The sequence below is a fragment of the Culicoides brevitarsis genome, chromosome 3, assembly GCF_036172545.1.
Source record: "Culicoides brevitarsis isolate CSIRO-B50_1 chromosome 3, AGI_CSIRO_Cbre_v1, whole genome shotgun sequence".
NCBI lineage: Eukaryota > Metazoa > Arthropoda > Insecta > Diptera > Ceratopogonidae > Culicoides > Culicoides brevitarsis.
The window spans coordinates 13,823,341-14,045,554 of record NC_087087.1 but is presented as its reverse complement, the minus strand read 5'-3'; the positions used below and the strand labels follow the sequence as shown (position 1 = coordinate 14,045,554).

At 26.2% G+C, this 222,214-nt stretch overlaps 20 protein-coding genes across 29 annotated transcripts; 9 read left to right on the top strand and 11 right to left on the bottom strand.

Moving 5' to 3' along the window:
- Positions 1-13,713: 13,713 nt before the first annotated feature.
- LOC134833058 (acetylcholinesterase) lies at positions 13,714-48,769 on the bottom strand. The gene is made up of 9 exons (XM_063847228.1): positions 48,609-48,769; positions 38,434-39,112; positions 35,738-36,105; positions 34,215-34,706; positions 25,594-25,736; positions 23,361-23,510; positions 15,611-15,777; positions 14,519-14,607; positions 13,714-14,461 (listed from the first exon to the last, which is right to left on the bottom strand). Exons 2-9 carry the CDS (start codon positions 38,805-38,807, stop codon positions 14,235-14,237), a joined length of 2,010 nt encoding a protein of 669 aa, XP_063703298.1. The 5' UTR covers positions 38,808-39,112; positions 48,609-48,769; the 3' UTR covers positions 13,714-14,234.
- A 4,714-nt stretch (positions 48,770-53,483) lies between these two features.
- On the top strand, positions 53,484-57,826 carry LOC134834303 (V-type proton ATPase 116 kDa subunit a 1-like). The gene is made up of 6 exons (XM_063848925.1): positions 53,484-53,637; positions 53,791-54,084; positions 54,983-55,168; positions 55,219-56,740; positions 57,414-57,594; positions 57,663-57,826. The coding sequence occupies exons 1-6, from the start codon at positions 53,521-53,523 to the stop codon at positions 57,754-57,756; spliced, it is 2,394 nt and encodes a 797-aa protein (XP_063704995.1). The 5' UTR covers positions 53,484-53,520; the 3' UTR covers positions 57,757-57,826.
- Positions 57,827-59,033: 1,207 nt separating this feature from the next.
- On the top strand, positions 59,034-61,852 carry LOC134836043 (arginine kinase 1-like). The gene is made up of 4 exons (XM_063851167.1): positions 59,034-59,177; positions 59,239-59,489; positions 59,561-59,733; positions 60,872-61,852. Exons 1-4 carry the CDS (start codon positions 59,169-59,171, stop codon positions 61,768-61,770), a joined length of 1,332 nt encoding a protein of 443 aa, XP_063707237.1. The 5' UTR covers positions 59,034-59,168; the 3' UTR covers positions 61,771-61,852.
- Positions 61,853-63,066: 1,214 nt separating this feature from the next.
- On the bottom strand, positions 63,067-80,423 carry LOC134835973 (V-type proton ATPase 116 kDa subunit a1-like). Of its 3 annotated transcripts, none has more exons than XM_063851050.1 (6): positions 80,255-80,423; positions 67,344-67,498; positions 65,386-67,281; positions 63,676-63,907; positions 63,443-63,614; positions 63,067-63,377 (listed from the first exon to the last, which is right to left on the bottom strand). In XM_063851050.1, the coding sequence occupies exons 2-6, from the start codon at positions 67,458-67,460 to the stop codon at positions 63,275-63,277; spliced, it is 2,520 nt and encodes an 839-aa protein (XP_063707120.1). In that variant the 5' UTR covers positions 67,461-67,498; positions 80,255-80,423; the 3' UTR covers positions 63,067-63,274. The 3 variants fall into 3 exon arrangements, with proteins under 3 accessions (XP_063707120.1, XP_063707119.1, XP_063707118.1); XM_063851049.1 differs by lacking the exon at positions 80,255-80,423 and adding an exon at positions 74,302-74,545; XM_063851048.1 differs by lacking the exon at positions 80,255-80,423 and adding an exon at positions 68,921-69,298.
- A 3,514-nt stretch (positions 80,424-83,937) lies between these two features.
- Positions 83,938-87,436, bottom strand: LOC134834978 (CUE domain-containing protein 2-A). The gene is made up of 4 exons (XM_063849815.1): positions 87,335-87,436; positions 86,689-86,854; positions 86,471-86,621; positions 83,938-85,072 (listed from the first exon to the last, which is right to left on the bottom strand). The coding sequence occupies exons 2-4, from the start codon at positions 86,852-86,854 to the stop codon at positions 84,499-84,501; spliced, it is 891 nt and encodes a 296-aa protein (XP_063705885.1). The 5' UTR covers positions 87,335-87,436; the 3' UTR covers positions 83,938-84,498.
- Positions 87,437-91,128: 3,692 nt separating this feature from the next.
- Positions 91,129-94,857, top strand: LOC134834283 (protein rolling stone-like). Its single transcript, XM_063848886.1, has 3 exons — positions 91,129-91,906; positions 93,793-94,015; positions 94,079-94,857. Exons 1-3 carry the CDS (start codon positions 91,808-91,810, stop codon positions 94,615-94,617), a joined length of 861 nt encoding a protein of 286 aa, XP_063704956.1. The 5' UTR covers positions 91,129-91,807; the 3' UTR covers positions 94,618-94,857.
- Positions 94,858-96,929: 2,072 nt separating this feature from the next.
- LOC134833540 (cytochrome P450 307a1-like) lies at positions 96,930-100,194 on the bottom strand. The gene is made up of 2 exons (XM_063847883.1): positions 99,663-100,194; positions 96,930-98,257 (listed from the first exon to the last, which is right to left on the bottom strand). The coding sequence occupies exons 1-2, from the start codon at positions 100,099-100,101 to the stop codon at positions 97,092-97,094; spliced, it is 1,605 nt and encodes a 534-aa protein (XP_063703953.1). The 5' UTR covers positions 100,102-100,194; the 3' UTR covers positions 96,930-97,091.
- Positions 100,195-100,644: 450 nt separating this feature from the next.
- On the top strand, positions 100,645-111,975 carry LOC134833541 (cholesterol 7-desaturase nvd). Its single transcript, XM_063847884.1, has 4 exons — positions 100,645-100,717; positions 109,703-110,577; positions 111,254-111,575; positions 111,638-111,975. Exons 2-4 carry the CDS (start codon positions 109,730-109,732, stop codon positions 111,800-111,802), a joined length of 1,335 nt encoding a protein of 444 aa, XP_063703954.1. The 5' UTR covers positions 100,645-100,717; positions 109,703-109,729; the 3' UTR covers positions 111,803-111,975.
- A 2,107-nt stretch (positions 111,976-114,082) lies between these two features.
- Positions 114,083-115,707, bottom strand: LOC134833207 (COP9 signalosome complex subunit 2). The gene is made up of 2 exons (XM_063847446.1): positions 115,584-115,707; positions 114,083-115,483 (listed from the first exon to the last, which is right to left on the bottom strand). The coding sequence occupies exons 1-2, from the start codon at positions 115,635-115,637 to the stop codon at positions 114,203-114,205; spliced, it is 1,335 nt and encodes a 444-aa protein (XP_063703516.1). The 5' UTR covers positions 115,638-115,707; the 3' UTR covers positions 114,083-114,202.
- A 3,115-nt stretch (positions 115,708-118,822) lies between these two features.
- On the top strand, positions 118,823-121,285 carry LOC134833236 (WD repeat-containing protein 48 homolog). The gene is made up of 2 exons (XM_063847492.1): positions 118,823-118,959; positions 119,045-121,285. Exons 1-2 carry the CDS (start codon positions 118,936-118,938, stop codon positions 121,019-121,021), a joined length of 2,001 nt encoding a protein of 666 aa, XP_063703562.1. The 5' UTR covers positions 118,823-118,935; the 3' UTR covers positions 121,022-121,285.
- Positions 121,286-123,031: 1,746 nt separating this feature from the next.
- Positions 123,032-127,546, bottom strand: LOC134834315 (uncharacterized). 6 transcript variants are annotated; one of them, XR_010162164.1, is made up of 6 exons: positions 127,313-127,546; positions 127,162-127,211; positions 126,946-127,103; positions 126,749-126,886; positions 124,644-125,236; positions 123,032-123,410 (listed from the first exon to the last, which is right to left on the bottom strand). XR_010162164.1 is itself a non-coding variant. In XM_063848935.1 (5 exons), exons 1-5 carry the CDS (start codon positions 127,381-127,383, stop codon positions 124,904-124,906), a joined length of 750 nt encoding a protein of 249 aa, XP_063705005.1. In that variant the 5' UTR covers positions 127,384-127,546; the 3' UTR covers positions 124,557-124,903. The 6 variants fall into 6 exon arrangements, 1 of the variants encoding a protein (XP_063705005.1); XR_010162166.1 differs by having other exon boundaries at positions 124,819-125,236; XR_010162163.1 differs by lacking the exon at positions 123,032-123,410 and adding an exon at positions 123,434-123,703.
- A 1,871-nt stretch (positions 127,547-129,417) lies between these two features.
- Positions 129,418-135,640, top strand: LOC134833486 (negative elongation factor A). Its single transcript, XM_063847806.1, has 5 exons — positions 129,418-129,658; positions 129,965-130,219; positions 131,408-133,561; positions 134,073-134,228; positions 135,035-135,640. The coding sequence occupies exons 1-5, from the start codon at positions 129,452-129,454 to the stop codon at positions 135,194-135,196; spliced, it is 2,934 nt and encodes a 977-aa protein (XP_063703876.1). The 5' UTR covers positions 129,418-129,451; the 3' UTR covers positions 135,197-135,640.
- A 5,819-nt stretch (positions 135,641-141,459) lies between these two features.
- Positions 141,460-146,113, bottom strand: LOC134834076 (juxtaposed with another zinc finger protein 1). 2 transcript variants are annotated; one of them, XM_063848609.1, is made up of 5 exons: positions 145,720-146,113; positions 144,916-145,305; positions 142,880-142,991; positions 142,688-142,819; positions 141,460-142,309 (listed from the first exon to the last, which is right to left on the bottom strand). In XM_063848609.1, the coding sequence occupies exons 1-5, from the start codon at positions 145,811-145,813 to the stop codon at positions 141,754-141,756; spliced, it is 1,284 nt and encodes a 427-aa protein (XP_063704679.1). In that variant the 5' UTR covers positions 145,814-146,113; the 3' UTR covers positions 141,460-141,753. The 2 variants fall into 2 exon arrangements, with proteins under 2 accessions (XP_063704679.1, XP_063704680.1); XM_063848610.1 differs by lacking the exon at positions 142,688-142,819.
- A 1,389-nt stretch (positions 146,114-147,502) lies between these two features.
- LOC134833199 (carnitine O-palmitoyltransferase 2, mitochondrial) lies at positions 147,503-149,944 on the bottom strand. The gene is made up of 2 exons (XM_063847438.1): positions 149,701-149,944; positions 147,503-149,588 (listed from the first exon to the last, which is right to left on the bottom strand). The coding sequence occupies exon 2, from the start codon at positions 149,571-149,573 to the stop codon at positions 147,600-147,602; it is 1,974 nt and encodes a 657-aa protein (XP_063703508.1). The 5' UTR covers positions 149,574-149,588; positions 149,701-149,944; the 3' UTR covers positions 147,503-147,599.
- Positions 149,945-151,412: 1,468 nt separating this feature from the next.
- LOC134834808 (BTB/POZ domain-containing protein KCTD9) lies at positions 151,413-152,982 on the top strand. 2 transcript variants are annotated; one of them, XM_063849592.1, is made up of 7 exons: positions 151,413-151,559; positions 151,627-151,755; positions 151,811-152,084; positions 152,151-152,376; positions 152,431-152,490; positions 152,616-152,689; positions 152,750-152,982. In XM_063849592.1, exons 1-6 carry the CDS (start codon positions 151,508-151,510, stop codon positions 152,640-152,642), a joined length of 768 nt encoding a protein of 255 aa, XP_063705662.1. In that variant the 5' UTR covers positions 151,413-151,507; the 3' UTR covers positions 152,643-152,689; positions 152,750-152,982. The 2 variants fall into 2 exon arrangements, with proteins under 2 accessions (XP_063705662.1, XP_063705661.1); XM_063849591.1 differs by having other exon boundaries at positions 152,555-152,689.
- A 2,002-nt stretch (positions 152,983-154,984) lies between these two features.
- LOC134833223 (muscle-specific protein 20-like) lies at positions 154,985-174,865 on the top strand. Its single transcript, XM_063847471.1, has 5 exons — positions 154,985-155,141; positions 168,945-169,156; positions 172,524-172,616; positions 174,341-174,368; positions 174,426-174,865. Exons 1-5 carry the CDS (start codon positions 155,118-155,120, stop codon positions 174,615-174,617), a joined length of 549 nt encoding a protein of 182 aa, XP_063703541.1. The 5' UTR covers positions 154,985-155,117; the 3' UTR covers positions 174,618-174,865.
- On the bottom strand, positions 157,628-161,740 carry LOC134834732 (protein takeout-like). The gene is made up of 6 exons (XM_063849486.1): positions 161,446-161,740; positions 159,361-159,453; positions 159,156-159,306; positions 158,156-158,289; positions 157,948-158,097; positions 157,628-157,879 (listed from the first exon to the last, which is right to left on the bottom strand). The coding sequence occupies exons 1-6, from the start codon at positions 161,534-161,536 to the stop codon at positions 157,692-157,694; spliced, it is 807 nt and encodes a 268-aa protein (XP_063705556.1). The 5' UTR covers positions 161,537-161,740; the 3' UTR covers positions 157,628-157,691.
- On the bottom strand, positions 164,548-166,977 carry LOC134834567 (myophilin). The gene is made up of 3 exons (XM_063849292.1): positions 166,864-166,977; positions 165,574-165,894; positions 164,548-165,517 (listed from the first exon to the last, which is right to left on the bottom strand). Exons 1-3 carry the CDS (start codon positions 166,867-166,869, stop codon positions 165,335-165,337), a joined length of 510 nt encoding a protein of 169 aa, XP_063705362.1. The 5' UTR covers positions 166,870-166,977; the 3' UTR covers positions 164,548-165,334.
- Positions 174,787-176,009, bottom strand: LOC134833222 (mitotic spindle assembly checkpoint protein MAD2A). Its single transcript, XM_063847470.1, has 3 exons — positions 175,801-176,009; positions 175,594-175,740; positions 174,787-175,348 (listed from the first exon to the last, which is right to left on the bottom strand). Exons 1-3 carry the CDS (start codon positions 175,868-175,870, stop codon positions 174,945-174,947), a joined length of 621 nt encoding a protein of 206 aa, XP_063703540.1. The 5' UTR covers positions 175,871-176,009; the 3' UTR covers positions 174,787-174,944.
- A 1,929-nt stretch (positions 176,010-177,938) lies between these two features.
- LOC134834037 (netrin-B-like) lies at positions 177,939-206,997 on the top strand. Its single transcript, XM_063848553.1, has 7 exons — positions 177,939-179,146; positions 197,611-197,799; positions 201,107-201,256; positions 201,695-201,817; positions 205,685-205,750; positions 206,417-206,630; positions 206,836-206,997. The coding sequence occupies exons 1-7, from the start codon at positions 178,009-178,011 to the stop codon at positions 206,972-206,974; spliced, it is 2,019 nt and encodes a 672-aa protein (XP_063704623.1). The 5' UTR covers positions 177,939-178,008; the 3' UTR covers positions 206,975-206,997.
- The last annotated feature ends 15,217 nt before the right edge of the window (positions 206,998-222,214 follow it).

The following is a 222,214-nucleotide window of genomic DNA, read 5'->3' as shown; positions in this document are numbered from 1 at the left end:
ATATCAATTGCAGTGTGGTACAAAGGTGTCAAAATATTCAATAAAATGTCAAAATAATATGAAACAAACTTACATTTGCTTTTTAAGATCTAAGATACTAAAAGAAGGTAAGTTTTAAAGATTGTTTTTCAAAAAATGAGTTTACTTCAAAAATGTTGAAAAACAAGTTTAATTTTTTTTTTAATTTTACAGACCTGTATATCATTAAGAAGGAAGATATTATGAATTTTTTTAACAGAGAACGTTGTCTACTTTAAATCAGAACTAAAGAAAATCTTGACTAACGAATACTGATCTGTCCTTAAGTTAAGATAGCTTTAAGTATTAGAATAAGTCAAAACTGCAAATTAAATTAAATTTGAATTTTTTCCCCAAAATTTGGTCGAAATTAAAAAAAAAAATTGACTTTAGATTTAATTCAACTTTTACTAAAACTAAAGCTTTAGTCAAAAGCTAATTAAATCAAAAGGTCCTTTGGATTAAAACTTAATTTAAAGTTTAAGTCACATAAGTTTTTGAAGCTTAAGCTTAAGTCATAAGTTTTTGCAGCCCTGCTTAAGCAACTCCTTCAACGATCGAAATATGCAAACTTTTAAGACTTTCTATTAATTAATTAAATTAATATTAAATTAAATCAAATAATTAAATTAATTAATTAAAAATTAAATCGTATTTGATTCACGGATTTTTAATTTTATTTTTTATAAATTTATAAAATTAAAGAAATTAGTTAATTAATTTAATATTTTTTTTTTATTTAATTTTAACTATTTTTTTTAATTTTTATATAAAAAATTATTTAAAAAATATTAGGTATTAATAATAATATTAATATTATTATAAAAATAATTTTTTATATAAAAATTTAAAAAAAATAATTCATTAAAATTAAATTTAAAAAAAATAATAAATAATTAAATTAATTAACTTAGGTATTTCTTTAATTTTATAAATTTATAAAAATTAAAATTAAAAATCCGTGAATTCATTGCAATTAAAGTCCTTATTCTTCAAAAAAAAAAAATTAAGTTTTTTTATCGAAACATTGAAGAACTTTTTTTTTCAAGAACTCACAAAAGCATGACAGGCATTTCCGGAATATAAAATCTCTTACTAATGATATTTTTATTATTCTTCTTCTTAAAAAAAAAATAAATATTATATTAAAAAGAAATCTTTTCGAAGGCATCTCACTTCACCTTTTGCGAAGATCTTAATAAACTGCCGTGTTTTTGTTTTCTTGATTGAGGAAAAGAAAACATATCAATGCGATCGCAGCTTGCCTCATCATCGTCGTCGTCATGAATACGAAGTTAAGTTATATCAATATCACAACATTGTAAAGTTTAATGGATTTTTAAGCCGCGATTTACTTTTTCCCGGCATAATGTTTCTTTAAAAATGTTAATCAGTCACTCAGATCATTCGCTTGCCCATTATTTTTATTATTATTATCATCATCAACGAGCCGCGCACTTGAATGGACAAAAGCATGTCCTTACCCTGCCACCTTTAATGTTTTCTCTGTGATTTCGCTTGCACCGACCCATTAATAACGAAACAATCTCCTCCAGACGACCAACAACTGATTCTTTATCATTTTGAGCGTTTTTTAATGCTCCAATGCAATAAATAAATAAAAAATGTTGAAAATTATGGAAATTTTGATAGACGCACAAATTAACAAGGCATTACACCCGCATTAAAAATTAAACGAGGTTCGTTATTAATGTTTTGTGGCTTTTTAATAAACCGAACGGCGGAACAAAAAAAAGTGTAATTATCAGTGATTTATCCAAGTGTGAGTGAGTGATAACTTCACACATCACACAAAAGTGACATGACATGCGTGAGATTAATTATCGGGGAGGGTTTTGGCGGTCATTAATTTTTACAATAATTAATGACTTTTCTGTCGTTCTTTAGCGTTGCTTTTTTTTTGTCAGTGACATGATGCTGATTGAGACATGCTGGCGGGTATGACATGGATATGTGTTGATAGGAGGCTTGTTTGATGCTTCCTCATGAAAGCCATGAAAGAAACCTTCGATTGATAATGAGAATATCAGAAAGGTATTGAAAGTGAGGACGCCTGATGAGTAACTGCAAGGTAATTGATGAAAAATATCATTTTCTTTTTGGTAAGTGAAAATTTCTCAAAAAATTTGTGGAAACATTTGAAAGAGTTGAATTTAAAAAAAAAATAAATTTTCAGTTAATTTTAATTATTTTGTCCAGGTTAAAAAAAATCTTGAATTTTACTTAGGCGAATAAATTTAAGATTTTAATTTTTTTTCCCATGAGGATTTTCATGAGGAGGGGGTGGAAAAATAAATATTTTTGAATTTTTATATTGTAATTTTTTAACATTTTTAGACATTTAATGTTGATTCTTAACATTTATTTAATTTTAATTTCAATTATTTCCAAATTTGAACTCAAAAGTGAAGGAAAATCAAACAAAGTATGATAAAATAAAAATTTTTGAAAAAAATTAATTTAGGTCACGTGACTTAAAAAATTTTTTTCTACATTTCAATAGGAAACGTCTTTTTAAAGATAATTTGTTTTGTTTTTTGTATGAGTTTAACGTAAATAGTAATTCTCAGTTAAAAAAGTCCAAAAAATTTCAAAAATATTTAAATATTTTAAAATCTTAAAATTTAAGTTTAAAGCCAATACAATATTGAATTAAAACAAAATAATTTTAAAAATCAAAAAAAAAATAATTTCTCTTTAAGTTTCTTTAAGATTCTTTTCGAATTTCCTGTCAATTTTATTACAATTTTAAAAATTTTCCATTGATACCATAATTCTCTCTTAAAAATAATTTCTTCACGGCTACTTGTTTGACATGTAAGATCAAAAAGGTCAAAGCGAAACTGCAACCAAAAATCCTCCATTTAAAGGACTTGAGAGTAAAGTTAAACTTTTTTCATTCACATCACATCGATACAACTTCCTGACAAAATACGACAAGTAACAAAATTAACATGAACTACCGCAGCTACATCGCGCGTCTTGCCCTGACATGACATGTGTACACATAAAATATCTCAAAAAGCCATCAATCTGCTTTTTTATCGTACAACCGAAGCCTCACACATCGCGTACCTTTGCACGGAAAATAATCACTATCATTATTGATGCTTAAAACTGAATCGAGATACCTCCTTCTTCATTTCTCATTTATGCAACGAACAAAAAAAAAGTGCATTGGAATGAAAGGAAAATAAATAATAAATAATGATGGACGCACAGGAACTTGTAAAAAAATTATTTTGATTAACAAACAAAGCCGCAATTGTTGTCATTAATCAAGTGGTTTTATGATAATATGAGGCGAAATGCATTTTAATGAATGGACAAGAAGTTGTGAAGTGGCCTCACTGCGAAGTTAAAAAAATTAAGAAAACAGCAAAAAGGACGTTTCTTGGCTACGTGACTTTTTTTAGTTTTAAATTAAAAAAAAATAATAATAATAAAATATTGAAATATTATTGAAAAAAATATTTTTAAAAATAAAAAAATATTTTTAAAAACAAATAAATAATCTAAAATAATAAATAAATAAAAAATATTTAAATTTAATTAATTAAAAATAATTTTTTAAAATATTTTTCAATTATTAAATTTTTATTAATGAATTATATTAAAATTATTTTAAAAAATATTTAAAAAAAATTCAAAACTATAGAAAACATAAAAATAATTGAAAAAAAAAAATTTATTTTTTTTTTAAATATAATAATTAATAAAAATTTTAAATTAAATATAAAAAAAATAAAAAACATTAAATTTTTTAAAAAAAAATATGTAAAATATTTTAAAAAATTATATAAAATTAAATAAAAAAAATTTATGAAATTAATTAACTAAATTTATTACATTAAAATTAATTAATAAAATTTATTGAATTTATTTTTTTTAATAAAATTTTAAAATTAAAAATATTAATCTAAAAAATCAACTGTTGAAGCCTTAAACTTCCAAAATAATTTTTTAAAAATAAAAATAAATAAAATACCTAATTTTCAAAAATTTAAAGAAAATAAAAAAGTTGAAAAAAATATTTTAAAAAGCATCAAAGTATTTAAATAAAAATTTAAAAAAAAATTACAAAAAAAAAATTAAAATATTAAATAAATATTTACTAAATAAAAAAAAATTAAAATATTAAATAAATATTTACTAAATAAAAAAAAAATTAATAGGGATCCAAAAATTAAATAAAAAAATCAACTGTTAAAAAACTGCATAAAATTTCTAAAATAATTTTTATATTAAAAAAAAACAAACAAAAAGTATGAAACAAACTCCGAGTTAAAGAAAAAAATTAAAAAAAAAATATTAAAGGTAATTTTTACGTCGAAATTAATTTTTTTCATATTTTTTTCAACAATTATTGTTGCTAAAAAAATATAAATAAAAAAAAACAAATAAAAAATAAAATAATCAAACACGTGTTCGATCCATAAAACATTTGCGCGTCTTTATTTTAATTTTTCATTTTATTATTTTTTTTCTCAATAAATTGCATTTAACATCTTCATCGTTCGGCGCGCAATCAAGCAAATAAAGTGAAATAAACAACATTACTTTGTCAATTTTATGTTCGATTTTTTTCCGTATCTGCCTTAAATGATTTTAAATTGAGCGCGCATTGCGACTGATAATCACCGTTGATGATGATAAATACATTTTTTTCCTCGCATCGTCTTGAATATTCATAAGTTGCCCTCTACGCCACGCAATAATTTAAGGCATTCACTTGTCAAGCCGGTGTCACATTATTAATATCATTATTGCCTCTTCTGTGGCAAATTTACATAGTTTTATGTTGTTGACTTGAAGATAAAAATTTCAATTTATCGCGATGACACACTAGATTCGTCGTAATTAATCTATCGCGATCCGGGTATTTTTTCATGCGTATCTTGACCGCCGCACACCACGCACATGTCTCAATCATCTCCCGGTAGCTTGTCAATATTAATATTTATATTAACCCTTTTAATGTCTTCTTAAGCACTGATAATAAATACATGTTACGTGACACATGGCGAATAAAAAAATAATTTTAACGAAGAGCCAAGAATTAATTTCGCATCAATAATAATATGACGAAGAAAAATAATCTACACGTGGATTTTGTAAAAAATAATAAATTTGGTCCTATCTCAACATAAATTCACCAAAAAGTCTCATTGGATGATGAAATATTTATTTTTCGACTTTTTTTTTTTTGTAAAGCCAACAACCAGTTTCGGCAGATCTTTCGTGATGATATGTCAATATTTACAAGTTATTAAAATGTGTCGCAAAATTTCCTCATAAGCCAGACAACATGACGTTCGCCTTTATCGTTAAGACAGTTCGGCAACGGTCCAATCACGATATCGCTGCGTCAATGGCACTAAAAATGTACTTTTAGCAGGTAATTATTGTAAATTATAGACTGCATTTAAAGTGTTTTTTCCTGCTTTTTATCACCTAAATCCTTAAAACATGATTTTTTTTTTCGTTTTTGTCAAAAAGTTGTATCCTGGTTAAGAGAGGTTGGCGATATTATTGGTGAGAAAAGTTTCAATTTATCAAGGTTAAGTTCAAGAATACTTTTAAAAGCTAAAATATCTTTATAATTAACTGACTTTTTTTTAAGGTTAAAAAATTAATTTTGAAAATTAGGAAAAACGTCGAAACAAATGTTAATTTAGCTTTGAATTTTACGTTATTTAAAGTTATTTGTCTTTATTTTAAATAATTTTTTGGATAGTCACTAGAGATTTTTTTTATATAAATTCTTCACAAATAAATGAAAGCATAACTTTAGAATGTGCTGATACTCAAAATTTGCATAAGGGAAAAATTTTAAAATGCGTATTGGGACAAAATTTCAAATTGTGTATTGGGATTACATTTAAAATATGCATCAGGCAGCATTTCAGATTGTATATTAGGGCAAAATTTTAGAATGTGAATGAGGAAATTTTTTCAGATTGTTCATTGGGACATAATTTTAGATTGTGAGTTGGGACATAATTTTAGAATGTGCATTGGGATGAAATATAAATGCCCTAAAGCACATTTTCGAATGCAAATTCTCAAATTTTATCCCAATACACGTTTTTAATTATTACCCCAATGCACATTCTTAAATTTCAACCCAACTCACATTCTAAAATTATGTCCCAATGAACAATCTGAAAAATTTTCCTCATTCACATTCTAAATTTTTGCCCTAATATCTGAAATACTGCCTGATGCACATTTTAAATGTTATCCCAATACACAATTTGAAATTTTGTCCCAATGCACTTTTTTAAATTTTTTCCTAATGCAAATTTTGAGTATTAGCACTTTGTAAACTTTCAGGACACTTAAAAATCGATTCCATAAATCCTCTGAATGAGATAAAACGATCAATCTAGTCAATTAATTTTTAAACAGATTTATGACATTTTTGATGAATAAAAGGATGAATGAAAATATCAATTTCAGTGAATTACCATAAACCTAAAAAAAATCCTATAATGACAAAAAATTTTAATAAACAAAAATATTTTAGTCTATGATAAAAATTTTTCTCGTATCCCCAAAAATTATTCAGAAATTCGCTTCAACTTCACTTTGGCAAAACACAACGCAGGAATGTCGCTCCAACCGAAACAAAATTTATGCATAAAGAAAAGGAAAGAATTTCATTATTTTTATTTATGTATCGCGAAAAGGAAGCACGCATATGTTATGTTATCAGTATAATTGCATTCCGAGCAGCATGACGCTTTGGAACTACTGAACATGTTCACTGTTTAAAAAAAATAAATAAAATAAAATTATACTTTGCATGTTTTGGGGCACTTGATGAAATTCCGCTCTCTAAAATGTGTCTTGCTTGCTTCGCCTAATTTCGTATCATTTACTGTGCTCGTTATGTTCATGAAGTCTTCTTCCCCTATACTGAAAAAAAATTTTTTTTTTAAATAGAAATACGAGAAGAAAAAAACTCTCGAAAAATCTTACCCGAAAAAAAATTCTTATAAAAATATTCATTTATTTATTTATTTATAAGAACAAAACTCAGCACCAAAGAGAACATTTATCAGGATTTCAGACATTTAAAAAAAAACTTCATTATTACAAAAAACTTGGCATGACAAATATTTTATCATTAAGTATGTATTTTTGGTATTTCGTTTAGAGACTTTAGAAGGGGGGACAAGGAACTTTGAAATTTTTGGAAACAGACAGTTTTTTGCCTTAAAATTCGTTTTTTTTTGCGCTGAATTAAAAAATAAACAAATAAATAAAAAAAGATGAACGAGTTCATTGAACGACTGCTGAAGTAAATGACCTGCTGACCGATAATTTTTTTTTTGCGTTTTAGGATGCAAAATAAAAACAAAAACAACGTTACTAGTGAACTTTATTTATTTTTATTTTATTTTTCTGTATTCCTTCAATTCAAGATTTTTCGCTTGATATTTTATATATTTTCACAATTTGTTTCTCTTCTCTTTGCTTATCTTCACTAAAATACATAAAATATCAACTTATAAGCAATTTTTTGTATCAACAGTAGTTGACATGCCATTTTTTTGTTAGTTTCGTTACCAAATATATATATTTTTTTTTCTTATTTTTTAGTGATTTGATATGATTTTTAATTCTCACAACAATTTTTTTTTTTCACTTTCATCCATAATTATTTTTTTTTGTATATTATATTATTAATATATATCTTAATAATAATTATTTATTATTATTATTTTTTTTTGACTCATCAACTTGTGTATATATGTTTTTTTTATTATTATTATATTATAAATATTTAAGTGTTGGGACAAAATCACATGTTATATATTTATTTTTTTCATTAGAATTTTTTTTTTTGCACTTTTTTATGTGCCTTTAGCCCCAACCCTAATTATATATATTTAAATAATTTCACTCGTTATCTTCATTACAAATTATTTTTAATGTTATAAATATATATATATATTTTTTTATATATGATAAACAATTATTTATTATCAATTGGAGGAAATTGATATAATAAATATTGTTTATTATTTTTTTTTATTTTGTGAATCATCATCGGTTCATTTAACTTTCCAATCAAAATTACACGGAAAACGGTAATTGGATCAATTTATCAAATTCAGTCAGGTTTCATGGTACCTGCCTCCCCAATAAACAATTTATATTCAGATGAGTCACAAAAGTTGTCTTGTAAATTTTATTTTATTTGAGATTTTTCGCAGCAGGAACCATTTGCTGCGAAAAAAAATATATATAAATACACGACAACGTGAGTCATCTGACCAAGTAAAAATTCCTTTGCAGTTAAATAGGACCAAATATTGATTTTTTTTTATTTTTTTTTACAGAAAAAAAATATATATATATATTTACAACATTATTTGTTGTTTGTATTAAATTACCGTTTCTCTTTATAAAAAAATCACGGAAAATATATATATATTTACAACATGAAAAAATAAGAAATTATTTGTTGTTTGATTTTACAGTAGAGTAAAATGTATAAAAATCGACGTCCATTTCATATGTTTCATATTTATGCAATTCCAGTGAAAAAAATTTTTTGAAAAAATTCGACCTATATTTTTTCAAAAATTAAATGTCAATAAAATTTTTTTTAATTTAATCGTCGCAAATGAAGCGTTGCGTCAGGAAACCCAAATATGTGAATTTTAAGCCCCATTTTGCCAATTTGGTTTTTGAAGAAAAACTGGGAAAATTAACCGCCAGAGAGTTTCGCTAGAACAAAAGTTTCTTATTTTTTCATGCTCTAGATGGAAAGTTTCTTAGATTTTTGATTTGGCGAAGTTGTGATTTTCCGTGATTCCTCGTGAAATGACCCTTATGCATGTTGTATATTTTTATATATTTAATTTAAATATGATATGTTTTTTTTTATTTATTTCTTTTTCTTTTCTTTATTTGATGATTGTAAGCAATGTTCTTATTATTTTTTTTTTCACCTAAAAATATATAAATAATAAACAATTTTTTTTAATAAATAAAACTGGCGTTATACAAGCGACCACGTTGCCTTAGGTATAGTTATTGATATGTTAATAATAAATAATTTTTTTATTATTTTTTTTTTGCAACATCTTCAAAAGCGTCTTATAATAATTAATAATATATATTTTTTTGACTTATATTGAACACATGATATATTTTTTGGATCATACTGGTATTTTTTTAATTATATTATTTGATTTGTTTTATTTTTTTTAATTAGTAATAAATATATAGTAATAAAAATAAATATATTTCTTTCATAATATAATTATTTTTTCTCTGAATACTGATTTGTATATTGAATGTTTATTTTTTTTTATCATATATTGGTTTTTTTTTTGATCAAAAGCGTTTTTTTATTATTATTTTTTTTTGTTATTGTACTACAAAGTATGTTATACTTTTACTAATTAATAAATTTTAATCATATATGTTAGAAAATAATACATTTTAATTAGATGCCTGTTTTTTACTATTTCTATATGTTAATGTATTGTTTTTAGATGAATCTGTATGTTTATTGTAGTTTTCAGCAATATATATTTTTTTTCCTTTACTATTTATTATTTTTTATGTATAAATATTTTTTTTGAGGTTTAATTAACTTTTTTTTTATTTTTAAAAAAAATATAAAATAATAAAAAAAAACATAATGATAGATTATTACGTCATGCACAACAACATCATCATCAACAGAAATATTAGTAGATCGTTTTTTTTTGTTAATATATAAGCTCAGATAGTAAATTCATAGTATTTTAGATATATTTTTTTTATCTTAATCGTTATCATCAATTTCTATTGTAAAAGCTTTTTTTTCATTAATTAATAATTTTATTATTATCTTGTGTTTATCATATATATTTAACGGTCGCTACATGAATGTCCTTTAATTATTTTTTTAAACGATGGCAAGGATATGATGTTGTGTAAGTATTTTCTACATACATTACGTTTTGTTTAAAAAATATACATTTATATAAATTAATTGTAAAAATTAATTAAATTTTAATAAAAATGTATATAAAGGTGGTGATTTTATAAAATATCATCTATTTTATAATAATTTTAATTATATACGTTTATTAAAGAATTGACATTGGTTTTTTCATTATATACTTTTTTTTTTGTTATACATAACATTTACTACCTTTTGTAGTGTTTTCTATATGTTCATATTCCTAGGTAGGCTTTTATTATTATTTATTTATTTATATATAAATGTATATTTTTTTCTTTGTTATAAAGATTATATATCATTTATTATTATCTATGTTAATATATATTTTTATTATCATATCATATCATATATTCTATATGAAAAATAAATAAAATTTTTACTCTTGGAGTCAATGTAACAAGTGATTAAAAACAGTCGCTTTCCTTTATATATATATAATTATTAATTATTATATATAGGATAGCACTAAATATTAAAACTCGAAAAAAAAATCGCTAACATATTCTTTAGTAGTACACATTTTATTTTTTAGTGCAAATTATTATTTTTTTTTATATTTCCATGCAAAGCATCAACATTTCAACATTTTTATTTATAATATTGTTTTTTTTTCTAACAAATTGCTAGTAGTAGTAGTAAACACTATAAAACCAGCTTCTACTTCATTTTGGGACTTCTACCAAACAAACATCAAAAAATTTTCTCATATATTCATAAATAATTAAATTGGATAAAAAATCAAGCAAAATTAGCATATATTTATTTTTTTTAACCGTAAAATAACAAAAATATGATTAAAGACGTCAAAGTTTGACGTACAAGTAATAAACAAGCGATGATGATCATCATCATCAAATGATGGTATGATAATTCATCATCAAGTCGTTCGCTTGCCGGAACATATCAAAAAGAACTTTGACGTTAATTTATCATCAAATCGACAATAAAAAGTCGACAAATTTTTTCGGGTTTGGAGTTTTTTAGAAAATTTTTTGATTTCTCATAAAATGGTATCAAATGACAATTATGTTATTTTTTGTTTAGAATATTTTGACATAAGTATAGGATAGAACACTTTTTTTCCTTATTAATTTTTTTTCTCTAATATAGACGATGATTTTTTGGTGAGTTTTTTTTTTATTTTTTAACATTTTACAAGATTGTTGCGTTGTTAATATTTTTTGTATAAAAAGAATTGTCATTACAAAAATAGGCACTAATCTATTTTTTTATTTATTTTTATTTTATTATTTTTCTTGGGTTTAAAAATTTTGAAATAATAATATTTTTTTTTGAAATATGAGAAAAAATAAATTTTGAAAAATAAAATATATATTCACGATACAACATTTTAATATTATATTAGCATGAACATTAATTTTTATTATTATTATGATTAGAACATCACAATTTTTAAGATATATTTCTATAGCATACTTTAGAAGTAATTTTCATATTATTTTATTTTTTGTTTAATTATATATTAAAATTTTTCCAAACAAATGTATTAATTGGGTTTGTTTATAAAATAATTTTGACAATTAAAATTTTGAAAATTTTAGGTTTTTAATTTCTTATCATTATATTTTTATCGTTTACCTACTTTGAAAAATTATGATTGAGTAAAAAAAATATTTTATTAACTTATGAATTGGAATTTTATTTAAAAATAAAAAAAAATTTAAAAATAATAAAATAAATTTAATATTAAACCACGTGACCTATACTAATTTTATAAAATTCACCCCAATGTAAAATTTAAATTTTTAAACCCCTTCACAGAATTATTTTTTGTTCTAATACAAACATCAAATTTTTGACCCATAAAACATTTTAAAAGTTCAAATAAATCCAAATTTGGAAATATTTAACCACGTGACCAATTAAATATTTTTTTAGCTTTAACTCAAAGCAAATAATAAATAATAAGTTCACATATTCAAATTGTACTTTAATAAGCATTTTAAATACTCGAGCCAATAAAAATTTGAAAAGTTCTACCTACAAATTAAAATTTTAAAATTTTTAACCACGTGACCTATTTTAATTTTTTAAAAAATGTCATTCTAATGCAAACTAAAACACTTTAACCCAGTATCTTTTTTCATATTTGCTCTAAATAATATTTTAAATATATGACCCAATAAAAATTCTAAAGGTTCTACAATTTCAAATTTTGAATTTTTTAACCACGTGACCAAATAAAATAAATACATAATAGAATTGTCTACAAATATAGACCAAAAACTTTCTAAAATCGTTAAACCTGTCAAATAATTCAGGATATAAATCAGATTTTATTTTTAATTTCAATTTTTATTACGAAAAATTAAACTTATGTTTAAAATAAACCACGTGACCATTAAAAAAAACTTTATTTAAATAAAAAATTAAATAAAATTTATTTTTTTTAATTGTCAAAGCCATTTTATAAACGAAACCCTTAACCAAAATTTAAAACCAAATGCAAAAAATTTTCCACACATTTTTCTCTTAAACTTTTTGTCCTAATTTTAATACTTTTTTTTTGAACTATACACGAGACAACGTCAATACACAACACAAAGTATATCAATATCTCAACAACACACAGAATTAGCCAGCCAGCTGGTTTCTACTCAAAAAATAATCTCGATATATATTTAGTTCATTACATTGATTCTTTTTTTTTATGATGGACTTGTACAAAAAAGTTTGATTGATAATAAATGTGCATATTTTATCATTATATATTATTTATTATTATTATTACTCATATATAACAATATTGATATGTATTGTATATAACTTTATTAGGCTTCAGTATACGTTTTTTACTGTGTCTACGAAAAGGTTTCTACACATTTTATAGTTTTTTAGTCCAGACACAGGACAGGACAGATGGATAAAGCGTGCGTTTCTATTTATATATGTTTCATTATATTCAGTCATGTGTATACTGAGATATATAGATAATATAATGATACCTAGCTACGTTGTGTTATTTTTTTTTTCATAGACGTTAATTTACACAAATTCACACTTTTTTGTCGTTCTTATATTTTTTATAAAAAAACGAAACTTTCTAAATATTTTCCTTGTATTAATAATATTTTTTTTATATATGATTCATATAAAAAGCTGATTATTTATCATCATAAGTTTTTGTTTGCTCTAGAACTATTACAACTTTTTTTTTTGTATTTTATTATATTTATTATGTATTGATATATTCATGTTTAGAGGTTTCATGTTGATACTAGTTGTCTAGACATCTGTGAGTGTGTGTACGTATTTTTTTAATATATATATATATAGACTTTACTTGTTGATATGATATGTTGATTTTGATAGAAAAATTATGTTGTTGTGCAAATTTTCTTTTTTTTCTTATTTTTTTTGTATACTTATAAAATTTTTTGGTTATTATTTAAATTCTTTTATTTTTATAAAATGAAACAATTTTTTTATATTAATTAATTTTTGTTTGTTTTTTTTTAGAAAAAGGCCATAATTTTGTGTGTATAGAATTTTTGTTGTTTCTTAGTTATTTTTTTTTTATTTTTAATAAATAATTAAATAAATAATAATTTAATTAATTAAAAAATAAAATAAATATTTTTTTTATTGAATTATTATTTTTTTAGAAGTTTTTTTATATTGCTCAGAAAAAAATATTTAAAAAAAATTAATAATTAATTTTTATTTAATTTGTGGTCACTTTTCAATATTTATTCTTTTTAGAGCCTTTTGGTAGGCTTACAAATTTTTTTTTTTGCGGGGTTTTATTATATACTTTTTTTTCTTGTCTCTCGTAGAAATCTAATGTTCTGAAGGCATATTTTGTTTGAGAGCCGTTGAGACTTTTTTTCCATTTCGGGGTATTTCTTTGGTTTCTCTATCTAATCGATTTTTTTACATTTTTTTCTTCTTTGATATGTTTTGTTGCAGGTTCATGTCTTACTTGCTAATTTTATTTTATTATGATTAAAAATAAAAAGGTTCTACTTGATATGTTTTGGTTTGCTTTTAAACATGGAAAGCGTTATGTTTTCACTACGAGACAACATCCAACAAAGCTTTGCCATTTTTTTTTTAATTTGAGTTAATTTAATTCTTAAACTATTTTTTTTTTCATCATTTATGCAAGCGTTTTTTCTTAAATATTTTAGCGTGTTAAATATTATTTTTTAGTAAAAAAATTATTTTTGCAAAAAAAAAAATTTTTTAAAATTAAATTAATTTACCACAGTTGAACAACTTGGTATGCACTTGCGAGTAATAATGTATAAGTAACGGAGGATTGTGACGTCATCATTGCCATATTGGGATCACTTCCGTTAATTGGCTCACTGGTAATGTCGCACTGAAGACTTTGGGGCGTTGTGTCGGCCCATGCACGTAATCGCGGAAGATAATCGTTCCAGAAAGCGCATTCGGCGGACATTGGACCGCGACCATATCGATCAGCTAAAAAAATATTTTTTGAAAAAATCGAAAAAAAATCAAGAAATTTAAAAAAATTACCTCTAATATCGTCTTCGGCGTTCCAGATGTAGTAAATTGGATTATCCTTTGTGTATGGAGGCCAATGTTCACCATCGAGTGCAGGGTTACTGGAAAAAGGTAAGAAGAAATATTTGAAAATAAATTAGTTTTACTATCGACCGCTAGAGGCGTTTTATCATTTTTGATCGTCTCAAATATGTTTATCAATTTTATTCGTCTCACTACTGTTTTCGCTCGTAAAAATTTTTATTGATTGTAAATTTAATTTTTTTTTAATTAAATTTATTAATAAATAAAGTCTAAATATATTACTTAATTAAATTAAAATAAATAAATTTATTATTAATAAATAAAATATTTTAAATAAATAAATAAAAATAATTTTTTGAAGAAATTTTTATTTTAATTAAAATAAATGAAAAAATTAATTAAAAAAATATTTTTCTCTGAAACTTTAAATAAAAATATTATATTAATATAAATTTATTTTTAATTAATATTTTATTTTTTTAACTAAAATAAAAAAAAAAAATAATTAAATAAATAAAAAAATAAATTACTAAATAATTAATTTTAAATTGCATTAATTAATTCCTTAAATAATAAAAATTTAATAAAATTAAATAAACTAGAATTAAAAAATTAAATTTTATCAAATTATGTTTAATTTTTTTATAACTTTAACAGGTTAACAGTAAAAAAAATTAATTTTTACTTTAAATGTTTTTATTTTTTATTCTTTTTAATTTTTTTTAATGTTTACTTTGATTTTTTTTTTGCAAATTAAACCACAGTTTGTTAAACAAAAAAAAATAATAAAATTTTTAATTTTAAGTGATTTTTTTTTTATTAAATATAATTTTAAAAATTTAATGTAAAAAAATTATTCAAGATATTTATTTAGTAGTTTTCCTTTAAAATTGTAAAAAATAAAAATTTATAAACAAAAAAAATTAAACTAAAATTTTCATAAAAAAAAATCAGTTGACCCGAAATAAGTAACAAAACCACGTAAACTACCAACAAACAAGTAAAACTCATGTCCTTGAGAGTAATAATTCGCCCTCAATTATATTACATAACGCGCGGTGGCACGAGCTAAAAACTTACCCAGTTCTCGCGAAATTACTGACAGACTTCACAATCCTTCGACTCAAATCCCGTTCGTTTTGCCGATGTTTCGTCGCCGTATCGTTAATTGGATGCCCAAACACGTATTCGACTTCGTCGCCATGCAAAACGCCCATCCACTCGCCCCACAAACTTGTGCTGCTTCTCTGTAAGGAAAAACGAAAGAAAGTGAGTCAAGAACAGTAAATAACAAAACCTTCGAAACAAACAACGAAAAATTTGAATGATTTATTGCCGCCCCCCCCGTCTCATATTCTCGCGTAGAATGCGACGAAGACACAACAAAGGTACAAAAAATCAACTTAAAATCAATCAAAGAACCGACATTGACATTTTGTTACATAAGGTGTGCGAGGATAAGGAGAAAATAGAGGAAAAAACCGTCTGTCAATATAAATAGTCATGAATAATTTCCAAGTGTCAATTACCTGCTCTTTTTTTTCGTGAACATTAACTTGTTGTTAATATAAATGACATGACAGTAACATCATAATAATAATTATCATTTTTGTCTGAATTTTTTTTCATTTTGTTTCTCTTACGATTAGTTATCGATCGAGGGCATTGATTAATATTTCCTGAAAATCACGTGCAATTTTTTTTTTTAGGACACGTTCATTATTTTTTTTACCGCAACCCGAAAAAGAATCACTTGAAATCGACGTGAAATCAATATTTTTTATAATACTTTTTTTCGCAGGTATAAAAAATGTTAAAAATTTTCATTGAAAGAATGGCGCGTATTTTTATGTTGAAGAATCTCTTAGAGCCCAGTGCACATTTATAAATGTCTATAAAGTAATTATCATCCCATTGTATATTTTAAATTGTTGTCCCAATGCAATTTTTGTCCCTATGCACATTTAAAATTTCGACCCAGTTCAAATTTTAAGTAGTCTGTTCAATTTAAATTTCATTTTTTTTGTCCCAATGCACATTTTAAAATTACTTCTTCTTGATGAAAATTAAATTTTTTTTTCCATAGTTAAAACTTTCATCCCAGTGCAAATTTTGAATTCCGTTTTGATTTTAATTGACTTAAAATATTGTCCCAATGCACACTTTTCATATCAATCCTCAAAAATTTCAGATTTATTTTTGCTGCAAACTTTTATTTTATGTCCCAAGGCACATTTTAGGATTTTATCTTTATAAAAAATCAAAATTTGTTTTAAATTTTTAAAGTTAATTTTTTTTCTCAGGGTTGATTTTGAATTTTACTTTAATTATCCTTAAATTACGTACAAAATTTTTTGTCCCAATGCACATTTTATATATTAAACCTAAGTTATTTCAAATTTCTTTGCGCTTAAAATTACTTTTTTATCCTAATGCACATTTTAAAATTCGTTCCAAGAAAAAAATTCAAATTTTTCTTCATAGTTTACATTTTTAATTTTTTTCCCAATGCACATTTTAAAATTACATCCTAATGGAAAAACGAAATTTGTTAAAAAGTTTTTTTTAATTTTCAGCTTCAAAAACCCTTTCTCTGTGTAAATTTTGATTTCTACTTTAATTTTTATTAATTTCAATACAAAAAATGTTGACCCAATGCACATTTGAAATTTTTAACCTTTATTTTAAATTTCTTCGCCATTAAAATATTTTTTTTATCATAATGTACTAAAAATGTTGAAGGCTAAGAATTGCATCCAAGTTAAAAATTAAGTTTTTCGTCCTAGTTCACATTTTTTATTTTTTCCCAATGCACATTTTAAAAATTCCAACGTATGATTTCAAACACAAATTCTTCCATATTATTTTTCTTCGAAATGCGGTAATATAAAAACGTAAAATATTAATTGTCTATCAGGATTCCTCTTTGCCACACCGTTCTTCCGTTGAAATAATTTATAACAATCAATCAATACGAAATAATAAATATTTTAATGCATTAGCTTCGAACATTTTTTTAACAGCGAAAAAAAAACTTCCGCATTTTTTTTTTGTCAAATTATAAAATCAATATAAAAAATAATATTTTATTCAGAAAAAAGAAAAAGTTTGCAGACAATTTTGGTTTTTGATATAATTTATAATTAACATAACTCTGATTAGTTCAAAGAAATTTTTAATAAATTTCTGTCTGTTGTGCCAAGACACTTGACCTTCATTGAATTTTCATTTGAAAAAAGGAACGAAAAAAAAAATTTTTTTTTTTCAACAAAAAAGTTTCACGTAACACAAGCTCAAGTTCGAACTCAAGTAACACGATATCCAGATATTTGAAGGACAAACGAGAAATGTCTTAATAACTTTTACACTAAAGTCATTAAGGATTGCATTCGTGTACCCAAGAAATGAATTTCCGAACGCATGTAATTCTATTACTAACATAAAGCTACGAGGAGACGTACGAGAGTAAAATGGCAAAAAATCAATGAACATAAATTCATCATGTTACATATTATCGCACATGAATAGTTGGACAAATTTTCCGGGAATCGTTGAAAAGTGGTTTTGAGTAATTTGTGATGCAATGTACTTTGTATCTAATTCACACAGGGAAATTTTCCGTCATGTAGTTAAATGGATTACGAGGAAATTATTAGATTCTTGTTGCAAGGATTTAAGGATTTTTTAAATTAAAATTTTACTTTAAGTTTTAAGAAGTAAAATTGATCATTAATTTAATTTATTTTAATAAATAAATAAATTGAAAAAATAAAATTTATTTTATTGAATTTAAAAAAAATAAATAAATTAAATTAAATTAATAAAAATTAATTTATTTAAAAAAATTATTCTAAAAAATATGAAAAAAAATAATTTTTTTTTATTTAATTAAATTTTTATTTTATTTAATTTAATTTTTATATTATTTTAATTCAATTTTTTTTAAATTATTTTTATTTATTTTTTTTGTAAAACAAATGTATACAATTATTGTTTATTTTGTTCAGTATTTTAAAATATATTTTATTTTTATTAAAATATTTAAAAAAAAAATTTCGAATTTTTGTTCAGAATTGCTGTCATTTTTAACAGATTTAAAAATTTAAAAAATTTACAGTAGGTAATAAATTATTTTAAATTTTTATGTCATATTTAGTCAAAAAATCACTAAAATTAATTAATGCAAATATGATATTAAGTTATATTAATTATGAACTAATTTTTAAAAATTTTAAACGAGTTTTCATGAATTTTTAACCATAAATTTTAATGTGAAAAATAAAAAAAAAAATTAAAAATTTTTTTAAAATAAAATTAAATTAATGATTAAAATTGATTAAAAAATTAAAACTTTAGTCAATATTTTATTTAAAATTAATTTTTTTCTTCAAAAATTTTTTAGATTAATATTTTCAATTTTTTTAAACTTTTTTTTTATATTTTTAAAAAAATAATAAAATCCTTCAGATAAAAAACTAAATAAAAAAAATTACAAAAAAAAAAAAATATGTCAAAAAATATAATTTTATAAATAAGAATTTAAACTTTGATTTAAAAAAAAATTTCGAAGTGAAAAAAACTGAAAAAAATTAAATTTCACCAACGAATTTTAGTTAAAAAATTAAAATTTGAATTTAAACTAAAATTTAAAAAAAAATAAATTAAAATTATAATTAAAAAAATTAAATAAAAAGTTTAATTTAAATAAAAAAAAAAATAAGATAAAAATCAATTAATAAAGCTTTAAAGGATTTCAATAAATAAAAAAAAATAATTAAATAAAATCTTTAAAAAAATAAAAAAAAAGTTAAAAAAAAAATACTTTTAATTAAAAGAAAAAAAGTTAACTCTTAAATTAATTATTGTAGGTATTTTTCAAAAATTTTAAATTTTTTATAATTTATTTCTTTAATTTTAATATGAAAAAAAAAAAAAAAAAATAAGAAAATAATTCAATAAATTAAAAATAAATAAAAAAAATTAAAAAGTTTTAAAAAATATATTTAAAAAAAAAATTAAACTCTTAAAAATCTATTCCAATTAATTCAAACCAAGCAAATACTTTAAAAAAATTATCAATTTAATACAAAAATAAAAATTATGCGTTTAAATAATTTTTGCACTCTAATTCAAAAAAATATCCAAAAACATGTTGGATGTTCGCCCAATTTCACATAAATAATTCACCAAACTAAACCAATTTTGACGCGATGCGATGATACACATCTTTTGTCTCCTCAACATACGCTGGCCTGCATTTTATCAAGCGGACCAAATAAAATTTGTCACATGAAAAAACATGCAGACTGAATTGTCATCGTCGTGCGTCGTCGTCTCGATGGGGCCAAAACGACGAAAAAAAATATAATAGTACGATGATGAATGTGAATAAATTTTTGTTGTTGTTGAAACATTTAACTAATGTTGTTATAATAATTATTTATGGCGGCAACATATGCCTGAATTCAAGTGCGCTGCCAAACGCAGACAACGACGAGGAACGACGACGACGACGATGATGATGATGGTGTAATTAAATTACTACAAGTCTCTCTCAATTGAATAAACATAAAAAATTTATAAAATAATATCAAGTCATTATTCCCTCTTGTTATTGTGTGTTTATTCACGATCAAATAGAAACTCATAAAAATTTCTTATTCTTCAATTTTTAATAGTCACTGTCTTGTCTAGGATGGTGATTAAATTAATTGTTTGTTCAAAATATTTGATTTGTTGTTTTTCTGCCTCGATTTTTACGCGCAGATTCATTTCACAGACGCATGCAATTAATTCACCGAGTTCACGTCGCGTCAAGAAAACTATAATAAACGAAAATTTTTTGACCTTTGCCTATCATTGCGTGGATGATGATCAAAGATTTCTCCCAGAGGAAAACTCAAATTACGTTCAAAGTCAAAACAACAAAAAAAAATCGAAATTTAACACCCAAACACGCAGTAAAAAGCCAGATAGATAGATAGAAACGAGAAAAAAAAGCGTAACAAAGGTCATGTCCATTCGTATTTGGGTTATTTATTTACATGCAAACCATTTTTGTGGGCGGAAAGTGGCAGCATTCAGTCAAACAATGAACATTTTTTTTTTGAATTCCTCAAATGGCACGAGTGGAACGAGAGAAGATAAAAAATGCTGCGTAGAATATTGTGTTACACTGAAAATTCATCAAATGTCATGATAAATGGGTGAAAAAACTTTGTTCGACTAGTTTTTGTCCTTTTTTTTGTGTAAAATTTGTTTATCTCTTGACTGATAGTTGTTTGTTTTTTAGGAGTTTCATGTCCGAGATCGATAATAAAAAAAATTTTTTTTCATCTGAAAATGGTTCTTTTTTTGTGTTAGAAAAATGATAAGGAAAATGTTTGATTTTTCGAGAAAAAATGGAAGGTTTTCTTTGAAAGGCAATGATTTTGCTTTTAAATTCTAGGTAAAGAAAAATTGTTTTTGTCATTTTTTGAAATATTTACTGTAATCCTGTAATTTAAAAATTAAAAAATATTTAATAAATAAAATTTTATAATTTTTTTTTATTTTTAAGGTGTCTCAAGTGTTTCTGTCATCTTTTATATTAAATAAAAAATCTATAAAAAAAAATTAAATTTGACCAAACAAATACCTACTTTGTAAAATATTTTTTTTTTATTTAATTAAAATTTTATTTTTATTTATTATTTAAATTGATCTTTAACATAATACTTATTAAATTTTATTTTAAAGTGCAATTTGAATTTTATTTTTAGATAATTATCAAAAATTTAATATCAAACAATTTCATTTATTTTAATTTTTATTTAAAATAAAATTAAATTCTAATTTTTAATTTTTACTCTAATTTTTGTTTCTAATTTTTAATTGTTTTTTGTAATAAAAAATTTTTAAGAGTCTCAAATGTTTCTCACATTTTTATATTAAATAAAAAATGTATAAAAAATTTAAACTATGAAAAAAAATAAATTTGACTTGTAATTGTTAACTTTTCCAAATTCAAAAAAAATATTTTTTTTTTTGATTAATTAAGATTTTTTTATTTATTATTTAAAATATTTTTTTTTATTTATTCTTTTTAAAAAAATTTATTTTAAGTAAAATATAGTACTAATTAATTTTTTTTAAAGTTAAATTTCAATTTTATAAAATTAAAAAATAAATTAAATTAAATTAAATTAAAAATTAAAAAAATAAAAAAAAATATCAAAAATGTAATATTAATATTTAATACTTAATTTAATATTAATATATATTATTTATTTAATTTAATTTAATTTATAATTTTTTTTTTATTTTAAATAAAAATAAATGCTAATTAATTTTTTCAAATTTAATAAAGAAAAAAGTTTGAAAGCTTAATATTTGAAACATTTTTTTTTAAATAATTTTTTATAGTTTTTAATTAAAAGGTAATAAAATTATAAAAGATTAAAAAAGGAATTAATTTATTAATTTTTAAATAATTATTAAATAAATAATAATTAAATAAGGTAATTAATAAATAAATAATTATTTTAAAAAAATAAATTAAGATATTTTAAAAAATTCAAAAATTATTTTAAATATTTTCTTAAATTGAAAACCACTTTTTTGCATTTTTTATGTCATTCGACTAAAAAAATCCAAATGTACCATCCAAATTTAAATTTCAACCAAAAATCATTCTTTCTCAACTAAAAATTCCCTAAACCGCCTCTAAACTTGTTGCATTCCCCATTTAAAATATGTCAAACCACATAAAACTTTTACCATGGAAATGGAGACGCCTTGCTTTTCGTCATATCACTCGATCTCTAAAACATTTTATTAAACCATCTGCCAAAAAACTCCAACAAGTTTCACAAACAAATTCCGAGCCAAACAAAAAAAAACCAAAGAGAGACAAGATAATTCAACATAATGTGTCATTACGCTTACAATTTACATTTTTATGTTGTTGTCTCCCCCTTCTTCGTTCTCGCACTCAAATTTTATATAAACAACAAAAATAATAACAACAATAAACTTATATAACAACAACAACATAATAATGTGCGGTGTACCTCGAAATATTTACCTCGTCGTCGTTGTACAGCGCGAAACGGAGCGCAATAATAATAAAAATAATAATAATTCCAACAAACACGCACACAAATTAATTTTCACGAGACTCTTACAAGTAGTTGTCTAGCGAGTGGAAAAATTTAAATGTAGCCAAGTTTTTTTGTTGTTTCCTTTTTTTTTTGGTTTTTTGGTTGGACGAAAGAAATTATTACGGATATTGGGTGGTCTTTAGTCGTCGTCAGTTTTTTTTTGTGAATTTTTCGTGTAAATGTAGAGCAACAATGTAACACTATTTACTTGAATTACACATAAAAAGTTGCTCATTTATTTATATAAAAACGTTCATTTGCCCTCTAAATGTTTTTTTTGCCAAATTTTTCGTGGCCACACATTTTTTTCCTCTCTTTTAGATGCAAAAAAATAACCTCAAAACCGAAATCCAGATTTTTCTCCTTTTTTCCTTCAACACACATAAAAATCCAATCAGATAAATTGAAAAAAAAATTGTCGACGCGACATTGACGCGCTTGTAAAATCCATTTAAACTCCAGCAGCATGTTTGTTTATGTAATAATACAAAGCCAGGAAAAAAACGAAGACGTGTCTGTTAACATCGTGCTCGATTCGAGAAGAAGAGAAAAAAAATGTAAGTAAAGAAACCTCACTCAAGATATTAGCAAAGGCGCCGTCGTCATAAATTTGCGTACACAAAATAAATCATTCAATTTTTTTTTTTTTTTGAAAAAACGCGACAAAATGATGATTAAAAAGTACTTACATGTGTGAAATAATAATAACGAACTTTGGCGCCACGCTCAGCCATGCCGATGCTGTACTCGTTCGTGGGGCAGATGAAGAAGTGATCGCCCACAGCTTTGCCAATTTGGTATTGGTTTTGGTAGCCGTCGTTGTTTTCCCAGCTTGTGTACTGAAAAAAAATAAATAAATAAAATTTTATTTGATTTATTTAGGGAATTAATTTATTTAGGTAAATTTTATTTTTTATTATTTATTTATTTTTTTAAGAACAATTAACGAATTTTTTGTATAATATTATTTATTTAATTTAATTAGCTATTTATTTAATTTTAATTTTTTTTAAATCTTGACTGAAAACTTTACAGATTTTGGTTAAAAAAATAATTAATTAAAAAAAATTTTAATTTTTTTAATGAAAATTTTACAGATTTTGGTGAAAAAAATTATTAATTAAAAAAAATTAAATTAATTAAAAATTAAATTCAAGCTTTTAGCCATAGAAATGAATTTATTTTGATTAATTTAATTCAATTATATTTTTTATTTAATTTTTTTAAATTTAATATTTTTTATTCATTTTAATTTTAATTAATTTATTTATTGATAACCTTAATTAATTAAAAATTTTTTATTACTTTATTATTTATTAATTTTAATATTTTTAATTTAATTATTTATTTGTATTAATTATTTTAATTAAATTTATTTGATATTAAATTATTAATTTTAATTCAATTAAAACAAATTTTTTTATTAAGAAATTTTATTTTTGAACATTTATTAAAAAAAATTAAAGAAAATGCTTTAAATAAATAAATGTAAAATAAATTTTATTTAATTTAATTTTTTAATTTTTATTTAATTTAATTAAATAATTTTTTTTTTATTTTTTTAATTAAATCATTTTAATTTGTAATTTTTATTTTAAAATTTTTAGTTTTAACTTACTCCCATTTTTACAATTTTTTATTTTTTACGAAATTTTTTAATTACACTTTACAAATATTTTTTTTTAAATATTTTTTAATTTAAAATAAAATATTTTTTTATGAAAACTTTTTAAATTAACTGAATTCATAAATTTTTAATTTTCTTTCATTGAGAATTTTAAGACATTTTTATTAAAATTGATACAAATTTATTTTTAAAAAAAATCAAAAAATAAAACAAACTTTTTTATGTCAAGCAACGCCTCTAACGGTCATTGTGAACGGTCAACTTATCGAAAGATCAAAAGAGGCGCCAATATTTAAAAAAAATTAAAGAAAATGCTAAAAATTTTTAAATAAATAAATAAATGTTAAATAAATTTTATTTAATTTAATTTTTTAATTTTTATGAATTAATTTTGATTAATTTAATTAAATAATTTTTAAATATAAATTTTTTTTAATTAATTCATTTTAATTTTTAATTAAATAATTTTATTTGATTTTAATTAAATTAATTTTATTTTAAACTGAAATTATTTTTAGTTTTAACTTACTCCCATTTTTACAATTTTTGTATTTTTTATGAAATTTTTTAATTACACTTTACAAATATTTTTTTTAAATATTTTTTAATTTAAAATAAAATATTTTTTTAATTAATATTTTTAAAATTAAAATATTTTTTTATGAAAACTTTTAATATTAACTGAGTTCTTAAATTTTCTTACATTAAGAATTTTCTGATATTTTCATTGAATTTAATACAAATTTGAAAGGAAATTTTTCAAAAACAAAACATTTAACTTTTTTATGTCAAGTAACGCCTCTAACGGTCATTGTGAAAACTTATTGTAAGATGAAAAAAGGCGCCAAAACTTTAAAAAAATTATAATTAATAATTTCATATAAACAAAAAAAAATTTATAAATATAGATTTATTTTTAAATATTTTAGAACATTTAAAAATCGAAACAAAAATATTCTCTTTTAATTTTAAAAATATATTTTTTATAATTGATTCTTTTTTAATTCATATTTTCAAAAAAAAAAAAATGGCGCCCTTTTAAATTCGATCTATAACGTAAGTTCTCTCAATGCCCGCTAGAGGCGCTACATCCATATTTTTATTACATAACCTTAATTTCCCCCAAAATTGATCACAAAAAGGTCAAATATTATGAAACACAAATTAACCGATAACAATAAACAACAACATGAGGTTAATGAATTGAATTGTCATCAATTTGGTGAAACAATTAATGCGCTGTCATTGTAATTACCGGTAGGTTTGCAACAAAATAACAATAATAACAAACTTACCATAAATCGAATGGCCTCTCTTTCCGGTTCGGATGCTTTACTAAATATTTGATTTATTATTTCCAGAAATTTTTCACGTGGCAACGCCGTAGATCCCTCTTTCTCAAAGTAATCAATAAAGTCGTACAGCAAAAAGTAGGTGCCTGAAATGAGGTTAGAAGATTATTATTTTCGCTTTTATTACAACACATTCCGTTGTCGTTGCCACTTTTTTTTTGTTGTATTTTGTTCCTTTCATATCATCCGTTTATCAACACATCGCACAACAATAATAACAGCAAAACTATATCACGATGTTTGCCAGGTCGGTCGTCGTCGTCGTCGTTGTCGTTAAGTAAATGTACATATTTGCATATGTACTTTTCGCATGGCATACGTGGCTCTACGGCATTAGATTAAAAGAAACACTCGTAAAGACGCGAAATGATAGCGAAAAAAAAGGTGATATGAACACAAAAAGTGTGTGGCAGAAAAAAAAAAGTGAAGAGCCCTAGATCGTACATGAAATGGTGAACTTTTAACCTTTTAATGTACTTTGTGTTGATTATTAGTTTATATAACTCCGTAAGTATTGTTGGAAGAGATTTCCATCGTGCTGTCTTGATTATTGTTATTTCATTCTTTTTTCTTTTCTTTTTCTATATTGTTCCGATTTCTTTCTTTGTTTTGCAAAAAAGAAAATCTTCGTAGTGAATAAAACTGATGAATAATGCGGCATTGTAATGCGAAAAAAGGGAAAAAAGTGTGTAACCTTCCATTATATTGTATAAATGTTTAATTAAAATTTCCTCTCTTTTTTCGCATTTTTGTTGTGCGATCAAAGGAGATTTTTTTTCTTTGCGGATAAAAAAGTGTGTTGAGATCATTAGTGAATGTAAAAAGGTCAAGTTACAGATTTGAGATCAAAAAATTGAAAAGAAATGAGAAAAAATTAGTTTTCGAAAAATTTTCGAAAATCATGAAATTCGTATTTCGAAATTATTTTAATTTTTTTTTTTTTGAGCTTATTTTCGAATAATTTACAAATAAATAATTTTTTAATGAATCATTATTTTTAAATAAAATTTTTAGTAGAAATGAAAAATTATCAAAATACCTAAAAAAAATTTTCGAAAATTTGAAAATCATCATAGAAATTTTCGAAATTCATAAAAAAAATTAAATTTATACAAATGAACTTTAAAAAAATGAAATATTTTAGGAAATTCGAAATCTCTTTAAAATTCTATAGTTTTAAAAATTTAAAAGTAAAATGTAAAAAAAATTATTCAGGTTCGAGTTTTGAATTTTATTTCGAAATTCTTATTTCGAAAAATTTTAATTCGAATTTTATTTCGAAAAATTTTTAATTCGAATTTTATTTCAAAAAATTTAAATTTTATTTCGAAAAATTTTTAATTCAAATTTTATTTTGAAAAATTAAAATTCGAATTTTATTTCAAAAATTTTTAATTCGAATTTTATTTCGAAAAATTTAAATTCGAATTTGATTTCGAAAAATTTAAATTTTATTTCGAAAATTTTCAATTCGAATTAAATTTAGAAAAATTTAAATTCGAATTTTATTTCGAAAAATTTCAATTTTAATTTTATTTCGAAAATTTTTTATTCGAATTTTATTTCAAAAACTTTTAGTTTGAATTTTATTTCGAAAATTTTTAATTCGAACTTTATTTCAAAAATGTTTGTTTTAAAATTAAAAAAAATTAATATCGAAAATTCAAAATGCAGTCAAATCTTTTTTAATAAAAATCGCGAATTGCTTGCCAATATTTCAGACATGACTGATCAGACAAAAAAAAAGGGAGGAAAATTCCAAAGACACAAGTTTGATAAAACTTTTAATGAAATAAAGCATAAAAAATTCATGTCGTGACAAAAATGTCTAAATCATGGATTTATTCTGTTTCGGGGTAATTTACTTTCATCGCTCACAACCACACACACCCGTTGGACACGTAAATGATAAAATGCAGGCTAACATCATCATCGTCGTCCGTCGTCGTGTGCCGCGCCGCACATTATTCGGATTACTCGTTCAACTTTTCATATTAACGCAAGAAAACTAAACTTTTATCTATCTGTCTATCCGAAAAAAAAGAAAAGCAAAAAAAAATACGAATGATAACGATATAATAACAATAAAATTCTCCAGTTAAGTAGTTTTTATGCCGCACGTAGGTCGCTTGATGTTTGCACTGTGGCTTGATAGATAGACACTATTGCCGTAATTCTTGCTTAAATATTTATATTACGTTAATTGAAGTCGATGCCGCCGCACATTATGGAAAAGTGTCAAAAATTTCCAAACAAAAAGTTAATGAAGACAACGAAATGTCAAAATTGCACTTTATCGATCGGCATTTATTTATCTCTCTCTCTTGCATAATGCCACACATTTTCACGAATTTCAATGCATTTTAAAATATTAAGTTCTTCCCGGAATTTTCCTCCGAATAATTTTCTGGCTTTCGGACCATTTTTTCTGCTCTGTATCTGTCTCCAATACGACCGCCGCTCGTATAGTTATCAAAAGTTGTATTTTCCCGTACAGCCATACCTCATACGTAGTTCTGTAGCAGCTGTACGGGGAAAATATTTAACGACCTTGAACTCTATAGTGAGTGTTGTTTCTTTTCCGAATTATGGTTGTGTTGGTGCGCGCATCGTATTCTCTCGCTCACTACACTCACACAAGCACGCTAAAAAGGATCGAATACGGGAGTTTTGTTTGTATATGGCGCGTGAGTAGGATGGACCGTGAAATGCTTTTGGAAGGTTAGAGAGTGGTCAGGTTGGGAATTATTAACAAATTTTGAAGGAAAAATTATAGTAAGAGATTTTTTTTTGTTGTCTGTGACTTTTAAAATTTGGGAAATTTCGGAAAATTTAATGGAAAATTGTTGAGTTTTCCATGGTCTTAAACAAAAGTACAAGAAATTCTTAAAAAATTTGATATAAGAAAAAAAAAACTGAAAATGCATCAGTTGGAAAAATTCGAAAATTTAGGAAAATTCGGAAAATTCAGGAAAATTTAATAAAAAATTATAAATTGTTGGAAAAACAAGAAAATTCAAGAAAAAAAAAGATTTAAATTGAAGAGGATTTAAAATATAAATTTTAAAAAGAGTGTTGATTAAAAATTTTTTAAATAATAAAAATCTTTAAAGAAAACTAAAGAAAATTTAGGAAAACTTAAAAATCGCATAAAATAGAGAAAAATTTGTCAACCAAGTTAAATATTTTTTAGAAATAATTTTAAAAATTAATAAAAATTCCTGAATTGAAGAAAATTATAAAATATGGAAACTAAAAATTTTTAGGGAAATCAGGAAAATTTAGAATCTTGGAAATTTTTTTTATAAAATTTAATATCGAAATTTAATATTGAAATAATATCGATGAAAATTTAAAAAAAAATAAAGTAAAGAAAATTTGAAAAAAAAATCATATAGGAAAAATCAGGAAAATTTAAAAAAAATTATAAACTGTTGGAAAAACAAGAAAATTCAAGAAAAAAAAAGATTTAAATTGAAGAGGATTTAAAATATAAATTTTAAAAAGAGTGCTGATTAAAAATTTTTTAAATAATAAAAATAGACACTTATAAATGTTTGTTCTCCTATAAAATCAGGAAAACTCATTCCGGCTGCATTCCGACATTTTTGTTAAATATTTTAAAAATTTAAAAAACTAAAAATTCCAAAGAAAATTATAAAATTGGAAAATTGATAAAAATTAAAACTTTTAGTTAATTAAAATCAACTGAGAGTTTAAAAAAATTTTTTAAAAATTAATAATTCTGAAAATCAAGAAAATTGATAAAAAAAAATTTAAGAAAAACTAAAAAAATTTTTTGGAAAATCAAGAAAAATTTAAGAAAAACTCATGGAAAATCATGGAAAACTTTTACAAAAGTTTCTAATGAGTATTAAATTTTGAAAAATTTATTGAAAAACAAGTAAGAAAAATTTGACAAATAAAGGCAAAGAGTTAAAAAAAAGTGAAAAATTTAGGAAAAGTTGGAAAAATCGGAAAAATTTAGGAAAAACTCGGAAAATGTTTCGAAAAAGGTTCTAATTAATAGTGAAATTTGAAGGAATTCTGGATATTTGAAATGGTTGTGATAAATTAAAAAATAAATTAAAGAAAATTTGGGAAATTCAGGAAAAGCTTGGAAAAACCAAAAAAATTGAGAAATCTTCGGAAAATCTTTTACTAAAGATTCTAAATAATTGTGAAATTTTAAGAAATTCTGAATGACTGAAAAAGTTGAGATAAATTGAAAACAAAAAATTTCAAGAAAACTCGGAAAATTCAGAAAAATTTTGGAAAATTCAGGAAAATTCGGAAAATATACGACGAAATTCTCTCTCAACACAAAAACTATTCCTTCTTCTTTAATTTACTTTTTTTTTGCTTCACCTGTAAATAAATACATGCCGCTAGCTCCGCGCCGCCACCATTTCTACCTCCCGCAAACAAACAAAGCACACAACAACAGAGAGAAAGAGAGAGTGACTCGTGCCCATATTTACGGGACACAAAAAAAATAAATAATCACGCATACTATTGCACAATAGTACTACCGACTCCGTGTGTGTTGTGTGGCTCGGAATTAAGTTACGGAGCACAGCTGCTTCGTAGTACATAATAAATGACAGTTATGTACTCTACGAGTCTGTTTCGTAGTACATAATAGTACTACGCGCCAAAAAATTTGTTATCCTTATTTACATAATTTACTACAAACACAAGAAGAAAAACATACACGAGCATTTTCTGCCGTCTGTTTTGCGCTGAAGGTTGTTACATTGTGTGAAAAATTTCGTGCAGAAGACGAAGAAAACGACAGAATGACTCATTGCGCCATTAAAAAATCTGACCTTTGAACACATTTCTCTTTTTTTTTCCTTTCTTCACGCAGATCATAAAATGATTTTTAATTTTCGCGTCAAGAAATTTTCAATAAAATTTGCTTTTTTGCGGGAAAATGTTAAAGGTGAGGATCTCTGAAGCGTAAAATCTAATTAACTGGCACGTAATTATTTTTTAATGATATACCTTTTCACTCTTAAGCTGCGGCATGATCTCGCGAACACGCGGAAAAAACAAAATTACCGCGCTCAAATACAAAAGATACGACGAGCGACGCAGATTCGAATCTGTGGGATTGGAAAGTGTTATGACAGGGATTTTGTATGAATTTGATTTTTTTTTTTTCGTTCTTTGTATTTGATTAAACTTGAGTATAAATTGACAATCATTTGCTCGGAGATAGACGTTGATGTATTGTGCAAAAGTAATTTTTTTTAGTATTCAATTTGGAAATGATGGAAAAACCATTTTTGAGTAAATTTTTATTTTCAATGCCAATAATAAATAGCAGCTAATATTTTAAAAAATTCAGGAAATTGTTGATTTAAATTGCACTTTTGGAGAAAATTAACTATATAACAGGATAAAAAAAATACAGTTCTAACGTGATAAGAGAAAAATTTTAAGTTATATTTCGGAAAATGGTTTAAAAGATATTTAAATATTTTTATTGAATGTGAAATAATTTAAAAATTTAAATTTTATTTTCCAAAGAAGTTAATTAAGTTTTTTTTATTTGATTTTTTTTTTTTTTTTTTTTTTTTTTTGTTTTTTTGATTTGATTATAATATTATTTTTTTATCAATATGATTTTTAAAGATTCTCAAAATATTTATTAATATTCATAAGAAATTTAAAAAATTCAGGTATAAAAAATTATTTAATTATTATTATTATCGTATGATTTATTAAAATTTTTCAAATGGAATTTAAAATTTTATTATTGGGTTTTCCAACCATATTAAGGCGTCTTCAGAAAGGTTGTGAAGGTCTAGCATTGTCCCGTTAAAGCGTGTTAATAAGCATTCAAAAATTAAATGTTCCATTGTTTGAATTGATCCGCACTCGCATCTTGCATTGTCAGTTATTCTCCATTTATTTAAAAGATATTGACATCTTCCATGGTTACTTCTGACACGGTTCAATTTCACCCATGATTCACGATTTAAGTTAAATCCTGCAAGTTTTTTATTTTAGGTAATTATAAATTTAAACAAATAAATAATAATCTTTAAAAACACTTTTTTTATTTGAATGATGAAAAAAATTATTTTTTTTAAATTTTTTGATAATTTATTAATTTAATAAATTTAATAATTTATTCTAAATTTATTTTACATAATTATTGTTTATTTAATTTTATTAAAATTAGAATTTTTTAACAATTTTTCCAAATTTTTTAAAAATAAATAAATTAATTTAAATAAAATAATTTACATTTAAGTAATTAATTTAATTTAATTAATTAATTTAATTTGATTTTTGAAGATTTTCAAAAAGAAAACTAATTTTTTTTATTGAAAAATTAAAAAATCGAAATTCTTTAAAATATAATTTAAAAAATTAAATTAAATAAATTTAAAAAAAAAATATTTAAATTAATTAAAAAATTAAATTAGTGATTTAATTGAATTTTCTTTTTAATTTTAAAGTCAATTACAGGAAATTTTAAATTAATTTTATGTTAAAAAATTTTTTTTGTGCCAATCAATTAATTTTTAATAAAAAATAATTTATTGTCCATTTCATCTCAAAAAATTTAATCACACGTGAAACTTTTCAAAAAAAAACCTTCTTAGGTTTAAGTTCATCATCACCATGTCGGATTCATTTTGAATACCAACGAAATGCAAAAAAAAAAAAAGAAAAAATATTTTATCATAAAAAAGAGATAAATTTTCTTCCGTCTTTTAAAACGTAGCACGTAACCTTCTTTCCATCTTTTGCTACACTCTCGTTTTTTTTCTGTGTGTTTTTTTTCCTTGACTGACGTTTTGGATGATTTTGGGTTCACCAGGTAACAAATTTTCCGTGCCGTGTTTAGCTAACCTTAAAGTTTCCTGAGCAAAAGGAGCGTAATTTAACGCAAATTCATTAGATTTGCGGAAGAAAAAAAGGAAATGAAACGACACACGACGAATGAAGAGACGTAGGTACGGTAATGAGTAATAAAGGAAATCGATTGTTGGCGCGCGCGTGTCTCTTCTCGTGAATTAGCTTTAAAATATGTTTGTCACTTGATTAAAATCGGCATCTTTTCATCAAAAATTCAGCTGAAGGAGGTGTGAAGGAAAAATTTTTCTCAGAAAAAAATCGATTTTTTCGATGATTTCGCTTTTTTTGTCCGTTTTTTCAGCTGAAAAAGGAAAAAAGACGTGGTACGTGTTGTTAGGTCGCTCTCCCGTACTCTCTCCGGACTTTTGTTGTTGTTGTTGTTGTAATATGTGTCTTGCATGACAATGCAGACTTTCCGAATATCATCATTATTATTCTATCTTCATATATCGCTTTTTACTACACTCAATACTCATATATTTGATAAAAATTTCCTCTTTTTTTTCTGTCGTTGTCGTATAATATTGTAATAAAATGAAGACGAATTGGCAAACATGGAGCTTTAGGCGCACACACACAAATTTAAGCGATAACGACGATAAGACTCGAGGTATTATGGCGGTGCCTGCTTTCACGCGCAAATTTTTATTATACAAAATAAACAAACAAATGACAATGCAAAATGGCGATAAAGGAGACGAAAATAATGTAGAAAGTTGACAATTTTTTCGAAATTTGTTCAAAAGTTTTCATTTTGGCGCATTTTTAAATTTTGAAATGTGCATTGGGTCAAAAATTTGAATAAGTTTAAAGTTAAAAATGTGAACTGAGTAAAAATAAAAATTCTTCGTAAGTTCAAAATGTGAACTGGGCTAGAGTAAAAATTCTTTTAAAATTCCAAATTTGTATTGAGTAAGAATTCAAAACTCAAAATTCGCATTTGGCATGAATATAAATTCTTTCAAATTTTGCACTGGGCAAAAATTTAAATTCTTTTTGAAATTCAAAATTTGCATTAGGCAAAAATTCAAACTCTTTTAAAATTAAAATTTTGCATTGGACAAGAATAAAAAATCTTTCAAAATTCAAAATTTGCACTGGGCAAAATTTAAAACGTTTAAAACTCAAAATTTGCATTTGGCATGAATATAAATTCTTTTAAAAATTCAAAATTTGCATTAGGTAATTGCTGTAAAGCTCAAATTGTGCACTGGGCAAAAATTAAAACTATTATAAACTTCGTAAATTTGATATAAAATCGATCTCAAGAATTTTTTAAACCTCATTATAGGTTAGGTTCCTTCAAATTATCACTTTTTCTTCCATATCTTTTAGATGGATTCATTAATATCACTTTTTGTAATTCATTTAAATCAGTTTCATTGTTCAAAATCAATATTGAATGTACACTGGGTCTAAAAATTTTGAAAATATTCATTGGGACGAAAACTTTTTATGTTCATTAGGTTTGTAAATTAAAATGAACCCAGTTTACATTTTGTTTTAAAACCCAATGAACATTTAAAATTTTCGTCCCAGCGAACATTTTGAAATTTTCTTCACAAAATGGACATCAATCCTTTACAAAATACACCTTTTTTTCCCCAAAATGCGATACATAAAAAAGTAGCAATATTTACATAACAATAAAAAGAAAAAAGAAGAAGAAAACGAAAAAAAAAACTTACCTTCGTCCCGATTACTGCCAACCAATATATCGATACCGTCAAGGTCGGCTTCATTTAGCATCGTCATCGGATCGCTTGGCATAAAAACCCCATCGATCGTTGGCGCACTGGGAAAACCCAAAATGCCCGAATACGAGTTCCATTGTTGCACGGAAATTGTCTTCGAGTCAACTTGCTGCATGCATTGCATAACGGCAGCTGGTTGTTCCGCGAGCAACGTTGAATTGCAACCGCAATCATCAACTAGTGCCTTGCCAATTTGCACCGCCTGCTCTGCCGTCATGTGACTCCACGGGGCATTCAGCGTGCCCGATTGCAAGATGCCACGTTTTGACAAGCCACGCGTGATGGGCGACAACATGTGCAAACTGACAGCACTTCCGCCCGCCGATTCGCCAAAAAGTGTAACGAGATCCGAATCACCGCCAAAAGCCTTGGCATTGTCCTTTAACCAACGAATGGCAAGTGCTTGATCCCATAATCCCATGTTACCTGTGCGATGAATGAAGAAAAAAAAAGATGGAAACGCAAAAAAAATTAATTATTTCGGAGAAAAGGGAATTTGCGTCATCATCTTTTTATTTACGTTCTTCTTTTAAACAAAAAAAAAATATTTTAATATATTTATTTACAAAGCGAAGATTTTTTTAGAGGCAATTTATTCAAAGCGAAAGATAATTTTCGAAAATTTATAAAAATTCTTAATAACCATTTAAAAATTTAACAAATTTTCAAACATTCACTTTTTATGAATTCCTCCTCCTTTATTAATTTTTAATAATTTGTCAACAAACTCTTGTATAAATTTTCGAAGATTTGGCAAGTTTCTAAACAATTGTTCGAAAATTTAACAAATTTGTGAAATTTTGTTCGAAAATTTGACAAATTTGTGAATTAATGTTCGAAACTTTGTCAAATTTCTGAATAAGTTTTCGAAAATTTCTCAATAAGTTTTTGAGAATTTGTCAAATTTCTGAATTAATGTTCAATACTTTGACAAATTTTCGTATAAATTTTCGAAAATTTGGCAAATTTCTGAATTAATGTTCAAATATTTGTCAAATTTCTGAATTAGTTTTCGAAAATTTGTTAATTTTCTCAATAAGTTTTTAAAAATTTGTCAAATTTCTGGATTAATGTTCAATACTTTGACAAATTTTAGTATACATTTTCGAAAATTTGGCAAATTTCTGAATTAATGTTCGAAAGTTTGTCAAATTTCTGAATAAGATTTTCGAAAATTTGTAAAATTTCTCAATAAAGTTATCGAAACTTTGTCAAATTTTTATAGAAATTTTCGATAATTTGACAAATTTTTGAATTAATGTTCGAAACTTTGGCAAATTTTTTTCGAAACTTTGGCAAATTTTTGTATAAATTTTCAAAAATTTGCCAAATTTCAAGAAAATCTTTGCTCATAAAATAAAAATGACACGATTTCATTCAACTAATTTCGCTAAAAAGCACAACACGAAAGTAAAAAGAAGAAAATCTATTTACATTTCATCATTTAATTAAATTACCTGGTGCCTCGTCTTCCATGCCCGGCAACAAGGGCGCGAGATACATGAAGCCAAATGCGCCCACGCGATACTGCATCGACGCCACAATCACATTTCCGACTGCCGCAAGTGCCGCCGCATTGTAAATATCCAACGTGCTCGACCCGGACATGTATCCGCCGCCATAAATCCACACGAGCATCGCCAACTTGTGATTACTCTCCTCCTCGTCGTTCGTTCGCGTATGATACTGCTCCTTACTTGTGCCACGCTGATGCCTAAGTCGTGCCTTTGCGGGCGCCCAAATATTCAAATAGAGACAATCCTCGGAGACATTCGTGTTGGGATTCCACATTTCCTCGCCGGCAAACCCGGGAAAATATTCGTATCTGTGCGACAGAGAGAAATTAAGATACATCGATTAGTTGACCTTCGACGAAACTTCGCCATGCATTATTAATTTTTACGTCGACATGTGTGCGAGGCTGTGCGACATAAAATTAAGGTAATAATGACCCGGATAAATGTCGTAATAAATGTTTATGTGAAAGGATAATAAGTGAAGTGGACAGCACGTGTTGAAAAGGTAAAGTTCAGGGTAACAACTTTTTTTTTGCGGCAAGTGATGCGAAAGATCGAAGGGCATTCGATAGCATTTTATTGAAGCAACTAGTGGTGGTAGATTTGGTATCCATTTAATATTGAAAACATTGGGAAACGCAAAAAAAAAAAAAGGTTGATGCTAATTTGTTTACGGCCTGAAATGGTTTTTTATTTAAAACCTTCATGGTTTATCTTTTTCGCAGAATTTCGGTCTCTCAAGTCTCTTATTACGTGAAAACAGAAAATATTTCTTTGGAAGGAAATATCAGTGATTAAATTTATTATTTTGATTAGTTTTGCTTGAAAAATTTTCCATTCAAAACATGAATGAAAATAAAAAAAAAAATTAAATAAAATTAAACTTATAAAATTTAAATAAAAAAATAAAATTAAAATTAATTATATTTTATTAAATAATTTAAAAATGTTCTATCAAAGAACAACGAATTTTTTCAAAAATAAATAAATAAATAAGGCCGCTCCAAATTTATTTCGAACTTTTTGTCCCAAAAACTTTTTTTCAAAATGGCAAAATAAATGGGGGGGGCAAAATAAAAAAAAAATTTGAAATATTTTTTCATACAAAACGACAAAGTTTTAAAAGTTTTTTACCATTAATCAATATTTTAGTTGATTTTATGGTATCTTCATTGAGATTTGATATTTTGAAATATATCTCAGAGTATTTCAAGATAAAAATTTAAACAAAAAATTTTCGTAAAAAAAACTGTCAAAAAATTTTGAAAAATATTTTTTTTTAAAAAAATTTTAAAGAAGAAAATTCATGTTAAAATACGATTTTTAATACAAAAATTGTTAAAAATTAAAAATTTTGGGAAATTCCTTGAAAAAATATGAAAACAGACCAAAAAACGATCAATTTTGATGAAATTTTAAACTTTTTTTTAATTTTGCCCCATTGGATTTTCGACTTTTGAAATGGGGCATGGGACTAAAAGTTCAAAAAAAATTTGGAGCGGCCTAAATAAAAAAATAAAATATTTATTTTAAAAATTTTTAATTATTAAATTAAATTAAATTATTAATTAAAAATTATTAATAAAATTATTTATTAATTGAAAAATTAATTTTTTATTAATTTTGAGTCAATTTGCATTTTTTTTATGCTTACGTAACATAAATTTTTTTATAATTATTAATGAAACAAGTTCTTTTTTTTAAGAAAATAAATTTGAAGGGTTTCTGGAAGCAGAAATTAATCCCACTTGTTTGTTTAAAAACCTAATAAAAATATAAAAATTTCCCTTTAATAAAAATTCATAAAAAATTTTGATTTAATTTTTTTTAAAATACAATTTTATGTTAAAAATATAGAAAAAAGGAAAAATTTAGAAAAAAGGAAAAATTTCAAGTAATTTTGCAAAAGTAAAAACATAAAATTTTTATTAAAATTTGGAAATTTCAAAGCATAAAATAACCGAAAATTGGTTGTTTTAAAAAATCTTTTTTTTTTTCTTAAAATAATAAGAGAAAATTAAATAAATTCAAAAATAACAAAAAAAAAATAAATAAATAAATATTTTTAAATAAAATATTATTTATATCGTGATTATTAAAATGTATAAAACAAAATTTTATATTTATTTAATTAAATTATTTTAATATATTTTTTTAAAAGTTTGATTACAATTTGAAAAAAAAATTAAGTAAGTATAAAACAAAAAAAAAAATATTTTTTAACATTAAAATATCAAAAAAATTAAAAATTTATTTAATTCATTAAATTTATTTAACAAATAACTAAAAAAACTTCATTAAATAAAATGAAATTATTCATGAAATAAATTTAAAAAAATCATGAGAAGAATTAAGTAATTGAAATTATATAAATTTAATAAAGTAAAAATTTTTAATTTTTTAATTAACAAAATTAAAATATTTTTTAATAATTTTACTTTAAAAAAAATCAATTATTTTTCACAGAATCTAAATAAAATAATTTTTTAACAATCCATTCTAAACAAAAAAATAGAACAAAACTTTGATACATTTTTTTCAATGCGAGAGTTAAAAAAATGCGTCTACTTCTAAATTAAACTTCCGCTCCATTCCCGCAACACAAAAAACGAAAAAAAAAATTAATTCCAACTCACCTTTCCTGCACACACGTATTCGGCATTCGCGTCGCATCGAGCACTCCGTGCCACGGCTCTACCGGAACGGGCTTCTTAAACCTCAAACTATCAATGGGCGGCTTGGCAAAGGGAACTCCCAAGAAGACATGCACTTCCCTGCCATGCGAATGATCGGAATATCCCCGAATGGGCCCGCTACTCGTTTGTACCACTAACCTATCTATGATTGCATTTGTGGTGGGAATAAAGGCGATGCATGTGACAAAAGCGAGAATGTGAAACACAGACGATGAGAACGTTGACCACGACACTTTATTTTTATTCCTATGGTGCCGCTGCTGCTGGTCTATCGTTGCAACGGCAACTTCTGGCATTAAGTATTTAAATTTCATTTTATTTAATTTAAATGTTGGCTTGTTTATTTTTATTTTTTTTTTTTTGTTTTGCTGTTCTGTCGTTCTCGGAGCTTCGCCGTTAAATTGTTGTCACACGCATGCACACTGTGACGTACGTTAAACTCATGCACCGACTCTCGTCATGGCGCAATCATCATCATCATCGCCAATGACGATTGTTTACTCAAATGGAGCAAAAAATAAAAAAAAAAAACATAAAACGCTTAATTTCACTATCACTTTCAACTTTTATGATCCAAGATTTATTATTTGTTGTGATTTTCCGGGTTTCTGTTAATTATCTGAAAATACAGAAAAAAAATTAAATTTATTTAAGAAATTTCAACAAATAATTAAATTTTATTTTATTTCTTATTTATATAAAAAAACTTAAATCTTCCCTAATTTATTCGCATAAATATTATCACAACTGTTTTTTTTTTTCATTTTCAAGATTTGTTTGTACTGCCCATGTTGCATGTTCGCGCGCGGCAACGTTATTTATCATGAATGCCTGTCGTTGTTTTGTACTTTTCAACAGTTCAGGGTTAAGGATTGCATAATTTGTTGTACTACTGGATTTTCTCGGTATTAATACATGAAAAAACCAAATCAATTAAAATCAATTAAATCAATTTTTTCGTATTGTTTTTATCGTTGTTTGAGTCCTTGCGTGTACTGAGGATGAATAGTTGGAAAATTATGAGTTTTGGTAATGACTTGCTATGAAAGAGATGGAAAAATATTAGAGGAATGACATGAAAATTTTATTTTTTTTAAACTAAAATTAATTAATTTTGTAATGGTTTGTTTCTAATTGTTTTATTTGGCATTGAAATGTGATTATAATTATGGAAATTTTAAATTTAAATAAAAAAAAATAAATTTAAATTAAAATAATATAAATAAATAAAAATAATTTTTAACGAAAGTATTATTTAGTGTTCGGCACATGCTGCATGTAAAAAAACCATGCATGCATGCAGCATATATGTCGACATGCATGCTGCATGCATGCAACATACTCACAAATTTCAATAGTCCAAATTTCAGTTTTTTAAAGAAAAAATTATTTTTTTTTTCACACTAAATTAAAAATGAATTAATAATTAAATAAAGAATTGAATAAAATAATTTTCAAAATTGATGAAAAAAAATTAATAATTTTAAAAATATCATATCGTGATGTCGAATACCGATTTTCAAATTAAGACATATTTAAATTCTAATTAATTTTTTACCATTATGTAGCTTAACCAATCTGAAAAATATCTATTTTCGTTAAACTATAGTTCCATTTTTTTTCATTGAAACTTTTCCATTATTGATAGAAAAATATAGTCAAGCTCTTTTTAAAATCTCAAAACTTTTGTTCAAAAATAAGAAAAATCTTAAAAAATTCAATTTGTCGTAATGTTTTTAAAAGCTATTTAACCCAAAACATTTGACTTTTATTGTATCGGTCTTTAATAGCTACTAAAAAAGTAAAAATATTTTATTTTTTTTTCTTTAAAAAAAAAAATTTTTTTTTCATCAAAATAATTTTATTTTCATATTTTACATGTCGACATGTAAATTTTAGGCTACATGCATGTCGACATATATGCTGCATGCATGCATGCCGACATGTGTATAGGGAGAACACTAGTATTATTAAAAATAATTTATTTTGTAAATTCTATTTTTTTTACTAAATTTATTAATGTTAATAATAATTATTTTTATTAATATTATATATATTTTTTTTTAATTATTAATATAAATATTTTATATAAAAAATTATTTTTTTTAAATAAATTAAAAATATTTAAAAAGAAAATAAAATATTATTTAATAAATACATAAATAGAAATAAATAAATAAAAATATTAAATAAACAAAGTTTTGATTTTATATAAATAATTTTTTCTATTTTATATTAAATAGACTTCTCACCATAAAAATTAATGAATATTAATATTAAAAAAAATATTATTTTAATGTTTATCTTTTAACGTGAATTTTATGGATTTTTTATTTATTTTAATTAAAAGTTTTATTATTTTTACAAAATTTAAAAAAAAAATTTTTTTTCGATTTTTTTTATTAATATTTTGATTTTTTTTTTATTTTTTAAAGAAGAAATATTAATTTTTACTAATTATTGATCGATTTTGAGTAATTTCTTAAATAATTGTTAAATATTATTTTTTTTCAACAATATTTAATTTTTTTAATTATTTAAATATTTTCTTTTACTTCATTTTATGAATTGATAAAAAATTTAATTTTTATTTATTTTTTTTAAAATGAATTTATATGAATGCAAAAAAGGGGAAATAAATTGAAAAAAAAAACAAACAAATAAATAAAGAGTTGAGACTTAATTTTGAGAAAAAACGTTGCTTGACAACATTTATCTCCTTTTATATTTTTATACTTTTCCGCGTTCTGTATGCTTTTTTTTCTGAAAAATATTAATTAAATTAATTTTTTAATTAAAAAAAAAAATGTATATTTAAACATAAATAAAAAAAAACATAATTAATTAAATAATTAAAATTATAAATAAATTAAAAAATAATGAATAATGAAAATAATGAAAATAAAATTAAATTTTAAAATAAAAATTAATTGATTTAATAAATTTTTAAATTAATATTTAAAAAAAATTTTTTTTTTAAATTTCAACAGTTTATAAAAAAATAAAATAAAATATAATAGCTAACCCCAGTCTATACAGACAAAATATTAATTAAAATAAAAATTAAAATAAAAAAAAATTAAAAATTAATTAATTTAATAATTTTTTTAATTTAATAAAATTTTTTTTTAAATTTTAATTCAATAAAATTAAATTAAAAAATATGAGAAAAAATATCAATTAATTAAATAAAATTATAAATTAAAATTAAAATAAATTAATATTTAATTATTTTTTTAAAATTTTAATTCAATAAAATTAAATTTTCAAATAAAAAAAATAAAAAAATATAATTTTAAATTTATTTATTTTAAAATAAATATAAATTAATTTTATAAAATTTTAAATTAAAATTAATTTATTTTAAATTAATTTTTTAAAATTTAATTCAATAAAATTTAATTTTCAAATAAAAAATTTGAATAAATAAATTTTTAAATTAAAATTTAACAAAATATTTAAAAAAAAATAAAACAAGCCAAAGAAAATCGATATATTTCTATTAACTCTTCATCAAAAAAATTTCTTTTCCAACGTTATTTTTTGTTGTTTTCGTTTTAATCAATCGCCTCTTCCGTGCTGTCCGTTATTTATTATTTAAATTATTATCATTCCAGTATCACGAATTATTTTTTTTTGTTTCGTTTCATTGATAACATTAATAATGAAGAAGAAATTGCCCGTCATTTTCATTCTTCTCCGACTTCTTGCTATTTTTATTGTTACTAACGCGCGCCGTTCTTCGACTGGCTTGTTATCATGTTGTTGCCACAAATTGATTTCATGATGCACGTGATACAATTACACAATAAATAATAATAATAACGATGAGAAAAACGGAGGAAAAATCAATAAAAACGGACTTTTTGATGTAAATAATGGGCTGGCTTTAAAACAAACCGAGCAACATTGAAATAAAAAAAAAAATTTTTTTCATTGAGAAGGGTCGTCGTCGCTCACTATTTAAATAATAAATTCAGTTTTGTGTCCAATCATCATCGATTTTATTTTCATTCAATATTTTGTTGCCCTTTTGTGAGTGTCATGCAAGTTTTTTTTCTCGCTCTCTCTCGGGCTTTTTTTCAAAAGAAATCACGTTCGCATGCTTTGAAAAAAAAATAATTATATCATTTTTCATACAAGTCGCGAGGTATGGAGGTGACACATGCAAACACACTTTATTTATTTATTTAACAATTAAATAACAATTTAAAAGTACAAAACGAAGCGCTTCAGACACGCGTCAAATGTCCATGAATTTTTTATGTTACATAATTAAGAGTTAATTAGCGATGCTTTTTTCTTCGTTCTGATTTTTTTTTTTTTTGTGTGCGCGGGCACTTTTTAATGGGATTTAATGGTTTGCAGTGAAAAACATGACCTTTGGCCTTTTCACGAAGTAACGGGTTTTATTGAGTGTTTTTGATTGTTTCACTTTTCAAAATGTGTCAAAAGAGAGTTTCCTGTAAATTTATTTTTTTTTCTTTTACATTTGACCTTTAGTGTGATGATTTTTATTGATTTTGTGTCGGGGGTTTTTATGAGCAAAAAAAAAAATATTAGATTTCAGAATGGATTTTAATGAAGAATTTATTTTAAAAAAAATTAAATTTTAGTAAATTTTTTTACTCATGAATCATAAAGTTGCTAAAAAAATTATTTAAAAATTTATAAGAATCAATTAAAAATTAAATTTAAATTAATAATAAATTTTAATTTATTTTTTTTTATTTTTTTAACTAATTTTTGACAAAAACTCTCTACTTTTTATTATATAAAAATTTAAAATAATTTTATAAAAATTTTAAAAATATTTTATTTTAATTTTTTTAAATTTATTTTATTTTAATAAAAATTTAAAAAAATCTGTTTTAATTTAATTTTAATTAATTTTATTTTTAATTTGTTTTTTTTTTATTTGACTAATTTTTGACAAAAATTCTCTACCTTTAATTATACAAAAATTTAAAATAATTTTGTAAAAAATTTTATTTTAATTATTTTTTTTATTTAAATTTATTTTAAATTTAAATCAATTTTAATTTATTTCATTTTAACGAAATTTAAACAAAAATCTGTTTTATTTTTAAAAATTAAAACTCTTAAAATATCACTTCCTTTTTTTTTAATTATATTTTTATTTTTTTAATTAAATTTTTAAAGAGAAATATTTAATAAAATGTTAATATTTAAGTAGTTTAATAGTTAAGCTATTAATTAAATTTTTAAAAAATAAATATTTTTTAAAAATTTTCTTCTTCCATTAAATTTAAAAAAAAAAATTAAAATAATTTCATAAATATTAAATTAAATAAATTAATTATTTCTAAAAATTATCTTTTTAAAAAATAATTTGGAAAAAATAAAAGAAATTTTTATAATTTTAATTTTTTTTTAATTAAAACAGATATAAGATTTTTTCATAAATTTCACTAAAATAAAATGTTTTAAATTTAATTAAATAAATAATTTTAGAAAAAATAATTTAATTTAAATATTTTAAAAATTTTTGTGAAATAATTTGAAATTTTTATATAATTAAAAGTTAAAGAATTTTTGTCAAAAATGTAAATAAAAAAAGTTAAAAAATTTAAATTGAAAATTAAAAATAAAAAAAAAATTATCAAATAATTTTCAAAAATTCCATTAAAAATATTTTTTTTAATTAACAAATTTTTTTTTAAATATTTTTTAATGCAATCCGAGGCAATTCGATAATTTTTATTAAAAAAATAACTAAAAAGAATGTCATTAAGAATTCGCCATATAAACTCGAAATTCATATTTTGTCGGACCGGTAACACGATACATTTTGTTGTTGTTGTTATTTTTTTTTTTTTGCCGACCACAGAGACGACGACCGGCATTACCTTCGTCAATGAGGCCGAGAAATACAAACAATTTGCAGAAACGTGGGCGTTTTGGGGTTAAAAATAATTTCAGCCACGCGTCAAACGTCTCTGGAGATAAATAACAAAGCCATTATTATTATTTTCCATTTTTTTTGCGTGTTTTTTTTTCGTTAATTCGCTCCGCAATACTTGATTGTGCTCGCTCGTGTATTTATTTGCTAGCAAACACAAAGTAAATCATGTTTCGAAAAAAAAAAAATATTCCGTTGCCTGGCATCTTCTCTGACGACTAAGTTGTTGTTTTTTTATAGACACAGAAAAAAAAACGTTTAATGCTGTTAAGGTTTGCTTTTCGTGAAACTTGCCTTATTATTTTGTTTAGAAGCAAAAAAAAAAAATAATAATAAAAATGGAGAGAAGAGAAAAAGGTTACTCGATTGCGTCTCTTTCTCTCATGGGCATGTCTAGAAAACATAAATAATGATTGAAAAAGGACAAAATGTCCGCAGATGAAATATAAACATTAGGAATACTCGGAAACTAAGGGACTATTAAAGGCCATTGTATCACTTAAATTGACGTGGAGACGCCTGGTTCTTTGTTGCACGTGCTCCATATTACTGCGCGAATGAATATTTTATGTCGCTACAAAGGAATTGCAAGTGAAATGATCTGAATCCGAGAAGTGAAGTGTAAGTTAAATAGACATAGCTCCATTTTTACGTTGTACTGCATTTCGGGGAAAAATTTGTGAAATTGCGTTTTTTATGCGATTTTGTTCTTTAAAAAATTGATGAAATTTGAAAATTGAAATTTAACAAAATGTCAGAAAAATTTTGTATTTTTCATTATTATTTTTTTTTTAATTTTTTTATTTAAATTTTTTTTTTTTTTGAAAGAAAAGTTCAAAAAATTTTTTTTATGAATTAATTAAAAAAAAAAATAAATAAAATTGGAATTTCAAGAAAATTTGGAAAATTCATGAAAATTTTGCAAAATTTTTAAAACTTTCAAAAATTTATAAAAACTTGAAAAATTCTTTAAAAATTCAGAAAATTTATCAAAAGTTTGTCAATTTTTTGATTCATTTTATTTAAAAAAAAAAATAAATTAAAAAAAAAGTTAAAAAGAAACTTTTGGAAAATCTGAAATATTCGGAAAACTCAGAAAGATTTTCGAAGAAAAATTTAGAAAATAATCCTTTAAATATGAAGGAAAATTTGAAAAAAAAAAATAAAAAAAAGAAATTTTTAAAATTCATCCAAAAATTTAGCCAAAAGTAGAAAAATTTAAAAATATTCAAAAAAAATCTCAAAAAATCATCAAAATTTGAAAAATTCTTCATAAATTCTTTAAAAAAATTAATACAATTTTTAAGAAAATCTAAAAATTAATAAAATTGACAAATATTGAAAACCTTTTGTAAAAATTTGAAAATTCAGAAAGAATTTAGAAGAATATTTGCCATTTTACTTGAAAGATTATCAAAAAATCATCAGGAAAATTCAAGAAAATTTGAAAAAATGTTCTAAATATTAAAAAAATTAAAAAAAAATTTAAATTATTTAAAAAAAAATGAAATTTGGTTAATTGAATTAAATTAAATTAAAAAAAAAAAAACAAATTAAATTAGAAACTATTTTAAATATTTTTAAAAGAAATTAAAAAAAAAATTTAATTTAAAAATAATTTTTAAAAAAATCAAAAATAATTTAAAAAAAAAATTAAAAATAAAATTTTAAAAAAAAATTTATAAAAAATCTCAAAATTGAATAAAAATACGATCAAGTACCCTCCAAATACTTTCCGACATGTCACTTTCAAGTCTCATATTTGTCTTTTTTACTAAATTTTTGTTTACACAGAGCCCCGTTTGTGTGCGAGAAACAACAACAATTCGTCGTATTTTGTAGTAAAGTAAGCGCATGTGATGTTTGCATCTTGCTGTTTTTTTTTTCTTCATCATTCCAAATGAATAAATAAATACACACAGCGAAAGAAGACGAGAGCTCGACTTTTACGAAAGAAAAAAAAAGTATATTATATAGTTGTTATCATTTCTTTTCTTTTTTTTTTTGCACGACGACTCTTTTTCTTCGCTCGTCGTACATTTTTTCAAGCAGTTCCATGGAATTACATGCACTTTACTTCAACGTTCATAGACAACCACGGCAACGACAACGACAACGACGACGACGACATGGCAATAAAAATTGTATCCTTGAAATTTTCTTTGCGCCTTGCTGGCTATCATCATCATTATCATCGTCGTCGTCGTTTTAATAAAGTGCCTGCAATCGTAGTAGAAGTTGTAGTAAGATGTGAGAAAAAAAAATCCAAAGCATGTTGGAAATTATTTCTTCGTAACGTAAATGAATGTTTTTGCAAGAAGCAAAAAAAAATGGGAAACTTTTTCCAGGGAAAACTTGTAGATGACACCTTTTTACCGGGAATTAGCTGATGTTAAGTAAACATAAAAGGTAGGCAATTTTGCTCATAGCTCAAGAGAAATTCAGTAAAATCAGCAGTTTTGGTAATTTTTGACATTTATGGGATTTTTTTGAGGGTTTTATTGACAGTTAGTGAGAAAAAATTAGAAATGGAAAAAAGGAAATTGAATCTTTTTCCAAGATTTTTCTTCAACAAGATTTTTATAAGAATTTAATTTTTATAAAAATTTTTATGCAATTTTCAATCAATAATTAATTGATCAATTTCAATAAAAATAAAAAAAATAATCATTTAAGTAAAAAAAAATTAATTAAATATTAATTCATTTAATATTAATTAATTGAAAAATTGAAAAAAAATTGAATTAAAAAATAATGAATAATTATTTAAAAATTTTAAATAAAAAAATTTAAAAAAACGAAAATTTAATAAAAAAAAAATATTGAACAATTATTTTATTTTTTTGTAATATAATTAAAGTTTTTGATTTTTATCAATTAAAAGAAAATAAAATATTTTTTTAGTTTTTACTTCTTTTTTTAGAGAAATAAAAAAAAATATTTTTATTAACTTTATTTTTTTACCTCATCAATAATTTATTTTAATTTTGAAAAATTGTTTTTTTTTTATTTAATTTAAATTTTTAATTTATTTTTATTTTATTTTAATTTTTAATTAATCTCAATTAAGACAAATTAAATATTTTTTTCTTTATTTTTTGATAATTTTAAAAATTTGTTAATCAATTTTATTTTTTTTTATAATTTAATTAATTTTTAAAAAAATTAAAAAATATTTTTTTTTATTAAATGTTTTTTATTTAAATTTTTGATTTATTACCAAATTTAAATTGTTTTTATTTTATTTTATTTTTAATTTATTTTTTTTTTTAATTTTAATAATTTTATTTATAAAATTATTCAATTTACAAATTTTTTTAATTAAATTATTAATATAAATAAATCAATTTTCGAAGATTTTTTTTTTACTACAAATAAAATTTTGATAGTAATGTCAAACTTTTTTTTTAATGAAAACTTCAAAAAGTACCCGGAATTCTTTGAAGTTTTCTATTACTTTTCATGAATTTATAATCATTCTCCATCGAAATCCTTTGATCAAAAATGGATCAGACAAAATCCATCAATAATACTTTCAAATCATCGAAGAAAAAAAATTGTCTGGACATGACCTTACTACATGACAAGGTAACACATGTCTCAATCCACTTCTTACGTTTTTCTTTCCTGGCAAGACAACAAGGAAAAATATTTCCTTTCATGCCACACACAAAAAAAAATATCCAACCAAAAAATTCAAAAGAAACACAAAATGAATGCCACAAAATCACTAATTGAAGTGCTTCGTTATATTTTTCACCTTATATACTGTTTCTTGTCCTTTTTTACGTTTACACTACACACGAAGAGGTATACACGGACCGCATACTTTTACCACTTTTACTAAATAACTCTAGCTAGGTACTTTTCTATAACATATGATGAACACTCTTTTGACCTTATACAAAATCACCATTTTTTTTTCTACATTTTCTTTTCTTTTTCTCCCGTCGTCGTCGACGACGTCTCTCTGCCTGCCTTCGGAACAATAGAAAAACACAAATAAAGGTAAAAAGACAACTAAGACAAGACAAGGAGAGACGAAAATCACGTAAAATTGATCACGATGCGTCATTAATGGGTCGTCATAGTGTCAGGCAGCAGCAGAAAGTGAGAGAAAAAGAGATGAAAATGTGAAAGGTAAGCATTTTTTTTCATATTCTATCAATTTAGGGGACCTGATTTTACTCACAAATTCTTTCTTGCTTGCAAGTACACTTTTTTTTTCTTGTATTTAGCACCAGACTGTTGTTTGAGTATTTTTTCTTGTTTAAATTTACTGTGAAAACTTTGTTTGATATGTTTGGATTTCCTTAAAGGTATAACAGTTCTTGTATAATAATTATGATAGTTTTTAAATTTATTTTAATTATTTTTATGTTTTTTTTTTGTTTGTACAATATACAAAATACACAGAGGATCAAATATAATCAAATATGAACGCGCGTAGTTTTTTAACTTGTTAACCGTACCATTGCTCAAATAAAACTGAATTTATTTTCCACTCTTTTATCGAGGTAAAATTTTCAGTTGTACACAATGTACTACACAGCGCTACAGCTACGACGGAATATGCGCCGCCGACATCAACGACGAAGTCTACACACGTTCAGAGGTATTTACAGTTTATGTACATATGCGATTCTATGCTTTTTTTTTATATCATTTTATGTTGTTATACATGCTCTTAGGGTTAGGCGAATTTTGGTACTTTATGAATTCGGAAGCCGAATAATTTCGATTCTTTTTCAGTTCTGTATTTCGATATTTCAAGTTGCATCAAATTTTTTTTTTAGATTCGTAGGAACGACGTTAATATATGAGAGAGATATTCAGCTGATTTTACTCGATAAATAATTCAAAAGGCAGCTGGTATGTTCATTATCCCATGAATATCAGCTGAAGCTTCACATCACCCGATTTCAGCATTTCATCGAAAAATAAATAGCATTTTTTGATGGTTTTGTGTTAGTTAGGCCTAAAGTAGTCCAAAAACACTAAATTTAAAGTTCTAGAACGAACCAAACGGATTTTAGAATTTTTAGTGCATTTGGGTATATTCAAGTACCTCTTTGACATACCCAATCTCACTAAAAATGCATGGAAACACTGAAGTTCGTTCTAGAATTTTAAATTTAGGTTTTTTGAATTATTTTGGGCTTAACTAACACAAAACCATCAAAAAATCTCATGCCATTTATTCTTCGATAAAATTCTGAAATCGGGTGATGTAACCTCTGAAGAGCCCAAGTTCAACATGAGACTATCAGCAATCTAAGGTAAACCTTAGATTTCTTTCTGTTGATGATCTTTCGATGATTTGGTCAGACATACTAATCAAGTTTCGTGTTTCAGGGCTTTTTTCTTGAATTCATTTATATTATCACAGTTAGTTTCGTACAGTCTTGACATTTCATTGAATATTTTGACACCTTTGTACCACACTGATCCTTGTTCGTTGTATGATTTGTCTTGTTTTGGTCTAAAGGTTGCGCTATTTCCTAAATTGTACGGTTATGCATTGCTCACTTTTTCGATGTTGGTTTTCAAGTAAATTGGAAGTATTCTTTTCAAAGACTTACCTTTTCATTCGCATCATGAAGATCCTCAATTTCAAACGTGTAAGCTCGACTTGTTGATTTGTACAACCATAGTTTCTTGACAAGTTGTTGAAAGAGCTAAAAGTTCAGCTTTATATGATGTAAATGAAGTTATTGATTGTCTTTGAGTCTTCTAACTTACCAATTCTTCAACCATCATGGCATCCTGAATTTGATTTTCTTCCATCGAAGCTCTCTACCTACTCGAAAGACAAAATACTGACCGGTTTAACCTCTTAAGGAATCTAAAAGAACTATGATGAGGTCAAAAAGACCTTTTATGTGAACTTTACAATATCTTAAGGGATCAACTTAATCTGCTTTCAAGCTTTCAAGTTTACCATCCGCAGACCCGAAAAACTGATATCTATAGTTAGAGGTCAATTCAAGGTCAATTTGATCCCTTAAGAAGTCAGATTGATATCACAATAAGGGAATAAATAAATTTCTTAAGGGTTCAAATTGACCTTGAATCAATTTCTTGAAAGGATAAATTTTTAGGTCTGCGGATGACTAACTTCAAAGCAGATCAAGTTGATTCCTTCAGATACCATAAAATTCACTTAAGGGGTCTATTTGACCTCATCTAGGGCCCGTCTGATTCCTTAGAGCTGAAGGGATGTCGCTCAAATAGATAGAGAGCCTCGATGGAAGAAAGTCAAACTCAGGATGCCACTTAAAGATGGTTGAAGAATTGGTAAGTTAGAAGACTTAAAGACAATCAAGAACTTTCAAGAACTTGTCAAGATACTATGTGGCTTGATGAAAAAAAAAAGTAATATGAAAAGAAAAACTCATAAATAAAAAATTTGCCATCCCCTAACCAAAAGAGAGAAAATCTCTCTGAGAAAAATTTTAGCATAAGGCTCTATGTCTAGGTATCAAAATGAAATAAAATTGATTTGATAAGAGCTCGGGCGCTTTATGTCGGTCGATTGGACTCTTTATGTACAACAACAACGATAAACAACGCATTGTCTGTACGCCGCATACGATACGTGAGAGATCTTTGTTATGGTGCGCGCCGATGCCATTTTGCACGAAGGGCGGCAGCAGCAGCGGCAACGACGACGGTGACCGACGACGTTACTTACAATCAGATGTTGTTCGTACTACTACCACACAATATGATAATGGAATACATAGGTTAGTTTTTTTTTGTGTAATGTTGTTGTTGTTGTTGTAATTCGTGATAAATAGTAGTAGTAGATATCGAAAAAAACGGGAAAATGCTGGAAATCTGTCTGTTTCTCATATAGGCTTATGACAACAGACATTAGTTAAAAATTTACGCACATTTTTTTTTCATCTAAAAAAATTTTCTCGTAAAAAAGAATAAGAAGATACTTACCCATGGGATGGACCACGATGCGATTACATGCCAGCGAACAATGTGCAACATTTAATTTTTATCCAATATAAGATGTCTCCCTGGAGTCATACATGCGAATATAAAAAAAAAATAAGTCGTGAGAAGGATGTTTCGCATGACATTAAAGGCGAGCTGTTTATTTGAGTGTCAGCGACAAATGGATCGTTAAAGCCCTCTTTTTTTTTGGCATTTAAATTTTCATGAGATTTTTATATTTTCTTCAATCTGAAAAAAAATCAAGGCAAAAAAAAATCTGTAGTTTAATGAAAAATTTTTTTGAGGTTAATTAATTGATCATTAACGCCAAATAATTAATTAGGTGACATTGGGGTGACATTGAGTCAACATTGGCAATCATTACAAATTAATTAATTATTTAATAATTTATGCGGTTTAAACTTTGACCTTTTCGTGTGAAGGAAGATTTTTCTCGAGAAATTTTAAATATTTAATTTCATGAGTTGCGGAAATTGAATTTATTCAAAAGTTCAACGGAAAATGATTTCAAATGATTTCGATTGAGACGATTTAAAGTGATAAAAATTTTCAAGGCGAATTCATTTTTCACTTTTATTCGACTCAGTCGTTAGATTTTCGCCTAATATTTTTTTTTGTTTTTTCGTATGAGTTCAAAGCGAAAAGTTTTTTTCAGTAACATTACATTTTTTATCGTTGATAAAAAATAAATTAAATAAAAAAATAATAGTACTTAAAATAAAAATAATAAATTAACTAATTTTAATTAAAATTATAAATTACTATTTAAAAAAAAATAGTTATTAAATTAAATAATTTATTAAGAAATATTAATTCAATAAATATTACTTAATTTAATTTATTAAAAAAAAAAATAAATAATAAAATAATCCGATATTTATTATTATTATTTTTTTAATTATTAAATTATTTTTTTTTAAATTTTAATTTTATATTTAATTAAAATAAATTTATTTATGAATTTAAAAATTAAATCTTAGTTCTTTTTTATTTCGTTTTATTATTATTGAAATTATTATTTATTAATTATTATTTAACATTTTTGAATTTCAATTAATTATTATTCATTACAAAAATTAAAATAATTAAATGTATTAATTAATTTACTTTTTAGTTAAAATATTGAATAAATTAACTTATTTTTTATGAAACATTAATAATAATTTTTTTTTATTTTTCAAAATCACATTAATTAAATATTATTTATTTATTTTTTTAATGTTTAAAGTTTTAATATAATTTTTATTTAATTTAAATTAATTATTAATTACTCTAATATTTTTTAATTTGATTTTTTTTATTTTTATTGAAGTAGTTTTTAAAAAAATAAATTTAAGGGAAATATCTTAATTTTTTTTTTTTTTTTTTGAAGAATAAATTACAGACACCGAGTTTTTTTTTCTTGATATTCATTAATTAAAATTTTTGTAATTTCGTTCGTTCGATTAGAAAACTCGTTCAAATATTTTTTTTACATTTCGCACTTCTGGTTAGACAAAAGTGTCAAATATTTGAACAAATGTTATTTTTTTTCAGTTTATGTAAAATATTATACCCAATTTAAGTTAGGTGAAAATATTCAAAACATTTCACACTTTTGAATTAGGATTTTATACTTGAACTTGAACAAAAATTAAAAATTTTTAACTTTATTTTTAAAAATTTAATTAGAAGTAAATAAATTTAATAAATAATTAAATTAATTAATTATTATTTTTTAAATTAATTTTATAATTTGAATTATTTTTTTATTTTTTTAAATTAATAATTAATTTGCTCATGTTTTTATTTTTAGTTCCTCTTGAAATAATAATTACTAAAAAAAAAAGTTGACTGATAATTTTCGTATCTTCAAATCGTGTAACAATCATTAAATTTACAGACAAAAAGAAAAAAAAATCCTAATCACATGAGGTCTAATCACTGATTGCACTCGAGTACAACTACTGTTCGGCACTTGTGGATAATTATATCACTGATAATGATAACTGAAGACGAAAACAAAAGATATTGCTGCCGATTAAAAACAACTGATTGATACGCGCAAAAGGCCCTGAATACTTTTCGATCGATCGTCAGTCGTTTTTGAGCAGTTAAACTATAAAGTCGAAGAAAAAACGGAAAAAAAACTAAAAATGGGCTCAATTTTTCGGAGCGAGCCAATGTCCTTGTGCCAGTTGTACATCCAACCAGAGGCTGCATTTTTGTCACTTTCTGAGTTAGGAGAGCTTGGAGTCGTTCAATTTCGAGATGTAAGAAAAAAGTTTTCCATTTGTCAAAATATTTCAGTACGAAAAAAAAATTATTCCAAAAATAATCTTATCGCGAGCAATAAATGAACGTCAATCAACTGAAGAATTTCGAAGCACGTGATTAATTTTTTTTTTAATATTTTTTTTTTTTAGTTGAATTCCGAGTCGAGTGCTTTGCAGAGGAGATTTATTACGGAAGTTCGTAGATGTGATGAAATGGAAAGGCAGCTCAATTTCATCCAAGCTGAGCTCGAAAAGGATGAAATTGCGATCCCAGCTGTTACTGATGATAATCCACGTGCTCCGATGCCGCGCGAAATGATCGATCTTGAAGCACAAATTGAACGGGATGAAGAGGAAATTAAGGAACTTTCTGCGAATGCGTCGCAAATGGAGCAGAGTTTTCTTGAGTATACGGAATTTATTCATGCGTTGGAGAAATCGAAGGTAAATTTTATTCTAAAAAAAAATGAAAAAAAAAAAATTAAAAATAAATTATTAAATTAAATATTTTTTTTTTAAATTTTAATTTAATTTATTTTTTTAAAAAAAATATTTTAAATTTAAAAAAAAATATTTTAAATTTAAAAAAAAACTTAATTAATTTTAATTAATTTAATATTTTTTTTTAATTTAATAATTTTTTTTTTATTTTATTTTATTTACATATTTATTTTTATTTTATTTTATTTTAAATTTTAAAAAAAAAATATTTTATTTAAAAAAAAAAATACTAAAAAATATTTAATTAATTTGGATTCAACAAAATTACTTAATTTATTAAATTTTAAATAAATTAATTAAATTGAAAGTTATGAATTTCAAAAAATTAAATTAATAATGAAAATAAATAAAAAATATTTAATGAATAAATAATTAAATTTAAATTCATTAATTAATAAATTAATTTTATTTATTTAATATTAATTTAATTAATTAAAGTTTATTATTTAATTTAAAAAACAATTTAAATAGAAAAAAAATTTAAATTTATTTAAGAATTTTGTTGAAAATGTATTTAATTGAAATTTAGTTAAAATTTATTAAATTAATAAATTTAAAGAACTAAATTTAAATTAATTTAATGTAATAAAAAATTTAAAATAAGTTTAATATTTTTTTATTAATAATTTTTTAATTTTTTTTTTCAATTTTCCGATTGAATAAAATAAAAATAAATTCTGAAATTATTAAAAATAAAAAATTAAATTAAATTAATTAAAAAATTATTTAAATTTTTTTTATTTATACCAAAAATATTTTTTTTTAATTTTAATTTAATTTTAAAAATCAATTAAAATATTAAAAATTAAAATTAATTACCTTTTTATAAATTTATTTTCAGGATTCTTTCAACCACACCCAAACCGACGCCTTTGACGAGCCCATCGAAGGTCCCTTAGACTTTGTCGTTGGTGTCATGAACCGCGAACGCTTCCTCAGCTTCGAACGAATGATTTGGCGCATTGGTCGTGGTAACATTTTCGTGCGTCAAATTGACATCGAAGAGCCTTTCAAGGACCCAAAAACGGTAAAATCTAATTTTTCCCAAAATTCACCTCTAAAAATTATTTTTTTTAGAAACGCGACATCTACAAAATCGTCTTCGTCCTCTTCTTCCAAGGCGAACAACTCAAATCCCGTGTCAAAAAAATTTGCGGCGGCTATCATGCCACTTTGTATCCCGTGCCGCACGAGCAAAAAGAGTGGAACGAAGCTTACAGCGGCGCCAAAATCCGTCTTGCTGACTTGACGCTCGTCATAAACCAAACAAAGGACGAGCGCAAAGTAATTATGAGCAATATTGCGCGAAATTTGATCCGTTGGCGCATCATGGTGAAGAAAATGAAGGCAATTTATCACACGCTGAACTACTTTAACATGGATTTGACGAACAAATGCATGATTGGCGAGTGTTGGATTGCCACAAATGACATCCCGAAGGTGCAAGACGCCCTAATTCGCGTGTCAAGTGCTTCGGATAGTGAAGTGAAGTCATTTTTGCAAACGATAAAATCCGCCGAAGTACCTCCGACGTTCATGCGAACCAATAAATTCACGCAAGGCTTCCAAAATTTGATCGATTCGTATGGGCATGCGTCTTATCAGGAGGTAAATCCAGCTTTGTACACAATAATTACCTTTCCGTTCCTCTTCGGGATCATGTTTGGTGATGTCGGGCACGGAATCATCATTTTTTTGTTCGCCCTGTGGATGGTTTTGTTCGAAGAACGTCTCAGCAAATGGAAAGCCGGCGAAATTTTCGACATTTTCTTCGGCGGGCGGTACATTATCCTCCTCATGGGCATTTTTGGGATGTATGCCGGCTTCATTTACAACGATTTGTTCTCAAAATCGATGAATATTTTCGGATCCCAGTTTTACGTGAACCGAAGTTTGACGGAAGTTGTGCGAGATGGCATCGAAGTTCAGCTGGATCCGCGTTTTGAGTACTCGGGAGACGCTTATCCGCTCGGATTGGACCCCGCATGGCAAGTTTCGACGAATAAAATCATTTTTCACAACACGATCAAGATGAAACTTTCGATAATTATCGGAGTTTTGCACATGTTGTTCGGCGTTTGCATGAGTTTGCCGAATCATTTCCATCTGAAGCGCAAAATGAACGTAATTTTGGAGTTTATTCCGCAATTTTTGTTCCTGGTCTGTCTTTTCGGGTACATGGTGTTCATGATTTTCTTCAAATGGACCACGTACGGACCTCATATGGCCGATCCGCAAAAAGGAAGTAGTTGTGCGCCATCGATTTTGATTTATTTTATTGACATGATTCTGCAACGCGAGACAAAAACTACGATCGAAGGGTGTACGAATGCTTGGATGTACGAGAATCAGCAAGGGATTCAGCAAATTTTGGTTCTTGTGGGACTTTTGTGCATTCCGTGGTTGTTACTGGGCAAAATACTGTACGTTTGGTACTTGAACAAGAGCGGCGTCAAGGATCACAATTATGGGCATCCGGGAGAACCGATGTCGGAAGTGGCAATTTATCAAATTATTCATACGATTGAGTATATTTTGAATTGTATTTCGCATACGGCGTCGTATTTGAGGTTGTGGGCGCTGTCTTTGGCACATTCACGTAAGGATTTTTTTTTATTTTTTCTAAATTTTATTTTTAAAAATTTTTTTTTTTATTTTTAATTCAGTCTTTCTTGATTTCTTTTTATTTTTTATTAAAATTATGTATTTTTTTCTAATTTTTAAATTTAAATTTTTATTTTATGTTTTCAAATTTTTTAAAATTAATTTTTAATTTTCATTAATTTAATTTATTTTATTTATTAATTTTTTTTAATTTTTATTAATTTTTTTTTTATTTAAATTATTTAAATTAATTAATTTTTTTTAAATTTTAATTTTTTTTTTTTGTTTTAAATTTTTTTCATTTATTTTTATTATTTTTAAATTTTTATTTTTAATTAATTTTTTTTTCAATTAAAAATATTATTTAATTTTTATTTTTTAAAATTTTTTTTATTTTTTTTAAAATTAATATTTAATTTTTTTATTTATTTTAATTAAATTTATTTTATTTATTTATTTTTTTTTAAATTTTTTTTTTTTTTGAATTAATTTATTTTTTTAATTTTTTTTTTATAATTTTAAATATTTTTTTATTATTTTTAAAAATTATTATTTTTTTTTTGTAAATTTAATTTTTTTTTATTTATATTAATTGTAATTTATTAATTTTCATAATTATTTTCTTTATTTATTTTTTTTTTAATTTTAATTTTTAATCAAAATTTCAGAATTATCTGACGTTGCATGGGGACAACTCTTCCAAATCGCCCTAAAATCCGGATTTCCTGTCTTAGGACCCCAAGGTGTGATGATCTTCGTTCTGTTTGGTGCCTGGGCTGCAGTTACGGTAGCAATTTTAGTCACAATGGAAGGTCTTTCTGCGTTTTTGCATTGCTTGAGATTGCATTGGTTTGTATTTTTTTTCTGAAATTTTTGACAAAAAATGTAAAAATTAAAAAAAAAATAATATTTTTTAGGGTTGAATTTATGAGCAAATTCTACGATGGCAAGGGATATCCATTTGAGCCATTTTCGTTCGACACCTTGAAAGACGAAGACGAAGGTCAATAGTAAATTATGGCTTAAAATAGTGTCACAAAAATATGAGTTTGTTGTAATAAATAATCAATTGAAGTTGTTGACAAAGTTAGAAAAATGTTTTTTTTTGATAAAAAAATTGACTTGATCGTGTTTTAAATTTTAAAAAATATATATTTTCTTGATTTTTTAAGATTTTTACAAGATTCAATATTAAAAATTTCTTCTGAATAAAATTTAATAAAAATAAAATTTTAAAAATTTTTTTAAACAAAATTGATTTTTTTTAATTAAATATTTTTAACAATTTTTCATTAATTTTCTTACAAAAAATATAAATCAATAAATTAATAATTTTTTATAAATTTCTGTAATTCAAATCAAATAATTTTTTTTATATTTAAAATTATTAGAGAATTTTTTTTTTGTTTTCTGGAAATATTGTTATATTAATTTATATGCAAATATTTTTAAAAACAAAAAAAACTATTGAAATATTTTCGTCGAATCATTCAATTTTTTAAGTAAATTTTTTGTTTTATTTTTTTTCATTTGAATTTTTTTACAAAATTTTTGAAAAAATTTTTTTTTTGAAAATTATAGAATTTATTTTTGAAAATTAAACTTCGTAGTTTTTTTTACTATATGTTTTTAAAAATTTTCTTAAATAAAAAATTCTTCAATATTAATTTTTTTTTGTCAGACAATTCTTCAAAAATTTTTTTCTATTTAAAAATATTTTTAAATAATTTTTTTTTTACAAAAAAATGTCGAAAATATTCAAAATATTTTTTTTATAAATTTAATTATTTTTTATTTAAAATTTTATTTTTTTTAAAATTTATTTTTTTTAATTTTAATAAAATTCGCAACTCGCCTCGAAATCCTTAAAAACGCCTCAAAACCTAAATTTTTAAGCAGCTTTCTTAACGTATTATCGGCATTTTTTGCGCGTCGCATCGTGTCATCATCACCGCTGCTGACTCAAAACATGCAATTCAATGGCAATGTCACCACCATTTCCCGACACAGAACGAAAAGAAAAATAACAACAAACATTTCGGCGGCACGACGATGATGAGCTAACAATAACAAATATTTTTTTTTTTTAAATTCCGTACGGCAAAAACGTTGCGTGAGAAGAAGGACCCTCGTGTGTTTTTATTAATTTGTTTAAATTGAGTTGCCATAGCAGCGCGCGAAGAATGCGCGAATCGTTTTCTTCGTTTGTCTATTTTTGTCACTCGCTATCTAGCTAACAGTTGATTTCGACATCAAGGCAAACATTGATTCATTTATCAAACGGAAGTCGTTGGTGTCGCGCCGATAATTGGAAAATTGCTGAAGAAAACTTGAAGAAAAGTCAATTGCCTTGAAAAATAAATAAAAAAAAAACTGTGATAAAAATCCGTAAATAATTAATTTCTATTGATTGGAGACCAATTATGACTGCGGTAAGGCACAGATTTTTTTTTTGACCTTTAACCTTTTTTAAAAAAAAAAATTTTTTTTCAGTTCGAGAAAAAACGAGAGGAATTCCGAAAGTACCTGGAATGCGCCGGAGTCATCGATAGTCTCTCGAAAGCTTTGATAAAATTGTACGAAGAGGGCGAAAAACCAGACGATGCTGTCCGTTTCCTTCGCGAACAAATGTGCGAGACGTGCCCATCCGACGGAGATGTCGCCGAGTTGAAGGAAAATTACGAAAAAGCGCTCGCCAGAATTCAAGAACTTGAGCGCGAATTGAGCTCAGTTAAAGGCAATTTGTGAGTTGCGTTGAGTTGTTGATTGATTGATTTTTTATCGATTAACAATTTTTTTTTGCTTTCGTTCGCAGACGTTTGAGTGTGAGTGAAATGAATTTGCAGTTGGAACAAGGATTTGAGGCGTTGCAAGCTTATGATGGGAAGCCGTCACTTTTGCAGCAATTTTTGACGCGCGAAATGCTGGATAATTTGAAGGAAGTATCGACGAGTTTCAAGTCGACTTTGTATGATTGCATTCGATCAGGTGAGTTAACGGATTAAAATTTGAATTTTTTTGACAGCTGTCAAAATTTTCGATAAAAAAAATATAAAATTTTTCTCAAAATCATATTTTTAACTGAACGAAATATTTGAAAAAAAAAATCTTTAAAGAGAAATTTGATTTGAACAAAAATTTTGACAGCTGTCAAATTGACAGAAGGAGATATTTTTCAATATCATTCAAAAATTTTAGTTTTAATTTTTTTTAAAGATTTTTAAGACATTTTTTACTAAAAGTACATAAAAATATATTAAAATTCGATAAAATTATGAGATATTACGGAAAAAAATGACATCTGTCATATTAACTGTCAAAATAAATTAATGGAATTTGCTTAATTTTTTCAATTTTATAGCAAAATTTAAAAAAAAATAATTTTTGAATTAAATTTAGAAGACAAATGGCCAAAAAGTTTGAAAATTCTTTTAAAAAATTTAATTTGAAAGAAAATTTTGACAGCTGTCAAATTTTTAAAAAACTTTAAGGGCTCTTTATGGCTTTTATTTTTATGAATTTTGACTTTAGATTCGTTTAAATCAAAAAATAAATTAAAAAAATATTCAAAAAATTTTAAATTTTCAAAAAATTTTTTGACAGCTGTCATATCAACTGTCAATTACTGCAAATTATTAAATTTAAATTTTTTGAAATTTTTCTTAAATTTTGGAACTTTGAAAAAAAATTCTTGAAATCCAAATTAAATAATTTTTTGAAAATATTTTGACACTTAATGACATCTGTCAATGTCATTTTTTTAAATCAAATTTTTTAAGTATTTCAAGTATTTTTTGTAACTTTTCAAAATTTGTAGGATTTTTTACATTTTTACAAAAGAACTTACCTTGAATTTTAAAATTTCTCTAAAAATTTGTAAATGACAATGTTTTGACAGTTCAAAAATTTGACATTTTATCTGTCAAATAAAAATTTTTGATGAAATTTCTAATTGTGAGTTTTTTTTTGAAAAATTACAAAATTAGAAAAAATTTCGATTAATTTGAACTAAAAATAAGACAAAAACTGGAAATTTGTCTTAAAAAATTTTGACAGCTGTCAAAATTTGAACTGTCAAATTCTTTACTTGAGCAAAATTTTTAATTTTCTTTTCTCTTCTTTTCAGGTCTCGCTCATCCAAACTCCCACATTGGCGTCTATGCCCCCGACAAGGAAGCTTACACAACGTTTGCTGATCTCTTCAATCCCATCATCGAGGCATATCACGGCTTTCCCGCCGATGCCCAGCACCCGGCTACCAATTGGGGCGACGAATCCGAATTCGAGAATCTCGATCCCGACAACGAGTTTATCCGTTCGACGCGAATCCGGTGCGCCCGTTCCATCGAAAGCCATCCCTTCAATCCGTGCATGAAAGAAAGCGACTACGAGGCGATTATGGAAAAGCTCAAAAATGTCACGGAATGCTTCGAGGACGAGTACCAAGGAAATTTCTACCCTCTCTTGGGCATGGACAAGGAAACGCAGCAGCAGCTCATCGACGATCACTTTTTGTTCAAGGAGGGCGACGAATATTTGCAGGATGCGGGCGCTTGTCGCTTTTGGCCCGTGGGTCGTGGGATTTTTCACAATGCCGATAAGACTTTTCTCATTTGGTGCTGCGAAGAAGATCACTTGCGAATTATTTCGATGGAGCAAGGCGGTGACTTGGGCAAGGTTTATGGGCGTTTGAAGCGCGGCGTTGCGATGATCGAGAAGGAAATGCCGTTTTCGCGTGACGATCGTTTGGGATTTTTGACTTTTTGTCCCACAAATTTGGGCACGACGATCAGGGCGAGTGTTCATATCAATTTGCCGAAATTGTCGGCGGATATGGAGAAACTTGAAGAAGTTGCAGCAAAGTTTAACTTGCAAGTTCGAGGAACGGCAGGCGAACATACGGCTTCGAGTGATGGATTTTACGACATTTCCAATAAACGTCGTTTGGGACTCACGGAATTCGAGGCAGTGAAGGAGATGTATGATGGAATTAAGGAACTCATTACCATGGAGAAGGAAATGTAAATGCTTTTAGTGCACTTTTAATGACAATCCGCCACTTCTGAGCTTTATTCCAAAATTTTTCGTGTAAGATATTCAAACTGAAAAAGCAATAAAAATGCTTCTAGATGCTAAAAAATTCGTTTTTTTAGTATAAGAATGTCAAATTTTGCACTGGGCTAAAATTTTTCAAATTGCATAGGGTCAAAATTTTCGAATGTACTTTGGGACAAAATTTTTGATTGAAGATTGGGACAAAATTTTATAATATATATTGTGGAAAAACTTTAAAATATGCATTGGGTTAAAATTTTCTTAGTGTAAATTTAACCAAATTTTCAAAATGTACATTGGGAGAAAATTTTTGAATGATTTGTGACAAAATTTATCAATGTGCATTAGGGCAAAATTACAAAATCTGCATTAAGACAAAATTTTTGAATGTTTATTGGGCCAAAACTTTTAATTGTTCATTGGGCCAAAATTTTAAAATCTGTATTGGGACAAAACTTTCAAATTGCATAGGGTCAAAATTTTCGAATGTACTTTGGGACAAAATTTTTGATTGAAGATTGGGACAAAATTTTATAATATATATTGTGGAAAAACTTTAAAATATGCATTGGGTTAAAATTTTCTTAGTGTAAATTTAACCAAATTTTCAAAATGTACATTGGGAGAAAATTTTTGAATGATTTGTGACAAAATTTATCAATGTGCATTAGGGCAAAATTACAAAATCTGCATTAAGACAAAATTTTTGAATGTTTATTGGGCCAAAACTTTTAATTGTTCATTGGGCCAAAATTTTAAAATCTGTATTGGGACAAAACTTAAGAATATGTATTGGGTCCCAATATAAAATTAATGAAGTTTTTATTTCGACCCAATGCGTATTCTGAAATTTTGTCCCAATAAACATTTAAAAATTTTTGTCCAATATACAATACATTCAAAAATTCTTATACCAATGCATAATTCAAAAAATTTCCCCAACGCACATTTTGAAATTTTAGCCCAAAGAACTTTTATTAATTCTATCCCAATGCACATTCTAGAATTTTTCGCCTATTAAAAAATTTGAATTTATGACCCAATCCACATTTTAAAGATTTTTCTCAATGCACATTCAGGAATTTTGTCAGTAAAGACACAAAAATGTTGTCCCAATGCAAAATTTAAAAATTTTGACCCATTGCAAATTTTGAATTTTTTAACCCAATGTTCATTTCAAGTCTCTAAAAACGTGTTACGATTACAGAATGACCTAAAAATACCAAAAAATCTTCAATAAATTGTCTTATGAATAAAAAATGACACTTTCGGTTCGGTTAAACTTTATTTTTTCAATAAATCGGTTTCAACAAAGAAAGTAACGGTTACAATGTAATAAGTTTTTAACGTTTCTCTGACTACTGTGAACATAAAAACACGCAACTACGATAAAACTGGGGGTAAATAATGATTTTAAAACAGAAATAAACGAAAATAACGCAGTCGCGCGTTGTTAAAATACTGTTTGAGACACTTATTTGGTCTCCTCGGTATCTTCTCCATCGAGAATGGCCTTGAACGAGTACGGTTGGAAGACGTATCCAAGACCTTCGTAGAATTTGCTCATGAATTCGACCCTAAAATTGAAATTTTTTGTTAAAAATCAAAAATTTTCGAGAAAAAATCAAAAAAAAATTCTCACCAATGAAGACGCAAAGTATGCAAGAAGGCTGATAATCCTTCCATCATGACCAAAATAGCCAAAGTGAACAAAGCCCAGAAGCAAAAAGTGATGACTAACATGACAGCTCCCGAATATTCGGTTTGTTTCAAGCCAATTTGGAGCACCATGTTCCATAATACTTCAGATAATTCTAGAAAAATTTAATTTTTGTTAGTTTTTGAACAATTTTTTGTTAAAAATCGAAAACTTACGAGCATGAGCCAAGGACAAAGCCCACAAACGCAGGTAGGAAGCGGTGTGAGAGACAGTACTGAGCACATATTCAATCGTATGGATGGCTTGATGGATGAAAATTTCGCTGAGTGGCTCGTCGTCGTGACCTCCATGAGCGCCGCCTTCATTAGCGTGACCATTGGCGGGTGCTTCGGGATTCTCGGGAGTCATTTCCATGCCTTGGTTGATGTCACCGTTGTAGCCATGACCCTGAAAAATATATTTTGATTATTTTTTATGAAATTTAAGAAAAAAATTGATTTTCAGTTTAAAAAATTTTTTTTGATGGATGACAGCTGTCCAAAAATTTTCGATAATTTTGATTTTTAGACATATTAATGTTAATTTTTTTGACATTTTTAATTAAAATTTTAATATTTGAGCCATCCCGATACTCAAAAATGAAAAAGAAAACGAAAATTCTTAAGCTGTCAAAAATGACAAATGTCAAAATTTTCAGAAAAATCTAAATTTTGAAGAATTTTAGACCCAAAAATTAAAAATCTGATTAAAACTAACATAAAAATTATTTGAAAATTTAAAATTTTTGAATCAAAAACACTCAAAATAAATATTTATTGCTTTAAAATTGAATTTCAAAGTAAATTTTGACAGCTGTCTTTTATAAACATTAGTACTCTTTTATCTAAAATTTGTATTTTTGAGTTAATCAAAGAAAAATATTGATTTTTTAGCTAAAATTACCAAAATTAGGTCTAAAATCGATAAAAAATTTAAGTTTTTATGACAAATTTGACAGCTGTCATTTTGACATAAATTTCAATTTAACTCAGATTTAAAATTTTAAGTTGTTTAAAGTTTAAGATATATTATTTTGATTAAAATTAACTAAAATATTTAAAAATTTAATAAAAAACCAACTTTTTAAAATTTTTTTGACATCTGTCATTTTTAACGTTTATGATAAATTTAAAAAAAATTACTAAAATTTTAGTTTTTGTTAAATTTTTGTTTAAATTAAAGCTAAAAGCACTAAATGTTAAAGAAATTTGACAAAAAATTGTTTAAAAAATTAATTTCATCAAAAATTTTGACAGCTGTCAATTTAGTTATTCATAGACTTTTAACTTAAAGTAAGGTAAAGTTCAAAATTGATTTTTTTAAATCAAATGGATAAAAAATACTTTAAATTTATTTTTAAAAAATTATTGACACGAAAATTTTGACATCTGTCACTTTTGACAGTTATGAAAAATCTATCAATTTTTTTAAAAATATAACCGTAAAAAGCTCAAAATGAACCGTTTTGTCTCTAATTTATCGAAAAGAGCTTAAACTTGATGAAAATCCAATGTAAAATGAAAATTTGACACCTGTCACTTTTGACATTTACGAAAATATCTCATTTTTCGGGAAATGTAATCTATAAAAGGCAAATTTAAGTTCAAATTTCATATTTTAACTTATAATTTATCGAAAAAATTTTACAATTTTTGAAAACTTTTGAATTTAATATCAATTTTGACATCTGTCAAATTTGACATTTATGAAATATCTCTCAATTTTTTATGAAATTATAACTTTCAAAGGCAAATTTAAATCCAAATTTTAATTTTTAGCTTAAAATTCATCGAAAAGACCTAAAAATTTGGATTATAATAAAAATTTTGACATCTGTCAAATTTTCACAACTGTCAAAATTCCTTAAAATCCTTCAATTAACTCACCTTTGCTTGCTTCTTCCTCTGCGACATGATATACAAAGGCTTACCCAACAACATCCACGGAATACAAGCCAAGGCAATAAACACAAAAGTCATCTGCAACGTTCCCTGCCAATCGAACATGAATTCCTTGCAATTTGGCAACACCGTCGCTTCCTTAAACAACATCATGTTAATGAACAAGATCAGCACAGAGGGCGCACAAGCAGGCGTATACGCAGATTCTGTCATTTTCGGTCCATACCAAACCCATTTCGCGAACATCATGAAGACCATATAAGCAAAGAGCAAGACAAGGAAAATAATTTGCGGCAAAAATTCCAAGAAAATACTGTAATTCCTGCGGAAATGGCGGTAATTCACGACACTCATGCACACGCCGAAAATCATATGAACGACGCCAAAAATGATCGAAAGTTTCATCTTGAACGAGTTGAGGAAGATAATTTTGTTGGTAGCAAGTGCCCATGCCGGATCAACCCCAATTGGGTAGGGATCGTCGATTAAATCGTCCGAAGCGGGGTTCAGTTGGAGTTCCTTGCTGTGCAAAATCGTGGATTCGTTGTAGGTTATGCGCCAACGCGTCCCAAAAATGTTCATCGTTTTCGAAAAGATGTCGTTGTAGACAAATCCGGTGTACATCGAGAACAATCCCATGAGCAAAATGATGTAACGCCCGCCAAAAAAGATATTCCAGATCTCGTTGGTGGTTTTTTTCGCGCCTAAACGACGCTCGTAAACCACCATCCACAAACCGAACAAAGTGAGGATAAATCCGTGACCCAAATCGCCGAACATGATGCCAAACAAGAAGGGGAACGTGATAATTGTGTATAAAGCCGGGTTAGCTTCACGATAAGACGCGATTCCGTAAGCGTCGATCAAATTTTGGAAGCCGCGCGTGAAGCGGTTTGTTCGGTTGAAAGTCGGCGGAGCCTCGTTCGTCTCAATTACGTTCAAAAACGAAGGAATTGTACTTCCAACGGCAGCCGAGCCATCGGATAAGGCTTTTTGAACTGCTGGCAAGTCAGCAACGGACACCCAACACTCCCCGATGAGACATTTTTTGGAGACATCCATGTTAAAAAGGTTCAGCGTGTGATAAATTGCCTTCATTTTCTTCACCATGATGCGCCAACGAGGCAAATCCTTCGAAACGCTCACCAAAACTCTCTGGCGATGGTCCTTGGTTTGGTTCAAAACCATCATGAGGTCTTCCAAACGGACCCGAACGCCCTTCAGCATGTTTTCGCGCTCGTCATAAGTGTTGGGGCACGGATACAACGAGGCATGATACCCACTGCAGACCTTCTTGATGCGCGATTTGAGCTGCTCACCTTGGAAAAATGCCACAAAAACCGTTTTGTAGAGTTCGTTGCCCGTTTGGGGGTCTTCCAAGGGTTCATCCAGCTCCGCTTGACGCAAAAAGACGTTTCCACGCGAAATTCGCCACAACATACGCTCAAATCCGGGCACTTTGTCACGTTGAATGACGCCAGCGACGAAACCGAGACGCCCCCGGATCTGCTGAGCTCCTTGCTCCGCCTCGTTGTTCGAAAATGCCTCCAAACTGACGGCATTTTCGTGTTCGGAGAAGAAATTATGCGTACGCTCGAGTACGTTTCGCAACTCCGTGAGCTCCAAATAGTTCGATTTCAGATTAATCGCGTTCTGCGACAATTCTAGGATCTCGTTCTCGGTTTTCTCGAGATGCGCTTCGAGATCGATGATTTCGCGCGGGTTTGGGGCACGGGGAATGTCATCTTCGCCGACATCGGGGCAGTTGACGGAATCTTTCTTCATTTCCGTTTCCACGTAGCGCAGTTTGCGTTCCATTTCGTCGCAACGACGCACTTCGCTGACGAATTTCCGTTGAAAGGCGTTCACTTCGGGATTTAACTGGAAAAGTTAAAGTGGTTTTTTAAGTGATTTCGAGGAAAAATTGATTAAATGGGACTTACGTCACGAAATTGAACAGCTCCGATTTCGCCGAGCTCCGAAAGTGACGTGTAAGCAGCTTCGGGCTGGATGAACATTTGGCATAAAGCCATTTCCTCGCTGCGGAACATGGCACCCATTGTGTTAGTTGGGCGTGGCTGAGCCTCCCCTTGTGGAACTGTAAAAGTTTAAAAATGAGAATTATCATTAAAATTTGGATTAGAAAAAGGTAAGATTTTTTTTTATTTTAAAATTTTAGGATTTTACGAGAAAAGATTTATTTTAAAAAATTTTAATATTAAAAAAAATTTCTTCAGAACCATCAACATTTTTTTTGTTAATTAATTAAAGTCAGAGCTAAAATCTTAATATTTAAATTTAATTTTTTTTTAAATTTGTAAATATGTTGATTTTACAAAAAATTGTAAATATTTTTTTTAATTTTTTTTAAATAATTTTTTAACTTTATACTATGAAAATTGTGACAACTTTTAAAAAAATAGAAAAAAAAATTTTTGAAAAATTCTAAGAAAATCTTCAATTTATTTTAATAAAGGTATTTTTTAAGTTGGCATAATTTTTTTAAATGTTAAAAATTGCCCGTTTTTTAATAAAAAAATTATACAAATAAATTTATTAAAATTTTTTGCCAATTTAACACAAATTTCATCAAAATTTTTAATTAAATTATATTTGATTAAATTTTATAAAACTTTTTTTTGAAAGACTTTCAAGAATAATCAGGAATAAAAATTTGTAAAAAAAATTTAAGTCTTTATGTGCAAAAATTGAAAAAAGAAAATAAAATTTTACGATAAAAATAAAGATAAAAAATTTATTCAAATTGAACTAAAATTGATTGATTTTTCTATTTTTAAATAATTAAAATCTTAAATAATTATTTTTTTATAATTTTAATTTTAGAAGAAAAAAAATGTTTAAATATCTCAAAAATTAAAAAAAAAATTCATAGAAAATTTTTCACTCTCAAAAGGTCAATTTAAAATATTTTCTAAGATTGAGTTAATTTTATTCCTTAGGAAATTTAATTTTTTTAATTAAAAGAAAAATTATTTTATTTAATTTACTAATTTTATTTAAAGAAAAAATAAATTTAAAGTTAAAAATAATTACGTTAAAACATAATTATTTTTATTACATTTTTTTTTAATAATTAATTTAAATTTAATAAAAAAAAATTATTTTTCTCAATTTTTTTTATTTTTTTCTCAATTTCATCTTTTTAAATTTAAAAATAAAAATAAATTTTTTTTTTTAAATTTCCTTTGAGAAAATAAAATAATTAAAATTAAGTTTTTCCTCTTTTTTAATTAAAACGCATAAACCACAATAACAAATTTTCCCTTTAAAATTTAAATTAATTGAAAAAAAAACCGGCAGCACCGCAGACATTTTTAAAAATCCCCCATGTGACATCATATCAAAACAATTAACTACACATTGCTACACTGCCTGCCATAAAACCCATTCAATTCTTGTCACACACTGATAAGAAGACATTTATCATGGAGCGCCTTAAACTTTGAATCAACAGTTTTATTTATTTAATTTATTTTTTTTTTTAATTTTTCCTTCTTACTTGGAACATAGTCCGCATTTCTCATGGTTGCTATTTAATTCCAACTCCTCGATTAAATTTAAAAAAAAAATAATTTTTTTCAAATTTCACTATTTCTCAGTCCTACTCTATTTTTGACTAGAGGCAACTCATCAATGAAACCGCGCGGCGATCAAGTCAACTGATAAGACACGAAAAAAAAATTTTTTTTACGAATTTTTTCTTGTTGACATTATTCATCAATAACCCTTTAAGAAAAAATGTCTCTTTTTACGATAATTGGAGATTTTTTTGTTTCGTTGCCTCTTTTCTTTGATCTTTAAGTTAACACGTTTAACTTGATTTTTTTGATTAAATATGCGCGAGCGTCTGCGAGACAAAACAGTTATCGACACGACAATTATCAAACGTGGACTGATTTCAATATCTTTTAAACAAGGTGTGCTGCTGTCGTCGTCGTCGCCGTATGCAACAGGTAACAAGACGCAGACAACGACAATTATATTTTGTGTCGACACGAGACAGCTGCGTACACGACTTACGAAAAAAAAAAATTAAAAAGATAAGTGAACGAGCAAGTGTGAGTGTAATTGTCTTTTTTTTGAGTTTCTTATGTTCTCAAAATTTATTAAATTTATGAATGTGTTGAAATTTCGTCAATGTGTGCAAGGTGTCACATTATTGCTGAGTAATTGATAAGTGTGAGAAATTTTTTAATTTTTTTTTGATAAGAACCTTTTTTGTACATCCCTGAAAATTATTTTTTTCTTTATCAAAAGACAGACGGCAATATTTCTTTCAACTACCTACTACTGAGTTGTGACCGCAAATGCAGTTTTGTACAACTTTAATTAGTTATTAAGTAATGAGTTTAAGACAAGTTTCGTTATAAATTGATTTCCTGATTGATTTTGTGAAAGATAACCAGGCAACTCCATGAAAGGTTTAACGGATTAATTTTTTAAAAATTATTTTGACAGGAATTTTTTGACATTTAAATTAAATTTTAATTTTTTTGAAATTTTTTAAATTCATTTTTACAAATTTATAATAATTTAAATTAAATAATTCATAAAGAAAAATTAAATTTATTGAAAATTTTGACAGCTGTCATTTTTAAGATTTTGACAGTTGACATAATTTTCGATGAATTATCCCAGAATTTAATTTTTTTATAATTTTATGTTTTTTTTTACAAAAACTTATGTTTTTGATTATGAACATTTTTAAATGTGAGGTTTTCTAAATATTTTTGACATCTGTCAAATTTCGTAAATGTCAAAGTTATTTTATAGACTTAAATTTTAATCAAAAATTATTTTTTTTTGGGTCAAATAATTTAAGAAACGTTCTCAAAATTTATTTATGGATAAAAATTTAAAGCAAAAACTTCGTTTATAAATTTTGACAGTTCACAATTAATGACAGCTGTCAAAAATTTTGTATAAATTTTAATTTCAAAGCGATTTTTAAATGTAAAAATACGACATTTTTTAATTTATTTTGAAAATTTTTAATAAAAAAAATACTTAAAAATTGCTAAATATTTGAAATTATGACAAATATTGTAAAAAATCTCATAATTTATGTCAAAAACTAAGCTGTCAAAATTATTTACTGCTTTTTTTGTTGATAAAATTGAATAAAATCTAAGTTAATTGAGAGGTTGAAAAACTTTTCAAAGCTTTAATGGCTTTAAGATGCAAATTGCTGTAAATTATATGAATAAAATTAGTTTATTTATCAATAAGTCATCTCATGTTACTGACAAATTGATTTAAAGAACAAGTTTTTTTTATGAAAATCAAAGACTAGAAACCTGATTTCTTATTTAATTTTAATAAATTTCTTAATTATATTAATGTGCATTTTACAAAATATTTTTTAAAAAATCAAATAAAATGATTTTAAATATAAAAAGTGATAAAAATTCATTTTTTTAAAATTCATAAAAAATTAAAAAAAAAATTAAATTTTAAAAATTTGAATTAATAAACTTTAAATTAATTATTTTAAAAATTTAAAAAAAAAAAAAATTAAAAATTTTTAGAATTTTCATAAATTTATTAAAAATTTAAAGACTTTACGGAAATTTTCCTCAATATTTAAAAAATTTTTTTTTTTTTAAATAAATAAAAGGTTAAAAACACAAATTAATTTTTTTTTTTCATATTTTAAATTTTTTAAAAAAATATTTAAAAATGGAAAAAAAATAATTTTTAAATAAATTTAATGGAAACGCCTTATTGTTCAAAAGAAATTCCACAAAAATTCCATTAAAAAATCCTTGACAACATTTTGTTGCATGAAAAACCTTCAAAAAAAGTCACCGCTTCTACATTTTATAACCCCTTACCCAGATTCCGAACATCTTTCGCTTGTATATTCGCCGATAAAGCTCTTATCGCACGTCCCATGCTTCAAAAAAAAATTATTTGCCTAACAATTACTTAACACTTTTTTTTCTATCTCCACAAATCTTTTATTTATTTTTTCAAAAATTATCTCTTTAAAAAAAAGATAAAAATTTTATTACATCACTAAAAATATTTTTTTTTAAATTTTTCGTCAAATCACGTCAGTATCACACACAAGAATGGATCAAAAATTATTTTCAGATCGATAATCTACCCAACGAATCGTTCGAAAATCTTTATCAAATTAATTTCGTTACTAAATAAAACTTCGAAATTGACGTAAATTCATCTAGATGATAATTGAAATTTCAAACAATCTTGAGAGATTTTAATACAAAACAAAAAAAAAATTGTCGAGGTGTGAGAAAAAATTTAGAAGTTTTTTTTTTCGTGCTTAATTATAGTTTAAGCCCACATCTCATGGAACACATCATGTGATTGACAATGTTGCGTGTGATAAATTGCAAGTTGAATGTTGTGACAATAATTTGATAGAAAATTTGCATAATTCATTAAAAAATTGCCAGAGTGTTGAACAATTTAATCGATTTTGATTAAAAATTCGTCAGTTGCTTGTTTTTTTTTAATTTCTAGGCTGAATTAATTTGTGACTTGATAATAATTGGAAAATAATTTTAAAAAATTTTTCTTGAAGTAAAATACCAGGCGTTGACACTTGAGAAAATCGTCGACATGCTAATTCAAAAAAAAAACGGTCAAAATAATTTTAGTTCATTAAAAGACCGCTAGATGGCGTCAAAAGCAGTAAAAATTATTTTTAATGGTAAACCGGAGGCATACAAAATTTTCTTACGTACGTACATAGGTCCATAGATACACAAAAAGCAACAAGTCTCGTGACTTATTTAAACCAGTTTTTTACTCAAAAAGGCTTTTTATAAAATTAATCATCCCAAAAGCCTTTTTATCAACTACTTTCCTTAATTGTTTTTTCAAAAACACTTTTTTTCAATTCATTGAAACTGTCATTAAAAATTAATTCTTAATTAGAAGCAACAGCTATTGACGACGAGGGAAATCATGCATGAAAGCTCATCGTTGTTTACTTGTATTTTTTCATTTAATCGCTCTAAAAAAAAAGCTAGGCGACGAGAAACGTTAATTTTTTTTTCAATAATTTTAATTTAAAACTCGTGAATGTAAAAATTTGCACTTGCAACAATTTGCTTGTCTGAATTTATTCATTATCTTCGTGCATTCGTTCAGCTCAGTTGTTTTGACTTTTTTGTGATGGAGTCATGTAAAACAATATCACGGGAGTGTATCGAAAAGCTATTTGTTTGTCAGATGTTTTTTTTTTTTGTTTTATGATGATTGCAATGCTGATGTATTTGTTTGACAAGTGTTTAGCAATTAGGATGGACAGAATTTTTCAAAATTTAAAAAAAAATATTTAAACTTTGAATTCTGACAAGTTAAGTCAATTCTGACAGTTAAAGTTTGACAGCTGTCTTTAGATAAATTTCAAATTTTGAACTTATCAAAGACTCAAAGTTGTCTAAATTGGGAACGAGAATTCAAAAATTTCATAAAAATTAAAATTTTTCCAAAGATTAAGTCAACTGTCATATTTTGAAATTTATGACAGCTGTCAAAAATTCTGTCAAAATGTAAATTTTTTATATTTTGAGTTTAGTTTTTGTCAATTCAGATCAAAAATCGAATATTTGAGTTCAAGAATGATCCAGCTGTCACTTTTTTAAATGTCAAGAAGTATGACAGCTGTCACAATTCTGTCAAAATATTAATTTTTAGCATTTTAAGGTTAGTTGTGTCAATTCTGACTAAAAATAGAATATTTAAAGTTTACGAATGATTCAAATGTCATATTTTGAAAAATTAAGAATTATGACAGCTGTCAAAATTTTTACTAACAATCAAATTTTTAACAATTTAAAGTTTTTATTAGTTATGAACAAAATTTAAATCTTTGGCTCACAAAATCTTGTAAAGCTAACAGGAAAAATAATTTTCATAGTCAAAAAATTGTAAAAAATTGACAGATGTCAAAAATTCGATTATATTTTTAATTTTTTTAAACAATTTAATTTTTTTATTTTTAAATTTTCTAATAATTTTTCATTTTTTATTAATTTAAAATTAATAAATTAATTAATTTTAAAAGTTTTTATTTTAAGAAGAATTTTTAATTTAAAAATTTTGACAGCTGTCAATTTTTTTTTAAATTTAAATGTCACATTTTCAGGATGATGTTAACTACTTATTTTTTTTTTTTTTCATAAAACTCATAAAATAATCAAAAATTATCACTTCAATAAATATTTCGACACCTGTCAAATTTTTAATTTAAATATAACTCCATTATAATCCATAAAAGGCACCAAAAATAACCTTTTAAAAATTTCTTAGCCACTCTAATTACACTCAAATGTTCACAAATTATTACTCTTTGGATAAATATAAGTAGAAATAGTGTCTCGTGTAGCTTTAAGGTACTACTTCTTATGCGACTACAGCTCTACGGTTGTTCGTTTGTATGGATTACCGACACATAGTAGCAGAAAAGACTTTTGCTTATCACATGATTCAATTACATTCCGTTACTTTTTTATCACATTCATCAGGTGGTTTGGTCTTGAAGAGCTGCGATATGAAAATTTCACTTAAATATTTTTTAAAAATATTTCTGATAAACAAATTCCTGCAAAAAATGTCACAATCGCAAAATCAATTGAATTGCTATAATTTTAAATTAACCTTGAATTATTTTATTTTTTTTCAATTTTTTATCCACAATATCATCAGATGATCATAATCAATATTTATTAAAGAATCACGCTGGTTGTTTCGTCATCAATTGCAGGCACATGACTTGAGTTTTCTTCGCAAAAATGACTTTTGGAATTATTATTTTGACTTTCGTTTCACAGTTCGATGCTAATTTCTTTGTTTTCATTTTTTTGCAATTATTTGATAATAATTTTAACTAGACGAAAAACTTACATTTATTTATTTACTAGAATTGTCTTGTTTTGACAACAAATTGGTCGTTCGTTCACTTTGTTTATTAAAAATATTTGGATAATTTTTTTCCGACGACACACGACACTTTCAAAATATTTTTCTTTTTTTTAACAACAAATTTTAAAACAAAAAAAAAACTTTAAAAAAATATTTATTTATTTTTTCTTCTCTTCCCGCTGAAGATGCACACAATCCATTCGGTCTCGAGTCCAGGGAGAAACTGAACGTGAATATGGTGAGTGTGTAATAAAAGTTTTTTTTTTTACTGAATTAGTTATCAGATCGTCGTTAATAATATTATTATTATTGTTGTTCTGTTAGCATATCGCTGTATGGCGTTGCCATATGGAACGTGGATGCGAGTATGAGTGTTGTTGTTGCGATATATTTGTATCGTCATCATTGTTTGTAGGTATCATCATTGCCATCATCGTTAGGTACTTAGCGGACTTTTAGAAGACTCTGAGTATTTTAATTAGGAATAGAGTGTTAGTTTAGATTTTTTGTGAAGAAGATTTAGAGAGATATGAGCGCGACAAATAATGAAAGTGAATTGTCATCAAATTGATATTTGCTTGCATATCAATAAAATGAGAGAATGGAATAATTTTCTTTAAGGCCAGAGCAATTATTGAAATTGTTTTGGGTTTTAAATATTTTTTTTAAATAATGAAGAGAAAAATTTATTGATTAAAGTAGAATGTTAGATTTTTTTTAAATTTGAGGGATAGATAATTATTTTTTTCAAAAGTTAACTTTTTAAAGTCCCTTTTTAGTTAACAACGAATATACATTTTTGATCGTTTATTAAATTTTCATGTATAGAATTCTCACATTTTTCATTTGAATTTAGTACTTTTTATGAGTTTAAGAACTCTTAAATCTCGATAGTTTTATGGAATTTTGATTTTTATATAAAATATCCTCAGTTAGATCTGTTTTCATTTTTTTCCATCCAACTTCAAAATTGACTGATTTTGTTTAATTAAGTATGCTTTTTACTCCGTTTTGTTAAACAGCTGAATTTTGCAATTTTTTTTAATTCGATAAATAAATCTTCTTTTCCGTAATTGGTTGTCAAGTTTGAACTTTGAGTTTTGATCGATGTGTTAAAAAAAATGGCATGTGCTTCTGATTTGTATTTTAAGAGATGTATTTTGAGATGGAAGCATTGTGCTTTCATTAAGAATCACAGAAGGCACCAATAGAATCGTCTTTTCATGTACCATGTTAAAGGTTTTTGGTATTTGATCAGCTCTGGTTCGCTTCGGTTCATTTATGGATGTTCTTCAATAGTAACTTTTTCATTTTGGGTTCTAAAGCCTGGTTAAGGTAACTTTAGCATGGATTGATTTTTGTAGAAAATAAAAAAAACAAACATTTAAAAAATAGAAAAATTTTTAAAAATAATTACAATGAAAACTGAAACATTTTTCATTGTTGCATTAGCCTCAGTAATAAAATTAAAACCTAATTTTTAATTTTTCTTTAATTCAAACCAAAAACTTCTACTTTTGTATATATTTGAAAGAGAAATATTCAACACAAAAAACTACAAAATTTTGTTTGCGAATATTGACCAAAAACGAAAGTCTAATCAATTAATCGATGTTCAAGGTTGCTATTTATTGCCTTACTTTCTTCAGTTTCGTCATTTCAACGATGAGTACATGTTAATCAATGATTACCAATACCGCTCAATTAAAAATAAAAATAGAACTCATTGTATATAAATAAATGAGTGGAAAATTTCAGTTAATTTTGGCACGTTCAAAGCTATTGAGTTCACATAGGAAATACATTTTTTATCGACATCAGGTTAAAGATCAATGACGATCAGTACTCTCTCAGTTTCTCTCTATTTTAAAAACTTTTTTTTTATCTCTTTGAGAAATTTAAAAAAAAATGTTTCACGAGTCTCTCAGAGCAAACAGATTAAAGCCAAAAATAGATCGCAACTTCTTATCTAAGTTTGTCCAAGTAAATGTCAAAATGATAAAAAGATTATAGAGATATGTAAATATTTATCTTAAAAAATTTGGAGCGTTTTGTAGCACGTTACAGGAAGAAGGCCTGTCACAAAAAGTCGTAATTATTTATTACTCAGAAGCACATTGCGCATCACTCGTACGATCACGAGGAGTAATAAAGATAAAAAATGTTAATGTTGGGTTAGTGTCTGAAATTTTTTTAGCTTTTTTTTTTATTATTTATTGTTTATTGTTTTGTCTACTGTGCTATTTTTAATGGGATTTAAAAAAAATCAAGTTTTGTTTGAAAAAGTGTCTGTCCGTTCTGTTTGTCCGTCGTGCTTGACTGAGGAGTACAAAAATGTGAAAAAGTGTTTTTGGATAATGTTTGAACTCAAAGCAGCTTTTAAGCTGAATTTCAATATTTTTTGACATCCAATCTTAAATTTTTAACAATAATTTGTTTTTTATTTTAAAATAACTTTGAGGAGTACGAAAATGTTAAAAAGTATTTTAGGTTAGATTTTACTCCGAATATGAAGGTTTGAATACTTTTTAGCAACTTTAGTTTATTTTTTTTTAACAATTTTGTAATGAATTGAAAATTTTTGAAGCAGTATTATTCACAAGTTTGTCTTTGAGGAGTACGAAAATGTAAAAAATTAAAAAATATTTAAAAAATTATTTAAAAAGTGCAACTAATTTCTAAATTCAATAGAAAATTTTCGCTTCTATTTAATATTTCTAACAATTAACTCATAAAACTTTACGAGCACCTGGAAATTTCCAGCAATAAAAACTCATAAACTTGATAAAATGTAGATACTTACTCCTCATTTTTGTAACACAATAGTAATAAAAATTCTCTCCAAGTAAAATATTTATGCAACCTCAATAATAAAATAATTATTTTTTTACATGCACTTGCACTCGTTATTATTTATCTGTATTGCCAACAAAATTATTAAGCAATTTTTTTTTATTATCTATCGAGGTCTTTTATCAACTTTTAACACAATTTTAATTCATTTTCTGTTTGGTTTCTTCAAATCTGGAACAAAACACAAGAAATTTCAACGTGAGCCAAGTCACGTGCTTCGATGATGTTGCTTTGCAAGTTGAAACTTGAATCGAAAACTGGTCACGTGTGCTTTACATTTCACACAAAATCAATGCAAAAATAGCACAAAACTGTTTTTTTTAAGAAAATTTATTTTTTTTATTAAAAAAATTAAAATAAATAAAAAAAAAATAAGCCACGTTATTAAAAATGCAGAAGTACAACTGTTGACGACTTAAAATAAACTGTTCGATTATGCTCAATTAAAACATCAGACAGCATGTTTGTCCTCGATTATTTGCTATGTATGCAAGTCTGTGTTTACTACCAGCACCTACAGAAATGAATAATAAAACATTTTTTTTTTGCTTGAAGTTGGATTGAGTGACAGAGACGAGAAATTAAAAGGGTTTCAATATAAAAATTTTAAATTTTTGAGTCACGAACCTGACTTAGTTATCACGTCTACGTACAATTTTTCTATATTTATTTAATTTTTTTCGTAGAAATAGATACACAAAAATATTAAAATAAACGCATTTCATTCATTGAATACTAATAACGAGTTAACAAAAAAATCATTCTGTACGATCGTAAAGTACAAACATGGTCAAGGACGAGAGATTTGCGAGATATTTGTTTAAAGTTAAGCCGGTTTGTGCTCAGTACAGCTTTAAAAAAAATGCTGGAGAGAAAAAGGAAGTAGAGAATATCGGAAATTGATAAGCTTGGAAATCAAAATGTCACGGTATTGGATAAATATTTTAACAGTTTTTATGAATGATTTAATGGTTAGTTGGCGTTAGTTAGTTTTACGTGGTAATTGATTTAATTTTCCTGTCATTAACGATGGATTGTTGACAGGAAAAATTCATCGATTGTTTTCGGTCACATTTTTCCAGTCGATAAAAGGAAAGTATAGCCTTGACCTAAATTTTTGGGGGAGCTTAATTATTGTCAAGAGACAAATTATTGGTTGGTATTTGTTTGGAAAACATGATTTATGGAGCGACGGAGGATTAAAAGGGAATGTTAAATGCGTCTAAATGTTAAAGGAAAAGTTTTTTTAGAACAATTTTTGTCTACGAAATTTTATGATTTTTAATTAATAGTTGAAAGTTTAAAAAAAAAATAAAATTTCGTAGACAAAAATTGTTCTAAATAATTGATTTTTTTTTTGTGATACATTCAACATTATTTTTTTAATCCTTCGTCGCTTCATAAATCATGTTTTCAACAAATACCTATCAATAATTTGTCTCTTAGTTAAGGACAAAGTTTTCAACAATTTAGAAAAGAACTTTTAAACTTTCGAATAAAAATTCAATAATAAAAATTTATTTTTAATTAATTTTTACTTAAGGCGAATAAAAATTTTTGATTTTTTTTTGAATTATTTCGAGGGGGGGAAAATAAAAAAATAATTTTTTTTTGTAATTTTTTAACGTTTTAAAGTTTGAAATTGAAAAGACGTTTGTAATTTATTTAATTTTAGTTTATTTTAATTTTGAATTAATTTGAGTTTTTTCCCAAAATAAAAATTTTTGAAAAAAAATAATTTTGGTCACGTAAAAAAAAAAAAAATGAAATTTCAATAGAAAATGACGTAATTAAAAATTTCATAAACAGTAATTTTTCATGATTTTTTAATATAAAAATTCCAAAATATGTCAAAAATATTTGTATTTTAAAAAACAATGGATATATTAAATTCAATTAGAAAAAGTTAAATATATTTTGTTTGAAGTATAAAATTAAAAAAGAGCCAAATGGAAAATTTTAACTAAGGTTTTAAATTTAAATTTATTAAAGACTTAATTTAAATTTCAATCAAGAATAAAAAAATGAATTTATTGCTGACGCCATTAATGAATGACGCCTTTTTTTAGTAAATTTCATTTTATTAAACTTCTCCACTGTTCAATGAACAAATATTTCTTAATAATCGAGCAGAGAGAAAAGCCTTTACATACAAAATCCCATTTAGAAGTTACAAATTGAAAACGTAACCTGAACAGTTGTCACCCTTGCAAGGCCCAAAACTCATCCAAGTATCTACCAAGCGGAGAGTAGCCAACAACCAAATCCAACTTCTTTATGATTATCCGCGGCAAAGTCAAAACTTCTTTCAATTCTATATAATTTTACTTTAAATTTTTCCTATTTTTTTTCAATTTTTTTAGAAAAACAGTATTTGTGAAAACAAAATTATTCATGAATTATTATAAAAAAAAGAAAACATTTTCACATTTTTTTTTTATCAAAAAATAAAAAAAAAATTGTTGAAAACTTACTTTAAAAAAATTATCTTAATAAATTTAAGCTACTTTCTCAGTTTTTCCGAAAAAATGAAAAACATGAGACTTTGTAGTTAAATTTTCATCAAAGAAAATTTAATGTTTTTTAGACTCTTCGTGTACTTTTTTTTAACTATAAAAATTAGTTTTATACAAAAATTGAATCTAAAACAGCTTTTTAAGCTTAAGATAAGCATTACAAAAAACTTTTAAAAAATTTCACTTGAATTTCTGTTGATTTTTTTTATTTAATCATAAGCTTAAAAAAATTTTTTTTACGATTTTTATTCATAATTTTTTTTTCTGGTATTTCATTTAAATTTTTTAAACACCTTTTACTGCTTTAAAAAATGGAAACCTTGACCTTTTTTGATTTTCATAACTTTTCTTTTCATTTTTAATTTTTTGACATTTCACATCAAAAATTCTGATGTTTTCACTCACTCTCAAAACAAACTACCAAGCAACAGGTGATTTATCTCTCATCTTTGTCAAACTAAAATTTGTGTTCGTTTGTTTCTAATAATAGCTTGTCTACTATAGAAAATTACTTTCTTTTAATTTCACTGTCTAAAAATACAACTTTTCACCTGTTTTTTCCTCACCTTTTGTCCTGTCGAACTATTGATCAGGAAAGTAATAAACTCAAAATAAATTATATAGCCTGACACCCGTTACTAATAATAAAAATAACAACAACAACAAGGACACGTGTGAATGAGAAAATGTTTTTCCGATCAACTTTTTACTTCATGCCGAACGCAAGACCGAGAGAACACTGAGCACACCTTTTCTCTGTCACGCCGTAAAAATAGGCGAGATACGTAGACATTTTATTCATTTATTATTATATAAAATTTATTTATACAGAAACACATGCGGCGTCGACGGCGGCACGACGAGAAAACAGATGATTTTACTGTTCTCTAATTTTTTTTTTATTTTTAAATTGACTCTTCTTTTGTTTGGTTTTCAATTTTTTTGTGTGTTTGTTTAGTGTTTGTAGTACCAATTGTTTGTAAATATTTGATTATTATGAGAACCAGACGTCTCCATTTTACTCACCGATGATATTTGTAAAGGTCAGTCTCTTCATGAAACGGGATCTCAAGTCTTTAATGTCTCTTGAACTCATTTTTTTGCTGCTTTTTTATTGATTCGTGGTAAGTAATCAATTTAATTACAGCTTTACTGTTTTTTCGATGACGGAAATTGCTTTTGCATGAACTTGAAATGTTCCTAATTGGTGGCAATAATTTCAAGGACGTGCTTTTCCTTTTAGTTCATTTACATTTTCTTTTGTGGCTGAATTTTCTTTTAAAACTATTTTCATTGTTTTTCTTTTCTTTTGGGGTATTTTTCTTTTAAAAAACGGTCAAATTGGTTCAATTGTCAGAAACTTACTGACCAACAAAAAAAAAACAATTTAGAATGTTTTGACATTACAACGACGAAGACTGTTTACCATCATTATAATCAATTTTCCTTTTGAATGTCTGTGCGAGGACTTGCCATGCAATGTCGATTTGTGGTAAAAATTCGTTAATTTTCAATGATTGATTTTGTTTGTTGCCGCTTTTGTTTGGCGATTAATTATTAAAAACGAGGGGGGTTTTTCGTAAACAAATTTAGTTTTGAAGGTTCTTGAGAGAAATTAAGACGCAAATTCTTGAAATTCATAATTATGATAATTAAAAATTTAATTATGATGGATTTTTTTAATGAATTATTCATTGTTATTTTCATGGATTGTCTTTGATAAAAAAAAATAGGTTTTGATTAACAAAAAGTTCTAATTTTTCTAAATTTGCTCTGATCATTAATTTCTTTAATTTTTCTTTAGAATACCGTAATGTAGATAATGCTAAGAGAAAAAAAAATCGTTGAAATTGAAATAAAAGTAAAAAAATTTAGATAAATTAGGAGAAGATTAATGAAGTTAAAAGAATACAATTTCTTTTAAAATGTTAACATTTTGAAAAAAAATTTTTTATTCTATTTTTAAATGTTTTTGACACTAAAATAATGATTTTTAAATATTATGTATAAAAATACAAAATTGGTTAACATTCTAAAATTTTCAGTTAAAAATTCTCAAAAATAAGAAATTGAAACAAAAAATGTCAAAAAAAACGTTAAGAAAAAAATTTTTTAAATTTTCTTAGAATTATGTACTTTACGGTAATAGTGTATCGCAGATATTGATAAAAACCTATATTTTGTCTCAAATTTTTTAAAGATGTAATTTTTGGAGTCTCTCGATGTTAGTTGTCAAATAGTTTGGAAGCAGATTTTTCAAAACTCTTATTTGGTGCCTATTTCTTAACATATACGATTGAATATCACTGATTTTTGAAATTTTTAAACTTAAATATTCAGGTAGAATGTTTTTGGTGCACTTGTAAATCATCATCAAGGCATATTTGTACATTATTCTTTGTTTGACACTTAGCAAATTCGTTTGATGAAACATTTCGCTTATCCTGCTATATCTGTTTCCTCTCGTCATTACTCTCAAAGCTCTGTTTTGTATTTTCTGGAGTTTATTCAGTTCAGAGTCATCTTTGAGGAACCTAAATAAAAATATTTGAATAAAGTCAAAAACTTACCTAAATTTTTATTTATCCTCCTTTGAATCTGAAACTTTTTCTGTGAAATTTTTTATCCATTGGCTTCTATTGTAAAAACTAAAAAATATATAAAATTTGGAAAAAAATAATTTAAAAAAATTTCGTTCGCGAGACATAAATTTTTCACAATAATATTAACCTAATAAAATTTATTCAAATTAAAACACCAGACTTTTTCAAATATCTTTGATTTTTTTTTAGATTTTATGGTCGATTATCTATTTATTTATTTATATCATTCAATTGGGGGGAAATACATTCATGATTTTTTTTTAAATTTTATTTTCTTTTTCTAAAATTTGCCATTCATTTAAATTTCCAAAAATTCTTTTTTTTTGTCTACTGATTATTTTACCATTTAGTAAGTTAATTTTTTATTTTTCAGTAAGTATTACATTTATTTTGATTTGAATATCATTCCTGTATGTAATATTAAGTTATTTATTTTATTTTATTTTAATATTTAATTGGCAAGTAAAACTCAAAAATAAAACTTACTTAAATAAATTGGAGGTAAACTGGGTTTTCACTCTTAATACTTAAAATTAAATTTAAAATCTTAAATTAAAACAACCTTATTAAAAAAATGACAAAAATCTGGTATTATATTTTTTTTATCTCCATGAAATAAAAAATAAAATGAGATTCAATAAGGACAAAAATTGTTTTAATATAAAAATAAAAGAGGTTCACTCAAATCCTGATTTAAAAAAATATTTCAAAATATTTTTCAAAAAATATGCCAATACTTGAATTTTAATTTGACTTCAATGGGTACTTCTATATTGATGTTGAAGTAAAAGTTAATTTCATATTTTTGACAGGTTCAAAATTTGACAGCTAATATTTTTTCATTTATTGAAATTTAGATTTTTAAACCAGTAAAAAGATTAAATTAAATGAATTTAACAAAAAAATATTTAAAAATTAAATTTAATTAATTTTTAATTATTAATAATAATTAATTTAATTAATTTTAATTTTAATTAAATAATTTTAATAAAAATTGCTTCAGATGACATTTGTCAAATTATTGACAGTTATGTCAAATTTTAAGTCAATTCTTATTGATATTTGATTTTTTTTTGTTATTTTTGACTAAAACAATCTTTTAATTTAAATAAAAATAAAAAAAATTGAGACCTCAAGATAATTTGCTTTAAATGTCAAATGTGACATCTGTCAAAATTTTGACAGCTTAGAATATTTTTTCTAATTTTGAATTAATTTAAGCTTCTTTTAAATCATTTTAAACATAAAAAATTTAGAAATTGAAAATTTTAGAAAAAAATGACATCTGTCAAATTTATGACAGTTTCAAAATTTTTTTCTGACATTTTAAAAATTTAAAAAAATAAAACGTTTAAATTTTTAACTTAAACGAAGCATTTTAAATTTTTCAAAAATATTTTGACAGATGACACATGTCAAAAATTCTTCAAAATTTGAGATTTTGACCCAAAGTTAAAATTAAATTAATGTTTTTAAAAAAATATTAAATTAATTAATTAAATTTTAATACTTTTAAACAAATTTTGACTTTAGATTCTCCTTTGAATCTAAAAATAAAAAAAATTAAGCTGTCAAATTTTTCAACCTGTCAAAATAAACTTTTTTTTAAATTTCTTTGCATTATTTAAAAGCGCGCGGTTCTTAATATCTCATAGAAAAAGAGTTTGGTAGTAGAAAAATATTAAAAAATTTCTTCTCAGACTTTTGAGTTTTCCAATAAAAAATTGAAAATTTCCAAATTCTAAAATCAAATGTCATCTTTTGTCCGATTCTCTTCTAATATTAATAATATCAACAGTCGCAATTATAATACTAAACATAATAAATATAAATAAATCACAAAATCGCTAACTATCAGCTGGAGACTAGAGTTTAATGACGTTCCTGCCGCTCGTTAAATAATTCAAAGAAATTTTGGGCGTCGCATCAAAATTCAAGTATTTTGTCGCAATAATATCACAAATTAAAATATATCTAAAAATATCTAAAACTAATTGCTCGAAGCTCGTCTTACAAACTAAAAAAATACTATTCATGAAAATTTTCGAGATACGAAAATTGGTAGTTGAAGTGGCAAAAAGCGATCTCCGTAAGTACTTTCGGGACTCTGTCGTCGTCGTTGATGATGAACAAAACACACAAACACGTGGAATAAGTTTACTTTGTGGATTGGCACCGTCGTCATGCGGCAGCTGCTTGGCGTTTAGTTACGGGACTGGTTGGCGCTTGGGTTTTTTCAGCTCCGTGTCTTCGCCGTCGCCGCGTTTCGACACCTCCGTGTACCGTTCGCCCTTGAGCGACACAACTTTGTTATCGCGATATCGCACCAACTTTTTCGGCTCGTTTTTCGGGACGACCGGCTTGTATTCGCGATTGTCCACTTTGTCGACGTACGAGTAACGATTGATAATTTGGTTTTTGAGTTCGGTGTCGCCCAAAACTGGCTGTTTTTTGATTTGCGGTTGGATTTTTGTCGCATGCAAGGATTCGCCCGTTTCTTGGCGATGCAACAAAATTTGTGTGGCTTTGTTGATGTCGCCGTTGGAGATGGTGACGCAATGCTTGACTTCGAGATAGGAGCTCTCGGGAAACATTTCCTGCAAAATGTCGCATTCTTCGGAGAACAAGTCGCAATTGGAGCTGTCTGTGGAACCGCCGTCACTCGTTTCGGAAATGTGTTGAACGCGTTTGGCTCCGGCAGCGGCAGATTGAGATTCGGATTCGGAGATGCGACGACCGTGGAGGTTTTTGGCGGGAATCATGTCGACTAAGCTGAGGGAGCTGCAAAGAAAAAAAAATTAGAATTTTTTAAGGTAATTTTTATTTTTTAGGTATTAAAATTTAAGAGATTCGACCAAAAATAACAAAAAAATTGTTTTCTTATTTTAAAATTTTAAAAAAATATTTTAAATATTATCAAAAAATATTATTTTTCCAAAAATCTCAAGTTTAAGTGAAAAAAAATAATTATAAAAAATGGTCAAATATAAAAGAAAATATTAAAAATTTGTTGAAATCTAAAAGTTAGTAGATTTCGTCAGTTTTAGAAAATTTTTGACGTAAATTGACACGAAAAGTTGAAAATTTGAAATCTCTTATAATATGTATTGTTTAAGTTTCAAATGATTTAATCAATCATGCTCGAATGTTTTAAAATTATCAACGTAAAATTTAAAAAAATAATAATCTACAATTTAAATAAAATTAAATTATTTAATAAATAAAGTAATAATTAAAATAAATAAAATTAAATTAAATAAAAAAAAAAAAAAAAAATATTTTAAAGAAAATATAAAAAAAAATTTAAAAAAAAAAAAAATAATTTAAATTAAACAAATAGTTGAAAATTTTATTAAATTTAAAAATAAACAATTGAAAAAAAATTAATTGAATATTTAAAAAAATATTTTTAATTTAAAAAATTTACAAAAAACTTTTAAATATTTTTTTTTAACTTTAAATAATTTTAAATTTCGTTAAAAAAGTAAAATAAAAAAAAATTAAATTATTTCAAAAATTATAAAAAAAAATCCAAGCCATGGACAACTTTTAATCATTTTTGAAAGAAAACAATTTAAAAAAATATCTCAAAAATTAGCTAAAAAAATTTTAATCAAAAATTTTATTTTTTTTGTTTAAATATATTTTTTTAAATATTCAATTATTTTTTTTAATTAAATAATTTTAATTTAATAAAATTTTTAATTATTTAATTTAAATTGTAGATTATTTTTTTTATAAGAAAAAGTGCTTAAAAATGCAAAAACAAGGATATAAATCTTGATTTTAATTTCTGAAGATTTTTTTGCCTGCTCAAAATCGCTCATTTTGAACGTTTTGATGCACGAGAAATTTAAATAAATTTTTCTAAGCTTTCCTTAAACTAATTTTTTTTTTTTAATTAAAATTTTATAAAATGGATAAAAAACTGTTTTTAAAGTTAAAGTATTTGATAAAGTTGATCGAAATTTGCAAAAAAAAAATATTTTTTTTTAAATTTACATTTTTAATTAATTTTGACGCGACTTTATCTCAAAAATGTCTTAAAATATAAAAAATTGACTTGGATTTGTCAGTTTTTTTCATAAATTCCAAAAATTGGGCACAGAAAATCGAACAATTTTTCATTTTTGATCAAATTTCTCGAATTTAAACATTAAAAATCTCAAAAAAACTCACTTTAACGACAAATTAGCAGCAGCCGAGTCCCCCGAAGTATTCGTGTTACATTTCGCCAACTGCTCATTCAACTGGATGATCCAAGAGCTCACCGTATTCGATGAAATCGAGTTAAATTTCGGGAAATATGCTGACATCATCTCGACAAAATCTGCAAAAATTCATGTAAAATTCAGAAATAAGTCGCGCTCTACTTCACACGGATTTACGCAACATACCTTCAACCTCAAAGCAGTCATCTTGGGCAGCTTCCTCGAGGATGGAAATGACGTAGGAGAGCACAATTTCGTCCACAATCCGCAAATCAGCACCCGGGATGTGAGTATTGATGAACTGGAAGAAACTATTTTTGATAGTTTCGTGCTGGCGCTCAATATTCGTCATCTGCAAAAGACAAAAATTTTCGGTGAAAGAGTTAAATTTGGGTGATCCGGAAACAGGTAACGATATAAAAATAAAATTTAGTGACAATTTTATCGATTTTTTGCTTTTGGTATCTTTTTCTTCGTTTCTACATAGAACATTCCATTTGTCTCTTCCTCGGTTTTTTTATCATACGGACCAAAAAGAAGGTATTGCCATAGCATTGTACGCGGACAGTAAAAGGATTTGTCGCAAAGTTATGACATAAAATTCGATTTTCAACAATTTTTGGTCGTTTTGTCGATCGTTCGAGGCACTTTTCACTCAATTTTGGTAAGTTTTAGTGGAATTTCTTGCAAAATTTTGACATTTCTGCGTAAATTCTTCACAAAAAGTCGCAGAGAAAATTTCAGCGAAGACATTTTTTGTGCTTTTCAGGTCTTTGCAGTCGAAGTTTTCACGATTTTTTATCGTTCCAAGGGAGATTTTCACTGAATTTACCTTGCAAAGTTGGTTTCAGTCCAAAATGTTGTCAAAAACCGCTGAAAATCTCGGTTAATGCCTGGAAATTTTTTTCAAAACAAATCAATACTCAAACAGAACAGCACCAATGTACGTCGTACAGATGAATGAAGGCACCACAGGCATGAATGGAACGCTTTGTGACATGGGGCCGATGAATGAAGTACAGGCGGTGCGCGTTAAATGGAATGCTGAGAACGAGGGAAATGATGTAAAAAAAAAAACGTTAGATTGTGAAGGAAATGAGTCAAAACAGGAAAGAAGGATGAATGTGATATTGATGAGTTGAGGGGTTCTGTGAATGAAAAAAAAAATAATTAATAGGAATTTAAATTTATTTAAAAAAATCTTACCAATAATTGGTTGAAAAAAGATGATTTTTTGAAATTCAATCAAATTTTAAGGCAACATTTATTGAAAAAATTCATTAAAAGTTTACTAAAATGGATTAAAAAGGTAAGTTTTAATAAAATTTTATATAAAAATTTACTTTTTACTTATTTTTTTCTATTTTTAGGTTCAAATTTATGGAAAAGGGTTAATTTTGGCCTCAAAATGTTGAAATCTGCAAACAAATTTATTAAATTTTAAAGGAAATTCAAGAAATTTTATTCAACATTCGATAAAATTGTAGAAATAAATCGCCTTTTAAATCTTATTTTTGATAATTTTATCATTTTATGTCAATTTTTGATTAAATATGTACCGAAAATTTTTAATATTTTATCAAAAATTGATTTAAAGTTATAAATTACTAAAAATTTTATTTAAAAAGCGAATCATTTCTACAATTCTATCAGATTTTGGATAAAATTTCTTAAGTTATTATATAAAACATTGAAATATTTTTTTAAAAAATCTCATAAGATTTGAATTATTACAAAAAATTAGCAACCAATCAGTTAAAACTCGACTTTGAAGTGATCTAGTTAAAATATTTTTCAGACAAAATTTCTTCAAAATTCATCTTTATTGATTTTTTTTTTAAATTTTAATATTTTTTTTAAATGTCGACAATGAACAATGTTACTAAATTTTAATAAAAAATTAAGCTAAAAAATTATTATATTTTAAATTTTAGTTTTTTAGCTTAAAATTTTAATTTTTTTTTTTTTAATTTTAATTTTTTTTTAATGTCGACAATGAACAATGTTACTAAATTTTAATAAAAAATTAAGCTAAAAAATTACTATATTTTAAATTTTATTTTTTTAGCTTAAAATTGTTTAATTTTTTTTTTTAATTTGAATTGATTTTAAATTAATTAATTTTAATTTTTTTTTTTTAAATAATTATTAAATTAATTTTTTTTTAAATTTAGATTTAGGGATAATTGGCTCAAAAAAAAATTAAATTATAAATAATTATAAAAATTTTAATGAAACTCCAAAATTTGACAAGAAAAAAATGGCAAAAATTTCCATAAATTGCAATTTTTGATTGAAGTTGAAATAAAAATTAGAAATTTCCCTTAAATTCAACTACCAAACATAAAAATTTTCATGAATTACTTAAAATTAAAATAAAAATTACTTCCGGAAATACCACACTTTGATTTTTTTTTTCAATAGATTTGTAAGTATGTAAACATTACACTTATCTTCTTTATCTTATCCGATCTTATCCCATTTTAATTCAATTACTCTTCCATCCACAATCTTTCAAGGTTTTTTGTTTGGTTTTTTGTAACGTCATGTTTCCCTCTTCTTCTTTTAATTTTGTTTATAATTTGTGTTATAAATTTAACACTTGATGCACTTGATCTCAATCTAACAAAAAAAAATTCAAAATTCAAAAATAAAAAAAAATCTACAACAATTAACGTGATTATCACTTCCTCTAAAAAAAATGAACTCAGATGACGAACCAACGACAGGAATTGGTGATTTAATAGAATTTAGCTGCAATACGAGTCATTAATTGTTCAGTAGTTTGCTTTTGACGCTCTAACAATAAACAAGTGATTTTTAAACATTTATTGCAATTTTTTGTTTTGTTTAATTTTTTGCAATAGAGACCTTGAGGTCAGTTTTTGCTCCCATTCTGAGACGTTCACGAGACGTTTAAGACAGAAATTTATGCAAAATATTTGTCAATGACCATAAATTGATTGGACATCATTTAATTAAGTCATTTATCTTCCTAATCAATTCATTATTATTAAAGTCAGTGGCGGGTTTGGATTTTTTTTGTGATGTTTCAAAAAAAAAAATTTAATGATATTTAAAAAATGAAGCAGAAATAAAGATTTAAAGTAGATTTTTTTTAAATTAACCAAATTATGACCGGGACGGACAAAAATTACGGTAGTGAGTTGTAAGAAAATGTGTATAAAAAAAAAGTTTTATTCGAAATTGTTTTTTAATTCACAAAAAAATGTTTTTTTTTTGTTTTATCAACAAATATTTAATAAAAAAAATTAATGATAGGAATCTTAGAAAGAATATTTTTAAAATAAGAAAAAAAAATCTTTCTTCTTAATTTAATAAATTAAAAAAAAATAACAAAATTAAACTTTTTATTTATTAAAAATATCATATTTAAATTTTTTTCTATAAAATAATTAAACTTAAGAAAAAAGTCAAAATATTTAATTTAATTTAATTTTTAGTTCTCTTAAGTCAACTTAAAAAACTTAATTAAATTTTTTTTTTATAAATTTTTTTAAATTTTTTCATTTCAAAAATTATCGAAAATCCAAAAAATAATTGATTTACTATTCATTAAGCTCTAAGTCAAAAAAAAATCTTAAGTTTTAAATTAAGTCTTAAGTTTTTCAGTTTTCAAAAAATATTAAGAATATTTAAAAATTTCAGGGTTGTCAAAATTTTTAAGTTAGCTATAGCAAAAAATATATCAAAAATTTTTAATCAGATAAAAAATTATTTTTAAAACTTTTGGTCGAAAACTATATTTAAAAATCTGAGTAATTGACTTTTGACTTATTTTCACAAATTTCAAAACTTAAGCTTAAGTCAAAAGGTTCTTAATTGAAAAAAATTTCCAAAAATTCTAAATTATTCTTAAAACTTAAAAAATTTAAGACTTTATTGTTAACTTAAGATTTTTTTTGACTTAGAGCTTAAAAAAATAATAAGTCAATTATTTTTTGGATTTTCGACAATTTTTGAAAAAAAAATTAATAAAAAAAATTAAATTAAGTTCTTTTAAGTCTTTTAGATATTTTGACTTATTCTTAAGTTTAATTATTAATTATTTTATAGCAAAAATTTTATATTATGATATTTCAATACAAAAAAACATTTTGACTTTATTCAATTTTTTTAAAATTTAATTAAATTGAGAAAGAATTTTTTTCTAATTTAAAAAAACTTTTTTTCCTGAGATTTTCTATCATAAATTTTAGTTATTTTATAATTTTTGATCAAATCAAAAGAAATATTTTTTATAAATTTTTTTATTCTTTTAACTTAAAATCAAGTTTAAATCTCAAGTTAAATAAAATTTTAAAATTTTATAAAAATTAATTAATTTATTAGATTTTAAGAATTTTACCTCAAAGCGCCTCAGAACAATTCCATCACTGAGTATCTGAGTATTCGTGAGAGCATCGTGAGAGATTGCGCGCCGCTTGATCGTAATCAATAAATTATAAGTATTTACTGCAAAAAAAGCTCTCGATCGTAGTACATTATCATTCCGTGAACTTATATTCGTGAGCAAAAAAAAGATACAAATACGGCCGTGCCTCGTAATAAATAAAAACGCAACTCATTCAGTAGTAATTCGTTGGCTCTTGTTGTGATAAGATGTTCGTTTGGCGCGCGGTCAGTTACAAATTTATTTTTGTGTAAAATAAATCTTTGATCCTCTCTTATCACGAATATCTTCCGCATACGATAAAAAATAGAACGTGATGCTAAAAAAATAAAAAAATTAAATAAATTGAATTAAGGCAAGGAGATTGCATTCAAACCCCGATATATTTAACACACAATAAAAAGTGAAAAGATTATGCAATTTGTAGACATTCCGTAGACACAAACGCTATTCAGTTCACCGCTCGTCCGTAGCGCTCGTACGTCGAGTACTGATCTACGGAAGTACGTAATGTTGTCATTTTAACTCAAAAACTGTGTCTCAATGGACGTAATTCGACCAGTTTTGTGTGGATTTTGCGCCTAGAACGAGAAAAATTTGCTTCAGTAAACTTTAAAGTGCAAAATTAATTGACAATTGTTGAGAAAATTAAGTTTTTACGCAAAGCACCCATATAGGAAACCGGTTCATGGGCACTCAGTTACGTGTAGAAAGAGATACAATTTTGTTACAACAACACAAAAAAATATAAATAAACAATACGTAGAGGCAATCAGGTGTTTTGATGACTGAAAATAGTAAAAAATTAATTTTTAGAGAATTTATTTGGATAAAAAATTGAATTATTGTGATTTTTTTTACTAAAAATAGTTGAAAAATAATTTAAAAAAAATGCCTAAAAGAGGATGTTTTAAAACTTGTGCGGCGGAAACGTCTCTTGATAATTGTGGATTTGATCATCATTCGCCGGATGAATTTGTGAAGTCACAGGTAAGATAGATTTTTGTGATAAAGTGTCTCGAAAATTTGTTCCGGTAATTAACTGTCATTTTTTGTGATAAGATCTAATGAATTTTTGATGATATTTTTAAATAATTTTTTTTAAAGGTGACTTTTGTTTATTATTGCATTTTAAAAAAAATAATATATATTTATTTTTTTTTAATTTAAAAATATAAATTAAAATTTTATTTAATTTAAATTAAATTAATTTAAAATTTTATTGAATTAAAATTAAATTAATTAAATTTAATAAATGAAAAAATTTCTCGTAGTAAATGTTCTAATTTTGAATATAAATTTTAATAATTTTTCTCATCGATTATTTATGATAATTCAGATAAACAATAATTATTCGGCAAAATAAAAATAATCGCTATTTTAGACAATTACTAAGCAAAAAATTAACAAAATTGATAGAAAAGGAGATAAAAGCTAAAACAGATGGATTTTTGATTAGATAAAGTTTGACATTGTGACGCAATGGAAAATTTTTAAAATTGAATTATTTTTTACAATTAATTAATTTTTTTACAGATTTAATTTCTGATTGATTTTTTTAGAATATTAAAATATTTATTTGATAAATATTTAATTAAAAAAATAATTTTATTTAAAAAGAAAAAAACTTTTAATTAGATAAAATTAAAAATATTTTTTTTAAAAAAAAATTTAAAAACAAAATAAAAAAAAATTTTTAATGTTAAAACTTAAAGATTGTAAATGATTTTGCATATAAAAAAATTTTTTTCTTTACTTTAAATAAAATCTACTAAACAATACAAAAAAAAAAAAAATTCTCAACTTTTATTAAATAAATAAAATTTTATTACATTTTTTAAATAAATTTCGAATTTTTGTCATCTTTTATTTTTTTTTAAATTTTAAAAATTATTTTTAATTTAATTTTTAAAAATAAGAATTAATTCTTAATTTATAAAAAAAATTAAGCTTTAATTTTTTATTTTTTTAAATTTATATTTTTTTAGAATTTTTTTTAAAAAATTTTTAACTTTTAGTAAATTAGTTTTATTTTAAAAAAAAATTTAAACAAATGTGAAAAGTCTAATAAAAAAAGTAAAATTTTTAAATATTCTCATAAAAGTGTAATAAAATAATTTAATAATTAATTTTTAGAATTTTGAAGAAAATTTAAAAGATAATCATTTTAATAATCAAAATGAATATAATTTCACTTAATATTTAAAACGAATAAGAAAATTTTAAAAAATTGCCTTAACTTCAATAAAAATTAGTTTTATTTTAAAAAAATTATTTAAAATGTGCAAAAAAATAAAATATTTTCTTGTAGAATATTCTAATCAATTAAAAAATTTCTATAAAATATTTATTTATTTTTTCTTCAAATTATCTTAAGGCTAAAAAAAATCATAAAACTCACCTGCATTTTAAATAAAATTTAATTTTACGACAAAAAATAGTGTTTGATCAACTTTAATTTCAATGCACATCAATTCATTTCCTATTCTACTAATTTATTAATTAATACAAAGTATCACAAAGTTGCAAAAATTCCAAAGTGCGAAAATAATTTAAGATTTAAAACAAAATTAATCTTCATTTAATCAATTTGACAGCAGATTACCTCCAATCATTCACAGGTCGAAAAAAAAGAACACGGAAATAAAATTAAATTTCACCGCGAAATCAAAAATTGATAATTTTAATGCAAATTCGACACTTTTCAATAATTTTTAACTGATAAAAATATTAAAAAAAAATTAATTAATAAATAAAAAAAATTTAATTAAATTAATTTAAATTAAAATATTTACTAAATTTATTTTTTATTTTAGGTATTTTTAATTTTTATTTAATTTTTAATAAATTAATTATTTTTTTAAATTTTTTTTCAGTGGCAAGATTGCACGAAAAGCAACATTTTCCTGCTCTACCGTTGGGCAATCGCAATTTTCTTCATTTCCATCGTCACATATTCGCTTTATGCGCACATCAATATCTACCATCATGCGATCGGATATTATTTTATATATTTAACGGACATTGGCATCATTCTATGCATGCTTTGTACGTTACTCGGAGCTATTTTAGCGACAATTTGGCATTTTCATCTAGCAGGTGAGAGTTGAATTTGTTAAAAATAGAATTTTAAATTAATTTTGAACCAAAATTTTTTTCTAGATCAAGACATGAAAACGTCCGAAATGCCGACAATTTTCAAAATTTACTGGATCACCCACAACACGAGCTTCATTTTGTCCCTTTTGATCACCTTGATGTACTGGACTGTCATTCACACGCCCGAAAAAGCGCTCGATTTGACGAATTTCTTCACGCATCTCTGCAACTCGGTGTTCATGCTGATCGATTTTGTCGTCGTTGCGCATCCCGTGCGAATTATGCACGTCGCTTGGCCCCTTCTTGCCCTCGTCATTTACGGGATTTTCACGCTGATTTATTATTTGGCAGGCGGCGTCGATCCGGAAGGCAATCCGTACATTTACGAGGTCATCGATTGGAGCCGTTTGGATGTCGTGCTGCCCGTGATGTGCGTCATTGTCATTTTTATCGTGTTTTTGCACACCGTCGTCTTTTGGATGTACCGCCTGCGAGTGTACATTTTTAACAAATATTTCACGAAGAAACTCGTCATCGCCGAAGGGCAATCCAATTTAACATTCCAGTCAGACTCGTTGGACAATGTCAATGTTAGGACATGAAATTTCGTCTTTTTTTGTTAAATAATTATTTTTTTTATGTAATAAAGACTGTTATTTTTTTTTAAATCAGAACAAAATGCGTCACTAACTAGATGGGAAGTCCCGAAAAAAAATTAAATTTTTTTTTTGTTCTCTAAAATTGTTTAGAAGTTCAAAGTCAAGTGAATGCCAGACTGAATGACGCTAGTTGGTTAATGGTAAAAATGTTCAATGTGTCAATTTATCTAAGTAATTGTTTCTTTTCTCATCGTTTATTGACGTGAATTCTTGGAAAATCCTAAATATTTGCTTTTATGATTTACTTTAATTAAACGAAATGCGTAGTCAACAATGAGTTTGCAAAAATTTGGTACTTTTTCTATTTTGATTTAATGATTTAAGGTATTTCCGGAACAACTTAAAGGTATTTTAATAATAAATTGCTTCAAAAAAATATAGAATACCAAATAAAGAAGTCAAAATTTCTTCGAAAATTTTTATTTTGTTTTTTTATGTATTTTTATTTATTAAATATTATTAAATTTATTTATTTAAATATCTTGCAAATATCTAAAACATATGAAAAAAAAATTCTAAAATTTTGCAAAAAAAAAATATTTTAATTTAATTATTTTTTTTTAATTAAGAACTAAGACATTTTACTTAAAACTTTTTTTCAATTTAAAATTTTAAATGAAAATTAAAGTTTTTTAAAAATATATTTATTTCAATATTTATTAATTTTATTAAAATTTCTAACATTTTTAATTATTTTCTTTTATGTAAAATAATTAAAATAATAATCTTTTATAAAAAAAAAATTAAAAATTTTTAATTTTTGAAAATTTGGTTAAAAATTTTATTTTTTTTAAACCGATAAATTTTTATATTTTATACAATTATTACATTTATGTAAAACGATTTTTCGTTATTTCTTATTATTTTTTTTAATCTTTAGGATTTTCATATTTTTTTTCAAAGATTTAAAATTATGTTGAAAAAATTCACTTTTTTCTCTCAAAAATTAAAACAAAAATAAAATAAAATTAAATTAAAAATTTATATTTGGCAATTTTAATATTTTTTAATTTTATGTATTTATTATTTATTTTTATTTATTAAATTTATTTATTTAAATATCTTGCAAATATTTTAAACATATGAAAAAATTCTAAAATTTAAAAGAAAATAATAATAATAATTTATTTTAATTTAATTATTTTTTTAATTTCAATCTTCAATTTAAAATTTTAATGAAAATTAAATGTTTTTAAATAATATATTTATTTTTAAAAATTATGATAAGAATATTTTAATATTTATTGATTTTAATGAAATTCCTAAAATTTTTAATTATTTTTTCTTTTATTTTTCTTTAATTTTTCTTTTATGTAAAATAAATAATTCACGATATCAAAATAAATAAAAAATATTTAATTTCTGAAAATTTGGTTTAAAATTTTATTTTTTTTAAACCGATAAATTTTTATATTTTTTACAATTATTATCTTTAAGATTTTCATATTTTATTTTATTTTTTTCAAAGTTTTAAAATTACTTCTTTTTTCTCTCATAAATAAAATAAAAAAATAAAATTAAAAAATAATAAATTTAATATTTTTATTATTTTTTTTTAATTTTATTTAAATAATCTCAATAATCTCATAAAATAATATTTTTGATTAAAAACAATTTTGAAATCCAACATATCAGGGGAAAAAAATTGTAATTTAGAATAATTTAAATAAAAATTTATTTTATTGAAATTTTAAAATTTAAATTAAAATTTTATTAAATAATAAAAAATATATAATTTTGAGCATTAATTAGAAAATTTACTCACAAAATCCCTTTGACTTAAATATTTTATTTTTTTTTTAATAAAAATTTATTAAAAACTATCAAATTTTTTTTTAAATAATTTATTTTATAAATTGAAATAATTAAAATATAATAAATGAAGCATTTTTAAATAGAATTTATTAAAAAATAAATTTAAGTAAAAATTAAAAAATAAGCAAAATACCAACTTTTCTTACCTTTAATATTTTTTCTATTTATTTTTCAATGTTTTATAAAAAAGGCAATGGAAGCATAAAAAATCAAACAAACATTTTTTCATGAAATATATAAAAATATTATTATTTAACAGTAAAGTAAGGACATTTTCTTAACTAAATTAAACCTAAATTTTTTCTTATTCACTAAATATTCGAACAAAGCTCATTCAAAGGCTCAAAAAAATACTAAATTACGTCTAAATATTTAACTATAAATATCATTAGAAGCTATTTTGTTCTACATATTTCAACAAATTTCCAAATAATCTTGCAATTTATCAACAAAATTAATTTGTTTTTTTTTAAATCTTTTTTTTTCAGTCTTTTTCAAGTTTCTTTTAACTAAAAATACAATTTTTCTATTATTTTATTTTTTTTCACTAAAACCAGAAAATAAATTAAATTATGAAATATTTTTTTTCTCTAAAATTAAATTTAGGCGAATTTTCTCGGTGTCAAGACGAGTTTGTACGTATCTGGCGGAACGGCAACACAAGCTGGCTGTACCTTAATTTGATCCAAATTCTTCGACGAAACGTCATAATTTTGCAGAATATTTGCCAGCATGATGAAACTGAAGCCACGTACGAGATTTTGTCCGATGCAAGTGCGTTTCCCGATGCTAAATGGCAGGAAATGCGGAATATTTTTACGAACTGTTTGGATTTCTTTGTTCGTTTTTGGATCGAAAACTGTCTCTAAAAATCTCTCAGGATTGAAAGTTTTTGGATTGTCCCAATATTTTTCGCTCGTGTTCAACTCGTAATTATTAATAAAGACAATTGTGCCTTTTGTGACACCGAAACCGGCGACATGACAGTCTTCGGTCGCCACATGGGGCACAATTGGCGACGAGGAGTACCGCAAAACTTCGTAAATTGTCGCCACGGTAAAACTCAATTTTTCAATGTCATTCAGGGAAATTTGATTTTCGCCATTTTTCAGATGTTCATCGATCTCTTGTTGGATCCGTTTGCCAATTTTGGGGTCTTTGGCGATGTATCCGAGTGCTAACATGACCAAATTCCCAATTGCCGAATGTCCGCCAAGGAAATCTTCCAACATGAAAATTATCGTGTCGCGAGTCACGGTTTCGTCTTCCTTCAAACTTTTCAGCAAAGCATCCGTAAAATCACGTTCCGGCTCGTCTTTGTCCAAATTCACTTCGCGATTGTCGATAATTCGTGCCAAGATGAATTTCCGGATCTCCGAGGACCATTCGACGAGTTTGCTCATGTGAAGCATGTAAAAAGGCGCGAGCCATGGCAAAAAATCTACCGCATATCCCTGATTAATTTCCCAGAAAATCTCGTCGAAACAACGCACCATCCGCTGAAAATCGACGTCATCGTAGTCGTAACGCGTCGTGCACATGTACTGCGAAAACATATTCGAGCAAGTTTGCATCAAAAGTGGTTTTATGTTGTATTCTTCGCCTTCGACCATTGTCGCGTCGAGATGCGCCATCATTTCCCGCACCTCCATGCACCCAACTTCGCTCATTTTTTGGTGATAAGTCGAGGCGTCACGCGGCGAGCAGTGTTTTCGCGCCAAATTTCGACGTTTTTGCTGCAGTTGAGACCAATCGCAGAGAGCGAGAGCTGCAAAAAAGAGAAAATTAAATTTTAATTGCGGAATTTTTGAGTAAATTTTGCTGATAATGCACGAAAAAAAGTTTCGCAAGTGACGAAAAAGTGACGACGTAATCGAATTATCAGCGGAAGTTTTGGAATATAAATAAATATTTTGAAAATGAGGTTTTTAGCACCGTTTTTGAAAGCAACCTTGAACTTGGATTACAAACAATGTAAATTTAGCGTAATTGAGATTTATTATGCGTTGATGCAACTAATTTAATCACTTGAGATCACGTTATTACAGAGGTCGACGAATCTTATGAGCGATTTATTGTTCTTTATTATGGAAAATTTTCTTTCGTACAAAAAGATATTATTTCTTTAAAAATTCCTTTTTGACAATTAATTTATTTTTTTTTTAATTCCATTTATTTTTAAATTATTTTTCATGTTTTTTAATTATTTTTAATTTTTTAAAATTATTTTTTCATATTTTTAAAAATATTTTTAAACAATTTTTAATTTTTTAATTATTTTTACAAATTTTTAAAAATATTAAAATTAATTAATTAAAGAAATTATTTAATTAAATTTTTAGGAAATTTTTTAAGTTTTTTTTTATTTTCAGATTAAAAATATTTTTGATCAATTTAAAGCATTTAGGTCAAAAATACTTTTTTTTTGATTTTAACAAAAAATATTTTTTTTAGTTTTTAATTAATAAAAATTAATTCTAATTTCTTGACAAGAAATTTTTTAATTTATTTAAACAAAAAAAAAAATTAAAATCATTTTTGAAGCAATTTTTTTTAAATATAAGAATTCATAAAAATTTTAATTAATATGATTGAACATAAATTCTAAAAATCTGACAAAAAATTAAATTTTTAAGAGAAAAATATTTAAAATTATTAAAAATTTCTAGAATTTTATTTTCCAATGTAAAAAATAATTAAAAAAAATTAAAACATCTTTTTCGTAAAAAAAATACACAAAAATATTTTTTTTATAAAAAAAAATTAAAAATCAAGCTAAAATGAACAATAAAAATTCAGAAAAATTTTTAGATAAAGAAAAATATTTGGAATAAGATGTAAATAAATTTAATGATAAATTTTAAAAAAAATAATTGAATGAGCAAAATTTAATTTTTGTTTAAAAAATTTTAAAAATATAAATTAAATTATTTTTTCATTTTTATTTAAAAATTTTAATATTTTTTTATCAATTTATTATTTAAAATTCAACTTCACTTTTTTTATGAAAAAAAAATTCTGAGAAAAAAAATTGAATTCAATTAAAAATTTAAAATAAAACTAAAACTGTCAAAAATTTATTAATTTTTTTTTATTATTTTTCGTTCACTTTCGTCACTTTTTTAATTAATTTTAAATTATTTAAAATAAATCAAAAAAAAATAAATACTCACAATTATTCCGGTCTCCTCCAAATAACTTATGAAACCGAATAAAATCAGGTCGTCCTCCGAAAAATCTTCCATTTTGATTTAAAACTTCTCGAATCAGTTCCAAATTGTTAACCACTAAACATCTCGTGGATCCCAAGAACAAACTGTAAGCATCGCCGTATTTTTTCGCAAGTGCTGTAAATCCTTCAAAGGGCACTTCATATTTTCCTAATTCTGCTAAATTTCCTATAACGGGCAACGGCATGGGACCCGGAGCTTGGTCGTAAATTTGAATGGTTGTCTGATCCGCAGAAGATGCCGTTTCTTGCTGCTGCATTTTATTCGCTTTCACAAATTTTTCCAATTTTACTTTTCTCTTGTACTCGTACAGGAGTTTGATGTAACTGGTGGCCATCAAGCACACAATTATTAATATCAACACTGGCATTATGAAAACCATTTTTTTAAATTTATTTTTTTTTTTTAATTAAAATTTTTTTTTAAAATTTCACAAAATTTAATTTTTTTAAATAAATTAAAAATTTATTTAATTTTTTTTCACAATTTTTTTTTATTTAATTATTCTTTTTTAATTTAATTTTAATCAAAGAAATTTTTTTTAAAAAAAATAATTTTTTTTTAAATATTTTTTAAAAAATTCTTCGATTTGTCTTGATTGACGAGTAACTTCAAACTGATTAACATTAAACGATTGCTAGGTATTTTATAGGCTTTCCTCGTTTGTATATGTGTTACGGTTTGTATGTGTTAGCTGTCGTTAAGCCGAAGACGATCGCACACGAAACGCGCCGTGTACAAGAAATGAAGAAAGTGAAGTTAAGCAAACACAGAAAAAAAGGAAGATCTTTATATTTTTGACCACAGGACAAAAAAAAATTTTTTTTTTCTGAAAAGAACAAAAATAAAAAGAACCAAGAATTATGAATCAGTGTAACGCCGAAAGTGTTGACGAATGGTCATCAATTCAATTACAAAATTTTGTCGGAATTTTAAGTGAATTGTTCTGTGAAGTGAAGTAAGGAAGTGAAAATTTCCCACTTTTTATTATCTTTTAGGTAAGTAGTTTATTTATTATTTAATTCTTATCTGAATAATGGAATGTTCGATTTTTTTTTATTGAAATTGGATTAAAATAGTGCACCATGCACCACGTTATCAAAAAAATGTCAATAGATATGTCTGGAGTGTAAATAAAAATTATTCGTTGAGTTATGAAGTATGCGACAGTGACACGATTTTTTTATCAATTTTTTTTTTGTAACGAATTTTTTTTTTATTTCGTTTAACGTCATGAGTGACGTCGACGAAAAAAAAGAGGCACATTTTTAGCGAAAATTATTACGTATTTTATTGTTTTTTGATAAAATGACGTCTTTGACAAAAACTAATGAACGAGACTTTTTGTAATTTTACACGTCTGAGAGTTTCTGATTTCATCCACGTTCTTCTTATAATTTTTTCTAATATTTTTTTTTTAATTCAAAAACGTGCAAAGAACGTTCTAGTGAAATTTTTATTAATGAAATGCATTTTTTTATTGAATGAAATCACATCCTGGACCTATGTTAATGTTCATTGTTTAATTTTTTTTTTTTTTTTTGAAAAAAATTAAAAAAATCTTTTCAAATTATTTAAAAGAATTTAAATTTTTTATTCAACTTTCTCAATTTTAATAAAATAAAAATAAAAAAAAAACTTTCTAAAGAATTATTTTAAAAAAATTACATAATCGAATATATTTCTACTTTTTTTATTCAAAATAAAATAAATATAAAAATTCTTTTCATAAATTCTTTAAAAAGAAAAAAAAAATGACATAACCTGAATTTCATTCAATTTTCTCAATTAAAATTATTAAAAATAATAAATTCTTTTAAAAGAAAAAGTGACATAATTTGAATTTTTATTCAACTTTCTCAATTTTAATTTAAAAAAAAATTCTTTTAAAAAAATTGCATAATTTAATTCAACTTTCTTCATTTAAAAAATAATAATTAAAAGAATATTCTTATTTACAAAAAAAAAATATTTTTATATTAAAAATAGAATGCAATGACAAATTCCTTTGAATACCTCAAAGAAATTGATTTCCGCAAGACGCATTTTTTCTTTGACGTCAGCATTCTTTGCAAATTAATTTCTTTCATGCATTTGGACTGGATTTATTTTTTTATTGTTATAAATAAATTAATGAGTAAAAAGAAAATAATAATAAAATGGAAATTTGACACCAAGTAATAAATAACCCATTTTTGTTTGTGCAATTTATTTTTTTTTTTACAAATCAAGTGAAATGCTGATTTTTTTTTATGTGGAATCGAGTAATTGAATATTTTTTGTTCAATTAAACGAAAAGAGTTTAGAAATACTTATTTTTTTTAATATTATTTATTTAGGTTTAGAATGAATTTTATTTCGAAATTTTTAATTGGAAAAAGTGTCTTACGATGTGACGTGTAATTAATTATTTTTTTTATTGAACTGTAAAAAAAAATTTTTTTGTAACACACGTGTTTGAGTTTATATAGAATTAATTGTAAACCAAGCAAGAAATTCATTGACAATTTTTATTTTATTTTAAATATTTATTTAGACTTTTTTTTATCAAATATTTATCTTTATTTACTTTTTTTTTGCAAATCTGGAGAAAATGCATTTTTTTATGTAAAGAAATTATTTAAAAAAAAAAGTAAAAATAAACAAAACACAAAAAGTGGTGTGATTGATAAAAAATAAAAATACAGAAGAAGTAGAAAAAAATTCTGTAAAACTTGTTGCCTTGAAAAAAAAAGTTCTTTTTCTAACTCTCGGCAATTGCCTGACTTTGCTTTCTTGTTTCTCTCTGATGTAAACGAGATGTACATAGAAAGATGTATGTTTATAAGGACAAGTTGTTACATCATTGCGCACCATTTTTATAACACTTATAAGTTATAAAAAAAAAAGTGTATAAAAACATCCGGTTAAACTAGATCTCTGGAGCACAAAAAAAAATTACTTGCACTATTCCTCGACTTTTTTTTCTGCTTAAACTATTAAAAGTGTTGTTGTAGTCTGCTCTCTGTGCTGTCACTTATCTGATCCGGTATTCCCACATTTTACATTTATTTTCGTATACCTGGACGTGCTGGATGGTAGCACGATGATTGATAATCGATAATGAAAACACCGAAACTTACAGAGGCACGATCTTACAATGTAAGTTTGGAAAAAAACCAGAATTTCGTAAAGGGAAAGAAGAAATCAGATAATGCTGATATGATATGAACTGATTTTTTTTATTATATCTACAGTGTGTTCATTTGAATAAGCAATGATAAATAGAACTTATTTCAATGACTTAAAGTTCTTAATTTGAGACACGTTTTGTAAAAAATGAATTTTGATAAGAATTGAAGAGAAAAGTGCGACAATTAAAAGTTTGTCTTATTTAGAAGACATTGATCTACATCTTGGTTTCAATCCAAATTTATTTAAATTAATTTTTTATGCTAAAAGATGTGACTCAGCGATAAAAAAAAAAATCGAGTCAGTTTGTCTAGGCTGATCAAGTCGACTCGAACAAAAAATAAATATACCGAAAGACGGATATTGTAAAGTAAGTGTTGAAAAAAATTGTCAATTAGAACTTTGATCAGAGCTCTGAAGTTTTTTTTTTTGTATTAATTCTCTTGTAGATTTGAATTTTAAAAAATCTTGGAAGTTAAAGCTGTTGATACTTTTAAAAACTTAAAACTTTAGCTTATAACTGAAGAATCTTGTTCTACAAAATATTCGAGGTTTAAGGCTTCAACCTTAGAAACCAAAATCTTCTTGACTTAATTCCTTTTCACCCCTTTACAGAGGCATAGGGTCGCGGTGATTTCCCTCCAGTTTTGGCGATTCGTTTCCAACGTTGCGATGAATCGCATGGTGAGATTGCGATCAATTGTTCGAATCTTCTGGCTCCATTAAATTTTTGTTTAATTTTACGTGTTAGTATATCGATAAGTATCCTCTCATGCTCTCTTAAAAGAAAGCATCTTGATTTGGAATTATCCAAAGTCCATTCAGAAGGATCTAGGTAAGCAACTTAAGCTATTATGGTCGAATCAAAACGTTCTGATCTGTAAAAACTCATCAATAAGCTTCTGAACTAAAATTAATCAATTATATTGAATCCTTATAGTTCAGAAGCTTATTATGAGTTTTGACCTTTTGACAGATCAAAACGTTTCGAATCAACCATGTAACATAGCTTAAGTTCTTACCTCGATCCTTTCCTCCTCCTGAAAAAAAAAATTCTTAAAAGAAAACTTTCAATAAAGTTAAAATTTTAAAAACTTACCAAAATCCTTTGCTACAATGGCTCTTCACATAAGCTAGACTCTTCTCGAAAATTTAAAAAAGTTAACGACTGACAAAAATCTCTGCCTTAAAAGACTTCAATGGCACAATAAACATCACATTGACCCACAACTTTCTTGTAAAATACTCAAAACTTCCATTCGTGAATGTTCCAGAAGTTGCATCAAGTACTTCTTACCAAATCAAAACATTCCACGTAATTTGTTTACTCCGCCGCTTCCTCATGATCGAACCTCGTGTGCACTTAAAAAATAAAAAAACAGTTCAGTTCTAAGAAACAAACAATATGTTTATAGAAACCGCTAGATTTGTCAAAGTAGGTCAAGTTATTAAACATTTTCAACAGATTATGCAATACGCAAGAAACGCATTTTGGATTAGTCACAGCTTCTTTTGATGACAACAACAACATAAAAAAAAACAACATCTCAACATTAATTTTAAGCCTCTTAACATTCTTAACATCAGCGGCGGCATGAAAGTCGCAGAAAAAGGCACAAAGAAAGTGAAGTTGAATGACTTTTACTTGAACGACAAAAAAATTTAAATTTTAATTTATGTAAGAATATTTACCGGTGTTTTTTTTTACGAGTGTTTACTTTTTTTTAATGTACAAGTTTTTTTTTCCTTTCACGCATGTAAGAAGAGCAAGTGACTTCAATGTATTTTTTTTTGTCAGTAAGTTAGAGACGAACCTGTTTAACTTGTATAAGCCTTCGGTTGTTTTTTTTTTTTTGCCGTAAGTAAGTAAGGAAGACAGCCTGCTCGGTGAAATGTAATGTACGGAAAACCAGAAATTGCAAATACACTCGTAGAAACGCGTCGTTTACGCACTTTTCAAGTATTAAGTAATGCTGAATGTCAAGGTTAAACAAAGGTGTTTCAGAGATGTGAGAGGGATTTAATTTTTTTCAAAAAGTTCTTAAGAAAAAAAAAGTCCCGTTAAATCATTTGTCATTTTTTGCATGCGCAATATTTTTTTGTTTGTTTCTTTCTGAAGTTCAATGTATTAGAAAGTAAAATTATTATTCAAGAATTCTCGAGAGCGAAGAATATTTTTTCACATTCTGCTCCATTCTGGTTTTGCGTTTAATAAATATAAACAAATAAAGTACTGTTACTTGAACTATTTCTTTAAAGAAAAATTATCGCTGTGCGATCGTGCCTGGTTTAATAAAAAATATATGACAACGACGTCATTTTAATATTATTAAAATTCTTCCCAAAAATTTTTTTTAAAAATTAGGTCGAATGCAGGTTTTTTTTATTATTGAATAATAACCATAAAAATGGGTATTCAAAAAAAATAAATAAGACAGAGGAAAGACACAAAAATGTGTCAATGATAATGATTTTTTGATGTAATATGATAAAAAAAATTATTTCAGACGTAAACAAAATTCCAATTAAATCGTTCGACTTCCTAAACTCATATACCGTTGCTTTGTAGAATATGACAAAAAAAATAATCATTATGTGTTTACGACCTAACACTTTATCGAAATGATAAATAGGAGAGAAAGTAAATTAAGGCGTGTGACATCAATGGATTTCAGTTGAAAAATATCGCTTGGTAGTAAACAAAGTTTAGAGTTTTGTTTTATTTTGGTTTTAGAGTTTAGCGGGAAAAGGTTTATTTTTTTTTGTGAATGGCGGTGTTGCGCGTGTTTGTAAAATAATGTACTGTTATCTAAGTTGTTTATGTCTAGGTAGATATTTTTTTGATAAGTTCGTAATCAGTTCATTTAGTTGATTCTGGGAATAGCTTTTTTGGTTGCCTTTTTTGGAAAGCATTATTTAACGGATATTTTTTTATTTTTGTTTTGAAGCGCTTTTTTTGTTTTAAAGTAATTGATCTAATTAGGTCAAAATAGGCTGATGCAATTTTCGAAAGTTTTTCATGTGTTATCCTACTTAGATTTGTTATAGATTTTTAATCGTTTTAAAAAAATATAAATATAATTTTTAGCGATTTTTTTCAAACAGATTAAAGAAATCTTGAAAAATTGAGAAAATCGTAACCAAATTTATCCTTGCGTTTTAACAGTCCCAGTTGCTTTTTTTATGTATCCTGCTTTTTATTTATGCATTTCCTAGTTATTTTTATCAATGATCGTTTTTTCCATCATATTGATATTTGAAACAGTTTGGATGTTCTTAAATAATTTCAATCTGCATTTTTTACAGGCTTTAAAGTTGAAAAAAATATAGCACATGTTAAATGTAGACTATGAGTTAGTGATTCAGATCTCAGTTGTCGATTAGATTTTGATTTAAAAACTCGTTTATATTAGAGGAGTTCTTATGTTCTTATCTTAATATGTTTTGCTTGTTATAATCGGATAATATTTTTTTGAAAATCCTGCAACCATCCCATTCATCAGTTATTTTGAAGCCTGCTGTCAATTTTTTCGCAGCAGAAATAATTTTGTTAACATAATCTTCCAATGAATTGCAGTATGAGAGTTTTTTGTGTTTGAGTTGGCAAATAAGATCGATTTTCGTATCCAATCCACTTCTTCCAATCGAAGTTTAATCGGGTTTTCCTTGAAGTTTTTTGACCTTGAAATTTATGGCTAGTAACCTTTTAAAAGGGATCCACTCTGTTAAAATTATTTTAGCTGAATGAAATGATTTATAATAACCTCAGTTTTCATGAGCTCGATCTACATAGTTCTGCATCTGGCTTATAAGATGTACTTATACGATGAACTTAATAAATTTTGGTACAGCACAAAATAATTAAATATGATTCTAATCACTTTCAAATTTTCTCTTTTTCTATTTGATATCCACTTCCTTTGTTTTTTTTTTGCTTACTTTTAGCAAAAATCAGATCATCAAGCTTTGCTATGAAAAATTCTATGAGATAAGAACTGAAACAATTTTCATTGTTGTATTAGCCTAAATTTTTCTTCAGACTCCAAGCTCAAAAATTGTTCTGAAATTAATAAAAAAAATTAGAAAAACTATAAATAAATCTCAATTCTCACCTTTAATTTTTTTATCAGTAAAAAAAATCCACAAGATCATGTGAGGTCGTATGAGTAATAAAGTTTTTGGCACAAGTCAGTCTGGCGTCAATTTTATTGGAAATCCGGTTTAATTAAATAAAATAGTCAGCTGTGTTTCGTTGGTCATTTTGCGTTATCATCCCAGTATATCTAGCAGAACGAAAGAAAGTAATAAGCAAATATTTAAAATTTTATTACCTCAGTCTGATTGAAAAGATCTCGAAAGATAATTTTGCTTCAATAAAATGTGGTTTAATGAAGACATTTTTATTTTTTAATCCAGAATATCTTTATCGCCTTCCTACCTCAAATTTCTTACGTACTAACAAAAAGTAACTGTAAACTCTCATAAAATCTGAATGTCAAACAGCGAGCCAGTAACAGTTATGCAACATCGTCGAGTTGTGATGAAATTGAAAATATTTTTTTTTTCTTTCTTTCTCTCCTTTCTTGATTTCTTACTTTTTTTTCACCGAAGAAAGTGTTTTCGATTTCAGCGGTTTCGTTTAAATAAGAGCGAAAAATGCAAAAAAGCTCTAATCAACGGAACGCGAGTACTTAAGTTCGCACGAACGATGTCAGAGAACGCGGCGAGTGCAATTGAACCAGCAAGTACATGCCAACCTAGAATATGATTAATCATACCGTTATTACACAAAAAAAGTCGCACTTGGAAACATTTTCTAATGTACTCGTCGTGTCTATTAGAACATTTTTATCTGTGGCATGTTCTGTACACAGAAACACACAAAAAAGTGGGTAACATAGATAGAGACGATAAGATAGTTGGTTTGGTTTATTTATACAATCGACGAAATTTTAGTTTAGTTTAAATAAAATATGTGCATATCCTGGCATTGTAATTTCGTTCGATGAGACATGAAAGATAGAGTTACGTGAAAAAGTTTGGAAGTTAATGGAGTTTGGTTTCGAGACAAACAATTTTTTTGTGAATTATTCTAGCTAACTTAAGTCTGAAACGTTTTTTGAATGAATTTTTTTTTTAAAATAGGCTTTAAGTTTTTTTAACAAGGCTCATAATTCTTCACTTTAAACTTTTAATTTAGAATTTTTTAAATTAAAAAAATATTTAAATGTTATTTCAAATTTTCGTAATTAAATTTACAAATTTTAAACATTTTTCAAAAAATTTTGTGTCAGCCTTCTATTTTAAAATTTTTCTTAAATTTTTCTAATTTTCAAACAAATAATTTTTTAACTTTTTTTGATAAAAATTAGATATTTTTTATTAATATTAAGTAAGTATTTTATATTTTTCAAAATCTTATAGAAATTTTAAGCTTCAGTCTAAAAATAATTTTGAGAGATGAAAGTCCTACTTTTGCTTACTTTTTTAAATTTTAAATAATAAAAACTTTTTTTTAACTGTGATTAAAATTTCTTAAAAAAATTTGAAAACATCATCTAAAAAATTCTTTATCTTCATAAATTAAATTTACTTTTTTAATTTTAAAAATTTAAATTCTATATTAAAAAATTCTTTCTTTCTATTTAAAAGTTCTATTAAATTATAAAAAGAGCTTAAATAGAAAATTTTGAAAAAAAAAAATAAAAATTTTAATTTTTTGAAATTTATTTTTTTTAAAGTATTAAAAATAAATTTCAAAAAACTCTAAAAGTTAAAATTATTACCAAATTATTATTTTAAATTCTATTTTTTTTTTATTTAAGCTATTTTAATATAATTTAATAATTTTTTATGGACTGTTAATGGAATGTTAGAAAATTTTTTTTTCAAAATTTTGAATTGGGGGGGGCAAAATAAAAAAAAATTTTTTTTTCATACAAAATGACAAAATTTTTTTTTAATTAAAATTTTTCAATATTATTTAATTTTTTATTTTAAAAAAATTGAAATTATATTTAAAAAATTTTTTTTTCTATTTAAAAATTCTATTAAATTATAAAACTATAGCTTAGAAAATAGAAAATTTTGAGAAAAATAAAAATTTTAATTTTTTAAAATTTATTTTTTTTTATTTTTTTAAGTTATCAAATTTGAAATAATAATTTTAAATTCTAAATACTTTAAAATTAAAAATTTTTTTTCAAATTTTGAAAGTTACAAATTTTTTTTTTAAACTTTTTTTATAATATTTAATTTTTTATTTTAAAAAAAATTGAAATTATATTTAAAAAATTATTTTTTTTTTGTTTAAAAATTCTATTAAATTATAAAAATAGTTTTAATAAATTTAATAAAATTTTTTTTTTTTCAAGATTTTTTATGGGCTTTAAAAATTTTTTTTTCAAAATTTTTTTTTTTTTTTAGATGTTTTTATTTTATTTTTTTTTTTTGTAAATTTTTAACTCTTTAAAAATTCATTAAATTAAAATATTTCTACTTAAAAGGTAAAATATTTATTTTAAACTTACCATTTCCTTTATTTTAAAAAATTTCTTAATTATTTTAGCTGAAAAATCATTTTTAAGACTCTTCACCTCTCAATAAATACCAAAGAACCTGAAAATAGTTCATATTACACCAAAACTGTCCCATCAGCATTTTCAACTATTTTTTTTTCACTGTTTAGCTCAAAACCTAATTCACTTTCCGTGTGTTGTTTGTGTGATTTATAGCAGAAGAAATGAATTCAAACTTATCAAAATTTATCGTGTGCAGTCGTAGAACTTACTCAGTTTTCATTTGATTTTCAGCGACGATAGATGTGACTCCCGATCATCATGGATATTATTTTGAAGACGGTTTTAAGTGCACGCGAACTCAGCATCGACGGATTTGAACTTCTGCGTAACCGAACGAACGTCGACGAAGTCCTTTTAACAAATTTCACGGAAAATTGGATTTTTTACGCGTTTTTCGTGCTACTTGGTTTAATTTTATTCGTAATTTTTTACTATCCACTTTCGATCACGAAAGATTTGACCGACGTTGGATTTCATCAGGAAACAGAAAAAACTCGTTCGAAAAATTTCCAAAAAACTCTCGTTGCTCGGGCTCGTCGTTTGCGCTCAATTGGCGATCGAATTCCTTCGCCTTTCCCGAATGGCTGGTTTTGTCTCATGGAATCGTCGCAACTGAAAAAAGGACAAGCGACGAGCGTAAATTCTCTGGGCAAGAATTTTGCCGTTTTTCGATCGGAAGAAGGACTTGTGCACGTAATTGACGCTTATTGCCCGCATATGGGAGCGAATTTGGGCGTTGGAGGTACCGTTCGTGGCGATTGCATTGAGTGTCCGTTTCATCGATGGGCGATTCGAGGCACGGATGGTGAATGTGTGAATATTCCTTACAGCAAAAGTCCCGTGCCGAAGCTGCCAAAGACAAAAACTTACATTTCCAAGGAGACGAACGGATGGATTTTTGTGTGGAATCATGCGGAAAATGCAGAGCCATGGGAAATTCCGGTGATTGATGAGATTGAAAGTGGTAAATGGAAGTTTCAGGGACGAAATGAGTATTATGTGAGTTGTCATATTCAAGAAATTCCCGAAAATGGGGCGGATGTCAGTCATTTGAATGCCGTTCATGGACCTTCGATTGTGTCTGGAGTGGATTTGAGGACAACTCGGTGAGATTTTTTTTCAAAATTTTCTTATTTTTAAATTTTTCCCCAATGAACATTTGAAAATTTTGTCCCAATGCACATTTTAAAATTTTTACCCAGAGCAAAATCTTAATTTTGCCCCAATGCATAATTTTTAAAATTGTCCCAATGCAAAATTCAGAATTTTGCCCGAATTCACATTTAAAATTTTTACCCAATGCAAATTTTAAATTTTTGTCCAATGCGTAATTTTTAAAATTTTGTCCAAATAAATATTCTAAAAAATTTTCCCTATGCATATTTTAAAATTTTTCCCAATGCAAATTCTAAAATTTTTTTGCCCCAAACAATTTAAAATTTTCCCAAAGCAAAATCTTAATTTTGCCCCAATGCACAATTTTTAAATTTGTCCCAATACAAAATTCCAGAATTTTGCCCAATGCACAAATTTTTTCCAATGAAAATTTTTCCCAATGCACATTTTGAAATTTTTTCCCAAGCGTAATTTTAAATTTTAAAAATTTTCCCTATGAAATTTCTGCCCCAAAACACATTCTAAAATTTTGCCCCAATGCAAATTTTAAAAATTTTTACCCAATGCACAATTTAATTAAAATTTGCCCCAATGCAAATTCTTAAATTTTTGCCCCAATGCAAAATTTGAAATTTCATTAAAAAAAATAATTTTTAATATTTTCAGTTCAATTTGGTCCTCATTCGTTCAACATATTTGGCATGCAGCATGGCAACCCTCGGAAAAACACTCCCATATCGCTGATGTCGCTCTTAAACACTCGATTCGCCTCTTCAACAAGACCGAAGTGTGCGAATTGAACATCACAACGAAACAAATTGGCCCGGGATACGTTCAACTTTTGTTCTCCACAAACTACGGAAGACTCGTGTGTCTTCAAACCGTGACGCCAGTCGAGCCATTGGTGCAAAAAGTCGTTCATCGCTTTTATTCGCCGTGGTATTTGGCTCCATTTGCGAAATTTATCTTGCTTGGCGAATGTATTCAGGTGAGAAAATTCAAATTAATTCGAGAAAAATTAAAAATTTTAATTTTTTGATCCGTTTGTAGTTTGAACGTGACATTATGGTTTGGAACAGCAAGAAATTCGTCGATAATCCGATTCTGATAAAGGAAGATCGTCAAGTGAAGGCTTATCGAACGTGGTTTAGCCAATTTTACTCAGAAAATAGTATTCCATTTAAAGTAGCCAAAAATAATAATTTAGATTGGTAATTTTTTGTTTTTAGAAATTTTTAATGAGATTTTTAACCAGTGTTTTTAAATGAATTGGAAAATATTGAAAAAAATGAACTTTTTAAAGAAAAATTTTAATTTTAAACCAGATTTATTTAAAAAATTTAATTAAAAATTTTTAAGATGTGAAAAATTTAGTATTTTTTTTAAATATAAATAAATGAATTAAACCAAAAAAAAAATTGAAAAATATGACATTTAAAAAAATGACAGCTGTCAAAATTTTTAATAAATATTAATGAATAAATAAAAAAAATAAATTAATGAATTTTTATAATTAAAATTTAAAAAGGCTCAAGTCACATTGTTATTAAAAAAGTGTAAAAATTTAATTAAAAATTTTGACATTGTAATTACAGCACATTAACTAACTAACAATTAAGGCTTGTATTTTGACACTGACTATTAAATACAAAAGTATAAGCTTTTATACTAAGGGCATAATATCATGTAGCTTATAAACAAGTAAAAAAAACAGAGGTCTTGCACTTGAATCCCGCTTTGACACTCAAAATGATAAGAAAAGACAAAATGACAACAAATGCATCAACTGTCATCTGTCAATTTAAAAACGTCAATTTTTTTTTATTTTTTTTCTGTTTCTAAACTTTTTTAAAAAATTTTGAATTATTTATTTTTAATTCGTAACTTCAACAGATTTTTCACAAATTTGATAGCTTTTTCAATTAAAAAAAAAATTTGACAGAAGAAAAAAATGACAGACGTCAAAACTTTTAATTTAAATATTTTTCAGTTTAAATTTATTTTAAAAAAATATTTTTGATATTTTTTTGTTAAAATTATGTGGCATCAAGGCTCCATATAAAATGCTTCAAAATAAAGAAAATATTAAAATTTTTGACATCTGTCAATTTTATTACTTAAGCTGTCATTTTACATTATTTTTGAAAGATTTTTTTTCCTAATTCATTAAATTTAATTTTGACGTAAATTCAATAAAAGAAAATTTTGCTCTAAATAAAAAATGTTGGAAAAATCTTCTGAAAACTTACTTGTTTTTTCTCTGTTGAGACCATAAATTAATTAAAAATTTAAACAAAAAGTAAATAAATAAAATTATTAGAAAAATAATAAAATTTAAGTATTAATTTTTTTCAAAATTTTGGATTTTTAAAATAATTTTTTTTTTATTTTTTTGTAACTAAAAATTAAATCTTAGATATTTTTATTTAAAAATCATCATTTCTCAAAAAAAAAAAATAATAATAATTAATTAATAATAAGGCAAATAAATTTAATTTATCCATTTTTTCTAATTTTTTTATTGAAAAATCATGAAAAATTATTATTTATGATAAAATTATTCAAAAAACAGAAGAAATTTGCTTTAAAAAGACATTTCCTATTGAAATGTAGAAGAAAATTTTTTTTGAGTCACGTGACCAAAATAATTTTTTTTTCAAAAATTTTTATTTTAGGAGATTTTATTTGATTTTTGTTCATTTTTATTTCAATTTTTATATTTGCCTTATTTAGAGAAAAATTAAATCTCAGTATTTTCATGAATAAATAAATAAATAATAAATAAATCAAAACAATTTTTTTATTAAAAATCCAAATTTAATAAAAAATATTAAATTTAAATCAAAAAATTTAAAAAATTAAATAAACAAAAAAATAATAAAGAATTTCAATTAAATTTTAATAAATAATTATTTTTTAATTAAATTTCACATTTAGGCCGTTCAAAATTTTTTCCGATGGTTTTGTCTTAAAATATTTTTTTCAAAATGGGGTGGGCAAAATAAAAAAAAAAGTTTTGAAATACTTTTTCATACAAAATGAAAAAAATTAAACAATTTTTGGCCTTTAAGAATAATTTAGTTGTTTTATACCATATTTACCTTAAGATTTGGTACTTTAAAATCAATCTCAGAGTAAATTTAAACAAAAAAATTTCATAAAAAACCCGTCAAAAAATTTGAAATTTTTTTTTTGTTTGCAAATATTTTTGAGAATGAATTTTTTTTTATTTTAAATTTTTTTTTTGTAATAAAAATTAAATCTTAAAATCATTTTTAAGCCTTTCTCAAATAATTTCAGAACAATTTTTTATTTAAATTCCAGATTTAATTAAAAATTCTAAATTTAAATCAAAAAAATTAATAAATTTAAAAAAATAGTAATAATAAAGAATTTTAATCAAATAATTATTCTTTAATCAAATTTCATTAAAATTTACCTTTAATTTCCTTTGTTTTAAGAAAAAAAATGCAAAAAAAATCTTTTCTAAATTTATTTTAACAAGTAGCTTTATTAATCATCAATTTCTCAGCTTTTTAGTATTTTTTTTGGAAAACATTTTATCATGTATGTAAGTTACTGCAACATCCAACTCTACGTTCAATTTATCACTTTCTATCCCATTTTATTAACGATCGCCAGTTGCACGGAATTAAGTTGATTCGACCACTTATCAATGGCATCGTGCATCGCCGCGCATCTCGTTTCCTTCTCAATTTCCAAAACTTGCCCCACCTGATCAATCCTGCCTTGAATCGTGTTATCCAAGATGCACGAAACCAACAAACTTTCCACTTCTGCCGGCTCGATATTCAACTCGTTCGAAATAAAAGGAATCGCAATCCGCGTATACGGTCGAATTAATTTGATCAAAACTTGTGTTCGAATATTTTTGAGAAGATCCTCAATATGTTCGCGGATAAAAGTGTCTGCCATGATATTATTGCGATTATTGCGCAAAATCGACTCAAATTCGATAATGTCGTTATTTTGGTAGGAAACCACGAGATTTGTCATTGCCAGGATTTCGGGATCGTTTTTGTAGGGCTTTGCCTCTTGCGAATCAAAGGGGTTGATGCCACTTTTCATGAGCATATTGGCCAAAACGAGATATTTCAAGCATGTGGTACGACGCGGGGAGCCACTTTCGTCGTAATTTTTGAATGCCTCGAAGAAATCCGTGTGCGCTTTCTCGAATTCGCCTTCGCGCAAATGCATTTTGCCGCCGCATTCGCGAATGACGCCCATAATTAGGGGATGCGGGATCGCAGATTTGATGTGAAGCGACTGTTCGTACAACGCTTTTAATTTTTTGTTGTTTTTCTGTTGCGTGTACATCTGAATTTCGAGGGCGTAGATCTCCAGGAGCTGCGTACCCTTCTTCAAGTCGTCCTCGCCGTCGTCCGTTTGACAACTTTGGTGCAATTGCTTCAGAATTTTCTGCAATTTGCCGAATTCGTTGCGATCGTAGTACAATTTGCCGAGTTTTGTGTTCGTTTTGAACCACAAACGATCATTTTTGGCATCTTTGAGGGCATCCAAGGTCGTTTCGTAGAAATCCTGAAGCAACTCCATGTTCTTCGACGTGCTGATGTAGTCCAAAATGGAGTTTATGGACTTTTCCGAGTGATTTCGCGTGACCGCTGACTTGATATAAGTCAACAATTGCTTGTACCGGATCATCATTTCCTTGTAGTTCAGCAATTTGAAGTTGATTTTGATCATTTGTTTGAGTGCCTTGAAGCCCCATTCGCCTTTTTCGTTGTTTTCCAGGTCCAGGACTTTTTGGAAGGAAATTAGAGCTGCTTTGGGGTCGTCTTCTTTGAGCGCCTTGCTGTTGTAATATTGATTCTCCAGGTCGACATCCGGCTCGGAATTACTTTCCTCCGAATATTCCTAAAAAAAACATTTTTTTTAGAAAATTTATGTTTTGCCATAGAAAATTTGCCGGGCATGAAAAAGGTTTTTAGAAGGAAACCGGCGATGAATTTCTTACCAATCCGTAATCTTCTTCATCATCGCACATGAAATCTTCGTCGATATCACTCATTTTTGCGGTATTTTATGCGAAATTAATGCAAAATTTAAGGATGCTTTTTCTTTTGTCGCTAAAAAACTTTTTACGCTAATTCAAGAATCGAATTTTGACGGAGGAGTAACAAATTGTGTACATTGTGAAAATTTTGTGTTTCGCAAGTTGAAATATGAAGAGACACTTTGCGATGTATTTTTAAAAATCAAAATTTTGGAATAATAAGTCAAATAATTCGAAATATGTTAAATTCTTAAGAAATTATCAGAAAAATATTTCTTATAGAATTTTTAAAATAAAAATAAAAATTAAAATATTTAAAAAATTTTGAACAAAAGATCTATAAAAAGTCTAAATTATTTGCATTTTTTTAAGAAGCCTTATTGTTTTTAAGAATTTGTTTTTCATATCAAAAATATCAAAACTATTTCTTCATTTTCAAACTCACATAAGTAAATGAAACCATCAAAAGTTGGTTCAGATATCAATGGAAATCAACTTTAAAATGCATATTTATTAACTTTCAGCTTTGAAACCCATCAAAAATTGGTTGAAAAGTGACTTTAAAAGTGACTTGAGAAAAAAAGTACGATTTTTGTTCCTCATATGATAAAATCGTGACTTGAGAAAAAAAGTTTTTGCTCCTCTTTTTTTTATTTATCAAAAAATCGATCAGATTTTTGCTCCTCATATGATAAAATCGTACTTTTTTTTATTTCATCAAAAATCGATCAGATATCAATGGAAATCAACTTTAAAATGCATATTTATTAACTTTTAGCTTTGAAACCCATCAAAAATTGGTTGAAAAGTGATGGAAAAAAAAATTTTTGCTCCTCATATGATAAAAACTTCATCAAAAAATCAGATATCAATGGAAATCAACTTTAAAATGCATATTTATTAACTTTTAGCTTTGAAACCCATCAAAAATTGGTTGAAAAGTGACTTGAGAAAAAAAGTACGATTTTTGCTCCTCATATGATAAAATCGTACTTTTTTTATTTCATCAAAAATCGATCAGATATCAATGGAAATCAACTTTAAAATGCATATTTATTAACTTTTAGCTTTGAAACCCATCAAAAATTGGTTGAAAAGTGACTTGAGAAAAAAAGTACGATTTTTGCTCCTCATATGATAAAATCGTACTTTTTTTATTTCATCAAAAATCGATCAGATATCAATGGAAATCAACTTTAAAATGCATATTTATTAACTTTTAGCTTTGAAACCCATCAAAAATTGGTTGAAAAGTGACTTGAGAAAAAAAGTACGATTTTTGCTCCTCATATGATAAAATCGTACTTTTTTTTTATTTCATCAAAAATCGATCAGACATCAATGGAAATCAACTTTAAAATGCATATTTATTAACTTTTAGCTTTGAAACCCATCAAAAATTGGTTGAAAAGTGACTTGGGAAAAAAAGTACGATTTTTGCTCCTCATATGATAAAATCGTGTTTTTTTTATTTCGATCAAAAATCGATCAGATATAAATGGAAATCATCTTCAAAATGCATATTTATTAACTTTTAGCTTTAAAACCCATCAAAAATTGGTTGAAAAGTGACTTGAGAAAAAAAGTACGATTTTTGCTCCTCATATGATAAAATCGTACTTTTTTTTATTTCATCAAAAATCGATCAGATATCAATGGAAATCAACTTTAAAATGCATATTTATTAACTTTTAGCTTTGAAACCCATCAAAAATTGGTTGAAAAGTGACTTGAGAAAAAAAGTACGATTTTTGCTCCTCATATGATAAAATCGTACTTTTTTTTATTTCATCAAAAATCGATCAGATATCAATGGAAATCAACTTTAAAATGCATATTTATTAACTTTTAGCTTTGAAACCCATCAAAAATTGGTTGAAAATTGACATGAGAAAAAAAGTACGATTTTTGCTCCTCATATGATAAAATCGTACTTTTTTTTATTTCATCAAAAATCGATCAGATATCAATGGAAATCAACTTTAAAATGCATATTTATTAACTTTTAGCTTTGAAACCCATCAAAAATTGGTTGAAAAGTGACTTGAGAAAAAAAGTACGATTTTTGCTCCTCATATGATGAAATCGTACTTTTTTTTATTTCATCAAAAATCGATCAGATATCAATGGAAATCAACTTTAAAATGCATATTTATTAACTTTTAGCTTTGAAACCCATCAAAAATTGGTTGAAAAGTGACTTGAGAAAAAAAGTACGATTTTTGCTCCTCATATGATAAAATCGTACTTTTTTTTATTTCATCAAAAATCGATCAGATATCAATGGAAATCAACTTTAAAATGCATATTTATTAACTTTTAGCTTTGAAACCCATCAAAAATTGGTTGAAAAGTGACTTGAGAAAAAAAGTACGATTTTTGCTCCTCATATGATAAAATCGTACTTTTTTTTATTTCATCAAAAATCGATCAGATATCAATGGAAATCAACTTTAAAATGCATATTTATTAACTTTTAGCTTTGAAACCCATCAAAAATTGGTTGAAAAGTGACTTGAGAAAAAAAGTACGATTTTTGCTCCTCATATGATAAAATCGTACTTTTTTTTATTTCATCAAAAATCGATCAGATATCAATGGAAATCAACTTTAAAATGCATATTTATTAACTTTTAGCTTTGAAACCCATCAAAAATTGGTTGAAAAGTGACTTGAGAAAAAAAGTACGATTTTTGCTCCTCATATGATAAAATCGTACTTTTTTTTATTTCATCAAAAATCGATCAGATATCAATGGAAATCAACTTTAAAATGCATATTTATTAACTTTTAGCTTTGAAACCCATTAAAAGCTTGTTGAAAAGTGACTTGAAAAATCTGACTTGATAAAAAGTTCGGAAAATTGAAATGAGGAGTATGAAATTGTAAAGTGAGGACTACAATAAAGAGTAGGTATGTAATATCGAAATGTACTTTTTTTTATTTCATCAAAAATCGATCTTTTTTTTATTCAAAAATCGATAGTATAGTATGTCTTTCTTTAAACGACTACTTTTTCTATTTTTTTTTTTGTTTAAAATGAACTCAATTATTTTGTCTCGCGAAGTATCTCTTATTTTTTTTACTGCGAAACACTAAATTTTCACAGTAACAAATCATTTGACATTTTCTTGCGACTTTCAATACTTTTCTGCGCCCTGGGCTTTCACACACTGCGCTGTCAAATCGATAGTGTCAAAAGTCCGGATCTTAGCCATCGAAAAAATTCTCATGAAAATCCATTTCTACGAAAAATCCACTGACATAAACGCATTTCTTAGCCCTCAAACACCCCGAATCCGGTGTTGAAGCGATGCACAGCCGAAAAAAAGTCCAGGTTCGTAAAATACCTCTCTGCGGTTCAATTTTTCACCCAATTTTTAAAAAAATTTTCCACGAATAAACAAAAAAAAATTTTTTAGGTCTCCTTTGTGATCCGCGATGCCGAAGAAAAAAAACACCGCAACGGCGTCAATGCCTTGCAGCTTGACCACATCACGGGCCGGATGTACAGCGCCGGGCGCGACGCCATAATTCGCGTTTGGAACTCAAAACAATCGTCGGACAACTACATTCAGAGCATGGAGCATCACAACGACTGGGTGAACGACATTGTTCTGTGCTGCGGCGGACGTTATTTGATCTCGGCGAGTTGCGATACAACCGTCAAAGTCTGGAATGCCCAAAAGGGATTTTGCATGTCGACTTTGAAGACGCATCGGGACTACGTGCAAGCGCTGGCATATGCAAAAGATCGCGAACAAGTCGCCAGTGCCGGTTTAGACAAAGAAATTTTCCTGTGGGACGTCAATACGTTAACGGCCCTGACAGCCAGTAACAACACAGTGACCACGAGTAACCTTCATGGGTCCCGCGATTCGATTTATTCGCTCGCTATGAACCCCCCGGGCACCGTAATTGTCAGCGGATCGACAGAAAATACGCTTCGGGTGTGGGATCCGCGAACCTGTAACCGTTTGATGAAGCTCAAAGGACACACGGAGAACATAAAAGCACTTGTGGTATCGCCAGATGGCACGCATGTCGTCTCCGGAAGCTCTGACGGCACCATTAAACTCTGGAGTTTGGGCGAACAAACGTGCATTCAAACGTTACATGTGCACGACGAAGGAGTTTGGTCCCTGCTGATGACCGAAAACTTTTCTCACGTCATTTCCGGCAGTCGCGACAAGAAAATTGTCATGACTGAGTTAAGAAATCCCTCAAATAGCGTCGTAATTTGCGAGGAAAATGCTCCGGTACTGAGTATGTGTTACAATATCGATCACACGGGCATCTGGGCCACTACCTGGAACTCGGATATTCGTTGTTGGAAGATCCCCCGTATAGATAAAGGGCTCTATAATGGCGCCGGAGCGGGCGATAACCCCACAAATTTTGCCAAAAACCAAGAAATGTCGTTCATTGAGGGCGGAAGTGCCATCAAGAAGTACACCGTGCTCAATGACAAGCGATTTATGTTGACGCAGGACTCGGAACAGAACGTTGCCGTCTATGACGTACTCAAAGTCGTCAAATCTGAGGACTTGGGAAAGGTAAATTACGAAGAAGAGATCGAAAAACGCAATCAAACGGTTTTTGTGCCCAATTGGTTCACGGTGGATCTCAAAACGGGCATGCCGACGATCGTGTTGGGGCAAGATGAGGTCGATTGTTTTGCCGCTTGGGTCTCGGCGGAAGCAGGATTGCCCGAACAACCTGAACTAGGCTCCGATTTGAAAGTTAATTACGGGCAACTTTTGCTCCAAGCACTTTTTGAGCATTGGAGACCCCATAACCTGATGCCGGCAGAGCTCAAAAACGAAGTTAGGGGCAACGAATATTTCAAAATCCCGCTGCATACCCCGATTATTCTCAGTGAAGTTGGGGGCAGAACACTTTGTCGCCTGTTAGTTCGTGATGCAGCTGGAGAAACGGACTCGGTATTGCTTCAGGACACAGTCCCGAGTTTCGTGACAGATGTCGTTATTGAACGAGCGACACCTAAATTCATCAAAATTCCCTTTTACTTGCTGCCGCATTCGTCGATGGCAAAGTCGATCAATATGAAAAAAGACCGTTTAATCGCTAACGAGTTCATTCAGTGTCGAAAGGTGTGCGAACATGTGTTGGAGAAAATCTTGGGACCGGAAATGGCGACAGTCAATAGCGGAAGTGGAAATGTCGCGGGCGCCGGAAATAATTCGAATTCGTCGCAGGGGTCGCAAAACGAGCAGAATTTGACGGAGGGACAAACGGCGGCGGAGAAAAAGATTGAATTATTGTGTAATGATGTGGTGTGTGATCCGTCGATGGATTTGAGGACCGTCAAGCAGTTTATTTGGAAATGCTCGTCCGATTTGACTTTTTTGTACAAGATGAAGTCCAGTGTTACATGATAGTTTGAGGAGATTTTGTGCTAAAAAGAAAAAAAAGCAGAAAATGAAAAAAAATTCTTAAGAAGTAACATTTATTTATATATTAATTGTACGTTCCTCTTCGTTTAATTTTTTTTTCTTCGTTCAATTTCTATATTTTCTACACTTCAATGCATTTCCTTTGTAATTAATTAATTTTTACTATTTTTTAGTTTGATAGTAATTTCCTTCTTAGTTCGTAGAAAAAAAATTGTAAGTTTTTCAAAAAAACATGAAATGTTCGAATTAAAAATTTGAAAAATAAAAATCTATTGAATAATAATTTTTTAAATTTTTTTCTAGCTGCCTCAGAAGTAAGTAAAACTTACTTTTTCTCTCTTTTTTCTATATTGTCATATCATACTTTTTATTTTTTTTTTTTATTATTATTATTTCTTCATTAGAATTTTAATTAATATATATTTTTTAGAGAATAGCATACTTTTTAAATTTATTATACTTCAATTGTTCTCTAATAAACTAATTAATATGTTTATAAATATTATGGTCAATAAAAAAATTAATTATATAAAAATCTCTTTTTTTCGTAATTTAAGTAAAAAATACGAATTTTTTGAATTAATTTAATTTTTTAGAATGAAATTTTGATAGAAAAAAGTCCGAAAATTGCACTTTTGAAAATTTTATCGCATTAGTTTTTTGCAGGAAATTTTAAAATTTTAGCAGGGGCGGATTGAAGTTTTTTGGGGTTTGAAGGCCCTTTTTTAAAAAGTTTAATTTTTTTTAAATTTAAAAAAAAATAAATCTAATTTTAAAAAATATTATAAATAAAATGATAAAAAAAATAAATAATTTTTAATTTTAAAATTTAGAGTTAAAATTAATTTTTAAAATAATATTTTACAAATTTTTTAAAATATCATAAACATTTTTTTATATTTATCATCATATTTGAAAATGCTATTACTTTTCATGAAATTCGTAAACAATTTTTATGTTTTTGAAAGATTTAAATTTCTTTAGATTAGGCCGCTCCAAATTTTTTTCGAACTTTTTGTCCCAAAAACTTTTTTTCAAAATGGGGAGGACTTTTTTTAAAAAAAAAAAAAAAAGATTTGAAATACAAAATGACAAAATTTAAACAGTTTTTTTGTCATTAATCAATATTTTAGTGGTTTTTAAGGTATCTACAATGAGAAGTTCTTATTTAAAATTGATTTCAGAGGATTTCAACCTAAAAATTGAAATAAAAAAATTTCATTCTTTATAAAAATTTTAAAAACATAAATTTAATGATTTTCGAAAAACAATAAGAGAAGAAAATTCTTATAAAAATATCATTTTCAATACAAAAGTTGAAAGAAAATAAACAAAAATATATTTTTTTTAAATTTCTTGAGAAATTATGAAAATAGACCAAAAAACGGTCATTTTTGATGAAATTTTTAACTTTTTTTTTATTTTGCTCCATTCGATTTTACTTTTGAAATGGGGCATGGGACAGAAAGTTCAAAAAAAAATTTGAAGCGGCCTTAATTTCTTTCTTTTTACGAATTTTTGTTAAAAATCGATTATTTTTGAAATTTTTTTATTTTCGAAATTAAATCTAAAATTTTAATTTATTTTTCAAAATGATTTTTTTTTTGAAATGAATTTATTTAAAATTTTCTTAGATTTAATTTTCTCAAAATTGTTCCGAATATATTTAAAATTTTTTCGAAGGAAATTTTTTTTCGCTAAATTTATCATATTTTTGAAACAAATAATTTTTTTTTGATTTCTAAAATATTTCAAAAATTTAATTATTGAATCATAAGCAATAAATTTTTTTTCACATAATTTCAACAATAAAATGAAGTTACAAACCAAAATTTAAAACTTAAAAATAACTTAGACCAATTTTTCAATCAAAATTTTAAAATTTAAAAAAAAAAATAAAAATTTTTGAAATCTTTTAAAAGTTTATGTTTAAATACTCAAAATGGCACCAAAACTTAATGTTAAATTCTGAAAATTCTCAAAATCAGTCTTTCTAAAAAAAATCAAAATTTTGCCCTTATTTCGCCCTTTTACGCTACGTCTCTGAATTTACGTAAAATTCATTGCATATCTTTATTTATTTAATTTTTTTTCCTGCAAATTTTAATAAATTAACGCGATAATTTATTTTTATTTAATTTTTTTGCTTTCACAAACGGGAACTCGTGTGTGTATGTCAAGTGTGTGCGTGAGTGTGTTTGATTCTTTAGTGATATAAAAAATTATTGTTTAAAAATTAAAATTACGGATGGTGGTAACAAGTATAGAGGATGGTCCATTAATTAGTTTTGTAATTATTATTTTTTTTTTTTTGATAAATATTGAGCTCGTAACTAACGTGGAATGATATCTTTCTTAATTCTATAAAAAACTGTAAAAAAATTGGAAATTAATATTGTTGAGTATAAAAAATCAGTTTTTTTTCTAGATTTTTAAGACAGAGACTGATCTACAATAAATAGGATAGACGATACATGTATAAAGAGGTTTGATTTGATTTTTTTCGTTTTTTAGATAAATTTGTATAAAAAATTGGTTTTACAGTACAATGGACAGTGTTGGAGGATATTTCGACGCAACGCGACGAGTTATTTGAAGTGAAACCATGTTTCAGTTTTTTTTTCTTAGATTATTACAAGTACTTGTGTAGTTGTGTTCGGTTATCTTATAAATATGTAATTTTTTAAAGCATTTTTTTTTGGATAAATATTGCAAATTGCTCGCGTTAGAGGAAGAGCGATAGAGGATAGAGTAGTTTCATAGGAAAATATTTAATTTTTTTTTAAACAAAATTTCGAGGAAATTTTTTCTCAAAAATAGTTTTGGTGGGAATTAGGTTGTGTAATGATATTTGGTGGTTCGCTCTTCCTCTTCAAGAAGTTGCAGAAAATATAAAAAAAAATTAAAAAAATTTTTTTTTAATTTTTTTGATTTTTGTTTGATATTTTATTTAAAAAAAAAATATTTCAAAAATTAAAAATATTTAATTAAAATATTTATTTAATTAAAAAAAAATTATTGAAAATAATATAATAATTTTTTATTGTGTATTATATTATTTAATAATATTTTTTTTTAATTTTAAATAATTTTTTAATATATTTTCATAAATTTTTTCTCATAATTTTTTTTCTTTTTTAATTAATTATTTTAATAAAAATTAAATATAAAAAATTAAAAATAAATATTTAAAAATTATTATTTATAAAAAATAATTATTTTCAATTACCTGATTTGTTAGTTTTTCATCAAAATTTAATCAATTTGACATTTTTTTGAAAATTTCAAATTTTTCCGAAATTTTCCATTAAAATGTAAGTTTTTAAAATAAATCAATAGTTACTGCGTTTTTAATTTTTTTTTTAATATCAAAAGTTATTAACGTTCAAAGTTGAAATTCCAAAAATACCACCCTATTTATAAAAAATAATTATTTTCAATTTGTTTAATTGATTAATTAATTTTTTTTATAATAATAAATATTTTTAATTTTTTTTTAATATCAAACAAAAATAAAAAAAAATAAGTTTTTTTTAACTTAATTTTTTTCACATTTTCTGCATTTTCCTGTAATGTATGACGCAGTAATTTGCATAACACTGACATTAGACATCTATAAACGCTTGTATCAACATCAACATCTAAGGCTAATTCGTTTCCTAACAAACATCACTTCGCTAACAATTATTATTAATTTTCATATGTTTCGTATTGTTTTTTTTTTTTGTTTTGTTTTTTTTTTCGTGTCTCGCGTTAACAAATATTTTGCAATTTCTCACTGCGAGCACCGTAATGCACGTAATCTAAAATAATATTTTTCTTGTAATGGCCCACAACGTTGCTTTTGTGTGTTTCGGCCTGATTTCAAGAATGGCCCGAATTCAGGTGCACAAATTTCGCGACATCGAGTCCCAAATGGGTTTTCATGACACTTAAACTGCTGCCGACAATTTGCCGATGGTAAACTTGGTAAATGTTGAAGCCAAGTTTGGCGTAAGACTCGCGAACTTCGTCCTGGCACTCCGTGGCAACAGTTTCCAAGCGATACCAGCCCTGTGACGGGCAATGTTGGATCGCGCGACGTGTCAGACCTTCGACGACTTTGTCGTACGGGTATTTGCGGTCCATGGCGAAACGATAAATCCATCCGCACTTGTCGCGGGACTCGTGGTTGCGCACGCTGATGGTGCCAATGATCTGAAAAAAATGGGGATTTTTTATAATTTTTAAAAATTTTCGGTGAAAAAATTAATTTGATAAAAAATTTAAGAAAATTTTTAGAAAACTAAAAAAAATCTTTAAAGAAATTTTTGAGATAATATTTTTTTTTTTATTTAAAACTAAGGCCGTTCCAAATGAAAATCAAAAATAAAGTCCAAAATTTTTGAAAGTAAAATGGGGGGGGGGGGGCAAAATAAAAAAAAATTTTTTGAAATACTCATTTTCATAAAAAATGACAGAATTTTAGCAATTTTTAATCGTTGATCAACATTTTTGTTGTTTTTTAATAATCTTCTTTGAAACTTTCATTTTAAAAATACATTTAAGATCATTTTAAGTTAAAAATTGAAAAATTAACATTTCATAAAAAATAACTGTCAAAAAAATTTGAAAAATAAAATTCAGTAATTTTATGAAAAATTTTAAAATAATTGAAAAAATTAAAATAATTGAAAATTTTTTATAAATTATTTTAAAAAGGCTTGAAAAATTATGAAAATACAACAAAAAACGATCAATTTTGATGAAATTTTTAACTTTTTTTTTTATTTTGCCCCATTGGATTTTTGACTTTTAAAATGGGGCATCGGACTTTATTTTTGATTTTCGTTTGGAGCGGCCTAAGATCCAAAAAAATTTTTTTTTTCAATTTTCTGAACTTTCTTATTTTTTTGAAATTATTAAATATTTGTAAAAATTAGTTTTTTAAAAACTAACATAAAATCATAGAAAAATTGGAAGCTTTTTTTTACAAATTTTCATTAAAATTAAATTTTTAAAATTGAAAATTTTTATTTTCAAAAAACTATTTTTTTAATTTTTGATCGAAAATTTGTAAATGTCAATTCAAAAAATGACCGTTAAAATTTTTTTTTGACAATTTTACTCACAAAGAATGAAATTTTTCCTGAAAATTTGATTTCCAAGTTCAAAAGTATAAAATTTAATGAAAAAATTTTAAAAAAAGTGAATTTAAAAATTTCAACAAAAAAATGAGTTATTTTTTTTATACCTAATTTTAAATTAATTAATTTTTTTAATTATTTTTATTTTTAATGATTTTTAATTTTTTTCAACATTTATTATTTTAAAATGTTTAAAAAAATCTTAGTTTGCCAAAAATTTTAATTTTCATTTTAAAACTCATTAGTTAATTTTTTTTATTCGAAAATAAAAATTAATAAATTGAGGAAAAATTAAAAAATAACATTATTTGTCAAAAACTTCATTCTTTTTTAAACAATAAAAAAAATAATTATAAATTTTAACGGTCATTTTTTGAATTGACATTTACAAATTTTTACTAAAAAAATATAAAAACTGCATTCTGAACGAATATTTAAATAGTTAAAATTTTTAAAAGGAAAAAAAAATAATTCTTAAAGTCAAATTTTTCAAACACCAAAGAAAAAAATGCAAAATATTCAAATTTTTGCCGAACAATAGCGAACTAATCATTAGAAACGCTCAATAAATCGATGATCTCACCTTCTTCCGTAACTTGGTAACGTCATATCCATTCGTTTCGTTAAACAAAAGATTATATTCAACTTTTTCCGTATTATTGTTCAGCATTGCAAGTGGCTCTTCGTACACTTCTGCCACGAAACAGCATTTGGGATTGGCCTGCGAATGATTTATTTGAAGATTTTTAAAAAATTTAAAAAAAAAAAATGTCGACTTACGTTCGCCTGTTCGATCCCTTTGTTGAAATGCACGGCATAGACGCAAAAAACTATCAAAAATATGACTACAGGAATACTAAGAAAGCACAAATGGAGCGGAATTCCGACAAAAATGAAGAGAATGGCCCACATGAGGACAACCAACTGGAGCGTAATCTCTAAAGGGAAAAGAGTTTCATTGATTTTTTTTGCTGCCTTTGACGCGTGCCAACTTACCTCTGAACAGCACTTGAATGAAACACGACAACGCATAACTCATTATGTATCTGCAAATGCGGCGCAAAAAGAACAAATCAGCGTCAATTACGTATCGATCAATCAATTAAGTGCCAAAAAAAAATGAGGAACTAATCGAATTTCTACTCACTGCTTAATCAAATCCTGTATGGCGATGTCGTCAGTTTTCCGGTACTCCCTTATCAGTATAAAAGGCTTCATCGTTGGGATATTGTCTGCGGTTAGTTCCTTACGTAGCTAGCGACCAAATAATAAGTCAACAATTTGACAAAAAGACGGCACAAAATCGAGAAAATTAAAACACGGACGAATTTTGAAAAAAATACAAACCAAAAGACATCAGCTGTTGGTGAGACGAATGAAAGTGATAACTGTTAAAAAGGGATTTCAATGCTTTGGGGGTTTTCGAATGCTCGAGTTTTGAGTTTGGAATTTGAGGAGTTTAAAAAAGTTTGATTTTAATCCGAATTTTGTTTTATTTTCAAATTTTCTCTTGTATTTTTGAGGTCTATGAGAGAAAAAAGATGAATTTTTTTATATATTATTTTGATAAATTAAATTTTTCAGAAATTCACAAAATTTCATAAGAAATATAATTTTTCAAATAAAATTCATTGAAACTTCGTAACGTTTCGCGTTACATGCTTGAAAAAAAATCGATGGGGGATGGGGGATATAGAAATTTTACATAGATTTTCGTTTTTAGTACTATTTAGTATGGAAAATTAATAAAATTGATCAATTTTGAGTTATTTCCTTTGATATTGTTATAAAATTAGCATTTTGACTTAATTTTTCCTTTCCAAAAACTATTTTGAAAAATTTTTCTAAAAAAATAATCTAATCTAAAAAAGTTTTCAAAATGGCTTTGACACAGTTTTTGATTTAGTTTTGCTCTTGATTTAGTTTTCAAAACAAAACTATGTCAAAGAAAAATTTTTTTTTCAGTTTTTATTTTTTGGCAGTTTTGAGTTGAAAAATAATTAAAAATGATAAATTAGAGCCCTCTGACAAATTTTTATCCATTTGGACCAAAATTTGACAAAAATGGCTTTGACACCGTTTTTGATTTAGTTTTTGACACAGTTTTGCTCTTGATTTAGTTTTCAAAACAAAACTATGTCAAAGAAAAATTTTTTTTTCAGTTTCCATTTTTTGGCAGTTTTGAGTTATAAAATGATTAAAAATGATAAATTAGAGCCCCTCTGATAAATTTTTATCCAATTGGAGCAAGATTTGACAAAAATTGCTTTGACACAGTTTTTGACATAGTTTTTCTCTTGATTTAGTTTTCAAAACCAAAACTGTGTCAAAGAAAAAAATTTTTTTCAGTTTCAATTTTTTGGCAGTTTTGAGTTATAAAATGATTAAAAATGATAAATTAGAGCCCTCTGACAAATTTTTATCCAATTGGAGCAAGATTTGACAAAAATTGCTTTGACATAGTTTTTCTCTTGATTTAGTTTTCAAAACCAAAACTGTGTCAAAGAAAAAAATTTTTTTCAGTTTCAATTTTTTGGCAGTTTTGAGTTATAAAATGATTAAAAATGATAAATTAGAGCCCTCTGACAAATTTTTATCCAATTGGAGCAAGATTTGACAAAAATTGCTTTGACACAGTTTTTGACATAGTTTTTTTCTTGATTTAGTTTTCAAAACCAAAACTGTGTCAAAGAAAAAATTTTTTTCAGTTTCAATTTTTTGGCAGTTTTGAGTTATAAAATGATTAAAAATGATAAATTAGAGCCCTTCTGATAAATTTTTATGCATTTGAAGCAAGATTTGACAAAAATGGCTTTGACACAGTTTTTGATCGTTATTTTTTGTAAAAAATTAATTCTTGATTTCTTAATCGAAATAACCTCTTAAATAGTACAAAATGTCAAACTTGTTGAAAAACAGCTAAAATATCGCTAAAAAAAACTTGATTTCTTAAGTCATTTAGTTTGAAAAAGTATTTCAAAATCTATATAAAATTTCTATATCCCCCATGTTGATTTTTGATAAAAATTGATGGGGGAGGAAACACGAAACAGAAAATGGTCTTGGAACACCCTAAGAAAACGTAAAACATAAATTTTTCCCAATCTCGAGCTTCAACCAATTATCAAACCTCGAACTTGCAATTCCCCCATCTCATTCAACTACTCCTTAAAATCTCCCTTCAATACGCCTCAAAAAGCAAAACGCTTGAATTAGCAGGCAGCGAGCTCAGCAACTTCGGTGAGAGTGACGAGCAAAGCGTCATTGTGAAAAATATTGAGATAAAATGGACAATAAACGGGAAAATGTATCCCTTTGGCTGCACAACAAACTGGGCACGAGCAACGACTCCTGGATCACGTCATCGATCAGTTCGCAGCTGAACAAGGACGTGCTGAAACAAATCAAAGATTGCTTTCCCGACCTGCAAACACAAGTGAAAATAAAGTTTCTGCTTGCTTTTTTTCACATACCGCGGCGACTTGTAGAAGAGGTGGGAATTCGCTTGATTTGCCAATTTCTCGCTCGTTTGTCGCTTTTTCCGCAAATTCGGTCGACGAAAGTTGCCCTCAACGCGTCGCAATGTCGAAAATTCGACAAAAACGGGCTTCGAGACGAGAAAAAGCGCAAAATAAGTGATTGTTAAATGTCGAAAATTCAGCCAGCGCATTAATTTGTGTGTGTGTAGCGTGTACGGGCGTGTGTAGGGTGTACGTTGAATGCATAATAATGAAGTCTTTTTAGAACTTTTCGATTGACGTTGCACTTTTTTTAATATTTTTACGTTTTTTTGTTGCAGTGGCGGACAGAACTTGAGGAGATAATCGAAGTAGCGACATCCGACACGGAATTATGGGTGTCCATGACTGCAGAGACGATGAAGACTTTTCCGCTCACGGGAAGCTTGAACACAGAAATATCAGACTACGAGGATACGAGACCAATTTTCACCGATATGGTGAACGACCTGAAGAAATTAGTGAATAAGCATCATGATATCGGGATGTTGCCGTTGGAGTGTCAGTATTTGAACAAATCGGCGCTGATATCTGTGGTAAGTGGCGACAGCTGGAGCTGAAATTCAAGTGTCGGGAGCTAAATTTTCATTTTTTGAGATTGAATTTTAGAATTTTTGACCAGAATTTGTGTGAAAAATATTTTAAAAACTTTTTTCGAGTAAATTTAGCAAAAATTTTTATTAAAAACTCAATTTTTGAAGAATTTTTTATTCAAAATATTTTTTAAAAAAAGTTTTTCATTAAATATTCAATAATTCTTAAATTTTTCCATCAAAAAATTAAATTTTCAATAATTTCTGAAAATATTTCGAGTTAAAATAATAAAAATTTATCAATTTTTAAACAACAAAAATAAATTTTTAAAATTATTCGAGAAAATATGATGAAAATTAATGTAAAATATTAAATTATTTTTGAAAATTTTCTCAAAAAAAATTTTTTTTTCTTAAAAAAGTGAAAAAATTAAAAAAAATTTCAATTCTTGAAAGAGAAAAATAAGTTTTAATTTTTTTGATAACCATCAGTTGATAAAAATTTGAGAAATTTTAATTTTTTTACTAAATAAAATATTTTTTTTAGTAATATTTTAAAAATATTCGTGAAAATATCATAAAAATAATATTTTTAGTTCAGTTTTAAACAATTTTTAAAAAATTTCTCACAAAATGAAAAGATTTTAAAAAAAAAATTTATTCAAATATTCTTAAAAAAGTGGAAAAATATTAATTTTTGGTGAAAATTTAATATTTTTTTCTCACACAAAATTCAAAATTCAGAATTTTTAAAATATTTTGAGAAAAAAATCATTTTTTGCTCACAAAAAAAATAATTTTTCAATAAAATTTGAAAATTTTTAAAGATTTTGACTCATGTTTTAAATTATGTTAAAAATTTTTCGGGAAAATTTAAATTTTTAACATTTTTCTAGAAAAATTTAATATTTTAAATATTTAAAAAAAAAATAAAAAAAATTATTTTTTTTATCTCTTCGATGGGAAAAGTTTTTCTGGTTTTGATTTTTTTTTTTAATTTTCCATAAAAAATTTAATTAAATATTTTTTCTTAAAAAATTTAATTTTTTAAAAATAATTTTTTTTTTAAATTCTTAAAAATTATTTTTTGTCGTAAAAAAAAAATTAAAATTGTGTAAAATGAAAATTTTTTAACTTTTTTTTTTTTAATTTTTAGAATTTTTTTCTAATTATTTTTTTTTTAATTTTTAGGTCGGTCAACAACCAGGCCCCACAAAACACTTTACGCTGAAGAAAAAACCCAAAAGTGCTACGCTGCGTGCCGAGCTGCTTCAAAAGTGTCAAGACGCCCAATCCACGTTGAAAAAATCTTCGGCGCCGACTGTGCCTTTGCGATCTCGCGGAATGCCCCGAAAAATGGCAGACACAACGCCCATGCGAGGCATCCCATCACGCGTTCCGACAAGCGGTTTCCGTTCGCCACCTCCTTCGCTGACGCCCAAATCGCTGAATCGCACGCCTGCCGGTCGCAAAGAAGGCGGCGTCAAACTGCTCGATATCGCCGACCAACCTTTGGGCTATGCACAGGCGAAAAAACGAAAACGCCAACAAGAATTGGAGGAACAGCAACGAAAACAACTCGAAGCAGCAAACAGTCAACAAACGGCAACGACGCCACAGCAAAACAACGGCGCAACGCCTGCCGTTACAACGACAGCTTCGACCCCGGATTATGCTGCTGGTTTGACTGCGTCGTCAGTTTATAGCCAGCCAGCGACTCCGATGCCATCGTCAAGTACCGCAAATCCGACAACGATCAAGGAAATTCAGGCAAGCACCCCAGCTGCGGCGTTAACGACGAATAATCACATCGTTGTTCAGTCGAATGTACCTGTCGCAACGACTTTGGCATCGTCTGTCGAACAAAATCAACCGCAATCGCAAATAATTACGTCGCCAACGCCCGTTGCTGTTGTTTCATCTCCTCCTGCGAAGACTGCCACCCTTCCCTCGAACATCCAGATTGTTCGTTCCGTGTCATATAACCCGCCAGGTGCCCAACAACAAGTCCCGACAAGCCAACCCCCGCCCCCGAGTGTGGAAATTTCGCGAAAAATCGTTCCAACGTCGTCAATCCAGCAAAATTACACAAAAATCCTGGGAAATTCGAATATTATTCTCACGCAGAAGCCGCTGCAGCAACAACAACCGACAATTTCGGTGCAACAATCGCAAACGCAACCCATTACCTCGTACACGATCGTCAAACAGCCCGTGGGACAGGCACCGCAAATGCGCGTCGTGTCCGTTTCGTCTGCCGCTTCGTCGAATTTGACAATTCCGACGCTGACATCGACGTTGCCACGCACGACGCAAATTGTGCAGCACCAACAACCGCAAACCCCCACGAAAATCGTGCAAATTAAGACGGCGCCAACGCTTCCGACGATGATGATGGCAACGTCGCAGCCAAATTCGACAATTCCGCCACTAATTCCGACGCAGCAACCGCAACTCGTGAATATTCAGCAGCATTTGCAGCAACAACAGGCGGCCGGAAGGAAAACGGTGACGATAACGGCGCAAAATCAACCCACGTCGAACATAATTTTGCAGCAACAGACACAGCAGCAGCAAGTTCAGCAGCAATTACAGCAGCAAAATCCGCAAACGATCATCACGAGTGGCGCGGGAAACCAAAAATACGCCCAAGTTGTGATGTCGCCGAATGTCAAAGGCAAAACTATTATTTTGACGAACCCGAATTTGTTGTCCGGGCAGAAAAATGTCATTCTCCGCAGTGGAAATACCGTTTATCAGCTGGGGAATGTGCAAGGACTGCAAAATATTGGCGGCACAACGACACTGATGACGGGCCCGCCTGGCTTGATAAAAACGGATCAAGGTCAAACGCAAGGCACGACGCAACAAATGCCGGCTCTCGTGCCGACAAACCAACAAATGCCTTCGTTGACGCCCGTTGTGTATGCGAATCAGCAGCAAAAGTCGATTCCGACGCTAATTACGAACCTTCAGACGCAGCAAGGCATGCAGACGCAACAGCAGGGGCAAACGATTATCAGACCCGTGTTGACGTCGGGCGGAAATTTGCCGCAAGGATTGACGTTGATTCAGAGACCGGGCCAGCAGCCGCAGCTTGTGCAGACGATACAGCAGCCGACGCCGCAGCAACCCACGCAGATTGGCAGGACGATAATTACGGCACAACCGCAGCAGAAAACGACGACGATTCAGCAGCAGCAACAACCGCAGATATTGTCGTACAAGAAAATTCCGCAGCAAACGACGATTCAGCTTCAGCAGGTTCCGCAGCAGCAGCAGCAACAACAGCAGCAGCAAAGTGCTCAGCAAACGGCGCAACCGAGAAGGGGATTGTCGCTTTCGGTAATTTTTATTTATTTTTTTCTTTTAAAAAAAAATTAAATTAAATTTAATTTTTAATACAAATTTTTAATACAAATTAAATTTTGATTTAAATATTAATTTAAACTGAATTAAATTTTTATTCAATTTTTTAAAATAAAAATTAATATTTAAATTATTTTTAAAACTAATTTTTAATTAAAAAAAATTAATTTTATTTTAATTTAATTATTTTAATAATTTAATTTTAAAAAAATAACTAAAATTTTTATTTTTAGGTATTTAATTTTTAATTAATTTTTTTTTTAATTTTAAAATTTTTATTTTTAAAAATTTAATTTTAATTAATTAAATTAAATTAATTTTAACTAATTGATTAATTTAAATATTTTTTTTTTAAATATTTAAAATTAATTTTTTTTTTAATTATTTTAATTTTTAAAATTAATAATTTTTTTAAATTAATTCTAATTTAATAATTTATTTTGAATTTTTTTTTAAATAAATTTTAATATTTTTTTTTTATTTTTAGAGCAAACATGTATCCGAAGCACACGACATGTTCAAAAGAGCGAATCGCGTTACGCGTTTAGACAAAGCGCTTATATTAGGATTTATGGCTGGATATAGAGACAATCCAAGACCAAATCCGGAAAATGTACTTGAAATAAAATTGAACGAGAGTGAGGTGAGTTTTTTCTTCAAAAAATATTATTTTGAACAATTTATATTTTTAAAAATTAATTCTGAAAATATAATTCAAATTAAATTATTTTTTAATGAAAGAAATATTTTTAAATTAATTTTTGTTTTAATTGTAAGTTTTTTAATTAAAATTTGGATTAAAATAAAAACTTTTAAAAAATTAAAAAAAAATAATTTTTGAAAATTAAATTCAAAAAATTAATTTATAATTTTTTTTTAATTGAAAATTTAAATTTTTTGAATTATATTTTTTTGATATAAAAATTTAGCTTGAAAAAAATTATTTTTTAAATTAAAATTGAATTTTAATTGAAGTGAATTTTATTTTATTAAAAAATATTAAAAAAAAAAAAAAAAAAATAATTTAAATTAAAATTAAATTAATTAAATTGAAAAATTTAATTATTTTTATAATAAACAATTAAATTATTAAAAGATTTTTTTAAAAGAAAAATTTTTAAACTCAATTTTAATTAGGTTTTATTTATATTGAATTATGTTTAAATTGAAAATTTAATTTTATTTTTTACTTGAATATTTTTTTTTTTTCATTAAATTATCAATTTTATTTCAATTATTTTTTTAAAATTTCAAAACTTAATGAAAACGAATTATATTTTAAATCTAAAATATTTTTTTTTTATATAAAAAATAAATTATTTTTTTTTTTCGAATTATTTTTTTGGAAATTAATTTACTTTATATTCAATAAAAAAATTTATAAATTTTAATTTTTAAATTAAAAATAATTAACTAAAATATTTTTTTAAAATTTCATCACAAAAACAGGAAAACGTCAAACAAGGAGATTCATTAATACCAATGACCGTGGAGACCCTTATCCGTTTGGACTACAACACGGGCGAATGGAAGACTTTCAACCGTTGTTCCGCCCCAAAATCCGGACAAGAACAACAAATACCGAACGCCCAAAGTGTTTCAGCCTCCTAAAAAAAATTATCGGAAAACTTTTTGAATATTTGTCGTACAATTGTGTAAATATAAAATTATGTCATATAAAAAAAAATTATATAAAAAAAGGCGTTTGAGACGAAAATATCATCTTCATCAGCGAAACCCGCGAAAGCCAAAGACTGACATTTTTTGGTCATTTCTTTTTGTTTTCCATGCAAAGTATAAAGTTTACTTAAAAAAAAAATTATGACAAAAAAGAATTATTGCTTAAATTTAGCTGATCAGACGTCAATTGAAAAATAAATAAAAAAAAAATAATTAAAAAAAATCCTTATGAATAAATTGTGTAAAAAAACGTAAAAAAGTGTATTTCGATAGTTTTGTCTGCGAGTCTAAACAACAAGCTTTAATTTTCCGTGTAAATGAAAAAGTGCAAGAAATATCTTATTTAAGAAAATTATAAATAAATTCGTAATTATAAATAAAATTAATTATAAAAAAATATAAATATGAAGAAAAAACTAGAGATAGTTCAATGCAACACAAAAATATATCGTTTTATCATTTAATAAACATAAAATAAATATATATATTATATATACAAGAAAATAGTATGATAAAGTAATAGGTACCTTTAATATTAAACAAAGCGAGAAAAATGTTTGGATTTTAAATTTAAATTAAAAAAAATTAAGAGAGATACGTTTGATACTCGAATTCCAAAATTAAGTTATTATAAAAATAGCGAAAATATACCGCGAGTTCTTTTTTTTATATAAAAATATAAATAAAAAAATATTCTGAGCTTGTAAATGACTAAAAAAAGCGTAGGACCCCAAACCCCGTAGTTTGTCCCGAAAATTTTAATATTTTCCAAAAATGATCAAAAATTTATATATTTAATTTAAAATATTAAAAAAAAACAAGAGGAAATAAGTATGAACGTATGTAGAAAAATTTTTAATTTACAAAAGTGTATAAGAAATGATCCAAAATGAAAATAAAGAAAGTGTAAAAAAAATATTTATGATTTTTTTTTATATTGAGCAAAAAAATGAGATTTTGGTAAGTATTTAAAAAAATATTTAAAATTTAATTTAATTTGAATTTTTTAAAATAATAAAATAAATTTTAAATGTTTTTATTATTATTTAATACAAGAATTAAGAATAATTTAATTTAAAAATCTTTAAAATTTAATTTAATTCAAAATTTTTAAAAAATTAAATTTTATAAAATTAATATTAATTATTAATAAAATAAATTATTTAATTAATATTAATTATTTAAATTTATTATATTTCTAATATAATTAGTATTTAATTAAATATTAATAAAAATAAAATTCAAGAAAAAATTGAAAAATTTAATTAAATAAAATTTAATATTATAATTTTATTTTAGTTGAAAACTTAATAAAAACTATTTTAAATTAAATTAAATAATAATAATATTTAAAAAAAATATTATTAAATTAATTAAATTTAATTTTTAATAAGAATTAAGCATAACTAAATTAATTAATTAATTTTAATATTTCTTTTTTAAATTAATTACATTATATTAATAATTAAAAATTATTAATAAATTAATTAAATTAATTTTTTATTATTTATTAATAATTAGTTATTAATATTAAATTTTAGTATAGGACCTAAAAATACTTTTCAAAAATTAAATTAAAAATAAAACACTTTTTAATTTTTCAAAGATCAATTTATTTATTCATTTAATTTAATATTTAAGCTTTTTAAATAATTTAGATGTACAATCAATGTTACTTCATTATTAATATTAATTTATTTACTTTTTTCTTTATTATTATTTAATGATTCAGGTAAAGGTAAATTTCTTTTATTTATCATTTAAATTTTAATTTCTTACATATTTTTCCGATTTGATGATAAATTTTTCAAAATACCCATTTTTTTTTATCTCTTTTATTTTAATATTAATAATTATTTTATCATGTCTTCCGATTTCAATTTTGGGGGATTTAAAAAATTTAACTTTTGCGTTTTTGGATTTTTTTAATAATCGGGCGTGGGGGGGAAATAAAGGTTTTTCGTTTTTCATAATAATTCCCAAAAATTACATTAGATTCAAAGTAAGGGCTTGTTGGAAAGGTCTTGGCAAAGCTACAAATCATGGAAAAAATTTTTTGACTTTTTCGGAAAATGTCGGAAAATTTTGAAAAATAGTTTTAGTAAGGGGTAAAAAATTCCATAACTAAAAAGGTCTTTTTACGTACTATAAATGGCATATTTAGATTTTTAAATTTTGGAGGTAACAACTTTTTCCAAATTTATGATTTTTAGGCCATTTTTCACCAAAATTTGAGTTTTCCGGCTTATCTTGGAAAATTCATATTATTTTTAAGCATATGTTTAAGAAAAATAATGTGCTTGAGACGAAAAATTTTCAAAAATTTTTCAAAAATTTTTGGGGGGGAAAATTTTGAAAATTTTTTTTTCTCCTAAAATGTTAGTTGTCTCGTGTACATTACTTTTCTCCATGAAACATATGCTCGCAAACGAATATTTTCCAAGATATAGCCGGAAAACTCAAATTTTGGTGAAAAAACAAAAATCATTTTTTAATTTTTCAAATTTTGAAAATCTAAATATAATTTATTTATTCATTTAATTTACCCCTTATTTGAAAACTATTTTTAAACTTTCCGACATTTTCCGAGTAAAATCAAAAAATTTTCTTCATTTGTAGCTCTTAGACCTTTACAAGCCCCTACTTTTGAATTTACTTTAATTATTTAATGATTCATGGTGAAAAACGGTAAATTTCCCCCCATATTAAAAAATAGCTTTTTAAATATTTAGATGAAATTTGAAAATCCAATAAATTTTAATTTCTTACATATTTTTCCGATTTGATGATAAATTTTTCAAAATACCCATTTTTTATCTCTTTTATTTTATTATTATTATTTTTCAAACATTTAATTTTACTTTTTTGTTTTTTTTTAGATTAATGATGAGTTTTAAACATGTATTTTTTGCTGGTACGAGATCCAAACTGTTGTACAACCATTTTAAATTTTTATTTTTTGGGCAAACCTGATTTTTTTAAAATTTTTTCCAATTATTTTTTTAAATAAAGAAATTAATCCAAATTGAGCATTTTTCCACATTTATAAAATAATAATTTTATGTAAAGTATGTGATGATGCTTTCAACATGTATTTTAGTGTGTGGCTGTTTATCTCGTAAATTCAACACTAAAACATGTGTGATTTGTTAGAATAATAAAAATAATAATGTTTTGTTATTTTTTTCTTTATAGGTAGTTGTGATGATATACATTTTACAGTAACTTTATTTCTTATACAATTTTAATATTATTTCTTTTTATATTCTATTAATTTCTAAAAGTTCTTTTTTTGTTACATTTTACAATATATAGTATAAATAAAATTTAAATTATGACTAGCTAAATATTGTAACACAGATTTCTTCACTAATTTAACTTTAATATTTAAAAGACAGTCATCAAGTAAAATCAGATAGAAGTAACAAAATTTTACTATATCGATTTTATTTTTTTTTTTATATATGTTATTTTTTTTGTTTAATTTATTTATTTTTTTTTTACTTTGGATTAGTTATACACATTTAAAATTTTTGTTTTACTCATTCTTTAATTTTTTGGAATTTTGATAAATGAAAAAAATTTAAAAAAAATTGTAAAAAATACCATTGACTCGAAATTAATCACAATTAATATTTAAATAATTATTTGTAAATAATTTTTATTATTTGTTATTATTTTGGTTTAGTTTAAAATAATAAAAATATTTTTTTTTAATATTATTTTATTAAATGGCCTCGCGTTAAAATATTATTTAAAAATATAAATTGCACAAAAAATAGGTGAAAAAAAATAATCATAACCAAAACATTAATATTAAATATGATAAAAAATTTAATGTGTGTCAAGTTTGTTATCAGCCTGCTTTTTTTTATTATCATTTAGCTACGTATTTATTTATTTATTTTTATTATTAATTAGAAGAAACAACAATCATGTATAACAGTCGAAGTGGTGTATATAGTCATTTATTTATATATTTTATTTAGTTTAATATGTTAAGAAGTTGCTAGGACTCACAAGTTGTAAGAAACTTTTTTTGATTCTTTTTGATGACATTCAATTATTTTAACGTTAAATATTTATTTTTTAATATTAGAAGCAAAAAGCACGCATTATTATATCTAAATATTTATACGTAATTTTTTTTTGTTTATTTTTTTTAAATATTTATTTTTTTTTTAGCTAAGAACGATTTGTAAATAAAAAACAAAAATTTCTATCGGTTACACACACATTAAACATTAAATTTCGGTATTTGACTATCATTTATTTATATATTAATTAATTTATTTAAAAGAAAAAAAAGAGTTTGAACTCTTTATTTTTAATTATTTAAAAAACTTGATTGAGTGCTCTATATATATTTCACATCACCTTGTGCAATTATGTTAATTAGTAGTAGTTAAACTGTACTTGATAAAGACAAAAAGGTGACATTTAACTAATTTTTTTAAAATTATTTTTTCAACAAAAATTTGCTAAGTAGGTACAAAAAAAACTTTATAAGTATTAAATGTGCGCATACACTCAATTTTATTTAATTAAATTTAATAAATTTTTGAAATAATTTTTTGGCGGGTGAAATTTAAAAAAGTGTTTCATGTTTAATTTTTTTTAATTATTTTTTAAAAATCTCAAATTTTTTTAAATATATTTTAAATTTTTTTAAAGAAAATTTCATAAAAAAAATATTTTTAAAAAAATTAAGATTTTTTATTTGAATTTATTGACAAATTTTCATAAATGTCAATTCAAATAATTCAACCGTTAAAAATATTTTTAAAAAATCTCATAATTGAAGATTAAAAATGAAATACTATTTATAAAAAAAAAATATTTAACATAATTGTAACATACCTAAGTCCTTGAGAAAAAAATTAAAATTTGTTCATAATTTGTCAATTTTTAAATTAAATTTGGCAAATGTCAGTTCAAAAAAGCTGTTAAATTTTTTTTGTTAATTAAAAATATTTTTTTTTAAACTCTTAAGGTTTTTTTTAAAATGAAAATTATAAAAATTGAGATAAAAAGATTTTTATCTTAAAATTTTTGCTTAAATTTTTCAATTTTTTTATAAAATTACAGAAATGTCAGTTCAAAAAATTAACCGTTAAAAATTTAAAAATAATTTTTTTGTTCGATTTTTTATACTTTTAATCGACTTTTAACTCATATTTTAAAATTTAATCAAAAATTATTATTTTAATTTAAAAAAAATTCGAAAAATCGTAAAAAAATAATTTAACATGAAACACTTTTCACAATTGCCCCACTTTGTTTACGAAAATCCATCAAAAAACTAGAATTGGACTAAATTTAATTAATTTTCATGTCACTAATAAATTGCGGTAGAATTTTTATATATAGATATTAATAAAAAGTTAATTGTTTAATTTAATATATATAATTAATAATAATAAATAGATAGATATGATGAAACAAATAACTCAACAAACAACAAATAGATCAATATTTGGTTAATGATCACCTATTTTTTTTTATTAGTTTCGTATCGCGTACAACTTTGAGTATTAGAAGTTTTTGCATTTATTTGTTTCAGTACGTTTTTTTGTTCATTTCAGCAAAACTTCGCAATTACTCGTTTTTTTTAATACATTAGAAGGATAATTTCAAACCAAATTTTTATTTTTAGTTTAATTAAATAAATTAAATACTATTATTGCATCGAGTCTAATAATTTAAAATTATTTTTTTTAAGAAGGGAAATTTTTTTTTTTTTTTTTGGTATTATTAATAAAATTTTCTTTAGTCATAAAACGACTAGAATTATTTTTAAAATTAATTTTTCATTAATTTAATATTTTTTTTAAATGAAAAAAATTTATTATTAAAATTTTATAATATTAATAAAATGATTTTTTAAAAAAATATTTTTTAATTAAAATAAAATATTATTAAAATTTAATTATTTAATTTTTTAAATTAATAAAAAAAATAATTATTAAATTTTAATAACAAATTAATTTTTTTTAATTAAAAAAATTATTATTATAAAAATTTAATAATAAATTAATATTTTTAAAAATATTTAAAAAAATTATAAATTTTAATAATAAATTAATTTTTTAAAAAATATTTTTAAATGAAAAAAAAATTGAATTTTCAAAAAAAAATCTGTGAATTTTAAAAAAATTATTTTTTAACATACATTTTTTTATAACTTATTTTTTTAATTATTTTTTTTTAATTTAATCTAATTCATACACATTTAAACAAGGAATACCAATCTTTGGACTAGCTAATATTTCATATTTTTATAAATAAAACAATATATTTATGGGGCACGGGGAAAATGCGAACTCACAAGCGCAAACAAACTGTGAACAATTAAAAAGTAACAACAAAATATTAAAAAAGAGGAGCTTTGTATCTCTATATGGCGAAGTGTTCACGGACTAATCGGTCATCATCATCGTCGTAAAATTTTAAATTTTCTCTCTCAGCAATAAATTTTTTAGTATAGGCTACGTCTCGTCGTAGTTTGTCTTACCAATCGAGCAGTTTTCGGTATCGGTGTCGGTATCATTGTTCGTTGAGCTCGTGTTACCCGTAATGTTGCTGCCGGCAGACGACAAGTGCGGATGCTGCTGCTTCGGCGACGTCGCCGGTGTCAAGATGCCGAGACTGTTGTTACCTGAGGGTGATTGTACTATGCTTGACGAGGGCGACGACGCGCTCGATTTCGAACCATTTGAGCCGCCGCCGCTGCCGCCACTGGCATCCGACACGAATTTCACGAGTTTGTTCGCCGCCGAGATACTTACGAGACTCGGTTTCGTCTTGAGCGTCACGAGGTTCATGCTATTTTTCATGGCAGTACTCGAGCTGAGGCCCAACAAGCCGCTGCTGGTGCCGCTATTGCCGCTACTGGAGGGCGAGCCGTTGCCGTTCGCGCCTTCCGCCATGTTTTGCGTGCTGTGATTCGACAACATTGCGTGTCGCTTAAGTCCCTGCGCCGTCTTGTAGCTTTTGCCGCACTGGCATTTGAAGCCTTTGCGAACGCGGCAGTTGAATAAACCACTGAAAAAGGGAAAAAAATTATTTAAAATTTAATTTGAGGAAAAAATTAAAATTTAAAAAAAAATTTAAATATTTTAAAAATTTTTGAAATAATTTTTAAATATTTTAAAAATTTTTAAAATAATTTTTAAATATTTTAAAAATTTTTAAAATAATTTTTAAAAATATTAAAATAATTTTTTAAACATTTTTAATTAATGAAAATTTTAAAAATTAAAAAAAAAAATTTAAAAAAAATATTTAAATAATTTTTAAAAAATTTTTTAATTAATTAAAAATTAAATAAAAAATTATAAATTCAAAAAATTAAAATAATTTCAAATTTTAAAAAAATAAATTTTTAATTTTTTTTAAAACGTTCATCAGGAGAAAACTCACTTTCCATCCTTTTTATGACCGTTTTTCGAGTGATATTTGATACCGTTGACGTTCTTGTAACGCTTCTTGCATCCAGGTACGGGACATACGTAGGGCTTTTCGTTTGTTCCGAGACCGTTAGCAGCACTGTGCCTAATGATAGGTTCGTTTTTACAGCGAATTCGAGTGATAAGAAGTGATAAGAATACTTACTTCACGCCATATTTCATGATAAATTCAGAACTGAACTCTTCAGTTGTCCATGAATCATTGCTATCCTCGCTTTCCGATAACATTGGTTCGTCATCACTCATTGCTTCGCTTCCTGAAAGACGAAAATAATTATTAGAAATTGATATTTCATGAAAATTATAGGTTTTGGATTTCAAAAGTCGTTCAAATTTATCAAAAAAATAATTTTAAGAAATAAAAAGGTTCATTCGAGATCGAAAAAACTTAATTTTTGGAGAAAAAAATTCATTTTGAGATTTAGAACGTTCATTTTAGAGCTAAAGAATTTGATTATAAGGCTAAAAATTTGATATAAGGAGTTGAACAGTTCATTTCGAGATCGAATAATTCATTTTAAAAGAAAAAATTGTTAATTTCAGATCAAAGAGACTCGTTTCGAGATCTAAAAATTTTATTTCGAGATCGGAAAGTTCCTTTTTAAAGGTAAAATTTTGTTTCAAAGACTCAAAATTTCATAACAAGACCTAAAAGATTCATTTTAGTGCTTTAAACTTCATTTCCGTATATTTAAAACATTAATTTCGAGATAAAAAAATATTCATTCGAGATCGAAAAAATTCTTTTGAAAGATAAAAAAAATTACTTAAAAAAATTAAAAACTCTTGTCAAGAGTAAAGATTCATTTCGAGTTTCAAAAATTACATTTTGAGATGAAGAAAATTCATTTCAAAGCTAAATATTCGAATCAAAAACTGAAAGTTTGATAAACGGAGCTAAAAAAATTCATTTCGAGATCGAAAAGTTTATTTGAACAGTTAGAAAGATTATTTCGAGAGCTAAAAAGTTCATTTAAAGTTTTGAATATGTCAGTTTGAGAACTATGAAACTCAAGTCGAAACTGTAAAAGTTCATTTCTGGAACAAAAATTTCATTTCGAGACGATTTTGAGATCGAAAAAAATTTTTTGAAAGTAAAAAATGACTTGAACTGATAAAAAGTTCATATTAAGAGCTTAAACAATCATTTAAAAAACTAAAAAATCAGTGTGAAATATAAAAAAATCATATCGAGAATCTACAAATTTCACTTCGAGATCGAAAAAAATTTTTTGAAAGTAAAAATGACTTGAATTGATAAAAAGTTCATATAAAATTAGCTAAAACAATAATTTTAAGAATTAAAAATTTTATGTCAAAACTAAAAAAGTTTCAAATCGAGGTCTAAAGTTCTCATTCCGAGAATCGAAAATTTTATTTCGAGATCGAAAAAGTTCATTTCGAAATTAAAAATCCAATCTAATGGCAAAAAATATTTTTTCAAAGTTTTAAAACTTCTTATCTAATGCTAAAAGGCTCATTTCGACTGCCAAAAAACTCATTTTCAAATTTTTAAAATTAATTTCGAGATCTACAAACTTCATTTCGAGATCGAAAAAAAGTCTTTAGTAGTTTTTTGAATCGTTTCAAGGACTGAAAATTTTTTATCAAAAGCTAAAAACTTATTTTCTAAATATAATACGTTCATTGCAAGATTTACATGTTTAACTTCGAGATTTAAAATTTTAATTCGAGATCTAAAAATTTTATTTCGAGATCGAGAAATTATTTTCAGAAGTAAATTTTTGCTTCAAAGACTTAAAAAAGTATTATTTGCAACTAAAAAAATTATTTTAAAACTAAACATTTTATGTCGTACCTAAAAAATGTTTAAATCAAGAATTAAATTCGAGAATTGAAAATTTTATTTCGAGATAGAAAAGGTTCATTTCGAAATTTTAAAACCAATCTAATGGCTAAAAATATTTTTTCAGAGATTAAAATTTCTTATTTAATGCTAAAAAGCACATTCCTAGTGCCAAAAAAATAATTTTGAAATTTTTAAAATTAATTTCGAGATCTAAAAATTTTATTTCGAGATCGAAAAAGCTCATTTCATGGTTAAAAACTTCAAAATAATGAAAAAAAACCTTTCTAAAAATGTTTAAAATTTAAATTACGAAGAAATTCAAAACTTTTTTAATTTAAAGTCTCATTTCTCACTAAATCCCCAAACTTTACCTGTTGGCGTATTACTCCGATTCGACGACAACGAGTACGAGTGATGCGTAATGGCCAGCTTTCGCTTAATTTCGGTGCCATTATTGTTGTTGTTGTTGCTGGTAAGCGTGTTATTGTTATTATTGTGGTTGCTGGTGTTATTGTTACCGTTATTGCTGCCGAGGATGCCTTGGGCGGAGGTGGCAGTGCCCTTGCCGGGACACGTCGTTGTCGGTGTGAGGGGAGATTCAATGGGCGAGGTGGGCGTTTGAGCTTGCTGCTGCAAAGTTTCCCGCATCTTTGACTGATTTTGGATGCGATGCGCCTCGGTGACGAACCGCAGGACGTAACTCAACGGAAGACATGTTGGTTGTGACTGTTCCTTCTGCTCGATGGTTTGTGGGTCGTAATCTAAAAAAAAAATTTTTTTTTGAGAATTTTTTTTTGGGAATTTCGTGAAACGAGTGAAGCGAGCATTCGAAACATGAATGTAGAGTAAATGCGATCAATATTGCATAATCGGGTCTCTAATGTGTTGTATGTAAACAAAAGCTCAGCTGTGTATGGGCGACGTTCGTGTGTGTGTGTGTGTGTGTAGATATGCGCTAAACACACTTTTAGCTCGTTCGGGGAGGGGATAGATGGATGACAGTGCTACGTTCATACAAAATCGTGCTCGTCGTAGCGCGAAATTGCATGACGGGCAACCTGAATCCATTTCCCCTGCACAGAAATTCACTCCCAAAATTAGATGAAGTTTATTTTTAGACCTTCTCAATGCTCAAATCACATGATTCCTTATCGAAATATCCTTAAATTACGCACCAATATGGATTTCCTCGATGTGGTAAATGAGCTCGCCCAGTGTGGCGAACGTCTTGCCACAATTGAACCTGCATTGATTCGCAAAGAGAGCCATCGCACGAATTCCGAACCACGAATATTTCGAACGACGACGACGACACGGACTCCAACTACAACACTGGTAACATTGCACTCTCTCGCACTCTGCCTCTGGTTGTTGTCCGTTCACAAATACAAGAAGAAAAATCCGTGAATCGCGCACCTGTCGTCTCAAATTTCAACGTTGCCAAATTCGCTTTCGGATCTACCGCAATTAAATGTCTTTATTGCACACAATTTATCAATTATTACTCATTTTTGGTACCAGAAATCGATTATTTTGGGTAGATTTGAACGGGAATTCAACTATCTTCGATTGTTTTGACAGTGCACTGAAGCTTTCTTATTGGAATTTATTGCGACATCGCGCTGTCTTTCCTATTGGATTGCTGCACTTTTTGAATTATTCGTTGGAATTTTTGTTTAAGTTTTTATTGGGAAAGGGAATTTTTTTAAATAATGAATTTTTCAAAGGTTGCTTTGTTTATTTAAAAAAAAAAAAAATTAAGAAAATTTTAATTTTTTAGTTTAAAAAAAATAAATTATAAAAAATAATTAATTAATTAATTTAATTAAAATAAATTATTTTTTTTAAATTTTAGTTCTAATAAATTTTAAATTAAATTAATTAATTAAATAAATTAAATTTAATTTATTTTAATTTTATTTACTCTCTAAATTATTTTTTTTAATTAAATTTTTTTAAAAAATTTTTAAAAATAAAAAAAAATCAAAAGTTTTCAAATATTCAAAAAAATTTTTATTTTTCTACAAAATAAAGATTTTTTTTTCATGAAATTAATCAAAATATTTAAATAAAAAATATTTAAAATTAAAAAAAAAATATTTAAATTTAAAATATTTTAAATAAAAATATAATATAAAATTCTAAAATTTTTCTTCCATTCGTAAATTTCAAGAATTTTTGAAAAAAAAAATTAAAATCTTACAAAAAAAAAAATAAATAAATAAATATGTGCTAAAATTTATGTATTTTTTTTATTATTTATCAAATATTTTATTAAAAAATTAAATTTTGTATTTTTTTTTATTTTTGGATTTTATTTTAATTTAAAAATTAAATATTTGAGTGGTAATTTTAAAAATTTGTTTATTTAGAATGCAAAATTATACAAAATTAATTTTTTTGAGACAATTTTTTTTTATCGAGAAGGTCTTATATTCGAAAATTCCTTTTTGGAAACCAAATTTCTATAAAATTTTTAACATTTTTGGAGTTAAGGCTCAAAATATTGAACATGAACTTAAAAAATTACTTTATTTCTCGGTCTCGAATTAAATTACTTTTTACGTTTGAGTCTTGCAACATGCAAAATAAGCTTTACAAACTCAAAATTTAAAAATAAAATTTTTTTTGAAAATTTTTAGCCAAAATGCTTTGATATAGCAATTTTTTTATATTTTAGATTTTATAAAAATTTTAGAAAATTATGAAAAAATCTCTTTTTTGTTCAAAAAGTCAAAAATAAACAATAAACATTTTTTTAACTCGAATTTCTTCAAAATGTACAAATATTTAGAATTAAATCGAACAAAAATTTTATTTTTTATTACCTTTTTTTGACTCTCTGATGTTACAAACCTGTTCAAAATTATCTTTGGCGCTAAAAACTCAAAAATTTTAATTTTCCATATTTTTGTTAAAATTTCTAAAAAAATTTTAAAAAATTTCTTATTTTTAATAAAAATGCATAAAATATTTTATTAACGACTGAAAAAAAAATTAAATTCATAAACTTTTGCTCTTGTTATCTATCAAAAAATGCAATTTTTCGAAATTATCACTTCCCTTCCGTCTTTTTGGCTTGCAAAACTTGTTCAATATCCTTAAAAGCACTTTCGATGCATCCCAAGAAATCTCCGCCATTTCTCGTATTTTTGTAACTCGACACAACACATCCACTAAAGTCATTATGAATGCTATAACCGATGCCATATCCATCTTTCACAACCGGTCCAAAGCCTCCCGCGACAATTGCTGGCGAATTCAAAGTACTTGTCGAGAGAATATTGTGATTAATTTGCGCATAAGCTGGATCCGTAAAAATTCCTGGATAGGCGATGCCATTTTTGTCCGCAGTGTGGCGCAATCCAAACAAGTGACGATCGAAACCTTGTCCCATCGCCGCTTCTTTTGTCAATTGGAAATGTTTGGTACTGCAAGCGTCAAGTAAAGCCCTAAGTTCTTGTTTGGAAGCGTTTTTATCTTTCATTAGAGTTTCGACAAATTTTTTTGTTTCATTGGTGCAAGGACGCATCGTTTCTGTTCTGCCATGTCGAAAAGCTGACGTACTACACGACTCGTAAGTCGCCACGAATTTCTGATTTTGCTTATAAAACGCGAGCTGGAAGGCTAATTGCATCACTGAATCAGGAGAAGCTTTGCGACGTTTACATTCGTCTTTGTTAATTCCAGGATATTTGAGGAAATTTAAATCTAAAGAGTCACAAATTGATTTGTGGCTTTTTAGAGCTTCTTTGATACTTTCCCGCGCTTTTTCATCAAGCTCGAAATCCACACGATGAACAGCTTTGTCCAAGTCATCATTAACTCTCGTATCTGTGTTGGGGGTCACGAAGGGCTTCTCCGTGGTTTCTTTGTAAATTTCGTTAAAATAACGCAAAACTGCAACGCCATCTCCCCACGAATGTTCAAAGTTGAGACCTGTGGTGCCATCTTTCGCCACAATTAGGGAAAAGCTTTTGTCGTACCAGCGATTGGTCCCGTTCTCATATAGCATGTTCTTGATCATCGGGATTGGTTGGGATTCGTCAAAGGTTTCTTCATCTAAAGATATGGCAAATAACGCGGAATCGATTAACCTCAAAGAGTTTCCGTTCCCGATCTTCATGATGTGTTTACGAATTGAAGCCCAAGTATTACGATTTTCTGTCGTCATAGCTCCAACTGGAAACTCATTCGGTTTTGAACCTTGGGCTAAGTTAAAAACGTGTTTAACACGTCCCATAATCACACTTGGTGACTCAATATTGCCATGTTCGTCAAGGACATCCATCGTAAAGGCGTTTCCTTTGTTAAATATCACAATGTGTTTCGGATTGGCAGCCCTGAAGATCCTATCTTTATCAGGTTCAGGAATTCTAGTTGCTGCAAAAAGTCCTTCATATTGACTCATATCCAGCGGATAAGCTTTAAAAGTATAAGCAACATAAGTGGCGACGATGGTAGGAACCATTTTCATGATTCGCGCAAATCTCTCAGTATCTGACTTAGAAGGATCCATATGAAAAATCTCAGGTTTTAGAATTCCTTTCCGCAGGGAATTCATGAAACGTAAAGAACTGATGATCAAGTTGCTTGTTCGTACAGTTGGTTCGTTCATTTCGGGCTTGGTATCGGGTTTCATAATTAAAAGTGGGTTATAATTCACAGGTAATGGCGCCCGATCGCGAAGATACATGTCGAACCATGGTTCGGAGATGTAACTTGTGTGTTTATTCGCTTTATCGTGAGCGATTAGCAGTTCTTGCAACTTTGGGCCTTGGTTTTTGCGGAAATCATTGACAAAACCCTCAGTTTTGGCATATGCTTCATTGTCGAGAAGCGGTCTTTGTGCTGCCAAATACCGATTACAAGTATTTTCTAAAGTTGGAATCGGTAGACGTGGCAGAGATTTTTGAAAGTAGTACGATGGCAGGATGCTACGTTGCAAATATTGGTATTGCTCGTCGGTGAGCGTCGTTTTGTGGCGTACCAAGAGCTTTGGATGGAAACTTTTTGACACCTTCAACATGATGAACTGAATTAACTGAAATTGAATTAACACTAAAGTGAGAAAAATAAAAAAAAAATGAGAAACTGCACCTTGAAGCGATGCTAAACGAGATTAAACGAGGGCAGTTCCAAAAAAGGTCGCATACCTGATGATTTTTTAATGTTGTGATTATTTAGTGTCGGGGTCAAAGTCCTCTCTCACTCTCTTTGTTGATAAAAATGAGTTTGCGAAAATGATATAAATAATTAACAAGTGAAAATGCTCGCAAAAATGCCTGTGCAGTACGGAAAGGACGCGTTAGACTATTTTTAAAAAATATTTCGCGATGAAAATGCGGTGAAACTTAAGAATAAAACTGAAATTATTGACGAGACGAACTGAAATGTTGCCAAAATGTAAATATTTTTAAAAATGCATATCTCGCACATTGGGAGTGTTTATGTCTTGTCATAATTGCGTAACAGCATTGGTGTGAAAAGTGGTTTCGTTTAATGTTGATTAACTATTTTTAATTTTATATTTTATGAATATATTCAATTTTAAGAATTAAATTAACCTTAATTTTAAGAAATATAAATTAAAATATAATGTCTTCGCGATTTTTTTTAGTCTTTTATGAAAATATTTTCGAAACTTAAGATCAGAATATATCGAACATTTGATAATTTTTTTCTTCTGATTACTATTAAAATTGAGTTTTGTAATTCAAAATATATCAAACATTTGATATCTTTTATCTTATAATTATTGCTAAAATATTAATATTTGTAATTATGGAATTTAAATATTCAAATATTTTTTTGAAGTTATTTACTTTTAAAGGGCATTCTTTTCATAATTTCAAACAATCCTTCATTGTTTAGTTCTTCCAGTTACTCTTTTACATTCTTTATATTTTTTAGTCATTTGATTTGAGTTCATATAATCTGTATTAAGGAAGTTATCTTAGTCTCTACTTCATTGTCGCTAACATTAAATAATTTCATGATTAAATATTGTTTAATGTGTTAATATTGTTCAGTTTACTATAGAAAAGTCAGTCAATATTTCTAATTCTAATATGACTGGATTGCTCGTAGAACGAGGTGAATATTGGCCAAGTTGCTGGGTTACCGTCAAATGCAGGTATTTTGTCTCCATCGACTTCCGTGCTGCAATATGTTGCGGAGTTAATATTGCAATCCTCTGATGAATATAATCGCTTTCATAATTAACATCAATTTTTGAAATGTTTTCGCTTTTCTCGAGTTCTTGCCATTTTAATTTATTGTTATGATGGAAAGAAGATTCTCTCATTATATTATTATCACAAAAAAAGCTTTCAAATATTTTCATTCAATACCGTACCTCATCAAAGAGAATTTGCAAGGGTTGCCATTTGTAACCTTTTTTCCAAGCCATCGCATAGTGCCGAAATGTTGATGAGTATTTTCATTCCTTGTGTGATTTATAAGGTTTTTAAATTATTTTTATATTTATTCAAATAAAGTCAGTAAAGTATATCTGCTCATCTCGTTGTGTTGAAAGATTTGATGCTTTTTCAATTTATTTATTCCTGCAAAGAACTTAATTAAATTAAAATTTTAATTTTTCTTCACATATTTTAAGTTTCTTCTTTAAATATTAAATTCTAAGAAACATTAATTTTAATAAAATAAATAAAAAAAAAATATTAAAAAATTAAATAAATAAAATAAAAATAAAATCATCAAAAATGTTGAAAAAATTTAAAAATAATAAAAAATAATTTTTTATTGATTTCTTATGTAAGCTGACACCGCGCGAAAACATAACCTTAAAATCTACCAACTCCCCTTATTTGTTTACATTTTTTTAAAACACAAAACAATAAAAAAAAAACAACTTTCATACAGTTATTGTCCACGAAAATCCAATAAATTTTACATTTAATTGCATTCAGGTTTCTCATCGTTAGAAAATAGACAAAAATAATGGAAACAAGCTCAAGTTCAACATCTTCCAAATGGATAAAACTCAACATAGGTGAGTAAAATTAACTTTAATTTTTTTTGCTTTTCCCCAAAAATTAACTTAATCGATATCTTTTCAGGTGGAAAAATTTTCAATACAACTCGTAGCACAATCGTAGATAAGGAACCACATTCAATGTTAGCTAGAATGTTTGAGCAAAGTCAACTTTCGCCCGCGGATTTGGACATCGATGGAGCTTATTTAATCGGTTTGTTTCGAAAAAAATTATTTTAACTCAAATTTTAATTTTTTTTTAATTTTAGATCGTTCCGGAGAATATTTTGAGCCAATACTTAATTACTTAAGAAACGGGAAGTTAGTGTACAATCCAAACCTGAATCCCGAAGGAATTCTCGAAGAAGCGCGATTTTACGGGATCGAAAGTCTCGTGAACATTTTAGAACAACAAATTGCTGCGAATCAACCGGATCCAGATCCGCCACTGACGCGAAGTGACGTCATTTCTGCCTTGATTCACACTTCTCACATGAGCGAGTTGCGATTTCAGGGCGTGAATTTAAGAAATTGTGATTTGAGGTACGAAATTTTTGCTTTTAAAACTAATTTTTGACTAAAATTTTGAATTTTTCTCAATTTTTACAGAAAATTAGACTTAAGACACATAAATTTCAAGTACGCGAATATGTCGGGAGCACTTTTATCGCATTCCAATCTTAGTTATTGTTGTTTGGAGCGCGCGGATTTGTCATTTGCCAACTTGGAAGGCGCTCAATTGTTGTCGATAAAAGCTCTCTGTGCGAATTTCGAAGGAGCCTTTTTGAAAGGATGCAATTTTGAGGACCCAATTGGCGTGCGATCGAATTTAGAGGTAAATTTTAAGAGTTTTTATAAGAATTTACTTACCAAAAGTTGTTTGTCACAGGGCTGCTGTTTGAAAAATGCATGTCTCGAGGATAGTAACATGGCTGGCGTTAATTTACGAGTAAGAATTTCCTTGATTTTTCTGAAAAATTCATTAAAAATAATTTTTTCTTTAAAAAAAATAGGTTTCTTCCCTTAAAAATGCAAATTTGAAAAACTGCAACTTACGATCGGCGATTTTGGCAGGAGCAGATTTGGAAAATTGTACATTAGCTGGCAGTGATTTGCAAGAAGCCAATCTTCGGGGTGCCAATTTCAAGGTTTTTTTCTGAATTTTTATTAATTTTAATTTTTTTTTTCTAAAAAAATTTTTTTTGTAGGATGCCGATTTAAATTTGATGCTCACTCCATTACACATGAGCCAAGCAATACGATAGACTGACAATCGATTTTTTTATTAGTCTTTTCGCTTTTACTCTCGGAATTATTATTTTACATGTTCAAAATTGTAATGCGTAATATTAATATATAGATTAGGATTTTATTTATATGTACGTTAAATAAATAAATTTAATTAAAAAATAATTAGCAGCTAACAATTTCTGCTTGACTAAAGAAATGTTTTTTTTTATTAAAAAATTTGTAGGAAATTCTTGTAAATTGATCGAGTGTCAATGGAAAATTTTCATATTTTATTGTTTTTTGCTCAAATTTTGTTTTAATTATTAATTTTTATTTAAAAATTAAATTTTATGAAATTTCGTTTTGCGTTTGGAATTAATTTTTCCATAAATTAATTAATATTTTGCATATTTTTCTGCAATAATTTAGAAAAAATTTTTTTTCTTCGTAAAAATGAACGTTTTTAACAATTGTTTTTTAAGAAATAAATATTTACTTTAAGAGAAATTTTTAATTTTTTTGTTGAAAATTCGAAAAAAAATTATTAAAAATTATACAATTTTTCACTTTTATTAAATATTCCTTCAGAAAATTTCCTAAAAAATATATAAAAGCGAATATAAAGCAATTTTAAAAATTTAAATTTTTAACTTTTTATAATCGTATTTTTATTCTTTAATTTTTTAATGCTGAACCTTTATTATTTTTTTGCGAAATTTGATTTTTTAAATTTTTTTTAATTAATTTCTTAAATATTTAATATTGAAATAATTAAAAAAAATATTTTATTTAATATTATTTTTCTAATAAAATTAAAAAGTTTTAGGTAAATTAAAAAAACATTAATTAAATATTAAAAAATATGAAGATAATAATTTAAAAAAAAATTAATTAATAATTAATTTAAAAAAAATTACCTTAATAATAATTTTTAAAAATATTAAACTTTTATTAAAAATTAGTTTCAAAAAAAACTTTAAATTTATTAAATTATCTCTGAAAATTTGAAAAAAAAAAATTTGTTACATGACAAAAAAATTATCTCAACCACCCCTTGACTCTCGAATCACAAAAATATCGACAACTAACCACAATGACTTTGCAAGACCCTGAACGAAAATACATTTTGACGCCTCCACAATCGCGATTCATCATACTTCTTGGCATTCTCCGGCGCGGCGTACCGAAAAACACCTGAAGCTTCGAAAAGGTATAAATTTAATTACATTACTCACTTTTCTTTGTTGTTGTCGCCCGTAAATAACTTTCGAAATACGCAACGAAAATCTAATTTTAGATAATTCTCGTATTTATGGACTAAGAAAAATGTGACCAAAATATTTTTCATGAACTGCGAATTAATTGATGATAATTAAAAAAGACTTTGAACAAATCTAAACATTGATCATTATGTCTGTCTTCAAGTCTAACGAACCTTCTTGTTGATTTTTCATGTCAAAAAAAAAATATTATTTTATTATATTCGCTTCGTGGAGATTAAAAATGTATGTAGATTTTTTTTTATTTATTTAAATTTTTCGTACACGGAGAAAAATTTGATGAGTTTTCGTTAAAAATATTTTTTTATTATTTTTTTTAAAATTAAATTAAAATAAAAATTAAGTCAAAAAATTAAATTAAATAAAAATAAATTAAATTATTTTAAAGATAAATTAAATAAAAAAAATATATTTGAAAAAAAAATATTTCAATTAAAGTTTAAAATTAAATTTAGATTAAATTAATTTTTAATTAAATTTAGAAAATAATTTAAATTAATTAATTAAATTTAAAAAAAAAATAAAAAGTTTTTAAAAATAAAAAAAGAATTAAATTAATTAATTAATTTTTATTTTTTTTTTATTTTTTAATTAATTATTTATTATTTAAAAATTATTTAATTACATTTTAAAAATAATTTTATTTAGTTTTTTAATTTAATTTAATTAATTTTTTTAAATTTAATTTTATTAATTTATTTTTTTTATATTTTTAAATTTTTCACTTTAAAAAAGCCCCGTGTATTTTAACTCATATATCACACAGAAGACGTGTATTGGTAAGATTTTCCACGCTTTCTTTACATTTTTACATGAAACACATGATTTCGCGGCATCTCGCTGTACGAATGAGCGCACATTTATACGTTTTTTTAAATGAGTCAAAATCAGGTATATTTCACGTTTATCTTCCATTCAAATTTGTTTGTTTGTCTCAAACGGTCGGAAAAGTGCTCTGATTGCAGCAAAAAATTAAAATAATTGTGAAAAATCCCAAAACGGAATAAAAACTTGTAAAAAATATTTTTTGTGATTAAATTTTAAAAGAAAAAAAAAATAAAAGAAAATGCCTGGCAGACCATTGTGGCAGGTTAGTGTGATTCATTGTTGTTTATTTATTCTGTTATTGTGACGATGCGATTTTTTTTTTGATGAAATGATAAAAACAAGTGACGCAAAAATTTTTATTTAAAGATTTTTGAGTGATAAAATGTTGAAAAGTGATTTTTTATCAATGAAAAATAATTTTTTTTGATTAAAAATTTGCAAAAGAATTTTTTAAAAAATTATTTAAATTAAAAAATTAATTAAATTTAATTGATGAATTAATTTTTTCTATAAAAAATTAAAAAAAAAAATAATTTAAATTTTTAATTTCAATAAAATTCTTCAGAAAAAAAATGTTTATTAAACAAAATCAAGAATTTTCTGTAAAATTCTTAATTGACGCTGATCAAACGAATTTTTAACCCACATTTTTCCAATAATAATTTGTTTGTTTTTTTCTAAAAATATTTCAAACATAAACAAGTCTCAAGGAGAATGTCACCGAATTTCCATGACAAAATTTTTTTTTCTCACACAAAAATGCCCGATAGAAGGTCCATCACTCACTTAGTCATGGTCACGACGAAAAAAATAATAAAATTGTAACACGTCGTTTTCTGTAATAATAAGCCGTCAACGAGTTACTCATCGTTGTAAAATTGGGTGAAATGAAATAATATTTTAAATAATAAAAAAAAAATATTTAATAAAAAAAGTTATTTTTGGGGTCTGATGACGCTGCGTTAATTTACTACTTTAAGATGAAATGAAAATACGCCCACAAAATGTTTGTTTTTCGTAAATTTTTGTGGAATAAATGGAAAATTAAATGAAAACATGTGTAATTTTTCGGGTGATTCCATGCTTTTTGTTGTTTTTGTGACGGGAAATTAATCATTTTTGTGTAAATATTTAAAAGATAATTTTTTTTCACGAGGCTGATGTAATTTTTGAAAACGTTTCAGTTTATTTTTGGAGTGAAAATATTATAATTGTGAATGATTTATGATAATTTTTCGTTACAAGAAATTTTAAAAAAAATAATTTTTTTTAATTTTTTGAGGTTAAAAAAATCTAGAATTTAATCAATAGAATAAATAATAATTTTTAATGAAATTTTGTTTTTTTATTTTCTTTTAAAAATGAATTAATTTTTCAAATTAAATTAATCAAATACATATTTTTGAGTGATAATAAAATAATAATTTTATATAAAATATATTAATTATAAAAATTTAATTATTTTTTTTTTATTTAATTAATAATAATTAAAATATAAAATTATTTATATTTTAAATTATATTGGAAAAAAATTGAGTGATAAATTATTTTTTTTAATAATTTAAATGATTTTTTAAAAATTACATTAAAGAAGTTACATTTTAATTATAATAATATTTTTTTTAAATTTAATTTTAATTTTTAAACTTAATTATTTTTTTTTATTAATCTCCAGAAAATAAAATATTTTATTATTTAATAATTTTATAATTTAATTTTTTTTAATCAATGAAAAATATTAAATTTTTCATTTAAAGCAATTTTTCTATTACAAAAATATTGGTTTTTATTTTAAAAAAATAATTTTAATTTAAAAAAATATTATTTAATTATTTAAAAAGAATTTAATTAATTATATTTTTATTTCTAATTTAAATAATTTAATTAAATTAATAGTTATTTAAAATATTTAATAAATACTATTTTTTGCCTCAAATTAAAAATACAAAAATAGCAAATCATTAAAATGTTGCAAAAACCATGCAAGAATTTTTTTTCCAGAAATCTCAAAAATTTATATCAGCAATAAAAATCGCAAAACATTGACATTGTAAAGAAAATTACCATTAAAAACACACGATTTAAACCTGCTTTTTTGGCAAATCGCCTCGCATAAAAAAAACGTAATTAAAATTAAAATCAACAAATTTTTCCTACGAAATAACAAAAAAAAAACGTCGAGTGCCTAATATAAACAAGTAATTATTTTTGAACAAATGAACTAGTAGACTCATGTTTTCATTAATTGAAGCCATTTTACGTTAAAAATTAAAAGAAAAAAAAAATACAAGTCGTCTCCATCGATATGACTTTGACCCCTCTTGTTTGTTACTTTTCGTCTCGCCTTAAAAAAAAACAAAAAAAAACACTAATCACCACTTTTTCATCATATCGACATTCTCTTCGTCATTTTCTTCGTAATGGCTATTTTTATATTTTTGCGATCATGAGCTCATTTTTTATTATTAAAATATTTTTCTCACTCACTCAGAAAAAGAATTTTTTCCAATGACGTCACGTGAAATTTTACGACGATAACAAAAATATTATTTTTTCATTCAAAAAAAAAAAAAAAAAAAAAAAAAAAAAAAAATCGAAAATCGAGGCAAAGACATGAACCATATGGAAATGAATGCACGGGATGCGCTTTATAAATATTTTTTTTTTAATTTAATTTTTTTTTAAATTTAACTGACACAGTTGGAAACCGACAAGACGGAAATCTATTTTAAAAGCGTTTAATCAAAAAAAGAAAAACGTGATGATTGATTCAAACATTTTTTTTTTAAATTTATTTCTGGTCCGTTTCTCGTTAATTCGTCGTATTTGGGTTTCCATTGGGCCATGGCAAGTCAGCGACGAAATATTCCGCAGGCAAATTGTGGAAAATTTTTTGCATGATGGACAACAAAATATCTTCGATAGTTTTTGAAATAATTGGTCGCAAGGCTTCCGATGCAGGTCGCCAATTTTCATTCAAATATTGATTTGTGCTGTCCTCTATTTGAAAAAAATCAAACGGAAATTGATAATTAATGAAGATTTCAATCGGAAATTGAAAGTCTTACCCAATAACTTGACACCTTCAAACAAGTTATCCAAGCGTAATCTTAACCCTGAAATGGTATATTGCACTTTGACGCTCGTTACGTTGTAGAAAATGTGGTTGTCTCTCTGATATAATTTGGTTTTTGTGTGCATTCGGATGTCCATGTTGGCTGAAAATTTAAAGAAAAATTTAAAAAAAAATTTTTGAAGGGAAATAAATTAACTTACAAGGCTCAAACCAGCATTTTCCGTGGCCATTTAGGGGAATTACGAGGATTCTGCCTTGCATGTGGTAATTTCCTTCGAGTCTCATCTTTGGCAGGAGGATTCTTGTGTCCCAACTGAAGTCTTTGCTGTTTACTCTATGGAGAAAAAAATTAAATTTTATTATTATTTTACATTAATTATTTAATTTAATTAATAAAATATTTATTATTTAATTAATTGAAAAAAACTTTAATTAATTATTTTTTTTTTAATTTTTAAATAATTATTTTAATTTAAAATTATTTTTAATTGGATTTTTTTAATATTAAGAAAAAATTAAAATTTGATTAAAAAATTAATTTTCTTCGTTAAAAAAAAAATTTCTGCTTTTTAAAATAAAATTTTAATTTTCATTTATAATTTAAAAAAAAATTAATTTAAATTTTTAAAATTAAAAAAAAATATTAAATTGAAAAAAAAATATTTAATTAATTTATTTTTTAAAATTTAAAATTTATTTTAAAATTGGATTTTTATTAAAAAATTAAAATTTTAAAAAAAAAAAAAAATAAAAATTTTATTTAAATATTTTAAAATCCATTTAAAAATATATCAATATAAATTAATTTAAAAATTAAATTTAAATTAAAAAAAAAAAATAAAAATAATTTTAAAATTTGAGCCTGTAATTGAGAAGTTTTAGCTAAATTTGACATAAATTGGTACAAAAATGACTTTAAAGCCCTTTAAAATATTGATTTTAAATGAAATTTTTGACAGCTGTCAAATTTTAAATTTTTTAAATTATTTTACTGGCTGAAATTTAGTCAAAATATTTTAAAAATTTGCATTTTAAGTCGTTTAAGGTGTACAAAAATGTGAAAAAATTAAGTTTTGTAAATATATTTCATATTTTTCACAATTGTGTACTCCTCAATAACTGTTACAGACAGACAAACGGACAGTACAGACAAAAATCTAAAATTTTCTCAAATTTTTCAAAAAGTTAAAGAAAACTTACATATTCTCAACGATTTTAACGGCGCCAAATCCTGTAACGGTAACTTTTGACAATGAAGCATTGACACTGACAGGTCCATCTCCTTGTAAAATCCTAATTTTCCCGAGTTTCAGTGGATCTATCGTTCCAATTTCATCAAGACCTTCAATTCCTGTCAAAAAAAAATATTTTAATCTCAAATCAAATCTAAAAGTTAAATTTTTACCTGTCACTAACTCATCAAAGAGTCCCTGAACTGCCGTCGTGGAACATTTGATAAACTCCGGATCACTAAATCGGCACGTTTTGATAAATTCCGCTAAAAAAAGTCATAAAAACAAAAAAAAATCAATTCTCTGCGCAATCTAAACTCGTTTCGTGCCGCGTCAGACGACGACAAATTATATTCATATTAAAGTTACGCAATTTTCCATTTTTTTTTTCGCAAGACACAAAACTTCCAAGTTCACAAGTTAGATCAATATACGCGACAAGTGCTGTGTAAATAGACACATGAAGCGCGTAATGAAAAGTGGTACATTGCCATCGATTCGGGCACTTGCATCAAATGCAAGACATGCGATTTCTTGATTTATTATTATTATTTTACATTTCTTGTTATTAAATGGAACTACGCTGCTATGCTGCGAATTCTTGTGTGTGCGAGCGCACGGTATTTTTCATGGTTCACCTCAAATATGGACATGCGATTGCGATTTGCAAGCAACATTGAAAAAAAAAATGCGTTTAGTGCGATAAGATTGATTTTTTTTTAATTTAATAAAATATTTTTTCTTTTTAAAAATGTTAATTTATTTTTTTTTATTTTTTATTAAAATGTTTAATTTAATTTTAATTAAATTTTATTTTATTAATAAGTTTTAATATTTTATTAAAAATAAATAAATTGTTTTGCAAGATTTAATAAAAAAAAATCGTAAATAACTTTTCTGTCAAAACTTGGCATTGATAAAAAAAAATTAAATAAATTTTAATTAATTTCATTTAATTTTAAAAAAAATGTACACTTCCATTTATTTAATATGAAAAACCTTTAGAAAAATCTTTAACGTTTTTTTTACTAAATTTTTAATTAAATTTAAATAAAATTTTTTAAATTTAATAATTTTTAAAAAAAAATTTATAAACTTTTGAGGAAAAAAAAAATTTTTTTACTGTCTAAGTTAAAGAAAAATCATTAAAAATTTTAATAAAATAACGATAAATTATTTTTTTTTTTTGAATCATAAAATACTTAAAATTTTCACTCAAATTTTATTTTATTATCTTTATTTATTAAATGACTAAAATTTTATTTTATATCTATTTTTTATTAATTTAATTATTTTTTTAAATATTTGTCAATTTTGAAAAATTTTCATTTGAAATTTTTAAATCGTTTTTTGCTAATTCAAGTTTTAAAAAAATAAGTTATATGTTTTAACTTTTTAAACAAAAAAAAATATAATTTGAAAGGAAGTACACAAAAAGTTGAAGATTTATTAAAAAAAATATTTTTCTATAAAAATAAACTGAAATTTATAGATTCTTATCAACTCAAAAAATTACAGTTGAAAATTTGTAAATCGCTTCTTTGCTAATTCAAGTTAAATTTTTTAATTAGTTTTTTTTTACTAAATTTTTAATTAAATTTAAAAAAAAATAAAAAAAAAAATTTAATAAATTTTTGAGGAAAAAAAAAATTTACTGTAGGTATAATTTTTAAGTTAAATTTAAAAATATTGAAAAATTTTTACTTTCATTTAAAATCCAATAAAAAAATAACTTATTAACGTTAAATAATTTCAATTATTGTATCTTTTATTAAAAATAAAATTTTCATTAAAAATTGCATTTCAGGAATTTTTTTTGTTAAAAACCATCCGTTAATATGCAAACATAATTATTTTTTTTAAACCACATATTCAAATAAGGTTCAACAGCCCTTAATTTCCATGCACTAAAACAATTCGCAGCACGATGACTTTTCATGCGTAGCTAAGTAGTTATCCAAAAAGAAGTGAATAATCTCAAAACGGCACAAAAACCAAATAAAACCAGTTATATTAAAAATAGCCAAGACCAGCGCGCGCGTTTCGCAATGCGTTTGCCAATCATCGATCGATCGTCAACGGCTGGCTGATTTTTCATTCAATTTGTATATTTATGCAAATTCGGAAGAAATTTTTGCATTTAATTTTAATTTTCTAGACACTTCGACGCATCGCATGTCAATTTTCAATCAAAATGTAAATGATACGTTCTGCGCTGCTTGCGATTTTAATCCAAAGCCACAAAAAGAAAAACTTACGTTTCACGTCAAATTTCGAAGCAGCGTTACATTGTTCCGCCACGGCTAACAATAAAAAAATCACTAAACTACTAAAGCTTGAAAATTGCATGTTTAGACTCTGGAGTGACTGACTGGATAATGCGAAAAAAAAATCTGAGATGCGCGCGGTATTAAAAAAAAGTAAAAGTCACTCTCGAGAGTTAATTACAGTTATTTACTTAAATTGTAATGGAAATTGAATAAGAAAAACTTTTTAAACGAACGACAAATTAATGAGCCGCAGTACTTTGCTTTAAGTTTAAGTTTACTCCGAAAGAACTAGACACTGATTAATTTTTTTTCCAAACAACATTCTAGTTTATATATAATATTTTTTTTTTGACGAGTGGAAATAGATATGCACTTTTGAACACATGCAAGTCGCTACGAGTCATACGGTCACTAATATACTCGCAACTTGAAAATTATAGGAGGTGGTAGTTTACGATGACGACGAGCGAAGTTAGTTTGGAGAAAAAACTCAACTCTGAGAGGCTTGTATTACGGAAGCTACTTTACGAAGGAACTTGTGTGTGAGAAATATCAAGATTAATTCATTCATTGACGGAGATTTTTTTACGATATTTAAGTTTGATGTAACTTTGTTATATAGAGATGGTCATTTAGATGAAAATGAGGTTAAAATTGCAGCTGATAATTAAATGAATTAAATGCAAATTAAAGTTCTTGAAGTTTCGTAAGGGGTTGAGAATTTTTTTATGATCTATAAGAATCATCGAATTAATTTACATGAAATGGCTATACTTAAGTTACATACAAAATTTTATAAACTTTTAAAGGGACTCCACAAAAGCACAGATTTTTACAAAGCAGGAGATCACAATGAATTATATAAGGATCTGTTCATTCAAGTAACTAAAGCTCTTCATTCTTTTGAAAATTTGTATGAAAATCCGACACTTTTAACTATAACTCTTGTAAAAGGGGATGAAAAATTTTAAAATTAGGGTTTTTCAAAGCATAGACCCTAACGAGTCCAATGATACCAATTAAAGCCATAACCCGATTTCAGCATTTCATCGAAAAATAAATGGCATTAGATTTTTTGTTGTTTTTGTGATAGTTAGGCCTAAAGTATTCCAAAAGAACTAAATTTAAAATTCTAGAACGAACCAAACGGATTTTAGACATTTTTAGTGCATTTGGGTATATTCAAGTATCTCTTTGACATACCCAATCTCACTAAAAATGCATAGAAACACTGGAATTCGTTCTAGAATTTTAAATTTAGGTTTTTTTTGGACTTTTTTAGGCTTAACTACTCAAATCGGTTATCCCATAGTCACATTGGGACTTTTAATAATAGATTAAACTTCATTGAGGAAATGACAACAGTTATATGTACCGTAATGTAGATAATTCTTATGGAAAAAAATCCGTTACGAATTCAAAAATTGCTAATAATTAATGGAACATCAATTTTGAAGTTAATAGAACAATATTTTTCCATTAATTTTTGGATTTTTTTTTAGCAATTTTTTAGACAAATTTTAAAATATTTGTCATAAAATCAATAAATTAATTGATAAAAATTCATTAAAATAATACATTCTCAAAAATTTTGTTAAAAATATTGAAAAATTTTGAAATTCCGTTAAAAATTCAAAATGTTTACGTAAAAATGTTAATAGAACGAATTTCAAAACCTATTTTCGTTAATAGAACGGATTATTTTTATCCATAAGAATTATCTACATTACGGTATTTCGTATGAATTAATTTTTTTTTAATATCAAAACTTCCTATCAAGATTAATTAGGTACTTCTTTGCTCGATTCGACAGATTATGTAACTCTTCATAGCTTCCTTCGAAGAATCTCTTTGGGCAAAACATAATGATATGTGCAATCGTTTGTTCGGTTGCACCACAATCACATTTCGGGTCAGAAGTTACTTTCCATTTGAAGAGACAGTAGTTACATTTACCTTGATTGGTTTCATTCGGTTTAACTTCGTCCATGATTTTCTATCTAAATCGTATCCTGAAACTTTTTCAGTTGGATCATTAATTAAAAAACTGTTTTGAAAATCAGCCATGGCTGCTAATTATGGCTTCCATGATCAAAGATGATGTTAAAGACGGTGTCAAATATGATGTTGATGATCAGATGAGTTGATTCGGTGAATAAGAGACTTGATATAATGTTCCATTTAAAAAGGTATTGGCTACATTTTCCTTGATTTGTTCTTATTCTATGATCAGTTGTGTTCATGATTTATCCTCAAGTAGTTGTTAGTGTATCCAATAATGAATTTAATGTCGTCAAATAAGAAAAAATCTACTCTTAATTAATTTATATATAAGATGTTATGATGAGTTAGTAATCAAGTCCCTTTAATTAATGTCATTTATTGTATAAATTTAAGTCCTGGTTAATAAAAATATTGTATTGTATTATCCTCAAGTTCAAATTTTAGTACATTTTTAGTTGGATCTTTGTAAATCCATTGAAACTCAAAAATAACTTTTTTGGAAATTCTTTCCATTTTCAGAGGTTTTCTGATCAAACAAAGTTCAAACATTTGCCTTATTTAAATATCTTCAATTGATTCTTAAGTTAATTTGGTACAATCTCAACATTTTTTTTTGCGATTTTCTTGAAGTAAAAATTGAAGTTTTTTTCCATTAAATCTATTCTTCCATGTTGACCTAAAAAAAAAGTTAAATTTAATCGAATGTTAAAAAAATATAAAGATACATTACCTTCTTTAAAGAATTATAGTTTTAAAAATTTTTTATAGTTTCTACAGTTTTACAAAACTGTTCAGCTACTTTAAGAGTAGAAACTTTTTTAATCCATTTAATTTTTTAAGAATCTAAGGATTTCTATTCTTAAAAGCTCACTTTTTAAATTTTTTAAAAATTAACTCAAAACTTTGAAAAAAATTTCTATTGACTAACCTAGTTATATAAATTACCATTATTTAAACCATTTAATTCTTTTAATTTAATTTTTTTTAAAGTCTATATAAACTAAAAACTTTAAATATTTAATTTTTTATTAAAAAAAAATGAAAAACAAGAACTAAACATTTTTTACATGAAAAATGTCCTTCAAATCTATTACAAGCCATTAACTGTAATAAAAAAAAAATTAAAATCACTTTTGACCTATTATCACTTAACTAATAACTTAACAAGTCTCGTAACTGGTTAGTTCATACTTTATATAATTTTTCATATATCAACCTTTAACCTCAACTAATTTAAGGATCTCTTCCAAGTAGGCAAATTAATTTTCTATTACATTAAACTTCCATATATCACTTATTCTATTCTATTAAATAACTGCAAAAAACAAACTACAAGTCTGCAATGACCTTGACCATTTCCTATAAGTAATACCGTCAGGTCTCTCTCGGCATATCATAAATATTTTACAAGCCATCAATTATTTAATAATTATTTTTATTTATTAAAAATAAAGAAACTCAATTCAATGCACTGTATTCAGTATCTAAGCCTCGTATTTTATAGTAAATCTAATTTTGTAATTTGAATTGCATGTAGTTATAGAAAAATAAACAGATTTGCCATTATTATTATTTTTATGGCATATCTGCGGTTTAATGACAGGTTAAATGTTGGCATTTCTTAATTAATTGTGATTTGTGATATTTTCCGATTTATTCTTTTGAGGAATTGGAAATCCAATTTTTTGTTTTGTTTAGTTTAGAAGAATTTTATTAAACAAGTGAAAATTTTTAGACAAAGTTAATCGCTAACATAATACAATTATTTTTGAATTTTGTAATAAATAAGTGTTCAATGTATTTTTTTTTGTGTATTTGTGAGTGGGTGTCAAGTGTAAAAGTGTAATTTAGTGTAAAATGTAAAATGGCTTCTTTACATGTGACGAGTATTGGAGAAACCTCCATGTCCTGCTTGGGAAGCTCCCTTGTTGTAGCCCATTTGGAGGTTAAGATGTCCCTCGCTGGCACGCAATTGCTCTTCGGTGAATTGGCGTTCGTTCTTCTCCGCCATTTTGGGTCCCAATGAGGGTCCATTGTACTCGGGATGGAGTTGTGTCTGTTTCAAATTCATTTTTTAAAAGAGATTTTCTATACAAAAATTGATCAACTTACGATTCTGCCGAGGGCATACAAGCTCAGGGTGACTTGGGGGATGTTACGACGCTCAAACAAGTCGGCAGTTTGGAAGATTTCTTCTTGTGGGACGCCATAAGCTTTCATGCCAGCTTGGAATCTTTGAATATTTTCCATAAGTTGGAAGTTTGTGCCGCGTTCTTGGATCTTCTTAACGGATCCGGGGGCGAGTTTGTTCATCAATTTGCACAAAACAACGCCATTCTTCAAGATATCTTCATAATCGCCGCTTGGCACGGGTTCTCCCAAAACGTTGAAGATCCAGTTGAGGACTTCTTGTTCTTGTTCCTTGTTGCGTGGCTATTCGATAAAAAACCATAAAAAATTATTTAATCATCTCTAAATTTAGCAAAGCAAAACATTGGAAAAACTGTGAATGACGTCAAATGTTTCATTTTATGTAAATAAACGATATCTGTTCCGATTTCAAATTTATTATTATTATGTCATGAAATTGCCAGATGACTATAGACTGACCGAGGGAATGACCTCTAATGTCTTCAAATCGCAAAAAAAAACGAAACTTTTGAGCTCTAATTACTTTCCAGACATATTTTTGTCGGCGATCTTCTGATTGATGATAGAAAAAATTTTTGGCAAAACCACAAAAAATTGTCCAACTTACAAATTACATACAAGAGAAAATTGCTTAAACGTTTTTATGGGTAATTGCAAAGTTATTGCCCACACAAAGTATTTTAAGAGATGAGCAATTTTTGTCGCACAGGTGATCATCAAAAGAATTTTGAGACTTTTAGTTGACACCTCTACTTGAAAATTTTTTCACAAAGTTGTCCATATAGAAATATTTTTAGTTTAGACATCTGGTTTTTAATTTTTTTTCACTTGTTAAAAAACACTTGTATGCTTTTATGAGTAATTAGATGAAAAATCATGAACAAGGCAATGACCTTCAATTGTCCAAAAATTTTATTTAAATTCTATTTATGAAAAAAAATAACGAAGTTAATAAAAATTAAGAATTTTCTAGAAGAAATTATTTGAAAATATCTTTCATGACCTCATTTGATGCGAAAAAAAATAAAAATTTTTGTGGAAATTGTGCAACTGTTGTCTTATTTATCAAACATCGAAAAAAAAAGTTCATTAATTTTGAAATAAATTTTAAATATAAAAATAGACAGACAAAACAACTGTCACCAAATTTCTTTTTTTATTATTTAAAAAAATATTTTTTTCCAAATTTATTGATTTAAATAATTTTAATATTTTTTTAAATATTTTGTTGGATAAAAAAATCCTTCTTACCGCCATTTTTTGTAATTAAAGTTTTTTTTTTAAATAAATTAAATTAGAATAAAAAATAAGAGACGAGAATATTTGGTTCTTCGCGTCTTTACTAGATAAGATGATTTAAAATACTGAACTGACAAAATTTTCTTCACTCTCTTTTTAATTTTATTTTATATTTTTATATTTAATGTTTGCTACAAATCTCTCTGTTAATCAATTTGCGGGAACATGAAGAGAAAATTTCTACACGGAAAAATGTAGCGGCAAATTATTCAACATACACGAGAGAATTTTTGTGTGGTTGAATGAAAGGGAAAATCTTCTCTTTTCTTTTAGTTTAAATTTTTTTTTCGCTTCTATCACAATATTTTGGGTGTTTGTTTTGAGAATCGGCGGTATCTTGAGAGCAAATTTTAATGTATTTGTGAGATTTGGAATCAGACGTGGGTTTCTTGAGGTAATCTGTAACTTTGTATTTTTGTCGATGCACGATTTTTTTTATTGGATTGAATAATATTTTTAACGAAATTACTGGAATACGGAATTTTTCTAATGGAATGAAAAATTAAAATTTGTGATGTCATGTTGAAAGTGACATGACATGGAAACTTTTCATCTTTTTTGAAAGTCATGAATCAACAGTTTATTAAAAAATATTAGATGACTTGTGTGAGTCACCTTTAGTCATGATTTTACAAGGCGACCTTGTTCAAGAAAAAAAAAACAATGACAATTGATAAGGCTACTGAAGTATGGAAAGCCTTCAAAATATTCCACAAAAATTTATGAAATTTTGGTTCTCAAGTTACTCATTTGTCAAAAATGTCAAACTACAGAATGTAGTCAGAAAGTATTTTTAAGTAATAATTTATCATCAACTTGTCAGTAGATTTTCATAATTTTCCCATATTGTCTAGTGGATAGGATATCCAACTAATTAAAACAAATTTTATTTTTCTTAAATATTTTATTTTTCAAATTAAATTTAATGTTCCATCTTCCAATATCTTGGGATCGAGCAACAATCGAGATCTAAAAAAGAATAAAAATTAATTAAAAAATTAAATTTTAATTAAAATAACTTACCTTTAATAAATGATACAAATTTAATAGTTCATGAACTTACCAAAATTTAAAAAAAGGTTAAATTGCATAATATTCTATATCATTCGATAATTCGAAATTTCATTTAAAAATCGATGGTCAACAAGTGTTTTCACGAATTTCCAACATAAATTTTGTTTGTTGACTCTATTCATTGTTATTATAACCGTATATTTTTTATGATAATACCACGCATTTTATTATTAATTTATATTGTGTTCAAATATTGTGTAAACAATTTTTCTATTTATGTTTTTTTTCCTCTCACACATCATTCACAATATCACAACGTCCAGAATTTTTACAATGTGTTCACGATTTGTTTTGATGATCGAAGGTTTTCCTCCTACTCTACGCATTTATTATTATTATGAAGAAGAAAAACGCCGAAAGAAACATGATTTAGAGGCAGTTTTTCTTTTTTAATGAATGGACGTTTCGCGAATCATTCATTTAAATGGGAACAAAAGTCGCTTGGAAACAAGATTTTTTTTTAACTTGTTGATAAAAAATTGTTTTTCCTCAAGACATTAACCTCCTTTTTGTGAGGAAATAATTAAAACTAAAAGAAACGAAAATTGGAAGTAGTTAAAAACGTTTAAAAAAGTAACAAAACAACATTAATTTTATGCATTTTGGCTGCAATTCTCATTTTCTGGTGATATTTTTAAACGATGAACGTTTCGTCGATATATCTTTCGAGTCAAAGAGTCACACGAACAGGTGTGCAGTGTCATTTTTTTGTTACACTTTCTCGCAGTTAATTCTGCTTCTCTCAAATGAGATCTTTGCCCGATTAACTCTTGTTTTGTAATAGATTTCGTTTTTTTGTAAATAATGAAACCAAAATGTGTGGGAGAGATCACTTTCTTCAAAAACAACATGTTGAATAATATTCTAAATGTAAACACTTGTAATGATGAGAATCACAGCTGTTTGCTTAGTTTGAATTGATTTATAGATTTATAAATTATTTTTCTTACCTTTTTCAGATCGCTGGAAAGCGCGACCCCAACGAAGAAGCTCAAGCCCAACGTTGGATCGAAACCATCATTGGAGAACCTTTCCCCTCGAACCTTTGCTATGAAGATGCCCTCCGCAATGGGGTTATTTTGTGTAAACTCATGAGCAAACTCTCACCCGGCTCCATCAACAAAATCAATACCTCGGGAGGCGATTATAAATTCATGGACAATTTGAACCAGTAAGTATTTTGTTTGTTTGTTCCTCTCTATGCCAAGTTCACGTCATCGTCGTACAAGTTCACTACACTCGGTAAACAATCGACGTATATATGCATTGTACTTGTCGTGCAGCATCGATGATGAAAGAACACACACAACCTTTTACGCGGAGGGAACCAACATTTTCAACAATTCCAACTATTCGGATGTCTTGGCATTTTTCTTCTTATGCTTTCCTAGTATGATGAAGTAATGAAATTGTCAATTTTAATGATGATACTTATTCATTTTGCATTTTACTGCGATTAGTATTATTATTTTTACGATTATATAGTAAGATTGCCTCCGTGCGGAGTATTATACAAATACCTCGGTTTTGCCTTTTGCTCGCATATTAGGTATAATTATTATACTTTTTTTTCTCTCGGTTTTGGCGGGTTTTTTTTTGTGTTTGCCTTCGTGTCTTTTTGTACGTACGCGCGGTATAACATCTATGGGCGGCGAATGTGTGGTATTTAACGAAATGTGTACCTTTACTTATGGCATCTTGGTAGAAGGTGTACAAAATTATGAAACCATTCAGTTTTTTCTCTTTGTGTGCGAATCTTTTAAATTGATCGTTTTTAATGGCGGTTAAAATAAAAGGAATTCGTGGAATAAGAATTTTTTTTTTAAAATTTAATCTTAATGAAATTCAAATTGTTTTTTTTAATATAAAAAAAAATGAGAAAAATATATTAAAAATTATTTTTTTTCTTAATAAAACATTTTTAATTTTAAGTTTTTAATAAATTTATTTAAAGCTTGAAATTTCCTTTTGCTTTAATTCTTTATTTGTTTAAATTTTGATCTGTAACGGAAAAATTTATATAAATATTATAAAATTGACTTCTTTAAATTTTTTTTTGAACAAAATTTGCAAAAATTGAAATTTATTGTTAAAATAATTTTTTTTCTATTAAATTAAGTCTCTTAGAGTCTCTTTTCAAGACAGGCTTGTATGATTTAAATCAAAATCAAGAATCAAAAAAATGATTTGATTTTTTTAAGAGACAAATCAAATCATGATTTGAATTTTGATTTGATTTGCAAATCAATCAAAAATTTTTCAAAACCAATTTTTTTTTATTTGAAATTTGTTTTAAATTAAAATTAATTCAAATCAAATCAATAAAAATTCAAAAAACTTTCAAAACTGAAATTTTTTTGATTTGAATTGAATTAATTTTGATTTAAATCAATTTTCAAATCAAATAAATTTCAGTTTTGAAAAATTTTTGATTAATTTGCAAATCAAATCAAAAATCAAATCTTTTTTGATTTTCAAATCTTTGATTTAAATCATACAAGCCTGTTTCAAGATATATCAAATTTTGTTTGTAACTGGAAAATTTAGTCTGTTTCGTTGGAAATAGGAAATAATATTTGAAAATAGTTAAAATAACCTCAAAACAAAAAATTTTCGCTGAAATTTCATAAAAAATTGTTATGCCCTATTAGAGAATACATATACCCAAACTCAAAGTTGCCCTATGATAGAATTTTCACTGTACTTTGTACTAAAAGCTTTAATTAAAATTTCGTTTAAGTCTAAGAATCTTTTAGTGTTAAAAAATCTTCAAGTCTCATGTCAGAATACTCACAAATATTAAAATTGATTTGAAAAAATTACAATTTTTTTTTGAATTCTTTTAGAAGCTTCTAAAAAACTTTAAATTTTCGAGAAATTTTAATTTTTATCAAAAATGTTTGTTAAATTTCATTTAATTTTTTTTTATAAATATGAAAGATTTTTTTAATCGATTTTTAAATTCACTAAAAAAATTAAAGAGGTATGTCAAATAGTGCATTATAGTTTAAAAATTGTACAATAAAAGTATTAATGATGATGAAACTTACCCTCAAAAAGAAAAGTAACGGCTCAAAATCGAAAAAACTTCAAACGTTCACAATCCTCTCCTCCATTCGAGTTGTCCGCAGATACAAGTCGCACCTTTCGCAACATACACACATGCTGTTTGGAGATGTATCTTGTTTCGATCATGTAGATACGTGAGATGTTCCCTTTTCACTGTTCTTTTGTACAGACCTTCGCTACGAGTCGCTACTCGATCGGCATTGCTTTCTCTTATGCTGCCCTCATACGTTTTTGGTTTTTTCGATGCAGAGCTAACTAATTTAAATCGTATTGGTTTTTGGCGAGAAACTTGTGTGGCTGGCAGTTTGTAGAAACCCCTTACGATGCTTTCTACGAAAATCTACGACATCACGCGACGAGTATTACTTTTTCGCCGTAGATTGTAAATGGTTAAAAATTGAAACTACTTTCGAAAGAACGAAAAATGCTGAAGGCAAACACATGAGGTGTGTTGCGCGAATTGTAGTAGAATAGAAGAAGGAATACATTTCATTTCAAATTTTCTATTCAAAGAACAAGGCAGCAGAAGTGGATAATGGGCATGCGTTCTACATGCATGTTGTTACAATACCAAGGTACAAAAAAGATGAACATGAGTAAACATTTGTCCCCTATCAATATAGACACAAACACACATTTGTCGTCGTCGTTGTCGTCACTTTGTCGTAGAATAGAATGTAGAAAATTGTCTGCATATGTGTGCGTCTAACACTCGACGAAAGAGAGACAACGACGTCACAACAATAGAAATGCATCCTATTCAATACTTGGTTCCTATTAAATTTCAAACAATTCTTTTATTCTCCTCACTTAATTATCATAATGAAGTTTAAGTGTTTTACGCAAATAGTAACGACGACGATGAAAAAGTAAATAAAAAACATCGCCGCTCCACGAAATCACGATCCGGTCATTTATGGTAGCCTGTTGAAAGAACTGACGTTTCCTCATCGCGGCTGACAATTTTCACAAAATATTATATCGGCGAACGAAGAAAGCTGCTGGCTGTCAAACAAAAGTAACCTAATGCTTGCACATACACTCGTTTTAACCATTTGGATGCCATCCAATCGTCATTTTTCTCACGAATCGCATCGCATCCTATGCCGCTGATCTGAACGACGCGTCGTCGTCGCTACTTTCGTGTGAAAAGTGTGTTCACTGGTTCACATGATTCCCATAGTACATCAATAAATGGGAACATTGAACATCTATTCCTATAATTGAATAGGGCAGCATCACGCGAAAGAGGCATTCGGTACGTACGTTCAAAATGACCGCCAATTCTCCGCATGGGCTGTACGTGTAAACGTGTACAGGAAATGTTGAAGTACTTGCCAAGTATCGTTCTGATACTTTTTTAATTGTACTGTACGTTGAAATAATTCGTTTAAATTTTATAATCTTGTACTTTTTAATTTTTAAATCTTTTGACAAAAACTGACCCAGCAAAAATTTTTCCTTTGCAGATTCCAACGTGCAAGTATCGCGTATGGCGTAGCCGATGTTGATTTGTTCCAAGCTGTGGATTTGGTTGAAAAGAAGAATATCAACCTTGTCACGTAAGTTGCTTATCGCCTGTAGCAGAAATACAGGTTCAATTGGGATTTAAGTGCGCTTAAGAAGTGGTGTGATGCGAAGGGTGATTGGGTCGAGTTATGTTGCGTTTTATGGTTGCCTGGTGAGATGAGTTTAGGATTTGCCTTTTTTGACATTAATTGTAAAGTAGGTAAGATAGTGTAGATGACAGTGAGGGTGTGTGTGTGTACTTGGTGTACCGGTATCGTAAAAATGAGTTTTGGGAATGAGGAACACCGTAGCTTGTTAGGGAAATACCTTTTATTGTAGTTTTTTATGATCATGAGGTAAAATGTTTTCTTTATAAGACTTGGAGGGTTTATTAAGGTATATTTTTAAGGTTAGGTAGAAACTTCAATTCCTTTGATATTTTTTCGTTTTGTGTTAGTTTTATTAAAAGTTAAAAATTTCTTCAAAGAATCTCCGTTAAAATATATCGACCTTCTAAATATTTCTTATCTTATAAAGATCATTTAAAATTATCAAAATTAATTTTAAATTTCTTTTTAAATTAATTTCAAAAGTCACAAACGAAGCTCATTAAATAATTTTGAGCAAAGATAATTGATGCTATTTTGAGAGCAAATTTCGTCCAATATTCTTCCAATACTTGACAAAATTTACTCTCAAAGTAGCTTCAATTATAGTTGTGGATGAATCTATGCCCTTTTTCCCTTTTTAAGAACCTGAGGGTTTCAAATATTAGCTCTTTAGCATTTTTCTTACTTTTTGTTATTTTTTCGAGAATATTGTTAAAATTATCGTAAAAAATAACATAAAATACGAAAAACTATTAGAAAAAAGGGATAATGCTCTTAAAAGGCAGTTTTTTTCCTTATGACCATGAAGGTCAAATGAAGGTTAAAATAATAGTTTTCACTTTTTGGCTACTTTGAATGTTTTTAGACCAGTAATTAGTTAATTACATGATATTTGTTATACTCAATACCATCTTTGAAGCCCAATTTAGGCCGCTCCAAACGAAAATCAAAAGTCAAAAATCAAATGGGGCAAAATAAAAAAAAAGTTAAAAATATCATCAAAATTGATCGTTTTTTGTTGTATTTTCATAATTTTTCAAGACATTTTCAAAAAAATTTATAAAAAATTTTTAATTATTTTAATTTTTGTTTTGAAAATCATATTTTAACTTTAATTTTCTTCTCCAAAAAAAATTTTTCATAAAATTACTGAATTTTTTTTTCAAAATTTTTTGACAGTTATTTTTTATGAAATTTTAATTTTTCAATTTTTAACTTAAAATGATCTTAAATCAATTTTTAATTTGAAAGTTTCAAAGAAGATTATTAAAAAACAACAAAAATGTTGATCAACGGTCAAAAATTGCTAAAATTTTATCATTTTGTATGAAAATAAGTATTTCAAATTTTTTTTTTATTTTGCCCCCCCCCCATTTTATTTTCAAAAATTTTGGACTTTATTTATGATTTTCATTTGAAGCGGCCTTAATCATTTTTAAATATATTGAAAATTATTTTCAACTAAAAAAAAATGACCAAAATTCAAAATGTGCCTCAAAAAATTTTAAAGTGAGTTTTAGCTTGAGAAAATTCATTTTTCTGTTCATTTTGTGACTTTTGTAAATTACTTTAAAGTTTATTTTAAAAAGTTTTTGATAAAAAAAATTTAAAAAATTTTTAAAAATGTTACCTAATCCAATTTATTTATTTTTTCTTTCATCTCACAGTCAAACAATCTTCGCTATTGGTCGTGCTGTAAGTAATTTTTTTTAAAAAAACCTCAAAATACTCACCAAAATTTTTAAATTTTAGTGCTACCGTCATCCTGAATTCCGTGGACCTTACTTGGGACCCCCTCCAGCGCAAGAAAATCGCCGCAACTTCTCCGAAGACACACTCCGTGCTGGCGAAGCTATCATCGGCTTACAAGCTGGAACCAACAAGGGAGCATCTCAATCTGGACAGAACTTTGGCGCTACCAGAAAGATTTTGTTGGGCAAATAAATCAAATTTTGATGATTGGACGAATGCGAAGATGAGATCGAACATATTTTTAATTTAATTTGTGTAGAGAAAGCTTTTTAAATTACAATTTATTTTAATTATTATTATTATTTTTTTTCATTGGTAATGCTTTTTTGTAATAGATTTTTTTTTTGCGTAAATAATTTTAAAATTAATTTTTGTATGAGAAAAATATTTGATGATGAAACAGCAAAAAAGTAACAAATAAACTGATGATTCTGACATTTTTTTCGTATTTTTTTTTTCACAGCACTGACGAATAATTTTAACGATAATTTACAAAAAAAAAAACTGACGGAAAAAAATCTAGTCCATCATTTTATAACTGACGACAGTGTCCATTTTCTGTAGACCCGTGGAAAAAGATTTTAGGGACACAACTTGTTTGTCTTTGATTTCGGCGGCTTTAGCTTCGCTCCATTCCGAAGGCATGTCGATGAGCTCTTTTGTGTGAATCAACACGTCGAACGAGCAAGTACAGTCCAAAAGTGGCAAATATGAGACTGTGGCAGCGATTTGTCGCATAACATCCCGGATTTCCGCTTGAATTTTTTTCAAATCTTTATCGGAAGTGACTTTTTTGACATCTTTCGCTTCTTCCAAGACTTTTTCCGGTGTAACTTTGAAGTCCCAACATTCGACAATTTCGTCATGGGCAACATCTTTGATTATCATCGAAATTTGTTCAACTTGATCGTTTCTGAGCCAATCTAAAAAAAATAATTTTAATTAATAAAAAATTAAAAAAAAAAAATTTATAATTATTAAATAATTGATAAAAAATTAAATTTTTATAAAATTAATAAAATAACTAATTTTAATAAATTAATTAATTTAATTTAATTTTTTTATTTATTTTTTTTATTAATTTTTTTTTTTTTTGAATTTTTTTCGAATAAAAAATATTTTTTTTTAAATAAAAATTTAAAATTTTCTCGTATAAAATATTTCTCACCTTCCAGTTGACTAAGAACCTGATTCAAGTAATCCTTAATTTTCGGATCAGTTGACATCAGAATTGTGAGTCCGTAGTTCTGTTCGTTCGTGAAACTCTCTCCTGGATAAATGCCGCGTTGAAATAAGATGGAATTAATGCCATATTCTGAAAAAAAATTAAAGTATGAGAAATTGCGGGTAAAAAAATCAAAACAAAAATTCTTACTCAAGTATTCGGAGATGATTGCGGCGGAACCTTTCAAGGTAATTGCATTTTTTGTGGCTGTCTGTGACATTTTTTTGATAGTTTTGTTGCTCAGCAATGTAAAAATAGTGGTTTTAATGTGTTCAGAAAGGTAAATTTAAGCGTTTTTAGTGGTAAAATTGGAAAAATTTGTCTTTTGACTTGTTTAGCGCAAATTTCCGTTGATTTATTTTTTGATTTTTCTCACTGGGATGTGTGAAGATTTTTTTTTTTTGGCTTGGGGTTTTTTGAGGAGTATGAAATTGTAAGTGGCTGCGTAGTTGATGAATTTGAATAATTAACCGAAAAATTGTTTAACATTAGAAAAAAAATAAAATTTCGAATAAATTTAATTAAAATTATTAAAAATCAATTAAAATATTCATATTAATTATTTTATAAATTATTATTTAATTAAAAAATAATATTTTAATAATAATATTTTGAATAATTAATTATTTATTTAATTTAATTTTTATTATGTATTTAAATAATTTAAATTAATACAATTTAAAATAAAATAAATTAAATTAAAATTTCAATTAAAATATTTAAAATAAATTTTAAAAAATAGTATTTGTTTTAAATAAAAATTTTAAATTATAAAATTATAAAATAATAAAAAAAAGTTAAGATTTATTCAATTAAAGGGAAATAAATAAAAAAGTAGTCTTGATATCGTTAATAATTTCTTTTTTCAAAATAAAAATTAAAATAAATGCAAAAAGGTTAAAATCATTTTTTTTATAATATTTAATATATTTTAGATAAAAAAAACCTTTTAAAAATGCTTAATAATTTAATTTATTTTTTTAAAAATTAATTAAATTTAATAATTAATTAATTAATTAAGAATTTTATTACTTAAATAATTAAATTTAATTTATTTAATTAAATATTAATTTTAAAAATTTTTTATTTAAAATTTACAAAATTAACGAAAATTAATAAAATTAAAAATTTTCCTTAAAGGACAACCTCACAAATTCACTTTTTTTCTCTTCCACAATAATTTTTCCCCATTAAACTACTTTTTTCCATCCAACAAGTGCCTTAATAGCCAATTTTCCTTTTCACATGTCGTTTCAAGAGCATGTCAAGTACATCTCTGAAAGCAAAAAATAAAAGTTTTTACCAAGCAATTAACCTAGTTACATATTCATAATAATTATTATGATTCTTTATTTCCATTAACGTTTCATGTTTTCAAGTAATTGTTGGTAAAAAGCTTTTCAAGAGCAAAATCCTTCATTTTTTCTTTAATAAAAAAAACATTTGAAGCACATAAATTGCTATTTTTCACTTTTTAACCTATTTATATGAGGATTATTTTTGCAAAAAATAAAAAAAAAATAAAAAGAGCATTTAAGTCAATTGAACTATAAATATTTACAAATATATCAAATTACATAAAAAAAAAACTTCAAACCCTTTTTTCCTTCCTTTTCTTATGTTCTTCATTTTGTTTTGATTCCTCATTCACAACTTCTCGTACATTTCGTATATTCTACTAATCTACGCCAAAAAAGCTCTTCATTCATAAAATACGTACAAATATACCACGTGAATGCTAAAAAGAGACAAAAATACGTGAAAAAGTAGATTTGTCTCTTTTCTCATCCGCACTCAATTTTTCTCAGATATTTAAACGCTATTTTATCTTCAGCACAACTCTCACTCAGTTCATCGAAGGCATTTGTACTGAATGCACGCAAGCGCTTTTAATTCTTTTTTATTTATTAAAAAATTATTTACCATTTCCATGCAAGAAGTGGAGAGGTGACTACATCGGGAATAATAATAACAATAACAGCAACACTGTGTGGATTACTGATTTTTACGAAAATTTTAAGTGAAAAATATTAAAAAAAATAATAAATTGATCAATTAATTAAAAATAAATAAAATAATAATAAAAAAGTGAATCCAATAAAAATAAAAAAATTGAATAATAAAATAAAATTAATTAAAAAATGTAATCCATCTGAATTTAAATTAATAAAAAAATCAAAAGTGAATTTTTTGGAATATTTTATGGAATATTATTGAATTAAAATTTGAATGAAAAATAATTGGAAATTAATTAAATTATTTAAAAAAAATATTTGAAGATAAAAATGAAGTTAATTGTGCCGCTTTAAAGTGAAAAAAAAATTAAACAAAAAAAAAAATTAAAATAAATCGACAATCATGAACGGATACCATACAAACCTCCTTTTCGGCTTCTTAATCTTCCTCATATCAATCACCTCCTTCACAACTTCCAACAAGGTTTTCTACAACAGTTTCCTCACAAAATCCTCTATCGACCCATGCTACGACGACAATCGCCCCCGAAAATGTATGCCTGACTTTGTAAACGCCGCTTTTGGTCAACCTATAGAAGCTTCTTCGGTTTGTGGGTCTCGCGGCGCCCAACAATTCTGTGACATTGGCACGAATCGACAAAATTGCGATTCATGCGACAATTCTGTACCGGGAAAAAGTTATCCTGCTACCGCATTGACGGATGTTCATAATTCGAATAACGTTACTTGTTGGCGTTCGGAGCCACGATTAAAAAATTTGGCAGATGTCACGCCTGACAATGTTACTTTAACACTTTCGCTTGGGAAGAAGTATGAGATAACTTATGTTAGTTTAACTTTTTGTCCTCATGCCATTCGACCTGATAGCATTGCCATTTACAAAAGTATGGATTATGGCAGGACTTGGGTTCCGTATCAGTTTTATAGCTCCCAATGTCGAAAGCTGTATGGAAGACCTTTCAAGATGACGATTACGAAGCAAAATGAGCAAGAAGCTCGTTGTATTGATCACTTTAGAAGCATTCAAGGCGACATGTCAGGGATTCAAAGTTCAAGAATAGCTTTTAGTACGTTGGAAGGAAGACCTTCTGCTTCGGACTTTGAATCGTCGCCACTTTTACAGGATTGGGTAACAGCGACCGATATCAAAGTTGTCTTCCATCGATTGCATAGCCCCGTGACTTATATCACAAATCCCATGTTTAAGAGCCAGAAGAGCAAATACAGTGGCGAGTTCATAATTTCAAAGGAGATGCCGACTACAGTGACGACGCAAACTTCAAATCAGCAAACAAACAATCCTGGAGCCATCGCAACGACATATTCCTTGTCGGACTTTGCCGTTGGCGGTAGATGTAAGTGCAACGGGCATGCGTCGAAATGCATTAAGGGTCGCGACGGACAATTAACATGCGATTGCAGACACAACACTGCCGGCAGAGAATGTGAAAGATGTAAAATGTTTTACTACGATCGACCATGGGGACGTGCAACATCTCGAGATGCAAATGAATGTAAAGGTAAGTGTATTTGCTTTTAACTCTTCTCTCTGTGTCTTTACTTTTTTTTTCGTTCCTTGCTGCAAGTTTATTTAGAATTCATTTTGAAACAAGATAGACAAACAGCAGGAGAGACACTGAAAAAGCATCTAGTCATGCTAATTAAATAATAATACACTGTTATAAATGACTTTTTAAGCGTTCCTAAAACGATCTTGGAAGTTGTCTCGCTGTTTCTCAAGGAGTTGATTTTTCGTTGTGAAGTTTCCTCAGTAAACGATGAGAGTTGAAATTTTTTTAAAATTTATAGCTTGGTTTAGATTAATTGGAATAGTTGAAATTGAAGAATTTAATCCTGAGAATAAATTTTTTCAAATGATTGAAATCCAGATGTCTATGTCGAAAACTTTTTTCTGATATTTTCATGTTTCTACGTGTTTCTGAGAAATTGAAGCTGAATAGGTTATTTTCACTAATTTGTGTAGATTTTGATTTCTCGAGCGTCTCCTGGAGGTTTTTACCAATGTTTTGGCTTTAGGTTTCAACTTTCTGAGCCTGAAAAAAAATTTTAATAGTCTAAGTGTAAATCTTACCTGTCGTTCCAAAGGGACATCTACAGAATTTTTTATCTTCTAATCCTAAAAAAAATATTTTTAAATATTAAATTATTAAAAAAAATAAAAAAAAATATTTTTAAATAATAAATTATTGAAAAATAAAGTCGGATTTTTATTGCAAAAGTCAAAAATTGGGGCAAAATTTAAAAAGTTAAAAATTTCATCAAAATTTTTTAAATAATTTTTTATTAAATTATTTTAACTTGAATTTTCTATAAAAAAAAATTTTTTAAAAATAATTCAAAATTTTTTGAATAATGAAATTTTAATTTTTCAAAATAATTTTTTAAAATTGTTTTTACTTAAATTCAAAAGTAACTTCAACGGTCAAAAAATGATTTTAATCAATGAGCCCTTCAAATTTTTTTTTCAAAGTTTTATGATTTTCCAATGATTTTTTTTTATTTGAAAAAATTTTCTAAATTAATATTTGAATTTAAGTTTTGTCATTTTTTAGTTCTAATGATTTTTTTATGGGTCGTTAATTCAATTAATTAATATTTAATTTAAAAAAAAATAATTTTTATTTTAATTTAATTAATTTTTTAATTTAATTAAAAATTTTATTTTAATTTAATTAAAAAGTTTTAAATTTTCAAAATTTTTACGAATTTTCTCGAAAAAAAAAATAATAAAAAAACCTGTTAAGAAAACTCTAATGCATTAAATTTCCTTTTGGTAGACTTAACTGATTCCACAGATACTTTTCCAACCAAATAAAAATAAATCACAAATTTTCCGGAAACCCAGACGCGCGCCATAAATTTGTTGTTAACTCCATCATCATCATCATCGTTGTCGTCGTCAAAAGCGCTATTTACCTTTTTTTACTATTTTTTTTAAACAGCAAAGTAAATAAAAATAGAGGCGCACACACAAAAAATTTCTATGCAAAAAATTATGGTAAAAAAAAGTTTGTGTGGAGAAAAAGCGACAACATTAAAATATGTTTATATATTGATTTTGCTCTTGAATACAATTATGAGAGTTTAGCGAACGACGACAACGACGATGCTGAAAAAGAACGAGAAACAACACACAATGTAAATCATGGCATGGCAGAAATGTATTATAATAATGTGTAATGAAATGAAAATAATAATAAATACGGCAGAAAAGGTTTGCTTTGCTATTTCTGAGGAAACGAAGGAAAAAAAGAGAGGAAAAAAAGGGAAAATCAGCGTGTGTAACAATTTCATTGTGAATAGAACGGAGCTTAGGTATTCAGTTAGAAGAGGAAGAAAGGTTAATGCTTTTCGGAAAATAATTTTATGAACAAATTTTATGCTTAAGAATTTAAAGCAAATGTCCGTTCTCTTTAAATTCTTTAACATAATTTTTTATTCGTAAAATTATTTTTCCTTTAAAGTCATATTTAAAAAATATTTTAAACCAGAAATTTTAAAAGAAAAAAATTTCTTTAAAATTATTGAATTTAAATTATTAAATTATTTTTTATTTTATTATTTTTATTATTTATTTTTATTTATTTTTATTTATTTATTTTATTTATTTATTTTTTTATTTAAATCATTTCAAATATTTAATTAATTTTTATGTTTTTAATTTAGAAGCTATTTTTTTTCATTTTTTTTTACAAAAAATTTTCAAAAAAAATTTTTTTTTTAATTTTTGAGTTTCTTTTTAACATTTTTAAATCTATGATGAACTTCAATTTAAAAAAAAATTAAAAACTTACCAAAAAAATATCTCAGTCAAGAATGTCCTGTTTTAAAGCTCTTGAGTTACTTTGCTTCATTGGAAAAAAATTGTAACTGAATCCGAGAACTATTCGTTTTCCATTTTTTCCTCATTATCACGTGATACATTTTTTTTACTACGTTTTTCATTTGAAATGGAAATTAGAACAAAAATATCGCCTCACACAAACAAATTCCATTACATGTTGTTAATTAAAACATTACGTTATGTTTTTTTGCTATTTTCCATGAAATTTGCAACTTTTTTCTTATTATTACTAAAGCAGCTTTTCCAAGCCCATCTACTTTGTTATTATCGTTTTTTCCTCTTTTCCGTACATTTCACATCAATACTACTCGTTCTGATGGAAAAACTAACAACAATAATTGTTGAGGTTTTTTCACTGCTTTTATGTCTGCCTTTTTTATTTTTTACTGAATTTTCGTCTTCTTCTCTCATTAACAGCAATTTTTTGTGTTCGCATCCTTCATTCAGCAATTTTCCTCCTTTTTTATCGCTGTAAAAACCGTCATTAAAATTATTATTGCAAAAACATAATGTGTTTCTTTTCCTCGTTCGCGATGGTTTCTCTCACATTCAATGTCGTAACATTTCATTCATTCAGTGTTTTTTTTTTGTGTATTTCTTCGTTCGTTCTTAAATTGAATGAAGTGCATTTTACACAATTTAAGAATTTATTTATGTGCGCAGAATAAACGGGATGCCTGCACTTGTTGTGCTGTTTCGAATAATGTGCATGGTAAAGTGAGGCTTATTGTAGCCGCAAGTCAATATTAAATGTCGGTACATACTTGAGGAGTTCTCAATTCAATTTTGTTTAATGTTTGTTGAATGGAGTCTGCGGAAAAGTGTGCGGCGAATGAAATGTGTAATGCAAGAAGTTAAAGTTTTTTTTTGTGAATTAAAGGATAAATTGGTGTTGAACGTGGCTTTGGAAAATGAATTAAATGTGGAAAAAAATTAAGAGTAATGTTTGGATAGTAGTGATGTCAAAAGTGCTTTCTTTCAAAAATGTGAAGAATTTGTGTTTCGCAACTTTAAATGCACGTAAAATGTGAAAATTTTACAATATAGGAATAAATTTAATAATAGATGAAAAGTTAAGAAAAAAATGCTAAGTTATTAAAAAATTGATTTTAAAACGAGAATTTATTTTAAAAAGATAAAACGAAGGAGGTCTGAAGACAAAGAGCCAAAAGAAAAAATTATCTCATCTGGTTAGAAGCTATAGAGTTATAAGAAGCTTCTTTGCATGATTTTAAGATTTTGTATTTCTGAAAGTCATAAGTTAACACAAATACAAACATTTCTTTTTGATAAATTAAATGATTCTGAAGAAAAAAAAGAGCAACCGATCGTTTCTCAGGATAAGTACTTAGGCAGAACAATACCTATTGGAGCATACAACTATCAAATATCAGTCTTATGGAACACTTTAGTTTTATGAAGATCAATTGGAAACGTAAAAAGTGTACGATGTGCAGAGCATCTGTTAAAGGATATTTCAAACCATTGCCTAACCACACAAATTAAATAATACCTTCAATAACTAAAGGACAAATAAAGCTGTTCCAGTACAAGATCAAGTAACTCGATGGGGTTCTACCTATTTGTTCTTTTTCAAAACTCTGACTTAGTAAGTTGAACATTTCTCGATAGCAAAGGCTAACATATCAACGAAATACGAAAGTTGATTATTAGTAAATCTGGAAGATGCATATTTATTTCCGACAAAACATTAAATTATTTTTGAAATTTTAAGTTTAATAAGAATTCTATAGAACAAGGTTAAGAATAAACAAGATAAAATAACAATTTTATTTATCCTGACATTTCGCATGAAGTTTCAGATATCTAAACTGAACTCATTAAAAAAAATGAAAAAAGTAACTTTTTCCTTATATACCATATTCAACTTTACTCTCGCATTTTTTCTCATTTATCTCCTTTGCGAAACGTAAATTTTTCACAATTTAATATTTATTTCAATTCAAACCAATTCGTCTCAAATTTTTCATCCCATTTTGATGACTCATAGATCAAAAATACTGACACTAGCCATAAGACTAATAAAAAAAATTTATCCTTTCCATTACCACATTTATGATGATGGTTTTATGACAGACACAAATTCTAACAACAAGACTACCCAAACTGAACATTCTTCGTGCATTTATTCAAAATGTTTACCTTTCATAAATTTCACACATATTTCTCATATAAAACACAAACAGACACATTATTCTACTGGGAGTCTCTTGCATGTTGCGATGCATCGCCTCGATGATATTTTGTCTGTGCTGTTCGTGTTCGAGGAGATGCATTTTATTAGAAATATGAAGATCTGTTCTATTCTATTTATTTCATGTTAGACTAAAATACAGAGGAACAAGTTGTTGATGGTCGTCTCTCTCTCTTTTCTCTTTATGTTTCGGTCAAAAATGTATACGCAAAAAAGCAGACAAGACAAGGTGGTACAATATTCATTGAAAATGCATCGTAGTGAATAGACAAATGCGGTAAAGGTTAAAACAGTTCAAATATCCATATTATTATTCAAATTAAAATAATATTTGTGTTTAGTTAGTCTTCGTCGTACACACTTCTTTTCATCTTTTTTTCGTAAAACACCATGCGAACGTACGATGTTTATTTATTGATTTTCCTTATGGTCATAATATTTTATCTTAAATGCATTAACATTCATATTCTTCTCTATTATTGGCATGAGACTTATAAATAAAACTACACAAGCTACAAGCATTGTATATTAATGAGTGTAATTTTGCTACCTTTTGCTACTTAAAATGCTTGAGTAATTCTTTTTTTTCGTTCGTTTTTTTTCTGTAAATGGTAGTGTTTCTAATACATAATATAATAATAACAATAATTGTAAGGAAAGGCACCTCTTTTGCTTTATACCTTGCGCGCTTAGAAAAATTACTTATGTCACGTTTATTTACGCTTTGCTTCAGAGTGAGTAACAACATACTATTACAACTACTTATGATGACTACAAACGATGCAATTTTTTTTAGAAGAAAAAAAAATAATGTACAAAGTTGGTGTGCTGCGATTGTTTCCGAGTCAAGGACAAAGTTTGACTTATTATTGTAAATTAATTTATTTTTATTGTAGATTAGTTTTGTTTCCTTATTGGGAATGAACGACGAATGGGAACGACAAAGTTTGACGAGTTGTTATTACATATCACTGCTTGTACTTGACTTGCATATTTCGCTCGAACTTTGTCATCATTTTTGAAGAATTTTAGCTCGACGTGGATTTGTGAGACATATGAGAAGGAATCTTTAAGATTTTTCTTGTCAAAAAAATCAAATGAGGACTTATTCATGGATTTTAGTTAAAAACTTATCAAACTACCTTAATTAACTTAATTCTGAAAAAATTTGGGAGTCTATGCTTATGAATTTCTAAATGTTTAAAAATTTAAAAAAAATTTATAAAGAAAATCTGAGCAAGGTTGGATCCAGGGGGGAGCAAAATATACAAAAAATACCCAAAAATTGACAAAACAGACCCAAAAATTGTCAGAACAGACCTAGAAATTGACAAAAATGACGATTTTTTATTGATTTGCCCCTCCCCTTCAGAGCTCCCTGGATCCGCCTTTGACTCTGAGGCATTTAAAAAATTAAAAAAGTTCAAGAAATCGAAAAGAACTCGATTCGTATCACGTCACCTGTAATATCTTCATTCCACATTCATGTGAATTCACTCCAATTAATTAAAAAAAATCCACGACAAGTTCTTTCGTGTCACTGAGCTTACAACTTTTGCAATGTACTTCAATTCATCTTATCCTTATTCTACATTTTTTTTTAATCCACATCTCTCCATTACTCGTAACTTCGCTTCATGAAACATTTTAAAATAATTAATTTAATTGAGTTGCATTAAATATTATTTGTCGCACACTCGAAAGCGCAGCACGAGAACGAACGATAATGAAAATGAAGACAGTTTTATGTGCATGTAATGTAAAGTTTCTGCGAACACAAAGTTAACATCCGTGTTAATCGATGTTGTTAGTGAATTTAATTACACTTGTTTAACGTTGAAAATTATGCGGTTTTCTAATGACTTTGTACGCACTTACTTTGTCGCATCGTGCCTTGACCTAATTGGTCAAGTCGAGATATTTCCGAAAGACATTCCGAATACTTGACATTCACCAAATCTGCTTGGAATGCTAATATTTACTCAGCGCGCCGCATTCCAACTGATTTAGGGCTGAATATGTTTCCTCCACGCACTCACAAAAGTCATCAAAAAATAATTTTCACATTCCTAACTTATTGCTTTGGATGATAATAAAAAAAAAATATTGTGTGTGGATCGATTCACTCGTCGTCGACTCCATGCCAAGTCGGTATGTTGATTGTTGCACAACGACGAGAGAAAAAGTGACTAGTGATGAATTGGCATTCGCATTTGCGCCACAATGTTGATGTTCAATTTGGAATTTTGAAGAGTAGAGATGGAAAATCAATAAACAAACACATTCTGTGCCGCTCGGATGTTTTTGTTTGAGCATATCAAAGTGTATCATTCTCTGTGTTTATTGGTTTTTAATTTGTATCCTGCATATCCTGTCATTTCCTGTCACTTGATCATTCGGTATCGAAAATGAAATAACTTTTCAATGAAACTTTGAAGGTGACACGTAAGAAAAGACGAATTCATTCAAAACCAGTGATTAGATGTAATTAGTGTCACTTACAACAAAACAAATATCCAAATGGAGGCCATAAAAATGTCTCAAATCCGGCGGCGTTTCTACTTAAGGCTTGACGAAATAATTTACCCAAAACTAAATAAAAATCTGTCAAGCCCGTATCAAGCAATTGATAAATGTGAGTTCAGTCATAATTTGAATAAATCAAAAGTGCGATAACTTTTTTGAGTCACTGACTATAGCCACTTGCTGTCCATATTAAGACGCTTCACGATTTATGTCTCTGTCGATGTTAATGTGAAAAATAATTTTTGATGATAACGAGGCACATAAATTTGATGAAATATGTGGAGAGTTCGGTCGGTGTAAGAGCTAATATTGATTTTTACATTTTTTTTTACAGAAATTATTACAAACATGTAAAGACCGTATGATTGATTTATTTATGGTTTTCTAAAACAAACACAACACACATCAGGTTAGAGTGTGGCTAGTTTGACACTTTTTTTTGGCATGTTTTGTGTTACATCAAAGTGCTCTTTTATGGAAATTTTATGTCGGTCCGTATAAGCTATAATACTTATATAAAGTTTTACATGAGACGATTGATTAATTGATCCCGTTAGAAGTTCCAAAAATAGTAATTTAACATATTCTAGTTTATCTTAGGTTAGGTACATTAGAATAAAATTTTAGAAAGAATTTCGTCATTTCCTTATTGGGTTTTTGGAAGAATCTTCGATATGGTAGTTTCTTTCTAATGTCTTGGTCCAACATTATTTTCGTATACCTTTATTGTTACGCCGATCATACTTTTTTCATTCTTTTAGAAACCTCCCTTTTTTATGGTCTTCTTTGATATTTTGTCTCTGTAACTTTTTTTTGTGTTACATTTCGATATTAGTTTTACTACTTTAACTTTTGTTCGTTATCCTTTGTCAATTTATTTGAAATTGTTTATCAAATTGATTTTTTGACATTTTGATTGTTTTAATGCTAATGGAAAACATCCTGTTCAAGTATAAGGTGAAGAAAGTCTTATTTAATATGCTTCAAAATATGCTTCTGAGACAATTTTCGTAAATGTTGGATTCTTAGAATTCTCAGTCTCAGGATGTTCAATTGCAGGATTCTTAATCGCAGGATTCTCAGTCTTATGATTATTAGAATATGTTATAGTATAAATTTTGGAAAGCTGAAAAGAAAGAACGAAATAAATAGTTGTACCTGAACCACGTATTTGACATTCAGCTTATTATAAAGTCTTACAATTCCTCGAGTTTTTTTTAAACCTCATCGTTCAGTAAATGATCTTACTTCTGAAAGTGAAATTTTTAAAGTTATAAAAAAAACATTTTTATTAAATTTCATAATTAAAAGAATACTTACCCTCCTTTAAAGTTCATATAGTCCTCAAAACGCCTCAAAATGCACTCAAGTCTCAAATTGCACGCCAAGTTTTAAAAACTTATATATTTTGTTCAACAATTTTTCATGTAGGCATCCAACTTTGGCATAACTCGTTATGCAGCATCATGTGTTTTTTTCGTTTGTTTACTCCAAGTGAAGGTGTTCGAGATTTCGTAGATAAAGCTAATTTTAAAGTCAAATAATAAAAAAAATAACTTTATGGTATTATTATCATCATACATACCTCCAAGAGCTAGACGAGTAGTTAATGCGTGATGATGGATGATGGAACAACGACAAAGACAATACTTGATTGCGGTTTACTAATAGCCATGCTTATTATTTATCATGTTTATCTGAAAAGACCAAAAATAATCAAATATTTGTTAGTAACCTGCTTCGTGTTAGACACAACGTTATAATTGAGACACGATTTCTTGAGTCAATAAATTTCTGATTTGTTTGCGAAGATGTGAGTTATTAGGTGTGAACATAATTAAGCAAGTTGTCTCGTGAACGAAGAAAATTCCATGGCAACCGCATAAATGTCCAAAAATTAACCCCTTTTTGTTGCTGATTCCTCTGGGCACAACGACAGTAATGTCATGCTTTCCTAATTTTCTTATGACAATGTCGGCATCAAACCACAGTAGCAACGTTAAAATCACAACCAAGGCAGAATCTCATTAAAACCGTATCAAATGTTGTTGTGAAGTAAAGTTACTTTTCTCCTCCTTGTATTTGCTCTGTATTCCCCAAAGATGAGTTTCTTCCCAAAAAAAAGTGAAATGTAACCAAAGTAACGTTAAGGGAAGAATGTTGTTCGTCCATTCTAACTAATATTCTGCAACGCATACACCAAGTTAATTGTATTTTGAGATTTATGATGATGTATTATTACACAATTCACAATGTTTTCTCAGAAAATGTGCAATGTCAGGCAAGAAATTGGATTATTTACGTCGGCATATTGTAATGAAATGTGATTTTTTTTTCGAACATTACCCTTGAATGTCAATTTTGGTCGATTTGAGCTTTAGGGGTGTCATGCTTGCCTACTTTAGACATTTACAAAAAAGTAATTATCCCCTTATTTGGACATTTATAATCACAGAAATAATCGGGAAAATTCCTCTGATGACGACCGAAACTGAAAATGTCCAAATTTACTTTGTATATAGATGCCTTTTGTTACTATATCGCATGAATTATTGATACACGTTCATAAAGGCCGAGCACAGGACAATATAATAATTTAATTCTGGAAATTAGTCATGCATTGCAAACAATAATTTATGTCCATTGAATGCAGTTTGCAAAAACTTTAATAATTCCATTTCGGTGTCGGAGCAGAATAAAGTAACATCATCCATAAATTTATAAGTTTATTAGATTAAAGGGCCTCATTTGAATATTACGTCCATTTGTGTTTTTGTCACCCAACGAAAACCCGACGATGCCGATTGTGAAATGTTAGATAAATAAATAAATGAATTAGTTCGATGTGATTATTATTATTATTAGGAGTGAAGTTGGGCCAGGCAAATGGTGATTACTGATTATTATTTTAATGAGAGACCGAGAGACATACGGTAAGGTTTAATAAATTCAGTCACAATTTATTATTTACTCGAGGATAGAATTCGAGTTGTATCATTATTATGTTGGAACAATGAGCAGCTTAGTACGATACTATAACATAACAATTATTATCGTTTATCGACAGATGCGAGAATTTAGTGCAATAAAGTTGATGTTGTTGTTATTTTTCGGACAAAGCAATTGTTAAAGGATCACAATTCTATTCAACGGAGATAAATATTGTGAAAAGTGTGTCAATGGGGGTTGAATTTATTTAAGGATTTGAACGTTTTAGTTCGTAAATTTTTATTTATCATTTGAGTTAATTTTTATCAAATAGTAAAATTTTTATTTTAATTTAAAAAAAAATAAAATAAAATAATTGATTTTAGATTTAAAAAAAAATTTTTAATAAAAATTTAAAAAATATTTAAAAAAATATTAAAAAATTTTTAAAATTTTAAAAATATATTAAAAAAAAAATTAAAAAAAATTGAAAAAAATATTTAAAAAAAATATAAAAAAAAAAATATTTAAAAAAAATTTAATTTTAAAAAATATTTTAAAAATTAAAAAATTTTAAAAAATTTTTAAAAAATATTAAAAAAAAAAATTAAAAAAATAATAAAAAAATATTAAAAAAAAATATTTAAAAAATATTTTTAAAAATATTAAAAAAATTAAAAATTTAGAAAAAAAATAAAAAAAAAAAATATCAAAAAATAAAAATGTTAACACAAAAAATAAATCATGAAAAAATGAACTAAAAAGTATAAAATAAGCGCTTTCTGTTAGCCAAGTCCCTTTGATTATTTATAATATTTTAAATTAAAAACTAAAATGTGGAGATTTTATGAACTGTAGAAAGAAAAATATCAAACGAGAAACTTAAACTCATTTTTTGATCATTTTTAAAAGTTTTAAGAATTTTCTAATTCAAATCTCGTTTCAAAACCCTTAAGAAACTTTCGATCCTTTACCTCAAACCATTCAAAACGAATTACCCTCCATTCAAATTCAAAGACAATTCAAATATTTAATGAGTCATGTAACAGTCTTCCAGTGTCTTCACCCAATTCAAAGAACCAGAAAAAAAAAGTTTTTGTGACTTTTGCTCTCTATCTTCCTTCAAACAACAACCGCCCTTCCTCATTTACTTTCATTTGTTACATCATAATACTTGTTGTTTGCCATTCAACTTTTTGTCAAATATTGAGTTAAATTTCCTTCTTTTTCCCTTCCTCGTACACGTCTTTATGACAATAATAGTAATAGTAACCGACATAAGCTCTCGCTCTCGGAAAACACATTATTTGTATAAATGGTAATAAAATAAACTGAATGACTAAAACTTATTCGTATTCGTACGCATTTAACGAAATTACAACACAATGTGTCCCTTTTTCGACTCTGGGTGTGCAAATTTTCCCTTCCTCCTTCCCTCGTTTTTCGTTTCACGTGCGATTGTTATTGTACCGAGATCACTTGCTCGCATTATGTGTGTGATGAAAAGGTTTACTTTTGTAATAATTCCACAACATAGATTCCATTGTTTTGTTCCGTGTCGTTGTCGACGTAGCGAGATATGTGGAGGAGTAAGTAGGCCGTAATGAACATGTGTAATCAATATGCGAGGTGTGTTAGGGGAATGAAATATCCCTTTGTTATGTCCTTTTTAGTTGGTTTTGTTACTTTTTCATTTATCATTAGTTTTTCTGATGTTTTTGTACAAAATAATGAGGAAATTTGGATTTTAAGAAATTTTTGTTAGATTTTTAAAAGTAAACCTTTTCATCACATTTTAACACATAATGCGAAAAGTAATTCGGTATTTAACAATCGCACGTGAAACGAAAAACGAGGGAATTTTTTCAAGGGAAAATTTGCGCACCCAGAGTCAAAAAAGGGACACATTGTGTTGTAATTTCGTTAAATGCGTACGAATACGAATAAGTTTTAGTCATTCAGTTTATTTTATTACCATTTATACAAATAATGTGTTTTCTGAGAGCAAGAGCTTATGTCGGTTACTATTACTATTATTGTCATAAAGACGTGTACGAGGAAGGGAAAAAGAAGGAAATTTAACTCAATATTTGACAAAAAGTTGAATGGCAAACAACAAGTATTATGATGTAACAAATGAAAGTAAATGAGGAAGGGCGGTTGTTGTTTGAAGGAAGATAGAGAGCAAAAGTCACACAAAAACTTTTTTCTTCTGGTTCTTTGAATTGGGTGAAGACACTGGAAGACTGTTACATGACTCATTAAATATTTGAATTAATTCTTTGAATTTGAATGAAAAAATTCGTTTTGAATGGTTTGACCTTAAAGGATTATTTTAAAAAAGTTTCTTAAGGGTTTTGAAACGAGATTTGAATTAGAAAATTCTTAAAACTTTTAAAAATTATCAAAAAATTAATAAAAATGATCGTTTTATATTTTTCTTTCTACAGTTCATCAAATTTCAGCATTTTAGTTTTTAATTTAAAATATTCCTAATCCTTTGATTAGGACTTGGCTAACAGAAAGCGCTTATTTTATACTTTTTAGTTCATTTTTTCATGATTTATTTTTTGTGTTAATATTTTTTAAATTTTTAAATTTTTAAATATTTTTTTTTATTATTTTTTTAAATATTTTTTAAAACATTTTTTTGTAATATTTTTTTTTTTTTGAAATCTAAAATAAATTTAAAATTTTATTTTAATTTTTTTTTATTAAAATAAAAATTTTAGTATTCAATAAAAATTAACTCAAATGATAAATAAAAGTTTAGTCAATTTTTTTGCAATTTTCAAACTTTTTCTGTTTTTTTCCTTTTTTTATGTGAGGCTTTGATGGAAAAAAAGGAATTTAATTTAAAAAAAATACTTTAATTTTTTTTAATTTCCTTCTAAATTTTCTAGAATTCTAAAAATTAAATTTTAAACCAGAATTTCACCTTAAAAGCTCTAAAACTAAATTTCCTCAGAAACCTCATTCATTTTCATATCTCTATTAATATCATGTCAACAAACCCGATTAAATCTCCAAAAACATCAAAAAACTTTAATATGCACATATTAGTACCAATTAGGCCCTTCCTAATGGCTCCTCATATCACACACCTAATAATGTTTTACTAACTTACTCAATTTGTGCAGAACCGATTCTCCACACTCAATTTTCTTCCCTTCCACATTCTTCTTGATGCGAAACCTTTTTTCCCTTTTATTTTTATCATTTTTATTAATAATTCAATTAAAATTGTTTTTCTGGGGGTAATTCTCGCAGGCAATTCTTGAGATAAGGCGACCCTTTTTTGCGAACAGACCAAGTTGAGTGTAAAAGTTATGTTAATTTGTAGCTGAGCTGTTTCTCGCATCAAATCAGAGTTGATGAAAATTTGGGTCGTCGTCCAAAGTCCAGAACATAAAAAATAATTTGATTCCCATAAATTATGAAGAGTTTTTCTCGAGAACGAATGTCTTCGTCTCAATTTTTCAATGTCACATAATAAAACTTTCAGCAAAGTAATTTAAAGCAAATTCTTTTGTCACATACCAGAAAGTTGCTCGTACACGCGCGACGCTGTCGACAACCACAAGAGCGAGAGCAAAAGACGATATATGATGACATCTTCGTGAATTATGTTGCATTTTTGTTATTATTATATCGAATTTTGCTCTTAAACTTTTTGGTTGTAAATTAAACGTTTTTTTCCTTGTTAACTCGAATTTTATCCAAAAATTTGCATTTATTGTTTAGCAAAAAAAAAAAAACTTTTACACGCTCATGTTTTTTTTTAATTCGTTTTAAATTTCACACGCATCAAAAACGTGTTGAAAATTATAAATTAATGCAATTTCGGGTAAATTCTCGTAATGCGTCGAAAAAAAAATTATTTTTTGTACGCAAAAGACAATTTAAGTGCATTACCGGTGTGATGCGCTGATTTTTTACCTCAAAGCACCTGTCTATCCAGCTGTCACTCCGCGCGTATTGTATTACCTGACTTGTGACGACAACAAAACAACAAGATGAGTAATTTGATACTTCGAGTGATTTTTTTTTTTGTTAAAATATAATTTTATATAGTTTTCGTGATTGCTGTGCAATTGTGCGGCGAGCGACGACAGTGACTGGGTAATTGTGTGGGAATCGCAAGTCGATGGAGTGGAAAAATTGTTACAAAAGTGATGTGGTTTCTGTCACTTATTTGAAAAAATAAAGTGAGGGTTTTGGCAAGGACCTTTCTCAATTTTGAAGTTTTTTTTTTAATATTGGAAGGAGATGAATAACGAGTTCAGTAAAAAAAGGAGGTGAAAAAAAAGTAAATAAAGCGCATTTTTGTTTAAAAATTAAACAATTTTTGAGAAAGTTTAAGGAAATTTTCTGAAAATTCAAAAATTGATAAAATCATGCGACAAAAAAATTAAATAAAATAAAAAATAAAATTAAATTGAAGTTTTAGATAAAAAAAAAATTGAAATTTTTGATTATTTTTCAGAAAATAAGGTACAAAAAAAAATATTTTTTAAAAAATTTTTCGAAAAAAATTTATTAAATAAATAAAGACTCATGGAAACTTTTGAAAATTATTTAAAAAAAAAATTAAAATAAAAAAAAAATTTATTATTTCCTGAAATTTTTAAGATTTTTTTTTCCAAAAGGTTCCATGAGTTTAATTTATTTATTTGATTTATATGATGAATTATTTAAATTTTCTTGAAATTCTTAAAAATTTAATCCAAAAATGTAAATTTTTTTAGTACAATTTTTTTTAATTTCCAATGACTTTGATATTTTTTTTCTAAATCTTTAAGATTTATTGAATTTTTTTTTTGATTATTTTTTGAAAAAATTAAAAATAAATATTTTTAAAATTTTGATGGTAAAAGGTAATAAATTTTTTGTAATTTAAAAAAAAAATAATAATAAATTTTCATTTTTTTTTACTTTTAATTCCTACTGTATTGATTTTTCCTAAATTTTAAAAACTTTGAAAATTTTTTTTTTAATTTTTTTTTCGTGAAATTCTCGAGTTTTCGAATTAATTCTAAATTTTTTGAAAATTTTCCAAAACGATTGATTAAGATTTTTAGAATTTAATTCGATTTAATGATTTTTTTTAATATTTTGTCAAATGAAAATGCTCTGGAATAATTTTAAAAATTTATGATTTTTTTAAATCAATTTTAAAAATCACGTTTAAAAAACATTTGAAGTCAAAATAAATAACATTATTTCATTCAACTTTAATAATTTTAAATAATTAAATAAATAAATAAAAAATAAAATAATTAAAAAAATTAAATAATTAAAAAAATTAAAAAATAATTAAAAAAATAAAAAACAAAAAAATTGAATGAAAATTTGATTGAAAAAAAATTTATGGTTTTTTAAAAAATTTTGAAATAAAAAAAATCTATGAGCGATCTTTCCTTATTTTTCACTTTTAAGATTTTTTCCATATTTTTTAAAAACTTTATTTTATAATTCAATAGTTCTAATTTAAATAATTTTTTTAAAATTTTGAAATTTTTGTAATTTTTTCATTATAAATTCGAATTTTTCATATTTTTTAAAACTAGAAAGACAATAATACGGAAAAAAAGCTAAATTTCTTTAAAAATGTGATAAAACATCCCAAAACAGAACTATTTTATTTATTAAATCACCTCACGTTTCTCACATACTATATTAGAAGTTTGACTACTTGCTGACTCAGAACCCCATGTCACCATGGCGGGCGTCTTCGTGCATGCCTGTTCAAATAAAGTCCTTAAACTTTTTATCGAGAAACTTTCCGTTTTATTTAATTTCGTGTTTTTACGAAGCCAAGAAAAAAAAAATGGCTTGAAGTGCATGCGAAGAAAGAAAAGCACAAACATGTCACTTTTTTTTTTTGGCAATGAGACAGACACATTTTGCGTGCGGAACGCTCGGATGGCAGTTACTTGAAGAGGATCGTTGTTTATTTTTTGTTGGGTTAAGTTAATTTTCATGCAGATACCCGACGACGACAACGCAAAAAGACATTCGACTTTGTCGGAAAAAGGTACACATTACGCCCGAAAATTGTCAGGGAAACCAATTTAATGAGGAGGAAAATTATTTTGGATGCGATTTCATTTTGTTTTGTGTGACGGAGCGTGTGCGGCACGGGAATCTCAAGGTCGTTAAAAATCATTCTCTGTTAAATGTGTTGGCAGTAAATTTCGTAGAGTTTTCTTTCCAAGTATTTTAACTCGGGAGTACCTATGAAGAAATAGCAAAACAAAAATTTTCCAGATAATTTATTTTTATGATTTTTATAAAGTTTTGCTGTGATTTTATCGGTGCTTGAATGCTTAGTCGTCATCGGGTTTCATGTTTCGTGGTTAGTTTAACTAGATTTCGAATATCAATACAGACGACTTTTAAAAGTTTTGAGGTTTATTTGTGGTTATTAAAGGGCAATGACGACCAAATTACGATGCTTTGAAAAAAATTAGAGAAAAAATCGTCGAAGAAATTAAATTTTTTAAAAAAAGTAATAGATTTCTGGCTCAATAGTTGAAAAAATTAAGGAAATTTTCAAATTATTCGAAGATTTTAAATTTTTGAAAAATCAACTTTCAAAAATAATTAAATTATAAATTAAAAATTATAAATTATAATTTTTAATTTATTTAATTAATTTAATTAATTTTTTTAATTAATTTTTTAATAATTTTAACTTTTATTTTTTTTAATTTTTTTTTATTATAATTTATAATTTAATTATTTTTAAAAAGTTGATTTTTTTTAAATTTAAAATCTTCGAATAATTTGAAATTTTTCTTCAAAATTTTTATCTTTTTAAAATTAAAGTGTTGGTTTTAAAAAAATAATTTACATATGAACAAACTTTAAAAACTTTTATTTTAACAATATTTTTTTTTTAATTTTTGTAATATCTTAAGGACCCGTAGACCTCGTACTACCTATTTTTTTTTTGTTTTTATTACCTGAAAAAATGCAATTTTTAAAGAAAATTCAGTTTTTTACCTATTTTTAATATGCAATAAAGTTCAAAAGCCATTTTCGAAAAATTTTCTTACTTTTTAATAATTTTTCCAATTTTTTATTTTTTAATTTTTTCTTTTGACGAAAACCTTCTAAAGAGCAGAAGAAACTCATAACAAATAAAATTCAGAGAGATTCTTGACGCAAAACTTGAGTTATTGCGTTACAAAATCAAATTTTAAATTTTTTAATAATTTTTTTTTTAATTTTAAACTTCAAAATTATCCCTTAAATTTTCTCTTAATTCCATTTACTTTAGTAATGAACATTTAAGCCTTTAATAAAGACCAAACTCACTTCATTTGTTAATAAATTTGCATTAAAACGCGTAATTGAAGCTCCTTGAACCGCAATTCAAAGTAAATTCTAAACCATAAGAAGATAAATTACGTTCATCATCTTCATATGGCATGCACTTCACATCCTGTGATTTATCACCACAATCTAGTTGAAGGTTTTCTTACGTGCCTCTTTAAACATCCAACAATAATTTATCTAATTAGACCCCATTTAATTTACTTAAAATTTATGATGTGATGAAAACGGGCGATAAATAAATAGCATTTAATTGATATTCGTATGTCTTGTGGCATAAGGAACCACGTTTGATCAGACAAGTTCGCATGCATTCGGAATTTCAATTGAGACAAAATGTATCAAGATTTCACCAAAATATCTTCATTTTCTCAAAAAATTCTACCTGCAGTGTCTTTGGGTGTCTGGAAAATAAATTGTGTCGTTGTTGAAATTAAACATGAGTTTTCTTTCAATATCCTTGTCTCTCTTGAACCATTTTAAAGAAAGTTTAGAGAGCGACAGACACCAGAAAATGGTTTGAGAGGAAGAAAAAAAACGGAAGTACGTGAGTGAGATAATAACGAATCTTACGGAAAATTTTTCTTTTAGTATTTGTCTGGATTCAAACTTTTCATCTTATTTACTCAGGATGTCGACGGCAATGACGACAGGTAGAAAGAAAGTTACAGTCACACACAAAAAACTCCTCTTCAAGTAAATTTTTCGTTGTTTTTCACTCGTGATGCTAAAAATGATTTATATTGCTGTTGTTGAAGCTGGATGGAGTCCCTTAGGCGATCCTATTCGTTCTCTCTCGACAAATCCAACGTTGTTGAATTAGCCAGCTTTGTATCTTTTTGCTCACAAAAACGCTTTATTGAGCATTGAGGATTCAATTTGTTTTTGCACAACGATAAAAAAAAAGTTTTCACTTGCAAATTTTTATGCTCGATTCTCGAGGGGTTCTCCCCTTTTTTCGTTTCTCTGCGTGTGTTCTGAACTTCCAGTTGTTTCGTTCACATTTTTTTTCGTTGCAAATGATGAAAATTTATGATTGTAAAAATTTTAATTTGAATTTTTTTTTGTAACCTTAAATTTCTCACAATTACTTTTTTCTCTTGTTACAGCTTGCAATTGCAATGGACACGCACGCAAGTGTCGCTTCAACATGGAACTCTACAAGTTATCGGGTCGCATATCTGGCGGTGTTTGCATGAATTGCAAGCACGAGACCACAGGCAGGCACTGTCACTATTGTCGTGAGGGCTTTTATCGTGACGCAACTAAGCCGATGCAGCACAAGAAAGCATGCAAACGTAAGTTTTATTTTTCCTTATCTCTTACTTTAACAGTTAGAAAATTAATTGGGTAAAATTTTTTTTTCATTTAATTTTTTTAAAAAATTGTCTGCAAAGTCTCGCGAGTCATAACAGAGACATTTAGTGACGTTATTTGCCATTTTCTAAACAAGTCTTTGTTCATTTTTGATGATATTTTGTAACGAAATGTTAAATATTTAATTTTCCTCCTGTGGATGTTGTTGCTTTCGACAGAAAAATATGAGAGACGATGTACGTTTAAAGGAACATACTTTTTACGTTTCCACGATGCATGAGAAAATTGAATTTCCTTAGGCGCTTTTTCAGAAAATTGTAATATTATGTTTTGACTGGCTGTGGTGCTGATGTTTGAATTTAAAGGCATTTCGGAGAAAAAAATTTGCTCTGTGAAAGTTTGAAGAGTCCATCCGTTGAAATTTATTTCAAGTTCAGAAATTCAAAAGTAAGACATTCGAAAACCTCTTTTGAGTCTAGATTTATAATAAATTGTTATTTTGTAAGCGATTTTCAGTTAAATTTATAACATGTTTGAGTTTGTCTCTTAAAGTCTAGACTATGTGTTACATCCGATACTTATCAATTCATAGTTGAGGGTCTTTCATCTACCGAGCCAAAAGTAGTCTATTTTTTCTTGATGATCTAACGATTGCTTTTGATTATTCGGTTATTAACAGTACGGCTGCTTTTGATTTGTAACTTTATTTTTTTATCTGCTACTTATGAGTCATGCCCTTCCAAAGTTTAATTTATTGTTTCGCATTTTTTCAGAAAATCTTTTGCTACAGATATCCTTCCTACTGTGGTTCGAGTGGAATTGGAGTATGGCTTACCTAAATGTTTGTATTCATAAGACGCCATTCTCATAAGCAAAGCGTGTTTTAGTCTTCTAATTACCCAAGAGCAGTGGGTCCAAAAATGGTGTTTGCATATATCAATACAATAGTACATCTAATTTTTGTAGATATGAATCCATGCTCTTCCTTCTTAATAATTTTTTGAAATACCTTGTTTTTATAATTATTATGTTAGTCATTATCGCAACAATATTTTTTACTGAGAATCCTGGAAAAAAGAAAAGAAATTATTAAGAGTTTAAAAATTAAAAAAAAAAATAATTCTGTTTCATATAAAATATAAAGAAAATAAAAAGCGCTCAAGTCTTCAAAATTTTAAATGAGACGAATCTTATCTTGAACTACCCTAATAGGCATTTATGGTAGTTTTCCTTTAAAATGTTTTTTTCCTGTATACAAAATTGTAACAAAAACACGTATACGATTGCTAAATTTCTAAATATTTCCCAATTTACTTGTAAAATAATTGCAAAAATATTAAAAATTATTTTAAATTTCACCATCTGAACTTTTTCTCATCTACCGCAACGATGCGACGAACAACAAAAGTTACCTTGTGATAATTTCACTCATATAATTTTTCTTTACTGAAGATATCAGAAAAGTACTGACAATGTTCCCGGCAAGGCATGGAGGTAGACACGTAAATAAAATTTACTTCCCGTATTGTTGCGAAGAGAGAGAAGATAGTAGAGTTTTGAAAATTATGCCAGGAACAGATATCAGCCCTCAAGCTATTAATTAAATTTAATATAATCTGGAAAATATTGTGCTCTTTTGCATTTTTACTCACCCTCTTTTCCATTTCTGCGATGTCGAGACACATAAATTGTAAGATGATTCACGAGTTGTCTGAGAAAAGGAAGCACGGTTCACGGTTGGCATCATTTTCCGTAGACGATTCATGACATTGAGATGCTTTCTTGTCGGTTTCTCGTTCTCCTTCGTTGCCAGATGACTTTTTGTTTGACACTTTGAAAGATCTATTAAAATTTTCACAAATAGACAAATATTGAAAACGGACATGCTCAATTAGTCAACTCTTTCAGAAATTTGTTTTCCTTTCATCTCTCGTTTTGGACCAATTTTGGACACAAAAAAGAGGAAGAAAGTCCGACAGAGGAAGGGGATTCATTAAATAAACATAACGTACAAACTAGCAACAAAATTGAAAGTGATCCCTCATTTGCATGTTCTCCCCCTAAAAATATTTTGCGCCAAAGCTACAGAGCAGCATCAACTTTTGTTTGTCAATTGACCACAATCATGTCCAGTTTTGTCAAATGAATTTATTTTGTGAAACGGAAGAGGACTTCATCCATAATCCATTCCTGTGGTTAGAGGCACCACGTACAGTTTCGTGCATTCTCCAAAATTAGCATAATTCATTCATAAATGAAATTTCAGCTGGAATTTAAATTTATGTTTCGAAGAGTGAATTTTTTTTTTGAGTCAATTGAAATATTCTGTTTTGGAGTCCATTACTCGCCCCAATATGTTATTTATTTAGGGGGAACAAAAAACTAAGCCTTTGTGATTTTTTATGAACAAAATTAATTTGATCGTATTTTATTAATTTAAGAGTTAAATTTAATTAAATAAAAATAATAATAAATTATAAATTAAATTAATTTAATTTAATTAATTAAATTTAATTTTTTAATTATTTTATTTAATTTTATTGATAAAATATTTTTTAAAAATTATTTTTATGTTAAATTATTTTTTTTTCAATAAAATTGATTGATTTTTTAATTAAAGTAGATTTTTAACAATTTTTTTTGTATTCAATTTTTGTAAAGAAATATAGCACTTTTTAACATTAATTTTAATATTAAATATTTTAAAATAATTTCTTATTTTCTTATCTTATTTTCGCTTAAAAAATCTAATAAAAAAATTAAATTAAAATTAATTTATAAAAATTAATTTTTATATTATTAATTTATTTATATTTTATTAATTTATTATTTCTAAAATTATTTACATAAATTAAATTAAAAAAATAATTAATAATTTAATTAAATTAAATAAAAAAAAAATAAAAAATAATTAAATAAAAAAACTAATTAAAAAAAATTAAACATCTAATATGAAAATAATTTTAGTATCAAAAAATATGAAGTCACAGACATGACTTTAAAAAATATTTTTTTAAAGGGAAATGCACAACAAATCTGCTCCCAAAATTAAAGATTAATTTATAAACCATCAATATTTAATAATGTTAATTTGTGTAGGTTTTGTCATTTATTTTCATTGCTCATTAACCCCGGAAGCGAACATTTTGCAGACATTTTTTACGTCAGCATTCGTGCCTATATTTCAAACGAGCGGAGAAATGATTAATTATTCAGCATTCATTCTGTATTAAAATAATAAATAATAAAAATATTTTTTTCTCATTTTTCATTTAATTTTTTTTCCAGCTTGTGATTGCCATCCAATTGGTTCGACCAGCAAATCGTGCAACGCAACAACTGGCCAGTGTTATTGCAAGGAAGGAGTAACGGGTGTCTCGTGTAATCGTTGCGCTCGTGGCTACCAACAAAGCCGATCTCACGTGGCTCCGTGCATAAGTAAGTAAAAAAAAAACTTCTAAAATTCAAATCTTGGATAAACATAATCTTATCGCATTTTCTATTCGACATCCCATGAAAATATTATTATTATTGTACCTTTATTATTTTACGTTTAAAATTCCTTTCGCTCGTAAAAATAATAAAAACATCGTCGTAGAAGAAAACTTTTTAATTAAATTTTGCCTCGTCGTTCCTTAGAGAGAGAAAAAGTGTCGGAGTAAAATTAGGAGGAACGAGGAAAAATTTTTAACTCTATCATAAAATTATTATTTACGTCCTAAAATGTTTATGAACCGAGAAGGAATTTCACTCCAATTAATCCGATAATTTTTCATAAAACAATTATCTCGTTATTTTGGCGCGCGCGTGCAACGTTTTATCTAATTTCGATCAAAAATTTCACCCTTTCAATTTTTCAAAAAATTTTTTTTACAGAAGTATCCCGCATTGACTTTGCCGATATGGCCCAAGATACGGCACCCGAAGCATATCAATATGACTCCCAGCATCAAGACTCATACAAACAACCTTCGACAGCAATGGCCACGAAACGAAACGGTAAGATTTTCCATAAATTTAATTAATGACTGAAACAATCAACTCACATTTTGAGATATTTGATTAATGATGGACTTTTTTCTGTTGGTTTTCGGACCAATTTTTTGCATGAATAAGTCAGAATGGCAAAAAAAATCCCCTTTTGTGGAAAAAAATGAAAATAATTACGAATTTAATAAAAATCAAAATGGAATTAAATTTATTAATTCAATAGATCCCCCCAGCCTTTTTGATGTTTGTGATTTTTGGCAAGCAATGGGATTAACGGTTGAACCGTTTTTTGATCCATTTTCATGTTAAAAGGCAATAAAAGTGACTTTATAAAATTTGTCAGTTTATTTTCCGGTTTTGATTTGTTTATTTTTTGAATATTCCTTTCAAATAGAGAAATTTTTTCTTATGAAAACCAAAGATTAAATTCATTGAATGAGACTGTGTCCTTTTCTATCGTCAGATATTCTTTCAAATCTAAAAGTTTACACATAAATCGACTTAAAATATTTTTTCTTCATTTATTTGCATTTAACTTGATACTCAAACACGAGTCAAGAGCAAAAAAGTGTGGAATTATAGGAAATACATTTTAACTTTTACTTTAACATGAGATTTTTCTTGTACTTTTTTTTTATTCGAAAAGAAAATCTTGTGAAAAAGAAGCAAAAAAGGGACGAAATTTATTCATAACTGAATAAAAAGTAGAATTAGATGGGACCGATGTACTTGTAGAATGGAAAACATATGGCAACTTTGTACCTAACTGTTTTTCTATCGAAGTAGAACGGCAAAAAAATGATTTATATGAAAAAATTGGCATTATAATAATTGCTTTTAAAGTTTGTGACATTTTTAAGCACCAACATTCTTTAGCGATTAATGCACTTTTTCCTCAAGTTCATAAGGAAAGTCTCCCGTGTGGGGTTTTTCTATAAATATTTTATGTTTGAACACAAAAAATAGAAGATTTAACGTGTGGTTGTAAAGTAACATCGCATTTGAGATAACAACTCAGACAAATAAAATAAAGCGCCTTGTACAAAAGTGTAAAAATCTACTTTTGTTTTATCCGTCTTATGTATTTTTTTTCTTTCGTTATATTTCGTATGAAGACGTCTTTATAGTATTTGTAATAATGGAGCTCGACTCATAAAAAAAGTTCAAGTTTTGCGGGTAAATCTTTATGTAGTTAAAAAGTGGTTAAATATTCAAACATCCATTAGAGGATTTTTTTTTCGGAAGATGTGAATTTTGTCGAGTTATTAAATAAAATGATTTGAGCGCATTTATATAACTTTATACCTATATATCCATAGTGTACCTCTACTCTTTGTCTTTTTGGTACCGCGTTGTTGAGACCGATGCGTCACATGCCTCCTTGTCAATGCCAAACGCTATTAAAGATTCTGTCTTATTGAGCGACGAGCTTTAGTAAAGGACTAAGTCAGATATTTTTAAGCCATTATTGAGCTCTAGCTTGTTTTTGAATGACTCTGAGTTCCAAGCAGCCTGCTCCTTCGGTCTTTTCATTATCCTTATAGTTTGCTTATAGTACATCGTTATAGTGTTATTATTTTTTTATATTAGGGTTATTATATGTTTTTGATTTTAACTTCGGCTGGATTCTGCATCTTGCTGCGATTGATACTTCAAAGTTTCAAAAATTTCAACGTTTTTTGGATTTTTATTTTTTATTGTTCTCACATTACCAAACTTTCCGTTGTTGATCATATTAAAGGACTTCATAAAATTGTATAAGGTAGAGCCAGTTGATTTCAAATTATTCTACGAGCTCATAAGGTGCTTGCTATGATCCATGTCTTTTTAGAGGGTTCCTCAACAGCTGTTGTGTAGCTGTTGGTATGGGGTTTGGATATCTGTAGTATCCCAAAATTAACAGTATAGTTTTTGCAATTTTATATAGCGATTAGTACTTTGTATATTCTCGGGTTACTATCTTAGTACTTCAGTATAAAATTTTCTTTTCTTTGAAAAATGGTATGAGACAGAGAAGTGTGACAATAGAAAGGCAATAAAATGCACTATCATGGCACATGGCAAGCATTTGTTCGATGGTCTAAATTCTAAATTTTTGGCTAATGTTGGAAAGAATTAATTAAAATTTAAAACTTACCTGGTTAACCACCAAGTTAGATCTGAAATGCAGTTTCATCTTCTCCAGTTGATAATTTTCATATTTTTACTACGGATAGACATCAAAGCGCTTAAAAACCTTTTTTCTTTGTAAACAAAATTTTATATAAAAAACAGTAAAGAAGATCGAAGAAATTGCTCGAGATTTTTCTTTTTCCATCTTCCATTCGAAATCTGTCTGTGAACGATTCTCGATGGCTTATCTATTTATTGTTGTATTCTTTTGTTATTTACTTGCGTTCGCTTTGTGAATAGGATTATTCCGATAAGACTGAAAGACAAATAAAATACGAAAAATCAGACTAAGTGCTTCTTATTTACAAGTCTATTAGTTAAGTAAGTGTGAATGGATTGTCGTCTCTTCTAACTTACCTCCCGTAGAAAAAAAAACAGTAAAACCTGAATTTCCTTTAATGCCTGTTTTTATTAAGTTGCTACGATGTGAAAGGACCTTTTTCATCAATAACATCTCAATCTCTGTCCTTTTTCCATTGAACTTCAACTCACATCTTTGCACCCAATCTTCTTAAAAATGATAATAAAAATGGGAAAAACTCCAATAACGTCAGAGTTGCTCCGCATCCATTGTTATGCATATTATTATGATTGCGCTTTTATTGAACAGATATGTCGTTCCCCCACCGAATCGAGGAATTTTTCCTTATCCTTTAAAAATGCCAATATTTATGAAAAATGTCTTCTTCTTCTTCACTGTCCCGATAGTCTTCCTTGAGTAAAAACATCACACAAATAGGGGGTTAATATAATCATAATCATAAATAAACCAGCTTTTCAAAATCAATTTTTAAAAAAAAAAGTGTGTGCCAGTCAATAAATAGGGAAAAATATGCCAATGTCTGATAAAGTAATTCAATAATTTTTTTCTTCTCCTTCTTATATATTCATGATGAGAAAGGACGTGACATTTTTTTTGCTCTTTATTCTTGCTTTATTATGAGAAAACGAAGACGGCAAGAATGTTCGGGTTTGTTTAAGGAAAATTTTATTTTTTTTAATATAATATAATAAAAATTAAGGAAAGAAGATTATAATGACATATTTTCAGTTTAATTAAAAATTCTTTGTATCTATTTTCGTTGTTCAGACTTTGTGAAAGTTTTTTTTTCGATATTAGTTAGTTATGTTTAAATTTGAGATAAAAAAAAAATATTTTTTTTTAATTAAATTTAAATTTATTTCAATTAAATTTAATTTAATTTTAATTTAATTTAATTTAATTTTAATTTAATAAAATAATTAATTTTTAATTTATTTAAATTAATTTTAAGTATTTTTTTAAAATTATTTAAAAAATATATATTTTTAATTTTTTTAAACTTAAAAATGTTTAAAATTTATATAAATTTAAATTATAAAAACTTTTAAAATGTTAAAAATATTTTTTAAAAGCTTTTTGTTCAAAATGACAAAAATTTAAATTTTACTGAAAAAAAAATTCTTAGTAACTTTCTTTACAAAAATTAAAATTATTCAAAAGGATTTTTTCTTAATTTTCCAAAAAAAAAATATGTTTACACGAAAAATCTTCCAAAAATCTTATCTTCCAAAATCCAGACAAGATTTCCAAGAAGCTCTATTATATCTTTGCATATTTTATAAACGCCTATTTAAATCTAGAAAAAAATAAACATTTTCTATCTCTTACTTTTTTTTTCTTTTCATGTTCCCTCACAATCGAATGAATCTGACGATAAACAGAATGTGGACGATGCAAGTTGGAGGCGAAACGTTTAAATTTGAATAAATTTTGCAAAAGAGATTATGGTAAGTTGTTGCCTGAACATTTTTCGTCGCACGAAAACTTAAACTAGACATGAAGTAATAAAATTTTCATCACAATTTCCTTTTTTTAAAACATTTTAACATTATTGCACTAGTTACTGTCAGAATTTATTTATCTTGTACCTTCTAGAAAGAATACAGGAGAAAATGGAGAGACAACGTTATTTTGCGAAACAATTAAATTTTTGAATAACGCTAAATAGCAACTTTTTCTTGTATTTTTTGGCGACATTTAAGCTGCGAGAAAGCAAGGATGAAAAGCAAACAATTTTAATTATGGCTGAGATGCTCTTATTTTGTTTTTCATTAATTACTCGACAGTCGACAACATTTTTTTTTGCATATATACGACTGTTGCTTTTCTATCTCTGGAGATAGAGAATGAGATGCTATCAAATTAAACACAAATCACGGGTTCTCTCTCTGCTTTTATTTTATTTATTTTACTCCGTGTATTTGTCTTTCTCATTTGTGTTTACACAGCCCTGCTCATTTAACGAAAAATTTTTTGGCACTCCTTTTGCCATCCAATATATTTAAATTGTCTCATTTTCTCCCCGCTCTTCCGTTTTTTTTATTCTATTTTAAATAAATACAATTTTTTTCTATTTATTTATAAATTTTCGCAAAAATGTAACTTTTTTTCAGCTGTATTGGTAAAAGTAATTAGTAAGAGTGCCAGTATGGTATCGAGGAATGGCGCAATTGTCGGAGCAAAGGACGACATTCGGTACAACGTTCACATCCAAATTGTTTACAAAGCAGGCGACGAGGCCAAGTATCCGATCAAGGGAGCATCGACGCTACTCGTGGTACCAGCGAAGGGATTAGAATGTCGCTGCCCGAACATTAAATTGAACAAGTGAGTATCTTTATTTATTCGTCTGGTTCGCCAAAACAAAAAAATAAGTAAAAAATTCAGTCAATTAATTTAAATGCGGTGAATGAAGTCATGTGAGTGACATGGGTCCATTTGCCTTTCGTTTTTTTTTTGTACAACCGAATAAAATATAATAGAAAAAGTAACCCGCAAATATTCATTCCACAAAAATTTCCGTCTCTTTCAGATCATACATTATCCTGGGTATGAACTCGAAAGTTGCGCCAGACCAATTAGTAATTACACCAAAATCGCTAGTGATGGAGTGGCGCGAGGACATCAGTAGACGATTGAGACGGTATCAACAGAATAATGACTGCTATTAATTTAGTATTTAAAGCGAATGATTTTTTTTTGTTCATTGGTGAGTGAGAGTTTTCACGACTTTTTGTATGATATTATAACAAAGGAAGAAAAAAAAATTAATTTATAACAAAAAATTATCAGATAGATAGGAAAGAGTAGAGAATATTTACTACGTTTAACTGCGATTTTGTGAGAAAATTGACCATTTTATCTCTTGAGGTTAACATTTAATAGATTTTTATGATTGAATTAAAAAATTTAAGTCTCAAAAATCTAAATGAAATTTAAAAAAGTTTGATTTTTCAGGAAAATTTTGTTCAAAAGATATGGAGGTTGCCGAAAATATTTCAAGAATCAAAATTTAACAATTTATTAATTCAAATGTAGAAAAAACTGAACTGAAAGTAATCTGATGTCATGAAATTAAAACTACTGATGAATTTCGAGATGAATTTGGTAACTGGGAAGGTAGAAGATACACTACGTTAAAATATATCAACACGCCATATTTGCTGCCATAGTTAATGCCGAATCACATAACCAAATGTCTACAATTATTTCAAAAGCAATTTACATATTTTTCTCGAAATATAATTCCGAAGAATTAATTCAAACAAAAAAGGAACTTTTGCAAGTAATCAATACAGAAAAACCAAAAACTGTCGTAGATCAAGCTAAAATGGATGCACAAAAATGTTTTTAGCAACGTCATGAAGATAAGAATCAAATAAAGACTCCATAATTCTTGAAGTCCAAATAAGAACAATATACCTTAGAAAAAGAAGACCTTGGGTCGAAAATTGAAGAATATTTGAAATTTGTTTATTTTTTTTTTGAATAAGGCTCTTCACTGGTTTTGTTAAATACAGAGTAAAAAATTTGGCTGCCACTAACAGCTTCATTGATTTTGATGCCTTTTATAATATTGGTATGCCTAGCTTCCAATCAGACAACCACTTCTTTCCATGAGATTAAATGACGTACGTATAGTAATGAATTTCAATTTAAATAAGGCTCATCTTAAACTAAGGTCTTTATATGAAAATTTTTTGCTGAAAAATAAAAAATATTTTTTTAGTTAAAATTTAAAAGAAAAAACTAAACGTTAACTAACTTTTTTCAAAAAACGAATTTAAATCATAAGACTCCAAAATTTTAAACTTCACGAAATCAATGATCAACTTTCTCACAAAATCGCAGTTAAAAGCATAAAAAAAGTGAATTGACATTTATATGCGATAACAATTTTTGCAATAATAAAACTACTATAATAAAACTTAAATATTGACAGTATTGAGGAGAAAAGTGAACATTAAACATATGGCCAGAGAAATATTTTTACTTTACAGACGGTATTTAAATAGTACTTGGCACTCTCGTAATTGAGTCATAATTAATGGTTTTCATATCAACCGCGCGCGAAACTTTTTTTTTTGTCTCTGAATCGAAAAAAAATAAAAGATGGAAAATAAATTACATTAAAAAGTCTCGTAAATTAATGACTTTCAGCAAGTTTGATTGAAATTTTTTGTCATTGATACTCTCTGTTGCCCTGCAAAAAAACTGGCATGGGATGGAATCAATTAGCATCGCAATAAAATGATATGAAATGGTAAAATGACACCACAAAGGTATTTTTCGCACCATAAGTGCGCTTCATGTGTGCAATTTTTATTGATGTGGGTGCGAATCTTGGAAGAAAGAGTTCATATGAGCTCGAGAAATATATGGGTGTAACGAAAATTTTGAGTAATGAACGAATAAATATGAGATTATCAACTAGAAAAATCTCGGTAACCTCGAATCTTCGGCGAAACCGGTCACATTTCTTCGTTCCTTATGCGCGATTTTTATGCGAAATTATTTTTGTTTTGCTTATTTTTAAATAAAAATTTTAAAAGTGAATTTTTATTCTGAATAGAGTCTGTCGGTATATTAAAATTGAATATAAAGGTCATTTAAATGAATTTAATTATTTTTTTTAAATTTTATCTGAATTTTATAAAAAATTAAATTAAAATAGAATTTAAATTAAAAATTTTATTTTCATGAAAAAATAATTTAACTAAAAAATTTTAAATGAAAAAAAAATTAAAATTTTAAATAAAAAATTAAATACATTTAAATAAAAAAAAAAATTAAATAAAAAATTTTAAATAAAAACAAATTAAAATTTTTTATTTAAAAAAAACATTTTTTTTTATTTAAAAAAAAATCAAAAATAAAATTATTATTTAAAAAATTTAAAATTTTTTATTTAATAAAAATTAAAATTTATTAAAAAAAAAATTAAAAATATTTCAAATAAATAAGAATAATAAGAATAAGAATAATAAGTTGAATAAAAATGCACTTTGATCTTTAATTTTCCTTCAACTTTTAAACTTCTTATTTTTTTCTTCTTTTAATAAGCAAACACAATTAATCAAACATCATGGGTCATGAATATGTTGCCTTTTTAACAATGCTTGATTACAAAGCAAGTGTCTCAGTTGCAGATGGTGTGAAAAATAGCACTTTAACCAACTGACTCGCCATAAATGGAAACATTTTTGCATGGCATGGCATCGCATTACAAGACATTGATAGCGCATTAAAATGTGTTAACTTAATTTTTTCGTGTCCCATATTTTTATTTATTTTTTATCCACAATTGTCTAAAAATTCACCTTGATTTGTTAACGACGAGTGAAATTTTGTAAAGATACATGTCCAGAAAAGTGACTTAATTACATGGCAAGCTGAACAAAAACAATATTTATATCGCGCAGAATGCAGAGAATTTCGTGAGAGAGATAAACAGCGCATAATTTTACGACACACATTAAAATAATTTATTACTCTTACATTTTCCCTGACTTTTTTTTTGATAAATTACCATATTTCGTATCATTATTATTATTTTATTATTGTATGTTAAAGAGTCGCAATATTATTATTTTTTTAAACAGTGGCCAAGCGCAAAAACAATTTATAAATATAAATTGAAAAATCCAGACCGAAAACTATTCAGAAAATGTAATTTTTTCGATTAAATAGTTCTTCTCGTCTCATAGCAAATGCTCGAAAAAATATAAAAAAAGAGTCGAAAGAGGTTTTTTATCAAATTTGCTGATCAAGAAATATTTTTTGTGTCTGCTTATGACTTGCCACAAAGAGAAATATATTTTTTTTTGCGTATATCGTTAAGAATTTCAGTAAAGAAATTTTTAATCTGATAAAAAAATACTTATATGATGGGCGAGTGGTTAAGCAAAAGATTAATAAAAGTTGATATTGGATACAATTTACGAGATTGCCAGATATTTTTGTTTTTTATTATCAACAAACGTGTGACCAGAATTTTTGTTGTCTGTGGTGGTGTCTATTACCTCGTTCATAAATTTATGTTGATGCAAGGATCAAAAAATTACTTGAGGCTGTAGCAATAAATCAAAAAATTTCATATAATTTGGTTTGATTTAAGATTTTTCATAAATTTTAAAATTTTTTAGTTTTTAACGGTCATTTTTTGAATTGACATTTACAAATTTTTGAAAAATGTCAAAATAATTAAATTAAAATTGAATTTAATTCAAATTTTTTATAAAGAAAACCATTAATTTACAAAAAAATATTGCTGAAAAAGTTTAAAGCTAAATATCGATTTTTTTTAGAAATTCTAATTTTTTTCTAAAATGTCATAAAATTTCTCAAATATAAAAAATTGCAGACTTTGAAAATTTTTTAAAATTTTTATAATATTTTTTAAAAATTTTTATAAATTTTTTTTTTTATTAAATTTTATCGAAATATTAATTTTTTAATTATTTTTTTTTTTGTAAACTTAAAATTATAAAAAAAAATTAAAAATTTAAACTCATGGCATCTCTTTAAAAATAAATAAACATCACAATTTTTCAATTAATTAGCTTAAAATAACATCATATCAAGCAGAAATGCTAAAATTATACATTTTCTGACCAATTTTTGACCAATGCATAAAATAATGCTTATTAATGTCCTTTTATTACCAATGGAACATCAACAATAATTTAAATTTACACAAACTATATATTCAAGTCTAATCAAATGTAAATATTGTATTAACAAAACACACACACATTTATACATTTATTACTACGAGTAATAGTTATTATGATAATAAAATTATAATAATAACGATAGACCAATAATAATACACATTAGATGCGCGTATTAATCTTTGAATTTAATGAAACTCATAATAATAAACATTTTGTAAGATGATGAAGCCATATAGCTAATAATTTATATTGATTAATATTATTGTTTATTTTTGTATTATTATTATTATTTAAAGCAATCACACAAAAATACTCTAGTTGCTTATTTATCTTTTTGCCATCCCATGGATATTATTTTATTTTCTTAAAACAACTACTAGACGACTTTTTTCTCTCATAAAACAAATAAATAAAAAAAACATGCGAATATTTTTTTTAAAACCACTGCGGACCTTGTATCCTCATCAAAAAGAGAGATAGGTACATTTTATGAAAGAATGCGAGAATGCTGTGAGTCTGATGTATATATGAAAAAAAAAAACACTTCTGTATGTATTAAAAAATATAAATATAGGGAAAAGTATCATAAAAAATATTAAAAATAGCAGAAACCTGGATAGAAAAGCAAACTGAAAAAAAATGAAATAAAAATGAAAGATTATAAGGTAACAACAACAGCAACATATACAATAAATATTATATTCATACAATGTATTGATGATAAATACAAATAAAAAATGTATGAAAAGGAAGAAGAAAAGAACAGAAGCATTTATACTTTTGAGAAAAATAATAATAATAAATAAATGTATGAAAAGCATTCAAAATTTAAGTGTTTTCCTTTTTATTATTTGTGGATTTTTTTTTCGTTTGTTTGGTCTGCTATTGCTTTTGTGGAAAAATACGTGGCGAGAAAGGTAAGTAAACTCAATGATGGATTCAAGTCGTGAATTATTTTAAATTGACTTATTTTCAAGAGATTTTTTTTCGGAACATGGTTTGAGGTTTAAGAGTTGATTTAAAATCGGAAAGCTGATTTTTTCAGTAATGTAAGTTTAAGCTAAAAATAAACTTATTATTAAAAAGATTTAAACTTGAATGAAATCGATTTTTAAAAGTTTTTAAATTTATAGCTGTAAAGAGCTTTTGGGATCTCGAAACTTACATAAATGTTAACATAATGTTAAAAGGTTCCGAAACAGTTTAGTTGAATAAAATTTTGATAAGATAATTATGGTAAGTATACGAAATATTGATTTAAATTTTTGCTATCGGTTGGTTTGATTTTTTTTAACCAGTTTGTAAAATTTCACTAAAATATATTTTTTGGATTTTTGTAAGTAGGTATATGCGATTTTACTCAAAAGTTTGTTTCTCATTTAAAAATATTTTTAAATTTGTAAAAAAAATCATTGGAAGCTATCGAATCAAGCTCGAAGGTTTCTTCTTCTTCCCTATAGGCGAAAAACGGGTCAGATTAACTTCTAAGGGATCAGGTTGACCCCTCAGGAGTCAAATTGATCCCTTAACGGAATTTTTTGATCCCTTAAGGGATCAATTTGTACCGTTAAGGGTTCAATCTGATCCCTTAAGAGATCAACCTGATCCCCTTTTGAGTTGATCAACCGCAGACCCATAAAATTTAATCATTCAAGAGGTCATTTTGATCCTTAAAAGGTCAATATGATCCCTTAAGAGATCAAATTGATCTCATAGAGGGGTTAAATTGACCACTTGAAGGGATGAAATTGATCACTTGAATGGATATATTGGTTCATATTGGGTTCATAAGGGTTCCTTAAGGGATCAATCTAACCCGTTTTTCGCCCATAGGGTTCTTCTTCTTTGCATTTTCAAATAATTCGTCTTGAAACTAATGTAATTTGGTTCTTAGTTTAACAATTAAATATTTGTTTCTAAGGTTTGCAGTTGGCTGGAACGTAATCTTCTTCAAAGCTCTTGTTTTTGCTCTTTTCCCCATCGTCAAGGCTTAGCTTAATTTTTATCAATCTATTGACCTTCGATTCTTTAAACGTTTTGCTTGGTTTGGATAAATTGGAATAATTTATTGCTTGGTTTGAATTAATTGGAATAGATTAGAAGCTTGAACTTTTGTATCCTCCGGTTTTTTAGCTTTTAAGTAAATCCTCCAGTCCTAAGTTAAAGTTAAAAACATAAGTAACCTGAAAAGAAAAAAGAAACCATTTTATTAAAAAAATTCTAATAAACTAAAAACTTTAAATCTTAAAGAGTTGAAAAAAGATCTCTGTAAAACTCGAATAATTAGGTCAAACATAAATTTTCTCAACATCTCATCTTTACTAATCCTCATATAACACTTAACACTTCAATACAACTATAAATACATCAACAAATTAAGCTATCATTTTTCACTTGACGAGAAGAAAAAACAACAATTTCCGATGTTGATAACATAACAATCATCATTTAATCTCGTGTCAGTGCGATATCTTCGACATCCATAAACTCTTTTCTAAGACGCACTTGTTTTCTTCTTCTTCGGCTAAAAATAAATTCTGAGAAGTGTTAAAGATAATTAAGGTGTAATTTAATCTATAAATCCACTGTGAACTGTATGAAAAAAATATCCAACAGAATTTGATGTTTATTTAACGTTCTCTGGCAGAGAAGAAAAAGTGTCACTTACTCGCTTTTTTTCATTGGCGCGGCTATTAACATGTAACTTCGTCTATCTTAAACTAAATAATTTATCAAATAAACACAGAACTGTCATCGTTACATCATCTAATACTCTAGTAATAATAATATTTAATGTGATGCAAAGAAAACGAAGCGAAAGAAGACGGAAAAATAAGAAATATGAGATTCAGATAGAAATGCGCCGCAACGGTAGCAATATTTACTCGTGAGCGATATGATAAGAGAATCAAATAAAATGCAAACATAAATATTATTATTAAAAATTACCTCGAAAGCCACTGTGTGAGAACACTTTCTAACTGAAGTACATTAATCAAGTCTGTACTTTAAAAAGTGTGTCAGAAGAAGTTACAAACTTCATTCATTCAGAATTTTTGGGCTAGAGATGGAATAAAAAATTTAAAAATAAATAAAAAAAAAATTTAAATTACAAGAAATAAACTTTGAATAAAATTTAATTTTAAATTATTTTTTTTTATTTGAATTAAATTAAATTAAATTTTTAATTAAAAAATAATTTTTAAATTAATTATTTTTTTTTACTTTTTAAATCAATTTAATTGTTTTTAACAATTTTTTTATTTTTAAATAAATTTATTATTTATTTATTTTTTTTATTTTTAAACAAAATTATTTAATTTTAATAAAAAAATTATTTTTAAATTAATTTTTTTTACTATTAAAATTAATTCAATTATTTGATTTTTTAAATAAATTAATTATTTTCATTTTTATTTTTATTAAAAAAATTATTTAATTTATAATTAAAAATTTATTTTTGAATTAAATATTTTTTTTTTGTTTTGAATTATTTTAATTATTTTTAACATTTTTTTTAATTTTTTAAATAAATTTATTATACCTAATTTGTTTTATTTTTAAATTTTTATTTTAAAAAAATATTTTAATTTTAATTAAAAAAAAAATAAATTTTTTATTCAAATTTTGTAAACGTCTTTGATTTCCGTCAAATTATAATATTCAAAAAATATTACATATTAAAATACTTATTAAACAAAAAAGAAAAAAAATGAATAGGCAATGAAAATAATTTAAAGAGTCATAAAACTGCAATATTTGATCGCGCTTCAATAGGCGCCCACTTAATTTGTTTCTCTCTCTTTATATTTTATTTTATGACTGATATTCCGACAACTTAACTTCGGATTCGTTAAAAAAATAATACAAAAACAAAGAAAAAAAAATATCGTAATTTATATGAGAAGATGATACTCAAGAGATCTGAATTGAATTGATTTTGATGAAATTGTTGATGATAACCATCATGATACTTTAATTTTATTATTATTGCATTATGTTGCGTATCATTTTGTGCAAGAAACATATATTTATTGTTATTTTAGGAGTATATAAATAATAATCATAAGAATTTATGATAAAATTTTGGTATTTTGTCATGTTTCGATGATTGAAATTTGTGACAACTATTGTTTTTGTATTGCATTTAATCCACATTGTAAATGACAAATTCACATGCCAACATAAGACTCTGAAGCATGAATGACACAAAAACTTGATAAATAATTCATAACGAATTTAATTGTTTTTCCAGAAACGTATGTGGCTTGAAGCTTGATGATTTTGACAAATTTTGTTGGATTTTTTGTTCATGTTTTTGTTTGTTTTTTAATCTTTAAAACAAAAAAAAAGATAATAATAGGCGTATAAAATTAATAAAAATATCTTTTTATGATGCTTGATTGACGTTCCAGGTCCTTTTTTATATAAAATTCTATCAAAAGTTAATATTTTAAACTATGAATGGACCTTTCCTCAAGATAAACGTTAAAAATGTTATCTTAATTAACATATTTCATATTTTTATATCATCCGCCTCTCTCTCCCTTTGATATCATTATACCTGTCTATCATGCATTTTTATTCGTAAAAACCAAAAAAAAAAATCATATTCAAAGAAAAATAAACCCATCATCATCTGAACACCAATTTAAATCACAGTTGTCATTAACTTGACCTGGTCATTCTTTGTCATAGCAGCATATATGGCAATATGCTCCCTCCTGACTCATTAAAATATATAATCAAATTATTAAAAACTTTCGGACTCATCGCTGCATGATGATATAAAATGTGGAGAAATATGAGAAAAAATAAAACTTTTTGTTTCGTCGTATTGTTAGTTTTGTTGTTTGAAAATTTTATAATATTACCGTGTTATGTAGGATGGTTAACCATGTATTTGCACCGCAGAAACATAAGCAAAAGAGCATTACGGTATTGTGAGGAATTTGTGTTTCGCAACTTCAATGAATTTGTCAAGACATGGGCGAGATATGGCAAGGTCTTCTGACATGTCATGACAGTACTAGAACTTGGTCTGTTGAAGAATGTTGTCCCATTCGGATCGATTTTAGGCTAAAATAGTCCAATTTCTCACATTTAGATCCCACAGATCGACTTCTACAATAGCTAAAGATATAACAATAGCAAACTCACTTGGATCACGAGGACATTTAAGCTCGTCGCAATTTCCCAGATACTTAAAATTGTTAAATTGACAAAATGCTATGTCGGAGAAAGAGTAAAACGCCTGTTGTTCGTTTGAATAGTGAAGATCAAAAGAGGACGAGTCCGCTAGAGAACGGTGCTTTTATAGCCGCCGCTCTCTTGCGGAAGATACTTTGACAGATTGATAATTATTGTGAGTTAGGCTATATCAGGACGTTACATCCTCTCCGACTTTATTTTTTTCAAGGACTATTTTTTTGACTTAGTTTTAGTTTTAAGGGGAGAAGGCAAAACCTAACAGACTTGTTCGCTAAGAACGACTATTTAATTTTTTTTCTCTTTAAAATTGCTAAGGCATTTTTTTCTTCCTGATTTTTATCGACTACTAAAAATCTTAGCTCAATTTTTTTCTGTAGATCTTAAGATCTATTATAAGCCAACGAGTCAAGTTTTTATTGTACTCTCCATCGAAAACAGAAACGAATGGGTCTTTTGCCTTTTTATTGGATGTTCATACAGTTACTTCTGATCGGATCTGATTTTTGCAGCTATAGGCTGAGAAGATCTTCCTCCTAATTGATCGTTGACTCTAAAAATTACTATCGAGTTAAATATGAAAATAAACTAGAACCTTTTCTATTTAAGAATCGTTTTTTACCTTCAAAGTTCATTCAAACGAATATAAAAATTAAAGTAAGAAAAAATCACATATTACTTACCAAATCTTTTAATTTGCGAAACACTGACTTTTCACAAATTTATCCCAGAATTGTATTATGCTTGCCTGTGCACCCGAAGTTATTAATATTTATTACAAAAACCTGACGCACGCTGTGAGGTTAATTGGCTAAATTTTTCAATGAATGGCTTCATATACACTTTGTTGGCATTTCTCACACATTTTTGACACTTTATCTGGGGGATGATGATTTGGGCATTGCATTCCGTTCAGGTGAAAATGTAACAAACACCATAAATTACCAAAAATAAAATTGTCAATGGCTCGTTCTTCTTTTATCGCTGCAAAAACATTTCATTTTATTATTTTTTGTGTTCTTTTTTTCCCGCATTTTATTTTATTTATAAGTATAAATAAATGCAAATCCATTCAATATTCATTTTTATGATTAAACTACGTACGCCCGAGGTGTGGGATGCGCTCTTTTGGTGGCAAAGTATATTAAAACAAACAAATAAACAAGCAAGCCACAATTTTATATTGATGATTGAATAAAATTATATAAATAAAAAATTTCGTCCATATATATTAATAAAAATAATCATAAACCACACATTTAAACTACGGTGATCTGTTAACACTGAATATTTATGAGGCAAGAATTGATTTCGCATAAAATATGAGAACCGAAAACGTTGCTTCACGTGGAATGTTTGAAAGTCTTTTAATCACAAAAAAAAGAAACATCGATGATAAAAATTGATAAATAAACAAATTGATTTTCGATTTTTATAGCTGCCTAATTTGCTTCAAAATAAGAGAGCCATCAAGTTATCAAGATCGTAAAAACTCTCAACAACTAGGACACTCCTTATACGATTTGTATGATGGACAGATGTTAGAGGTCTCGTAATAAAAAAAAATTGAATATCTTATCAGAGTAATCAATCTTTCGAGATCGTTAATGTCTGGAGATTTAACTCTTGACCGCGATTTTTATCGTTTTTTGAATGATTTCCTTGAACTTCAAACTCTGAATTTTAAAACGGAAATATTTTTGATGATATGAATAAATTTTTAGCAAGGTTTCTACTTTTTCTCATCCCAACCCAAAAAATGAGCTTCACATTTTGCTGCCATTCTTTGCCATGATAATTAATTAGAATTTTAATTGAGTTATTTCAGTTTCAGTGCTTTTACGTTCATTTTTACAAATGAAATGCAAATGTGTCGACATCACATCGTAACATGTGTTTTACTTTTTTTTTCGAGAAAGAGAGTTATTAAGGTGAGGTGAAAATATTTTTCATTCATTTAAGTGCTTACCTACGTGACGTTTTTTGTGTTGTCAGTTGCTCATATCTCTTCTCTTGTACATTCGGAATAATAATAAAAAGTCAACAGGGCTCTAACATATTATTATTAAAATGTCAAGTTGTGACTTTGGTAATGGTAATTTCATTTAATTTTTCATGCATGTGGCTTTTTTCAAACATGTGCTTCAAACGAGTGGTTTCTCACTCAGTATTTTAATCAGGATATTGTGTCCCAGAAGGAAAGTCATGCGAAATGTGATTTCAAAATCCGTTTCGAAAAATGATAGAGCAACTTAATTAACGAACATTAAATAGACGACCTTCCTTTTTCGAGATAAAATTGATTTTGTCATCATCATTATTGTTACTATCTTCTCTCTCTTGGTTTTCTTTATTTACGTTTATAAAAGTTATTCATGATTTGAATGTGTAAATAAAGTTTAAAAATAAATGTTTGAGCACTTAGGGAAGTAGGTACGCATATACATAAATTTATCTATTTAGCTACCGATGAACAAGACATAAATTTTAAGAGTCGTAAAGTGTATGATGATGCTCTTGAGTGTGCGATATTAAGTTTAGGCATAGCAAGAGAAAATATGTAATTTGATTAAAAATTTATTAATAATTGAGTTAAATTTCGTAATATAAGGTAATTAGAATTTTAATTGAAATGTGCTTTCTTTGTGATGATGCGAGGAAAAAGGAACGTTTTTTAAAGTTACTGAACTTTCACAAAAAAAAAATGCTACTGTAAAAAATAAACTATGAACCAAACCTGATCGCTCGTATCAGTTTCAAATGACATGTAAAACACCTAATCTCACATGGCAAAATTTGCACCTGTCTCTCGATGATACGCCTTCGGATTTCTTGTATAAAAACAAGCGCTTTTTCTGTCATTTTTGCTTATTTTTCTATCGTTACAAAATACATTTTATAGTGCTATATAGGAACATCTGATATTAACATTGAACATTTATATCGAACGCTTAAATTTTAAAGCCTTTTTGTTTAGTAGAAATAGATATATGTGAGCGTTTTTTGTAATCTGGTTTTAAAACTGGGCTTGATGGTTTTAAAAAGTCAAAGATATTCTACAGTTACACGTTTTTTTCATATTTCACTTATTTTTGAAATATATTTCAATTAATTACTACGTTAGGGTTCGTGGCTGACGTTTCTGTATTGCCTGGCTCCTGAAACGGCTGAAACCAAGTTGTTGGAGTGATCTGTGCCTTTACATGTCTTACGCATCGTCAACTTGATCTTCATGATCAGCTTTGAGGCCTAAGAACACTTGTAGTAATTATCAAATATTTTTTCTTCTTCTTGTTCGAAGGTTGGTCGAAGAAGGGCGATGTTACTACTCCAAAATAATAATACGCATCGGGTTGGACGATAGATCTGTGCATCGAAGTTCTTCCATAGAAGTTGTAATAATTCTCAACTTTGTGAAACTCTAATTAGCCTTCCTTTTTTATCTAATGAATCTTTTAATTATTTGGGTAAATTCAAAGTTTATTACTAAAATATACTTGAATAATTGTTTCCATAATTCAAATTTTATGTGGATGTTCTGTATCAGTTGGTAAGGTACTTCCTAAAAATGATCGGCTGTATTTTTCTCTGTGATGCAATAAACTTTTTGAGTTAAACTTTGATATCTCTTTAAATTGAAATTAAATTCGAAAATGTTTTAATATTCTTACCTAATTCTCTTACATTAGTTCTGACCATTCACGGACAGACTCAAGCTCCTGTTCATCTCACTTCCAATAGTATCACTGAAAAAAATGTATAAACGGCAAAAAATACAAAATTGTCATCCTTTATATGTACAAATTCACTCGTTTTCCGTACGATATATTTTTTTTTTGTATGGAACATTTGATTGTCATTTATATTAAAACATTATTTATCTTGGCATGAGCATCACTACACTTTTTAATGTTATTATTATGTGAGGTACATTCGTTTATTTAACTTTTTGATATTATTATTTTAGCGTGTTTATGTTGGGGAGAGAAGTTTTCCAAAACAAATCGGTTTTGTTGGAAAATAAAGTTTTTGAAAATCCACGTTCATTCAAATCTCATGTTTTTTTGCATTTAAATTTTTTTTTCTGTGGATACATTTATCGCTAATTTCATCATTTTCGTTCCAAAATGATATTCATGAGCGATTTATTGCCTTTCTGTGTACGTTTTTATATAAACAAATGTCTCGTGTTAACTTTTTAGAGTGAACATTTTTTCGCATTTATTGAAGATGTTTAAAAGTAAGTTTTGGACATCTTAATTTTTCTTACTTTTTAATGTCTGAGGTGTTACAAAAATTTAAAAAAAAATTGTATCACATCACATAAATTTTCCATACTGAAGAAGAAAAAAAAGATGCGAAATAAATTAGACATTTAATATTAAAGTCTTACCTTTTCATCCGTTTTTTGATGTCTTGTCATCCACATTTTATTGCGAGAAAAATGTTAAAAGTCTTGTCATTCCAAATTAAATCGCGTTGTCTTGTCTTGCATCTGTCAATAGATTTAAATAAGTATATTAAGATTTTATGTCATTGCCTTATACAAAGAAAAATTTTCGTTCATTCATGCGATGAGTAAAGAAGCAAAGGACAATGGCACTGAAACGGATCTCACTTAGACGCTTGATCCGCAATTATTTTGCGTAAATTAGTGTAACGACGTTTAAATTGTGACAAATTTATGGTGCAGACTGCGTTTTTGCCACGAATATATATCTGTGAATGGAGCAATTAACACCGGGTAATAATAACAATTTTTTACTCATTTTACATTTCCATTTATTATATTTGTTTTAACATGTGTGCATTTAAAACATTTATTAAAATGTACTTTTTTTTCTGTAATTTTCACAGAATTTGCACAAATTGACAAACAGGTGTGAAATATGCGGTTAGAAGTGTGAATGACCTTTCCATAGGAATTTTCCAGGAAGGTAAGACCTTTCAAAAAATAATCAAATAAGCCGATTATGAGTTACAGGTTTCAAAGTTCACCAAATCAATCGATTCAAAATTAATAATACAAAAAAAAATCAAAAGCCAAAAAAATGTTTATCGGAGGTAAACAAATGGTTAGCAGTAGTAGTCATTTAGTGCGGATTAAAATTTTTCAGATAAATGTGTAAATTTTAAAATTAAATCAACATTTATTTGATTTGTTTATTTGTTTTGATGGGCTTTATTGGTTTTTATATTTTATATCAAATCAAATAAAAATAATGATGATGATATTAATAAAATAATGAAACGAATCAAATCACCGAGAAGCGAAATGTTAATTGGATGGTCAGAGCGCGCGGTTGGATACATTACTTTATATATGGGGAAGTAAGCATTAAAAATTATATGTGATTTTTACATCATTTTTATGCAAATTTGAAATAGATAGAGTGTTATAAAGGTTGCTTTTGGAAATTTGTAAGTTTATAATTTTTGTAAATTTAAGGCTAATGAAATTATTAAAAGTGTTTCATGTTTAAATTTTTTACAAATATTATCTTTTAAGTTATAAAAGTAAGTAGCTTTTGAAGTAAAATCGATCATTTTAAGTTTCTTTAATAATTTCAGGTTATTGAAATAATTAAAAGTTAAAAAGGATAATATGAGAATACTAAATTTTAAAGCTTGAAAGGTAAGTTATTATTGGCTAAATTAATTTAAAAACAAAAATTTTATACTAAACAGTAAGTTTGAAGAGATAGAAGCTCGAAGATTGAAGAAGAAAAAGACCCTTGAAAGTTGGGATTCGATTATTAAGGATGTCACGACCTAACGTCAAATGACCTGTTGACATTTAATGACTCACTTTGTTTTCTTATCTCGTGGAGTGAAGACGTATTGATTAAGTTAGAGACACAATAAGTTACTGTTTCCCAATAAAGGAGACAAAACTAATAACTATATGCACAACCTTAATTGAATAAGTCTTAAAGATCCCAGATTTTTTACCAATGTGAAGATCCAAAGGATGTTTCTGTATAAAAACGTCAGTTGGAAAAGATATCTAGAGTTCTTAAGTGACGA

Coding starts and splice junctions, on each gene's coding strand:
- LOC134833058 (XM_063847228.1), bottom strand. CDS start 38,807: ATGAAATTTAAATACTTAATGCCAGAAGTTGCCGTTGCAACGATAGAC. Junction 23,511..25,593: donor GAGAGGCCATTCGATTTATG/GTAAGTTTGTTA, acceptor ATTTTTTTTCAG/TACACAAGCTGGGAAAACAA. Junction 14,608..15,610: donor AGTAATTTCGCGAGAACTGG/GTAAGTTTTTAG, acceptor ACCTTTTTCCAG/TAACCCTGCACTCGATGGTG.
- LOC134834303 (XM_063848925.1), top strand. CDS start 53,521: ATGGGCTCAATTTTTCGGAGCGAGCCAATGTCCTTGTGCCAGTTGTAC. Junction 53,638..53,790: donor GAGTCGTTCAATTTCGAGAT/GTAAGAAAAAAG, acceptor TTTTTTTTTTAG/TTGAATTCCGAGTCGAGTGC. Junction 54,085..54,982: donor ATGCGTTGGAGAAATCGAAG/GTAAATTTTATT, acceptor ATTTATTTTCAG/GATTCTTTCAACCACACCCA.
- LOC134836043 (XM_063851167.1), top strand. Junction 59,490..59,560: donor AGCTCAGTTAAAGGCAATTT/GTGAGTTGCGTT, acceptor TTTCGTTCGCAG/ACGTTTGAGTGTGAGTGAAA. Junction 59,734..60,871: donor GTATGATTGCATTCGATCAG/GTGAGTTAACGG, acceptor TCTTCTTTTCAG/GTCTCGCTCATCCAAACTCC.
- LOC134835973 (XM_063851048.1), bottom strand. CDS start 68,945: ATGAGAAATGCGGACTATGTTCCAA. Junction 67,499..68,920: donor AAATGCGGACTATGTTCCAA/GTAAGAAGGAAA, acceptor AAACTTTTACAG/TTCCACAAGGGGAGGCTCAG. Junction 63,615..63,675: donor TTTGTCCTTGGCTCATGCTC/GTAAGTTTTCGA, acceptor AAATTTTTCTAG/AATTATCTGAAGTATTATGG.
- LOC134834978 (XM_063849815.1), bottom strand. CDS start 86,854: ATGACGAATATTGAGCGCCAGCACGAAACTATCAAAAATAGTTTCTTC. Junction 86,622..86,688: donor TGACTGCTTTGAGGTTGAAG/GTATGTTGCGTA, acceptor GAATTTTTGCAG/ATTTTGTCGAGATGATGTCA. Junction 85,073..86,470: donor GCTGCTAATTTGTCGTTAAA/GTGAGTTTTTTT, acceptor TTTTCTTTGCAG/CTCCCTCAGCTTAGTCGACA.
- LOC134834283 (XM_063848886.1), top strand. CDS start 91,808: ATGCCTAAAAGAGGATGTTTTAAAACTTGTGCGGCGGAAACGTCTCTT. Junction 91,907..93,792: donor ATGAATTTGTGAAGTCACAG/GTAAGATAGATT, acceptor ATTTTTTTTCAG/TGGCAAGATTGCACGAAAAG. Junction 94,016..94,078: donor TTGGCATTTTCATCTAGCAG/GTGAGAGTTGAA, acceptor ATTTTTTTCTAG/ATCAAGACATGAAAACGTCC.
- LOC134833540 (XM_063847883.1), bottom strand. CDS start 100,101: ATGGTTTTCATAATGCCAGTGTTGATATTAATAATTGTGTGCTTGATG. Junction 98,258..99,662: donor TGGAGGAGACCGGAATAATT/GTGAGTATTTAT, acceptor TCTTTTTTGCAG/CTCTCGCTCTCTGCGATTGG.
- LOC134833541 (XM_063847884.1), top strand. CDS start 109,730: ATGGATATTATTTTGAAGACGGTTTTAAGTGCACGCGAACTCAGCATC. Junction 110,578..111,253: donor GTGGATTTGAGGACAACTCG/GTGAGATTTTTT, acceptor TAATATTTTCAG/TTCAATTTGGTCCTCATTCG. Junction 111,576..111,637: donor TGCTTGGCGAATGTATTCAG/GTGAGAAAATTC, acceptor ATCCGTTTGTAG/TTTGAACGTGACATTATGGT.
- LOC134833207 (XM_063847446.1), bottom strand. CDS start 115,637: ATGAGTGATATCGACGAAGATTTCATGTGCGATGATGAAGAAGATTAC. Junction 115,484..115,583: donor ATGAAGAAGATTACGGATTG/GTAAGAAATTCA, acceptor TGTTTTTTTTAG/GAATATTCGGAGGAAAGTAA.
- LOC134833236 (XM_063847492.1), top strand. CDS start 118,936: ATGCACAGCCGAAAAAAAGTCCAG. Junction 118,960..119,044: donor ACAGCCGAAAAAAAGTCCAG/GTTCGTAAAATA, acceptor AAAATTTTTTAG/GTCTCCTTTGTGATCCGCGA.
- LOC134834315 (XM_063848935.1), bottom strand. CDS start 127,383: ATGAAGCCTTTTATACTGATAAGGGAGTACCGGAAAACTGACGACATC. Junction 127,104..127,161: donor CATTCAAGTGCTGTTCAGAG/GTAAGTTGGCAC, acceptor TTTTCCCTTTAG/AGATTACGCTCCAGTTGGTT. Junction 126,887..126,945: donor AAGGGATCGAACAGGCGAAC/GTAAGTCGACAT, acceptor AATCATTCGCAG/GCCAATCCCAAATGCTGTTT.
- LOC134833486 (XM_063847806.1), top strand. CDS start 129,452: ATGGACAATAAACGGGAAAATGTATCCCTTTGGCTGCACAACAAACTG. Junction 129,659..129,964: donor CGCGGCGACTTGTAGAAGAG/GTGGGAATTCGC, acceptor TTTTTGTTGCAG/TGGCGGACAGAACTTGAGGA. Junction 133,562..134,072: donor GAAGGGGATTGTCGCTTTCG/GTAATTTTTATT, acceptor TTTTATTTTTAG/AGCAAACATGTATCCGAAGC.
- LOC134834076 (XM_063848609.1), bottom strand. CDS start 145,813: ATGGCTCTCTTTGCGAATCAATGCAGGTTCAATTGTGGCAAGACGTTC. Junction 142,820..142,879: donor ATCATGAAATATGGCGTGAA/GTAAGTATTCTT, acceptor ACCTATCATTAG/GCACAGTGCTGCTAACGGTC. Junction 142,310..142,687: donor GGTCATAAAAAGGATGGAAA/GTGAGTTTTCTC, acceptor TCCCTTTTTCAG/TGGTTTATTCAACTGCCGCG.
- LOC134833199 (XM_063847438.1), bottom strand. CDS start 149,573: ATGTTGAAGGTGTCAAAAAGTTTCCATCCAAAGCTCTTGGTACGCCAC.
- LOC134834808 (XM_063849591.1), top strand. CDS start 151,508: ATGGAAACAAGCTCAAGTTCAACATCTTCCAAATGGATAAAACTCAAC. Junction 151,756..151,810: donor CGATGGAGCTTATTTAATCG/GTTTGTTTCGAA, acceptor TTTTAATTTTAG/ATCGTTCCGGAGAATATTTT. Junction 152,690..152,749: donor TTCGGGGTGCCAATTTCAAG/GTTTTTTTCTGA, acceptor TTTTTTTTGTAG/GATGCCGATTTAAATTTGAT.
- LOC134833223 (XM_063847471.1), top strand. CDS start 155,118: ATGCCTGGCAGACCATTGTGGCAG. Junction 172,617..174,340: donor AAGAATATCAACCTTGTCAC/GTAAGTTGCTTA, acceptor TTCATCTCACAG/TCAAACAATCTTCGCTATTG. Junction 174,369..174,425: donor TCTTCGCTATTGGTCGTGCT/GTAAGTAATTTT, acceptor TTTAAATTTTAG/TGCTACCGTCATCCTGAATT.
- LOC134834732 (XM_063849486.1), bottom strand. CDS start 161,536: ATGCAATTTTCAAGCTTTAGTAGTTTAGTGATTTTTTTATTGTTAGCC. Junction 159,454..161,445: donor TTCGAAATTTGACGTGAAAC/GTAAGTTTTTCT, acceptor GACTTTTTTTAG/CGGAATTTATCAAAACGTGC. Junction 158,098..158,155: donor AAAATGCTGGTTTGAGCCTT/GTAAGTTAATTT, acceptor TTAAATTTTCAG/CCAACATGGACATCCGAATG.
- LOC134834567 (XM_063849292.1), bottom strand. Junction 165,518..165,573: donor TGTATGCCCTCGGCAGAATC/GTAAGTTGATCA, acceptor AATTTGAAACAG/ACACAACTCCATCCCGAGTA.
- LOC134833222 (XM_063847470.1), bottom strand. CDS start 175,870: ATGTCACAGACAGCCACAAAAAATGCAATTACCTTGAAAGGTTCCGCC. Junction 175,741..175,800: donor AATCATCTCCGAATACTTGA/GTAAGAATTTTT, acceptor ATTTTTTTTCAG/AATATGGCATTAATTCCATC. Junction 175,349..175,593: donor GGTTCTTAGTCAACTGGAAG/GTGAGAAATATT, acceptor TATTTTTTTTAG/ATTGGCTCAGAAACGATCAA.
- LOC134834037 (XM_063848553.1), top strand. CDS start 178,009: ATGAACGGATACCATACAAACCTCCTTTTCGGCTTCTTAATCTTCCTC. Junction 201,257..201,694: donor TCACGTGGCTCCGTGCATAA/GTAAGTAAAAAA, acceptor TTTTTTTTACAG/AAGTATCCCGCATTGACTTT. Junction 201,818..205,684: donor AATGGCCACGAAACGAAACG/GTAAGATTTTCC, acceptor GACGATAAACAG/AATGTGGACGATGCAAGTTG.